This window comes from Myripristis murdjan, chromosome 4 (assembly GCF_902150065.1).
Source record: "Myripristis murdjan chromosome 4, fMyrMur1.1, whole genome shotgun sequence".
Taxonomy (NCBI): domain Eukaryota; kingdom Metazoa; phylum Chordata; class Actinopteri; order Holocentriformes; family Holocentridae; genus Myripristis; species Myripristis murdjan.
Window position 1 is genome coordinate 10,503,401 of NC_043983.1, and position 282,673 is coordinate 10,786,073.

General features: G+C 42.2%; 22 protein-coding genes across 38 annotated transcripts; 13 read left to right on the forward strand and 9 right to left on the reverse strand.

Annotated features, from left to right (window-relative positions):
* Positions 1-450: 450 nt before the first annotated feature.
* Positions 451-20,141, reverse strand: cdc34a (cell division cycle 34 homolog (S. cerevisiae) a). The gene is made up of 5 exons (XM_030049751.1): positions 19,709-20,141; positions 7,695-7,781; positions 6,602-6,699; positions 3,818-3,952; positions 451-3,622 (listed from the first exon to the last, which is right to left on the reverse strand). The coding sequence occupies exons 1-5, from the start codon at positions 19,889-19,891 to the stop codon at positions 3,400-3,402; spliced, it is 726 nt and encodes a 241-aa protein (XP_029905611.1). The 5' UTR covers positions 19,892-20,141; the 3' UTR covers positions 451-3,399.
* Positions 20,142-21,420: 1,279 nt separating this feature from the next.
* ap3d1 (adaptor related protein complex 3 subunit delta 1) lies at positions 21,421-51,178 on the reverse strand. Of its 8 annotated transcripts, none has more exons than XM_030049743.1 (35): positions 50,833-51,177; positions 47,660-47,755; positions 46,971-47,051; positions 46,438-46,518; positions 46,204-46,311; positions 45,412-45,541; positions 44,236-44,375; positions 43,257-43,330; positions 43,074-43,123; positions 42,155-42,204; positions 41,656-41,728; positions 39,171-39,316; positions 38,861-39,009; positions 38,356-38,586; positions 37,512-37,743; positions 36,923-37,068; positions 35,777-35,918; positions 35,512-35,583; positions 35,323-35,398; positions 34,851-35,050; positions 33,896-33,969; positions 33,696-33,719; positions 32,157-32,325; positions 31,526-31,669; positions 31,029-31,082; positions 29,461-29,562; positions 28,974-29,126; positions 27,978-28,025; positions 27,688-27,708; positions 27,054-27,243; positions 26,594-26,682; positions 26,137-26,222; positions 25,615-25,736; positions 24,789-24,868; positions 21,421-24,650 (listed from the first exon to the last, which is right to left on the reverse strand). In XM_030049743.1, exons 1-35 carry the CDS (start codon positions 50,926-50,928, stop codon positions 24,555-24,557), a joined length of 3,825 nt encoding a protein of 1,274 aa, XP_029905603.1. In that variant the 5' UTR covers positions 50,929-51,177; the 3' UTR covers positions 21,421-24,554. The 8 variants fall into 8 exon arrangements, with proteins under 8 accessions (XP_029905603.1, XP_029905602.1, XP_029905605.1 ...); XM_030049742.1 differs by having other exon boundaries at positions 28,974-29,129; XM_030049745.1 differs by having other exon boundaries at positions 28,974-29,129; positions 41,680-41,728; positions 50,833-51,175.
* Positions 51,179-51,756: 578 nt separating this feature from the next.
* On the reverse strand, positions 51,757-59,191 carry hdgfl2 (HDGF like 2). Its single transcript, XM_030049750.1, has 16 exons — positions 58,959-59,191; positions 58,258-58,334; positions 57,655-57,796; positions 57,056-57,253; positions 56,418-56,540; positions 56,231-56,299; positions 55,907-56,087; positions 55,693-55,777; positions 55,271-55,568; positions 54,727-54,860; positions 54,556-54,623; positions 54,007-54,077; positions 53,761-53,862; positions 53,380-53,536; positions 53,145-53,262; positions 51,757-52,800 (listed from the first exon to the last, which is right to left on the reverse strand). Exons 1-16 carry the CDS (start codon positions 59,028-59,030, stop codon positions 52,701-52,703), a joined length of 1,995 nt encoding a protein of 664 aa, XP_029905610.1. The 5' UTR covers positions 59,031-59,191; the 3' UTR covers positions 51,757-52,700.
* A 1,551-nt stretch (positions 59,192-60,742) lies between these two features.
* fam32a (family with sequence similarity 32 member A) lies at positions 60,743-63,483 on the reverse strand. The gene is made up of 4 exons (XM_030049752.1): positions 63,340-63,483; positions 62,191-62,338; positions 61,226-61,279; positions 60,743-60,982 (listed from the first exon to the last, which is right to left on the reverse strand). The coding sequence occupies exons 1-4, from the start codon at positions 63,411-63,413 to the stop codon at positions 60,914-60,916; spliced, it is 345 nt and encodes a 114-aa protein (XP_029905612.1). The 5' UTR covers positions 63,414-63,483; the 3' UTR covers positions 60,743-60,913.
* A 735-nt stretch (positions 63,484-64,218) lies between these two features.
* mrpl54 (mitochondrial ribosomal protein L54) lies at positions 64,219-66,508 on the forward strand. Its single transcript, XM_030048853.1, has 3 exons — positions 64,219-64,435; positions 64,742-64,898; positions 66,002-66,508. The coding sequence occupies exons 1-3, from the start codon at positions 64,309-64,311 to the stop codon at positions 66,132-66,134; spliced, it is 417 nt and encodes a 138-aa protein (XP_029904713.1). The 5' UTR covers positions 64,219-64,308; the 3' UTR covers positions 66,135-66,508.
* Positions 66,509-66,710: 202 nt separating this feature from the next.
* On the forward strand, positions 66,711-76,276 carry malt2 (MALT paracaspase 2). Its single transcript, XM_030048810.1, has 17 exons — positions 66,711-66,832; positions 67,340-67,534; positions 68,324-68,490; positions 69,021-69,151; positions 70,253-70,409; positions 70,531-70,718; positions 71,473-71,569; positions 71,843-71,884; positions 72,012-72,053; positions 72,148-72,351; positions 72,570-72,747; positions 73,240-73,314; positions 73,488-73,615; positions 74,093-74,242; positions 74,450-74,607; positions 74,751-74,888; positions 75,136-76,276. The coding sequence occupies exons 2-17, from the start codon at positions 67,398-67,400 to the stop codon at positions 75,601-75,603; spliced, it is 2,460 nt and encodes an 819-aa protein (XP_029904670.1). The 5' UTR covers positions 66,711-66,832; positions 67,340-67,397; the 3' UTR covers positions 75,604-76,276.
* An 878-nt stretch (positions 76,277-77,154) lies between these two features.
* On the forward strand, positions 77,155-88,368 carry safb (scaffold attachment factor B). Of its 5 annotated transcripts, none has more exons than XM_030049471.1 (21): positions 77,155-77,420; positions 77,702-77,792; positions 77,895-77,959; positions 78,120-78,365; positions 78,537-78,596; positions 78,703-78,748; positions 79,575-80,001; positions 80,366-80,409; positions 80,508-80,617; positions 80,824-80,973; positions 81,831-81,916; positions 82,063-82,112; positions 82,200-82,279; positions 83,473-83,618; positions 84,015-84,132; positions 84,568-84,806; positions 85,273-85,444; positions 85,914-85,996; positions 86,117-86,175; positions 86,539-86,593; positions 87,233-88,368. In XM_030049471.1, the coding sequence occupies exons 1-21, from the start codon at positions 77,268-77,270 to the stop codon at positions 87,348-87,350; spliced, it is 2,598 nt and encodes an 865-aa protein (XP_029905331.1). In that variant the 5' UTR covers positions 77,155-77,267; the 3' UTR covers positions 87,351-88,368. The 5 variants fall into 5 exon arrangements, with proteins under 5 accessions (XP_029905331.1, XP_029905333.1, XP_029905335.1 ...); XM_030049473.1 differs by having other exon boundaries at positions 84,610-84,806; XM_030049475.1 differs by having other exon boundaries at positions 83,473-83,609; positions 84,610-84,806.
* Positions 88,369-99,626: 11,258 nt separating this feature from the next.
* lpla (lipoprotein lipase a) lies at positions 99,627-109,194 on the forward strand. The gene is made up of 10 exons (XM_030050003.1): positions 99,627-99,878; positions 100,925-101,103; positions 101,752-101,931; positions 102,661-102,772; positions 103,741-103,983; positions 104,845-105,087; positions 106,587-106,707; positions 107,023-107,205; positions 107,570-107,677; positions 107,870-109,194. Exons 1-10 carry the CDS (start codon positions 99,782-99,784, stop codon positions 107,919-107,921), a joined length of 1,518 nt encoding a protein of 505 aa, XP_029905863.1. The 5' UTR covers positions 99,627-99,781; the 3' UTR covers positions 107,922-109,194.
* Positions 109,195-115,959: 6,765 nt separating this feature from the next.
* lpl2a (lipoprotein lipase 2 a) lies at positions 115,960-123,100 on the forward strand. Its single transcript, XM_030049986.1, has 10 exons — positions 115,960-116,182; positions 117,153-117,349; positions 117,756-117,935; positions 118,323-118,434; positions 118,546-118,779; positions 119,507-119,749; positions 120,124-120,244; positions 120,557-120,778; positions 120,893-121,000; positions 121,100-123,100. Exons 1-10 carry the CDS (start codon positions 116,083-116,085, stop codon positions 121,119-121,121), a joined length of 1,539 nt encoding a protein of 512 aa, XP_029905846.1. The 5' UTR covers positions 115,960-116,082; the 3' UTR covers positions 121,122-123,100.
* A 170-nt stretch (positions 123,101-123,270) lies between these two features.
* LOC115357896 (disintegrin and metalloproteinase domain-containing protein 10) lies at positions 123,271-157,945 on the reverse strand. Its single transcript, XM_030049656.1, has 15 exons — positions 157,729-157,945; positions 156,008-156,155; positions 155,608-155,726; positions 154,926-155,081; positions 146,673-146,758; positions 145,382-145,504; positions 142,028-142,120; positions 141,034-141,202; positions 133,126-133,289; positions 129,555-129,726; positions 129,137-129,281; positions 128,638-128,821; positions 127,155-127,254; positions 126,418-126,638; positions 123,271-124,720 (listed from the first exon to the last, which is right to left on the reverse strand). Exons 1-15 carry the CDS (start codon positions 157,787-157,789, stop codon positions 124,616-124,618), a joined length of 2,046 nt encoding a protein of 681 aa, XP_029905516.1. The 5' UTR covers positions 157,790-157,945; the 3' UTR covers positions 123,271-124,615.
* A 6,195-nt stretch (positions 157,946-164,140) lies between these two features.
* On the forward strand, positions 164,141-200,731 carry tpm4a (tropomyosin 4a). 5 transcript variants are annotated; one of them, XM_030048846.1, is made up of 11 exons: positions 164,141-164,151; positions 164,967-164,970; positions 176,417-176,540; positions 178,823-178,948; positions 193,796-193,929; positions 194,205-194,322; positions 194,939-195,009; positions 195,141-195,216; positions 196,946-197,008; positions 197,568-197,637; positions 199,463-200,731. In XM_030048846.1, exons 3-11 carry the CDS (start codon positions 176,427-176,429, stop codon positions 199,543-199,545), a joined length of 855 nt encoding a protein of 284 aa, XP_029904706.1. In that variant the 5' UTR covers positions 164,141-164,151; positions 164,967-164,970; positions 176,417-176,426; the 3' UTR covers positions 199,546-200,731. The 5 variants fall into 5 exon arrangements, with proteins under 5 accessions (XP_029904706.1, XP_029904708.1, XP_029904705.1 ...); XM_030048848.1 differs by lacking the exons at positions 164,141-164,151; positions 164,967-164,970; positions 199,463-200,731 and adding exons at positions 175,834-175,929; positions 198,440-198,537 and having other exon boundaries at positions 176,306-176,540; XM_030048845.1 differs by lacking the exons at positions 164,141-164,151; positions 164,967-164,970 and adding an exon at positions 175,836-175,929 and having other exon boundaries at positions 176,306-176,540.
* A 176-nt stretch (positions 200,732-200,907) lies between these two features.
* Positions 200,908-203,015, reverse strand: LOC115357431 (40S ribosomal protein S27-like). Its single transcript, XM_030048851.1, has 4 exons — positions 202,673-203,015; positions 201,779-201,887; positions 201,579-201,689; positions 200,908-201,229 (listed from the first exon to the last, which is right to left on the reverse strand). Exons 1-4 carry the CDS (start codon positions 202,676-202,678, stop codon positions 201,201-201,203), a joined length of 255 nt encoding a protein of 84 aa, XP_029904711.1. The 5' UTR covers positions 202,679-203,015; the 3' UTR covers positions 200,908-201,200.
* Positions 203,016-203,160: 145 nt separating this feature from the next.
* Positions 203,161-210,040, forward strand: LOC115357430 (ras-related protein Rab-8A). The gene is made up of 8 exons (XM_030048850.1): positions 203,161-203,314; positions 203,844-203,904; positions 204,916-204,976; positions 205,467-205,544; positions 206,545-206,634; positions 206,762-206,827; positions 207,105-207,155; positions 207,277-210,040. The coding sequence occupies exons 1-8, from the start codon at positions 203,191-203,193 to the stop codon at positions 207,364-207,366; spliced, it is 621 nt and encodes a 206-aa protein (XP_029904710.1). The 5' UTR covers positions 203,161-203,190; the 3' UTR covers positions 207,367-210,040.
* A 912-nt stretch (positions 210,041-210,952) lies between these two features.
* On the forward strand, positions 210,953-215,814 carry hsh2d (hematopoietic SH2 domain containing). Of its 2 annotated transcripts, none has more exons than XM_030049542.1 (6): positions 210,953-211,240; positions 211,952-212,099; positions 212,795-212,884; positions 213,084-213,249; positions 213,453-213,746; positions 214,203-215,814. In XM_030049542.1, exons 2-6 carry the CDS (start codon positions 211,975-211,977, stop codon positions 214,710-214,712), a joined length of 1,185 nt encoding a protein of 394 aa, XP_029905402.1. In that variant the 5' UTR covers positions 210,953-211,240; positions 211,952-211,974; the 3' UTR covers positions 214,713-215,814. The 2 variants fall into 2 exon arrangements, with proteins under 2 accessions (XP_029905402.1, XP_029905403.1); XM_030049543.1 differs by having other exon boundaries at positions 211,955-212,099.
* A 724-nt stretch (positions 215,815-216,538) lies between these two features.
* On the forward strand, positions 216,539-221,995 carry tax1bp3 (Tax1 (human T-cell leukemia virus type I) binding protein 3). Its single transcript, XM_030049545.1, has 4 exons — positions 216,539-216,751; positions 219,200-219,319; positions 220,386-220,463; positions 220,679-221,995. The coding sequence occupies exons 1-4, from the start codon at positions 216,713-216,715 to the stop codon at positions 220,823-220,825; spliced, it is 384 nt and encodes a 127-aa protein (XP_029905405.1). The 5' UTR covers positions 216,539-216,712; the 3' UTR covers positions 220,826-221,995.
* A 9,310-nt stretch (positions 221,996-231,305) lies between these two features.
* On the forward strand, positions 231,306-238,225 carry slc1a6 (solute carrier family 1 member 6). The gene is made up of 10 exons (XM_030049544.1): positions 231,306-231,567; positions 231,747-231,884; positions 233,020-233,227; positions 233,397-233,439; positions 233,592-233,720; positions 233,971-234,155; positions 234,523-234,756; positions 235,461-235,655; positions 237,230-237,364; positions 237,617-238,225. Exons 1-10 carry the CDS (start codon positions 231,345-231,347, stop codon positions 237,813-237,815), a joined length of 1,689 nt encoding a protein of 562 aa, XP_029905404.1. The 5' UTR covers positions 231,306-231,344; the 3' UTR covers positions 237,816-238,225.
* Positions 238,226-241,067: 2,842 nt separating this feature from the next.
* On the reverse strand, positions 241,068-245,019 carry ccl44 (chemokine (C-C motif) ligand 44). Its single transcript, XM_030048852.1, has 5 exons — positions 244,846-245,019; positions 243,457-243,586; positions 242,549-242,696; positions 242,273-242,351; positions 241,068-242,176 (listed from the first exon to the last, which is right to left on the reverse strand). Exons 1-4 carry the CDS (start codon positions 244,907-244,909, stop codon positions 242,313-242,315), a joined length of 381 nt encoding a protein of 126 aa, XP_029904712.1. The 5' UTR covers positions 244,910-245,019; the 3' UTR covers positions 241,068-242,176; positions 242,273-242,312.
* A 5,665-nt stretch (positions 245,020-250,684) lies between these two features.
* On the reverse strand, positions 250,685-254,072 carry pole4 (polymerase (DNA-directed), epsilon 4, accessory subunit). The gene is made up of 4 exons (XM_030050379.1): positions 253,721-254,072; positions 253,402-253,486; positions 252,059-252,100; positions 250,685-250,980 (listed from the first exon to the last, which is right to left on the reverse strand). The coding sequence occupies exons 1-4, from the start codon at positions 253,964-253,966 to the stop codon at positions 250,967-250,969; spliced, it is 387 nt and encodes a 128-aa protein (XP_029906239.1). The 5' UTR covers positions 253,967-254,072; the 3' UTR covers positions 250,685-250,966.
* A 480-nt stretch (positions 254,073-254,552) lies between these two features.
* Positions 254,553-259,530, forward strand: LOC115358407 (serine/threonine-protein kinase NIM1). The gene is made up of 4 exons (XM_030050376.1): positions 254,553-254,705; positions 256,171-256,473; positions 257,178-257,446; positions 257,615-259,530. Exons 1-4 carry the CDS (start codon positions 254,684-254,686, stop codon positions 258,365-258,367), a joined length of 1,347 nt encoding a protein of 448 aa, XP_029906236.1. The 5' UTR covers positions 254,553-254,683; the 3' UTR covers positions 258,368-259,530.
* A 5,445-nt stretch (positions 259,531-264,975) lies between these two features.
* ccl25b (chemokine (C-C motif) ligand 25b) lies at positions 264,976-267,879 on the reverse strand. Its single transcript, XM_030050380.1, has 5 exons — positions 267,756-267,879; positions 267,271-267,360; positions 266,205-266,322; positions 265,213-265,327; positions 264,976-265,115 (listed from the first exon to the last, which is right to left on the reverse strand). Exons 2-4 carry the CDS (start codon positions 267,332-267,334, stop codon positions 265,213-265,215), a joined length of 297 nt encoding a protein of 98 aa, XP_029906240.1. The 5' UTR covers positions 267,335-267,360; positions 267,756-267,879; the 3' UTR covers positions 264,976-265,115.
* Positions 267,880-270,015: 2,136 nt separating this feature from the next.
* gclm (glutamate-cysteine ligase, modifier subunit) lies at positions 270,016-276,388 on the forward strand. The gene is made up of 7 exons (XM_030050377.1): positions 270,016-270,381; positions 272,376-272,441; positions 273,359-273,443; positions 273,814-273,870; positions 274,056-274,258; positions 274,480-274,594; positions 274,913-276,388. The coding sequence occupies exons 1-7, from the start codon at positions 270,244-270,246 to the stop codon at positions 275,080-275,082; spliced, it is 834 nt and encodes a 277-aa protein (XP_029906237.1). The 5' UTR covers positions 270,016-270,243; the 3' UTR covers positions 275,083-276,388.
* Positions 276,389-276,751: 363 nt separating this feature from the next.
* dnttip2 (deoxynucleotidyltransferase, terminal, interacting protein 2) lies at positions 276,752-282,459 on the forward strand. The gene is made up of 7 exons (XM_030050375.1): positions 276,752-276,894; positions 277,435-279,752; positions 280,137-280,275; positions 280,521-280,616; positions 280,805-280,969; positions 281,709-281,818; positions 282,036-282,459. The coding sequence occupies exons 1-7, from the start codon at positions 276,820-276,822 to the stop codon at positions 282,130-282,132; spliced, it is 3,000 nt and encodes a 999-aa protein (XP_029906235.1). The 5' UTR covers positions 276,752-276,819; the 3' UTR covers positions 282,133-282,459.
* Positions 282,460-282,673: the final 214 nt, after the last annotated feature.

The following is a 282,673-nucleotide window of genomic DNA, read 5'->3' on the forward strand; positions in this document are numbered from 1 at the left end:
ACAGAAAACAGGGGGAAAAGAGACCACATCCGTTTTAGAAAAGCCATTTGCTCAAATCCCACCTGCGGGAGCTGAAACATGGAGAAGTATCAGGAAATCCTTTAAGTCGCCACCACCCTCTGACTCTCTGAGGGTGACTACTGGGTACAGATCTCATCATGCACTTTCCTCACACTGAAACACCACTTAACAGTTTGGAAACCATTAGGTGAAAGTGAAAAGGAAGGATGTGAGTCTTACCTCTCAGAGCAAGCCCTGAGTTTAACATTTCATTCATTTATTCCCAGTCAGTCAGTGTCTGTAAAGACAACACAGAGCGGAGAGACAGCAATGAGTAAGAGCTTCTTAAAATACAAAACAAAACAAAAAAAAAAAACTCTCAAAGTCAAGCTCTGCTATTCATGACACATACAGCCATTCATCCTGCACTCTAATGAAAACCTCTCAGCATCTAATAAAGATCTTTATTTTAGGTTTTAAATAGATTTACAAACCATAAGAAAAAAAAGAAAGAAAATACAAACGAGAAAAAAACAAAACAAAAACAAGTGATCGTCAAAATATCCACATGTGCATATCAAGGTAGAGATTGTAAACAGTCTTTTGAAGCCAAAAGGTGAGATTGAGGGGGGAGAAAAGAAACTGTCTGAGGAGCTGTTAGTTTCCCCGGGGTCAGGTTCACTCGGATGGGAAACGGTTTTGCTTGTTGGTTGGTTGTTTTCTTCCTGAGGTGCTTGTTGGTTTCTGTGATGAACAGCTCGGGATTTCCTCAGTGATGCTGCCATCAATCAGAGCTCAGAGAACGGGCAAGGGGTGGGGGGGAGCGATAAAAATAACAGTAGTTTAACAAATGAAATCCCATTCACCTAAACATCCGTACTGAGTGAGAGGGTCAGTCATACAGAATTTGATGCGAATCTGCCAGTTGTTGACAATGAGCAGCTGAAAGTCATCGATGAACATTCAGGACGAGGCAAAAGGTTGGAAATGATTACGGTATGGTGTGCTGGGTCGATTGGTTAATGTATGTTTGAATGAAGAAAATAACCAGTTGTCACATTTATTTGTTCGTCCATGAAAAAAACTCTCTCATTTTAAAACATCAGGTCGATAATCATAGCACTTCATACATGAGTGAAAACAAAAAAACAAAAAGCAAACAAGAAAAAAGACATTGTAGTTCACACTTCAATTTGGAGAAAAGATTATATCAAAACAACAAAGGAAGCCAAAAAGTGAGAACCCTCAGCCCATTCACAATGCAACAGTTGTAGATCATTTAAGTACAAGCTCTCATCCCTGGACACAATCTCCACCTTTATAATACCAGATCTAAAACGACAAACACATCATTAACGGCATGCTAGCGAAGAACTGCATTCTCCTGTTCATGCTCAAAGTCAAAGAGCCACCCTATCCCCATGCTGTCCCGTCTCTCCGCTTCTCAACCCTTCCCCATCGAGTCAAACAGGCGCTTCTCGTGATCGGTGAACACTCATACGCTGCAGAAAAGAGGTTGCATCGGTGTTGAGAATTTTGTTAAAAATACTGTTTTAATGCCTTTCATGTGTGCAATGGAGCCCTCTGAGGGGGTTCAGGGTCTTAGCAAAGAGGTGTCCCCCAGGCCAGCTTTAGGCTTTCTGAATCACACAAACAGCACTGCCTGAGCTCTTCTGATGCAACAGGGGAGGCGTTCATAGATTCAGGTCATTTAAGATGGCTGCAGCCCAGTCAAGCGTTTCAGGGGGGAGAAAATGTCTATAACACTGAGCCACCATTAGAGGGCGTCTTCTCAGTAGGCTAGAGAACAATCTGGCTCTTCTTTCCCTTACTCTGGCTTAGAATAATGAACGGCCACCCCAGTTCAAACATACAGACTGATACAGCACGTCCAAATGTGATCTCTAACCAAAGACACACAGACAGTCTGCAGCCTTCATAGACGGCCGGGTGTCCGGTTGTAAAACTCATGCTGGAGTTCAGCGCTGGCAGGCTTGGCAAGGCAGCTCATTGGTAATCAAGCCGCTGGTGAAGACCTGAGGGTCACGATTACTTGCCACATTCAAGCGCTGCATATTAAAAAAAAAAAAAAAAAAAAAAAAAAAAAAAAAAAAAAAAAAAATGAAAGCACCGACTGCATAGGTGTCAAATACAGTACGTTGGATTTCATGTGCACTCAGGCCACCGTTTGCATGTGCTCGAGTCATCAAGGCTTGCGTGACGGTCTGGGACAGGATGTCTGTGAGGTTGTAATCTACGCTCTACTCTTTAGTTCAAGCTGTTACATCTTACACTACCTCAATCAAAACCTTGCAAATCTTGACAGGAGCCGCCATTAGTATAATGAGCCCTGCTCCATCACAGTATTACCCGCCTGAGGCCTCGTAAGCCTCAATATCTCCCTCTGCCAGTTTGTGTGACTGGCAGGAATTTGGTGTAGAGGTTGTGAATGCGTCACAGAGGTGATTCGGGTCTGTGAAAGGGAATGAGGGAAGGCACACGGGAGTGATCCGCTTTTTGAATTTGAGCACTTCCCTGTCCAGAGCAGCACCCCCAGCCCTGGGGCTCAAAGGTCAGAGGTGGAGGGTGGCAGGGCCTCAAACAGCCTGCTAACCAGAGGTCACACATAGCTCAGCTGTGGAAGCGCCCTAGTGACGGAGCCTTCCTGCACGTACACATCTTCCCATATCCATCTAATTATTCTGAATGAGCTTCCTTTTCTATTGCTCTCTGCTTGTTTTACCCTGATCTGAAAACCCATGACTATTTATTCCTCCCTGTTGATGTTATCATGAAAAGGCTCGGATCATTCCTCGGCCAAATTGCCCAAAAGAAACTTGCCGATGAGATAGCCTTTGTTCCGCTGCAGTTCTGTGAAACAAAGAAGGTCTTACAGCAAAAAAATGCTTTTGGTAAATCTGAACCAGTTCGCAAATATTAGTGCAGACAAGCAGAAGTAGACCAGGAAGTGAAAGGAAAGTTAAAAAAAAAAAAAAAAAACAATCAACTTTGCTCTCTAAACACAACAAACCGTTACTGCAAGTTAACCCTGTGTGCAGGGCATGGATCATGTGTGTAACCTCAAGTCAGATGACAAAGACAAAAAGTAAAAAGAATAATGTGGGGAAACGTGTAAGAAACAAACAGAAACAACAACTCTGTAGCTTTCTTTTCTTAAATGCATCTGTGTTTTAGTGTGCAGGCTGTGGCTGCACAAGTGATGGAGTGGGGGGTGGGACCTGTGCTAAGTGAAGATGACGGGGGCTGATTTAGGACGAGGTGGACACGGTGATAACAGGAGATAAAGTCCAGTCTGTGATGAAGGAGGAAGGGAGGGGACAGCTGGGGTGGGGGTACAAGGGAGGTGGGGGGGGGGGTGAAATCATTGGGGAGGTGAGGTCAGGAGTCCTCGGTGCCCGAGTCGTCCTCGTCATAGCAACAGTCCTCATCGTTGTCCTCGCCATCCTCTTCCAGGTCCTCATCATCATAGTAATCATCATAGAAGAGGTTGGAGCCATCGTCTGTGGGCGGGGCACGGGTGCGAACGCAGTACTCGGCCAGTGTGGTGGGGACCTTGACACCGTCCCGCTCTGCGTCCGCTTTGGTGGCCAGCACCTGTTTCCTGCAAGACAGGGAGACAGAGAGAGATAGAGAGAGAGAGAGAAGAGAGAGGGAGAGAAACAGTTAAAATGTGTGTCAGTGTCAGAACCGATGAAGTCATGCAGACCTTCGGCGCTGGTACGCTGTGTACCTGCCCGATGGACTTGTGGCACATGCTCTAATTTGAAGTGTAAAGTGTGTTGTTCCCTCTGGGTACCTGATGATCTCGGTGTATTCTCTGTCCTTGCCCTTGCTGTCCCTCCACTTGCGGTACATGACGGAGGCGTCCACGTTGGCAGGGGAAAAGGTGTTGGGCTCGTTCAGTAGGGAGATCACACTCAGCAGGATGGTCCTGGGAGAGGCAGAAGGAGGGAGACAAGGAGGAGATAGAGGAGGTAAGGGGTGGGAGTGTGAAAGGGACAGTGAAACAAGGGGGTAAAGAGGGAGCAAGGAGGAGGGAGAAAAGGTAGTAGAAGGTAGGAAAAAAGGTAAAAGAGGAAAGAGACATAGTGTAACAGGGAGTGTAGAGGTAAGACGAGACAGAAGACATTGAGTGCAGGAGAAAGAGGAAAACAGAGAGAGAGCCAAAGAGAGAGCAGATGAGAGAGAGAGAGAGAGAGAGAGAGAGAGAGAGAGAAAGAGAGAGAGAGACAGACAGAGAGAGAGAGAGAGGGAGAGAGAGAGAGAGAGAGAGAGAGAGAGAGAGAGAGAGACAGAGAGAGAGAGACAGAGAGAGAGGGTTAGGTGAGGACAACCAGCCTGCTAAACACCAGTAAGTTCATTAGTCTCTGCCATTCCCCATTGATCTTCACTCTTAGCTCCAAAAGCTGCTTGTTAGAGACATTAACAACAGGCAACAATTATACATTATTGTTTTAACACTTGGGCTTAAGTGAATTAACCATTTGGATCACAGCATTTAGTCCAGCAGGTCTACAGCCATGAATATTTGACAATGCTCTGCCTAGCACAAATGCCTATTTGTGTACTAACTCCTGGCTGATACTTCCACTTCAGATCATCCATTGGCCAAAGGTCAAGTCACAAAAGGCTTTTCCAACAATGTTAAGTGATCCCACACAGTATGCAAGCCTGGTTAACTGACTGTAGCATAGCGCCATGACAAAATGTTATTTTAGAAGTGAACAAGGCAGAGACCATGGTGGGTGGCCATGACCAAGTGACTGATTCACCATGTAGAGGGAGTGAGAAGCCTGGGAGGTACAGTACATCTGGTCCCTAAAACTGTGTGCTTCACACCCCTGATCTCCCATCAGCTCTTAGGTTGTCTTCTCACTATTGTTTCCTTTCTTTGGGACTCTTTCTTGTGAGACTACTTATATTTCTTTTTCTTGTTGTTGTTGTCAATTCCCTACAGAGGGCCCATTATAGCGGATGTAAGTATAACCAGCTATGTGAGAGTATCTACATAAAGCATAAAACAAAAAGAAAAGCTGTGGAGAAAGAGAATAGGAAAGCTACAGGGGCTGCATAAATTAGTGTGTGTTCAAGTAAACATCTGAAATAAAAAATATGAATTATGCAGCATGTTTGGATGCTTGCTGCATTCACTGCAGCACTTGGCTAGCAATTCAAAGAGATGAGAGGAAAGTGTTGGCATTAACTGGTGAAATCATTGGAGGGACCTCAGTCATTGCCCAAACAATGCCCTAGGTTCAGAGCATCTCTATGTTACTGATGGGCCACTGATTTAAGATGTTTTCAGGAGAGTAGATACTTAGAGAACACAGCACATTCATAGAAAACGTTCAAACAGTTGAGCCACATCTGATTTCTGCTAAAGTTGCTACCAGACAAATACTAGTAAATTTGGCTATGACAAACTTTAGATTCAACCAGCCTCTTTACCACATGCACATGTAGCTTAACACATAAACCACTGATAATAATGTCAACTAGCAGAGTGCAATCAGTGGAGCACAGATCTCCGCCAGGCATATCTCTCCTTTTCCTGACTACAGGCTTCCTTATGTGCTGAGCAAAACTCAGCAGACAAGTATATTGTCAAACATTCTTCAAATTATAAATTCAGTTACTGTATGAGTCAAATATAATACAGTACGGTATAGAAAATATACCGTAAAACTCAAAAAGATTCAAGTTTCTTGCTCTAACTGTATTTGTTTCACTTTAATACACACATGATACCCTTGGTTGGAAACCTGTGGCTTATGAGACATTTCTGGCCCTTTGCCAGAAGTCATATGGCTTTCAATACCGTTTTTCAAAAAGAACATGAATTGACAATAGCGAAATTCAAAATTACTTAAGTCTCTCTCTCTCTTACACACACACACACACAGCTTGGTCCTTCCAAAATTTACTCGTAGAGCCTACTTTTTGGAACTAAAAGGTTCCAGCAGTTGTCTGCATTTCCCCCACAGTCAAAAGACCCATGAAGATTAGGCAAATTAGTCCACTGAAGTATGAAACAGTGACAGCTGTTTTACATGTCATTTTTTTACAGTGGTGAAGCAGGCTATTAAACCTAATTTAACCCCTGCTTGTTGACAGATTACATCAGCCTCTGATTCTTTTTACAGTGTTTTTCTCCCATGTGTCTGTGCTGTGTTCTGTTGACTTTTTCCATCAGCAGTGTGTTTTATAAACTCGCCCAAAAAACGCAACGCATATCACCCATGTTTTTCACCCATGATCAGCATGAACACAGTGACAAAGGCATTAAAAATACTAGACTGACAGACCTAGTAGTTTGCAAAGAGGGGGTTATGGTTGACATTCACTAGACGGAGAATAAAAACAGAGAGGAAGTAGCGAGAACAAAAACCACATCACGTGAGGCTCTTCATCAAACATTTAGAACTGCACTACAAAATTTTAGGCCCAGTAGTATGCCAGATTTGCTGTGGACAGACCCACACACAACAGAACGCATGATCCCCCTCCAGGCTACCACCTGACAGAGAACGCAGAATGGAGTGGAGAACAGTATGTTGGATTTGATCTATGTGCTGTGTACCTGACGTTCTGTGTGGGGTTCCATCTCTCTGAGGGCAGCTCTCCGCTCTGCGGGTCGTCCACCGGCGGGTGCAGGATCGAGATGCACACATCCCCGTTCTATTGGACAACATACGCCAGCATGTAGAGAAAACACTCTAATAATCTGGAGAATAGCTGTATTACCACTAAGACATGTCTGATGTTTTATAAAGTCAAAAGCAAAGCCACTGTAATACATTTGTGTAAAGTATTAGCTTAGGTGGTAGATGCCTTTTGGCACAATCCATGTCTCAATTGTTTTAAAACAGGTAGGAAAAACCTCTCTTTAAATTTTGGTTTTGTTTTACTCTAAACCTACTTTAAATTTCCTGAACGAGTGCATGAATACAGATGCGACAAAACTTTAAACTCAAATTTAAACTATGATCCAGTGTTAACTTTAAACTTACACTTGAGGAATTTTAACTTTTAATCCTTTGAAACCTGAGTAAATACTCTTGGTTTCTTTCAAAAACATGGGAAAAAAGGCAATTAGAAAGTTAGCAAGAAAGTAGGGAAAAGTTACAAGAAAATGATCAGAAAATGACGATTAATTAACAAAAAAATTTGCAAAAAAATCTCTCAGAAAATGTGCAATAAAATTACCAGGAAATTACCAAACACATTACCAGAAAATAATCAAGAACCTATTTAAGAAAACACACAAAAATTATTTTATTATTATTATTATTGTTGTTGTTGTAATTAGGATTATTATTATCAAATGATATATTTACTTGTCAGATCAGTGATGCTGGATGAATGTCAGATTAAAAATTCATTCACTCAAGCCACTAAACTTTTATTTACTAAACCAGGATTAGTATTTACTTGTGCAAGAGAGCTGTGCTTGATTTTAAATCCGGATGTACTCAGTTTAACTTTAACTGGAACTAATCTTAGATTAAATTAATCCATGTTGGTGCAACCCCTGCCTTAGTGTACATTAAAATCTAGTTCATAAGACCCAAGTATCACTTGTTATGGTCCGTCCTACATGATACCAGTCCACTGGCATGCGAGATTTGAGGAGCTCAGTTGTGGTCAGTCATTTAAACTGGTCACAAAGTTACCTCATATATGTTGGGGTGCCACATTTTGGTGAGGAAGCGGAAGGCAGGTGGAGAATAAGGGTAATCGATGGGGAACTTGATCCGAGCCTGAGAGAGAAAGAACACACTTATTAGCAATGCGAGAGGCAGAGTTGAGGCAGTTGAATATATACTGCTGTAAATCTATACTCTTTCCTCTCTTATGCACTACTGTCACTGATAGCAATATTCTGTCTTACGTCCACTTACAAGTCTTAGTGGCTTAAAAGAACATGGAAATTCAAAGGTGGGTCAATGTAATCTGAAGATATTTTAGCCCTTGTTAGGCTGCATCATATATTTCTAGAAGACTGGAGAGGGAAAAAAAAGTTTTTCCTTACTAATGTTCTTAATTCAGTCTTACAGCGTGTGTTGGATCCACACCTACCAGCCTCTGCTGAAACTACCCTGCAGACACACTCTCCCAGGAGTAATTGAATCCAGAACTTATGTTAGTACAGTGCAGCAGTAGCACCACCAACACACACACAGACACACACACATACAACTGCATCACAGAGAGGAGGCTCCATTCTGAATGCCCTCCTTATCAAAGACCTGTGCTTGCAGCTCTGCGGTAGACAAGCAGCTGCTGCATGAGGACCTACACAATCACGCTGATCAGCTTCAATAGTGATTGAAAGAAGCCTATTAATAGTAGCGTGCAGTCATGGCAAACCCTACCAAGTGGCTGAGCACAGAGGAGCTAATGACAGTGTAATGTAATATGGTTGGTAGGCAGGGAGGCAGGGAGGGGTGCTTGCAGCGCTTCAGCTGCCTGGTGCACGGAGCTCAGAGAAGCACCAGTGGGTGAGGGGGTTGGTGGTTGAGATTGTTGGGGTTGTCCTCCCCAGCTGTCACTGCAACTTAAGACAATCCACTACACAGATCGTCCTAACACTATTATATATCCTTATGCTCACACACGCACACGCACACGCACACACACACACACACACACACACACACACACACACACACACACACACACACACACACACACACACACACAACGGCTGTATAAATCAGACTCTGAGGCGTATAGAGGACCCCTCCTCCCATCCCATAGGGCATGCCTGCACACAGGCTGCATTTACAACTCACACACACACTCATACGTCACTCACAGCATGACGCCGTCCTGCCACTGACACCCCTTCGTACACATCCACACTCTAACCCACATTTGCTGATTCGGCACGGTCAGCTGGTCCTCCCCGCACTGAACCAGCTGCCAGGAGGGAGGGGGACTAGGTGCGTGGGAGCAGGGAGTTGGGTGGGGAGAGGGGGATTTTCACAGAGAATGAAGGGGGTTGTGCTCAATATGAAGCAGTTATCCTTCTTTGACTGCACTCTAGCTGTTGGCCAAGGCTGTATGTGCTATAACCGAATCAATGCCTTGTCCCAAAGCTAAAAATGCAAGCAGTCTGATCAATTATTTATCTATAAGAAATCTATATTGACTACAGTAATATTGCACTGTGCCTTTCAGAGCTGCATGTGACGTCTTGTTGCCATTGTACCATGTGTGTCAGTATGTGCTGTTACTATTCAAGTCGTTGTTTTGTCCTTTCACCACTGGCACCAGGACAAATTCCTGAGCTCTGGTTGTTCCCGGTGACTTGCATGATTTTGATTCTCAGCAAACGGAGCCCTAACCTGTTACTCATATAAACCAGGCCGGGGTGGAATCACTGACACAGTCCTGATAGAATGCTGTTTGTCGGAAAAAAAACAAAACAAAACCTGTAGTGACCATGCCAGAAAGCTGGCGGTCCTTCAGAGTCAAAGGATTCAAGCCAACTTTTTACAAATTACAGACTGGCAACGGTGCAACACACAGCAGCCAGCCAGGCAGCAACAACTAGGGCTGGACTCTGCTTTCCAAAACCATATAAGCATCAAGATTACATCTGTCCATTTGCTGACAACTGAACAAAGATCACATAATGTCCTAACAACTATCAAACATTTGTCATCTGTTTTAATTTACTATGTTGTGCAAACTTATGTGTCCCACAAAAAGACTAGCTGCCAGTTATGAGGTCAGCTACGGCAGATTCTGTATTAATCTGCTGTTGATGGGCATTTTGCACCCGTGAAGTGAGCACCTTGTTCAATTCTAAAGGAGATGGATATGACACTAGAGAAAACCTGAAGGCACTGGGTAGAGTGCAAACCACTGACCAACTTGTACAGGTGTAGCCCTTGTAACATTTTGCTTGCTTATCAACTGTCTCCCATGCTTATCAACTGTCTCCCATGCTTATCAACTGTCTCCCATGTTTGATTTTATAAATAGTAAAGAAGTCCTGAATGTCAAACTTTACCAAACAGAAAATGAGCGAGGCACAATGGTTATTCTCTCATTGTGTGAAAATCCCTGGTTTCTGCCAAAATCTAATTAATTGACCCAAAATCTAATTAATTGACCCTTTTCCTTGCAATTTCAGCCAAATCTGCAGAAATATCTTGCTAACAAATATACAAGGGTGAAGGCCTGAGGTCCTTCCATGTCCGCTGGCAGAGATCAACCCACAGCAACAAGGTAGTCAGGCAGCAAGCATTTGAGCTCTTCAGTGTAACACGGCTACAGTTCAAAAGGAATTAGCTCAGCTGCTGCTTCCATCACACAGGAACACTGCCAGGAAACATTTGAACATAATTTTGATCACTTTGTTGCCACTAACTGTGAGAAGTGCCCATCTACACTGTCCAAAAACTTTCCTCATACACCCCCCGCTGAGACACTTGCACACAAGTGCAAACAAGGAGACAAGCAAAGCCCAGAGGAACCACCCAAACAGGAAGGTGGGGATATTCGAGTGCTGAAAGGTGAGCCGTGAGTGTGTTTCTTCAGGCAAGCAGCTTATTAAGGCATGGATCCCTATAAGCAGGTAATGGAATTACATTTCACCATGCAGCTTACTGAAAAGCATGAAACACTTCAGCTGTAGGCCAGTGACACAATTCTTCAAAAACACCCAAGAAATGCATATAGTTTCAGTATGTGGCTGCATAATATTGTAAATAAAAATACTGTTTTTGGGCAGATATTGCTATATAGATTTGCTATACCCTATATCATGCTACAGCATGATTGTGGTGAAAATGATAGCCTAATCCTGAATGTTTTCCTAAATGTTGTGTTCATAATTCTGATTGACTATTTGAGCTGAAAACTGAGGAACAAAATTATTTTCCCATTTTAATTCAATGTTTTATGCGATTTTCTCCACTTCAGCAAGCAACTTAGAAAAATGAAAGTCAGAAAAAAATCGTTTTTCGTTATTATTAGTTGGGTGTCTGTTGCACATGAATATAACTTTTTAGTATAATCTTTTTTGTAACAGAAAAAAAAATACAAAACATAATATATAGAGGAAAATGAGATGCCTAAGTGTTCTGTTAAGGTTATTTGAAATGCAAGATGATTTATGTTTTTATGTTTTCATTTTAGGCATTTACTTTATGCTTTTATCCACAGTGCCTTAACAACAAGTGCACCAAAAGCAGTTAGGGGTCTTGCTTTAGAATAGGTGTGAAACTGGCTTGTTATGGATGTGGGAAACGTCTGCATAATATGCATGTTTGGGATAATAATTTTTTTTATTTTTTATTATTGCTTGAAGCTACTAAGAAAGCATAAGTACGCCCCTAAGAGGTTTTAAACAAATGCATTAGGTTGATGGCTACTTCTGACTATTACAACCTGTTCATCCTTACTGCAAATGTGCTCCTGCAAAATGAGGTCTAGCATATTAAATTGTGGAAGAAGTCTATATGGCAACTGTGGAACTGAAGCGTACTTCTGTGAATACATGGACTTTCATTTCAAATGCGATACCTACCATCTGAAATAATGACACCATCCCTAAGAAAACAGAAGCTGACATGAAATAAACCATGTTAGCAAGACTCTTACAAAATATCATTTGTCTGAGGGTAGAATTGTTTGTTTTTTCAGCAACAATAAATATTGTTGAAAAAAATAAATAAAATAAATTTAAAAATGAAATATTTTATTTTTATATATGATTTTAAATATTTTATTTTCTATGTCCATGTGTTTGTGTGTGTGTGTGTGTGTATCTATCTATATCTATATCTAGATATATACTACATACATATACATACATGCATACATAGATACATATATATGTAAGAGGAGCAATGAGTAATTATGGAGTACTACCACTTTAAAGACACCGTATTTTCCAGACAATAGTTTCTTGCAGCTTTTGTTCATTATGCAATTTTTATGTAAATGAATTGCTGGGGACTATTACTGTCTGCTAGCTCTATTCACGCTGTAACTTAGACTGTTAGTTCAAACTACAAATATCAAGCAGCAGCAGGTGTACAGTCAGATATAATATGTAGTCATATAGTGGTGAAAATGATAATTATGGAATTGTACAATAAAGTTAGCAAATGTATAGGGGGAAATAAGTTACCTAGAATGCCTGGAAATTATTGCATAAAATTTCCATATTTTCCCTGCACCTTCCACACCTGTGTCGCTGCTGTGAAATGGAGAGCATGGAGGAGAGTGAAGGCGAGAAGAAGGTTTGCTTGTGGTTTTAGCAGCACCAACCATAGATAAAAATCACTGATTTAACAGCACTGGAATTAGGTGCAAGCCAGTTGTCAGCGTGGTCTGCCCATTCCATCACTGGCCTTATCGGAGCCCATAAGCCACCAATAATGTGGTGTAAAACTTCACGGGGGAGAAGATGAGAGCATAACCTGGCATGCCACTCACACACACGGCTCATATGGTTCGCTGGCAGACTAGGAGCAAAGCAGGAGATGGAGAAACTTCCTGTGGCAGCAGAGAGGACTGAAACCCTTGACCTGCCCACCCAGCTGACAACAAACCCCAGATCGATGGAGGGAGGGAGGGAGGGAGGGAAAAAAGGGGGGAGGTATGAGAGGATACACGAGGCAGTGAAGTGTGACCGGTCTGGGCCGAACACAGACAGGCTGGTGGGTTAGCTCATTCGCTCTGCACCAGCAAGCAGCTTGTCTACTGCCTCATCAACAGCATCCCAATAGAAGAGGAGAAACACGAGGAGGAGATGATACAGCAGGGTCTTATAAGGCCAGCAGTAGCCTCTAGAGTTAGTTTTAAATATCTGTGTTTCTGTCCTGAATATCACATTCACTTTATTAGCCCAATATATTCCACACGTGCACACACAAACACTGCTGCCTTCCTCTGCAGGCTTCGAAAATGGGTGAGCCTTGTGGAAAAAAACATATTAGAAGCTGCTTTTATGTCAAGCAGTAACAGGTACTGAGAAGAAGTGCTGCTTCAGATACACCGACCCCATATGTGAGTGTGAGTGTGTGTGTATGGTGTGTGTGTGGGTGTGTGTGGGCGTGTGTGTGGTAAAACAAGATCTACCCCCATCAGAAAGTGCTAGCCTCAGCACGCTTGCTGCAACATGCTGCCACTGGCTGGCTTGTCGTGGCTCATAATTGGATTGAGCGCAGAATTAACAGCATCCACGATCAAAACGCGATTCTCTCAACAGCTCATCTGAAAGCTTGAGGTTAGGCGTGGCCATTTTTCCATGCAAAGTAGCCCACGTAAAGCTAGTAACCCAGAATAACATCAATTTCCTCTTTCTATGAACACCTTTCTTGCATTGTGACCTAAAAACCTGCCATGTCGAGGCAGATAGAGGAAATAAAGAGAAAGAGTGAGAAACAGAGCACCCACCCTGCAGAGAATGACAGCAAGGTGAAGTAAACCAGGTCACAGTGGTGCAAACCCTAACTGAACAAATCATCCTGCTCTCCCAGCGCACCTCCTTCCCCTTTTCTACAGACCTTCTCGTCCCCACTTGCCTCCGCCCCTCCCTGCACCATGTGAATGACAATGAAAAAGGTCCTTGTGAACAGGGATGTGCGCAGCATAGCATAACACACACATGCAAGTGGGTCCCTGAGATGATCCTTTGCATACCCACTGGGCCCCTGCCTCATTAACTGAGCTCTCAGAGCACAGGGAGGAGGAGGATGAAGAAAAAGGATAAAAAGCTGAAATGGTGTGGTAAATTGATACCAAAATGATCACAACATAAAGAGGAAATTTCTCATCAACATGCCAACTTAAAAATTTAAGACCTATTACTGCAGCTGAGCTGTTATTGTATCGGTGAGTTTCACTGTAGATGTGCAGCTCTGTTGTGGTGGTGATTACCAAACTGGTGGCCCAAACATACAGAAGAGCACAGATGCACATGACCAGGGCTGAGGGGGACAGGTATAAAGCCACTCATGTCTCCACGTCTACAAGGGCCCCACACTCACCTCTGTTCACAGCAGGCTCTCCTTTTACAAAAGTCCCAAGGGGCAACGTTGGCAAGCAATGGCTGTGCTCTTCTCTTGATCTCTCACTCTTTCTGTGCTATCCCCACTCTCTTTTCCTCTACCCGGCTCTCGTTTCTCAGTGACACAGCCAGAGGGGGAAACATGAGTCCAGCTGCCCTGCCAGGCCTGGCCCGCCCAGCCTTGTGCAGCAGGGCTGGGGCCTCTTGCCTTGCCCCACCTCTCCTCCCTGCCACTGGGGCTAGCATGTAGCCTGTGCATACTTTGCTTCTTGTGTACAAGCACACCGGAAGGCGGGTGCAAACACAGAGTCAGCTGCTCAGCACAACTGGATGTCTGTCATCTAGCTGTCAGAGAACCTATAACAGACACATGTAAAAGTCAGACAGGCTTGGGTTGAAAACTGAAGGGGATCTCTCCTCTTTTTCATGTCTGCTATAGACAGGTGGCCTCCCACCATTTAGGATGCCAGTCACCAAAGGTGAAGCTGACAGACATGAAAACTACTCAGCTGATATGAAAGGAGTTGTGTATCCCCTTGTGTGTTTTGAAGGGGAGAAACCCTCATTTAACTCATAACTACATGGACTAAGTGGTAGTTACTGTTAGTCATACTAACTTCTAGTTCTGCAAAATTGTTTGAAGCATGCATGCTTAACCGAGAGTATATTTAAATTCCAATGCAAAAAAAATGAGCATTTGGCTACATAGTTGTCTGCATGACACAATGCGATGTGGCCCAGCTGGTGACATGGCCCTGCCACAAACACAGCAATCACTCCAATTCCACAGGCTGTATCACAGCAGTGCAGTCCAGCCCTGCCTTACCACACACACAGCATAGTTTCTGTCTTACGTCAACAAACGATATCTCCCGGCGCGAGACAACACGATGACTTCATAGTTGTGAATGTGCAATGCAGAGTCTCTCTTTCAGCTGTCCTGGGGTATGATATTATCAAATAGGAACAGGAAGAAGACATTTCTGCCAACCTCCCCCAAGAGACTTTGAGACTAAAGAAAACAAGTCTTCCGTTTTGTTGCAGCCTCAGAATAGGCTGAGCCAACAGTTCTCAAGTGGGGTTTTGGGGTCTCGAGTCCCTGAAGCTCCCCAAGCAGGAACATCAGCACAGTTCAACAGTCACTTCATTAACCAGTTTACATGACAGGTATCCTCATATGAATCTGTCTATTGGGGGACAATATACAGCTTCTAAGTAGGCCTGAATGATATGGTAAAAGAAAAAAATAATACTGCAATTAATTTTCAAATACTGCAACTGAAATGTGATTCCTGATTTTAGTAAGAATTATCATTTTTGCTTTGTAATTTTCATTTTCATGGAAAAAAGATTTTAAAAATGAAAAAGATGATGGTCATTTTTGCAAGGGTCTGTACTAAAAAAAGTTTTCTCACATCTGGAAAATACAATTTGTAGGCTAGGGCAACTGCAGCTCTTGTGATTTGGATATTGCACATGGCCATATTGCAATTTTGATGATGTTTTGATAAACTGTTCACTCCGACTTCTAAGTAAACTTTAAAAAACATTGAGACCTCAACATCTAGACCAGCAACAACACCATAAACAAGGGACAGTGTTTAACATCCTTTTCCCAGATGAAGTGTCAGATTCAAGAGTGAAGAGGGTGCGTGGTTGGCGAGTAAGCTCTGATGGCTTCAGAGTGCTGCTAATAGGATTGTTGATGTGCTAATGAAAGGAAGGCCCTGAAGAGTGAAAGAAAGAATAGCACAAACAACATCAACAGAAGTTGTGATGAAAGGAACTGGGTTTTTCCAAACTGATACTTATGGATTTGGCAAGACTTCCTTGAGGTCAAGAACACAGCAGAGATAAATAAAGACAGAGAGAGAGAGATGAGGAAGACAAAAAGAGAATTGAGAGAAAACGCATCAAACAGTCACAGACCAGACAAGCGATTTGCTGAAAAAACACAGAGCTGGAGAGTGATATGGACACAGACACTGTTTTTGTGTTTTGGCCCCGCACTCTTTCACTTCAGATGATTTAATGGTACACCAAGTTTAACTTAAGGGTACACCATCAATTTTACAGCCCTTTCACTCATTTCAAACACAGAGGTACATAAGGCCATGTCCACACTAAACTGGGTTAATCCAAAAAAGACCATTTTGCCCTTCCATCCACACTATACCAAGTCTTGTTTTCACACCTTCTCCTCTGCTAGTTCAGCTGATCCCTTACTTTAAAAAATCTAAAAACTTGGTTGGCAAATATTTCAGTCTCACATTTTAATACTTCTGCCAATTAAAATGCAAGTGACCATTACTTAAAAGAATGCTTTTTCATTTTGTTAATTACAGATGAAAAAAAAAAAAAAAATCTGACAAAAACTCCTCTCATGGAAATGGATGTTCCCTTGCTTGGTATACCCTGAAGAGGAAAATTAAGGGTGGTTTCTTATTCAGAGCATTAATTTCTCCTAAGTTTACACAGTGAATCACATGATATTGCAGGTTGGAGATTAATAAGACAGACTTTTTAAGGTCTGACTCATGTTGAACGGTCAATGAAAGCAGCAACCGCTTGGATTGGTGGAAGTAAACAAAGCTAGATGTAGCCTGTCATAGCAAATGCTAAATAAAATGTGTCAGAGCATGGCTTCTGGATGGACCGTCTCCTGATGCCTTTGACTGTGCTGTGTTTCCCATTTCCAAAAAGTACATTTATCATGGACTGTTGACAGTGAGTAATAGACTATAGAACTGAATATGATCGATGATTTCTCTAACTAAGCTTACTTTGAGCAGTGAGGTTGTGCTTACTTTATACCACCGGCTGATTATAAATGAATAAATACAGGCCTTTATACACATTCACAAGTGAATTTCGCTCTTCGGAAACACCAGCTGCTGTGTTGTTTTCAGAAAGCTTTGTGCCCCCGTCCACACTGACACATTTACACACCTTGGAGACTGTTTCTGAAAAGCTCTGCTGTCATGGGTGGGAAACACTGGCTGTGTGGACAGAAGGCCAAACTGGAGGAAAAAAAAGGATGCATTTTCAAATTTACCCAGCTTAGTGTGCACAAGGACTAAGCACTTTAACTGTGATGTCCCCATTCTAGGTTTTCAAAATTAAAATAGGCAGATTTGAAATCATAATAGTCTTAATTCAGTAGCCATCTTAAACTGCAGTAATCACTTAAACTTCAATAATCACTCTGTCATTTGGATATCCAGTGTAAATGAATACAGCACTGATACACAAATGTCTCACTACTCAAATACTCCTGAGGCTCTGTACTCTGGGGGAAGGCAACTCAGCTGCTCTGCTGCCTCTGTGTCCCAGGACCATCGCTGGCCAGGGGACTGACTGGCACACTGCCAGTAAGCATCAGGCCCTGTGAACCTTGTGGGCTAGTACACAGGACAAAATAGAAGTTGTCCGCATTAGTTCAAACACAGCATGAGGTGCCTCAGTGACAATAAATGAATACCAACAGGGCCTATTGTGAGACCACTAGGTCTATGATTATTTGAAAATGGCAGGTATTTTGTTACATTCTATACTTGACACCCAAGAATAACTGCTGTGCTTTGAATAACATTTCAACATATCAGTCCACAGTGTGCCTGCAGCCTAATGTGTCCTTTATGACATGACTGATTTTCGACCAACACCCATTTGAACAGCACATGACTCAGCCAGGTTGCATGTGACGTCACTACCAACCCCGTTTCTGATGAACCGGCAGTTGTGGCATGTCCCAGAGAGTTTGTTTGGCTAACCTGAACAGGATGGGATGTTTCAGTCATAATATGGCAAACTGGTTGGATGGAGAGCTACCAGCGAACAATGAGTCACAACCAACCGGTGGATTTCACAGCCAAGCTGTGCATTCCTGACCCAACAATGGAATCTCGTACACAGCACCCACTCCAATACACTGAGCACCGACTATGCTTGCCTGGCTGTGGCCCTAGCCTTGTGCTCAGGAGCTTGGAAAAGACTAGAAGCCAACAGAACAAGCTTCTCAAGAACTGGAATCTCAAAGCACCGAGCAGCTGAAGCTCTGGCTTAGGAACAGCGTGGTTATACAAAGCTTTCAGCCTTCATTCACAACATTACAGTTAACCTGTTATGTGCAGAGCGCTCCAACACACAACTAAGTGACAGGAGCCAACTAAAAAAAGCATAGTAAGGAGTATTAAACTGTTGTCAATGTGAGCATGTCATTATTTTTGTTTGCTACCCTTCAGACACAATAAAACCTTCTTTAAAGCCCTGACCTAAATACTGCTTGTCATTCCCCTGTAAGAGAGGAATATTACTAACCCACATCTGTAAGGAAAAAGCTCATTATCTTCAACAGTCTGACATACAATGAAATAGCTTTCTAGGGCAAGTCTGAGGCAGAACGGCAGAGGGCTATTGGACTTCCAACTTTGCCTGTCAAAGTCAAAAACACAACTTTTTGATCGGATAAATAAACACATTAGTGTATGGCCTGAAACTCTAGAGTACAACAACCCCTTCAGTGTGTCAACATCTGAACTCAAGTTTTCATACACTGGTTTGGCAATTGAGTCAACCCAAAAAGTATGCTACAGCAACAACAGCAAAACTGTAATACTTCTTTAAATTACATTTGTTGCCTTCAGCTGACAAGGAGGCTCTTAAGGAGTCCAACAGCAGCGGGAGCCCCAATTCCTAGATCAACACCATTACAAGTAACCAGTAGTAAAGAGGTCAAAGGTGAGAGCCACAGCACCCTAACCCTAAAATAACTGTAAGAATAACATTGCCAGGGCCCAAGAATGAACATAATAGTACAACAAAAAACTACAAATAATAGAAGTGAAGAAAAGAGAAAAGTTTTTTTTTTTTTTTTTTTTTTTTTTTAACTAAATGGATCAGTGTGTTGGTGCTGGCCTTAAGAGCTGGCTGTCCTAACTGTAGATAAACACAGGAATTTAAAAATCAGGAACTGCTCTGTGAAACTCACTATCAAGAGAGGAAACAATTTAAAAAAAAAAATGAAGCTGAATAAATATACTTCAACAGCAAGATCAACCCGGTTAATCTGGTGGCTTTGGCTAAATTTGGATAGATAAACATGCAAAACTATGCAGCCCAAGCCTTGATTTGCCATAATGAGCACAAAGGAAATGACTGGGTTAACGTTAGATGAGCTTGCTTGACTAATCAAGAGTAATGCTTGAGGCGGCTATGGAAACAACCTTTTGTTACACGGTGGGACAAAGTAACTCTTGTCAAAAATGTAACCATGTGCTGACTGTCACCCGTTGAGCCAGTTTTCGCCTTTCAGAGGATTTCACCTGAAGCTGGCGTTTTCATTCGCAAAGAAATAATAATAATTAAAAAAAACCTACCACCTGACAACACCAAGTACACATATATAGATTATATAAAATTCCTATAGTAATGAGTAGACTCAAAGTTGAACAAAGACGGGGAAATGAGAAGCTGTTTAATGACAGGAAACAATAAACAAATGAGCCTTATAGCCTGCGGTTGCTGTAGACGGTTAGCTTGACGTGTTAACCGTCGTCAGTTCGTTTACAATAAAAATTCAAAGGCAACTAAATCAAGCCCTGTTGGCTAGCTGAAGAACAATAGAGTGACTGCTAGCTAACATTTGCTACTCACCTTAAAATAACCACCCTCGTAGTGTGTATTTGGGGGTCCGAATATTGCTACTTCCCAGTTGTACATGTCCGACTCGTCCACCAAAGTTATTTTGAACCCTTCGACCGGCTCATCTTGGAGACTTTTCATCTCCAGCATTAGTGCTTTTTGGGAACTGGCTACATGATGTCCATGTTGAGCCATATTCCACAACGATTCCGTATAAATAAATCAGCAACCCCCCAGCTGTACGAAGGACAAAGCTAGCTCGGCGCCACAAACAACAACAAAACGGAGAAGCCCCTTCGGAGTGTGACGAGCTAGTTTCCTCCTAAAAAAAAAAAAACTGCAGAGATCGCGACTCGACTTTACTGGGTCAGAGTTGGTGCGCTTTCCTCTGTTGTGAACAATCCCGGGGAGCCCCACTTACAAACGACCATCTAAACGCACTCGTGTCAAGCCGCCCGTACTGACAACCGACTTCCGGCCGCAGCTTTCAGAATAAATCCCTCATTGACAAGTTCCATTTTTTATTTCACAGCACAGCACACTCAAAACCCCTTAATTCTTATTTTATCATTCCTTATGCATGGTTGTACCTTCATTGTGTTTACTCTGTATTGTTAAGCACCTTACAGGCTATTGCAATTTTGCACAAATGACACTACAAGAATAAACCTCGATCGGATTTGATTTGAATATAGATAGAATTGACCAATTATCGACGTGTCTTCATCAGCACATAACCCTTTTGCGCTAAATTAGAATACACATCTTATACAACAGTTGATTACACAATATTTTAGCGTTTTAGTCACACGTTTTAATAATAATTCCAAAGTGTTTGATAGGTTTTTGGAAATCTACACACCCTGATAGCTGAGGGTTTACTTTCCAAGGGGCAAATTACAAGGTTTTATTTTCAATTCAACATCCTCCTACTTCCGTTATCTTCTTTGAGTTGACGCATGGAAAGGTGACTTACCATGATAGCTAGGTCGAGTCAACCAGGGTTACTCACATGACCCATATTGTATTTTTTGTTACTTCGGTGGCATCTTGCGTGAAGCTATCTCTCTGGATAGCTGAATGAATACAGATAAATACTGTGGAAAGGAAACCACGAGTGCCTGCACGTTAATGTTTGTATGTTGCAACATAGTGCCCCGATGAGGGCTTTATTTTGAAGGTGTTGACAGGAAGTGTATTTTTTATTACGCCTTGCTTGTGAGCGGCGCTGAACGTGGGCTGTCCTGCTGGGGCGAGCCAGTGTCGGATGTGTTGCGACTCAACCCCTGGCAGGTCAGGAAAGGAGGTCAGCCGGGTGACTTTTGCTTTGGAGCATACAAGATCAATGTTAAACGTACTCAAACAAAACATGACACTGTCAGTGTTTTTTTTTTGTTTTTTTTTTAACCAAATTAACTCCCCCCTTCATCCTCGTTCGGCTCACATGTGCAGGGAGGGAGTTGGTAAACTGAACTTGGAGATTACAAGGTCTGCTGAGTCTGGTAGCAGGCAAAGGTTTCTGGGAATTGAAGTATCATATCAAAAAGCCCAGCCCTTACCTTAAATGGCACATGTATGGTCTACAGACCTATACCATTAACATTATTGTAGGAAGAAAAACAAATAATATAAAATACCCTCCTACCCAAACACGCACACGCACACACACACCATACTGTCTCCCTTCCACTCCCATACACAGAACAGATATGTAACAGTAAAACTTCTCATCATATGTGGGAGTTTATTGGTTCACTGTAACACAAAAAAGACTACAGCAGCTTCTTACAGCCTTTATTTTAATTTGGGTAGACTTCTCTTTCTTTAAAGGGAATGTAGATAACAAACAACTGAAGTTGTCTTACTCATGTAGTCCCCTTTAAAACATTATATTACATCATACAGCTGGAGAATCGACAGGACCTTCAAAAACAGAACCATATGAGAGTATATTTCGATGTCACAAGCCAAACTTGGTAAGATAAAATCACTACAATTGAACTGATAGAGAATTAAGACAGAGTGGGTTGCCTCTCATTAACACTGTGTCTACTCAACTCGTTCGGAGCCCCATATCCTCTAAAGTGTCCTGACACCAAATAGAACCCCCTTCCTTCCCCAATGTTAAATAATTTAAAACATTCAACAATAGCTTTTTTTTTTTATATAATTGTCTGAACTTGGAAAAAAAAATAAAAATACAATACCATCAAAATAGAATGGTGAAATCAACTTCATTTAAAAAAAAAAAAAGGGAAAAATATAAAAGGACAAAAAGGAATGAGATTTCGTTTGCATGTGAGCATGTCCATGGAAAAAAAGGAAATTAAAAAAGTATACATTCCTAATCATGCAAGATACAAATTTTAATTAAATATTATGCACAGGAAAAAATGTTAATTACTACAATGTATGATTAGAGGAGCCATTTTTTTTTTTCAGTTTCACTGGTATCAGTCAAAGCATTTTCAGGAACAGGGAATATTTATATATGTATATTCCTATTTTCTTTTGACATTCCTGAATGACAGCTGATCAACTCTGTATTCAAACTCTACTACTGGACAGAAGATGCTCATGGAATGGCTGACCTGACCTTGAGGTCACAGACATCATTATCATTATCTATAGTTGCTGACAGATGTGAAGGGAGCCTAACTGGGATATACAAACAAAAAGACGCTACAGAGTTAGTTCTTATGTTGCTACTACCAAGTTGAGTCGTGCTGGACCAGGCAGTGATTTGAGACATTACTGACAGAAACCGAAGCAGCAAGTACCTCTGAGCAAGTTGTAACATGTCATCATATGTCAATGCACAAAAGAAGTGGCAAAGGCAATTTTGGGGTGAGGGGTATATGACATAACACTGGGATTACATCTCGGTAAGCGGTGGCTCGGTATCAGCGGCGTGCAGAGCTACTGTAATGCAAATGTTTAAGTGGCACAGGTGCAGAAGTCTTCAGAGACCCAACACGAGACAGACACACCTCCGTTCTGGTGCCGACGGACCAGTTGTTTTCTCACAGTGGAGGCCACGTTGTCTAACACTGATTAAAAAAGAAACCTTGAACTACTGAGCGCACTTATGAGTCTTCCATTCCCAAGAGCTGCTTAAAACTAACCTTCTGATTACAAACAGAACACGATACACAGCTTGATATGCAGACTGGCTGGTTAAAAGCAGGAGGAGCGTGATCGTTTGACGGTTTCTATCCTTAGGTGAGGTCAATGCATGCTCGTCTTCATTCGCCACAAGCTAATCAAAAGAAAAGAGGCAGAAGAGTAAAGTAACTTGACAACGTCACTCTATTCTGTTTCTCACTCGGCCATGTGGCAATTTGACAGATGGCTATGGGCAGAGAGCAATGTGTTAGGAATGCAGTGAGACTATCATGCTTCAGCAACAAATCATCAGCAACAACATCTGCTATGCAACTAAACAAGCCCATCCATGAGTGTGACTGGAGGCTAAAAGGTGCATAAACAGACGTCACTGGCCTGACAGTGAGCTGCAATTTGGTGAAACATGTACCTCATAACACAATCTACGTAACAGAAGCTTGCAGAGTGACTTCTACACTCCCAGGCTGACTGGTGCAAGAGTTTCAATGAGCCATTCTTTGTCTTCCTGTTCCAATTCTTTCTGGATAGGGCAATGTGCTGGCTCAGGTGTTTGAATTCTTGGAAGGATTGAAATGTTGCAAGTAGCTGGGGTCAAACTGCAGCTTAGTACAGCTGGAACAGGGGAGCAGAGACACCGGGGGAGGGAGGTGGGGCTCTACAAGACTCATGGAGCACTGGAGCAGGTCAGAGGCACAGAGCAAAGCCACTGATCTACTGTACAAATCACCCGTAGTACCACAAGCAGACTCCCGCGCAAGGGTTCTGTTAAACAAACATGAGCAGATCTGCTCCAGGCCTCATTAGGGTCTGATCCTGTCACATTCAGCAGGGCGATGGCACTGGTACTAGTTTAAACTCGTGCCTTATGTGAAGCTTTGGTTTCAACACTGAACTAATCACAGAGCAATCGCCCGCTGTCCGTTCTTCTCCAGGCTCCAGGTCAGTGGTAGGTGAGCGGCTTAGAGTCCCTATTATTTCCAGCTAGGGCCAGTCTGAGGAAGACTCAGTCACCCGATTTCCAGGACTATACAGGAGAGCAGCACACACACACACACAGACACACACACACTGACGTTTAATTAATGCAAAGGAGGGCAAGAGAAAGGCGCAGACGGGCTTCAGACAAAAATCGACAAAACAAGCAACAAAAAAACAAAACGAAAAAAAAAAAATCAAACAAAAATAACTTCAAAACAGTAAAAACACAATTGTCCAGTTGTCAGATTACATTACATGACCATCACAGACTGTAATGCCGATAAGAGTGGAGGAGAGGTACACAGGAGAGAGCAGAGGACACCAGCATTGAGAAACGAAAGCTCAGTGTAGAGCTGGAGTTGGGGGTGCAGGAGCGAAGTCAGGGGCTAAAAACCAGGAAGGATAAGCAAAAAAACCAAAGTGCACAAAGAAGAGTGAGCGTGTATACAGTGAGTCTGTAAAACAACATCGAGTGTCAGGGGGCGAGCGCGGAGCTCAGAGTGCCGAGGAGGAGGAGGAGCAGAGAGCATGGGGACGGTGGAGCAGGTACGACGAAGGAGTTTTTGTGAATCTGAGGACTAATAAATAGGGCTGTGCTGGGAGTGCCAGCCGCAGTGTTTTCTTAACTTTCTTATGATTATGTGTGTTTTAGTGAGAGCTTGGGGAAAGGTGGTGTGGAGGGGTAGGGAGGCTGTGGTGGGGGTCGAGGGCTGGTGGGCTGGGGTGGGGGGCCCCCTAGGGCTGTCAAACACAATCAGCACTGAGAGAAGGTCTGCTTGATCTCATCCAGCACATTCCCAAGCAGTGACGGCTCGTCACATTTAGCGTCAATGGACACGGTCTGATCAGCCTGAGCACAAAGAGAAAGAGAGAGAGAGAGAGAAAGAGAGAGTCAAAGCTACAGTTAGAAATTATTTTTTAGGGTTACTTATCATTGTGCACGAACATCCCAATTGACTGATGAACAGCAGAGAGGTAGTTCACTCACAGTTTTGACCAGCAGACAGACGTGGTGACCCTGGATAGACCTGCTGTACATGGAGGCACAGGAGTCGATCCTCTCCACAACTAACAGAACAAGACAACAGAACATGAAGGTCAGCTTCACTGATCATCTGCTATATTTAAACACATTAAAACTAATCATGTTTACCCTGGATAAATGTATATTTGCGTGTACAATGTGCACATAGACCTAAGTCTCCCTTATATACACAAACATGCAGTGCTTGTAGGGCTGGGCAATATGGATAAAATCAGATCACAACCCTTTTAACAGAATATCTCAATATTAATATTGCAACAATACTGTACGATGACTATTGCACACTAACACATTAGAGGTTTCTGATGAACAATCAGCATGATGACCAGGCAGGCAGAGGTAAATTATAGAACAGCTAGAACAGCCTGAGAAGTTTGCAAATTGCATCCCTTTACTGTAATGCAGCCTTTAAAACGAGGACAAGACAACACTTCTGCCATATCATCTAATCAGATGTAATGATGTCAATATTGATATATTGGCCAGCCCTAAATATTAATAACAAGTTCTTGGTGTTTGTGTTGAGGCTACTTGGGAGTAACACGTGGGTGAGATTTGCTGCATCACCACACTCAGATGGTGTCAGCTGTCTCACAGAAACTGAACTGATTTTCAGATACTTTCCTGAGATATCTTGTGTGGTTGTCTTAAACTCTGCACTGTCCTCTGCAGAAAAGGCCACGATGTACTGCTGAAGTGTATTAGGACAGAATGATGCTACTTTTGGCCAGCATAAGGTAAGAGGCCTGGTGTGTGTGTGTGTGTGTACCAGAGAAGTGGTGGTGGAAGCAGATCCTGGCCAGTAGGTGGTGGAAGGGCATGTTCACTCCCTCCAGTCTGACAGAGCTGCCCTTCAGGTCCCCCGACTCCAGCAGCTTTGCAAACGCATCACTGGCCAGAAAACAAACGAAATGCATTCTGCATGAATTGCATTCATCATTCAGCATCACAGTGCAGCCCACACAACCTTAGACTACTAATCCTATACATTTTAAAAGTAGCTTTAAGAAATCAAATCCTATTTTTTCATCTCATATAAGTGTGGTAAAAACAAGCTATCACAACAAGGTCCAACAATGTAAAAAAATGTGTATCAAAAGGAATTTTGTCTCGTTTTAAAGCAGATGAAATGTGCCTTTGGGGTGAGATTACTGGAAGTGCATTTGAACGAGTAACTTGTTTTGAGAAAGATGGAATTTTAAGACCCACTGTCAGACTAAGTGACTTATTAAACTGGACATTTTTTTGGCCTTTGAAGTGTTTGTCAGGGGGGTAAGGTGAGTCCACCGACCTGTAACAAGGAGTTGTGATCAGGTAGGAGGTGCAGGTAAAGTGCAGTTTGAAGTCCAGTTTCTCATGAGTAGAGGAGTCCTCATTCTGTTGGAGCACAACACAAAAATAAGCGATAATAACAAATAATGCAGTAACACGACACTTTATTGATTCTCTCGTTGAAGCTGATAGGGATTCCATGTGTCTCTCATGGGCATGTAAGCATAGTGGATGTTCAAGAACTCTACTCATTGGGCTTGAACCTGAATTGTCCATATGGAGAACAGTATACCTACTCCCCAACTGTGGGGAGATGAGAAGATGACATTAGCAAATCTAATTTGTGTTATTAAAGTTTTACAGCATTCATATAAATAGATTTCAGTGTATTCATATAAATGCTTCCTCTCTGCAAAATGTTAGTGACACTAGCTGAAAAATTATCCTGTGTGTGTGTGTGTGTGTTTCCGACTAACCTTGACAATGAAAGTGAGGGTTCCCTTCAGTTTCTGAGGCATCACGATGCTCTGCACAGTGAAGACAAAGCGCGCCTCGTTTGATACCCCTGGAGCACAAGAAGAAAGCTCAGGCTCAGTTTTCAGACACGGTGTAACACAAGGTAGAGAGACCTTAAATCTCAGTACAGTTACTCCAAAGAGATTTCACATCTCTGCTTCCAGTTTCAATATTAGGGGCATTGTGCAAGGTTCAGTTTTAAGACATGAAGTGAAGGGCTTCACACTTGTAACAGAAAAAAAAATTAAGAGTGACAAGTTAAATCTTAACAAATTGATAACATGTTTAGAGGTTAGACCCTGTGTTTTACAGTATTTTTGAATTATGAGCTTCAGAAAATTGTTTTTCGACAGCTTATATGGTGTTTTGGAAATTAAGTGTTAGATAGTGTAGAATGCACAGTCTGAGGTAACAACTGACCAGGGGGAAGCTGGAAGGGTACAGTGAGGCCGTCATGTGGGCCCGCCCCCTCTGGCCTCTGCAGCTTGGAGTTGAGGGAGTCCAGGACATTGAACTCCATGGATTTGAGGAAGCTGTTGCACTTGTTCTCAAATATAACAGAGACCACCACCTGACTGCCATCTTGCAGGTTCCCCTGGATGTCACACACCTGGATGGAGGGAAAGACAGATCATCACTTTTTCATCTTTAAGAACATTTACTTGCACAATGAATGATTTTTTCCTTTTCTGTGTGAAGCCGGCGTCGTGCTGAAATTGTCAAAACTCTCCTCTCTCCTTGTAACTCCTTCCAAGAGTAGACATGTCTCCTTTTTCCAGCAAAGGCATGCAAAATCACAGCAACTCCACTTCATCTACCCGGCACCAAACCACACATTACTGTACTCCAAAAAACCAGTCTGAATACTGATTGAAAACACACACACAAAAGAAATGCCCAGAAATTGCTCCAGCATCACTGTGCTATTGAAAACAATTTAACATTTCAGTCAGGCGCTGAAGCCAGAATGATGAGAGAGAGAGAGAAACACATCTAGGAAAGAGTCTTCAGTAAATCCATAACATCCTGTCATTGACAGAACCTCAACCAGTACCTGATCAGCATCTTCCATCATCTTTCAGGAGAGGGAGAGAAAAAGAAAAGGAATGATCTACATGCAATATGTCCTTCCTTTTTATTGCTGCTGTTGTCATAGTTCACCCACACATTAATAATAGTAGGCTAAACAGTAATATTAGTATTATTCAAATTAATCTATCCAGAGGAAACCATGCTAACATTAGAATCTGGTGGATGTTCATGTGAGAAAAATCTGAAGCCTTAGTCATTTTCTAACCCAGTGACTTCCTTGGGTAAATGTCCCTCCCAGTCCCCAACACTCACCATCTTGATGTAGGAGTTCTCAGCCAGTAGGCAGTAATTGGACATGGGCTGAAAGGAGAGAAGAGCTCAGGTCAGATCACGGCTGCTCTGTCACTCAGTATGCTAACTTGGCAACTGAAGCCTGCCCTACGTACCTGATGCATAATAATAAGCCATGCAGTGTGTGTGTGTGTGTGTGTGTGTGTGTGTGTGTGTGTGTGTGTGTGTGTGTGTGTGTGTGTGTGTGTCTACACTGGTCAATGAGTTTAAACAGTGGAGCCAGCAAGGAAGTGATCAGAACGATAACAAAGGACATAATAGTGCTAACACGCATCACCGAGTCATTAGGTGCCTTTGACATTGACGAGCAATTTTAAAAGCAAGCCTAAAAGCAATTTTAATTAAGAAAACCGCACAGGATGCCACAGCGATAGAGCTATAGAGCTTTTAAAATCCTATTTTATAACAGTCAAATCCAATAAAGTGAGGACATAGATTTTAATATGTTTTGACATCAATATTGTAATGAAAGGTGGCCTGTGCAGTTTCATATCAAATGTACATTTTTGTGCATTAACATAACTTGTAAAAATGCTATTAAACCTTACTTGAGTGGATTTAGGTGGTTATTTTTAAAGAAAACTAACAGGGGTGGTATCTACCCAATGATAAAAGGCTAACAGCTAGCAATGGGGCTCTGCAGCCAGTATCACTACTGCTCTACATACGGCTTAGGGGGTAAGTAAAATATATATATTTTTTTAATGGGGGAACTATCCCTTTAATTCCAGATTCCTCTATTAGTGAACATAAAACTAAAGCAAAAGCTTTCCTAAGGCTTAATGTTTTGAGTGTGGACCATTCTTCTTGTTGATTGTTGATCCAACTGTCACAATAATGGTTAAGATTAGGACAGTCTCTAATCAGTGTCAAGGAACTAAACACACACACACACGCACACGCACACGCACACGCACACGCACACGCACACGCACACGCACACGCACACAGACTGACCGGGAGAGGCTCCTCCTCCTCCACAGTGCCATTCTGCACAGACTCCTCTCCGCCTCCATCACTGTGGTGATGATGGTGGTGATGCTTCTTCTTCTTTTTCTTCTCCTTCTCCTCCTTCTCCTTTTTCTGCTTCTTCTTCTTGTGTTTGGACGACTTCTTGTGGAAAATCCACAAGGTAGAGAGGGTACAAGTGAAAAGTTAGCAGACAGATCATTTATTCAAACAGGATCCAAATTTGGAATTTAGACTGCCAAAAAAAAAGAGGCTAGAAAAAGTGGAAATGCACTTTCTTAACTGAATCAATAATGAGGCACTGGATAGTAGTGGAAATATTCCTTAAAAAGCCCCATTAGTCTGGGTTTGCGGTGCACCACACAGAAACAAGAACTGACAGTATACCACATCTTCCACATGGTCAGGTCACTAGAGGCCCTAGCAACACAGATGAGATTTCTGTCTAGTAATTATCGCATCATCAGTGACTCACAGTCTCCACCTCGGTGTCTTTGGGCTCGTCAGGCTCCGAGTCTGGGGCTGCGCCAGACGCTGCCTGGGGGATGGGGGCAGCTGCTGCTACTGTTGCTGCTTCCTGTTCTCACACACATACATCAAACACACACACACACACGGATGTTTAAAAGACAATGGATTTCACATAACAGGTTGTCATTTGCCAGTTCCATGTCGGTAGAAGTACATAAGATTAGTGAGCTCATTCAGGTTTTCAGACCACATTCACAGCCTAGATGCTACTATGCGCTCTACTTTCTCTAGGTCTGATTCTGTGCTGTTGTGGTGGCGTGACAACACAGACAAAAACAGGTGAGAGAACAAAGACAGGTTGAGGCGTGTCTTTAAGAAGTCATGTTTCTAGGTTAGCGGTGTGCTTAGGGGGCTGACAGCTCAGATGATAAAAATCAAAATTCCTCAAAAAGTTCAGTTACTAATCTTGACAGATCTGGTCTTTCTGAACACACCACATCTACAGGTGAGATCTGTCATGGAAAGGCACAGATGCGAGAGAGCACTGACATCACCTGTGTCAAGTGACAGAACCTATACTGTACACTTAATTTATTTATGTTCAGTGAATGAGGCATGACCCCACCTGTTCCCTAAAGCAGCGGTGTTATAGCTGCTGTGTGCCTGACTATTCCCACGCCCACAGTTTTTAATGGGGGGGGGGGGGCGTGTTTTCATTGTGTTTTCATGGATATATAGTACATAACAACATCAAAAACAAAAAAGCTAACTGGGGAAGGCCTAGAAAATCAAATGTCACTTAGTGACTTACTGACTTTATTCAAGAATAACCCGCTAGTGGTGACAAAAACAAACAAACAAAAAACGCCGCAATGCTAGGGGTGGCTGCTCAGTAGTGCTCAGCAGTCTTTATTTTTTGAGCTGCAATTTCAGTTTTCATTCTGAAATGACCCCAATTCTACTTTTGAGAAATGTTTTTAATTTTGGCTAAGTTTTTTTTCCCATGTCTAGGTACACAGCTGTCACACTAAAAAAATTGTAGGGGAGACAAAGACAGGCATAACCCCATATGTAATCATGGAAGAAGCAGTCAGATCACATGAGGTAACATGGTGGCGGCAGGACAGGAACAACAGGAAACCTCAGGCTCCCTGCGCCCGCTTCTCACCCCCAGCAACACAACAATTAATGACAACGACTACTCTGACCTCACAACTGACACGACACGCAGCAAGCAAAATAAAACCTGGAGAATTGCTGGTACTGTGAGATGGACGAACAGACACACACAAACACACGTATATGCCTGACAATAAAGAAGGAAGGCTGGAGAATGTGAAAGCAAAGAGGTATGTGACCTGTGAAAGAGAGGAAGTCGTGTCAAAAATGTGAGGCGTGGAAGAAGAGAACAAACAAGTGACCCATAATGAGGCAAGAGAGAGGAAAGAATGTACGGCGAAAATGCTGCAAGCCAACAGATGAGGTAGATCGATGAGAAACTGACATTTCAAAGAGGACATGGGAGAGGAGGGAGGGAGGAGGAAGAGTGAGAGAGTGAGAGGGGGACTCAACCTGGGAGTTAGAGGGCACTGGAGCATTTGAGAGCCAGAAATCCAGATCCGAAACCTAGAAAAGGAAGGGAGGGAGAGGAGTGCGAGGAAGTGAGAGGGTGCGGGGCAAACAAGGTTCTGTATCTTCTGCTATTCATGAAAAAGGATACAGAGATTTAACTGTTCTGTTTCATGAATAAATCAAGTATTTGGCGAGACTACACCGAATCAGCTACTTGATCACTAGCTGACAGAGCTGACAGAAAGCGAGGCTGGGAAGAAGCAATGGGAAGTGTATGAAGTCAATGAAAATGGTCAAAGCAATGTTCAAATTTTCAGGACAAAATATCTGTCCTGTGTTTTAGTAATAGTCAACAGGCTATACGTTTTACTTTTTTGAGCTAATAAAATTTTGTTGAAAATTTAAATGATAGAAGTTCTGCATCAAGTGAGATCTTTCGGTGTGAACTCTGTTGTTAGGCAGGAAACAGCCTCGCTCCTCCTTTTCTGGCGACATACCTCAGCGCTAGTTGAAGTGGGCAGTGCTACCTCCTCATTGGGCTCTTCTGATTGGACCACAGGCTCGTCCGGCTGACCCCCCAGAAGATCCTCCCCCCCTTCCTCGTGTTTGTGTTTTTTCTTCTTCTTCTCCTCTTTGCTCTTCTGAGAAAAACAAGAGGATATATTCCACGACGTGTCAGTGAGCTCGCAAACACGACGGCTGAGTCATCGCGTCATGACGGCTGACAGCTCCTCGTTCTACTCCTCTCCGACCCTCATAAAAAACTTGCTGTCAGTCTGTTTTACTGTTTCAAGTACCATTCTTATTAGAGTGACAGCTCACTGAGTGCTGAATGTCATTTCATCACCACAGCTATGCTTTAGCCGAGGCTCTTTTTCAGCTTATTAGTAGTTGTTATTAAACATTATTAAATATTTAAACAATGCATTGCAGCTTTAAATATAAACCAGAGAAGTTCAAGTAAATTAAAATGCTTTGTTTTTGTCATATGCCCCAGAGGATGTTGGCCATGTCAAGACACAGTCATGTTATTGGTTTCATTGTTAAACTGAGAGAGTAAGGTTAACAAAGTAGCCTGGAAGAAAAGACCATATTCAAGTGCTGAAAATGCTTTTCCTTCAACCTTACCTTTCTGTCTTTGTCTTTATCCTTCTTCTTCTCTTTCTTCTCTTTGCTGCTCTTCTTCTTGGGCTCCTGAGGGGCTGCGCTCTCTGTGTCTCCGTCTTCTGCTGGGCTTTTTGGAGCCTCTGTGGGACGGTGTGACCTTACTGGTAGCTTCTCACTGTCTGCCAGAGGCCTGCAAACACAAACGTGCAAAACTATACCTTGGTTCTTGTTTTAATGAAAACTACAAGGTCAGCATGGAGCCACGTGCATCGTCTTTACTAGTTGTTTACTTTCCATTGAATAGATTCTTCAGTGACTACTCATCTGTTTGGAAAGGTCAAATGAGGGTTGTGGTAGAATACGCCGTCCACTCTCTTCAAACACACACTCTGCACAGTGCAGCGGCCAGTTCTCGATCAAAGTGCCGAACCAAATTCAAAGCCTTTCCCTCAGACATAGCTTTGAGTGCTGGACATTCCCAGACACTTAGAGACTACACTACTAAATTCCTCCAGTTCCTACTGAACCGATAAGAGCTGTAAGGTTTGATTTCCAGAGCCTGACCCTCCTGAGTAGCAATGTAGCCCCCTGCTGGATATTCTGTCGATTACACTTTACCCAAAAGTATGGATTTGCTTACTACTCCTATGCAAGTCCAACTTCAGTCATGACTCTGAGCCTCCATCCAAATAAATGTGTTTCTTTCAGTGACAATCTCCACGGATTTCTTAGTCTGGCTGCAACTTAACCCATGCCAATTAACTATTCTTAAATAATTAAAAACCACAGAATTGGTGAAAGGACACATAATCCACTGCTATATTGTCATTTCCTTTGAGGCAGTGTCTATCTCAACAAAGGAGCTAGAGAGAATCTGGAGGCGTGTCAAGTCCAACAAGATAAACTGAGGACGATCTGCGAACTAAGCAAGGTTGCAGGACTGCAGTCCTGGACTCCGTTTCCTCAAAAGCATGGTGCTGCTGAGACTGTGTTTGCCAAGAGAGAACAAAAAGGACCAAGAGACTTTTGGGGAAACTCATCCAGGAGTTAAGCTGGTGAAATACAAGGTCTTGAGAATATCAGCAGTGGCTAGATACAGATCAAGTTTCTCCATGAAACTATGATTTTTTTTCTTGAAAACAATCATTATCATAGATAAAGACGTCTTCTGTAAAAATGAGAACTCATCTCTCCAACTCTGTCACAGTAAGATCAGGTAAAATTATAACAATAAGTTGGTACATACACTAACAGTGTTTCTGTAGATACATGGACTAGTATACTGCTGATATTGTCAAGTAGCTGTTAAAGCAGCATTTTCAAACCAAAAAGGAGGGAAAGATACAAGGGGTAAGGCATACAACAGTAGGTCAAACGCTACAATTTCCTAACTGAGAGCTATCAAAGAGAAAGGCAATTCAGATAAAAAGGAGAGAGTGTAAAAGCATGGGGAAGGGCAGGCCAAAACAGGAAGTAGGCACTGCACCCAGATGAGGAAACAAAGTATAACTATCGATCTACATTCGAAGCCAGAGGTCCCACGGCTGGGGTGCTACTCACCTGCGCCCAGATGTTGCCACCAAGCTGCCCAGACAGAGAGGCAGTGATGGGTGCGTGTAAGCATAGAAAAGAGGGAGCACAAAGCAGAGCACCACGAGAAGGCGTTAACCTTCTTTATTGACGATTTGCCAATACTGAGATTGATCTAAACATGAAGTCTGAGAGTACACAGCATTGAGATCAGAGAACAGAGGACTCACTTGTCCAGGTCAATGTCCAGGGCTTTGTGAGGGTCATTAGGGTCTTTGTCATCGTCATCACTCGGTAAGGCATTCTGGAGCAGGGAGAACACATAATTATCAATAAAATACAGTTAATGTCCTCCTAAATGCCATTACGATGAACTGCATGTTCAATTAATCCATAACCACATGGCAAACATATCGTAAAAACATCTGTAAACATATCGACTAACAGTCTCTCAGTTGAGGAAGTGATTAAGGAAGCCCTTGGCAGTCAATGGCTTTGTTATTTAAATCTGACTGAGATATAAGACCGCGGTCATTAGGTTTCTCGGGATGAATATTGTGCTTAGATCAGTCTCCAGGTCAAAATGATGCATCAACAGCACTGTGAATTTAAAAAGGGAAACACCAACTTAAAAAAAAAAAACAAAAAAACAATACAGCAGTATGCTATTTTTTTCCTCCACTCAATACATTTTGCAAATCTAGAATGCATTTTTACGCAAAAGTAGAAGTAGCACGGTGATTTCAGTAAAAAATAACCACTATTTAGTTGTTTACTGTTACACTGTTTACATCTCATTTGCCTGATAAAGAGATCTTATTACTATCAGTTTTTCATTTAATTTGTATCCTAAACTATATCAATAATGCTCATAATCATACATGACATTATAATACCGCTACTGAATGAATATTAAACCATAATGAAATTAAATATATTTTACTACTACGGATGATCACAATATGTTTTAAATATCAAAACATTCTGTAGGTCAACCAAATCAGCCCCATCCACCATCTCTGGAGCAGCTATCAGCTTCAAACATCGTAACAATACAAGTTTGAGTCATTTTGCTCAAATTTTTATTTTGTGAAGGTGTTGTCAATGTTCACCACAAAGGTTAATCCTTAATTTGAGCGGAAATCGCCATTAAACCTCAGTGAAGTTCATACCACTCCTGCCTACCTCTGGCATCTCTTCAGTAACAATGTCCACCATGTGCGCAGGTGTGATGTCCTCCTCACTCTCCGGGCCCGAGTCGTGCTTCTTCCCTCGGCCGCTGCGCTTCTCTTTCCTCTTCTTCTTCTCCTTCTTCTTCTTCTCTGCCCGCTCCTTCTGCCGACGCTCCTCTTCCAGCTTCACGTACTGGTCAGACATCGGCAGTCCTGCGGAGAGGAAGGAAAGCAGAGCACAGTGATGATTTCAACCATTGTGTGTTATAGACACATATGTAAAAAACAGTAGTGCATCTTTCTAAAAGATAAAGACAATGAGGCAAATGGGGAGAAAACAGCAGAGAAGAAGGGAAGAACAGATGACAAGATTAAAATAAAAGAAAGAAGTCTGCCAAGATGGTAGAAGAAGGACTGCATTATGATTTGGTGATTTATTTTAAGCATGGTGCATTTTGTGGTGGTGTTTGGTCAGTTGGACCCACCTGGGACTTTAAGAGGCACACTGAGGTCAATCTGCACGACTGGGATGTGCTCCACACCAGGGGTTTCCTGGTACACCTACACAGAGGAGATGTTCATTTTTAATCATGTGAGGGGTTTAAAGAGACTGGATTGAACAATGGCATTTCTACATATTGTAAATTACAGTGTTGTGGTTACGGTGAACGTACTTTCTGAGAGGATGGTGAGGCCTTGATGTAGAACGGGTTGTTGGCTTGCTCCTGCTTCCTGGCTTCTCTCCGCTGAAAAAAACAAAAACACAAACAGCTGAGGCACATGGCCATGAAAAGCACAACTGGGTGGCATGAGAGGGGATCCACAACGAGAAACAGATTTTCTCTAAGGAGTAATTATACTGTATATCTAAGCAATTCATAAAACAATTCAGAAAAGACATCCGTCTTTTGACGCTGTTAGGATCGTCAGCCGACGTACCCTGGCCAGCTCCTTCTCATCCACCTCTGTGTGGCGTGGGCGCGAGTGTTTGGGCTCCTCCTTGGTAAAAATAGCCTTGGGCTTCTCATCCTCAGACTCACTTTCAGATGGTGGCTCGTTGATCCAGGCATCCAAGTCCAGACTGCACAAACACAAACTCAGTTACGCCTCACTGATCAACACGCCCAAGCAGAAATGCCGTTGTGTGCGCCACTGTTTTTATCTGTCTTTTCTTGCTGGCAGACTACAACATGCAGATTTAAGTTTACTAACATGAGACATGACATGACAAGCAATGCAATCATGCTCAACTGGATATGTAATGATGTATCTTCATAAACTGGATGTTTATCAAGGCTATACAGGACCAAAAAGGTGTGAAAGCAAACCTGGGAATATGAAAACTAGAGTGTAAATGTGATAAAACCAAACCTGCCATGAAAACAGCTGTCCTGGTATTATTATGTAAAACAGTGATTTTTCCTGTCAGATCCTTTGGTTGCCTATACATTATTCATGTACTGTCGTTCTCAATCCAGTGTTTTTTCTCTCGGATTTTGGCCCCGTTTGTGCTGTGTGATTGAGGTTGCTGGGGAACTTCTGACAGAACAGCTGCTTGCAAAAGGTTTATTTTTTTTTGCAGTTGTGTTTCCTCATTTACACTTTTTGAATTGGGTTCAGATTGGGTTTCATATTTACAATTTAGTTTACTCATTCATGGTTTGGCTTAAAATTTATGATGAGAATATTTGGCTTTGAGACTTTTTGGTCCTATATTGCCCCTCAAATAAACTAGTCTCCACCAAAAAGAAAACTAATTAGCCTATATCACATACCTCTCCATATCTCAGCCACTTAAAGTCATTACAAAGTATTTTTGAAGCAATTTTGAACTAATAGATTCAACAAAATCATTTTATATGACCTAAACAATTTGTGGACCAAAGCCATGCCTGCTGTTCATGAAGCTCCATTTTGAATGCCAAGGCCCATCTGAAATCCACACTGCATGGCAGTGGACAATTTGTGGGCACCAGAAAAAGGCACTGACACTCAGGTCTTAAACATGACAGGACAGAACAGACTGATGATGGCACTTTGTTTCACGCTTCAGTTTTGTGTGTCCGATGCACTGACTTTACTCACCCCTCAGGGACAGGCACTTTCTTCTGCGCCTTGGGGGCTACAGGGTTAAGTTCTCCGGCAAACAGAGCACTGACCTCCTCAGCCACCTCTACGTCTTTCTGTTGCAGTTTCTGAATGTACTTGACCAGCTGCAAGATGCAGGATGCCTGAGGACAAAATGGGAGGGGAAGTAGAAATGAAGGTTAGCAGCAGTATCGATCAGATTTGCATATAATGTAGTGTAATCTAATCAGTAGGACCATGCCAGTCAGAGGTCAAGGCTGGTGCAGAGATACATTGCCAAAATACACTTTCACAATGCAGACCGCCACACACGATGGAGAGCCAACGTATACCATTATTTTGTTGTGTCACAACTCCCTGATAATTCATTACAGGAGTACATATTCTGCAATTTGGACAATGCTTAGCTCTCCTCTGCATTGTGCGAATGAGCACAGGCAACATAAACTAACAGCATAACATACATTATAACACAGTTATAAGACAGTACTGTTATATGATTTGACATGACTGGATGTGTAATCATGTTGAACTAAAGGCAGCAGACTAGACTAGACTATAAATGCATTATCTATTAGAGTGTTACCCTCTCCTGCACTTCCAAGTTGGCGCTCTGAACAAAGAGCGGGAGTCTGTCGATCATCAGCTGGCTGGTTTCCTGTGCGGTCGTGCTGTCTGTGTTCCCCTCCTGGCTCCTCAGCACAGTGGCAAACAGCTTGGCCGCATTCTGCACGTACACTGCCTGGATGTGGCCCGGGAGGGTGGCCACCTTGGGCCGCAGCATGGCCTCCAGCGTCTGCAGTGGGTTCTCCAGGTGCCTGAGAAATACAAAAACAGAAATATGGGGTTACCGCCCTGGTAAACTTTCAAGACCACAAGTAGCTCTTGATGTAAAATTTCTTTGGTTTGTTATGTTGTTATGTTATGTTATGTTAAGATGTGCATAACATGTTATGTTATGCACATCTCTCAAAACTGCCATGTTATTCCAAACATTCCACATGTTTTCATTGATGAAAGATCAGCTCTGGTCAGCTCAGAAAGCAGTCTAGAAGTTGTGTATACTTCTTTTGACTGGTATGAAGATAGAGAACAGATTAAACTTGACATGTATATGCATGAATATGAAGGACTGTGCAAGTGTCCATCACATTAGGCCACTAAGCATTAAGTCTGAACTAACATGGACTTGGCTGATAAGAGAAGACAGCAACACAGGTGGGAAAAGGATGTCTGAGCCAAGCTGTCAATCATTTTCCTACAGATTCATTGTTACAGACAGCTGGGGGGTGACCACCTTTGGATATCGAATTTCTGCTATGATACACTCATGAAAGTTTTACGAAAGGTTGGCCGACCTTTCCCACCAGATTGTTTAAGGAACGGAAAATGTGTGTGAGAGAGACCTCTGTGCTTGGATGTCAACATACTCTGAGAACTCGCCACAGATCCAGGCTGCGGCATACAGCACTTCACAGATGCCGTTTCTCTGTGTGTTGCCGGTCAGCAGGTGGGCGTTGTCCAGCAGTGTAGCCATCTGGGCCACAGCGAAGGCCCGGATGGCTTTAACCCGGATGGCCACATCCAGCATTTGCGAGGCGATGAGGTGGCCGTGCCGAGTGCCTTCTAATCGGGTCAGCTCCACCAGAATGCTGATGTACCTGAACAACAGATATTGAGATTTATGTATGTAGCAGAGTGGAAAATTAACACCAGCCAAAACCAACAAACACTGACAAATGAGAAAATTTTGAATTCAAACTTCCATTTTTTGATTAATCTGCTTTTGTAATAGATGGTGTGTAAATTCAGTTTCCCACCATCCATATAGTCATGCACTCTCTAGCTATCAAAAATGGAGTCTGGGGTAACCTCAGACAATGTAGACAATGTAAGGCGAGATGCTGGGGTGGAGTGACTGGCTGGGGGACTGACCATTCAAAGTTGGTGATGTACTGGTAGTTGCTCTGGCTGCAGATGTCGATGATCTTGGTGAGAAGTTCATCTCTGTAGGTAGTACCCTCTGCTTTGTCCACATGCAGCATTAGCTTCTTCACAATCTCCATCAGGTTCTTTTTGGATACCTGGGGGGGCAAAGACCACTTCAATTAACTTCTTATTCCAGTTTAAATAAATGAATGAAAAAGCTACTTTGCGGTAAATAATAATTTAGCATCAAATTATCTGAGAGCGAATGGGCCAGTAAATAACGGTAGTGATGTAAACGTAAGTCTTGTGTACATACCATGCCATAGAGCAAGTCCAGGGCCCTCAGGCGGATGGACTCATCCTTGTCATCCAGACACTGGAGGATGAGGTCCTTATGGGACTGCACTGACTTGGGATGGGTCTTCAGGATCTTTGACATGGCCAACAGGCCCAGGTATTTCACTATAACACACACAACATGGCCTAAGTGGCTCTGGCAATAGAGATATATGCGCCCCTGGCTCTTAACACCTCACTGAGTAGAGGCATATTTACTTCTATCTCAAATTATTCACTGCACTAACTTGTAGGCTTGTCTTTACTTTATGTTCTTATTCTTATTTTGTTCTGGTCTCCTGCCTCCTGTCTTTTTACCGTTAATGACAGTAGTCTTCAAGGTGTAGAAAATGTATTGTATTGTATAATAAGGTGAAGGATATTCATTGACTATGATAAGTTTTAGCTGTTAAAAGAACATTTCTTCAATTCCTGAACAAGCAGCTCTTCAGAGATGCAAGGTTCCTGGAGGTCAAAGAGCTTCATTTGTTACTAAACTCTCTAAACTAAACACTAATAGATATATATGTTACAAGGCTTCTATATAGAATATGATGCACAAAATACTAATATTCATCTAATATTAATATTTATCTTCCATTTGATATTGTAACAACATTCATATATAAATTACACTACAAACTACATAAAGGAAAGGACCACAAACACAAACAGAACGATGGAAAGGACAGACAAACACACACACACAGGACAACACACATGCAGACATGGAAGTTTTGTTTTTCTTCACCACCCATTTCTATCCTTGGCAGTGTTTGCTACTTGCTTACCCAAAGGACTGAAAGAAAAGCAGAAATCTGCTGAATCATCTCAACCTTTAGATTATCTTTTCTGTCAGAGACAAATGCCTCTCAGGTTCCGGGATCAATACACGTGTATGTGTGTGTGTGTGTTTGGTAGTGACCTTGGGGTGAGGTGAGGGTGGTCACTGCAGCACACTTGACCAGGAAGTGAGGGATGTGGCCTCAATGCAGCAGCAGGAGACAATCAGACAGCCACCACCCCTCAACCTGCCTCTACTAGGGATATATGCTCCAAGAGCAGTTCACCGTGGATGGTGTGGATGAAAGCTAAGCTCGGTGTTAGTGTAATGCAAGTAGTATTACGCAAATGTTTCAAAGGTTGTTTCCTAAATTGCTGCTTGCAATCAATAATGTATCACTTTCCTGGATTTTCCCAGCTATTTAAAAACTCCTACTCTGCAATCACACTTAAAAAAGAGAAACAGGCTTTTTTTCTGGTTTGAATCCCTGAATCAGCTGGGAAATTCTGGGTGGGGCACATCAGTGAGAAGCATGCTCACCCCTGCAACACCATCAGAGTTCCCTTCAGTAAGGCACTTGATGCCTGGCTGCTTCAGTGAAGCCAATCAGTGACTAAGAGCAGAAGTCTGTGGTTAGAAAGTGGAACCGGATGAAAAAGAGCCATGTGTGCTCTTTTTGTTCCACATAAGTGTAAAAAAAATATGCAATGCACTCATGTTTTCATTCGTGCATGCTTGCTTTGTTTTGTTACAATGCATTGAGATTGCAACTGCACAAGCATTGCAATATAATATATTCCATGTCACTTTGTTTCATCATGATAGAATCACACAGATCTTCAACAAATGGGGTAAACCAACATTTAGTTTACATAGGTGCTATATAATCAAGAAGAATAATTCAAACTCATCCAACTCTTCATTTGCTTCATAATGCAAATCATCTGAAACAGTGACTAATCATGGTAATGTAATGGATTCTCCTTTGATTGGAGTAAATCCGATGCACTAAGTTTGATTAAAAAGTAAGCCAGATCAAGTACAGCCACCTCAGTGAAATGTTACATTTTGTGATTTGCTTGCATAAAATATTTGAAAAGACACTGTCCATTCTTTGCTCAGGGCCTTGAACTGCATCCAATCAGCTTTGTGTTTGTTTGTTTGTTCCTAGTGAGACTATGAACAGCCAGATTTTGACAATGTTATTAATAAAGTTTGTCTGGAAGCCAGGAAAGCCTGGTCCTTCACCTGTTTAAGATACATATATGTACTGTCCATTTGTAAGTGATTATAAGCGCGCAAAGGAAAAACAAAACGGAACCCAAGTCCACAACCTTTTCTACTCACGCCACAGGTCTCTAATCTACTCTACACACACCAAAGTCTAGGCATCGGGGGTCCAGATAACTCGAATGGCAGGATGCATTCACCTCAGTGCCACTAGTATATGCCCTTGCACCGAGGAGTATTTAATATGTCTACAAAAACAAGTTCCCTATTTGGTAGAACAATGGGAACAGTGTGAGTTAAGTGCAGTGGTATTCCAAACAGGCCACCTAATTGAGAGCAACAAGGTGATGACTTTCGAGTTATCCAGAGACAGGGGGTCTATACTGTCGTCGTCTAAATGGGTGGACTGTTCACTAGTCAGAAAAACGCAGACAATGAGAGAATGACACACTGCAGGCATTGACAGAGGGCTCACAGTTCTGGTCCGAGTCTTCTATCAGGATTCGCAGTTTCTGCACACAGAGCTGAGAGAGCAGAAGAGAGGGAGAGAGAGGAGGGGGGGTAGAGGAGGAGAGGGATAAGGGGAGAAGCTGTTATCATCACTGTAAACCTTTCCACACCAGTTTCAGTCTTGTCATGTGGCCACTCTTCATTGAACATACATGAGGCAAAGAAAGAAGGGGGAAATGGGCCCTATATTTCAGGGGGAAAATGTCCATTTCATGCATTATTGAGTGTCTCGAGGACTGATACTGAGGAGAGACTTTTATGAATCTTGTTAACCAGCCTGACCAGTTCTTGTATCTCTATGGAAAAGGTATTAGGACAGACAGACTTGTGAACAGATAAAAGCGGATAAAAACATGCAGTGCGAATCAACTGGAGTGGAAAGGGTTATAATCGATGTAAAGAAGAAAGCGCAGACAGAGGAGTGGACCTCAGAGCCTTACCTGAATACTAGCACTGTGGTTGGGCATCCCAGAGGACAAGGAAATCAACACTGCAATGCAGGACAAAGGAACAATGAGCTCTGAGTCTGAACTGTACGTTTTGTGAGAAGCAGAAAACCTCCATTTACTTAAAACCTGTGTCCGAGGTAGCAACGCTACTTGGGGATGCACATGTTGACCCCAAATTCCCAGCATCATTTAAGATCAACTCAAGTTAACAAACTCTGTGGAATTAAATTCAACCCATATTTTAAGTTTAATTTTGTATCGGTGCAGACAAAATGCTGCGTTCTGCATTTTAAACATCTGAGAAGAGGAAACCAATTGGATCATGACAAATTTTGGAACTGAGGTGCTACTAGTGTACTGTATATTGAAATGGGAAAACTGACTTATGATTTTTTTTTTTCTTAAATCGCCATGCAGATCTAGCTGTACTACTGTACTGTAAAATTCTGCTGGTTGGGGTCCTAGAGACAGTGGCGTGACCCATTCAAACAGAATGAGATTCAGCAATTTTCCATCAGTCAATCTTTAAAAAACAAACAAACAAAAAAAAACTAAAGTAATCCAGAATCATATGAAACTGCAATATTAAATCGCAATACTTACAGAATCACAATACAAATCAAATTGACATCCACATATCGCGAATCGTGTCTTAGAGGGAAGTCCCTGCTGATTCGCATCCCTACTGTATAATTTTGTGAATAAGGCGGAGGGTGAGATGATATCTGAATATGGAGGCATAGTGATATAGCATACGCCCTTCAAAGGACACTTATCTCAAGTGCCTCAATTGTGTATGTTTTCAGTGGGTTTGCCACCAGTGGGAGTCACACCCCTGACGCTGGCAGTATTAGAGGTATGCTGTACACACATGAGACTATTATATGGCCCACAGAGAACAAATACTGACCTGCAATCACCGTGTTGACACATTCATACAGCAGGGACATGGCTGAGGTACTGTGAGCAATGAGGTAAGAAGAGAAAACAGAGAAACAGAAAAGAATATTATTGACACATCCATCAAACCAGGCTCTACCTCTATTGCCCGTGGCAGAGATTAAACACAGAGGGATTTCTGTGGATATCTCACCTGTGGATTAGGTTTGTCAGAGGTTCAATCAGCTTCTTCCCCAACCGAGGCTCCAGGGGTGTGAGCGCACCAAACTGTAAACCAGAGTGTCATGACACATACAAAGTGAAGTGGATTACCTTTCACCTCTGAATGGAAAAACAAAGAAAATGTTTTTAAAAAGGGGAAAACTCCTCTGATCAGTCTTGGACTGATATAATGAATATATATGTTAATAATATCAACTATTGCGATATCTGAAGCCATGTACAATATTTCCTACAATACTCACCAGACTAAAGCAGAATGCATGACAGCTCAGTATTAAGCCTGGTTATTTTGATGACATTATTGCGAAATGTGTTGGAAATTTGAATTTAATGTTTGCATCAGTGGTTGCAATTATTAAACATCTGGTATTGGATAGCTTGGTTATTTTTGCAGTATTCACACTAAAATGCTTCTTTGATTGAATATTGATTTTTGTCTCAGACTTATCATTTTGTTTAACTTTTCTTTGATTAAAAAAGTTTGCTCAATTCTTTACATTGCAGCAAGTGGCAAGTTACTTACACGACAGTTTAACATTCACAGAGCAACAGTGCACAGGTAATTTTGATTATACACACTGATTTATGAGCAATTCTCATACAAGAAACATTTCATTTAAAAAAAGAGTTTAAAATAAATATTGGAAGAATTTTTTTCTTGAAATATTGGACTGATGTTGTATTGGGTAAATCACCCCCACCCTCGTGGAAATATCAGAAAAATATTGACAACTGTAATATTTTCAGAGGACAATTCTGTGATATTACATTTTGATTACCACCCAAGCTTACCTTGGAAACTTCTGCACTGTCACATATAATCAATTTGTGATGTTCAGTGCATTCCAGGAGTTATTTTGTGCTTATGTGCTGCGAGTTACTCATTAAAACACTAGCCAAACCACATGCACACAAAACTCTAGATACAAACACACTCATTGTTCCCTCACCAGTTTGATGATCTTAATGAGAACCCAGTTATTAGTGGAAGAGGTCATGAGCTTGAAGAAGAGCGGGGCCAGAGACAGATAGTTCTTGGGGTTCCTTCGGGCCAGCTCACAGATAACATTTACTGCTGCTGACTGGACACCTAAAGAGGACAAAACACATCAGACGGGCAGGAAGGCTGTGCACATCGACATCATGCAAGCAATGCTTTAGACTAAAGCAGAAAGGTGGCTGCACCCCTGTAACACCAAATAATTTATTTACATATTTAATTTAAATGCTTAATATTTAATTTAATCTAAAAAAAAAAAAAAAAAAAAAAAAAAGCACATGTAAAGGTTGATGACTGATGCAGAGAAACTGGGTTGTAACACCAATAACAGGATACAGCATAATTGATAACTTAAAAAAAAAAAAAAAAAAAAAAAAAGGAGTAATTAAACATGATACAACTAATAATGATAACACTAAAATGTGTTTTAAAATGTATGAATGAAGGTGAACTACACTGCTATGAGTGAAAAATAACAGCAGCACTACACAATGAAGCAAAGACAAAAGGACAAAAAAATATCAGAAATGTTAAATATATGCAGAATTTAAAAAAAAAAACATACATAAACAAAAAGTAAAATAAATACATAAATTAAAAAGAAATACAAAGTAAGACGTTTTCCCTCCTTTACAGCTGTGCAGCCACTTCTGTTTTTGCCTAGTACCTCTACAGGTTATGCCACGACTGAAATATCCTTTTGGCAGTAGCTTGCATCAGATAAAGCTTCGATTTCGGCTTGTGAGTATAGGCTCACTGAAATTAGTGAGACAGCACAGTTACAGTCCTAACACTAGATCATGAAAACAGATCAATTTTTTGTGAGGTGTTCTTGTCACAGCAGCAGAAATAGCCCTGTGTGCTGATGAATATTACCAGCCTTCCTTATTCTCATTTTCTTAGCTGCTGAATAATTCATAGAGTTCAGGTGACTGAGGGTGTCTGTCCCCATGGGCGCCGGCGAGACAATTGAGCTTCCTTGCACTGGAATGAGTATGTCTGGCCCAAATAAAGAGGACATGGAGCCAACTGACACAACCAAGACCCCTAGAAAAACTAAAACAGCTCTCATCTTTCACATCATTGAAATGTGGGGCGCCGGTTTTGTCGGAGTCTTCTGAAGTACCTGGGTCTGGGTCCTCCAGCTTCTCCTTGAGCCTGGGGAAAGCAGGTCGCAGGGACTCTGGGTACTTCAAAAACACCTTGTACATGATCAACACCGCTTTCTTTCTGATGTAGGGCTTAGTGTGTGACATCTAGGGTGGAAAAAGGAGTAAAGACAGTTCAGACAGCACTCATATTATCTATATAAAAGTGACATTCCACACCTTTGCTTAAACTGCCTCCTCGACCACTCTGACAGGCCTCTACTGATAAAATGTACAAAAAAGGAGACTACTACTGGAGAAATAATAAGAAAAGAAAAGGAGAGCCACTACACAGCCAGCAGATCTTGCAAGCTCATTTTCATTTGACTTGCGAAACCATCTGACCATGCTCCAACTGAAGCGTTGGACTGGAAGACACAATCTGAGTCCTTTGAGGAACTACAGGTGTGGCAAAGGTGAGTGCACTGAATTGGAAAACAGAAATAACAAGACATCAACGTAGCATGTTCGTACAAGAATTGTGTACCAACATGCGAGCAAGCTGACCATCATAACTGCTGCTGTTTATTTAGTCTTAGCACCCTCACATCATATGGTTCATCTGTCTCATTGGATAAATTAATTAATGATGGATGGATGGCAGATCCAATCACTTGCTACGTGGCTTTGTAAACTCCTGGTTTAAACCTAACAGCGCCTAGACTCTGTCTGATAAAGCGAACAAAGGACACAGAAAGAGCACGGCTGTGCGAGCCTATTCGCCTGTAGCCAGAGGACATAGATCTCCTGACATATTCTTAAGAACTCACCAGAGTCATAATGTCATTGGCAAGGTCCCGGGCCAGGTCAGGAGTCACAAAACAAGACAGGCCAGTGAGGGCAACACCTGTGTCATATTGGTTAGGACTGCTGAGATCCTGGGAGAAAAAAAAATTCAAAAGAAAAAGGAAGGATGCATGTGAGAAAGAAGGAGTTGGCAGAGGAGGAGATAATCTTCCGAGACACTCTGACGTCAAGTGAAAGAGAAGAGGAGCATCTCTGACCTTTCGGATCTGATTGGTTGTCAGCATGATGACATCAGTGCTCTCATGAAAGCACTGCGAGGCTGCCAGGTAGCCAATCCTCTGTAGCAGGAACAATAAGCAGATGTTTAGATATTTCATTTAAACAGTGCAACAAAACAGCGTATTACAACTGAATGCTATAACCTGTAGTAATTCCATGAACACGTACCTAGTCACAGACCCAGCTGTGACTACCACTTGTGCTATTTTTGGGTGAGTACTGATGACAGGACCAAGCTTAGATTTTAGTGAAGAAGGTGGCCTAGTATGTCATTAGGATCAGACACCTCCCATCACAGATGTTTCACTGAATTAGGCCCATGACACTTCCAGATGTCTCAGCAATTATTTCTGGTATCCAGATATTCCCTCAGCCACCATCACTCACAACACTAAAGCTATATTCATCAGCACAGCCCTGTGCCTTGATTTGGGCACTTAGTTCACCACATTAAATCCAGTGATCGGTAACTCCCAAGACCTCTTATTTTACTTCTGGCTTCCGGTCTCACCTTGTATGTAAATTTGGATGAGCTCATGACTTCAACGATGTTGAAAGCGGCCCAGCTGACATCATAACCCAGCATCTGAAGCTGTAAATACAGAGAGAGGGAGAGAGAGGGGGGGTGAATAAAGGTGGAGAGGCTCCTTGGACTGTCCCTGTGGAGCATGGAGAGGCTAAATGCATTGAGCTGAGAGCTTTAAAACTGAGCACAGATGCCAATTGCAGCCTAAGCGTAAGTGTAGGCTTAGGCTGTAAATAGAAATAGTGCTTTCTTTTAACAGAAATGGGACTTAAGAGTTGCCGCAGAGTGGGCAAAAAATACAACGACTAACGTAAACATTAATTCCCCACTTTAAGATGCCATCTAACCATCATTTTTTTGTGATCAAGCAAATCTTAATAATTGTTTTACATTTTTGTTCATCTGTGATGTTTGCTATGTCAATGCCTGGATGTCATCACCATCAACAGATCTTACAGTGGTAAAAATGGATAACTTTGTAATGCGGTGCCACGATTAACAAGTTAGCTGTTGTCATATGCTCCCAGGTGGCTTGTGTGCATCTATACACAGGGACACAGATGGGCTTACACACAGAGAAAATCTATCCCTACATGTATCAGCGTCCATGTGATGGGTGGAAGTCATGGACAGGAAGTGTCAGTGAATCAGCGGAGGGTGCTGAGAGATCTTACGTAGGTGAGCTTGCACACAGCATTGGCTTTGACAGCGATGTTGTCCTGCTTGAGCTCCTGTTTGATCTCATCGATGCAGGTGGAGATGTACTTGGCCTGAGGGCAGACAGACAAAAGGGCAAACAGAAAGCACATCAGATTAAGTGGAGTGATATCAAGACTGGGAAATGTCTGGCAACCAACACACACATGCTAATAAATTTGTTCAATACAGCAGCTAGTTTGACAGGTGACCAATAATTTGGAGACCTTTTTCCATAAATGAGTCCAAAAAACAATCAAAAGTGGCAGTGGCTGTGCCCTGCAGATAATACACATTCTTCCCAAGTTGATGTTCATTACTTATGCATGTGAAACAGTACTTACCTATGAAACTGTTCTAATCCACCAGTGGAATAAAGTCACTAAACTAGCCTACTCCACATAGGCTAAATCTCAGGTAAAATTCTAACATAAATGAAGACTAAAGCTCATGACCAAATGATTACGCTGTACCATTACAATTACATAGACACTAAATGTGGGCTGTACTGTGTATACAAATGGGCACAGGCAATTTTACTGCTCTTTCATCTCATGTTGAATAGAAGTCAAATGCTCTCAATTGGATCTGAATTGTTGTCCGTAGCCTGTGATAAATGATTATTTTCAGAAGCCTCCATAATCTGAGTGAATGAGTCACAAAAATCTGCATCAGTCAAAAAATTTATGAGTCAAGAAAAAATACAGCTTTTTTGACCCTTGGCACAATACACAGGATGAATCATTCACCACTTCATATTTGCCTACAATAGTGACAAGACATAACACATTTTATTCAACCATGGAGGACGAGCGTAGTTAGGCCGTTAGACAGGCAGTGAGTCCAACACTGTTGAGAAGAGCAACCGCAGAAAATGGACACGTACACATATGGTTCTGTGGAGTGTTAGTGTGTGTGCTGGTCATGTGTCTGCAGTCATGAGACAGCGAGTGACAGGAGGAGGTAGAGGGGGGTGGGACTGGGTTCTACTGCTGCTCCTGGAGGAGAGGAGGATGGCAGGGCTGCAGGGCAGGCAGGGGGAGACACAGTATCACCAGACACACACAATGCCTTCCCATCACACTCTCCCTCAACAACCAATTCAGAATGCACTGAAATAACTGAAATAGTTGTCACAGTGCCAGAAGAGACGCTCTTTCTGCCAGCACAGCAGGTTGAGCTGGAGATATAGGGGAAGTAACAGAGAGATACAAGGTCTGTGACCTTCCAGGCACTGAGGGTTAGGCCTTTTCATTAAATACAAGCCGATCCCAAGCATGCCTAAAACCCCCATTGCCATTCTGGAATGTCACATAAATTACAATTTGAACATCCTCACACCTTTTTTTTTTTTTTTTTTTAAATATGCCTGCTGTTCCAAATACGTGGGTGGGAGGGAGTGAATGAATGAGCTGTGCAAAGACTGGGCAGTGCACACGTGAAAAACAAATAGAGAGAGTGCATGCGAAACTGCGGGCTGGCCAGGAAAAAGTAAACACACATACACACGCACACACCGTATTAATATTTCAGCAAGGTGTCTACTGTTGGCTGGGCAACCAACACCTTATCTAGGTTGGCCAGCTTGGGTTACCTATGGAGAACAGCTCTGTCTATACACTGAATCAAGAGATCAAGCATGGACGCCTCAGTGCAGACCAGACAGCTAACCTGGGTGGTCATTTTCCACATCCAAAAACACATGGAGAGACAAACACAGATGATAACAATACAATACTGCAGCCAAACGTGCACACAGCTGATTAGGCCTGCTTATGAGACTTTATGCAACCAGTGCTTGTAAACACAACATGGCAAACACAGGACAAATTGGGCATTCTGGGGAAAACAACCCATCTGAAAAAAGTGGCAAGGCCAGACACTGTGCCTCTAAATTTCACACCTGACCTGCAGATTGAGACAGGTATACACAGCTCCAACCCAGTGTGCAACAATAACTCAGAACCCCCTTACCACACACACACAGACACCACCACACCTTACAATTTGGAAGAGCATCATTACAGCAGCAACAAGGTCAACACAAACTCAAAAATCAACCTAAAACTCATTAGAGGAGCAGGGTGGATAATGAAATGGAAACATGGTTTTTAATTATATTTCCCCAAAACAGTGCCCTCTAAAGGCCCATCCCACCCGACTCCCCCTCACGTCTGACTCTGTAATGAGCTTTGCCATCAGCCACAGCACACAGAGCACTGATAAAGATGACATCACCTTCAGTCACTGATGAGCTGAATAAAATGAGGCTCTGTCTGTCTCATCTCCCGGATAAACCAACGTTAAGGTTTCATAAACACAGTTTCAAAGATATTAGGCACCGACCTAGCAAATTGGCAGTGGCACGTTCCTGCTGATGGTCTTTGCTTAATTAAGTGAGGCGAATCTACAGGTTCAAGTAACTAAAGGCCTCTTTCAGAGAGTGTCCTCAAGTCTCCGAGAGCATCACAGCATCCATTCTGTAAATAAAATCGACCGACTCAGATGACAGCTCTCACTAACACAACTTAGCTCCATTCAATACCATTTAAGAATGAGCGGTCAACCCCGATGCTTTTTGGCTGGGCCTTTCTTATTATACAAGGAACAATTAAAGACAAGGCAATTTCCTAGAGTGGTGTTTAATGCTAGCAGCGTTAGCAGTGCCTTTTATCCGGATGAGGAATCGCCTAGTGAACGGTGACAACCTAGCAAGCTGCGGCTAACGTTAGCTTCGTCTAACTTGCGGGCACTAACGTTATGTTAGCTGGTCGTCGGCTAAATGAGACTCATATTTACTCTTTGACGTGTAGCTTTAAAATGACAACTATCTTAGACTATAGGGGTCAGGAGAAATGTATAAGCCTTTTTACATGGATAACTAGTGGGGTGCACAAGCCAATGGAAAAAAGCGTAGACTATCCCAAGACAGGAGATGTTAGCTAGCGGGGGGAATGACTGAGCCGACACGGGCGGTTAGCTAACGTTAGCTGGCCAGCCTCCCTCAGGTTAACTTACTTACCTAGTGTTAGCTGGTAACGCTAGATAGCGATAACAGGCACAGCTACAGCTATGTGTTGACGTGCAAGACACTAATGAATGCGAAGGTGAACATGTTACAGGTGTGAACATCTGCCAGTCGGTGGTATACCTCATCTTCCTTGTGATTCCTGATGCCACGTACTAAATCTTGGAGGTTTTTATCGAACATCCGATCGATGCTCCCTTTGACAATCTTCAAAGCCATGTCTGGCTGTGGCTTGTGTCGCTTCTGTCCTGCGGGACCAAGCGCCTTGCAGAGGGTCTTGTGGGTGCTGACCGACCCGCTGGACTGTCTCTCATCCACCCGGGTACCGTCTTTGCAGGGTCCGCCGCTGTTTACTAATCCCGGGCAGATGAAGGCGAGGCCAGACGGGGCGTCCTGGGTCTGTGCAAAGACGCTGCCAATGGATCAGTGTAGGAAATGGCTGACAAAATGGCGTCTGAAGTCAGCTGACTTGAGTATTATGCGAGATTCTCATCGGGGAATCAATGAAATTAAAGGCCGCTGCCACTTTATTTATAATTGAAATAGCCACCGCATCAAATTCAATGTGTGACACTGAGAGCCCGATAGTCCATGCAACAATGCTCCATAATAATAGCAGGCGACTTCCATTAATGAATTGCATGTATTTTTTTTTTTTTTTTTTTTTTTTGCAAAACTTCCACCGGCCTACAACCTGCAAGATGGATTTGTAATAATTATAATCAAACCGTAAAGTTAAAACTCATCAGTTGTCAGGTGCTGTGCTGTGTTTTGGCAGCACGTCCTTTATGATGAGGAGGCAGTGAATAGATGAACAGCAGATTTAACATACCAAGAAATGAGCTGGGATCATGACCATGCTGAGATTTTTTTTTATTCTCAACTAAATGATAGAATTGTTTTGCCATAGAAATGTTTTACCAATTTACATAGCACTAAAAACACTTCTGCTGTATGTGCATGACAGGCAAATGTCAAAATAGGCTTTAGCTACATAGGATCTTAATAGCTTTTGCACAACTTGCAAATAAGGGCCATTTCAATCTGTACAGTTATCCCATTTAATATGCAAGTTACTGAAAGCAGACACTATGGGGAAAACAACATGTTGGGGGTGTGTAACTCCAGAGCATTCATTAGTTAAGACAAAAATATAGACACAAATATTTGAAAACAAGGTTATAAAAAAGTAGGTGGACCTCAGTTGGAAAAGTTTATGTGACTCGATTCCATGGCTTAGAATTTCAGAATGAGTTGATAGGAAGCAAGACCAGATAATTAAAGAAAAAAAAAAATTACAGAAAAGACTCAAACAGTACTGCACCTCTCTCTCGCTGACCCAAACACACAGACAATAGGCCTTTGTGATGTTCATTAGGATTTATAAAAAGGGTAAAGTCACTGGATGTATGGCTGCAAAAAAAAACCAAACAAACAAACAGAAAAGAAAAGAAAAGAAAAGAAAAGAAAAAAAAAAAAGCGAAACATTCACAGCATGGCTCCATTTCCACCCGCCTTCCTCCATGGAGCCATTAAAGTTTCACCTTATTCTACCCCAGCCTCAATTCCTGTTAGAAGTGCTAAAAATGGAATCAATATACATACAGTAGGACAGACCAAAGCCAGAGTTCATGTGGGAGGAAAAAACAAGGTAGCTTGAAGCAGGGGGTACAGGGTGAGGATCTGGGACGGGCCGAGTGTCGTAAAAAAGGAAAAAATACATTTCAGAAATGAAAGGGTTCACGCGGCGTCACAAACTATCAGACTAGTGAGCTTTCCTTTTTGCCTTGATAAACAAATGGACCAAAGAGTTTAAACACAAGGGCCTTCTGGTTTGATATCATTAAGGTACTGAACGTCCAAAATGTCAACACGGTAGGACACGCTGGGTGTGTGTTACAACACTTGGGCCACGATGACCACATGACTTCAAACAAAGGAGGCCACCGTCCTTTAGCACTTGGTCCGCTGTGGACGTTCTTCCGACTTTTTCAGCTTTCTATGGCAGGTGGTTCCGTCTCTGCGGGGATGCCGTGGTCTGCTTCCTCATACGTGTGCGTGTGTTGTTCAGCAGGGCTGTCTGGGCTGGGTCTAATCCGGGAAGACAAAGCACACCATCATAAGCACTGCTCTGTTTAAAAGTCACACAGCTACTACATGGGATAGATAATCATGTGAGCATCGAACATGTTTAGTAAAAAGGCTGGATTCTCATGTGCACAATGAGTGAAAACGTAAAACAATACAGGGCACACAAGTTCTGCTGGAGTCTAAATATGGCCATTTGCCAAGTTTCCCTTTCATCTGACAAGTGGGAGTTTTTAGTTACCACATGAAAGATACTCTTTCAAATCCCATCAGTTACACATACAGTGGCAGGCGAATCCAGCGTGAGTAAACAGAGACGTTTCACTTCAGCCTTCAGGGATGTTTACCTGTTTGGGCTCAAAGCCGTGTGCTCATTATTCTCCTCCTGGACTGGGGAATTTGGCTTCTCCTCGACCTCCATATCCTCTTTCTTCTGTTCCGATTCCCCATTCACAGGAGTGGAATCTAGCAAAAGAGAACCCTTATTGATATAGTGCTAATAATCATCTCATTTTCGCAGCCAGAGAATATCATGGTAACAGAGAAACCAGCTGCCATCACGATTCAAAATCCAGTCTTCACCTGTGTTTTGGGCCTCGTTCCCGTTATCTTGTGGTTCCTTGGCCTCTGTTTTAGGTTTAGCTGCCACCTCCGTCTTGCCCACGAAGCGGAGTTTTAATTTGTTGTAGACGTCACTGGCCTTTTCCATCACTGCGCTGCTGGCTTTATACCGCCGAATCTGCAGCATCAACAAAGACAGGAGCAGTTCACAATGCAGAACATAATGTTAAAAAAAGCAATGTAACACACCTGTGGCAAATTATGTCAATCTCTTTCACTGAATTGTTTGCATAATTTTGGGGCCGTCTCACTGGTCACACATTATGCCAAACAAATCCCAGAGAAATGACGGAACCTGCGAGATAATTTGTCAGTGCTGTCAAAGTGTAAAAGAAGGTCTACCTTTTTTAGTGTGGCAATAACGTCAGCATTCTTATGCAGGATTTGGCTAGTGACAGGCACAGCCTCGAGCTCCCCTAAGGCTTGTAGACACCGCTCTATGTCCTAGAAAACACACAATACACAACAGTGCTTGGATTTTCATTTAAATCAGGCAGTATAGAGTTGCTTTTTAACGGACACGGAGGGGAAGGAGACGTTTTCTTTACAGAAGAGGAAGAGCACGTGATTTTGTCAGGTGTCACTTACTGGGTTGTCCACTTTGAGTGCAAACTTGATATCTGTGTGGAGTTTCTGTAGCTTTTCCTCTGGTGAAGGCTCTGCAAATGGACACAAGCAATGTTCAGTATACTGTTTTGAAAGCAATACCTCCCCTCTTATTTCAACAAAACCTCTTTCATACCCACTGTAATATCAGTTTTAGACAATGTCAATTAGATGGTCAGTAGTTTTGAACACCCGTTCTAAACCTACCTTTATTTATTATTTTACCCAGTGTTTCTGTGTTATTATGGCATGGAAATTAATGTGTTTTAAGTGATTTTACAAGTCTATATGTGTGAATGTTATGTGTTTTCTCAGCCCACACCAAAGACAATTTTCTTTCATTGCCTGACTGACAAAGTTTTCTGAATCTGATCGACAGCATCAGTGGGCTCTGCTTTCAGTGAACCCGTCTAGTTGCTGCACTGTTTCCAACTCTGCAAATGAATTTACACCAGGCTATTAAAGCTTGCCTGCCTCAGCGGACGAGAACAAGTGTTTGTGAAAACAAGCGAGACTTTGTGGGAGACTGACCCTTTTTCTTCTCCACTTTCTTCTCTGGAGGCCTCTCTGGTTTGCGTCTGGGTTTTTCAGGCTTAGACCTGAGGGAGAGGGAGCTCAGCGATCTGTGTGCATTCATTTTTAATCACGTTAACCTAATGAGGTTTACATACTGTAGTCTTTGGTTCCCCTTGATGCACTCACCGTGCCCTGGACTTCTCCTCTGACCGCTGGGCTTTCTTCTCCTTCAGCTCTTTCTCCTTTCTGTCTTTGCCCTCCTTCTCTTTCTTCACTCTCACCTTCTTCTGGTTGTCTGGTCGTTTGGAAGGTTTTTTCACCTTTGCAACGGGAAAAGCGAAATGGAATCAACTCATGTGTACGTGGAGCTTAATCTTTACATAGAACATTGATTCAAAGTTATGGGATTGCACAAATTAACTTATGTCTTCAAAAGGATATCTGTGGATGTCAGGTGAATTCATTTAGCTAAATATGACCATTCTCATATCTAACTGGTTTGTATTAAAACATCTGCAATTTATAATCAGGCCATCACTCAGACAACATTTATAATCTTACACATCTTCAAACAACAACAAATATCAGATATCAATACAGAAGCCGCTCAAATTCCTGTTCCTTTCTTAACAGAAAACATATTATTGAGGATTAAAAATGGAAGCATTATTGCATGGATAGTTTATCAACGCTTCCCCATATAATGTTGTTCTCCAGCAAGTGACCATACCTCAGCTGGGGTTGGAGAATCGGAGTCAGAGGGCGCAGGGATCGGGGGTGGAGGGGGTTTCTTGGACTTCTTCAGCGGGTGATCGTCTACGCCCTCGTCCGAGCTGCTGCTGCTGTCACTGTCGCTCCCTTTTTTCCCCTTCTCTTTCTCCCTTTTCTTCTTCTCCTCCTCCTCCTTCTCTCTCTCGCGTAGCCGGCGGAGCTCCTCCGCCTCCTCCCGTTTCCGGCGTTCCTCTAGCTCTCGTCGGCGCTCTTCGTCTCGTTTCTTCCATTCGCTGATGCGGTCGGGCTCGCTGTCGCTGTGGAAAACAGAGCCACCGTTATGCTGCCATTCACAGCAGACCTAACTGCACGCTGGGTCTTGGTAATAAATCAACAGCAGTGCATGAGCAGAAGAGAACGGAAAACCTGGAAAAGCCTGACCTGTCGCTGTCGGAGGATGAGGAGGGTGCACGTTTTGCTGGGGCAGGTTTGGGTTTCCGTCCCCGAGGCTTTGGTGGGGGCTTCTCTGTGGATGGCAAAGAAAAACACGAGGCACAGAGAACAGGACACTGTTGATACCAATGAAGCAACACGCTGGTCATTTTTTGGACATGGGTGACACTCATAAAGTCTTTTAACAAAACGGAGGCCTGACCTTTCTTGCGCGCCTGAGGGCCTTTGCGTGGAGCCGGCTCTGAGTCTGAGTCCGACTTTGAGCCAGACTGGGATTCTGAACCAGACAGAGCTGGACGCGGCTTCTCATCCTCGGAGTCACTGTCCGCTGCTTTCTTTTCTGACTGAGACCCCGAATCTGAGTCTGAGTCAGATGAAGCCTTCTGCGACATCCCAGAGAAAAGAGGGAAACAAGAGGGAGAAAGAGAAAGAAAACTGCTATGACTGACAGTACCAAAACCCTTTTATTGTAAATGTTTTATTGCAAAGTAGTGCAACATTCCACTCTCTTGAACTAATTGCTCACCTTCTTCTTCCCCCTGCTTCCTGCTTTCTTCCCGCCCCGTCCAACAGATTTCTTCTCTGGGGTGAAGTCCTGTTTTGGAAATCAACAAAATGCTATTCACATTGTCAGTCTCAAGTGTACTCGTGCTGCATTTGTAGTCTTTGCGGTGACAGAGCGTGTGTGTGTGTGTGTGTGTGTGTGAGTTTACCTGGTCACTGTTCTTGCCGGAGTCTGACTCTGAGGGGGAGGGCTCTGGTTCAGAGGGGGATCCACTCTCCTCTCCATCTCTGTCACTGGATGACCCCCGGGCCTTTTTGGGAGGAGGGGGTCGCTAAAAACAGGGACAAAACCAAGGGATTACATTAAAATATACTTTATCAACTGTACAGTCGGAAATATTTTACAGGCAATTTGTACATCATGGGGTACAAAGCTAATTATATCAATTGTTTCAGCCAAGCAAACTGACTGGCCAAAGATACATTCCCATTTTTAGGTCGACACGTCGACTCTTGATGGAGATAAGATAACTGTTGGTCTTTTTTGCATTTTCCTGCTTTTCATTCTTGTGTATGAATAAAACTTGTCAGTATATATGTATTGGCACACTTTGTATGAAAGCCAGACTACCCTCAAGGATCTTTTTTTCTTTTAATATGATTATGGGTATTTCAGTGCTGCATCTGGTGCCTACATCCCTGTTGTTCTCATGACTGCAGCAAACAATGGCCTCTCATGTATTATTGATAAATTATGCTTCATATTTTTTGGAGACATTTAGATTCATATACAAAACCACTGAAAAAAAAAAAGTCTGACATTGAAATGAAATTTCGGCACCATTACCTTCGCAGCCGGCGGCTTCCGCTTCACTCCTCCTCCCCTTCCTCTGTCTTCACTTCCGGAATCAGAATCAACCTCACTCCCCGAGTCGGCTTTACGAGGCACAACAGCTTCTTCATCGTCGTCATCCTCGTCACTGCCTCCTCCTCCTCCTCCTCCTCCTCCGGCATTGTTGCCCTCACTGTCAGAAGAGCTTGCTGGCTGCAGAACGAGTCGAGGGAAACACGATTCATGCAGATTTTAACACAGCAGGCCGTTGGCACACCTAACGGCAGGTTTGTAGTCCACAAAGTGTGTCAAACAACTCCCTAACCCTGTCTCACACTCGCAAATGCAGCATTTTAGTAAAACACACTTATAACACACTCTAAAGCAAGGACCATAACTCAGACTACCAACAGCAGAGCCCTACCACAACAAATGATCAATAACAGAAATAAAGACGATTAACAACCAAAGAGCAGCAGCTAAAACAAAAATAAGTGAATAATACAGTTTGACATCTGAGGAGAAGAGTAACTGATGAGTCTACATCACAGGTATCTTCCAGATTCATTGTAAATTTAAAATGATGTACGTTTCCCGAGGATGTGTGAACTTACCACAGGTGGGGCACTGTAGGAGGCATGTGGATTGTTCTGGATCTCCCATAAGCCTTCATTGAATCCCTTCCTTTTGTTGGGCTTCCCGTAGCGCTCTCTATACTTCTCATAGGCAAAGAGGTCCTTTGGTGCGAGGAATGCACTGTGAGACAGAGCGGGAAGGAAAACACGAAACATGAACTACAGTTACTAAGAAAACACCCGATATAATGTTATCCTGAACGTCCATATCGTGGCTAGTTCATAAAGACAAGCAAAGAAGATGTTTGTTTACGTTACCTCAGGAAGTTTTACACAAAGAATAGTAGGCTGACACCTAGTGAATGAGTCCGTATAATGCATGTGCCATCTTAACTAGATGCTGTGTGATGCAACATCCAACACATACACACACTCCTCCAAAACATCTGCATATATTAAATATGACCAAACTTTAAAAGAGCACACCATGCAACCATGAATGAAAGGCCTATAACCGCACTACAAACAGGTTCTGTAATTCCTCTCCTTACACTTACCCCCATCTCCAAGTAGTTACAAGCAAAATCTCAATTTGAACATTTTATTCTCTGTATACCATCAATTATCTAGTGTTGTACTCACGTTTCATGTGTCCCAAAGAAGAAAATAGGGATTTTATTCGGAGGTGGTTTCACTGCCCCATCAGCCACATCTTCAATCTGTAGACAAGCAGACACTCAGGTGAAAACCAATAAGTAAAGAAAGACAAGAAGAGGAAAAAAAAACACTCGAGTTTTGGGGTTTATAAACATCAGCTGACACCATGGTTAAGGCTCAAACCATATACAGTATGTACACATTTATAAATGAATTCATAACTTCAAGAATCTAAGTGAAGGAGTCACAAAATGTATATGTAGTTACTGGGGTATATCAAACATAGAGAATCTTGCACAGTTAATTCATCTGATGGCTTTAGGATATGGACACTAACTTTGTATCCCAGTGATGTTGGGCTGCACGCATATTTTGACTGGAAATCTTAACTTGGCTCCTGACAAAACACGCAAGCCAAACGTCATTTGAAAAGCAGCGTCGCCTCCGCGGCTGTACGTTTATATGCAGATTAGGCCAAGAGCATCTCATGCGAATCATAATGGTGGGGTCATTTGGGCCTAACGCAAAGTGCAGCCGGTTGCACCGATGCAAACGAGCAGCGGCGGGGTAGATAGCCATGTCAGATATTGCAAATGATACACAGAGCTGCTTCTCCAGCGTCCCGTCCGGAGCAGCGAGACGCCCGCCCACCCCATTCGTCCCTCTGGCTGCTGTTGCTGGCTTACCCTGGCTGGCCAGTGGGGGTACCCCTTCATTTTGGCGAAGACCAAGTCTCCGGGCTGGAAGTTGTGTGGCATCCTCCCGCTCCTCGGTTGCAGCCTTTCGGTGATTCTGTAACTGCGCAGCGTCTCTGTGTCTCCCCTGGTTTGGTGTTTTCAGGTCGACACGAAACCTGGAAACGATGAGGTTAGCTTGCAAGCTAACAGTGCAGTAACGTTACCGCGAGATGAGGCAGCGACGTGAACACAGCACCCCTTCCGGTACAGCGCTGTGTTCAGACTTCAGAATAAAAGCCACCGTGCTCGACATTGAAAGCCACATCTTCTCCAAAATGAAACGTATGCTATAAGAACGATGATTCTATCTTTTGACAGTGAACACATTTGCTTCTACGTTCACACAGAACGACACCAATGCATTATTAGATTTTAGGAGTAAAATCCTACAACATACATGGGAATCCTGGAGGAATCTTAGGAATAAGATAAAAATATAACATGACAACCGCAAACTTTCTATTGAGTAGCTACAGACACATCAGACAGTGGGACAGTGGAGCTGGTTTATATTATGAAAACAAACAAACAAAACAGTCTTTATCAACACAAATTGGTTTCCAGGGTGTAGGACTTTAAGGAGGTTCCGAGAGTAAATGAAATTATCAGAATAGGAATCAAATCAGAAATATTTTATTGATCCCCGGGGAGAAACTGGGTCAGTTGCATTTGCTCAAATTCTCAAGAGAGGAATTAAATTATGAGAAACAGAAAAAGAAATAAGAAATATAAAAATATGTGCTTTAGCAATTTGTAAAAACAAAAATGTGCATTAACTATAAATATGTGGATTAATCCTACTTGTGCATTAATCTTAAGTAAGTGCATTATGTCTAAATATGAATATGTCAAAATATTACAGCATTAAATACAGAAATAAGAAACTGAGCATGTGTTTTTTTTTTTTTTTAAATTACCTATATACACAGAGATAGTGCACTGTTGAATTGACATCAAGCCCTACAGATATAAATTAAATTATAAAATTAGAATTAAATTCTGTGCAGTCTTGACAAAGCTTCCTGGTCATGTGAGGGAGTCAGGCTCGGGACTCCTGTCATCTCTCTGATGACACAAAATTAGACCTATAAAATTAATACACAATCCTCTGCCAAACTGAACAAACCTACACAGATGCAGATGGTAACAGTGTAAGTGGTGGCTTGTAGACAGTCAAAGCATGCGTCAGTATCATCACAGCTGAAATGTCTTTAAACAAACCTCTGAACGTCCATCTGCTCCAGTGAGGCAGCCTGTCTGTCAGTCAGCACACACCATACACGTCGCTGGAGCTTGGGCTTTTATTTTGAAGACAAATTAAACTCGTGCGGCGCTCCAGAGGACTTCATTAGGCCCGATAAGGCAGGCAGCTCAAATGGACAGCTTCCGCTAGTTGCAATTACCAGAGCGGAAGTCCCGCCTCCCCTGCCTCTCCATTGGCCTGTAGCGCCGTCAGTCTGCTGCTCTGACCAGTGAAAACTCACACTGTGGAAACTACAGCAGCGGACCTGGCGGTGTGTTTAGAGCTGTTTAACAACTACATGGCTGTAGTTTGTGTTTTTTTCCAGTCTGATGAAATGTTTGTATCAGGATTAAAAAGGGAACACACTCTGGCTTCTGACAGCTGTTTCTCCATAATTAATGCACAATATAGACAGACACACCTGATAACTTCATGTAATAGAAGCTTCTGCTATATTTTGTGTAAGAGAAGATGTGAGAGAAAACAGGTGTAAGAGAAGTAAAAGACATGCATTTAATCAGATCCTTGATTACATTTACATCACAAACTGAACAATAACTTTAAACTATCAAATGGCAAAGATTCGTTTCAAAAAACATGACAGGTTTTAATGAAATAGTAAACATAAAATAAAACAATAGTGAACATCTGTTCCTCCTCTTCATTTGGTCCAGCTGACCTTGGGAATATCATAATGCTCTGTAAGGGTGTCCAGGTGCCGATTGAAGTCCTAAAGGCAAAAAATAAAAAGAAACAAATTGACAATATAGCACTGATAAAGCTAAAAACACATAAAATGCATATTGACTGAATAGGCCTTGCAACATATATATACACATGAATGTTTCATATTCTGAGGAAACTAAAGCAACCATTAAGAGATCTACTGTTTCATGAGTTTGAATTAACAATACTGGACTAAATGCTGCTATTTACATATGCCATTAAGTGAGCCTGATGTGACATAACTTACTTCAACTCTGCGTTTGTGTGTCTTCGATGCTTTGTTCAAAATCCTCTCCATTTGCTGTAGGGAGAGAAAGACAGGGAGGGCAAATGACAAACTGTGAGTAACAACACTGCCATGAAGTTTGCAATTTGAACCAGTCCACCTAATGTTTTTTTTTCTTGTCGTCACTGCCAGTCTAAAGTTGGTCATGATGGGAACGCTCTGCTCCACTCAGTAGGCTAGGTCAATTTGTTATGTCTTTCCAATGTGCTATTTTTGCATCTTATGCCTCGTTTGATTTGCCTGTTTTATTTTGTTGTATTCTCTATTGCAGCCTACTGCTTTGTAACTGATTGTTTACTAGTGGTAGTATACATTATATGTGAGTCTGTCCATGAGAGCAGCTAAACCTCTGGGCTTGTAGAAATTAAAAATTGTTAGTGGGTTAATTTTTTTTCTTAATTATTTAACTCAATCAGCTGAACAACCATGTAATAATGATAATAAGCTTTTACTTTGCTCTGCCACCTATCTCCCACCAGCTTCAGCTCCTCTGTAAACAGTGAAAACATTCCCCAGTACTTCAAAACAGGGTTAGAACAAACAATCTTCTAGGAAATATGGACGATTTTGATTGCTTTTGGTGTAAATACTCCTTTTCTGGGATCTTTTTCACTATCCTTCTCATAACGTGACTGTGATTTTTCTCACTATGGAGGCTGACTGGTTTGCTGCACTCCTCTCAGCACTGTCTGGGCATTACTGCAGGCTGTGGCAGAGGAAAACACTCTCACACTAGCTAGTATGGTGTTGTAGTTAAATGTTGATTTCAGTGCCTGTTAGTTGAGATCACAGTACAGGAGCAATTTGTGGCGCTCACTCTATTTTTGTTCTTTACAGCCGAGTATCTAATCTGCCTGTGGTACTGTGAAGGCCTCAAATAGCTGACCTGGCGCTGTCACTTTAATAATAATGAAAAGCAACTTCACCCTCTTCTCCTGCATCTTGTCAAAAGCCATTTGCGCCGGGGTCCTTTTGTCAGTGTAGCCTTTCTTGGTTGTCTCCTCCTCATCGTTTTGACTGGTCATCACTTGTTGCTCCAGACGATGCTTTCTCTCTTTGTCCTTCTTTTTCTTCCTGGAACAGAAAATACTGCCAGTTACAGCTCAGTGGCTTATCAAGCTATCCAACCCCACAAAGAAAGAAAGAAAAAAAAAATCAAGGAATTCACTACTTGATGGATCTTTTTTTCAGTCTTTGTCTAGGCCATTGTTTTATTTTTATATGATTTTTCATTTTTGTTTTCAGATCAGTGTAGTTTAAGTCAGTTTCCAGAGTGGGTTTGCTCATTTCAGTTTAGTTTTATTGTCTAAAATGGTTAGTTTTAGTTTTTATTATTTTCGGTATTTGTTTTTGTTTTGTCTTTATGATAATATGGGGAGTATTTGTCAGAGGCACGATTTAACAAGTTTAGTGAGGGCAGCTGACTCCCAGTCAGTCTCAGTAATAAACATCAGCACCAATACCTCCACATTTGGGGTTGACACATTTGACCAAACTGGCAAAGACTACAACTCAAGTCATTTTATGCATATTTTTATTTGTTTTATTATTATTATAGATATTATAGTTATTTTCGTAAGCACACAACATCGTTTCAGTTAGTGTTCGTGTTTTTTTCTAAAGTCGAGTTTTTACTTTTATTTCAGTTAACTAAAATGTTTTGTTCCACCACGTTTTACTTGTCAGTTTAGTGTTAGTAATCTATAATAGTCTTGTGTCCAGGTAACGCTGATGTCGGGCCATAACGTCAGCTGTTAGCATATCCGTATTTTGAATTCACAATATTAAGCTTTTAAGGAGAGTTTTGTTCTAAAACTCTGACCAAAAATACCTCCAATCCCTCACTCACACATTAGGTAACACTACAGGAGTAACACATAAGCAGAGCTCGTTGTTCTCGGGGGGCTTCAAAATGTTGATCGCTAACAAAAGTGTTGCTCAACCAAACAGGCTAACGTTAGCTTAGCCCTCCGCCCCGACGCTTTTGTACGCTACGACGGCCTGACAAAGTCATTTTTATACTGACACAACAAGCTGTCTTGTTTTACAAATGTTACCATGTGCCAAAAACTTACTTCTTCCCGGCGGACACTGTTCCCAGGCCTTTGAGTTTGAGGGAACTCCTCTGGGCCGCGTCGTACGCTGACATCTTGGAGCCGCTGGACTGGAGACGATGCAGCTTCTTCTTCTCTTTTGTTTTGGTGGAGACTGACAGTACGGCCAGTGCTGCCACCTGCCGGACGCAAGGGGTCATTGGCCTGTATTTGATACTTGGACATAGAAACTCTCGTGGAAGACACATAAACTGTGCATCATAATATCAACGTCAATAAATAAATGAGGTATTGGGTTTATGGACAAAATACATACAGAAACATATCATTGTTTTAAGTGATAAGAAAAAATAATTTGGAAATAATTCATACACCAAGCAAAGGGAGGCTTACTATTCCTGCACTTAACACAATAAATATGATATTTACCCATAAGAAGGATCATATGTTATAAAAAAACAAACAAACAAACAAACAAACAAACAAACTGATGAATTCATGTTATCTCCGGGCATGAGAAAATCATAAATCATGTGTGGTTATGTTTCTTCTGTCAAGTTTTGAAATGTGCAAGGGCCCACTTCAAATATGAATCTTTTTAAGGAATTTAACATATTTTTTCAAGGAAATTTTAAGGTAAACCATATGAAATTATTTGGATTGGAATGGATTTTAAAACAGCACTGACAAATTTGATATTAGGTTTATTATCATTTAAGTTACAATCAGTAATCAATTTTGGCAGCAATTGACATCCATGTCACTCTTTCACTTTAAAGAAATGTCTCACCAAAAATATAGAAAGTGTGTTTCAACTTCAACGAGACATATTTAACCTCATTTGTTCGTGTAATGCGTCTTCCTCACCAGCGAGGGGCAGTTCAGATAACGCCGCGCCAATAACCAAGAGGAACTCGGAAGCAACAAAACAGACTGAATGTCAAAGCGTCGCATGGTGGCATGTTTGGTTAGATAACCCTTGAAATAAACATGTCGGGACACAGTTTATTCAGAATATTCTCGTTAACGAAATGCCTCACAGCCAACACTAACACGATGCTTTGCAGGAGCGACATTTTACTGAGAACTCCGGCCTGCGGTTACGCCAAGAAAGTTAGTAAGTGAAGGACATCGGTACCAGTCTGCCCATGTTACAGGGGTGTGGAGAAATATTGACACCTTTTAAGCTATTTCTCATGCTTAGCTTGGGTTATTAGTGGTGGATATGAACCATTATGGTCTCGAAATATATAAATAAGCTTCGTTAAGTGTGTTATTATCCTCTGTTGGAATGTAACACAGCTTTTTATCCCACAAATCACCACCAGCTGCACTGAATTGTGTACTTGCCATTATATTTTATGCTTTACTAGATCAATACCTAACACTGCCACAATTAATCCCCTTCTCTCGTGTCTGCTAGTGGCCAAAGGGAAAGGTAAAGGCATGGTTAAGGAGGAGTTTAAAGGGCCAGAGGTGTGTAAGGACCCTGTGAGGCTCACAAGCCACGCTGTGGGGCTCAACACCCTCAAGCAAGGAGAAGACCCCAAACTGAAGCCTGCTGAGGAATACCCACAGTGGTAAGCACACACATTTCTGATATTTGTGCCACTTTTCTCTCATTTTCTTCTCTCCTTGTCACATTGGATAATAAACTGCCCTCCTGCACGTGCACATCAATTCATTATCTGGATTTTACAAATAGCTGCATCTGGAGACAACATGACGCCTGCCGTTTCAGTGTTTAAATAACTGCATTGATTCCAGTTGGTGAAGAAGAAAGAAGAAGTTTTTTGTCGTTGGCTCTTGCTTCCTTACATAGCGCTCATGTGTCATACATGCAAATTCATCTGTTGATCCGTTGAAACAAACAGTTCTGTGGTCTCTCTGCTCATTACTGTTTGTTTTCACTGTTTTTCATATTCACACAGTTACATTCATACCTGCGAGCCAACCAGGACAACTGCAGTTTTAATGTTGGCCCCTCGCCAGTGCCTTGCTCAGGGGCCCCTCAATAGTAATTGTTAAATTGAAAAGTGCACACTAAGACAAGTAAACTCTTTGAATAAAACAGCTATTGACAATATTACATTTCTGGGTCGATTTTGATAATTGTATTGGTTGGTGTATTTTCCTTGGATTCAAAGAGTAGCCGCTTTTTTATGGAGCCAGCATTTCATACCAGCACTCACACAAGAAAAAAAATACATTGCAGAAGAGATGCAATTAACAATAGTGACACAGACCATAATGCGATAGATAGATAGATAGATAGATACTTTATTCATCCCGAAGGAAATTTGCAGAATGCACCATAAAGGGTTTTTAATAGAAAAGGGTTCGACATTTACTTTTTCTCAGCTGAGAAAACTGGCTGCCTTACTCACTATGCTGTCACTTTTGCTCTCTCCATCAACATTTACCGAGTGCAGTTAGTTCAGGGGCAGTATTGAGGTATTCAAATGGAATTCTGGGAAATGTAGGAAAACATGTGATTGACAGATTGACATGTGTAAGATTATCAGACGGTGTATTTTTCTTTGTTCAAAAGAAGGAATGTAAACATTTCTTCAGTGCAGGAATTCCAACCTTGGTGTATTTTTGTTGACACACATCCTTCTCTACTCTCCCTGAATAATGTCTGTACTTTATCTGATCCCTCTCCCCTGTGCCCTTCACCCAGGCTTTTCCTGATGAACCTGGGAAAGCCCAAAAACCTGCAGGAGCTGGAGCCGGACAGCTGGGAATACTGGAAACGCCTGAGGAAGGAAAACATATGGCGCTTCAACAGATTACATAAAGGAAAGAAACTCTAGGCTCTCTCTCTCTCAGCTGGACCTGCAGAGCTGTGTTTAGACTCCACGGACTAAATCATCAGACTCGGTGGACTTTCCTAACCTGCCTCAACCAAATGAAACACCATTAAACCGACTACTACACAAACATTGTACATTGTCAAACATAAAACAGTGAACATGTGGTAACAGTCGTTGCAAGATGAGCCTGATCGATGACTGATCAATCTGTGTATTGGATGTGATCGTTGTTGCTAAGACAATTTGATGTGGTGCTCATGTGTTATGCCTCAGTTTTACAGGGAAAAAAAATGACAAAGCAGTTTGTATAGTTGCAGAAAAGCCATTCCCATCCGTGTGTTATCATAAATAAAAACGAATAAAAAACCTCCAAACGTTGACTCTTGTGTTTTTAAGGGCTCAAATGAGAGTCTCTTCACAGAATGGATGTATTTTCCAGCTCTCACAGATGAACGGTGTAATTCTCTGAGCGCTTGACAGGTGACAGCCACACGCCACGGTGGCAGGCAGCGCTCCATGCAAATGATCAGCCCTACCGGGGACGGCAGAAATGAGGAACCGAAATGAGAAGCAAAATGTAACACGGGCAGATCGGAGGAGATCACGTAGTCGCCAAAGTTCACGGCACTTGTCAGCGATTCATTCTTTACCACTGGAATATAATCATCGCTCCGTGTGACATCTCAAAGCACAAGTCGGTAAGTTTTCTGTGCGTGTGTGTGTGTGTATGTGTGCGTGTGTGTGCAGAAATGTAGTACATCACTTCTGTGAGTGTCGGGATGAAAGTTAGATGGCGGAAGCGGCGGGTCGCAGCGCACTTTAAATTACAGCGTCAGCCTGAACACGACTCAGCGGTGCATTTTTGGCCGCTGAATATTGGGAGTTGCATTTCTTTTGGGCCTTTAAAGCGACAGAGGTGACGCGTTCCCCCCGCGCATTCATTTCCATAGGGCTGAACTTCAATCCTCGCCTGTGTAATGCTCCCCTGGTTTGATCACGTACCAGCCGCGGTGGCGAGCAAGCACCAAGTTTCAACAATGTGTATACTGTTGTATGTCATCGCTGTCAGTCACAACGTGGCGTGACTGGCACCCAGAGGGACAAGAGATCATGATACGCTCACTCCACAGGCGTGATGAGAGCTGGATTATCACTTTCACGCAGCCCCAATTAAATGTCCCTTAATTTTGGCTGTCCCGTCCCAGGCCGCGCACCTTCAGGTTTGTCACAGGGGTCCCGCAAACCAGGGGCCAAAGAGGAGAGATGGGGGACTGGAACATGAGAGTTGATACTCTGAGTGAGGAGGCCCTGAGGAGGCTGGCAGAGATGCTGGACAACACCACCTGTGGATGGAGGCAGCTGGCCAGTGTGGTGACTGAGCAGCCTCGGTTCCGCTGCAGGTGAGAGACTGCGCTGACAACCGGACCTGTGGCGGCTGCTCGAAGGAAATGCCATCCCTTCTCATGCTTAGTGGTATTAACCCCCATGAGTTTACGATCCTGTAATCTAAAAGATTTTCTCCTCAATGAAATGAGTGGAAAGAGTACCACAAATTCCTACTCAAGTTGAATTATAGAAGAAAAAGAACTGCTGTAAAAATCTACTAAAGTAAAAGTAAAAAAAAAAGTAACTTATTTAAAATGTACTTGAGGTAAAATTTACTGGGTTTCTTTTTCAAAACAGGAACTGTGGTAGGTGTGATCTTTGCCATGCCATTATAAAAGGATGAGGGAACACACTTTGAACTAGATTCTTTTAAAGGTGCTTTCTGCAAAACTGCTGAGCATTGATTGACGTCAGCACCCTGTAGATTCAGCTGATAAAAGCGAAACAGACACATAATATCATGGTTGGAAATTTTGAAATCACAAAAAGTAGAACCAACAAAGTAGAAGTAGGTTCCTCTTCTCTCTTCTCTCAACCATTTGTTGTGAAAGCCTCCACAATCTGTTACTGATTATTTAATCTCTGTAATGGATGTGATTTAAAATGTAGGGAAGTGCAACATTCAAATGAAAATGCACTTAAGTGAAAGTAAAATGACTGACTTTCAAAAATACTAAAAAATGTACAAGTACACAAAAAGCTACTCAGTTACACTGAGTAAATGTAATTAGTTCCTTCCACAGCTGGTAATGCAACATATCTTGAATGAATAAATGAATAAATTCCTGAACTCCTTCCTGCAGTGAGAGTGAGCTGACCAGCTGCTCACTGCAGGTGCTGAGCCCCACTGGCAGCCCGGGACGGTTCCTCCTGGCTCGCTTAGCTGATCGCTCCTGCACCCTGGCTTTCCTGCTCCACTGCCTGAAGAGGATGAACCATCAGGAGGCTGTGCAGTACCTCACTACCGCAGGTACAGGCAGCTGAGGTGTCAGGCATACACAGGAGATATGGAAATCTAAAAGGTGTGCTGGTGATTCACCTGGTTAAGGTGCATGAATCTGGCCTTGGACCTTTGTCGCACACCTTCCCCCCTCTCTCTTTGGCAAACACGGCATGTATTTGAATGTCTTTGTTAAACCCTGGCATTAGTTCCCCTCTTTTTTTAATGACACCAACAAATTGTCTCAGTCATGTAACACATTTGACATCCAAAGCAAAATTCAACCACTGCGTGTATTTTAAGAACACACAGATTTGGCTCATGTGTAAAATGTGGCATTTTTATCTTATCAGAAGGGGCAACTTTTCTCAAGTTAGTGCCTGTAATAGATGCTTGGGTTTCCTGTGACATTATCTCATCTGTATTCATGTCTGTGCATGTGAATGTTGTTGCTGCTCTGTGTGTGTGTGTGTGTGTGTGTGTGTGTGTGTGTGTGTGTGTGTGTGTGTGTGTGTGTGTGTGTGTGTGTGTGTGTGTGCGTGTGTGCGTGCATTTGGCAGTGACAGAGCAGATCCGGATCGTAGTGCAGCCCCAGTCCCAGGAGGCGTCAGAGGGCAGCAGGGTGGTGTTGACCTGCAAAGCCTCTGGTCCTGCTGGACTCAGCTACCAGTGGTTCAGGGGCAGAGAGGAGGTCAGTCTGTGACACGTTATCCTAACATCATACGGATATGAATGGTGAACTTAAACTTTGAAAAGGTTCTTAGATTTCAAATCAGTTAACGAGTTCTGAGAAATGAGCTGTAATCACATTTGAAGGAGCAGAGCCTGGTGCTCAGACCTTCCTCAGTATCAGCTGGATGTGATTTGGGTTGACAGGATTGTTGACAGACAAATGATTTGTCCTCTAATGCTTGGTATCAGATTTCAGAATTTTAATGAACAAAATATATTAAATGTTCATCAGCATTTTCAGTAAATCAATCCTCATTGAATTTACTTTGTGTTTCTAATTGGAAAACTTCTTCAACCAATTACTTACTTTGTAAGAGAGTTTTTTTTTTTCTCTTAAGTTAGACTAATTCAATACTTTAACTAGAAACTATTTCAAAATGCTCACCACATCTATAGCTGTATGTAGTTTTTGTTAGATGTCTCTGATACGAAATTAGATTTCAGTAGCGTCAGTAGCACAGCAGTATCAGATACTGTACACAGGTGAATGTGTCTCAGTGCAGAAATGACTTGTGTTTCTCTCCAGTGTCACATGTTGTAAAACACAGAATTCAGATCATATTTCTCAGAATTCTGCAGCAGAGAATTTTGGCATCTTGTCTAAACCATCCTTTAATTTTTTAATGAAGTAAGCAAATGGCAAATAGTGAAACACTTTTACTGCATATTTGCTGCATGTATTGCATTTAATGAATGTTGTTGTCTGAGTAATTAGCCTCATGCTTTCTCACAATTGAGATATTGTATGAAACGTTTTAGGAATTCTTTTGATAGGGAATCTTATTAGTGATTGAAGAATATAAGTAACTATAACAACAAAAATGCAGCATCAAAATATCAATAAATCCATGTCAGTATTGGTGAATGCACAGATGAATCATGAATGAATGCAACACCAAAAATATGTTTTAAGCTCTTTATTTTAGTACTTTCCCATCAACAAAACATTTATTTGTCATTCATGCTGTATTTTATATACAGCTGCATTTTATATACAATGCTTAACAGTCAGGCAGGATGCAATGTACAGTGTGTGATTCTTTCTTACTGTTTTCTTTAGATTTTGGGTGCATCTGGGAGTGGACCAGAGCTGCTTCTCTCTCCTTTCAGCCTCGTCCACCAAGGCTCCTACACCTGCAGGGTCAACCATGGAGAAAACTGGATCTTCTCAGACTGGGCTCACATTCGCTTTATCCGCTCTGTGAACTCTAGTCCAGGTACTACATTCTTCTGTGGAAGGACACGCTCTCTCAGCTGTCCTGCCTTATCTGATGTTTCTTCTTGTCATCCACTTTCATCCCATATCATGTCATGTTCGGGTAAACCTTGTCATCTCAGGCTGTAGCAGCAGTCTGTTTCCGGGGTCAGCGAGCGGTCTGCGTATCGTCCGTCAGCCCCAGTCCCAGACAGCGTCAGAGGGCGACACTCTGTTTCTGGAGTGCCACGCTGAGGCCAACCCTCCTGCCCAGTTCCAGTGGTACCACAATAACAAACCCATGCCAGAGCACAAGACACGTTCGCTCAGAGTAAGTGTGCACATTGGGGGCTAAATGGTCTGTGGCTCGGTGTCAAAGCTACCATTGTCTTAAATGTGATCAGTAAATTCTTAGAAAACAGCCTATTTTCACATTTTTAAATCAGCGTGATGCGATGTTGATTTGCACTGGATCAGGGTGCTGATGGTCCAGAAAGTAACATGGGTGGTTGGTCACTAGTTCAAAAGTTTCTGTGAAATTAGACATTGAGAAAGGTAGCAAGTGAGTATTTTCTTTTAAGTCCTATGTCGTTATTACTGGAGTTATGTCAGGCCATAAAAAAACATTAAATTCAGTCCAAAGTGACCAAATATTATGCCATCGGACCCTCTTGCAAACAGTCATTTCTTAGGGTAGAATCTGGGCCAGAGCTGCAGTCATACATGTGATTTTTTCTTGAGGAAGAGAGATTAGATGTGTTATTCATTATAGACCGTTAGGTGAGCAGCTTTAAGAGATTGAGCAGGCGGTGGTTCACTGTTTTTCAGACAGTAAGCAGGACACAGGTTATTGCAACATATTGATGGGCGATCATTTACTTGGCCACTCTGGTGTCTTATCTCATAAGGGAAGTGGATCCGCTGCCCTTCCTTTTCTTTTTTTCTGTCGGTGAAAACACACCAGGGCAACCCTCCCCCTTTTCTCATGGGTGTCTGTTAGATTAGTATCAAGACTGGCATTTGATCTGTTTCACTGTGCTGCATGCCGCTGATATTGTGTGTACGTCAACATGCATTTCCTGTAGATCCCTTGTGTGACCACAGTGCACAGAGGACTGTACAGCTGCAGGGTGTATAACTTTTACCACGAGACATGGAGCGATACAGCCCAAGTCACCATCGGTGAGACCCAGCACTTATATACATGTGTTTTTTCTGTTATTCCTCTGTAAATCAAAGAAATCCAACTGGTCTTAACTGATAAGGCAAGAGGAAGAAGGGTTAAACTGCTTGTAATAAACATATACATAATATAACAAGTACATATTTAGACAAATTTAGATATACCACATAGCACATAGATCCGTGTTGCACATTTTGAGCTGCTATACAACTTTATGACCCTGTCGCAGTGAGTAACTTCCTGTTTTGTTTTTGTTTTTGTTTTTTTTACAGGCCCCAGTTCCATCACTGATGCCACTTGGGTAGATGGTCCAGGTATTCTTTTTTTTTTTTTTTTTTTTGTCTGTGTTATCAACATTTTATGGTCCAGGTATTCTTAATATTTTAGTTCCTCCACCGTCTTCCTCATTCCCTCACCAACATATTGATTTCTGTTTTATAGTGGCCACTTATAATCCTGCCAGGCCTAAATCCAGTTTCTATGGTGAGTTTTGCACGGACAAAAAGAGATCAAAAGGTTAATAAGAAAAAAAAAAAAGCAAATAGTAATGCATAATTCTCCATTTTCCCCACCATAGCCACAGACAAAGTTGCCCTCATGATTGGCAACATGAACTACATCTACCACACTCAGCTCTGTGCACCGATGGCTGACGTTCACGAGCTGAGCAACCTCCTCAGGCAGCTGGATTTCAAGGTGGTGTCCCTGCTCGACCTCAACTGTCAGGAGATGCACAGTGCGGTTACCGAGTTCCTGCTGCTGCTTGACAAGGGAGTCTATGGTCAGTGTCCAGTCCATTCAGATAACATGCAATGCTCAAAACCTATTCCAAGTCTGTGCTCTGTCTATAATCAGGCTGTGCACTGGTCCAAGTCTACAGAGAGCAGAATATAGCACTTCACCAATCTGATCATTTAAGGCTGAATTACAGCAGGGGCCCTCACATCTGAATCTACCTGTTGTCTTTGTGCTTCTCGTTCTTCGTCCTTCCTCCTCTAGGCTTGCTGTACTTTGCTGGTCACGGTTATGAGAACTACGGCAACAGTTTCATGGTGCCCATCGATGCGCCGGCCTCCTACACATCAGAGCACTGCTTGTGTGTGCAGAATGTGCTGCAGAGGATGCAAGAGAAAGAGACGGGACTCAACATCTTACTGCTGGACATGTGTCGCAAAAGGTCTGGATGTTTTTTTAATGGCAAATGAGTTTGATGCCATTTTAAAAGCAATTTCCTGAAGAATAATGGACAGTGTTATTAGTATATTGTATTGTACCTTATCTTATCATTTAGTATCATATTGTTGCATATCATAGCATTAACTGTCTATCAACTGGCACAACAGGAAAACCATGTTAATGTAGATATCAGACTTTCAAACTGACTTGTCGACCAAACGAACATGATGAGCAAAAGAGTTTATGGGAAACTGAACATCCCATTCTGCTGTACATCAACTATTTCCTAAGGAGTTTGAGTAAACAGAGCTCGACTGTATTCTATTTTGTACCTTTATACATCATGTCTATGTCCTTGTTACCAGCTGAACTTTCACTCACTGTTGTCCCAGGGAAGAATCTAATGAAAATGGGACTTTGAGGGACTTTAATTCGCTCATATTTGACTGGGCAGTGCATACGTATCTGTGCCTAACTGTGTTTTCTTTATTAGAAACCTAAATGATGACATCATCCTACAACAGGGCCCATTGAAGGTGACAGCCAATATAGTGTTTGGATATGCCACGTAAGTTTTGATCTTGTGCAGCATAACTTTTCTAGGTATAATCCAGGATTACGATGACAGACATTGTCTTCATGAGTTCAATGTGTGAGGAACGAGGGAAACAAAACCTTCACCGGTTAGTCTTGCAGCTCGAGGTCAGAGGGTAACTCTCATGTCTGACTGGTTCTGTTCAGATGTGTGGATGCAGAGGCGTATGAAGTGAAGAGAGACGGCCTGTCCAATGGCATCTTCATAAGCTTCCTGAAACAGCGTCTCTGTGAAGATGAGAAGATCACAGTCATGCTCGACAAAGTGGCTGAAGGTATGTGCGTCACAGCTGGCTCTTCTCATTACAGGCAAACACTTAAGCTATGATTACAGTTGGGATTTGAATCTGAGTTTTTAGATCTGACTCTGTACATCAGATTTTGCTTGTAAATGCATATTGTGGATCAACTGCATCCATATTTCATAAACAATATTGGCCTGACCACTTGCATATTGGGTTTTAAAGATCTGTTAGTGATTGGTCTAATTTTTACGCATCCAAAACTGGCGCTTGATGCAATCTGGCATAATCAGATAATAAAATTAGTATAACATCAGCCTTAGTTGCTTACTTGAGCTGACAGTCTACTTTGGTGTTATTGATTTAAGTTTGAAATGCATCACTAGTCTGCCAGTGTTGTAGGTATTACATGATGAACATTGACCAGAAATACAGCATTTATGCATCCCGTGCTTTGTGTTTAATGATACAAGGTGCATTAACTGCACAAATCAATGCATTTATCACCAGACATGGGTCGCTGTGAGATCACGCGGGGCAGGCAGGCTCTGGAGCTGCGCAGTAATCTGTCAGAGCGACGCTCCCTCACTGACCGCATACACAACTCTGACTGTCCCGCCGCCTCTTCAGCTCGCAACCTGCAGTGGGGCATTGCTCACGGTACTCTGTACACAAATATTATTATGACTTGTTTGGATATATCTGCAGTTATTTCATGTCTACTTTTTTTTTTTTTTTTTTTTTAAACTGACACGGAATTTGCAAATGTATATTATACAATAAGATGATTTCACATGCATGGATTAAGCTTCAGCTAAAACTTTCCTCTGAATAGAGTAAAATGAATTCAAACGTCTGCCTCCGTAGACCTGCCTAAGAGCCGGAACCTGCTGTTTGACTGTGGAGTGAAAGTGCAGCTTGGCTTTGCCGCAGAGTTCTCCAACATCATGATCATCTACACTCGGATCCTGGAGAAGCCTCGGGATGTTGTCTCCTGCTCCGCTCAGCTTACAGACTTCCCAGAGGTGTGTTGGTTGAGCCTCTCAAACCTCATCTCATCCTTTCCCTCACAAATAATAATAATGTGTTAATTTATCCTGGGCCAATGACCCATCATACTTGAAAGCAGAATAAGTGAAACCCTTTGCATGGGATGTTACTGTGGCAGGATCTGGACATTGATCTGAAGAAGAGCAATCAGGAGACTCTGGTTGAAGCAGGAAGTTTACTGTTGATCAAGGAAAATCTTCCTTCCCCAGAAGTCCCCAGCCTCTACACGCGCCTGCGGAGCCTGCAGAGGCTTAAGGTCAGGGCCATCGTCTTTGATGTGTTCACAGCATGTGTGTTTTCTTGTATGGCCAGCACGCTCCTTTGATTTCATAGATATATTAGATTCCAAATTTGTGGACTCTAATATAATGAATCAAATCAAGAGTTGATTTGATCCATATATTTATACACAGTATCGTACCTGTTTTTAAGGAGCAGTACCTCATGCACTTTGTCTTTTTCTCAACCATGAAAACCCATTTTGCTTTCTGCCTTTTTTATAGGCCGAGCTCACATTCACTGTGTGTCTTCACTACTGCTATTCCAACATGGATGAGGACATCCAGGAAAGGCAAACGGTCACAGTTGGCAAACCTCTGGTCTCCAAACTCAACCTCCACGAGCCACGGGTGCCCTGCTGCAGCTCTCCCCCCTCCTCCTTCGACCTTCTCTCCCTCGAAGTCCCCGAGTCCTCCTCCTTTGCAGAGGCTCTTGGGTCAGACCTGCCTGCCTCTGAAACATCCTCCACTGGATCAGCCTCAACCACCTGGTCCTATTATTCACAGACTGCCGTAGATTCTGCCACCGCCGACGGTCCGACTTCGTCCCGGAGAGCCAACATACCAGAGGAGTCTGAACTGTTTGACTGTGATGCCCCTAAACCTCTCACCGCCAGCACCAGTTTGCCTCCCAGCCACGGAAAGGACACAAAATACAAATTTAGCAACATGTACAACTTCAGTTCTTATTAAGGGGCACTGAGTCTGACCTTTACAAACCTGGTGCGAAATCATCAAAAGAACAAGAAAGTCAAAAGGAAGAAAAACCCCTTGTGAATGTGAATTTGTCATATTACAAAACCTGCAGATCATTTTTTGTTCAATTTGCTGTTACTTTCTTAGTATCCATTCATTAACTGTTTGTGCAGCTCACTTGTAAACATTAACAGAGAAATGAATGAAATGGACTATTTCTGATGCACTGCAAAAAAAAAAAAAAAAAAAAAAAAAAAAAAAAAGGAAGTTCCAGCCTGATAGGTCTCTTTGTTTGTCAAAGGGAACAAAGAGGACATGTAATTACTTTACAGCCAGTGTATTAATTAAGTTTGTAGAACAACCAAACATTTGTAATTGCTATTTGTATATGGTACAGCTCTCCAAACATCGTAATTTCTGTGTGTGTATTTAGCAAGGTGTTTTACATAAGGCACGTTAATGTTTGCTAGTTATATTTCATTCAAATCTGTTCCTGTAAATACAGTACACATTTGGCATGCTGCCCAGGGGTCTAGGCACAGTTATTTTCAGTTTCCATTAACTTGTACTGTCCTGTATGTGTATACTGTAGTGAAATAATGGGCTACTTTTTTTTTATTGAACATATATTTATGAACATACAAATTCTTATTGAGGATACATACACACAATGCACCACAATATCAACGTTTATAAACTAAATAAAAATGAAAAATAATAAATAAATAAATAAATAAATAAATAAAGTATGAGGTTTTATACACAAAATATATACAGAAAATGTGTGATTGACCAGTCCCCTCTTAAACACAAGGTGGAGATAAAAACAAAAATACAGAGCAACCATAAGAGGCATGTATCATATTAACAAGAAATGGGATATATCCCCAAAATCCTTATTTTTTTTTTAACTAGTGTCCATTTTTTAAGTGATAAGAAAAATAATTTGAAATCATTTCTAAACCAAGCAAAGGAAGACTTGCTATTCCTCCACTTACCACAATGAATTATTGAAATTAATTATTAATAATTATTGTACCCACAAGAAGGATCATATTAATCATGTCAGATATAGAGGAATTTAGTTTATCTGTATGAAAAATATGAGAAATATGGAAATGTTGAATGTCGTTTTATCATAAGTGATAACCAATTTTTAATATATAACCAAGCCCTTCTGGACACCGGGCGTAAGAAAATCATATGTTACAAATTGTACAAGGGTCCACTTCAAATTTGAACCTTTTTAAGGAATTATGCAACCAGGTAAACCCTATTAAATATTCTGAGATGAGTTTATTAAACCATTAGAATTTAAATTGCTGTATCCATAACCAGCGTTTCCAGTTCAGCTGCTTGTACTTACTTCCTGCTGCTGTAATCACGACACGACGTGTGTTTCAAAACAGCACTACTGAATTTATTGCATTTATTATCATTTAGGTGACAGTCATTGATCATTATCATTGCCAGTGTTGACTCAGCCGCTCGCTCGGTCCCGCTGCGCTATAACCGCACTGCGCCTGCGCACTGACGTCGGGCTGTGCACGCCATTTTGCAGCAGTTAGCGAGCGAGCCGCCTGTTTCCATGCACTAACATTAAAACAGACTACGCAGCGATTTTCCCACGCTGAAGACACATTTTTTTCGTAATCAAAACGATGGCCGACTCTTCAGCGGAGACGGGTGTCCCGGAGGGCGCAGAGGTCCGCAAGTTGTCGGAGCTGAGAGTTATCGACCTGAAGGCCGAGCTGAAGAAACGAAACCTGGACACCACGGGCATCAAGAGCGTGCTGTCAGAGCGCCTGAAAAAGGTCTTGAAAGCTTGTGCGACCTCCTGTTTAACAAACCAGCCGTGTAATTTAACCCAGTAGTCATATTGTCCTGAAAAGACACGAGTTGCATGAAGTTTGTTGGATATACTTGCGTCAACCGTGGCAGTTTCGTTTTAGCTAGCGACGTTAGCTAACAAGGCCACGAAGCCCTTGGCGCTAACGTTAGCATCACCGTTATCACTGCGTGCATGCTAGCGCCGTATGTCTGCACATGCTTATTTTTTAAAGGGTATTTCATTTGCTTTTCTCTCCACGAACAGGCAATCGAGGAGGAGGGTGGAAATCCTGACGAGATTGTTGTTGCCGGGGAAGCAACGCCAAAGAAAGCTACGCCTAAACGGGCTGCAAAAGGTAAACATTAGCGCAAAGATGCCTGCTTTCTGCAGCACTTTCACTGGGAAACAGGCGACCCGATGTGCAGGCTTGATCTAAACCAATGCATTGCCTCAACAGATACGAGGCAAGATAACGATGAACCAGAGGACAGTGCTGTTGAGGAGGATTCTCGTGATGGACAGGTGAGTATGGCAGAAAACACATTTTAAGCTGCTAATCATTAATGTGTAATAGCTGCAGTATTTAGGTAATTGTGCAAAATTGGAAGCTCTCTCTTGCCGTTAAAGTTATTAGACATTAGATGTTGCTGTTAATCTCCAAAGTCGTCTTGCTTTCCGTCAGGAGGAGCTTCAAGATTACCAGGAAAACATGCAGGAGATGGACATCCTTGACATGAACGTCCTGGATGAGGCCGAGAATGACAATGGAATCCCGGCCGAGGAAGAAGAGGATGAAATGAATGCCGAAGAAGGCATTGAAGAGGAGGAGGAAGAAGAACAGGAGGAGGAGGAAGAGGAAGAGGCATTTATGGATGAGGAGCAGGACAATGGGGCAATGGAGTCGGAGGATGAGTCCAAAGTTGAGGAGGTGAGAGGATAGAGCGAAGATGGCTTTTAAACTTATCTTTTTGAATCATAAACGGCTCTGATAATTTGATTTGGTTCATAGCCAACATAATGATTTTTTTTTTTTTTTTTTTTAAATAATTTTTGCCATATGATGAATTTGTACTATTTTTCTTGTTTCGTGTTTGAGCAGGTGGACGAGTCTGAGATGATAGATAAAGATGAAGACACAACATGCCCTTCACCCAACAAGGTATTATCCTCCTCCTCAGTGTTTTTGTGTGTGCAGTGCTGCTAATATCACGATAAAAGCAAATTCAGCTGTCAAATATGTAATGATGCCGCCTTTGTGTTTTTAGGCTCAAGACAAGGATCCGGATGCAGACGACTCTAAAGAAGAAACAGGTACTCTTGAGCCGGGGTTAGAGGTCCTCATGAACGCAGACCTGTCGTTTGCACAGTGTTGAGCTTGGAATGCAGTCCTTTAGCTTAATTTCAACCAGGAAGGGAGACTGGAAGCCCAAAGGAAATTGCTGGCTTTGTGTTGAAATTTGGTTAACCAGAATTGTTAATTTCAATATGAATCTTTTTGTTCCCTATATCAAATACATTTCCGTGTTGGTAAAGTAGCAGTGGTTAACAATTTTGATACACACTGACAGCAATTAAATATCAAGGTCAGGAAGGTTTGAGCTGTTGCAGGTGATTGCAGTGTTTCTAGGTTGCCACACGAAGACCAAGACTAAGAAGAACCATCGCGGCCCGTCCGCTGACGGCACCATTTTTAAAGACTATGAATTAGAAATCTGCCGGATATGAAACTAATGGACTCGAACTGAGATTCTGATCGACGCTAATGGACACTGAGCAAGTCAAAGTCTGAAAGAAGATGGACTTCACCGAGCCTCTGCTGCTGCTCTGCTGATCTTGTGGCTCTCTTCAGCACCGAACTCTTTGTCTGCTTTGGATCAGGTGAACTGAGTCAGGTGGTTCAACTTGAGAAATGAGCCACGGTCTTAGTCCCTCTAGTTGCTTGGTTGTCCCCCCCAGCCTTTGGGTTCTCTTCCAGTCTCTTGCTAGGGTGTGCTTCATCCTTTTAATACATAGATCTAAGAGCGCAGGCCAGGGGTCATGACGTTCCTAATCCAGGCCTTACCAGTTCCTCGTTAACCATTGCTGTGTTTGAGAAGTGATTAAACTCTGTGCCATTCTATTCCTGTTAAATCCGTAGAAAATGACAAAGTAGCCGGGTCTTGTTTATCTGAGCCGCTTAACGAAGATCAGCACCAGGTCCAGGAGACGACCCCAGAAGAAGAGCAAGCTGCCACCGCCGGAGGGGAAGACAATGTGTCCGACATTGGTGCCAAACCCAACAAGGCCTCCTCTGGAAGCGCGGAGAGCGACAAAGATGTTATGGAGACTGACACAAAAGAGGTTGGGGACACCCAGAACGTCCCGGAAGAGACAGTTGACTCTGAAAGCAAAAACACTCAGGCTGTTAGCTTAAGCGAACAGGGCGCCACGGGCGAAACTGATTCAGAAATGGGGACTAAGAAGGTTGAGGACGATGACAAGAAGACAGAAGAGAAAGCTGATGCAGATTCATCCTCGGCAGTGAAAGAGTCCTCTTCTGTAGAGGGCGATGATCAGAAAAAGAGGTTTGTTGTTTTCTGTCTACTAGAAACCAAAATGGCTATCTCTGTTGCATTGGCTCCTTGTGTTAGCAAAATTGGATGCTCTTTTGGAGGTAAAAATGGTCTGCATTTGTCTGAAGTTTCATTTGTCATTCCTTACACTCACCTTTCCCACTTTATTACCCATTAATGAGTAATGTACTGGGATTGTTTTGGGGCATAGTTCCATCCATTCACTGTTAAATCACTGTATTTATGGTGCGTAATGGGTTGCTCACTGTCAATTTTCTACAATACCATGAAGCACGTAAGTATAGACATCTGTATGAGTAAAGGTCCCTGGTGTCCTCACTGTTGTATGTTTATGGTTTGTTTTCTTTGTCTTTAGTTCTGAGGAAAAAGATGGCAAGACCGAGGCAAAAGATGAAAAAGGTGAGCGCGTTGAAGATTTCCTCGTTCTGTTCCATCAAACTCTGTGGATGGTTGCTCACCTTTAAAGTGTGTGTGTGTGTGTGTGTGTGTGTGTAAAACCTCTGCAGGTGGTGCTGCAGCCAGCAGTAGCAGGAATCTGTGGGTCAGCGGTCTCTCCTCCACTACCAGAGCGACTGATCTGAAGACCCTTTTCAGCAAATATGGAAAGGTCAGTCTAGAGCCGAGTGTCCCTCTCGTGGAACGTCAGACCTGCTCTGACAAATCACTGCAAATGGCTGTAGAAATTTCTGCAACATAACAGATTCTCAGAGTTTGAAACTAGTGCTGTTGATGAAGGGGTTTTTCACTTTTGGCTCCCTCTCCCTGTCCGCGTCTTGATCCTTCCTGTGTCTCTTCTTCCTCCTCCACTCTCAGGTTGTTGGCGCTAAGGTGGTGACTAATGCCAAGAGTCCAGGGGCTCGATGCTACGGCTTTGTCACCATGTCCTCCACTGAGGAGGCTACCAAGTGTATCAGCCACCTTCACAGGACAGAGCTGCATGGCAGGATGATCTCTGTGGAGCGGGTGTGTGTTAAGTGGGAATTTTTGTTTTTGTTGGAGGTGACCTGCAACATTACGTTGCGTAGCTGTTAGTTTGCACGAGAATTTCTTGTTTAATGCTCTTTGCGCAACATAGATGGTGAAGTGCAAGATTTACAACTTAAGCATGAATACTAGGCCTCAGTTTACAAATTTCACCATTCATGTTCATAGTAATTGTCCCCATTCCATTGATAGATGATAAAAGAATGAATTATTGGGCCCGTTCCATAGTCACACCCAGGCCAACAAGGCCCTAAGCCTCACACTCAGTACCTCAGACACTGCTGGGTTTAATATGAGTAACTTCTGGGGCATGATGACTTTTTTACATTGATATCCAGTATCCACAAAATGAAACTGATTGGCCCACTGCGCCACCAACAGGCTAAAAAGTCACAAACTTTAAGCAGCAATGTCTTAGACACTGCACATTACACTTGTTTTTAACATCTAGTACGATTTGCACCAATTTGGGGGGTTGAAGATGTAGTGTAGATGGTGTAGAGTAGTTTGGGGTTCACTTTTGATTTGAGTACTTTTGGTTTGGCTTATCAGTGATCAAATGAACCAGATAAAAACATGGAAATCCTAATATTGTTCCCCTCACCCTATTGTACCTCTTAGTGCTGTATAGAGAGATTGTTATAGTGTCTTATGCACACCTAGCAGGAAATAACACGTTCAGCAGAGAGCACAATTATAAATTACTACGTAATGATGACAGAGCACATCGTTTGCGGTAGCTTTATTCCTGTTGTTTGATATTATCAGCCTGAACTTTGCTCTGTTCATCAGCTATTGTGAATGAATAATTTTAATCCATTTTATGAATGTTGCAGGCCAAAAATGAGCCTGCAGGGAAGAAGCCAGCAGACAAAAATGACACTAAGAAGTCTGGCGACAGGAGACACTCCTCAGACTCCAAGTAAGACCTCTTTATCCGATGTCGTACAGTAACATGGGTGCAGCATACATTTTCAACAAATCTAGCCTGTGGCAATCAAACCGCAGCAGGGTTAGCACTGTGCTTTGACCATGAATATAATACTCATACTGTTAAATATTCTGCAGGTCCGACGGCAAAGATGACAAGTCTGAAGGTGAAGGAAAAGATGGCAAAGGTGAGACCACTTGTATTTATCAGGTTAATGCCCCCCAAAATTTCACTAGCACCCCTGACTAAAAGTGAACCGTGGTTGTATTTGCAGGCCGTAACGAGAGAACTGTGGTGATGGACAAGTCCAAGGGAGAGCCTGTGATTAGCGTCAAAACCAAGAGCAAGGAACGAGTAAGTTAAACATTCACTCATGTAAATGTTGTTTTCTATCACATCTACAGCCTCGTGAATCCTTTTTGTGTTCAGTTTTTCACACAAGCACAGTGAGGAGCCAGCCAAACAGGAAAAAGTGCATGACTGGAGCAACAGGATAGATGAATAGTCTCTACATTGATGTCTTTATTGCATTCCAATATTATTCAATTACAAATGCATGTCAGTTTTGCCAGTCATCAGTAATGTGGATTATGATGACCAAGCAGATAGAGGAAAATAACAGCTAATAAAAACCGTCTAATAAGTTCAGAAAAATGCAGTTTGCATTTTGTAAGGCTCACCACAATGGCAATAATACAGTCTAGACAGATTTTATTAGAGTACTTCAGTGTTTCTCCTCGTCACATTGTTTTCAAGTTCCAGACTGCATGTGAGTCGTGAGAAGTCGTTGACTTCCTGTGTGTTTCATGCCTCTCTGCATTAAACCGTTTCCAAGTACAGGCGAGGTGTAAAAGACACACCTATCACATGACAATCTACTTTTACTTTTGTTGATGTTCAAAAGGCAGCTATTAACTTTCAACATGTTTTGAATGTTTCTGTTTGTTTCAAGACCAGAGGAAATTTGAAATATAAAGTTAATATATCATTAACATGATTCCAAACACTTTTATAGCACAAATAGACTTTAAACCACAGAACAAATATGCGGGCCTGGCAGTAAGATTAGTTGTCCCCAAACACTTTGGGATGAGATCAGCATCAAAGAAATCACTTATTGTGGCTGCAGTGCACACATGCAGGAACAAACTGACCAATGAATAATAGACTCATTTACTGGAGAACAAATAGCCTTTAAACCAGCACAAGCATTAGGCCCCACATACCTGCCTGTAAAACACCAGTTGTTTAGAAGCCCTTTAGTAACACACACACACAGGAACACACTAACCAATGAATAACAGACTAATTTACTGGAAAACAACACTGGACCAACAACAGAATTTGCTTGGTTGGCCACTGCATTGTAAGTTAGTGGAGAGCAGCGCACAGCTTGTAGTGGCAGGGGGAAGAAATGGCTTTTAGGTTGACCGGTCATTCAGTAAAATTGAGGGTCAGATAATCAAGGTCCTTCTGTATCTCAGTTTTCCGCAGCCCACAGTGGAATCTCTCTTACCTCTCTCCTTACCTACCTCTCCCTTAACCAGAGCACCAAGAGCCGGGACCGCAAGTCACCCAGTAAGGAAAAGAAAGACATCCTGTCCTTTGACCAAATCAAGGAGCAGAGGGAGCGAGAGAGGCAGAGGCAGCGGGAGAGAGAGATCAGGGAGGTGGAGAGACGCAGGTACACCGGGTAAGAAGCATTAGCAGAGACACTGAAGTGACTAACAAAGGCCACCAGGGTGTCGTAGTGTTCATTTATTATTAAATCAGCTTCAAGATGAAAGGTCTTTTGACAGCTGTAACGCAGTGCTTGCTTACTTACTCATATCTGCTAAAATAGGTCCATGGCTGTTGGTTAAGGAACCAAAAAAGTTGTATAATTCAATCAACAGTTAATACCATTGTGCTCTGACGTAGATTAGTTAGCCCAAGTACTCAAGCCATGAGCTCAAGTCCAAGTTGGCGCATGTTGAGGAAACTTTTTTTCAGCATTAGTCCAGCACTTTGTAGCTTTTTTAAAGCAACATGTAAATAGTTGTATCTGTATGTCAGCGAGGATACTAATTTGGATATCATTCCTCACTAGTGACCGGGACCGCGATCGTGATCGCGATGGCCGCTCAGAGCGTGAGCGTGAACGCATCCGCCTGTTCCGAGAGAAGGAGGAGCAGAAGCGCTTGATCCGAAAGAGGAACTGGCTGGAGGTACGATCTCCTCTGCTTTTTATTTCTGAGAATATTTGGAGGGTTTCCAAATTGAGGCAGCCACCTTTTTGGGAAAAAATAAACACATATTCCTGATATGTTTGAGTTATATTAAGCGTTATCATTGTACGTTTTCTGAACTTAAAACTTCGCTCATCAAAAATTGTTGGATACTTGAGGACAAAAATGTGAATTAATGTGTCTTTGTTTTATATGCAGTTAGGTGCAGTCTTTTGTTCCTCTTGTTGAAAGTTGTTAAAAACAAAGAGGTTGGCTGCAATTCTCAGCACCTCAATTTTTCAGGATTTCCATTCTTTAGAGCAGCTGTTCATTTGGGTACTTATCTTACCATTATTTCTTGGCCATATATTTGCATTTTACCTCATAAGAAGAAACATCTTGTCTAAAATACTCACATGAGTTTTGTGTTGCTAGTCACAAGAAATCAGTCAGAACAATTCCTGGCTTCAACCCCAGGTTGAGAAGCAACGCCTCGACGCAGACCGCATGGAGCGTCAGTTCCTGGAGCGTGAGCGGCTGCGTGTGGAGTACGAACGGCGGCGTGAGCAGGAGAGGATCATGCGGGAGCGTGAGGAGCTGCGGCGGCAGCAGGAGCAGCTGCGCTTCGAACAGGAACGCCGGCCCATAAAGAGACCTTACGACATGGAGGGCAGGTAAATACGTAAAGGCTGGTGCTCTTTATAGTAGGACTGCGTGTTTTCTGGCTGTTATTATGTTTTTAAAAGACTGTAACACAAATATTATCACTACACTATACAAATCCCAATAAAGCCTGTAGGACAACCCATAAACATATATCTTCATAAGAAGAACCTAGTCTTATAGATCTTGGAGAAAAATAAAGAAGCAGAGAGGAGGTTAAGTTTGTAGAGTATTCAGGTAAGTGAGAAAAAGCTGCCATTTGCCGCATAATTAATCAGAACTGCCTCAATTGATTTGTGACACAACGAAATAAACAACAGAGCATAATATGGAATGATGCACATTAATGGTGAAAGAACGAGCACCTAGATATGACGAAACAATATTCTGTGAGATTGTACCAGTTTGGTGCACCACAGCTCTGTGTATTAAATTATTTCTGTATGTATCTGGATGCTTTTGCCCGCTGTTATTCAGGAAAGACGACTGGGCTGATAAGCGCATGGCCATGGATGACCGTTATGGCCGCTCAGACTTTGGTCGCCAAGATCGCTACCAAGACTTTGATCACAGGGACCGTGGCCGTTACCAAGATGACGTGATGATGGATAGGAGGGACAACTCTCGTGGCATGGACAGAGACAGTCAGGTAAGAAGCACTGACCTTCCTCTTAATGCGCAATATTGGTGTAAGCAGTCTCCTTTACTCATTATCAGGTGTATGTATCATTTGCACTGTGTAGCAGGCACTTTTACTGAAGCCACTTGAAGAGGACGGAGAATGTAAACATTTTTGGTGTGGCAGGTTTTAGTGGAAAATATTTCTCCAAGTGTCTTCGCCACTCATTAATAGGGTTCTTTAGTGGGTCTTGAAATGTAAGGAGAACAAATTTTACAAGCTGCAGGCCTTCTGTAGTGTTTGCAAGTGTGCAAGGACAAGTAATGCTGAGTGTCAGGCAGACCCACTGTCATTTCTCATTTGCTAAAGTAAGAACCATGGAATATTATGGTATTATTGCCCAGCAACTATATTAATTCAGTAAGGAAAAAATGTAGATTTTTAATGTGGAAATGTTGATGGTGATTATTTCTGTTAACCTGCTGGTCTCTCTCTCCAGCACTTCTCAGACAGGTCAGACAGGCATGGCAGAGACGGCAGAGACTCCTGGGGTGGTGGCTATGACAAGCGCATGAACCCCAGGTCAGCACCTGGCCAGTGGGCTTACACTGATGATTTCAGCTACATGGAAATACACTTAAGAAAAGGCTGACTCTTGACATTTTAGCTGAGGAGTAATTCTGTTGATCTGTCCCCCTTTAGGGAAGGAGGGCGAGACTGGGACTCTGGACGCAAGATGGATGGAGACAGAGCATGGCAAAGTAGGCATAGCTCTGCTTTATTCTGCTTCAAATGACTAGAACTCTGCTGAAACTGACATACACACAGAGGGGATGTGCAGGGTGTCCATACGCAGCAATGTATTGTGGCAAATAGAGCAAATTACACAGATCACAATGGGCTGGTGCAAGTTGCATATAAAAGGATTACAGCTGATGATTTTCACCACTATTATTTAATCTATTGATAGTTTGAGAGGCTGAAGTGATGTCTAACCAATTTTATGATATAAAAGGGAGAAAAGAATGTTGTAAAAAATAAATAAATACCCCCCAGTGATTGATTGCATTGTCATTTGGGGTTTTGCCTTGATCTGCATCTGATACCTGGTTCCTCTCTTCCAGGTAGAGACGGTGCTATCCCCGGCCAAAGCCACATGGCACGTGGAGGAATGGCAAGGTGAGCAATAGATAAAGTCCGTCCATGTCCATGTGAAAGTCACGTCTGGTTTAGAGCGAAGAAAATGAGTTGTTAAAGGCCCCATGGTGTACACTTTTCCAGGGTTTTATTTTAACTGCTGATAGCCCTAGCAAGATGTATTTGTGGTTTTGAGTACCTCGCGGTCTGCTAAATATAGTTTCACAGCTCCTCTCTCTTGCCTTTATCCCGGAGCTCTGGTGGCACAGTCTGTATAGCCAATCAGAAGAGAGAATCAGCCAACTGACTTCTGGGACATAAACAATAGCGCGCCACCATATTGAGCGCTACAGCCTCTTCACCCCACCCCTCCATTTATCATAGGTGAAATGCATGGGACAGTATTTATGTGGCCCCAAGACCTTCCCTATCATGCAAAAACAAGGAAAATTGGCCATGGGGCCTTTAAAGTAATTTCACCGCATGACATGTCTTTCTGTGCTTATAGAAATATCACAGAATTTAATAACTTGTAAGCTTTATTGAAGTTGATAACTTTGATCAGACTGGACAGTGCACTTCTCAGGCAGACTTGTGAAGCAGCAAACTGTATATATTGCAAATGTTTAGATCACTGCGTTTTCCCCTCTCTCACTCCTATTTTCCTCTCTCTCTCTCTAGCCGTGGAGGCTACATGAACACCGGTACATCCCAGTCTCTCTCTGGAGCTCTGAACAGACAGAACCAGCTGATGCAGGGCGGCGGCCTGCAGGGTGGGGCCTTTGGTCGACGCTACTGATGACTTCCTGTCTGTTTGACTTGACTGTCTGGTTGAGAACATACGCTGGGACTCTTTCAGGACGCTGTACCAGGGACGGGAGTTTGTTCCTTTTTCCCCCCCAGGAATTCCTTCATTTTTGGACACAATTCCAGTCCCCTTTTAATGGGATCTGTTGTTTTCCTGTTTGTTCCTTTTATGTTTTTTTCCCCCCCTACATTTTGTGCTGTAGTGATCTCATCCCTGGTATGTGTCGATCAGCCAGTAGCTACCTTGCTTGTGCGACACGATGATCTGCCTAAAAGAATGTTGTACAAGCTGGCCCTGTGGTGGACAGTCACGTCAGAGCTGTGTGTTCATGTCATTTGGAAATATTTTGTTGACACCCAGGATGATGGACCCAATCACACGAAGCCCCCTCTGTGTCACCTCAGTTTTTGTCTGAAAACAGTTTCCCCTTCTCAATAAATGAGTCCCTGTTGTCATTTCGCCTGTTCAGTGGGACAGTGAACTTTGTCTGCTGCTTGTAATTTGCTCACAAAAGCTTTGAAGTCCTCATCTTCTGTTTTTAGTCCTCTTTTTCACATTTTCTTTTTTAAGACAGTGTTTTGAATTGTCACTGCACAGTTAAAAGGTTTTTAAAATGGAAGGTCACACCCCAGTCATCCATGCTTGTTAGCCATGTTTTTGTTTTTTTAATTTACTTACTTTGTGTGTGTGCGTGTGTGCCTGTTAAATATTGGTAAGAAACACCCCAGAGTGTCTGTTCAAAAACTATTGACCAATCTCTGTGGTAAAATCTGAAATTTAATGTATTGGGCTTTGGCCTAAATTTTCTGTACCTTACAAATGTGTTATTGTATTAGTTTATTTGTGCATAGAGGCTCTTTTTTTTCTTGTATTGCCACTGTTTGGTTCATTCGATGGATGCCATGGGTCATGGGTAAGGATTACCAAGTGCTGATGTCTAATTGGGCTCACTTGTTATATTTGTTGAATGAAATTGCTGCCTTGAGTAATAAAATATTTTTCATCTCTGCAGTGGTGCTACTGAAACTAAAGCTCTCAGGCTTATTGAAATTGTCAAAACAAATTGAGAGTCATAACTTTCATGATCCACACTAACTAAATCGTTGGCGTTAACAGCTGGAAGCAGCCGAGAATATGAGCAGATGTGACATATTTGAAGCTCCAAAACAGGTTTTCCTCTGCACAATAAAAAAATGCTCAATCACAGTGGTATTCTTGCGAGGCAGACTATGTAGTTTCAAATAGGAGGGCAAACCCCTTTGTTTGCTAATGTTAAGGATGAGGCTGAGGAAGAGTAAAACCATGCAGGCTCACACCAAGAATCATAATTCATAGAATTAATGTCACTCTTTTAATGCCTGTCTTGGATGCTATGTTTTGATTTCAACTACACATAAACACAATGGAGCAAAATGTTCTTATATTTTGGGTTATGATGGGGCAAAACTTGTCCTTTCTTTTGATAACTTGCATTCGTCATTCTTTACTACATCATAGCAAGGTGAGGTGACCTCCCCTGTGAAACTACAGTCTGCTTTTAAATTTATGCTGTAATATCTGCTGTTTCAGTCAGAACATCACTAAGCGAAGTCGCAAAGACACCAGGAAAACCTGAAAACCTGATGAAGTACAAGTCAGCGGTGACTATCAAATGACATGCAGACACGTCTGTCTCCATTATTCAAAACTGCCATTGTATGGCAGTTTTGAATAATGGAGACAGACTAATGGTCCTGTTACTGAGCCTTCTAGCTGCCCAGCTTACAACATATAACTACTTGTACCCAGGCTGGTGCCCTTGTGATCCTTGTGCCACAAATCCTTTCAAAAGGCAGAGGGAAATGTTACTCAACCTCCAGCTCAGGCTGAAGAAATGAGGCGAAAAGCTGCAGGCTGCAATGCCAGTCCAAGGGGTCAAGCCAGGAGAAGTGATTGTACTTTTAGCCACGCTAGTTCTCTGTGTACAGTGTAATTATCTCAGTTAATGACTGGTTTAATGTGGAATTAAAGAATTAAACATTTTGTAGGCTGGTGAAGGTTACATACGTCCCACAGAACACCCTGATGTTGACCTCTGTGCAGCAAACTCAAATTATGAGGACACCCACTGTCAGAGTTTGCCTGGTTTTTCCACATATAGCTCTATAATTAATGTGTGTTTCTGTGAAAAGAAAGGAACTCTCATTTGACTTCCTCAGTCCAATCTATTACTGGGTCCAAGTTCCTTTTTATAAGAAATGAAGTTCCTCTCTACCCGCTGATACTTCTCCCTGTTGAAGGTCATGATCAAGGTGTGTGTCATCCAGGCTAAAGGGCAGTGAAAGCAAATGATGGGAAAATACCATAAATCATATTTCCAGTGTTATTCCACTTTAAAAGGTTGTGGCAAGTTTGTCCACATTTCTTTAAAAATGACCCAGACACAGTTTCTGTGCCCACAATATTAATAATAATAATAATTTGCTGTTAACTGCACAGCTCCAGTGTTTGGTTTTCAATATCATGCTCTCTTATTTCCTGCCACTGGCAGAAACATGATCATGTTCTCAGATAAAGACTGAACTATCCAAAATATTAAATAATGTTGTCTATGAACCTACCTTTAGACATAACAGTAACATCTTTCAACTTCATATGAACATGTTATCATGGTTTCATACTATACATGCTGCACTATACTACTACACTATACCACCCTCGGCCATTCTCTTTCTGTCCACTAGAGGGTGTTGTAGAATCATGGATAGACAGTGGTCATTCAAGCCATTCAGTTGATGCTGACAGTGAATGCAACAGCAGAATCAGCCTGTATTTTTAACATTACCAGTAACCAGCAGAGAGGAGTGCGAGGTCCAAAGTCACTGCGTCTACACACTAGATGTGATGCTTGCATGGACCTGACTAGTGTAGAAGTGCTCGGCAAAGAGACAAGGAACAGAAAGAAACGGTGAGAAAGTTTCTATTATAAAGCAAAATCACAACAGAAAACAGAAGCATAGGGGATTGAGAGGAGGGTCGGGGAGAAAAATCACTTGGACTGCACCGCTGCACCGCCGCCTCTCACTGTTCAGGCGGCTGGCCCCACAACTGCAAACAGCCGGCCAGATGTAAGACACACTGCTTAAGTCAATATGAGCAGACCCTAAGCTGCCTGACCACTGGGGAGTCACAGGCACCTGACCTGGACACACACACACACACACACACACACACACACACACACACACACACACACACACACACATGCACACTGAACGTCAGTCTTCAGTGTCAGCCCCATGCTGTGTGACATCATTTACCCACATTCCAGGCCTTTGAAAAATGTCTATTAATTTTTTTCTGATGTCTGTCCTGACAGGACAACGTTTTCTGAACTCAGTCTTCCCTGTGTGTGTGTGTGTGTGTATCTATTCTACCATTCTTTATCTCTGCCTCTCTATTAAACTATCCAGATTTTTGATCTAGAAGTCTTGTTGATTAGGTTTAACACAAGCCATTCCCTGTTTGCAGTGTTAGCAGAAGGAAACATAAGGGCACAGGGCATTCTGTGGTTTCCCACAGATTTCCCACAGCTCTCAGGTTGCATGAAGCTGTGCTCTTAACCACCATCAGTCCTCGTAGGGGTTCATTCATTTGGGTTTTCACCATCCGAGCTGAAGTGAAGGCATGCTTTCATGAGGTTGCGGGTCTTTTGACGACATTTGGAACCGATGTTTGGGCATGATCCTATCAACTGTGGTTCTCTATCCTGCCATTCTCTGTCTAAAGTAACCCCTGGAATTCTGATTTTCCCTTAAATTTCCTCTTAAATAGTTTCATAGTTAGAAAGATTTTTTTTTTCATTTTGTAGAAAAATGTCACATACATATTCTGCATCACTAATACTTCACTGAAGCTACATCACGCTGATATGTGAAATATTCCAACCCAGTGTGGCATTGTTTTATGGCTGCAGCATCACATCAAATACAAAAACATCCAGATGTCTTGTGCATCATTTTCATACACATTTCCCGGTTGGTATCTTTGGAAACACTGGGATCTCCACTGGAATTTAAAGTTCTGTAGGTCTGAACAAAGCTCAGCCACAGAGTAAACGCACCTGTGGCTGCAGCAGATGTGAAAAGTTTAAATTCACTCAAAAGTTACTTATTTTGCACAGTAAAATGTATTTACATTGATGAAGCATGAGGAAAACAGTGTATACATGTGTAACCTATCTAAGAAAACAGGTATGTGCAGATGGATGAAAATTTATTTAGATTCATAGGACAGTTACATCTAGGAATCGACTAAAGATACACATATTGTATCAAACTTAGTCTCAGCTGGCTAGCCTTATTTTTCAAGCTTCATTTTTTCCTCCCATCAAGCATTCTTTTCTCTGTGGAGAAAGAGTCGATAATATTTTGACAACCAGAGGTCCCAGAGTCCCACCCAAGTCCCACATGTGAGAGACAGACAAGCATAAAGGAATTTGCGCTGTATCACACAGCGGGTATCCGGTGATTACTGATGGACTGTTTCATTGCTATGATTGGATCAAGTGTCTGCGGTGGAGAGCAAAACACTGTCACTGTGGCGTCAGCGCACGTGAATGTGAGGCATCACGGCGGAACCGGGGTACGGTCGTGTTGCATGTATGCATTTGATGGTACGCTTCTAAGAGCATCTGCATGTGGCTGCATGTGTCTGTGGGTCTGTGTGTTAGTCTACAAGACGTCTGACCTCAGATCACTCCGGGCAGATCCACCAGGAGCTTCCTTAGAGAAAAAAACAAAGCTGAGACAACATCCGTGTTATGGTTCCACAGAACTGAAGCTCAGAGCAACAGCTAGACCTGCAGGGAGGAGGAGGAGGAGGAGGAGGAGGTCTGCAGGCCTTCAGCCCTCTGGACTCTAGAGGAAAACAGAGTGCCAGACAGACAGACAGACAGACAGACAGATAGATAGATAGATAGATAGATAGATAGATGTATCTCACTCATGAAAAAATATGACCCTAACTACTAAGTAAAATAACAGCAATAAATAAATAAAATATATAGTCTATTGTCAACCTCAGTTCAGTCATCTGATTTATTTATATAATTTATTTTTTAAATAAATTAAGGGATTATTACACAACATGTCAAGACTGTATGCTTTGAGACATTGGAGACAAAGAACATGCCAAGCTGAAGAAGTTTTGGACGGACATCTCATACCAGGCATCAGGTGGACAAATCATTTGTCTGTCAACAATCCTGACAACCCAGTGAGGATGGTCTGACGGTCCCCTTCTTCTATCTAAAGTGATGGACAACACCAACCATGAGGATGAATCCCTCAGCTGGATGTCCACCCTGATTAATGACCCCATGCGGCCTGCTGCCTCCGGGACCAGCGTCCCCTCACCGCGTCCCCAAACATCTGAGCAGGACAGGCAGACTCCCGGCCCGGCTGCTGGACAGAGTGAGGGCCGCAACAAAAGCTACATTTCCCGCATGCGAAAGAGGCTGAGCTCAAACAGCTGCCGGCCTGTGAAGGAGAAGGTGGTGAGCAGACCCGTGCCACGCTGGGTCAGGAGGGTGCAGGCCGTCATCAAAAAGAGGAACCAGCAGAGAAGGAGAGCCGCCGTTCTCTCCTTACACAAGACTCTTGTCAGCATTATTTGAATTTTCACAAAAAAAATCGCATTAAAAAGTGACTTTACACTGGGTGTCATAAAAGAAAACCAAATAAAAAAATTTGATCACAAAATAAAAAAAAAGTGACTTTCCCTCAAGCTTTTGCATTTGTGTCTTTGTTTTAATGATCAACTCAGTGAAGAATGTTCATTTTAAAGACGATCAAATGCCCAGTATCACAATTACAGTTCATTACGCATAACCCATTAACTGACCTGAAACGTAAGAACTATTTTAAAGTTTCATTGTTCATATGATAATGTGTCATGGACTGACATCCTCTACTTCTGAACCACTGGTAGCTGAGTGCATTTGTGTCCCCCTCCTTCAAAAAATGGTGCAGAACATGAACCATGAGCATTAATCCTTCATCTGGAGGTTCATCCTCAGTAATGACTGACCAACTGACCAATCCTTGACAATGCACTACTGGAAACCTGTTGGTTAACTTCAAAATCATTAAAGCATGTTTAACAGTTTGTATTCTTAAGGGATTAGGTTGCAACATAATGCAAATCATTTTCACTGGAAGGCCAACAGGAATAGAAATGCAGAAATGAAGAGAGATAATGAATAAATGCCCACGTGTGCACATACCCACCCCCCTCATGCTGCTGCCAACCCAAACACAGACATCTTTTAGGGTTATTTGAAATGACTTGGTTATGAAATCTACTTTATCTTGGCCAACTTATGTCTCTTGGGGTGGGATGAGTCTGAGTTGGGTAAGGCCGGTCAAGCCATGCTGGTGCTGCCTGCTGTATGCACAAAGTCCCCGGTCTACCCTGGAGTGGCTGAACAGGCCCAGGGCGAGCTGCCCTCGTGGATCGAACACGGGACAAATTCATGCTCAAGACTTGGTGCGTTCCCTACAAGCCTCGTACATGATGTACATGCATGATAGTAGGACTTTCAGGGAGAGCTGTGCAAACTTGCAGAACTGGGGAGCACAAGCTTATGACTTGTACGTGCATGTGTGTGTGTGTGTGTGTGTGTGTGTGTGTGTGTGTGTGTGGATGTGTGTCTTGTGTGCATGTCTGTGTTGTGATGATGTAAGTATGTGTGCATGCACAACTATGGAGGCTTTTCTCAGACACACCATGAACACATGTACTGCACACCAACAGATTCAACCCATATGTTCCTCTATGTGTGTGTGTGTGTGTGTGTGTGTGTGTGTGTGTATGTATACAATGTGTGCAAGAGTATTTATAAGTGTGTAAGAAGGACATGTGGTTACTATTGATGCCTGTTTCACTGCATACATGCACCCGTGCACACACACGCACACACACACGCACACACACTCACACACACACACACACACACACATAGACATGCCTGCCTGCACATGCTCTCGCCCCACTGACAGAGAAAATGTCTGAGTGAGATATGGGAGATGGGGGTTTTGGGGTTTGGTTTCAATATATGGATTAAGATTTCACTCTGTGCATACATATGAACTTATATTATGTCAAACCTGATAGCTAATAGTCATGACTGCACACCATCATACTCTCTCATAAACAGCGCTTGTATACTGTGTACCCACTGTTCCCATATGTGTGTAAGTGACATTGTGTCTTTTTGCCTGAGGGAATAGAGAACACAATGTTCATGTGAGCCCAAAAACTAAGACGTTGTGGGAGTTATGTTCCAATAACGTTGTATGCGGCATATGAAGAAAACAATGTCAGACGTTGCTGTAACGGCCCTGAGCGCGAAGGTAATATGTAACAGTGCAGCATAGTGTATCCCCTCTGAAGTTACGTTGTGAGACAAATCGTTTTCCCAGGGATTTGAGTCTGTTTCCCATTAGAAAACGTTTCCCGCTGCAAAGCTCCATCTCTCACTTTTTGTAGCCACACTAAACTTCTTAAGACTCTCACTGGAAAAGGGAAGACTATAAGGTTCATTAGAGGAACGTACACAGCATGTACATGTGCACAGCTGAATATTGTACGGTAAGTTCAAATATGCATATCAAACACACATGGGCACTGACAATCCATCCATCAAACAGTTTCTCCGTTAAACTGCATAAGTGTATAACGCGGCCTCTTCGTGTCAGCACTGAATAGAGGAATGAAATACTGGTATTCTTCTGCACACAGGCGCATACACACACTTCTCCTCCAGTCGCTCTGTGGCACTTTTACGACTTTGCTCTTTTTTTAGTAAAAGCCGTTAAAAGACTGAACTCCCACCGAGGAACCTTTCTCCTCCGCCATGCCCAGCACATCCTCCTCCGCTTCACAAAAGATTCCTTAATGGGTTTTCCAATTATGGCCAAGATCTTGCTTGGTGTGGCAAATTAGGGCTTTCTTTGCGGCTTCAAAGACACCAGTAAAACGTGAAGTGAGCCATGTGGCTGGTGGAACTGTGACTCATGAGTTTTTTTTTTAATGTCTTCTCTTTGACATTCTTTCCCCCCAGCTGGCTTCAATGTCTCGGCAGCGCCTACTGAAGGTTAGTTGTTCTTGTGTTGTGTCTGCACAGTGACGACAATGGGAGAGAGTGTAAACCTCCCATTCCCATATTCAGATAAGGGAGAACATAGTGAAATGTCTAAGAAACCAAACAATGGGAAACTGGCCTTGCACAGGCAGTATTGATTTCTGCATGGGAGTGACAAGTTTATATGGATACACTGCCAATCAGACATGCACATGTACTCACACAAAGCACTGTACGTGCACATACACACATGCACAGTGCATGAGATTTTGCTTGGGTACCATCTTTATACACACGAGAGCCTCTGACAGACAGGGTGCGGTGGGGTGTGTGTGATGCATCTCCAGCTGCAAACAATGGCCAGTGGCTATGAGGCTCTGACTCCCAGATGAACAGCAGCTGATGGAGGGAGGCTGGAGGGCAGTAGGAGGATGTATAAATAAAATCAGTTACATTTGAGGAAAAATCTGTACGATTCATGAATTGTACCATCAAATTAAAAAGTGTACCCTCAGATTTATAGATGGTTCCCTGAAATTCTGAACCTGTTCCCTCTAATTGCCAATCCATACCCTCAGATTTGTAAACTACAGGTTGCAAAAATGAAGGTGCAGAGGCATATTTTGAGGGTATGCTTTATTCATCTGTGTTTACAGTTTTGTAAACTGAGAGTACAGATTTGCACATGGATTTATTTGTTCTACCATGTGACCCCAGTGGATTTACAAGAGTCAACAAAAGCATAAACATCAAAAATGTCTGTCAACACGCACATTGCCAGCAGATCTTTGATTGCACATCGTTTCTGTGGCTTCATAGTATTGTGTGCAGTTTGTGGCTCGGGATGTCAGCCGCAACCCACATACCGCACGCATATGGTTTAACCTCTCAAAATATTTATGTTGCATTTGGCTGTAACACCAAATCCGTGTTTTCTGTTTTTCCTAGAATCAGACTCCTGTAGAGTCAACAGAGTGGAGGTTTGCACCACTGTTTGGTGACCATGTAGCCTATGTGCGCTTGTGTTTGTGTGCATGTGTCGTTTTCTGTGTTTTGCTTCCCACGTGTGAGTGTGTATGTTGTCGTGACGAGGACTGAGGCTGGGATTCACTGAGAGACGCAGCACTCGTGTGTCTGCTCCGGCGCTCTGCTCTTTTGAAGACTGTAAACACTTGTAAATAGAGGCCCATCAAGACAGAGAGGGCAAGAGAGACAGAGATTTAGCAGTATTTATCATTTATTTAAGTGTTTGTAATCAGTTTTGACGTACCGCATGGACCTCCAACAGATGCTAGAGCTTGTCTGGACTTGGTCTTTTTGCCAGTTATCATGGTTTGCACTCAACATATTCCGGTTGTTCTGCGATTTCACACGTTACAGCCAACATAATCACTCAGTAGTGCTAAAAAAAGATGAATGTTAATGTTTGCGTTTGCAAGACTGCAGATGAAAAAGCCTAAAGAGGGCAATAAAGGAATTCCAACCCAGCAGGAAATCTATCTTCTTTTCTTATCCAGATGTTGTGAGTTCATGGTGATCTTTTAATTTCCTCAGAAGAACTCAGGGTCAAAGCCAAACTAATCGGTGCGCAGAGGGACTGCATGACACTAAACTCTTACATATCAGATCTGCATACATGCCAAAGCACCACGGGCAATCTGTCTGCCCGTCTGTCTGAATCAGCGACTGCTCTTGCTCTTCCTTTATCTGCATCTGTCTGTCACATCCCTTCCTCTGCTCCCTCTCACTCTGTTCCTGCCCATTGCACACAGTGTTCACAATGTTCCCTCGCTTTCTCAGTGGCTGACAAAACTCTGATTTACATTTCACCTAATCTGAATAATCTTTTGTAACACTGGCAAACTAAAAATCATCGATGATGCTGCCTAGATGTGCTATGTTTTGTCATTTCTGCCTTGTTTTTTTATTACAGTGGATCCTCTTTGGGAATGAAGCAGGGAATTTGCAGTGAATGCATTGTTTGAGATTGAGGAGATATGAGTAGGTGCTTGGCCAGTGGAGATCATTATGTTAACTACCATGTCTCTATGGAGAGCTGTGGATAGGCGTTGCTCCTCTGACTAACCACTGGGTTGGGCTTGTTGGTCACCCATAAACATCATGTCCCTCTGAACACCCACACAGGCCTACACTTCCTCACACATACATTAAAGGAAACAGAAGGCTATATATGGAAAAGCAAATATACAGGGGCAGCAGCTGATTACTAGAAAAATGGTTCCAGGGTTCAATAGTGCACGAAACAAATCTATTTCTTTCATTTCTTTTTCATACATGAAAACTAAGACGGACAAGTGACCAACACCAGCAATCATCTTGAAGCCATGCAAGTCTACAAGACTACAGCTAAGGATCAAATACATGGAGCATTAAAGTATACATAGTGCGATATTCAGCACCTCCCAATGGCAATAAAAGTCCCTTTTGTTTTTATCTGTGGCTCACACCACAGCACAACATGCAGCACAGCCTCGTTTTTGACTCTATACTCCACACGTGAAACATATTTTCCTAATCCAGGTTTAACTGAGTTGGCTTGTTTCTTCAGTTGATGGGATTTGGTAGAGTAATATTCCTATAGATTAAACGACACATTCTGAGGCCATGTGATTTGGCATCGATCCACTTGGAAAAAACCCCAGTTGCAATACATAAATGCATATCGAGTTTAAAGAGCATGGACATTCAAACCTTTTGCAATCGACCACCACATGGTGCGAATGGACACACATCAGATTGCATACAGTCATATTATTCTGGGAGAATTAAGCTCTAGGTCAGCCTGAATTTGATTAGAGGACAGTTGGAGACATCGTAAGAATTTGCCATAAGATACAAAAAATTAAAAAAAGGTTTTCTCGGCTTGTATACATCTCTCCCGCATCATCTCCTATTTCCACCATTGTGTCTTTGATTTCTCCCGAGGATTTGCGCTTACATTCTTAAATCCAGACTATACAAATCAAATGTGCCCCTAAGCTGTTTAACTGCCCCTGCAAAGTATATGTGGTGCATTTAAACATCTTGTTTTCATTTCCCTGATGAATTTAGAGGAGATGGTATGACAAACATGGGATGCAGCGGATGTGCTTTTCTGGTGTTGGCCTACTGATTTATTTATCTATTTATTTTTATTGATTTCAGCTTTGAAAAATCCACAGCAAAGCTTTCTTTCTCCATACGTCTGGAGGGCACAGGACAAGGCGTTGTGGTATCCTTGTCAATCGTTCTTTGTCATCATTTCTGAATTCAGCAGACTGCTCACCAATGGCCGACCAATGGGAGAAGGAGCTCTTTTACACACCCATGCTGCTCACAAGATCTGTCTGAGATAGTCACTCGTGTGTTGGCTACCCAAAGCATTGGAGTCCCCTCATCAGGGTATATCATCACTAAAATCAGTCCTAATAAACATGATAAATATGTGGGTGGTCTGACTCATGTGAGTAAGAGAGGGGTGGATCAGATTCATTCAGAATTTTGGAATTATAATGCAATTTTTATTTCTGACCTGATGAACCTTTGATGAGGGAGGATGGAGAAATCTGAGGAATCTGGAGTTGAAATTTACACCATACTTCATACTGAGACAGTTTCATGTTTGATAGGATATTGGCTCAAATACTCTGTGTGTGATAAACATAGGTATGAATGTGAATTTTCTCCCTAAAAGATTATTTTGTCTCCTGATTATCAGTAAATTATAAGACATGACAGACAGAGGGTTAATTTTTTTTTTCTCAGTGACTACATCCAAAAGTCCTTATGGGTCATGCAGGTTTCCTGGAAGATTGAGCAACCAGTACAAAATGTTGACAAATGAGCTCAATGTTGTTGACAAAAGAGTAAAACGGAATTCCAGAGCTAATTAACATATTTTTCCTAATCATAATATATTAATTAATATATAGTGATTATTACACAACTCTCATCAGTCCAGGGTTGGGATCAGCCGGAGCTCTTGTGATCATGATTGTGAATGATGATTTCTTCACTGATTCAGAGTTTGGAGGAGGTTCAAGTCCCGCCCATTCACCTCCAGCCAATCAGGTTTGGATATTCAAATGAGCCACTCATAAAGATGACTTGGAGCGGCAACTGTGACAGACCTCATCAGAAACTTTACTCCTTGATCGCAGCTCCACACCACTGCTTCACCGGTTCTCTGTGTTAATTTGACTCACCGGCTGCCATTGGATATAGCCAACAACTGTTCAACTAAAACCCAGGGACCTTTTTTATTCGGGACTCACAGAAAAAAAAATCTTTCAATAATATGGGCAAAGAAAATATAAGTTTTTTGACAGTTTGGATAATTTTGGCAAAAATCTGTTCAGCTTTTTCTTCTGACCCTGAACCCACCAGTGTGTTTGGTAAGACTGACCAGCCATGCCACTTTCCTTCTGTGATATTGTTTTTTGGTTTTAGTAACAACAGTGCAGTTGTTTAGTCTGATGAAGTAAACAAGTGTGTTGACTGGAAGCGGCTTAATTAATGCAGGTCGCTCTGTTTTGACCGGGAGTAACCCCGGGACAGGCTTCAGAGCTCCAGCTCTGCAGGTCTGCAGATCTGCACCCTCTTCCCAAACCGTTTAGCTCCATGTGCGCTTATGGAGAGGCCACTTCCATAGGTCTTTTGTTAAAAAACGGAAGAGAAAAAAAAAAATGAAAATCAGCACATTCTAAATCAAAACCAATAAATTTAAAGTGAAGTAATATGGAAGAAAACACATTTTCCTCGGTACTATTATAAGCAGCCCATGTAAAACAGCATGCAACAATGTTAGAAAAATTATCAGTAAAATTTTGTTCCGTTGACTTCAGGCCAGCATTGTCTAATTTATTGTGAAATCTATAGATGCATATTGTAATTGCTGAAATGTGATAGTCAGAATAAGTTCACCTGATTAGTGGTCATCCATTTTTCAGGGTGATAACTGCACTTTGCCTCAACATAGTGTAGGAACATGAGGTTCTTACAGTGTTTTGAGTTAAGACTTAAACTTCTGCTTGAAGAAATGCACTGGAGACAAAAGAGGGCGACACTGCCCTGCTCTTTACGGCCCGCCGTGGCTGCCGGGGACTGACATGCACTGCTGAGTTTGTCGGCCTCATGATAGAATAGAAGGGAATATGTTTTTGAATTTTTTTTTTCAATATTCTGAAAAAATAGCGGCCTCTTTTGTGTAGTGATAAAAGACTGTGGAAGGTTGCAAACTGTTGCACTGTTGAATAGAGACATTATTAATATAAAATCGATTTATAAACTCAGATTTTTCAGTGGCGACGGATTAAGATGAAAGTGAAATTACTTTGAATATGCCTAAGCAATTTCTCTCTCTCTCTCTCTCTCTCTCTCTCTCTCTCTCTCTCTCTCTCTCTGTGTGTGTGTGTGTGTGTGTGTGTGTGCGCGGTAACAGCAAACACCACAGATGACTGGATCACAGACTACACAGATATCTTGTCCAAGTTCTCCCTGCGCACCTCGGACGTCCCAGATGACGACCTGTGCTACATCGTGCCCGGCCGGCCGGAGACCATCGCAGAGTGTGAATTCAACCCAGAAACACAGACCTTCGTCGTGATACATGGATGGACGGTATGTCAGCCTGAGCCTGTCCGATGTAAACGTGTTGTAAAGGTGCATGCTCAGCATCTGATGACCGCAGGATCTTACAGGCTATGAGACATGGGGCCCCTGGTGTGTTGGCCAAAAAATTAGACAAATCAAGTAAAAGCTCAAGTAAACCTGTGTACAGGTGTAATTATCTCTTTGTTTGTGTGTTCATGTGCTGAAATTGTTATCAAATGGTGTTCACAGCAGCTGATGAAAGTTTTTGATTAGGCTGTGTAAAGTTTGCCGAAACATACAAAAACCTCTAGAACATAAAAATAAATACATGCTGAGATGCCTATACTTTATCAAAAACTGAAAATACTGAACCACCTCAGTCTACACTGTGATGAGCCTTCATGTAATAATCTTTGATGAAAACAACCTAGTGATGCGCGTTTACAATCAAGAGAGACTCAAATCTATGGGAACAATGCGTGGAGTCCATACATCTGCCCTCATAATGTGATTTAGAGCCAATCAGGCAAGATTTGAACCTGATGACACTTTGGCTGCTGTCCAGTCACTGGACACAGTGAGGGCTCAGGACGAAATGAATCACGCCATGCTGCAGCTGATCATAGAAATGTGTGTGTCTCTGTGTGTATGTGTGTGTGTGTGTATGCTATATAGGTCACAGGGATGTTTGAGAGCTGGGTGCCCAAGCTGGTGACTGCTCTGTACGAGCGGGAGCCCACTGCCAATGTGATTGTGGTGGACTGGCTGACACGAGCCAGTCAGCACTACCCATCCTCTGCGGCCGACACCAAGCTAGTGGGCCGCGACGTCGCCAAATTCGTGAGCTGGATACAAGTGAGTGTTTTGATAGTGTAACCGCCCAGCTGGTTGACAGCTGGATCATGTTTTCCACATCCTCGCTGTTGACAAATGGATTTGGCCTCTCTCAGCTCACACACTACCGCAGCTGGATGACCAAAATATCAGTGTCAATATGCCAGCAAGTTTTAGAAATAAGCTTATAAATCTGATAAGAAATTAATACAGTTGGTGTTACATACTTGTAGTGGTTGATGTTTTGGTATCTGGTGCTGTGGCTATGTTTTCCTTCTGGTTATGATTTTACACACTCCATAAAGTTTTTTATGGCCATGTCCGTGGCTCACAGCAGCCTCTCATTACAAGGCTCACTATTTAGTGGAACACAGCCTTTGTTTGAATAACTTGAAGGCAAAAGGGAATTGGCAGGAGTAATGTTTCCATTTGTTTGCCCTTTGGTTACCTGATGTCCACTTTTACAGATTGCCGGTTTTTGGCAAAGCATAAATCGCTGCATTTGGAGCAAGCCTTTCTGTATACTCTCATTCATCACCTCTGTCTGTGTTAGTTGTGCAGGCACACATTAATCCTTGTTTTGGATAATGTCCCAAGCTGTGAACCGTTCCCTGTCAGATTCAGGGTAGTACTGTTTTAAATCCATGCAACAAGTCTGCACTGTTGACTTTAAAACACTGCAGAGAGTTATGAGGGTATGCAGTATCTGCAGTATCTGTTAACACATCACACCCATCTCTCCCCTTTCAGAGAGAGCTGCAGTTGCCCTGGGAGAGGATTCATCTGCTGGGTTACAGTCTGGGAGCACATGTGGCTGGCATCGCCGGAGACCTCACCAAGCAGAAAATCAGCCGGATCACAGGTGAGAGCAAGAACCCGTCCTGCACGCACTTTAAATTCAGACAAACAATTCATCATGGGGACATTTAATTATGCAATGAGTAGCTGCAGTCCTCAGCTCTAAGGCATGTTCAAAGTTGTAAAATACATAATGAACCCACACCCTTGATTTCATAACGGATCATTTACATATTAATGCACAAAAAAAAAAAAAAAAAAAAAAAAAAAAAGCACCAGCCATACAGTGTTTAACTGTATTTTGGGTAGAAGAATAAGATTGAATAATTATCTGTTAATTCTAACTGATTAAAGCAGAATATTTGTTGAAAATTGTATTTTTTCTACAATAAATGGTTATGACTTCTCCTTTATGAAAGCAGGCTGCTCAAGGCTCTCCCCAGCCCCTCTGTGCTGTTTTGGGATATGAAGTTTCAGTCTTTAAAGGTGGTCCTTTACAATATTGCACTCCTTGTAAAAACAACTGAGCACACCACTGAAATATAATCTGCCGGTCATTACATTCCAGGCTGTTATTGCATGTGTGACTGTAGCGAGCGGGTGCCAGTCAGTGGGTCCAACCCCTCTATTTGTCACTTTGAGGTTTATCCAGCTTTGAAATCTCTCTGACCTGCTTAGAATAATGGTATGTTTACTGTGATCTGAGGCGGGAGCTGGGAGAGCAGCAGACCGTTAAGAGCCCATAATCACTCTGCCTCACATTGTTTTGCTTCTGGCTGAACTTCGGTGGCCGGCAGAACTGCATACAATACAAAGAAGCTTGACTAAACACATGCCCTAATGTTTTCATGTACAGTTTTGTTCATAAATCAATCGATAGGTGACTGCAGGCCAATCTGCTGAGAGGCCTTTATTCCCACCTCTGTCTGTGTCCCCGTCCTGCCTTTGCTTATTGGAAACTCTACAATTAAAACACACTCTTGAGAAATAAACTTCCCTGCCTCTTCTCCACCCTCTCATCTTGTTATCCAGGTCTGGACCCGGCTGGTCCCACCTTCGAGCATGCAGACGCCGAGAGCACCCTCTCCCCAGACGATGCCCAGTTTGTGGACGTCCTGCACACCAACACCAGAGGCTCCCCGGACCGCAGCATCGGCATCCAGAGGACTGTGGGCCACATCGACATTTACCCCAACGGAGGCACTTTCCAGCCAGGCTGCGACATCCAGAACACTCTGATGGGGATCGCTCAAGCGGGAATCAAGGGCTTTCAGGGTATGTAACAGTCACTGCTTTTTGTTTTTCATTTCCACTTTCCACTTAAAAGGCTGTTTCTTTTTGTGCTACTTCTCTGCACAGACAGTGCCATGGTTTGCTTGAGCAGCCGCTCTGTCACATAGACGACAGGATGATGGAGTGAGTAGGGAGACTAGAACATCTGGGAATTCCTACCAAAAAAAAAAAAGAGAATTTCACACGATTATATACCAGACTAAAATAAACTCTGAGTTCTGGTCCATTGCCCAAAGGCATTGCTGAGCTATCTTGGATTTTTTTTTATTTATTTATTTTTTTATCACATCCAAAGCAGTTGAATCAGTGATTAGGTGCTGTTATGTGATATTGTGGTGTGGCAGGTGTTGAATTGTATGGAAGTGACTAATAAATCTAAACTATGCAGGTCTTGTGGTTGGGCTAAGCCCAGGTGGTATCTGTCTTCTCCACCTCCTCTGAATGTAACAGCACTGTAAATACACATCTTTTTCTACCTTAAAGTGAAATGTGTGCAATAGCAGTGTTGTAAATTTTCACTATTTGGTTCATTTGAAGTTAAAGTGATGTCAGCAGGTACTTTGCCTCCATAAAAGCTTTCAGCAGTGTAGTTTAAAGATGTTTTACAGACCCAGTTTTGGATTACCTGCAATAGGCTATGCCTCAGATATGGTCAGTATAGAGGCTTGAGCCATTTTACATTGTTTGAAAAGGCCACACACTGTGTTTTCACCAAGCAGGGGTCAGTTTAACTGCTTAACTCATCTGTGCCAGCCCTGCAGGACTTAAGTCATATTTGTTGCATGTTGTCATGTGATTGAATGACGCAAACAATTCATAGCTTGTCTGCTCTGTCCGCCACAGACATGGCCCAGATTGTCAAGTGTTCACATGAGCGCTCCATCCACCTTTTCATTGACTCTCTGGTGAACACCGGGCAGCAGAGCATGGCCTACCGCTGCAACTCCAAAGAGGCTTTCAACAAGGGTCTGTGCCTCAGCTGCCGCAAGAACCGCTGCAATAAACTGGGCTACAACGTCAACAAGGTCCGGACACCCCGCAGCATCAAGATGTACCTGAAGACTCGGGAAATGATGCCATACAAAGGTAAAGACCAGGGAGACATAAGCCATTCATGTGGAGAGGAATGTGTGTTTTGTGCTATGTAGACAAAGGGATAAATACGTTTAGCCACTGCAGAGAAAAGTCTGTTTGGATTAGGCACTTTTCCTGGATTATTCAGAGTTGAGTTAATTGATATACATACTTTAAGCGGAGTAATCCTCAGTGTATGTGCTACTGTTGTTAAATGTCCTTATTGTAGCGGTGGCTGCTCGGAGCGAGGCTTAGTTTAATTAATATTACTGCCATTAATGATGGTATTAACAGACGTCACACAGTGGAGAAACAGTAAAACATTCATATTCACAATATCTGCATGCATAAATGCACAAATGTATGCACATATAACCTAGTAGTCTACACTTGTTTACTTAAGGAAGTCTGTTGTTTTCAACAACGACACCAGCCGGTGATTAAGGTCTGAGTTATTGAGGGTTGTGTTGGTGCCATCCCATGTGGCTGTATAGTAAAATAATGGCAGCCAGGCGACTGTCCACATGTGGGGCAGCTGTAATCAGCACTGCAGAGGGTCGCCCCTGCAGCGCACTGGTGTCTCTGAGCTCTGCACCGCCTCCAGCACCGGTGACAGTGCCTCAATGGGTGCATGACAGCAAGCAACAAGCAAGCATGCAACTAGGCTAGCCAGGATGTGTGCACTAGATGCATCACATCACCCTGTGGGTTATACCCACCAGCCCACTAGCCTACATACACACATACACACACACACACACACACACAAACACACACACACACACACACACACACACACACACACACACACACACACACACACACACACACACACACACACACACACACACATTCTCCTCCTGAATGACATGACCCGGTGTAACAGATAGAAGGTGCAACGTCCGAGGAGAAAACCAAAACATGCCAAGAAATAAAGTAGCATTTTAGTGCTAGGTCACATGAGGTCATAATTTGACACCATTGCACATGATTTACTAGCCATGGAAAGTTACTACCTACTCTTAAACCACTCCACTTGTTTATTTGCAAAGCACAGTTTTGGCACAAGTCAAAGTCTTAATTGTAAAAAGCTGTGTTAAGCATACTCCTGGTATAGTAAATATTGATATTTCAGCTTGTAAGGCATGTTAACAGTACAATACATTTGATATGTAAATGCACCCTAACACATGAGAGGATATGATTTACATTAAACCAAATGCATTTCAGAGATGTTAGCACAAATAACCTTGTGGCCTTGAACACAACACTCCTCAGTCACATGAGGATAGAGGGATAATAAGGTTACGTAAGTGCTTAAAGACATGTTGGTATGAGACTAACTTTGAATTAGTGATGTCAGAGATGCTGAGCATTTGTCTGTGAAGCTTTAACATATGACAACGTGCTTCTAAGCTAGACAGGCTACAGGTTTATCCATGCAAAATACACTGAAAGTATACAGTTGGCACTCAATAGAGTATGACTGCCTCTGTCTCTTCCTTTTGCAGTTTTCCACTACCAAGTAAAGGTGCATTTCTTCAGTACGGAGGAGCTGAACTACAAGGAGCAGCCGCTGAAAATTTCACTCTATGGAACACATGGAGAGAAGGAGGACATTCCCTTCGTCCTGTGAGAGCATTAAACAGTATATTCTTAGAAATAGCCACTCCAAATAGTCAAAATCATACAGACATATTCACACACATCATGGTGGGCCAGCACTGGTGTTATTTCCGACCATCTATCTTCTGTCTCTAAATAAAGACTCAAAAGATACTGTGCACGTCATACATGTGTGTAGACACCCACTCACACTCACACACACATGTATGCACACATACCATGCATGCCTCTGTTCATCATCATCAGTGGGTTTCTAAATCCAGGGCAGAATATCGTCTGTCCAACTGACCTTTGAACTTTGCCCTTCCTTGGACCCCGCAGGCCGGAGCTAAATGGGAACTCAACCGTGTCGTTTCTGCTCACCACTGATGTGGACATCGGAGACCTGATGATCGTGAAGCTGCGCTGGGAGAAAGACGCGTTCTTCAGCTGGTCGGACTGGTGGGGCCACAGCAGTTTCCACATCCGCAAAATGCGCATCAAATCTGGAGAAAAACAGTCCAAGTAAGTCCTCTGTTGCCACTGCTTTCTCTCTCCATGTCCTGTCAGAGTTGAAATAGAATAGAAGAGAATTTGCAGGACCTTCTGCACTTTGCTGTAGAATTGTGTGCAGAGGTATGACAGAGAGAAGATGCTATGGATAAAGTGAAGGATGAGTTGGTGCTTTTCTAGCATGTAACATGTTGAAAGCATCACTAATAGGATAAATATGGCGACAATATGCACTTTAACCTGGTGATTTTACTCATTAGACACAAAATTAGAGCTAGGATATTGCTGTTTTTTGGTGGGGACGATAGGGTAGCCAGGTATATTTCAAACAGTCAAGGATGATTGATTACTATGATGTTTTTTTATATGTTTCTAGGGTGATCTTCAGTGCAAAGGAAGGCGAGTTTGCCTACCTCATCAGGGGAGGAGAAGATGCGGTTTTTGTCAAGTCAAGGGAAGACAACAGGAGCCGCAAAGAGAAACTGTAAGTTACAGTTAAATGTCATCACATGATCACATCTATGACAACTTAGTGAGCCACATCATACAATCATGCACTGTAGGATTTTCTGTAAAACTGACTGAGGAGGATTCAGTACGCCTTGTTATGTATTTTTAGACGCTGATACAGTAAATAGAAACTTTCCTGTTCACTGTTGTCCCCTCTTTTTTCCAGGATGCACAAGCTGCAGATGCAGGGCAGCTCGTTTGGGCAAAATGATGCTTGAAGTTGCACTTGAATAAATCGCATCGTGCACATCGTCCATCTCTTCATTCATAGCCAAAGAGGGGCAGACCACTGGGAAAACTTTTGCAAGAAACTGGACGCATACAGGATGTTGTATTCCACCCAGTCATCCTGGATGGCCTGGACACTTTAACCCCCCAGTGCAACCTACATAACCTCATCCACAGTGCTGCAGATCAGTCAGCTCATGATAATTATCATCCCCCATTAACCACTGCTACTGGAAAAATGTTACAAAGTGTCATCGTCACAATGTGCAGACGTTTTGCTATTTCAATCTGTCAATATCTTTTGCTGCATATCTTTGTAATCATTTCTTTATGCTCTTGTAGCCTTTATATGTACCGTTTATACATATTTTGATGCATTTTGAACTCTTGAAATGATGTGTTTAGTTTGCCTATATGAACTTGGTTAATTGTTTATATAAAAAAATAATTCAGAGTAACAGGCATAATATAGGCACATCTTTTTTTGTTGTTGTTTGTTGTTTTACACATGTAAAATTATAATTTTGTCTCTAACGTTTGTCGCGTCCTAACCACTAATTGCCAACAATCAACAGGGACCAAAGACTTTTGTTACTATCTACTGAATGAAGAATCACAGTAATCTCTGTAAATAGCTTTTTTCAATCAGTATTATATATGTTTTAATACGAGTTATGTGTTAATATCAGATCTCTTGAAACTCTCTTGCTCTTTGATTGCATTTGGTTATTGTGCTTGGCACTGGTCACTTTAAAAGGCTTCCTGTCCCCGCAGCCAATTGGATCACATGGTCATTCACAGCGAAGTCCAACTAGGATTTGTATTCTTTGAGTTTTGACTAAATGAAGTGAGGTCCTTTGCTAAACCGTCAAATCATGGCTAAAATACTTAAGGAATAGGTCAGCAGTCTCATGGTCAAACATTACAAAAGTACTGAAATTAAACATGCAAGCCTTGGTCATCTGTGACGGACTGGCCTACATAATAGCCATAATACATCCCAAGAATATTTCATATTCTATTTATTGAATGTACATGTACATATTTGTATATTAAGCTGTAATATATTTTCACACGTTTTCATTGCTGTCATTGTTTTGATAGATGAAGCATTTTGTGATTTTATGCACAAGGCTTTGGGCAGAACGATCAAATTGGTCTGCATGCCATCTGCTGAGCGCATTTACTTTTATGAAGTGAAAGGCGGTGCACTGTGTAAAGAAAAAAAGCCATGCTGTTTTAATAAAGTCATATATCCCAACAGTCCTGACTACTCAAGTTGTTCTTACAGAATTTATTGATAATATAGTTCTTCAATGAAATATCATACAGTAAAACTTCTTAGGAGTTCATGTTTAACCGTCATTAGGGGCTCCTGAGAGTACCTGTAGCATAAAATCATGCCCTGCAGGCCACAGTTTTCAAGAAAGAATTTTGCCTGCTGTTATTGCTGTTATGCCAGTGATGACAGCAGATCCCCGGGAGGGATCCACTTAATTTTGTATCTTGACAGCTCTTGAGCCTCCTACAGAGGCAGTAATGCTGAAACAGGATAGATTTTCTACTGAAGTACAATATTGCTTTAAATGGTAGACTTGCTAGGTATTGACTTTTATTACACTGGTAACCCAATACCTGCCAGTGCAGGACACAGTAAACAGTAGACTGTATGAATTTTGTTATATGTATTTAGTACTGGGAATTAACTGGGATGCATGATGATGCTTTATACTTTGGTGACACTGGAGTATTTCAAGTATTTGATTACATCGTGTTTTACATTAATGCAGTTTCTTCACTTGAGGCTCACATTTTGTCTCTCTCTCTTCTTTTTTCTTTTAAAATTTTGTTTTGTGCCATTGTAAATGTGAATCCTATCCTCAACATATTCTCCAAGCGAGAGCAAGATTAAAGGCCGAGGCATTTTCCTAAAAAACAATGTACAGACTCAGTCTGGCTCAGTCATCACTTATGAGCCACTAGAAGTGTGTGTCGGTGTGTGTATCTGCAGAGACTATGCCCTCTGCCTGGAGTCTCTTGTTTTGCTGAGCTCGGCGAAAAAAGTGGTCACCTGCTGGCGAGGTCTTTTTTCGTGGGACGACAACATTACAATTTGGGCCATTGTTTCATTCCATCGCCATCCTAAGAAACTCGCTGCTGGTGGTTAGCTTAGCCTAAATCCTGCTTATTCTGTCTCTAAGTACATGCAGTGAAAATTTTGAATGTAAATAGAAATAGAGATCGATAATACAAACATAATTCCTGATGCTTTGTTTCATAAAATGAAGGGGTTTGTTACAAAATGGTACCTGCACCATTTCTATAAATCAGCATCTACTCATACAAAATGATTTTGTGCAGTGCATTTAAAAAAACACCATTTTAGAATAGCAAGTAATTCAAGATATTGGTTGACTATGTATAATAATTCTGCAGATAAGCATTTATTTTTCACAGGTACATACAGATGAACCTCAGCAGCTGTAAACCGACAAATTGCAGGGAGAGCAGCATGACTTGTTAGTCATAGCATTTTTCTTCTTTAATCTTGGTGAATTTGTCTAGATGCCCAGTGTTGCATAATGTCTTTGCTCCCTCACACTGCCCAACGGGAATCTTTTTCAGGGAACTAGCCCACAAGCTCGAGGAATCCAAGATATAAAGCATGTTTTTCTCTCAGTCCTAATGTACACTGGCCCAGTATTGCATAATATGTTTTGAATGTCTGACATAGCAGAATCCGTGTACTATTATGAGACCATGTTGGGGTATAAGTAAGTTCAGGTGCCGGCTTATCTACAATGACCTCTCTGTGTTTGACGTGAAGGGCTACTAACACAGTAATAAGCCACTGTAGGACAGGAATTTACTGGGGAGAGGCACTTGACCCATACAACATTATGATATTCAAAATCACGTGAGGAAAAAAGATCATAATTACATTTTTTTCCTGTAGTTGATGGCATGTTGGTAATCTGTTTACCTCCTTAATTCCAATGATCTTTATTACAGCTAACAGAGCTAGTCCCTGTTAAACAACAAGAGAGAGAATAATAGGTGAGAATAACAAGAATATGACTTAATTGTGGGAAATGCTTCCATAGCACAACAGAAAGCTGGTGCTACTGTTTGTGTAGTGTCAGGCCTGACTGCACCTCCAGCCAATTGTCTAATCAGGGCCAGACGACACACAGCACCTGTTAGTCTGTGCTCAGTCTCTTGCTCCTGCACTGTGTTCAGCTTTGATCCTGTGTGACTTGACCTGCTGGCTGGCCATGGTTTGTGTTGGAGCCCCATAGTTGGCCTGCCCACCTTTGGGTGACCCTGCATGTTAATACCTCATATCAGAGGTGCCACTTGGTGCCACTCGCCTTGTGCTGGCCCAGCTGGCTCATCTGTAATGTTTGTTAGTGATTCCGAACTACTTTACTGTGTTATAATCACAGCATTTGGCAAATAGGCAGCCCCACTCCTTGCCTATTTGGAGTTGAGGGTGGGCAATTTGGTGTATGTTGTTTGTCTGTTCGCCACACAGTGCTACAACCATGGATATATCTATGAGCATAACTTCCAAATGCATGCTTGAATTTCCACCAGATTTGCTAGGAAGGTTGGTCACAAGCCAAGGAAGAAGTGGCTAACTTTTCGCACACCTTGGCCAAAAAGGGGGTGTGGTAGTGGGCGGGGTATATTACAAAAAGATTCATAACTTGCTCCAATCAGGCCGTATGGGGTGTTCTCTGACTTGGCTCCCACGCCCACATTGTGGCCTTTATTACAGATTCTATCACAGATTCTGGTGGGTGACAACACGCTTACTTGTTTAATTTCTGTAATCTTTATCTATTGGAGGAAAGTCAACTGAACACAGTTACTCCTTCCCAGTGATGCCCTACGTCACATTCATACAGGTATGCACATTCACTCTTGGGAGCAGCCCATTAAAACCACATTCGTCCACTGTTTGCCACTACACAGGAAGCACTAAGATTTGGTGCCTTGCTTAAAGGCACCTTGGCAGTAGTATTTTCTTTGGATTGAAGTCCACTGCTCCAATCTCTAGAGTTTAACCTTATTTTCAGCATAAAACAGTTTGGACATTGGTTGATAAACAAAACACATAATATAGTGAACTCTCTATACTATCTTCTCATTTCAAAGGGATGTGGTTTGCTGAAACTGCTGTAGCAAAACGTGACGATTCCTAGAAACAAGCTTTGAGAGGAAGTCTTGGAAGGCTATAAATTTCCAGAACATTGTGCTGTTTCCAAACTGTGTGCTGGAGCTATTGCTCGTGCGCTGTCAGGCTCCTCAATGCATTATTGTCTCAAAAACATGTGAAGTCACTGCCGAGCCCCTTCCCTCCTCAAGCACAGACAATGAGATCTGAGCAGCAGCAGTGACTGCATTTGTTTTCCATATTGCATGGTCACTGCTGTTCGGGGAAAATGTTGTCATGTTCATAGAAAAGAAACAACACATCGGGCCAGCTGGACCGCGATAGGAGCAACTTGTGGTGCAAACCTGTGTGTGTGTGTGTGTGTGTGTGTGTGTGTGTGTGTGTGTGTTTTAGATCAACTTTGGCTCAGAGTAAAAAAAATTATTTATAGAAGGAATTTTGAAGATTATGGCTTCTATTTTTGTGACGGTGCATGATGGACAGTGTGTTGTTGTCATTTGTTTATTTAGTGTTGTATGTACTTATTTGGTAATTTGGTGACTCTGCACACCTGATTGTGCCTAAATGAGAAGAGAGTCCTAGTAAGTGACTATTGTAAGCATTACTCATAATCAACAAGCACAGTGCCATTTTGGTATGAGGCGTTATCAAGATTTGCACCTCTGTCTGCTTAGACCAGGCCAAAAGCTTATGATACGGGGTATTCTGTCCTATTTTCCTACCATGTGATGCACACATGAACACATCCTACTTAAAACTGTCCTCATGTAACCAACCTGTCTCTATGGCTCACTGCCAACTTTTGTTTGAAATGTTTCTTACACTGGACAATGAGGACCAGAGCGACACAGTAACCAAATGTGTCACCTCCTTTTATACTAATTTAGCATCATCTGCCCTCAGCAACTAATCTAAGGTGCCATATTTCTGATTCTGCACCTTCGGCTCAAGGACACCAGCTTCCTCTTGGACCGCTCCTCCATCTGTAAACTGTCAAGCACCGTGGTGTTTTCATTTGTTACAGTTGTATTCAGGCCCACCACACCTAATGTTTATGTATTCCAACTCCATTTCCAACTCTGTTACGTATGTTATTACCAAAAATCAGTTGCCACACCTTTGATTATACTTCACAGCATGTGCCAGTGATTCATGAAAATTGAGCCCCAAGTCCGTAACAGGAAGAGAGTCACACTGCTGGATCCTGATTAGCCTCTAATTTCAATGAGGTAAACCTGCTTAGTGGTGGCCTCCAGTTCAAATGCTGAAAGCTGGAGTGATAAAAAATAATTAGAGGGTCATTTAACAGTATATTCATAAACAAAAAATAAATAAATAAAAAAATCTGAACTCTGCAATAGAGTTCCTTTCATACATAACAGTGAATGCTCTCTGCCAAATGCCACTTGGCAATGCTATCCTGGAAAATGTCGAACACTTGGTATTGAAATGGTTGAGGCAAATTTAGTGGGATAGAGCCAATTCCTTAAATAAATAGTTACCTGAATGTTGCTTAGCTTTTTTTGGACACAATCTCTTTGGTACGACAAGCAGAGATGTTTCATGGATACACACATCAGTGAAACCAGCTCACTCTATATGTTAACACTCTATAATAATTGTTACAATCACCATGTCTTACTTTAATTCTGTATTCCTGTAATAAAACCCAACAAATGAGTTAACAGAAAAAAATTTACTATGTTGAAAAGATAGCCTCCATTATATTAATATGAATTCTTATACTATTAGCTATATTTTTTTTTTACACTTATGTAATAATAATAGGCTTCCTTCCTCTCCTGCACTGTAAATACTCTTTATTATTAAATGTATCTTTATTGTGTAAATACACTTATCACAAAAGTAAAATCAATTTGCAGCTATCTCATCTCTCAAGGCTGATCAGCCTTCAGAATGAGATAGTCTTCTGTCTAATAATGTTTATCAGGGTGTTGCTAATGGAGGCCAGATAGACTAAATGTCATGTGATGGTGTCATGTGTCAGGTGACTGTATTCTTGACCTGGGAGAGGCTGAAGGCACGTGCATGAATGTAATGGAAACCTAATACATAATAACACTCTGCATTTGCCAGTTACAATGCATGCTATAGCCAAGAATGTTAATGATTAATATAATACACACTGTCCCAAGTACTTTGTGGCCAACTGTGTCAGGCTGTGGCCATGCAAGTGGTCTAAGCACTGGCAGGTCATCCCAGTAGGTAACAAGAATACATTTTTCCCAATAGTTGGACCAGATGTCAGTGAATTGAGTAATCAAACTGCTCACTGTTGAACAATGCTGAGTAATATAAACCACAGAACAGGGAAGGAGAACATCTGCAAGGTTGAACACAAACATTTATTGTTTCTTAGGTTAGGTTGAAGCTTAGGTTAAGAATAAGGTTAAGGTTAAGGTTAAGGCAGTGACGTCCCCATTACATTAATAAAATATGGGGAGACGGTTCATTCATCCATTCATGTGACACTACAATGGCAAAACACACAAATGAATGGATGTGCTCTCATAGTGACACGTGGCCTCATACCGCTTGTCTCTCCTGTCAACAGTGCACATATGTCAACAGTATACATAGATCTGAAAGTTATGAACTTTGCCATGATGTCAATGTCATTTGATACTGTTTACCATGCTCACTGGTCAGCAATACCAGGACAAGGTAGGTGACTGTTTTAATCATTCCACCATTTGATTTCCCATGTGGACTGTAGCATTTCCACATAATTACTGGCATTTCTTTGCATGTCTTTCAAGTATCTACACACCTTCTAGCCCTGTGTTATATTGTCATGAATGGCAGACCCCACTCATGTGGTGCTCCAAGCAGATCGACAGTATTGAGACTAAGTCTGTGCTGCCCCCCTCTCTATCTTATCTGCTCCCTAGTGACGTAAATAAGGATCTGAAGAAAGAGCCCCCCACAATGTCCTGAGGCCCCTTGCTTCCTACTTAAATCCAACCAGCCTGGCTGTGCCCTGGAATGTTGGGGAGAGCAAACCATGCTCATCACCACCAACGTCATTGGTCTGCTACTGTGCAGACCCCCAACCCCTCCCCCATCAAAACATACTGAGTTTCCACTCATGCTCTTCTAAAACACATATCATGGTCTCCTTCTCCATGTCTGCATCAAGTGAGCAGTCTGGCCGTTCATTAAACATGCAGGTTAACTCTGCTCAGCTCCTCAAAGTCCTTTGATTATGGCCCAAACAAAGTGACACATGAACAGTAATGATATTGAAAATTACAGTGCATGCCATCCAGTTGTGACTCCACCTTCTGCCTTGCATTACAAGTGCTGAATGGAGAGCTATGAAGTACAGGTCTACAGTTTTCTTCGGAGTTCATGATGATCAATATGGTTTTGATCCACGTGGATGTCAGTTTGGGCAAATACTAATCTACGTTTTAACTGGTGCATCACACAAGGCACTAAACAATAAAATCATTTTCATATCACCATTAACTAATATAATTCCATCAGGTCTTAACGAATATATCAATGAACCAATGAGTCAATTAAGGCGAATATGCAGCATTAATTCAGTGGTCCTTATTTCTTGTAATGGGTCGACGTCAGTTCAATCATCTGAGCCTCATCTGAGTTAGCCACAACGCATTTAACCTGGCTAATGAGAAGCTACAACTATCAGCAAATGCAGTTAAAGCTGTTCATAAAAGCGTAATAATTTACCTACACATATTTTTCCATCCCCGCCCGTGCGCCAGCAACCAATGGGTTTGCGCCAGAGTCAGCGGTGCTATTTAAGAGGCAGTCGGTGCAACGTGGTTCAGATATCAGCGCTGTGCGCGCAACAAGACGCACTGGACTTATTCTAAGAAGGAATATAAACCTCATCGGCCTGGGGATCTGATTGATTTGAGAAAAATCACGAAGCGACACTGATAAGGCATTTTCTCCCAAAGGAAAAACTTTGAAAAGAAATGAAAGGGTGGCAGATACGGTGTCTTTTCTTTCTGGTGTTGTATACAGCTGTAGAGAATGTGACGTCCTTGGAAGAAGAGCTCGCTGATTCTATTTTTGGTGAGTTGCCAACTTCTGTCCCGCTCCCACTCATACATACAGGTCTTGTGCTGGGCTATGGAATTTGTGTATTTGAGTCAGTGACAACCCTCGCCTAATGTGATTTTTTCATTATATTTTATGCAATGCAGTGCTGGCTCTGTCCCGGTTGTGTAGTGGTCAGGCGCTAACAGGCACATATATCGCGTTTCTGCAATGACCAAACTTGGCTTCCTACATTGTTGGCCCGTGCCGCCCAGCTCACCATACCTACTTGGCCATAATGTTGAATGACGAGATGGAAAAGTTTGTTTATAGCTTGTAACCCTCGCTCGCATGCACAGCCTACAGTGGAAATGAGAGAAACCAATGTTGAGAGCATACAAAGTTCCCTCAACCAGAGTTGTGTCAGCCAAGTGAAATCATGAGCATTTATATGCGGTATATTGCAATATGGGCCCTATAACTGTGTTAACCTTTACGCAATGCATCCCTTGTAAATAGCTGTGTAGTTAATGCACGGAGCACCCCAACCCCCACCCCAGCTCTCCAAACCACCACAGCCCCCAGTGGAGAGAGTCAGCTGACCTAGTCCGCCTGCATCACGTCCACTCTGAAACTTGGGCAGATTTGTCAGGGAGGTAGCAGGAACAAAGCTGGGAAACTCTTATTGGTCTCTATAGAGCCCTGTCTGATCCAGTGAACCCCAGCAACCCCTGAAGACTGATTTGTCTAAGGCGGAGGCTCATTTACTGAGGGGCCCCAAGGGGCTTGGGCTTATAGGAACCAGTCACTCAGTTAGTTAGTCAGGCATGCCCAGACCTCCCAGCCAGGAAACATGTGCTCAGTTTTTGATAATAACACCCACTAGTCAAAGGCAGTTTTCTTCTCTTCTCCCTTTGCTTCTTATTATTGTAATTATGAAAATTTTAAAGGCTTGGACAAGAGAAAAATGTCCTCATAACTCATTTGTTTACATTTTTTCTATCAGGTAACTTCCTGGACCCTCTGAAAGACTTGTTTGACCAAAAGGATGACAGCAATGAGAGCATTGCCAAATTCTCCCTGCGTAAACCATCCCAGCCTGATGATGACCTCTGCTACATTATTCCTGGCAAACCTGAATCCCTGGCAAGCTGCACCTTCAACAGCACTTCTAAAACCTTTCTAGTAATCCATGGCTGGACGGTGAGTAAAAGATCCTGTAATCTGTTGCAGCATGTTCCTGCCTAAAAAAAAACAAAAACTCATAGCAGACTGTTTTGAGTTTTGACAAAGAAGTGCTGATTGGTTTATTATTTCACCAAATTCCACTGCAATGGCTGAATATCCTGTCTTGGCAAATTAATTTGAGGATTTTCCTAACAAGCTAGTACAAGATAGTACACTTGTTGCCATAAAATATATCGTACAGATAAATTGCAACAGGCCTGGACTTCACCTTTCATTCATAATATTCAACACCTTTCTGGCCTGAGGTACAGACCTCCAACAATTGTGCTTGAAGTCACCTCTGATTAGTGCACCTACATAGCACCTTTACATCATTTTGTGTTACCTTATGTGTTCATTGTTTTGTCTGTCATCACAACAGATAAGTGGTATGTTTGAAAGCTGGGTGGCCAAGCTGGTATCAGCGCTGTATGAGAGAGAGCGGACAGCCAACGTCATAGTAGTAGACTGGCTCAGCTCGGCCCAAAACCACTATGTGGTCGCAGCCCAGAAAACCAAGGCAGTGGGACAGGAGATCGCTCGCTTCATCGACTGGATAGAGGTCAGTGAGAGTCACATGACATGGCTTTCATTCCAAAATACTACATCCATTAGTAGCTATTTTTAGGGGAAAAGGCTATCTGTTTTAATGTTTCAATTACAAAAAATCAACCAAATGTATCATGAAAAATGCTGTTGTTTTATCCTTGTAAACTCAGTCCATTGTGACTTTTGCTTTCATATCTGTAGTCACTCTGAAAAGTATGCATCTCCATTTTCAAGATGACACATGGTTTCAGTTTTTCTGAATGAAAAATGAAACCTGTTGCAATTTGTTGCCCTAGTCATTGTCATTCCTAGTAAATTTATCATCGACAGCGATGATTTATTATACTGTTTGCTTCTCAGAATTGCCATCAATAATAATCAATTTTTTTTTTTTTTCCAGGAGACCACCAACATTCCTCTTGAGAACCTGCACCTTATTGGCTACAGCCTGGGGGCTCATGTGGCAGGATTTGCTGGTAGCCATGCCACCAATAAAGTTGGGAGAATAACTGGTAAACAAAACAAACAAACAAACAAACAAACAAAAAAACATACTGAAACATAGGATTTTGATCATCTCTGTGGCATCCCTTTCTGATGACCCTCTTTCTCTCCATCTCCAGGTCTAGACCCAGCTGGTCCGGACTTCGAGGGTGAACACGCCCACAGACGCCTTTCCCCGGACGACGCTCACTTTGTAGATGTCCTTCACACCTTCACGCGGGGCTCCCTGGGTCTCAGCATCGGAATCCAGCAGCCTGTCGGCCACGTCGACATCTACCCCAACGGCGGCAGCTTCCAGCCCGGCTGCAACCTGAGGGGGGCCCTGGAGAAGATCGCTAACCTTGGAATATTTGGTGAGAATAACTAGTGGCTTACAACATGTTTGCTGCAGATACAGCGCTATTATTCTGGACTGTAAATGGAAAGTGGCTTTGACCGCTGATCCATGACTGGTGTCAGTCTACCAACAGACTATGAAATACACTGAGGTTCAGATTTCACATTGTATCAGACTGTAGCTGCTTTGAAGATTACAGCGTTTGTTGTGAACAGGTTACAAGAAGTCAATGACATTAGTAACGCCACCAATTCTGTAGCTGTTTGCTGCTTGTCATTGTCAATCTGTCTTAGCTGTAAAAGTGTTGCTGTTAGCTGCACAATGGCCCCATTCATACCAGTCTAGGAATAAATAGAGCCCTGAGGAATGTGTCTCTACAAGGCCAGATACAGCATCAATCTTATTGCAGGGCCGCTGATAAGAAAAGACTCAGATGTATTGTGTTTCTTTTTTCTAGAGTGCGGTCAGAAAGGAGAATGAAAGTGATTCTGGGTTTATCTTTCCGCCATATAGCAATTACTTTGTGTAGTTTATGGCCCAATGTGATGTCTGAATCATTGCATTTGAAGTATTCAGTGTGACAAGGTACTGTTATTTTGTAGCATAGTGAAACACAGATTTTTTTTGGTCATTATTCCAACATTATTATAGACACTGATTATTTTAGGATTGTTCCCAATATTAGTGTCCAATGGCAATCATAAGCAGAGCGCTTTTAAGTACATTCTTTCATTTTTCCTCAGCCATCACTGATGCAGTCAAGTGTGAGCACGAGCGCTCGGTGCACCTGTTCATCGACTCTCTGCTGAACGAGCAGGAGGCGGCCAAGGCGTACCGCTGCGGCAGCACCGACATGTTCGACCGCGGCATGTGCCTCAGCTGCCGCAAAAGCCGCTGCAACACGGTGGGCTATGACATCAGCAAGGTCCGCAAGGCGCGCAACGTCCAGATGTACACCAAGACACGAGCCTCCATGCCTTTCAGAGGTCAGTGGTCTTCACAGCTCCAGTTTTGGTTATTGTCATTTTTTAACCTCAACTGAAGAATTCAGCAGTTGCGCATCGATTCAATAAAAAAAAAAAAAAACTGCAACCAGTATAAAACCCTTTCAAAACCAGTTTGATCAATTTGAATATGCATGGTGGTCACTGAAAGCCAAATGTCCTGAGGGGTCAACATTTTGGAGATACAAGTTTTTTTCATATGATATGTGGAATATGCCTAATGCAAAGTTACTCCTTCTATTGTAAAACTGCATTACATACACTGTTGTGTATCTGGACAGCTTCACTGCAGTAGTTTACATGCATGTCAAAACTATTCCAGGTATAATGCATTATTGTTGCTCTCTCCCTTACAGTTTACCACTATCAGCTGAAAATCCACTTCTCCAGCAAGGTGAACCGCTCTGAGATGGAGCCCTCACTCACCGTCTCGTTGTATGGAACCAAAGACGAGGCGGAGAACCTGGAGCTTAAACTGTGAGTGGCTCATTCACACTGCTTCGTAAAGAGAGCTGTGGCGTCGTGACTGCACTTTACAAGTTATATCAGCTGTTTTATAACACTCACACAGCAGTCAAAGGAAAGAGTGTGAGGCAGTAAAAGCTAAAAAGCCGTTTATGCAAGAGCATTACACCTTATATCATCCTTGTTCAGTTTACGGTTATATCATCATTTGTGGTGTGTAGTTTATTAGGCCGAGTCAAAGCTACTGTACATGAAGCATTCTCAGCCTCAAGGAATGGACAACTAATTTGCATTTCTCCTCATTCTTTCTCTCCCTGTTGGCAGGAAGGAGAAAATATCGACAAATAAGACTCATTCCTTCCTCCTGGTGACAGAGAAGGACATCGGCGACCTCATGATGCTCAAGTTTAAATGGGAGGAGACGACAAGCGGCTGGTCTGCCTCCAACATGCTGAGGATGGTCTCCTCCTGGTGGTCGGGTGACTCCGACGACACCGGCATGGAGGTTCACAAGATCCGCATCCGAGTCGGCGAGACGCAACAAAAGTGAGTGGTGTTACCCTGGAAAAAACTTTCCATTTAACTTGTAGTTGTAGAATATTTTCAGCTCATGACTGTTATCTTGCCTTAGATGAAGCTTTTGTCCGTTTGTCATTCCAGGGTGGTGTTCTGTGTAAAAGACCCCCAGACTCAGAGTTTAGCCCAGGAGGTCACATTTGTCAAATGTAAGGGCGAGTGGAGGACCAACTCAAAGCGCACTCCAAAAAGGTGAGTTAACTTCTGTAGCGATCTCATTATCTCACCTTTTAACATTGTTACTGCTCAGCCGTTTTTACTGAAAATGTGTTTTTCTATATTTGTCTGTAGAATTACCCTGGAGAACCACTAACCCTGAAGAAAAGGCTCAACTTGAGAAAGGCCTCCTATCCATTTCAGTACTTGCTAAATAATTTATACATGCCTGTAACTTATTTTATTTCTCAAACGGTACAAGGACGTTGCCACCTTGTATATATGTACAGAATGTGTGTTATTTAAAAAAATATATATGTGAATATCGTATAATATTTTGTAAAGTAAGAGCTGTTTTTATGACACTTAGCTGTAACAGCAGTAATGTACACGATGAAAGAAAATGCCATCATCGTTGGGGCGTTTTTGGTCTGCGCTCCAAAGAGATGGATGTCATGCAAAGTCTCACATAAACAGAGGCGTGATGACTTGATATACTGTATAGTTGTGGAGGTACCACTGCCCTATTGTGTAAAATACCTAAAGCTGAATTTCATGTTGATAGTGATCACTGTGAATATAATGAAGAGACCATCCCACTACCTAAAAGTGAGGGGGAAAAAACTTTAAGATGAACCTGTGGGAGTTTCTTGCAAAAGGTGTTTTATGCAATAGGGTACCGTTTATCTAACTTGATGTATTATCTAACTAATGGGCAACCTGTCAGAGCATTCACCACTGTGTGTTTTTTCAGCACGATACGCAGGGGTGGAAAGACTACTAACACATTCTACTCAGGTAGCAGCACTGTCACCTTGCTTAAGTTTTCCTTAAGAAAACTAAAGTCAAAAATCTACTTTGGTAAAAGTGTAGCATGTAAAATGTACTTTACATAAAAGAGAAGATTGCTACATGCGATCTTCTGCATTCAGTTCTGAAAGTTGAAAGAGTTCAAACTAGATTATATTAATTGGAAAATTGTGAGATTACATAATAAAGTGCACTCTGCTGACTGACAAGTAAGATGGCCCAGTTCACAGAGCCAACAGAATTTGTGCTCTGTAATGGATGTGAGGTGAAACGTAGCACAATTTAACAAAACTTCTTTAAAAGCGGGATAATTATGGACTTGAAAAAAGTACACAAAAAAGCTACTCAGTTGCAGTAACTGGAGTAGATGTGATTAGTAACTTCCACCCTTGACTGTACGTGGCTGTGGGACCTGTCTCAGTGTGCCTTACTGTAAACAGTTACCAGAGGTAAGCTGTTGCAAAATGGACTTGTCTTAAAACCTAGTGCTTTATCGCTGCTTGTTTCATCTGAGCACACATTTTGTACAGCGAGTGCTGTCTCCAATAGTCTCTAAGACTGTTAACTCTCACCAGGTCTGACATGCACATTTATTCCAAGACCTTTGTGACTTTCACTGAAGCACTTCGATGCAAACGTGTTTTCATTATTATTTGTTGAATGGTTGTGGCAAATTTATACAGAATTTCTGCTGGTACATATCAGTCGTTTATGTTACGTTGAGCCTGTTACCTCAGATAAGTGCCTGGCATTTTGTCTGTCGTGATCCAGTGATGATGATGATGATGTGGCTAAACTGCAAGAGGCGTATGATGATCAGTATGGTGTAAACAATGTACTAAATATCAGTGTTGTCACTCTGCTCTCTCTAATGAGGTTCTTGTGAGTGAAATTTCCTCTGTGCATTTCTGCATGTGATTTGTTAATTACCTATTACTGCTCTATTGATCATAATTACCATTCTGGTCACCAGTTGTCAGATACTCACAGTTCTGTAAGCAATATCTAAACCCTGGCTCTATAGAGATCGGTACTATAATCATTGTGACTTTATTTCCATTATTCAGCCTTTTGAAAAAGTGGAAATGCTATACGTTTGCACTGAAAGTAGAGGAGGAGATTACTAAACCAAGTTACTTGTACAGTATAATAAATGTAAATACCATGAAGAAGGTGATGATAGATTTTGTAATATAGAAAACTGCTAGATATGTATTTTTACCTTTGGATAAACTTAATCTGTAAAATGTGCATTTGTAGAATCCTTTGTATGTACTTTGTAAATATGTCATTGTACTGTATAAACACTTTAATAAAGCAAACCTACCGTCAAGACAATCCTGCACCTGGAATTTGTTTTAAGGAATCGGGAATGGAAAAAAGGAGAAGTTTTGTCACTGGGAATCATCAACATTTGCTCGTAAAAATAACACACTCCATTATTATCACCATCACATTCAATAACACAAGGATGTTTATTGTTAGCCACTGTTTTATATATATTATATTATGATTAGTTTACCAGTTTAGGATCTATTTTTGATATAAAAGTGCTAATAATTCTTAAATTATCCAAACTAAGTTGTGTGTTTCAATAATGTCCTTGCTGTTGTGACGCCAAAGCATTTGGCTGACTGTGTCAAGGTGACCCAAGCAATGCCAAAGAGCTCAGTAAAACAACACTGCAGAGTGAATCCAGACACTGAAAGGACCATTCCAGTGATTTTGCTACAGGCAACAAACAATTTTGCCAATAATGCTGGGATACTAAAAGATAACTCAAATTTCAAAATGTTGATTGCTTTGGAAAAAGATTAGCGGAAATGTGAAATTTGTGCATTTTGTAGATATTACACTATGGGATGAACAAAAAGTCGGCACACACTGTTTGTTCCCCCCAAAGTGGATTTATTGCAATTAAAATGAAGTTTTTCTCTCATGGTTTTGCATCACTGCCTCAGACCTGCACCTATGGTCAACATCAGATGTGTATTTTTCTTGTAGGTATTTCACTAAACATGCACAATCACTGGTATGGTCCTTTAACAACAATGCAATACATATTCAGGCCTTCATTAACCCATAGGATTGACCATCTGTTATGAATTTCAACAATGTTAATCATAAATGGTCATTTTCACACGACAAACATGTTTACTGTCACGTTGTCTATTTCCCTTGTAAACCCATAAATGGCAGTATTGGGGTTTATGGCCAACCCAGGTGACCACTAACCCCAGTTTGTCCTCTCACTGTCCTGTGTAGATGAGTTGTGACGAACGCCCCTGAGGAAACACAATCCCACTGTGATGGAAAAAGAGTCCATCAAGGCTGAAATTAGCCCTCAGGTTCAAATGGCAGCAGCAAGGGAGAGCTCCGTCAGTGTTGCAGTGCGTACAGGGACAGGTGGCTTGAAATCCGATGTGGCCCCTCTGAAGTGGCCTGAGCCACACTTGGCGGTGACAAGAACATTTTCCACAACACATGCAACGAGGGACGCTCTTACCACTTGTTGACATGTGAACAGACAAGTTACATTCCAATTAAAGAAAATAGAAACGCCGGATGCATAATGACGTATGAAGCCACGATATCAGAGAGGGAGACAGAGGTGTGTCAGATGGCTTGAACAGTTTTCAGTGTGTTGACAATTCGCCTTTGCAAGTGCCAAAATCTTTGATCATTGTGTTGCAGATCATAAACCCATAATAAGCAGAACTCTCTTCGGTCCTGGCTTTGGTACCTGGCACAAAATCTCATATCTGAGTAGATTTATGGCAGCAGGATTTTTTTGTTCTTTTGGTTCTGCCGTGGTATGGAGGTGGCAGGGGTCAGAGGTGGCTACTCCAGGTCACTCATGTCCAGGGTGCGGCCACAGAGGCAGACGGTGCAGCCCATCACAGCAGACACTGTCAGGATAGCCAGCAGGATGGCCCACCAGTGAGCCTGTGGAAGACAAATAAAAAAAAAAATCATATCAATTTGGTGTCTCCAACAAGCTAAAGCGATGTTTTGGCATTTTGAATCATTGTTGGCTATGTTTCTTCACCACGCCTTTGTCATGTGGGGGTATGCTAATAATGCTAACAAATATATAAATGGTTTCTCAGTATTTCTCCCAAGTAGTTGGGCACTATAATAGTTTAAAACAAGAAACCCCAAATCAAAATGTCAAAGCATGAACTTCAATTGCATGTACATCACTGTTGTCCCACAACCGTCACCCCCATGCCTTTATTTCCTAAAGCACTGTGCTGCAAAAAGTTGTTGTTTAATTGAATTAGTTTAAATGAATCCTAAAATGGAATACATTCAATTTTGCAAAGACAAACGAATGCACACCTTTGTCACACAAGTTGGTTGAAGTCATGAACCCGTGCTGTCCCTCTCTGTTCTGTTGTGGAAAAATTCTTTGTTGCCATATCACAGCTATATGACCTTTACCGCTGCTCTAACAACTAACAGCAAACACGTCTCGTCAAGCCAAAGACAAACTAAAAGCTTCAAGCAGGTTAGGTAAATATTGTTTATCCAAACGCTAAAGATGTAAACTCAAGGATCATCTTCACTTTTACCATGAAAATCCATGACTTTTGACCTAAAATTTGACAATATGGTGGATCTTTTTGTTACCATGACAGTACTTGTTTCTTGTTTCTTGTTTCTTGTTTGGTTTGGTTTGTTTGGTTACTAGGTCTACAAGTACTCAACTTCCGTTTGGCTGAAAAGCGGAAGGTCAAAAATCCAAATCCATGACACTTTGAAAACATTTTCCAAACTTGTATCCAGGTCTGGAAAATGTAATTTTCAGGTTCCTCTTGATTTCCGTGCCCTGTGCATTCTAAGATTAGTCAGCTACATGGGTTAGGTCAACAAAAAGGACAGAGTTGTTAATCTGGGCTCCTGATGTGAGGGGTCATTGTTTTTGTCTCTAAGCCAAAGTGATGGCTGACACATGCTGTTCCTCTGGAGCCCGAGTGGGCATTCCTGATTCTCCATGGTCTCCAAGTGAAGCAAAATCTCAAAGCCACCTGAGACTGGAACATCTAAGACAGCTGAACATCAAAACAGGAAGCGTAGCAAACACACTGAGCCGAGCTGAGGAAGCACCTCACTGCAACATCTGCTGCTTCCTCCATGCTCCTCTCATCTACCTAAACTCTGCTGATGCGCTTGTCAGTCAGAAGCATGGTGGGTTGCATGCAGTTTGGCGAAGTGGCTGGCGACCTCTGACCTGACCTGATGGCCTGAAAAATAAGATTACATCACTCTACATCTAGAGGTTTTCAGGAGTCAGTGGTGTAACCTGAGTCCAGCCCCAAATCTATAAAGTGACCATATACTTACGGAGCCATGGCTGGGTATATACAATATAGGGTCTTCAATAATTTAGCTCAAACTTTTCATTTTGTTTACATCTACCACGTCATATTACCGTTAGATGAAAAGCCTAAGTGAACATGTGATTAACAGACACAGTCTTTATGTGGTAATCATTAAAATATTACAAATAAACACATGGGGGAAGTCGTAACTCGTCATGTCATGAGGTTCACAGTGGTAATCAGCCTTGCAATGTGATATCCTCAGCTCATTTATTTATGCTGAATGGATTAATGAAATAAGCAAAACAAAGCAGAGACCTTCATCCACTCTGCCAGGTCTTCGAAGTCATCCAGTTTAAGGAATGAGTTTTTCAGTCTGGCGATGGGGCCGTCTGCGTCGAGCAGGCGACACACCTGGAATTTGTCGCAGTAGCCCTGGTTCCCTGAGCACGGCGCCCCGGGCACCAGCGGCACCCGCTTCTTCTGGAACTGAAGGGACAGCACAGAGGACGTGGTACTGGCACATGTCTCAGGCTTATCTGTCGTGGACAGAGAGAGGGTTTTATTTGTGAACAGGCCATGTGTCGCATACATGCTACGGTCAAGAGGTTAAAGTGCTGTGGTAAAGATAATACAAAGCTATCAAAGTCAAATGTTTTTTCTTTGTGTCTCTTGTTTGCCATTGTGTCATTGAATTGAATTTTTTGATGTTAAACTTAATATTGATAATGAAGTCAAAATAAAACAATAGTAATATACTTTAGCTGAGAGTGAAATCTAATATTAAGTCGTTTATTGACTATGTTTCATGTCATTTAGTCATTTCTTCTTGGTTATATTCTAAAGATCACCTCATACTATAATTGAAATGACAAAATCTGATAAACAAAGCAAATCATGTCAGATGGACTCTCATGCAGTGTGTTTTGAGGCTGTCTGATGGAAAGTAACAATGTGCAGGAGTAACCTCAGTGTAAATTGACACAGGCTGATGTGCTACGACCCGTCTGTGAACACATTCCTGTGTAGCAGAGGATGCATAAGGCTGCGGTTACCGGGCTGCTGGCAGCACATGTGGCATTTCTCCTTCATGGAGACTCCTGGACAGTCGCACTGCTGCAAGCCATGCTTCACACACACAGACTCCGCACAAGCCTATGAGGAAAGAGAGAGAGTTTGAGAGAAAATGTGCAGATCATCATGATCAGGACATGTTGTGGGATACAAACGGATGAAAAAACGGAAAAAAGTAGAAAAACACGCAGCGGGCAGGCACCTTGGTTACTTATCCATCATCAGTGGAATGTTCGTGTTAGATTTTGTAAATCAGCCCATTCCCACAAACCCCCTACAAACGCCTTTTCCAGTTACTCCACAATGTTGCTGGGAGGTCATCAGAGGTTAGGTCCTATCTACACTCTTGTATTTCAGCATTCACTCCCTGCCTGAGCACCTCTGGAGAGCAATACGTTTGGAATGTGAAGTGAAAATGTTGAGAGGGGAGGAATGTTTTCCTCCCCTCTCACAGATAAATTCATCGTCAACACGATTAAATAATGGTGGGAAATTGGTCAAGATGCAACTTTTGAGAGGGGAGGTGAATCCATTTAAACCAGATGAAGTTGGCTTGTGGTCAGATGGATTTGAGTGGACCCATGTTTAGCAATTCAATGTTGCAATGGGTATATTTTCATAAAAGTGGCTTGCAATTGTACCTCCTTGATAGTACAGCAACTGAGAATTTAAAAAGAGCCTGTGATTGATTGGGACATGCAAAAGCATAAATATATGAGCAGCTATACAGTGTATCAGGTTTGCCTCAAACTGCCTTATTGATTTTTGCATGTCACACATTCACACTCTTTTCTGGGGGGGTGTCTCAAACCACTCCCTCGTTAAGTCATCAGTGAACCACCCAGAGAATCAAACCTTTCCTAGCGTGTCCTAATCCCAAAATCAATCTAGTGAACAGGAAGCTGAGCTCCTTGGAAAATTCCCAGAATGCATCACAAAATCTAGAGAACATCTTTGACCTTTCGGTTCACAACATTAGCCGGTTGTCGATTGTGGATATCATGGAGTAAGACAGACCAATCTTCCTCTACAAATTATTACAAATTATTAACTGCATTACCAATCAATCTTTTTTATGCTCATTTTGCCATAATGAATAAAAAATGCTTGTTGGAAGTGGCAAATGGCGAATAAAATGTCCAAAACATAGTGTCAGGCTTTCTTACCCAGTACATAACTCCAGGGATGTTACTGGGTGTCATCTGTGACTGATAGCTTGGTCATACTGAGTCACAATCTATTGAACTAGAATCTGGTTTGAGACACAACCTACTGAGGTTTTCTCAGATTACTGAAATGATCTCTTTTTGTAATGTCTTTGTAATGCTTTTGTAGCCTTAAAAACAGTCTCAAGTAGATCTTTTCATGACTTTGCAAAATTCCTGCCCACACAATTGTCGTCTTGGGTAACAGAGTTGAAACATGGTGAGTCACACTTTGGTTTGGTGGATTTGGCAGCCTCACCCCGTTGAGGCAGACCCGGGTGCCCTGACTGCAGACGGTGAGGTTGTCTTTGGGGCTCGGGTCTGGGCAGAACGGCGAGAGGCCTGAACACAAACTCGTCTTCTGGCAGTCGGTCTCCTCATCGCAGGTCTCCCCCGCCGGCTTAAACATACAGTTCTGGCCACAGCACAGCCCCTGACTGGGACTGAGAGAGGGATAGGTGAAGACAGACACATAAACACACACATATAACCACATGCAGGAAGAGTCAGACAGAGAGATACACATGCACAGACTTAGGATGTAAGCAAACAAAATAGTTCTGATCAAAGGCGGTTTTGTAATATTGTGGCGTGCTGTTGTGATTGAACCACACCCACAAAACTTCACAATCAAACTGAAAACAGTGTCATTACAAACACACAAGACACTCCTGACTTTCAACCAGGAAATTTCCAACTCAGAGGCTTTCACTGACATGCATACCTTGATGATCCCTGTATGTTTATGTTTGGAGTACCTGCAGACTTTCCCAGGCTTGAGGTGACACTGGACTCCCACAGGCTCTTTAGCGCTGTAGCAGCACAGGTCTGTGTCGTTGTGACCAATATCACACTCCTCGTTTTCCTCCACGATCTGGTTCCCACAGATGGGCTGGTCACTGACTGGCAAAAAGACACACTCTCATCCACAAATGCACATATACACATATACAATGTTTGCACAGATATATGCATGCAAGTTCTCACACGTGTCAATATGCACTCATATGCACACATGCATTCTCTCATGTGTATTCTCATGCACACACATATCAAAAGTTAGACAAAATATTTACAGTGACCAACAGCCACTGTAAATATTTTGGCACCGGCTGCACATGGCCCAGCAGGTTCAGCAACATGCAGATGGACCTGTGCAGATCCCCTCTCCCTTACCCACAAAGCACTCATCCTTCTTCAGCCTGAGGATCTTGCTGATGTGTTTAATGCTGCAGGGGGAGAACTTATCGTTGTTCTCACGCACCTCGTCCGTGGCGTGAGGGAACATCAGGTACCTGCCTTTACCTCCAGCGGAACCAAGGTTCCCGCAGTTAGAGCCCTCATCGTGCTGGAACAACAGATGAAATGCCACAAATTAATGCTTTTCTTCCTAGAAAAGAGTGCTGTGAGTGAAAACCTGACCGTACAAAATAAAACAGTTTTTGGACCTTTGCTTTTAAATCACTGACTTGTGTTCATGTGGAATGAGCGTGGGAAAACGAATCATCTAACCGACACTGAAATAAAAGTTTATTTCCCCTCTAATCACAGGCAGGGGGATTTAAGCCTCTTTATAGAGTTACAGTAATTCAGTGACTTGCCTAACTTGGTTGTAACTCATTCCTGACTGTGAAAATGCTGTGTCACTGATGTCTACAGACTGCAGAGGATGTTGCCTTCCCATTCATTTCCTTAAAAGCTCTCTTTGTAACAAGCCCATCTATTTTTCAAGGCTTTAGTGAGAGGCCTTTGATCATAAACAAATGCCTACTAAGCAGGCAAAAGGAATGCTTTGCCCTGACTGTGAAGGCCATCTTCTGGCAGCACCTTAAATGAATAGTCTAGAGCTGATAATCAACTATCAGGCGATAAAAAGCAGATGTGCCTCCATGTGGTGGCATGTGCGTTCATGATTTGTTTACAGAACATGCGAATCATCAGAAGAGGCCAGTTGTTCCAAAATAGCAGAAGCAGTAAAAGTGAGCTGGAAGTAGTTGTTTATGAACAGGGCAAATGCCTACCATCATGGTTTTACCCACTGCCGCGGCTTTAAGCCTGCCAGCGACCTTTGGGAATACAGGTCTATGTAACCCTAGCCCTGACTTTAGCCTAACCCGAAGCTCAATTTTTACCCGAATCCTAAGAATAACCCTGACCAGACACTGAATACCTATAGACAAACTTTCACACTGTTGATTATCACCTGAGATTAAGTACACCTTTGAGTTATACATTATAGTCAATATTGGGATTGGACTGCATAAACAGCATGAGGTAGCATGATATATGATGAGCTGATATATTTCCTTTTTTAAAAATCTAGTCTTCTGGCAGTCAAGAGATTTAATCAGAAGCTGATGCCCCTGGAGCAGCGGGAGGAATGTTGTGTTCCAGCCACAGATGTGAGACACCAAGGACGGGGCAGATAACTCCTCCAGCCTCGGTGAGGGAGGAGTTTGTGAAATTTCCTGGGATTGGTATTCTCTCGCATGTCTGCTCTGAAACAAATACCAGAGCTTCTAGTGTATTAGGATTTCAAGGCATGGACTTCAAATTAGTACGGACACTTCCAGGGGGGAACACATGTTTTGTTTGATCACTGCAGTCCAGCAGAGATTTAAATAATGCTGCTACTGCTAGACCTGGCTTAAGTGTGGGGAAACCTGTATATTGACTGAACTGTCTCACAGGTCATGAATTCATTTGTATAGTCACTTTATTAGCAGGGTCTTCCAGGCTCTCTGGCTGCGGCAGAGGCATTTCAACCATCATCTACGACCTACTGAGGAATTATTGGGTTTTGAATTTTGGTTTACTGTCCGCCAGGTCCAAACAGCATCTTTCTGACTGCTGTTGTATTTAGTTGCTTCATGCTCCCCTGTGCTGCTAATTCAGAAAACGGTATTTGTATCTCTCCATTCTCTCCCACAGTGCAGCAAACAGCTCCAAAAATATCAATTTTAGCACATAAAACAACACCAACAAATTATGATATTCCTGCAGACACCTGCTGGATCTACTTTCCATTACAATTTTGCTGCACTTTGGAAGTGAATGGAGAAATACAAATACAGTTTTCAGTTTTAGGTTTTAAAATGTGACGCATTTTAAAGAATTACATTTTTTTTTTTTTTTTTTGTAAATATAAAATCACTCAGTGCTTTAGGGAAGGTCTTCAGTTATTCAATTCTATATTCAACTATACACTTAGAACTCTGTATTAATACCTATGCCTAAATAATACTAAGAAAAAAGGACAAATAGAGCTAAAAAATGAGAAAGACAAGAAGAGCAGAAATTCCATGAAGTCCATTTCTTGCTAACAGGCGCATAGTTTTCAAAGCCACCGTATTGCCACATGGGTGGTAGGGAAGTAGGCCAGAGCCTGGAGCAGCTCTTTCCCAGTGTTCACCCTCCGTCACAGTTTACCCCTCTCCTTCTCTCTCTGTCACAGGTGAAGTCAGTGTCCTGATCCCTCCATTCACTTGTCCTACCCTGTGAGACATGATACCGAGCCCAGGAAACAGAACTTAGTTTAAATTATAAAGAGGCCATCATAGCAGAACTAATCTGCCCAGGAACGCCTCGGAAGAAACCTTGGTCCATGGAAGTGTGAACAACAGAGGGCAGGGGGAAAGTGGGGGAGGGGGCTGGCATTTGAGGCAGTGGGAGAAAGGTTGCAGGTTCTCCCAGCCGCTCGATGTGGAGGGATGTTTGTGTGCTGGGGGAATGTCAGGGCAGGCAGTTGTGTGTGTAGACATGCTGTGTTATCGTGGCAGTGGATGAGGTGTTTAAGAGAATGTCTGTGGATGCAAAGAATAAAAATAGGCAGAGAGAGACAGAGAGAGAGGGAGAGAGAAAGGTCTCTTCCCTTCACTTCAAAAACTGAGTGAAGCTAAGCCAAGAGTCCCTATAAAACACACCAGTCACTAAAGGCCAAGGTCGACAGTGCCCACGGAAATTAATCATTCACAGACAATTTGCACCGGTGCAATGCAAACAGCCTTGTGTGATGGGAATATGTGGGGTAAACCAATAGAAACTGTTCACCCAGTGTAAAGTCAGTAAGCATCCCACACTACTGGACATGGCCTTATCATAAGCAAAATTGTTCACGTGTGTGTCTGTACTGTATGTGTGTAGCAGTGTGTGTCCAGCACAGTGGGTGGTAATGTTTAAATTCCTGGTGACTCATCTGCCTCTACGCAAAGGGTCCAACGCTAGTTGCAACAGCAACAAAGCATACAATTGGTTATTTGAAATACATACTAAATTTGTTTTTCATTCTTTTGTTTTTAATCTGCTGTTATAGACTATGGCTTGAGTTCCTAAAACTTCACACTGTGAGCCAAACCTTTCAAATTTTCTGCATAATGAGGCTTATGAAATAAACTAGTCTATCATGATCATAACTCCTGTTTTACAGTACTATTGGAATACAGATAGAGACCCAAATGATGTAAAGTGTTTCAGCACCATAGTGGATTTTAAACTACTAGTATGGAGGCTATAGTATAGTATACTGGGTGTGAAAAATATCAGGAACACGTTTTTCAAAAATTAGACTGGCAAAGTACTTCTAATTATAAGCTTTGATTCTTTGTTCTTATTTCTAACCTTAAGACTTCTGAAGTCACAAGGGGATGACACAAGCAGAAGGAGGATTATTAACCCTTGAGAAAATTGAAAAATGGATTATACAAAATAGTGCTCAGATTAGTTGTTGGCCATCAGGATTATTACTGACCGGAGATCCCAGGCTGTGCCCCAGTTCGTGGGCCAGAGTGAGTTGGACATGACGAGGCGGCAGAAAGTATCCGTAGTTCTGAATTGTGATCAGACCCGTATTCAGGCTGGAGTTACGGCCGTCACGTAGGGTAGTGTACTTCGAACAAATTCCTCCCCAGTTACCTGAAGAGCACAGAGAAGAGAGGATGAACATGCAGAAGCTGGCAGGATCAACACTGCCATTGGAAATGGGCACTGAGCCCATTCAAATAAGTACACACATCAATATCAAAGGGTTTATAGATTTATCTAAGTAGTCTCACATTTATTACAGGTACTGTGGCCATCAGAAGGGCCCCAAGAGCGCTGACAACAGTCCGACCAACTGACCAACATACTGGAGTATGTTGATTTGTAGAGGTTGTACTGGCCTCAAAGCTAGTGTGAAGATACTGGTATCATATGAAACTAGATGACCTAAGGAATCCATTATTATTAATTATTACATTGTTAAATATGTCATGCTAGGTTGATGGCAAGCAGGCTAAATATTGCCAAGGGAAACACTAGCATGGTCATATTCAAAGGGATCACTTGACCTTTGACCTCAGGATATCTAAATAAAAACAGGTTCTATGGACCCACCTGTGGGTCTCCCCTGTGCAGACATGCCACGTTATGCTAATCCAATGTAGTGTGGGGCAAAAACCAAACAGTGCAAATGTGTTATTTTGCCCTGTTCTAAAATGGTGTATTTCTGCATACTAAAGCTAAACAGTCTTGGAGTTGAGGCTGTTGGACTGTTTGGATTCAATGAGCCCAATTAAATTCATGTGTGATGATGTTCACCCCCACAGTGGCCATGTCATTGTAGTAAGATCATTTTTTTTTATAACTTGATGTCACTGCATTAAATGACCTGTTGTGACCTCTAGGATAATCATAGCCTCATGAGACTTTACAAACACAAACTAGAGACCGACGGCATTCAGCAGATGTGTGACTTTCCTAGCTATACTGACAATAAGGGTGAGTTTCAGAGCGATCTCCGAAACAGAATGATCGAATTTTTTAACAATGTTTAATAATTCTGCAAATTTTGCACCAGATCTGTGGCAGTTCAACCCAAAAATTGCTGCAACAACTTAACAATATAATTGAGCATAGAAATGGCCATCTTGTCTCCATCATAATTTTCTACCCTGTATATGCTTTAAATAAATAAACAAATAAATAGACACTCAACTATAACATAATGTTATTACAGATTTACGATTATAATAACTTGACACACATTGCTGACCTGTATCTCGAATTAGTCTTCAAGTTCCCAACTTTCACATGATGGAAACCACTTCTATTTGGCATACCGCTGACCTTTCATCTCCCCCTGAAGATTCACTGCCCCCCCTAAAATGCAATTTTATTTTGAACCAAAAGCAATGTGGTTGACTTGTTTACAGTAAATGCATTGTGTGCTGGTTCAGTATGCCCCTAACTGTATCACTTTCAATATTATAGAACAAATGAACACAAGACAACTCTTGTGACTTTGCCACCTTTTAAGATTAAAAACCATCAAAGGGTAAAAACATGCCAGGCTGAAACTGGTATGATGTAAGCAACACAGCAACAACTTATAAACAAGCACTGACAATAGTCAATAGTATTTGCGGCGCCAAGGCAGTGGGGGGCACCCAGATCAGCTTCTGCTTATGGCCCCATAAAGCCTCTTAAAAGTACCATAAATTTGAAATATTTATGATACCACAATAAAAAAGCAAGGATTATATAACCTGACATGTTCATTTACTTGTAGCCTGGGTAAATGTATGACAGCTGGATCATGTTTTTGGACCATTTTTGGACCATTGTACCATTTAGCTCATAGTTGGAACTACAATGCAGACAAACGGGAAAAACCTTTGACTTTAAATGAAACGAATGAGAACTCATATATCATGATTGTGTACCACACACTCACTGTAGTAACTGTGGATAATGCAGAGTCAACAGTTCCAGGTGAGGGGACCCACAGACCTAAAATGTAAATATACCCGCTTCATGTTAAATTCTGGTTGCATAACTGGCCTCTGTGGCCTCTTGACGCGGAGCTCCAGACAGACAGTCCTACAGACTGGCTGAGCATATCAAAGTCTGCAGAGACCTCTTGGCCCCCAAAGGTCTCTCGTGCTTTTGGGTTTATATAATGCCCCTAGAAACCTTCCCCACAATCACAAACAGCTGGTCACATTCACATGCATTGGCTGCAAAACTGTGACATCATCTTTCAGCTAGCCAGCCAGAAGGCTAGCTTTCGAAAAACAAGCCTTATTGGTCGAGCTGGACACTTATGATATGGTTCTTTAGGAAGTTTTACATGGACACACGTTGTCATTTTTTCATGGATTACATAGCTGCTCATGGATTAGTGTAGGTTACGGTCTAAGACTTGACATAGAGCAATTCTTAGACACCGCCTGTGAAAATCTCAGGTCCAGAAAATGACAAATTGTTTTGTTAAGCAGTTAATTGTTTGTAAATCTACTTATCACATGGCAGACACTGGCCAAAAAGAAATGAAAACTAAATTCAAAAAGAGGATGACACATCTCTAATTCAAGCTTTAATGATTTCTTAACACTGTCCAACATCGTCTCATCTTCATCTGTCTTCATCAGTGGTCATCCCCACACACCGACCTCCTTCTCCAATGCATTTTTCTCATCAGTCATTGCTGACACCAAGTGCATTGATCAGCTACCATGAGAGCAATGACCAGGTGTCCGTCTTCTCTCTTCAAGGGTTCCCTCCATGTGTGCCCTCGCCTGGTTCAGGTTGTGGGTCTCAGCAGTTCCCATGCTGTCACGCAAGATTTATGTAACTACTCTTACACAATGAAGTCAGCACAACCAATCAGCTATCTTGGTCATTTTGGGGGTGCCGTGTGAGGTTGTGTCTGAGGCCTATTTCAGAGAAACGTGGATTCAATGAATGCCATACAGCGTAGCGGACACCAGTAGCAGGCCTCTGGATCTCCCACCAGCATGTTTTTGTTACACAGTGGGCGTAAGTGTGACGTTCAGCGGCGGTGAGGGACACTTAGAGGTTGAAAACCAAAAACAAACTGCCCCTATCTCCTTTGTGGTACAAACAGTGAGTATACTGAAGGGGGGAAGCAGAAAAGAGTTGTAGAAGTGGAGGAAGCTGTTAATGTTGATACAGTAATCAGAGACTACTTCATAACTCTGGTATTTTGAGTCACATGAGGGTTTGGCCAGCAACAAGGAAGTGCTCTGAGATTTTCAGGGTTTTGAAGGGTTGATGGAGTAAATGAGAGGGATCATCATCAAAAGCACCCCTCAATGCTTGGGTGAGCAAAGCCAAGCCAGAAGAAAAAGAGGGAGGATTTCATGTCCAGAAACTGCCAAACAGGTTTCTCCTAGCCAAGTTAATCAAGGATTCTCAATGCATCACTACAACACTCCCCGCTTTTGACCTAAAGTGGTCCCCCCAATGGGCTATTCAAGGAGCTGGGTTTCCTAGAAAGAGCATTACTTTGGAGGCTATGCTCCAGCCAAGCTGTGGCTTTTGGCAAGGCCAGCTGAGGGGGGGCTGTGTTTTTGTCCCCTCCGCCTTCGTCTCTTTGCCACAGAGAGGGGCCCTAATGAAAGACTCCTATTATTAGCCCGCTGGATAAACACTGTCTGTAGATACAAACCCTCTTCCAGATCAGTTACACCTAATGCACACACTCGCCATCAGGGGAAAACATGTACACACACACTGTATGTGCACAGACAAAGAGACAAAGAGGAATTAGCACCCACTTTTATATCTACTCACATCGTCATAAACACACACACATGGACACAGTCACTATACTGAGGCACCTCTCACATTCATGGAGCACACACACATAATCAAACAAACACTTTCTCACATGGTTTCCCATGAACAAACAAACAGTAGTAAAGAGGCAGCTGCCCTTGGCTAAACACGCGGCGTGCTGCAGACAATAACACCTACTTCAACAACAGACTTTGCAAGTAAAAGTAGAAACATTGTTGCATTCATTGACCTTAATAACCTTGGTCACAACGTTTGTCAGCAATAACACTCAAAATAAAGGAAAGTCTTATCAAACACTTTGCTTCACTATTAAAATTGTATGCACCAACCAAAGATTAACTGAGTATGCCCCTAGAAAATAATTTTGTGGATAATTATCTGTTCAATGTCCTCCTTCTTCTTCTTCCTCTACTTTTTTTTAGCATATAGCTACCGCAGTCCCGAGCCAAAGTGTGTTGTGCCTCAGAAGCAGGATCCACAGTTAGGTAACATAATCTGCAGCAGCTTGGCCCCAGGGTGGCTTATATATACAGTTAATAGATATGACCCTTACACATGTACATGATATACTATATACACACAGACACAGCACATCTGTATGTATACAGATGGATTTATGGTGTCCTATTCCTATTTTTATCTTATCTTTTTCTATTTCTTGCTTTAATGTTAACTTGAATTGCAACTTGGGCGATCAATAAAGGCAAATCGGATCAAATCTAATCTAATCTAAAAAAAGAGAAAATACTTGAATTTAAAAATATTAGACATCAAGGTATAAGCTTAGAAGTACACAGTAAAAAAAACACTACTTTGAAAATTTTACCACAGTGCAGTATCTAGCGCTGTTTGTCAGATGAATAGACATGGTCTTCTGGCCTCCTTTACAAAATGGATTCAGATTTATTCACTATAATATAAGAATGAGTGGAGCTTTTCACTGCCTCCTCAACAAGACATAAGGACATCTGATTTAATGCATTTTTTAGAAAGGGACAGTGAGATATTTTCAGGTCCTCTTTGGTCTTTGGATCTGGTCATGTACCTGCTGCTCTTGTTGATCAAATCAGGCCAGAGCTTGTTGATGCTCCTCCAGCTCTCCTCACTATCACTATGGACACTTGGCTTTTCCACATGCTGTTTGTCAACTGTGAGTGTGTGTGTGTGTGAGTGTGTGTAAGTATCTTTGCCTTAGTGTGTGTCTGTGTTCATGCGTGCACATGTTTGTACTCCTAAGAATGTGTTATGGAGGATGACAATATGTTTTTATTTATGGGTTTATAGTTTTCTCAAAAAAAAAAAAAATCCTTCTTAGTCCCTCCACTTCAAGTCTTAGATCCTGTTAGAAACGTATGACAATTTTAAAATGCCTCTGATGTCAATTCAATTGTGCATTCCCTTTGAATCTTTTTGTTTTCATGAATATCCAGCTGTGTCCTTTCCAGAGTGAACTCAACAACCTTTATGCTGTTCACATAAAGGTTTGGGTTTCTTGTTCGATCAGATATTTGTTGATTTTTTATATATTTATGGCTGCATTGGTACTCCATTCTCATAAATACTTGACACAAAAGACACAAAGCTACCACAGCGAGGTACGAGAATCTGGTAAAAGCCTTCAACAACCAAGAAACTGTCTGGAAAATTACTACCCGTGCCTCTGCAATCAGTTAGCTGCAAAGAGAAGGAGGAATTTTACTGGCTGAGTGGCACGGGAGGTTCGAGCCCCAACCCCCAACCCCTACTGACGAACAGAGATGTATGAACACAGACTTGGAGAGGTCAGTGGAGTAGACCTGACTGCCTGTTGGGGGTAGTGTGTGTGTGTGTGTGTGTGTGTGTGTGTGTGTGTGTGTGTGTGTGTGTGTGTGTGTGTGTGTGTGCGCACCATGTAGTAGGGGCATCAGGGTCTTTGAGTTTATAGTCCCATGGTAGAAAGGGCCCTGTTTACCCAATCCCACTAATAAAGTTGTGGAAAAGTGGTGGAAGTGTTGGGGTCGAGCGTATCTGTTTCTTTGGGTCAAACATTAGCAACATTTAACATTCTGCTCATTCTTTGGCCTTGTCACATGAACTGTTGCGGCTGCAAAGTCACAGCAATGTCAGGTGAAGGACCATCAGTGTGTTTGCTTGTATGTGCGTGTGTATTTGGACGTGTGTGTGTTTGTATATGTGTCTCACGTGAGATATTACCATGGTGACCATGTCATGGAATGCAGTCACTCAATCCTACTAAGACGTCTGTGTGTGTGTGTGTGTGTGTGTGTGTGTGCGTGCGTGCGTGCGTGTGTGTGTCAAAGGTTCACTACTCTCTGATCACATGTCATCATGGTAGTCTGCTCACACCCCCCATTTTAGCCAATCAGGAGCTGTGAATGAGACAAAGTCATGGAAATAAGCAAGAAGACCCTCCCATGAGAGAAACTACGACAATTCCCGCACACACACACGCGCGCGCACACACACACGGTCAACCCCCACTTCCTCCAAAACAACAATAACACCACAGAGAGAGCTTTGTCACCAGACCTGTGAGACCTCATTGACATTAAGAAGTGTCACATTGCTGCCATTGGCCATTGGCTGGTTCATATTAGCGTCTTGCCATTTTAGAGCATTAGCTTGTGTATTCGTGCAGCATTTAGGTGTAAGAAATTAAATGCAACGTTCATGCACATAGGTAGATTATCAAAAATCAAAACTAAATAATAAATCTATTTTAATATCTAATGATAGGTAATTAGCTCAATAACAAAGTTCCACAGAGTTCCACTGGCATTTTGTGATTTTCTGAACTATTTCTTAATGACTTCAGCTCAACCCTACAGGGCAAGGCAGCTTAACATGCATATCAGTAAGGAATGTTAATTGAGGAGTTCGCTTTTGGTCTCTTAAACCAAAAACAGAGCCTGTGCATCAGTCCTGAACCAAGAGCAATACAACCCCTGCACCTCTATTATTCACAATATCATTTAACCAAAACTGCGGAAAGCTTGCAGACTTCTGCACCAGTTTGTCCTGCCTCCGGATGTCCTTGGTCGACAGCACCATTTGCACCATTTTTGCACACCTATTGCATGTTCAGGTTTCATTATGCATCGCTTTATGCACATTCATTTCAACATTTGTTTGGCCTCTTTCTTTTTATCACACAATTCAGTACCACTAAATGAAGCAGATTCTGCACATTCCTCATCCCTGATTTACCTCCTCTCTAGGTATTGGAGGTCTAATATTCACTTTGGCTGGGAAATTGTGTGTGTGGCAGTATTGAAAGTGGCCTCAGGGCATTTTGTGTTATATCAAGGCCAGGGAGTCCTGGGAGCCACAGAGGGAGCTGCTTGGATAGATCAGCGACTGCTATCCACACAGAGATTCACACAGGGAGGAAGGACAGAGCAAGAAAAACATGCTGGAGGGATGCACACTCATTACCCTCTCACATTCCTTTCCAAAACACATAATTTTTCAGCATCGATAAGTCCAATCTAAACATCTACTCTGTGTTTTTGTTAGGTAAGATGTTTTCTTATATGATTTTTACATATTTTGCTACCTAAAAGGCTACAAAATAAGTGTTGACTTTGTATCGCAACCAGGTCTAAAGTGAGACGAGTGGCATTGCCTGATAGTTATCTGTACCTACACATCTACCTGGATATCCCATGTGTATCTGTGATGCGCACATGACTCAAGCTAATCAAATGGTTAAGAGAAGTTGTTGTTGATGATGTCTCACTTGGATGGCATGATGTGTTTGTTTCCAAGTTATCAGTATTGTTGGGATTGAGCAAAGGTGTCATTGTTTTCCATGTCCTGGAACAGCCTGCATACCACATACTCATCATGTTGTGAGTTTCAATCCATTTATTACCCCGCTGTTGTGTGTCACATCTTTTTTTCTCTTCTTTCCCCCTGCTTATAGGAGAAGGACTGTAAGCTTTATGGGGCATGGGAAAATACAAGTATGCATATGTGTGAATGTGTATGCAAGCATGTCTGTGGCTTTGTGCACAGGTCTGTGCATTTCTGACTTATGTGCATCCTCATGTGCAAGCCTATGACTCCATCTCACCTGCCTTGCCCTCCCATGCGAGCCCCAGCACTCCGCTGTAGTCTCTGTTAGTGAGCAGGTAGGACAGGCAGTAGTTCCCCCAGTTGCTCTCTGAGAACAGACTCAGCAGCTTCTCTGGGCCGATGAAGGGCCGCTGCAGAGGATCTGTGTTATCCTCTTTTTTGATCACCTGGAGAGAGAGAGAGAGGGAGACAGAGACAGTTGGACTAAGATCTGATTAATCAAATCTTAAATATGGACTATGCTGAAAAAATCTCTATCTTAATAAGTAATTTACAGTCTCATTTTCAGAGTTCAAATCTTGTTTTTCTTAAAATAAATGAAAAGGTCTGCCGATGGGCTGAGATAAGTTTCAGGAAAACCTGGGAACAAGTATAAATATGTTTAAATGAAGCAGAATAAGGCAGATCACTATTAGTGTCAAGAAAATTACACTTGACTCAAGAATATTTTGCAAACAGGTTGAAGGGGATTAGTTCATTCCAATGGCAATTATTTTTTCAACTGTTTAAAGAAAAACAAGATTTTAACACTGAAATATGAGACTGAAAGATTTGTCAAATGACTGACTCAAGAAGTTCACCTGCCATGCAAGTGTTCACAAGCTGTGAGAAAGTTTGCAAATTCCTTTTTTTTTTTTTTTTTTTTTTTAAATCAGTCAGAGCCTGTCTCAGTCTGATTCCCACTGGTATGACATGTCTGTTCTGAGAAATCCATTTCCACAGAAGACATGTAGGCACCGCTGCTGTATTATACCAATAATCTCCATTATAGGCCATTTTCCTGAAACTTCCATAGGGCCTTTTCAGTTCTATTCACTCCAATGAAAAGAGAGTTTAAAAAAAAAAAAAAAAAAAAAAGTCAAGGCAGTTTGTGTGCATTGAATGTATCAAGTTCAAGGTATTTGCATGGAGCTATCAGTGGCCTCCATCTGAAATAATTAACTCTAGCTGAGCTTTGGGGCAATCATTTTGTTGCTGCAGGGGAATCTTACACTGAGGGTTTTGACTTTGAAGTTGATCAGTTTGATTCCGTCAAAGTCCACCTTGTCATAGACGTCATTCACGGCTCGCATGTAAGAGGCAACCTGGAGAGAAAGACACACATTCATTTGAAACAGACAACAGCCAAACACACTGTCACACACTGATCCGGGTGGTTGGTGAGTGAGGTTTGCAACATACAGTAAAGTGCCAGGAAGCTTTGATATCACAACAATATCACTTGGAGATTTTTTTCCTGTTAACTTCTTATATTGATATTATCTACACAATACTATAATAAATCCTACCCATCTAGTGCCCCATGCAAAAGTATTTATATACATTGAATTATTTGCAAAACTGAGTTCTGATCATGCTTGTACCAAGGCAGGTAATCTGTAAAGCAACGTTATGTGCAGGGTTTAGTGTGTAGCGTGGGTGGCGCGGGCAGTCACTTTGAGATGGGCACGTGCAAACCAGTCACATGTGAAGGTCTGAGTCTATAGGATCATTTCTTTAGTCCAGCAGACAGCAGGAGCCGTGCATACAGTACAGCATGCCGGGACTTTCCACTACAGTAAACACTGACACCTCGGAGGCCAGATCCTCACTCGAGTCCACTAAAAGCAGGTCACCGGTGATTGACAGCAGCATTTTGTCCATTTATACTCAAAGATCGCATCACCACATCACTTAACATTGTTCAGCCAGTGCAACAAAGGGCTGGGGTGGGACCAGGGAAAACAAAAATATATCTGTTCGGGGTGGAAAGAATTTGAGCCTGGTGAGAAGAGGTGCCTGGTGGATGAGGGAAGAGAAAGAGAGTAAGCAGAAGGCAAGGATAAATAAGAGTGCTGCCATAAAAAAAAAAAAAACATGTGAGCACTGACCTAGCATTGACCACAAAGGAAAATCTTAATAAATCCATCACAGATGTAAGAAACATCTAATAAGTAAATAAAACCTTCATAACAGGACAGATAGGAGTGGTTGCTTTTGAGACAAAGTGAACCTGCTCCAGATGATGTGACTAAAGCCCCAATGAATGCAAGGTAATTAAATAAAATTAAACATCTGTGTTCTTAGGAAGTCCCAGTGAAATGTGGAATGCAATAACAGATTCTGTTTATTGGTTCTAATTTGGACACATTCTCTGTAATAAGTTGCAAAAGTAAACATTTGTGTTATGACACTGCATTCCTGTATCAGTGTGTGGCTAAACTTAATATTATGCTTGCACATCAAATGTGACCTCTGACCCTGATGACAAAAACACTGTTCAGTTTGGGTAACAAGACTCCTAAATCACTAACTTGCTGCTTATTGCACAGAGGCAACACAGGCGTGCGAACAGGCGGTCAGCTCTTAACCCCGAGTGTCGGTCAGACTGCAGTTCACCTAAGGCTCACATTGAAAACATAACCAGCAGAAACCAGTGCTCTTAAAGGACAAGGCCAGTGGTTTTGCATGGTTAGCCTAATATCTGCTAGATCTATATAGGCTACTTCACCCCTCTGCTAATCTTTTCCTAAAGTAAGCAGTCACATTTTAAAATCCAATATCATTTCGCCTACCTTTTTTTTTCCCCAGCCACTGGTTTCCATTCATTGCACTACAATATAAAAGTGAACTTTTTGAGACTTCAGATATTCTCCAACCAATGTTAAATCACTGTAATAAAGTCGTCCACATTAGTTTTCCTAAAAGCAGCAGCACTGTTGTGTTCAGATGACTTGAAATTGGGCATAGAGAAACCGTCCTTCCATCAGAAATTAGTCCCCAAGGAAAGGTTCTTTACACAGATACTGACCAGTGCCGTGGTTTAAGACTTTGTTTGCCACAGAAGAACAACATCATGAAGTGGGTGTTTCAACCAAGAAATTCTAATTTGAAAGGGATTGCAAGGGATTTTGATTAAAACTTGTGGTGGTTTTGATCAAAGTTGAGCCTGTTGAATCTGTTTAATGGCCCCATTTCTTTTAAATAATAGCCTGAAAATGTCACTTTTCATACTTTGGCCCCTCCTCAGTGGGAGCTCAGAGGCAGTGCTACTAATTTTGCTGCTGGAATAAGGTCAAAGACCAAAGGCAGGGGACAGAAGGTTACACAAGTTTGACACGCTTAATTTAATAAGCCTCTGCAGAGTTCACAGAGTCCATTAAATCCCAAAAGAAAGTGACTAAATCTCCTAATGAAACTGTAGCATTTAGGCCATTAATTGTGGTTGAACAAATTGGCTACATGGTGTATCATATTTTATGGAAGGCCTCTGTCATCTACGTTACTACAGCGCTTGTAATAGACCTTGGCATGGCAGCGATGGTGGTGTTGCTACATATTCATAGTTGGAGCTGGAGCAGGGCTGTTGGGTCCAGTTGAGGGCGGGGGGGCACAGGAGAGGAGGCAAACAACACTGGAGCCGGCTGCTGGTTTGATCATGTGGAGTGGCAGCGGCCCTCACACCTGGCACAGAGTCATGGCAGAGCGTTCAGTGCCCGCACACCACCATGTGATCCAACTACGAGAAGATCTTGTTCCTAATCCTGCCATGTGCGATGCCATGACAGCTGTGTGCATTTTTTGAAGGCCTTGGCATTTGGCCCCCGAGGCTGTGCTCAGGCCAGTAGCAGCAACAGCTTGGCCCTTTTATTAGCATTGATACGTATGTCATTGGTAATCAGTGCACTACCTTGAATTAAATTGTTTTCCTTTGGAGAGTCATTCAAAGTTTGATTTCAAATGGGAACCTAACAAGCGAGGGGAAAATAAATGTAAATGTAAAGGAGTAGTGGTAATAAACAGGAAAATAACCAACCAGTTTATCAAGGTGAATAATTACCCTTAATATCCAATGAACTTTGCTTCAGATTTTGGCGGCAGCGGGCACCCAGACAGAATCCAGGCACTGCAGGCCAGGTTTGTAAAGATAACATGCGAGGCTTTGCCAAAGCTAAGGGAATCCTGCCTTGTTTTGATGCTCCAGTATTGCATAATGGTGCTGGATGTACCATTATTCTAGCATGGCTTTCTGGGACACACTGTGCACTCTTGTCATGGGACATGGGGTCAGTCGGGTACTCTTGTCTTGGAGCATGGGACATGCGTCATATTAGTCTGAGGGTGGGTCTGAAAAAATAGCCAGAACTCATAAAGCTATGTAGTTACTCAACCATTGCAATGAACATCTTGTAGCCAAAACAAGTTTAATCATCACTGCTTTTCATTCTTTCCAGTCTTTTTTTTCCTGTACCATTTCTATAGTTAGGCATCAGTTCTTAGGCAAAGATAAAAGTATGTAATCTTGTTTGAGAAATATCATTTGACCCAAAATTTGTACCAGATCTGATTCAAGCAGAACCAATCACCTGAGCCACGACAGCCTCGACAGTCTTGAACTTCTTGAAGTAGAGGTGGTCAGCATGGAGGTGCAGCAGGCAGCTGGTTTTTGATTCATCGGGTGTCCTCCTGGACCGGCTCGCCAGCGCCTCCTGTGGATGAAGTCACAGGAATAACAAGAGCAAGAGGAAGGAGGAACAAGGGACAGCATCTGAATGAAATAATGAACCCTCTTTCAAGACTACATTTGACGTTTCACATTCAAGATGTGCAATGAAGTCGGGAGAAATGGGAAAAGAAATCCCACATAGATCATTACATGGATTTGAACCGTGATGTTGTGATTATATACACTGCACCTTAATACTAGAACCTAACCTCCGATTTATTCCATCCTTTGTCCTCATTTTCACATACCCCTCCTGATACATCTGATAAGGACTGACCCCAAAACCAAAACGTGACATCAGAGGAATTCGTCTAGCCGAGGGATAAATATCAACAATAACCGCTCAGGATGTCCCAAAGTAGGACATGTCTCCCATTAAGAAAGAGTGACAGGAACTAAGTGGTGGCTGAGACAAAATCTGGACACTCCAAAGGGAACAACATCTGTTTGAAGCATTTCATGACCTAATAAGTGACCAAATACTGGAAATGATCTTCAGCGGCAGGCATGTTAAAAATGGAGCAACACCGCTGCCCTGGTAGCTATTCTTGACAAGGGACCCGGGACCACCACCCAATCAGCCGTGATCTAACAATAGATGGCATACACAGCTATGCAGATCTGGCAGACACTGAAACCAGATGTTTATTGAATCATCTGACAGTGTACTACAGGTTATCTGGCCGATTTTGACCTACAATAGCTACTGTAAGTGCAGCTGAGGCCACGATCTGTAGGTCAAGCTCTGTCTTCATCTCTCTTGAGTCACCGGGTGGTTTTAATCCTTTTTATGACAGTTTCTGATAACAACAACCTAGTTTACTGTAACCTGCAATTTATTCTTCATGACTCTACAGACTGAAAGAAAGAGACATGACTGAGAGCACTCATAAATAGGACAGCTATAGCAGATTAATCAGACACTTTGCTGGGAAAGGGCTTGGGTTTTGGAGCTAATTGCCCCTAAACAGTGTTGCAGAGGAGGAAGGGAAGGATGTAATGGAAAGCAGGGCAGTATGCGTGTGTGTGTGTGTGTGTGTGTGTGTGTGTGTGTGTGTGTGTGTGTGTGTGTGCATGTATGTGCATCTCTATGTGTGTGGGTGTATGTGTTTTTGTGCGGATTCAGTGAAGTTATGTCTGGCCTGTCGTACCTCATTGGGTTTGAGGCTTTGGGAGAGGTAATGCAGATGACCTGCACCACAGTATCCATCAGCTTCAGTTCCCATGGACGGCAAGACTGCAAAGAAACAAACAATCAGAGACAGAAACAGTATTTATAGAATAGAATAGAATAGAATAGAATAGAATAGAATAGAATAGAAATGACATGTTAAAATGACAGACACAACGTAACACATAACATATGGGTAAGATACAACATGACAGAAATGTGTATTGATAGAAAAATCAATGCATCAGTACACAAAAAGACATCAACTTCAGTTACTGAAGTAAAAGACTCAGTCACTCAATAAAAGGATAAAATACGGGATAAAAGATGTCTTAAAATATGATATAGATAATGTGTAGATGTATTAATACATCAAGCTTTTCTATGCCCTTTTCTGTCTGTCATGTCTCTTTCTTTTATTTCAGTCATAAATTCACAAAGATACACACTGACCTTCACACACATCCACATCCACTGTAAATATCCTATTCTATATATTTACATATATGGCCAAACACACATTGACACACACATACTGATGAAAACTTTTTTGCCGATAATTATTTATCTGAATTTTAGTTTATAGTCTTTGGAATCTGTCCTAAATAAGCTGCTGTGTTTGCTAATAAGTTACTGAGCAGAGATGAAACGCAAATCCTCAGTTCAACTCACGACTGTTTGTTTTTTCTGGCAAATGCAAGATATTGTGTAAGGTACGTTTGCAAATAAACACAGTGCTACGCACACACACACACACACACACACACACACACACACACACACACACACACACCTAACCACCTGCCTGCACACATGAACACACACATTAATTATTGCATGAAACACTTCCTACAGCTACATCCATGCATCCAGCCACACTCATATCACTCACACACACACACACACACACACACACACACACACACGCACGCACGCACGCACACACACACACACACACACACACACACTCACACTCACACACACACTCTCTTGCAATCTCTTGCAGATCTAAATGTAAACCAGGGACAGAGGCTGGACATTGGCAAGTTACTCATTTGTTTGTGTTGGAACAAGGCTTGTTTTGTGTGTGTGTGTGTGTGTGTGTGTGTGTGTGTGCGCGCGCATGTGTGTGTGTGGGAGGTGTGTAGTATGTAGTATGTAGTGTTTAGTGAAACATTTGGCATCTGGGTCTCCTATCAGACGGAAATTGAAATCTGTGTACGTAACTCACACTGTAACTCATGAAAGGGATTTGATGAGGCGATTATGAGAGCTGCACTGAAACTTTACCATTCTTTTTGTGCTGGTTGCTGACAGAGATTTCAAGGTCTAACAGACATGGAAAATTCCCAGGTTTACACAAAAGCTGCATAGTGTGACCTTGGTGATAAAGAGGATCAGTCCTCTTTTGGGCTACAGGTTGTTTCCTGAGTGCAAAGTTCATTTTTTGGGGCGCCAAGCTAAAACTGTCAAGACCTGTTTAACTGGGCCAAATCAAATCAAATCCTCTACTTATCAGGAAGTGGCATTTCCTAGTATATCAAGTTGTGGAATTGAAGCTTATCTCCGGAAACCCAATTTTAAAGTGAAACGTGTGTGTCCGCAAAGTCATACAGCTTTCTCTGCCTCCTGCCTCTTGTTTTATAAGTCGCTAATAAATTTCACATTATCCACAGCAACTTACAAAAACAGCAGAAATCAGCTTCAGTGTGTCAATTGCCAACACTTCAAGCGAGCAAGGTCTATAAAACACAAGCACAGGAGCATTCATGTTCTCAGACACATCACTGATAGCGGCCAACATTTGGAAATCACCACAAGTGGGTCCTGAGTGGGAGCCACTGGGCACTGTGTGCAAAACTCAGTGGTAGCTACTGGTTTGATTTCAATAAAACAACATCTCCGTCTGAGGTTTGCAACACCACTGGGACGGCTGCCTCCTTCGGTTTGATGAAATAACGGCGTGATTGCAGCCATGGGAGGCATTGCATTTGCATAAATTGGCACGTCTCGTTGTGCTGGAAAACCCTCAGCCTTCCACAAAGAGGCCAGGAGCAAACCAGACCTCACGTTGCAACAGAGTGTATTAGGTTTGTAGGGAATGGAATGAAAAGTGAGCAAATGTGAGGTTGCATGACTTGGACACTTCCAATAAATTATCAGCAAACACATTACATAAGCAAATATGGCAAAGAAATAAATTTACGATGCACAATATTAATCTCTAGCATATGGCACTGCAAATATTTGCATTAGCACATATTCAGGACTAGGTGAACAATATATTTGCACTGGTTAGGTCACATCTGTTTGTTTGTTCTGTGATCAAAAATAACAGATTATTTATACCTATTTGAGTGCATGTTTAAAGCAGTTCTGCTACACAGTCAAAGTCCTGTAAGTCATGCTCAGTAATGAATGCATCCCTCTGGTAAAATTACAACAGGGTTTAGCGAGATTATTCAACACCCCCATGGTTTTAGCTAAGATTAGTCTGGAGAAAACCAATCACCCTGTTTATTAAAAGTCAAAAATTGGCAATGAATTCTTACAATCTTACAATCGGAGTCATATGGCACAATAATCACTTTCACATGCCATCTGCAGGTGACAAGAGGTGAGTGATCAGCAGCAGATCGAGACACTGGTTACTTCAAAAGGGAATGCACCAGTGTGTATGTGTGTGTGAGAGACTGTGCGTGTGAGAAAGAAACATCATGCCACCAGTTAAACGTCTTGTAGGATCGAACATACAGTGAGAGGCAGACACATGATTGGATCACACCATCCTACTGAACTACATCAGCCAATCAGAAACAGCAGCCTCTCTCTATACATAGTATTGCGGGGGTTGGGGGGCTAAATGCCAGGTGTTGAACCCTCGACTGAATTATTTGTAGACTTCTCCGATTGCCCATGCTCCCTCTCTCTCTCTCTCTCTCACTCACTCTCTCTCGCCCTAAAGTTATGCAACACCGGACTAATTTAAGGCCAATGAAGGAGATAGATGTTTCTGAGCTGTGCAGCCAAACTTGTTAACAAAAGCTATTTTTTATCCGAGCGTATTCACCAACTGAAGCAGCAAAGCAATCTATCCGAATCTGCACACACCTGAAAGAGCCTTTAGAAACCACTTAACTATTCGTCTGCCAGACTTTGGACTGGAAAATGTGGAACAGTAACCAAAACAAAACAGGTTTTCACATTTGAAAAATCATCGTTTTGCTGCACCGAGACTGAATTCCCGGCAATCATCGGGATCCATCTCCAGGGTTCGGTGTATAATGTCGACAACCTGTGCCAGTGCCCTTTTCCTGATCAAATTATTATTCCAGCATAACACTTACATAACATTCACGGTTGAGAAGCCTGCCCACTGCGAGATGACATCTTCATTATGTTACATTTACACAATATTACAAAATGTCAACCTTTAGCACTCATATTTAGGCAGAGTGGCTTCAGTGTCTTGCTCAAGGATGCTGCAACAGCTGGGACTGAACCTTTAACCTGCCTGTTACAAGACGGCCCGAACTACCACAAGGCCCCATAACACTCACATATACATCATGATTTGCAGGCTGGGTGGAAGCTTTTATGCTTCAGTCAGCCAAAAACAACCCCTCCACACACACACACACACACACACACACACACACACACACACACACACACACACACAAACCCTCCTGATTTAGCCTAGCCTATTTATGACATTTTTATGTACAGTTTGACAGCGAACGTGTTGATCTCAACTTGGGGCTACGCCATCTGGCCTGGGGGCGCTGTAGCTGCTTCCTATTTTGCATGGAACTGTATCACTGTTTTCCAGGAAAGACGAAATTGAATTGGCAGTTGAGCAGCCCCGTTCTCTTTTTTGCAAAAGCCCATCCATATATCACTAAAAATATCATAAGAATAAACAATGATACTTTTTTCATGTCAAAAGTCCAGCTTGGCACAGCTGTCGGTGCAAACGGGTAATCTTCGGGGATTGCTGTAAGAGCAGCAGGCCAGCCGGTCTCCCTTTGCAATATTTCTTAACCAGCATACTCTGAAATCCTCTGTAGAGGTTACGATGTGATTTGGCAAGAAATTTCGTGAAGAAATAAGGGCTTGAAGGCTCATTTACATGCTCACTAGACACAGTGTGGAATGCAACTAACAGCTTCAGTCAATATTTCCAGTGGACATATTGTAAAAAGATTAAATAACAATAGAGGGGATCACACACGCAGATGCCTTCCCCAGGGCTCTCAAGATGATCAACTTCACTGAAGCTTTTTCCTGCCTGTGGAATCCCAAAAATCACTTTCATTTTTCAAAAGGTAATTAATAATCTCAATCCCAGGGGGTAAACATTAAGAGGTGACATGTTACAATAATCATTATTTATGAACAATGAAACTTGATACATCTGAACATGGTGAATGATGGTGTGTGTGTGTGTGTGTGTGTGTGTGTGTGTGTTTGTGTGTGATGGGTGTGTGTGAGCAGGAAACTGAGGCAGCATAGGTGAGCAGTAAAGCTACAGGAAATATAAACTGCTCCATAGTAGATCATTCACACTGCATGTTGTGTAAACTTCAAAGGAGACATCACGTCAACTGTGGGTAACTATAGGACACACACACACACACACACACACACACACACACACACACATACAGACACTCCTTGCTCTGGAATTGTTTGATGTGAAGGGTTGCCTCTCCTCTTTCAGTTCTACAGAGTATGAAGACATGACCGAGCTGACACACACACACACACACACACACACACACACACACACACACACACACACACACACACACACACACACACACACAATAAGCCATTCTCTCTGAAAGTCCATATTTCCAATTATGTATTTTTATCTCAAAAAACAAAACAAAACAAAACAAAAAACTATAGGACTGGGTACAATGAGGCAGTTCATAACACTGTCTGAGTTATGATCTTAAATGAACAAAGAGCCTTAGCGCTACAGCTCCCATAGTTGGCTGAAGAAGTGTGAGTACATCTGCAGCGTGCTGGCTGTTTAGTTAACTCTCTGACAGTGGCTAATTCAGATCATAGTAATGGAGAAAATGGAGACACCACTGTGATTCTGCATGGTTCTTTTCAAATTAAAAGACTCCTAGGTGGCTCACTTGACCAGATCAACAGAATTATGTGCCCTGTGTCAAGAATCTCTGAGGTGGCAACAACAAAATTTTGCAAATATCCTGCTGTTACAGCCCTCCACCTGTATTTGGTGAGCATCTATAGCACCAGACACACAAGAGGTGAAGAGGTCAAGTTGCAATTTCACGTATTCTATCATTTGCTGGGCATGTTCACTTTTATGTACAGATGTGTGGGCATGTATTCAGCTATGGATGGCAGAATATCTCCTACAGCATCAGTACTTATCACAACCATATTATGACTTACTATCTTGAGGTACGGTTGTTTATTTCTTAGTAGTTTAGCTAGTTGTTAACTAACTAAACAAGCCAAACAAACACTACAGGACAGAGTAAAAACAGGACAGAGTTAACTAACCAAACAAGCCAAACAAACACTACAGGACAGAGTAAAAACAACTGAAACTGAAAATGCCTTCCAAATGTCCAGTCAGGGGACCCTGTATGAATTGGGCCTTCCTTGCACATCTTCTTATGTCTTTCATGACATAATATCAAAGAGTAGAGAGTAAATGATAACTTGTAGTTGATGTTAACTTTCCTCCTTTCCTCCTTTCAACTGCAAAACACTGCATGTTAAATATGCCACTCAAGAAGAAATTAATCACAAATAACTTGAGAATCTGACATTAATTGTAATTTAAAAATTATAATCTGAAGCCCTTCTAACGCGCCTCTACACAGCATCCTGCATATAAACAGCGGTTTGAAATCGGTCCTCACCTTTTCTGCATTGTGAGGGAAACATCATAACTAATTATGTCTTTGGTAACTGATTATTTTTATTGTTTATGCTTTACTAATTTTACTTATAATTTGTTTAATTTAAATGGACAGACAGACAGATAGATAGATAGATAGATATACATACATACATACATACATAGATAAGAGTGTCCCAGCTCTGACAACACACAACAACACAAAAACATGTTGAGAGATGATCCGTTGCACCCAAGCATGTGCCAAACAGATCCATAATCACTGAGGAAACATAACTTTTCACCTTGTCAGCCACAAAAAGACAAAGCAGCAGTAAACATGTTGTTCCCTGTGAACAAACAATGTGGTCCCCCTCCACTAATTGGCATAATGTTAAAAATGCTAGAGCACTATAGTGAGATGCCAATTGTGTGTCCCTGATATTTTTATACTGTATTTATTACAAAGGCCAACCTGAATGCTGCCCTGTGTCCCACTTCCAAGGGGCCTCATGACATCCTGCATCCCAGGAGCCAGAATGTCCTCGGGCTATTCAACTCCTGCTTGCATTCACACCACAACGACAGGAAGTGACAGTACACACACAGCGCTATCTCAGCTTCACCTGTCCCAATTTAGCGCTCCGATGGAAGCATTGATTGTTTTATCAAAACATCGCCAAGCCAAATCTTTCGCCGTTTCCTGCAGATATGCTGGCTCTGGAATTAATGTACAGGATGTTGTCAATAGCAACGCCTCTCAAGTACAGTTTTGCTACAGTTGTGAAAGGGGGGTAAAAGAAATGGGGAAAAAAGGCAGTCAGGGAGTCTGGGAAGAGTTCAGGACAAGCACAAGGGGGCCTTGGCATGATCCGTGGTACGGTTCAGTGCGTTTCCAGCTACATCCCTTCTTGGAAATCATCTAACACAGATGCATGCACAAACACAGGCCTACACACACACACAGATTCATGCACACACACTGAACATTATGACAGCTCAGAGTTCTGAATGCCAGCTGGCCGAATGATGAGATGGACACACTTAGGAGCCAACAAGACTGAGTTTTAATGTATCGTCATGGCAACTGTCTTCAAGGCCTTCACCCTCTGAGACCAAGATCACATTTTCCTCCTGCTCTTCTCCTCCTTCTTCAACCTCTCCTCTCCCTTACATACCCCAACCATCTCACGATTGCACTCCATCCTCCTCCCCACCTCTTTTTCTGCTGTATAACTGTAGATAGCTTACAACCACCGCCGTCCAGTCCTTTCTCCCATGTCCTTCTCTTTATTTTCCTCCTCTCTCTCCCTGCCTCCCTCCCTCCTCCTCCTCCTAAAGACACACCATGCCAGGTCCATCTTTTCTTTGGCTGGTAACCAGGGTGGGTGCTCCCCCCCCACGCCGTTAAGAGCTATAACTAGATTCTCCTGTGAGATTTTAACTCTATCCGTTCTCACTGGGAGTAAAGGGTACAGCTGGTTCATTGACTCTTAGTAACCTTAATTCATGCCAGAGCCCGAGGCAGCAGCAGATACTGTAGAGATAGGAAACAGAATGATGAGGAACAGCAACAAGCGGATAGTGTATTTTATTGCAGTGGTTTATCGGTCGGTAGTTTGCCAGGAGAGCCATTAATCAAACCACAAGGAGAGATAGAGTGAGGCATTTCTTCTTGGACGCCGTTGTCTCCAGATGTCCAGGCAATACAAGTGAAGTTATGAGGTTTAACCTGCCGTCAAAGACAGTTCTCATATTTGTTCCCCACAGTCGAATATCAGGGAAAGGACTCAGGATTGGGTCTCTCTCCTTCTCCTATCTCATCTTCTGCTGCTTTGTTTTTAATGAACCTTGGGGGAATGATGGATTTTGAAACAGGTGTCCATCATCTTAAATATAAACCCGATTTTCCCTCCGCAGCACCACCACCAGGCCAAAAGGACCCTGAGCTTCAACATTGCGAAAACCATGGGATCAAACTTGATGAATCTTTGGGGGAATTATTTATTTTTACATTGAAACTGATTGGCCCACCACAGGCTGCAAAGTCTCAGACATCATGCTGTATACATCGGTGAATAAAGAAGTAAATAAAATCATGGAAGGAGGATGACTGGTTCATCTTAAGACGAGGTGGAAAAATCTTGGCAAGGAGAGTGAATGAATCCTGCACTCAACAACTTCAACAACCACTAGGGAGTCCTTGTTCAGAAAATATAACCCTCTAAGTGCTCCAGTGATGTTGCTAAGAGGCTTGTAGAAGACTGAAAAATCTGTGAAGACAGCACGCATAGGAAACCTTTCCTGGATAAATAAAGGTTAAAGAAATGAAGGCATTGTTACCCATGTCGTCCTCGTGGTAGATTATGGAGTGATGATCAGTCTCACTGGTGGTGTACCTATGGACTGGCTCTATGTAAAATGTCCCATTGTCTGTATGGATGGAGCCCTCAAATTGGCCCTGTATAACTGAGCCATGGCAGGCTGAACCGTGTGCACCTACAAGACCAGGTCAGAAGAGGCAAAATGTCAAGGAGTGAGGGAGAGGGAGGCAAAGACAACAAATACCTGAGAGATAACCAAGAAAAAGGGAGAGACACACAGACAGTCAGAATAACTGATCAGCTGAAATCAGAAACTTGGAGGCAGTCGAAATACATCAGAGGTGTCAGTCTGTAGTGTCCACACTGTGGGCAATATGGAACCGGGCCAGTATTCTTAGCAAGAGACCTTTTTCACAGCAGCCATTTTGACTTGAAATAGCAGGGTAAACACAGATGTTACTAATGACCATTGAGGTCTGACAGAGCCAGGGTCCTGTGTTGTGCATGCAGGCTCACTGGAAAGACTCTGCAACACTTAAGTGGAAGAAAATGTTAATTAATATCATTAGACACATCTGTTTTTACCCTGCAGTTTCATGTCAAAATGGCTGCTATGAACAGGTCTATTACAGTGATTTTGCAGGTAAGTGCTCTACTGAGTGGTTTTAGTCTGATAATAATTGTATCTCTGTCATACCCACCCTCTAGTGTTCCTGAATATAAATGGGAGAGGTCAGCTGCTGTGCGACCATTTTCACTGACCACCTCGAAATGTTCAGAGAATCCTGCTGCACTTCGCTTCAGACGCAACTGGAAGGCTCTAAATCAGGACACGCACGCAATACACACACGCACACAACACACACACACACGCGCGCACACACACAACAGCTTACAGATGTGGTCAAAGCTTCACACAGCTGTGCAAAGTATTTTGATCTCTCAACAGTATGCAAATGGAGATTAATTGACTGACATTGTTTGTTCATTTAGGAACATGATCAAAGAGTGCATTCAACTGCAGCAATACTGGATATTTAATCAGAATGCTGTGTATTTCTCGTGGCTTTTGAAGCAGCAGCCACAGTTAGAGGAGGCCACCTGCGGAAAGCTGTGAAGTCCAGCTGCAGTGTGAACTCCTGAGGCTGCGTGGCTCTCCTGGCCCTCAGGTGCTTCCTGTGCAGATCCTCCCTGTCGTACGACAGTCCCTCATAATGCCTTAAATAGGGGCTGATGCCACTGACAGCACCTGGCAGAGGGGAAGATGGAAACAGTACAACAAAACATTTAATTTGAGGTCTTCAATCAAAACAGGACAGTGACATCAGATTTTAGATGCAAAATTAAAGGATCAATACATATTTTTTAAATCACACCATAGCACAAAATAACCAGGGGAGTTGATTTTTTTTAGTACCAATTACACAGTATATAATTAGATGGAGACTTTACTGTGACTTTAATGTTTGTGTCCATTACAAAACAACTGCCACTCAAATGTAGAAAAGATATGGAAAGAGAGGCCGTTTTAGTATGGACTGTTTTTTGTTTTCATTATGCAACCCAGCAGAACAGTTTTGCAATTGAAAAGACTGGCTTGAGAGCAAAACTATCAACACTGCAATCAAAAAAATCAAAGCAACATTATATCTGTGGATGCCAAAGTTTCACTTTGAGATTGGCCAATGGAGACACATCAGCACGTCTTATAGTGTTGGTCACGCACACAAGATTCAGCTCAACAGCAAGCAAAACTTTTTCATCTGCAAACCAAAGTTTTTGATTCACATTTTAATCCTAAATTTATTTTACTTGTAGTAGAGGTGTCAATGTTGTTGCAGTTCCTGGTCACCTATAGAGGCCAGTAAAGGTCATAGACTTAAAGTAGTAAGACATTTTTGTTTTTCTTGACTTTGGCAACACATTTGGTGACAAGGAATCATTGCATTTGTGTTTTGCACTCCATGTAAGCGCTGTCCATGGTAACAGTGTAATAATAGTAATAGTGCATCATAAAAATCATAATTTACTAATAAAATCAGCCTGTATAGACAGTGAATTTTCATATTTAGTCCGAACTAGCAGCTATTACTGCTTTTGTAAGTGAAAAGTGTGGCACTTCCGGTGTAGCAGAGGGCTTTTCCTGGGAAAGAATCCCCTCAAGTGCTCAGAGCAGTAAATATAAAAGCTTTTCTAGAACTGGCTATAGGATGAGTCGCTATAATATGGTATCAATTGGTAATATAGAAACAGTAAAATGAAAATGTTGCATTTTTTTTTTTTTACTGTCCCTTTAAAGTGTTGCATGGCCTCACTTTTTGCCTAATTTTTCTCATTCAAGGTGGATTCTTCCTACAGCTGCTCCTCTGTGAATCAGGCATATTTCATAAGTGGGTGTACCCCATTAATCACAACTAGCAAACATAATCCTGATGTGTTCATCAGCGCGAGGCTTTGTGTGAGGGCTAGTGCTGGTAGCAGCATTCCAGCGCAGGCAGGTTGAGACATGTCCTCCTCTGGCCATCCAAAGAGCTTCCAGCTGAGCCAGCTCACCAAATGACTGACATGTGAGCCTCAGACAGCAGACCCATACACATACCTGCACACGCACAGATGGACACACCCAGTCACACACACACACACACACACCTATGTGATCACAAAGATGCACACATATGCCAACATTCATGTGTGCACACCCACATACAGCCACACATACATATTCAGTGTGTGGTTTGGGGAATACTGTCTCAGATGCACACACACACACACACACATACTCACACACACACACACACACACACATTCCATAGCCACACTACCTGTAATCCCTTCCCGGCAGCTGACCAGCAGCAGAAGCAGCCAGTAGTGTTGAATGCTCATAATTTCTTCATTGGTGTGCCTTTCTCCCCTCTTTTGTTCACTCGCGCTCTCTCTTGTTCATGTCTTTTCTCTTTACTTCTTCCTTTCTCAGCCTCTTACCTGTGGCCTTCCCACAGTGGAATGTGACTAGTTAAGAAGTTCAAGCCAGAACTCAGCATCGAGATTCAAACGCTCAGTTGAGAGGCATATTCAGACTTGTTTCCTATCCTGCTCTGAGTCATTTGTTCAATGTGGCATAAAGAGAGTGCTTTGGCAAAGATTTGGAGGAGATAATCTTCAAATAAGAAGAATAATTTTATTGCGGGTATCATGTTAAGCTCAAACAGGCACTTTGAGCAATGTAAAAATTTAAGTGGGATTATAATTCAATGTCAAATATCAAAATAAAAGACACACCAAAAGGTATTTATCTTCCAATTGCTCAAACAGAAGCTGCCCTGTGGCCAACACTATAACACAAGAGTTAATGTTGTAACACGCCAGTCTATGAACCGATTAAAACATGCACAGTGTTGATGGGTGAAAAAATGCTTATTCTCTGGGATATCACTGATTATAAATGTCTGATTCACTCATGTGGGGGCCACCACCCACAGATCTGATTATAGACACTTGTGATCATATTGTGGGGGTGATAAAGAACTGAAAATCTTCCTCAAAATAAGAGGGGAAGTAAGCATTCATATGACAGGTGGTGTGTCAGAGCTATTTTGTGGCCTCTTTCAAACAATAAGTGACAGTTTTAGACAAATTTGAGGAACAATATCACCAGAGAAAATGTAACACTCGGAAGTGAGGTAACTGAGACAAAGGTTTAGCTACCTAAAATAACAGCATGGGAAACTGTGAATGGGAAATTTATTTGATTTTTTTTTTTTTTTTTTTTTTTTTTTAATGCACAACAGAAGTTAAAATCTCGTGAGTGTGTTAACACATAGGAAGTGAATGACCTTCTAAAAGAGAAAAATTGGCACATATGGCATTAGTGAACACAGTAGTCTGGAAAAAGTAAACACAGTTTCCCGGCCACCACATTCTTGATATTAAGAATATTAAATCATCACTTGTGCACTGTACAAGTGTGTTTCCCTTTCTGTTGTTAAGCAGTCCCTGTTGTGTTGTATAAAGCCACACAGCAGCTGGGAAATGTGTTTCCTACAGAGGATTGTGTGATGCAGCAGTTCCCGGGCCCTCGACCCTTGTTTCACCATAACAAGCTCTTCAAATGGTTTGCATCCAGACACAGCAAAATGAAAGCTGGAGCTGCACCAACAGTAGCAACACAGCATATTGTTGTTCCCATGGGAGTCTGATCAGTGACTGGTCTGGAACAAAATCACTGTGGTACATCCAGTAAAATCAGCAAAATCATAAACAAGTGCGACAGCTGTCTCTGCTGAATTGTGTTGAAAGCCCTCATCCTGCCAGTAAGGGCAAGAATAAAAGCCTCTGGGAGGATTTTCAGGAAGATATCAAATATTAACACCCACCAAAACCAATTTCTTTTGCTTGTAAAAGTAAAATTTAGAATGACTGGAGGCGTGCCTCAGTGCTTCTGGCAAGCCAGGATTTTCCACAAAGTAGTTGGTGCTGCCAGTTCAGGACTGTGTACTGCAAGTAAATTTTCAAGAAACTTCAGACACCAACAAATCACACTCACATTTTATGTTTATACATAAAATCAAAGGTGTAAATTCAAAACTGCACATATTTTACTATGAAAAACCATTACCCAAATCTAATCGTTTAACTTATCCAGTCTTTAAAGAGCACTATTCAAACTGAGCTGACGTAAGTGAGAACCTTTAGGCTCATTTTATATCATTTATCAATGAGTCCAATGATGAGATGATCAGCCGGTCCTGTGACTGTAACCATGTCGACTCAACCATCAAGTTATGGTTTATTCGATGTTTGTTGCCACACTGGAGAGCAGGGGTCTATCCATATCTCAAAACTGCTTGGTGGATCACCACGACATTTGGTGACATTCATGTTGGCTAGAGAATGAAACCTGTCTATTTTTGTGACCCTATGACCTTTTCCCTATCACCACCAGCATCTGTGTACCAAATAATGTGCTTGTTGTCAGCTGAGTCTAAAAGGTTTTACATTTTACGTTTTACGTTTTACGTAATGCACCTTTTAATATCCAAAGTAATTTGCGGATGTAGTCAATAAAATTTAACGTACATTTAAAGTAGAGGTTTATGTTTCTGATCAGACTGAATCTTGATCCTGAGGCTGTATGCAGCTGAACTTTTATCTGTAAGCATGAAGTCTGAATGTCTCGGTGATATGCAGTGATTCAGATCACGCTTGGTCACGAGTATGACTTCATCCTCATGACAGTGACATACCCACCCTGTCTGTTGCAGGTCCACCTCGTGTCTTAACTGGTTTTTCATCGAGCAATATTAAACGTACTAGACATCACACTTGGGCAGTTGCAGACAAGTGCAGACACTACAAGAAGGTGCCGCACTACTCCCACAGGTCAAGGTTTTACTGCCTGGTTTAGTACTTAACCCCACCCACACTTTTAATCATCCACTGACCGCCTCCCCGGAAACCTCCTGCCGCACACCGATTGGCCAGGAAGGGATCACCCGGACTGGGCAATGACGTCACAGACTCAGACACACCCACACACACACCGGCATGTAAAAACATGCACAGGCGCATACACACTCGCTCTCTCTCTCTCACCCACCCACCAACACACACACACACACACACACACACACACACACACACACACACACTCACACACACAGAGCCATATGGAACTACTCTCCCTGCTGCAGCACTCTAAATAAAAAGAAGTGCAACTTAACACCTTCATGGGTCCATCAGCTTTTCCCTGTATAAACTTTCATTGAACTTAAATTTTCATTCTGGGATCTCAAGATATGTATGCCAAGTATGTCCTGCTGAATTACAGGGAATTTGGATAAAATGATGGATAAAACATATGGATAATTTATGTTTGATGTAAAGCTGCAGCCATAAAACGATGGCATCTTGGGTTTGAATATTTCACTCAATATCAGTGTGATATAGCCTCAGTGAAGTGTTGTAACCAGCAGATACATAATATGTATGTGACATTATCACAAAGTATAGAAAACATGTTTTTTTTAACTTTGAAGCTACTTACGGAGACATTTAAGTCAGAATTCAAGTGATGCAATGAAATGTAGAAACTTGATGCAAAATTTTAAAATATCACAAGGCTTGCAAGGCATGAATGAGTCCAAATCAAGCAAAAGTACACAGAACTTAAATAAGAAATGATGTCAGATCAACTTTATTTACAATACATAGCCCTTCGGTATAAGCATATTGCAAAGGATTTTGCAGATAACAAGCTAGTCCAGTTCTAATGTTAAATCAGTCTCAGAACAAAATGACGTACTGTAGTATAACAAATTACACACAAGAGCAAAGTATAAGCATAAAACAGTTCAAAGCATGTTGGAAAGACATAACAGGCCCACCTAGCAGAGCACAGCCTTACTCGGCATGAATAAATCTTAAACATGATGATGATAAGGGAAAACTACCATGAAAACAACACAAGGAAACAGGAAAGGAAAAGGTAAAAAAAAAAAAAAAAAAAAAAAACAATGCACAGATTGGACAAATAATCAATAATGTCTATGCTGCAAATGGCCATCTACCATCTATACAAGACAATGGCAGAAACATTGAAACATTGCAAGTATTACCATACTTGTAACTGTATGTAAGCGCGTAAGGACAAGTATATGAGGGTTTTTTCAAGGACAAGACATACATCAACTGTATTTTAGCATATAATATTTTTGTTAGTATTTGTGGTTGCCTTAGATGATCACTGATAGGAGATCATGGTTAACCCTCCTTTTTATTCACCACCACATCAACAATAACCATTATAGTATTAAGTCTCTTACTTCATGATTGCTAACCCTAACTCCATGTTTTCATGAACCAGTCAATAAGTTCATTTTCTTACAGGACCTTTATTGCCCCAACAATCAGAAATCAGAATTGTTTCAAATTGCTAAAATAAAACAGAGGCTTATCACTTTTCTGAATATTTCTGGAAAGAAAATGAGAGAGTTCTTTTTTTAGAGCCTTCATAATTAGAGCCTATATTTTTAACCCAGAGCCCTACCACCCAACAGAGATCCCTCCTGGAACCTTTATTTTTCCATCATTCACCTTTATTTCTTAGCGTGGACAGGAGGTTACTCTGGGACGTTGACTTTCGATGAGGAGTGCAATGCAACACAAGCTTTCTCGTTGTGGAATGTGATCTAAGCGTTTCATTTCAGAGCCATACAAAGTTATCAGCGTATTCCTACCCCACTTCTATATTGGCTTATTTCAAGGCCGATTGCTTCCGAAACCATGGCTCAGTCAAAGCATTTGAAAGTGAAATCTCAAAAGCTCTGAGACTTTTGTGAATTACTTGCATCTCAGTTCCTATTAAAATAAGAATGAAAGCTTCGGCTGCCCGTACTATTGTAACTGATGCTGTCAGCTCTCGGAAAGCATCCACATATAGATTCTCTGCTCTGCTGTAAATATTCACATTCAACTCTTTTTTCTGGTTCTGGGGGGGTATAATGTTTTTCACATGAGGTTTAGTAATTCAGACCAAATTTATTTCATGGGATTTTCTGGCTGCCATTGAGGCTAACTCAAAGCAACAGTACACATGACACCCAATCTGACCTCACAAATCTGTGGTATTCAGTGCCAGACAAAGGATCCTGGGATAATTAGTGAGACTGTAAGGCCTTAGTAGGATTCTGTGGGTTCATAGGCTATGGGAATTATCAAATCACATCAATCTACTGACATAGCCAACTATTAACCCCTTCCAAGACCTGACCCACTTCACAAAGGGCTTTGGACTTCGCTTTCCTCATGCCTGGGCAGTACACAATGTCCAGCCTGTGCCACGCTCCATAATGAGTGTATTGTATTCAAGACGCTGACATAGATCTGCACCAAAAAGACAAGCAAACCACCATCCATCACTGCCTTTTTGGGGGACATGCATCTAAGATGGGTTTTGCTGATATTGTCACCTACACTGAGATAGCTGACACAGTGATAACCACAGCTTGGAAGACTAACTGTACACTGTACACTCTGTCATGCTCACATTAACCTGTGGAACTCCACCTATGGAAACTTCCTTCAAAATGAATTGAAAGCCAGACAATCTGCTGAAGTATATAGAAAATGTTTTGCATGTTTTTGGGCTATTTCATAATAATATGTTAAGATAAAAAGAAACACAGGTCTTGGAACTTTGCTCCACATTAAAGCTCAAATATCAAATAATGGTTGATTTTCAACAAAGGTAAGAGGAAATTATTAACTAGAAGCTTGAAAGTCTGTAATCACTTGACTTTTGATGCAATAATGTGCTGCTGTGTGTGCTCTACTGTATGTACCTGACAACTCTGACATGACATACATAGTCCATAGATATCCCATAGTGTCTATGCTCAGCTGTGCTATCATCAGTCTGAGATGGCTCAAACACACAGCCTAATGAGAAGGAAAATGTCATTTCTTATCAGTGCAGATACAGTATCTATTTTGCACAGTAAATGTTCTCAAAATAATATGTAGCAGAAAACAATGAATCCTTGTTGGATCTTAAAAAAAAAAAAAAAAGATACAGTGTGTCTTTTTCAGCAGATGTTACAGTAATCTAGACACAGGTGCCGTCTGTCACTGACCTCATTCCAAGAAGAGACAGCAGACTGAGATGCCTCAGAGTTCGAGTGCCAAAGTTAGTCCACTTGCAGTGCAACGTCTCCCCCTACAGAAAACCCCTAAAACCCAAACGCTGCATGGAAATGCTAAAAAGAAAAGAAAACTATTTCCCTATTTCATTATGATCTGCTGCTGTGATTTTGCACATTCATATACAGCTGTGGTTCATGTCTTAATTTATTTCATTCATTCATTTCATTCCTATTGCTGTATTTGCTGCATTATAGTTAAACACCACTTATGTTTGCATTTGTACCTTGATTTTTCTTCTACCGTGCTTTTCCTGCAACAACCTGGTGTCCCCATGGGAATCATCCAAGTTCCATCACTCATGATGACACTGGGAACACTGGGAAACCGTGTTAAACAATGAGTAAATGAGATGTATACACATTTTTTGCTTATGTTTTAATATCACAAAACAGAGCACAATTGGTTTAACTGTATACACTAAAGAACACATACATGTAACAGTGATTTCCTTTAGTGATTGCCTAAAAACACAAAGTACTCTCACCCTTGCAAAAAGTGAGAAAATGAATGAGGAGCATCAACTATGAACTTTGGGAAAGCTTGAAGTATTTTTTTAAGCACACAGATGTGTAAATGTGTAAATTGGCTTTGGCATGCTGTGAAAGGAGGAAAGTCCAATCGTCATTCTACCGACTGCTACTTGACCTCACAGAGGAACAAAGCCAAACATGTGGAAGCCTGCAAGCCTGCCGCAAACTTTGAATATTTTTTACAAATAAAGAACAGCAGACTGAGAAGACTAAATGCATTCCGAGAAGGGCTCGCTCACAACCTAACCTTGCACCCTTCAGTCAGAAATCCTGTTCCTGACCATGTTAGGCCCAAGGCCGTGACGTTAACAGCGACCCAAAACAACAGGTAAGACAAGGCCTTTTGGTCCAGCAGTTTACATAACAAGCACAGGAACTATCAGCAAAGCCATGAACTGTCTCTGCTCATCCGCCAAACATCAGGGGAAACACTGCACTTGATATGGCTCTGAAAACAAAACACTGGTGCCGAAGAAAATCAAACAACCTTGGGACTGCAGTGCATCTTGATTTTATGGTACAGCTCGAACAAGAGAAAACATGACCTCATATCCACCTACTGATTGTTCTGTCCCTTTCAGAGTGAAGCCTCAGTAGATCATGAGGACATATTTTGCACAATATTCCTATCTACAAGCTCACTGATTTTCCATGTGATATTATGTTTTTGCTTTTAAAAAAAACAAACAAACAAACAAACAAACAAAAAAATCAGTGCCACCTTCTTGGTACCTGACGGTGCTCAGCTTTAGTGTTCAGTTTGAGGTTACCCAGTGTCAAAGATGTTTCCTATGTGAAGTGCATTCATGCTTTCATCATGTGTTTTCTAGCCACTTCTCTTGCACAGAATGTCCTTCCCATGTTCTATATGGTATGTTTTGCATTGCAAGCATAACAGTCTCTATAAATTTTGATGCCCACATACATCCTTAGGACAAGGTTGTATAACAGGGCACCATAGGCCTAAAATAGGCTCTGGGCCAGTGAGATCTCATTGCTTTACCTGTATTAATAGCTCATCAATGACCATTCAATGACCATTCAAAAAGCCAACAACTTAGCTTGCCGTTACGCAATAACACATCTGTATGAATAATCTATTTACCATGAAGGGTTATTCAGTGTCAGTGATACTTTGCTCAGTGCTTTCACATAATGGTCAATAGTTTCCTTTAGAGGGTTACAAGTGCAAAGTGCAAAGCTAGTTGTCTGTAAGCCCTATCGTGTTGCCAATACTACATGGTGCACAGCCATCCTGTGTGATAAAAAAAAAAAAAAAATGAACTACTATTACAAACAACCACTGGTAACCCTTTCCTATCTTTTATCAAAATACACTTTGTCATAATTGGCTGCTCCATATGTGGTGAAATACAGAGATAGTACCTCTACTACCAAAACATTTGGAAATTGCAGTCTTGTGCAGTGTGTTCTGTGCAGTCTTCTAATCACCAGAAAACAAAGTAAAATATAAATTTTCATTAATTATTCAGATGGTTAAGTTATTTATGTATCAGTTAATCAGGACAGAGAAATAAAATGCGCAATCCCTTAAAGTATCGCAATAAATATAATCATGATGATAAAAAGCTACCATGGGAATGTGAAATAGAGTGTAATTGATGCAAACAATTCGATTGTAAAGGAGCATATCAAAATGCAAAAATGAACCAGGCTATCAGTTGAGAGTTTCTGCTCTGAATGCTTTTGTCTTGACCTTCTTTATAGTCATGTTTGTCAGCATTCCAGTTGTGGCAGCTCTGTTTTTTCTAGCTTTTCCTCTGCAGGCTGGTCAGCCATGACTTCAAGGAGTTTTCCATTATTTTCATTAGCATCTTGTTCCGATGTAGTCACAGTTTCTTTGGATTCAGTGGTGACCCAGTTGTTTATTTTTGGTCGTGCTAGCTGGTCCTTCACTATGTTGTCATCTGACTGAACAGGCATGTTTTGGGAGGACTCAGTTTGCGTGTCTTGATTCACTTTTTGTGCATTTCTCATGCCTTGTTCCTTTTATGTGCAGGGTCTCCACTCTCTCTCCTGCTGGCTTTCCTCCGCAAAATTAATTTGTCATATTATTCTGTCGGTTTCTGTCTGTTTTTCTTCCCTCTTTAGCTCTTCCCAAAGAATCCATTGTTACTTTAGTGTTCTTATCTTGTACATTCCTCCTCTGATTATTTTTTTTCTGTTCAACCAGTCTTTGATTGCTTTATCTATATTGTGCCCAGTCCATCACTTTCTCCTCCTTCATTTGCCTCAGTTTCTGTCTGCACTCATGTTTAGTTTCTTTTCATCCTTCATTCATAGTTTTCTTTGCCTCCACCCTCCTCTGCACATGATCCGATTTTTTGTTGTTTCTCTCTCTCTCTCTCTCTCTCTCTCTCTATCTATCTATCTATCTATCTATCTATCTATCTTTAAATGTTGCACCGCCACTCTTTGCTCCCCTGCATTTCTTACCCTCTGTCAGATTAATACAGATCCATTTGAAGGAGCATGAGTCTAACAAATTTTGAACATAGCGGCATTTATACTTTATTGCATATATACACACAAGATACGGTGACAGAGATGACTGGGCCTGCAACATAAATCCAAGCTCATTTTCAAACCTGTGACACAGAGAGCACATATCAGCTTAGCCACTAGGATCCTGAGCCTGGAATGTGTTTTTAAAATTGAGGAGACATCGGTTCTTCTTTAGTTCCTCAGATGACTCATTTCAAACATGTGGGTACTGTGTAAAGGAAAAATGTTTTCTGTGTATTCCACATTGAGTAGGAATCCTGCCTCCGCTTTGTGACCAACAGATGGAGCCATAACATCACCATGAGGTTGGAAGAAAACACACCAAGTTGCGTGCATGATGTTTTCGCTCATGATGGATGTAATATCCTGCAGGCCCAGAGGAGCGAGCTACTCACATACATTTATGAGAACTTGTTCAAGTGGTGAGGAAAGTGGTTACGGGGCAAAGGGGACAGCACTGCAAAATGGAAACCAGCATTACTTCCTATCACAGGCAGAGGGAGGATGGAGCTTGACAAGAGAGGAATTCTGTCACTGCCATTTTAGGACATGAAGTGCAGAAAGAATGATTAAACTGATGCTGTATATCAACAAATATAAAAAGTGGTGAGTGAAGGAATAGCATCGATACGCATTCACAGGCTACTGTGCATAATAACATGTATTCAGGCCTGTGCGTGTGAGTCTGTGCTTCTTGTTTGCTTACACTGCTCATGACAAATGACACCCTTCAGTTAGCTCTCTGAATAGAGCCATATGTTTAACAGTAGGTGGGCGAGGCTAATGGACACACAGAACTGTTCTCAGCTGGTGCGGTCGGAGCCATGAAACTCAATTTATTTCTGGGATCAAGAGGACAGAAGGACATGGATAATCACATCCACCCACATCAGTGTCCCACACACACACAAACACACACACACACGCACACACACACGTGTATATACACTGTATATATGCGTCATGACTTTGTTCGTTTACATTGACATTTTTGGAATCTGACTGATGCTGTTATCCCGACTGATTGCATTATATTGTAATGAGCTCAAACCACTTGATCACCAATTATACAACGATTAGCAAGGGTCAGAACCACAACGCCCAGAAAATATTGTCTGTGACTTTTACAAGTGATTATATGTAACAGACCAGGACCAGATAAATAAGAGCTGAGGAACAATGGTACACGCTTGTTTTTTAGATGTGGCATGAGCATCAGCATTTCCAGTGGAGTGGAGGAGGAAAATATCGGAGAGGTGGCTGTGATCCATTGGAAAAATAAAGACTGAGGAGACAGGGGTGTGAATTGTTTCTTGAAACGATGGGATTTGAACTTACAGCAGAAGTTAGAAGGAGATTTTTTTTTTGTCCTGATTTAGGTGGAAACGTCAGATTAGGCAGCCAGGGAGGGAGCAGGCTGATGGCCAGGTTAGCACCGGGAAGGGAGAGCTTAAGGCCGGCTGTGATCTGGAAGTGTGGGGGCGGAGTTACCTTAGCAGCCTTTTACACCAGTGCCAGAATTTTGTTTTATTTAAATGTGAGCAGCCAGTGGAGGGAGCACAGGAGGAGATGGGAGAGTTTGGTGGGGGTGAAAGACAAGGCAGGCCTCGGGATTTTGAGTTGTTGGGGCTGATGACAAGGAGCCCGGACAGAGTTATAGTACAGTAGACAGGGGAGGACTAGAGTTTGGATCAGGAGTTTGACCCAAAACAAGAATTATAACAGCTATTCTTCTATATCAAGTGTGATGTGACACCAGCATTCAGTACTCACTCTCCACGTAGCACTCGCTTTGCCTTGCCCTTTTGTCTTGATTATGTGTTTCCACGTAATCCAGGAAGGGTGTCGATGACTCATGATGACCTTTGACCTCCGCCCACTATGTTGGCAGCGGCAGCGGCAGCTCATGGCCCACTTAGCCTGGCTATGCTGGCTGCCACCTATCAGTGGCCTATGAGGAGAGAGGCTGTGGGATAACGTCATGCATTCTTCCTGCATGGGCTCTTAAGTGTGGTACCTAGATAACCTCAGCAATAGAGCTTTGTTGAATTGCTAACAGGTTTGCCCTTGGATACTTCCCATTGTAGATGTAAGAGGAAAAGGCCTGGAGTCTGGCACAAAGCAGTGCAATAGTGCAGGGAACCACAGTTATATCTATATGTTGAAATGTGCAGGCTGGAATTCAGTTTGAATAGAGGGGAGGGGCTTCAGTAAAGTATAAAACTGTACAAATATGTTTGGATTAAGCTGCGATAACAGCAGTGATAAGTCTGGCACAAGTAGGCATTTAGTTATCCTTTAAATAAACAGACCTCCTTTTTCCCTGTTTCCTCTGTGCCATAATAATCGGCACAGTAAGACGCTGAGCTTTCCGAGTCTTCATTTACTGTCTCTGTTTCTCCTTTTTTCTGTCTGTAGCTTATATTGTCTCTCCAGTCGTCCCTCCGTCCTTCCCCCCCACAGCCTCTCCCACTGCTCAGCCTCTGGGGCCAGCTATGAATGAGAGTGATGAGGTGATAAGCGCTCAAAATAATTGCTGCTTGATAGCCTCTCATTACAGCCATTCAGCAGCATGGATCTTTATTTACACACCCTCCCTGAGCAATGTCAAAGAGGCAAATGTTAAGCCAGATAACGGAGGGCAGCAGCACAGACAAACCAAACAGCACACACACAGAGCACGCACACACAATCACACACACACACACACACACACACACACACACACACACACACACACACACATATATATATATATATACACCCAACAACCCCAAATTTTTTTTTGCTGATATCAGCCAAAATAAAACAACATCTACAGTCCTTTTTATAATACATTTTCATTTCCCGGTTTCAGTAGAGTTCATGATGTGGGTGCATACTGTGTTTACAATTCTCTCATATTTATGATACTTTTCCCAGAGTGAAGAGACACACGGGGTCTGTTTCCCACACTCCCGCTCCTTAATGTGACTCAGAGACAAGAGAGCAGCCAGACAACAGGAATGTTTCTCATCTCTCTGTTGTAGCTCACTGGCTCTGCCATAAAGATACAGCAGCGACCAGAGCTAATGTGTGCCTTTAGTCATAAACCTTCTGATAGTGAAATGTTATGAAAATGCGTGTTATAAGTGGGCATTGTGGCCTGAAAAGTGGACAGAGGCTAACTTCATTATCATGAGGAAGAAACTGGTGAGAAAGAGTCAGATCTTTTTTAGTTTCCTCACAGTTTAGGGATTTTTTTTTCTCTCTCTCTGTCTCTTACTTTCCTCAAACAGCCTTTCCTGAGTCACAGGCTCCCGCCCTGCCTTTCCCTCTCTGTCTGTAGCTTTAAATGTGGCTATATCTTAGCCCTATTCCCTAGCGAGCAGAGTTTTGGGGAGTTTTTTACCTTAAAAGGCCATGTGGAGTGGAGTGCTGGTTTCCTGTGGGAGGGTTTTCCTCTCTCTGACTCTGGAACTGGGGCCTGGCCCATCCTCATCCTCCCTCCCTCCCTCCTCTCTCTCTCTCTCTCTCCCTCTCTCACTCACCCTGACTCTTTCATTCTGCCACTCCCCGCTTACACACACATACGCACATGTGCACATACAGACACCCACACACTTTTTTTCCAGTCCCAGCAAAGTGGTGGAACTCTTCCACAGCCAGATGCACAATGAATCTGTGTGTGTGTGTGTGTGTGTGTGTGTGTGTACACTTTACATGCATTCGAGCTTGAGCTCTTTGCTCAACACACAGTCACACAGGAAGACAAAGTAATGAAAGAGGGAGAGAGGGGATGAGATAGTAAATGAGAGAAGGAAGTGGGAAAGGAGGGGAAATGGTGTTGAGAAAATGAAAGGTGGGAGAAGGGGGGAAGAAAATGAGAGGGATAACAAACGGGAAGTGTGGAGCGTGGATAGCAAATGCGGCTCTCTGTGACCGCCGATCATGTCAAAGTCACAGAGCGTCCCAGCTCACAGCATCCTCGGCGAGTCAGGCAGTCGATCAGACAGTCAGGCAGATAATAAATGAGTCAGAGGGCCGGTGTCCTTATATGGTGTGTGTGCTGCACTGATGCAGGGTGTCCTCTGGGCTACAGGTGTGTGTGTGTCACCACCATGTCAGGATGAAGCAACAACTATCACATACCGTCCTCAGTCTGCACCTCACCTCCCCTCTCTCCACAGGTGTTAGTGTTAGCGTGTCTTCATTGACTTAGAGAAGAGTGACATCTCTTTCTGTGCCGGCTGACTCCATGTCTGTCTGTCTGTCTGTCTGTCTGTGTGTCTCTTTCTCTCTCCCCACAGTTGTTGGTGCATCATCCATAAATGAGATAAGGAATGTTCTCACTCTGTTACACACAGGAAGTTGTTGCATAATCAGACATTCACAAACGGTGTGTCATACGGCACCAGGTGAAAACGTTTTCATTAATCACAGTTAATGACTGTACTATATGTTACACCAGACCGAGGTTTCTTTAACATGACCAGCTCCACATCCAAGTCAAGCTGTTGTAACATGTCCCAGGTTAAGACTCATTAAGGCAATATTTGACTGGTGACACACATTTGGGTCACCAGCCACAGTACCTAGGCACTTGTCAGATACTGACACCCTATATGAACACACACACACACACACACACACACACACACACATATATCTATCTGTCTTACATCATGTTGTCCTGATGTGGTCATATACAGCATGTGCACACATACCAGCTCAGCATATATGATATATGATATGACATGTCATATTATATGCAATATATATATATATATATATATATATATATATATATATATATATATATACATAAGTGATGTATGTGACATGACAGTGGCAGGAGAGAGGGACACATGTTCCTGTAACATATTTTAGATATGTATGGCCGTATATGAAAATGTGCCAAATTCAAATACAGTTCATGCAGGCATGTTTAGCATGGACACACTGTATATGCCATATATGGAAATCCTGGTATATTATATTTCCATATAGGGTTTACCACTTCATGAGAGTGATCACACTATTGCTTATGTTCCCTCCTTTAATTCTCACCATCTCTACCTGATCCACAGGTTTCTGTCTCCATGACGATTGTCAGTCAGTTCACCGGCTCATTGTGTCCTGAATGCTGAATAATTCAGTTTAATTGAGGAACATAATTATATGTGGTGGAAGTAATAGGGCCGATGAAAAACCTGATGGACTCGTCCTTCTGATTGAGATTCAATAGGAGTAGCTTTAAATTATGCGAGGCGACACATGTATGACACACGTGAGGCCGAGGTCACACAGAAACACAAACACACACATACACACACATACACACAACATCTCCAGTTATTGATGTGTGAAGCATGGCATTGTGGAGCGGTGTAATGTGAGTGTGATATATTGAAATCCTTTCAACATCACATCACAACACAGTGAGTGTGTGTGTCTGCGCCATGTTTGTGATTACTAGTACTACCAACAATGACGTATTGTGCTTGCCCCAAATCTGGAGGAGACGTCCCAACATGCAAGCTCACCCCTGATTGGTTAGCTATGATCCAAGCATCTGTGAACAGCTTGTGTGTAAGAGTGAGGGGGAGGGGCGGGTCCCTGACGTCATTGCATGTGGCATAGAAGCCGGTCGTCACCAAAGAAACATGCTTCTGCTTGCACAGGCAACAGGTTACAGAAGAGATGCTGCTTACTGTGTGTGTTTGTGTGTCACCAGATTCCAGGTGGTGTCCTGTCTGGGGTGAGTCATGAGGTAAGTGTGCACCCCCAGGCTATAGGTACTGGGCTCTCTCTCTCTCTCTCTCTCACACACACACACACACACACACACACACACACACACACCACATACCCTACATCCCCGCTAGAACCAAGAAAAAGGCATGTAAACCTGATCATGGTTTCTCCTGCAGGGACATTGACTTCATTTCTGCAAAAGCCCCGATGCCTCTTTGTTTGGTGCCGGGTTAAGAATGTCAGCCCTCTCAACAAAGAATTCTCTCCGCGCCATCCACAATCCTCCCCTCCATGCCTCGTTCTACATCATAAATCAAAAACATACACTTTCATCAGCTAGTCAAATGGTCTTAGCAAAATATTTCATGTTTAGTCTGGGCCCCTCTGCAGCATTTCTGTGGCTGAGCAGCAGTGAGAGAAAGCATACTTGGAACACTGGGAGAGGATATTAAAAACACTAAATTACACTCTTGAATTACTTACTGAGTGGCTGGGTGGAACATGGCAAAAATTCATATGTGAAGTATGTCTGCTCTGAGGAGAGTCAGCACAGTGGAGGGTTACAGCCGCAGCCGCCCAAATCGCAGAGGAAGACCGCTGCTGGTCCCTTGTTGTCCGATCAACACCATGTTTCGATGCCAGCAGATTTAGCAAAGTGATTTCCATCGACCCGCAGTCATTTTTCTGCAGTTATGCTAATGCTGTTTCATGCTTGCTTATCTGTGAAATGTTTTGCATGCTGCCTGTCTTGACCAGGGTTCACTTGGAAGAAAATCTCAGGTTTAATGTGATTATCCTTAACAAAACGTTTCTGTGAGGCATTTCGAATGAAAGCGGTCGGATGTGTTAAAAAATGACTTTCTTTAATCGATATTTTTCTTTTGCATAGGTACGTTCCATCCAGTCTTCAGCTCAAACCCCATCACTGGAAACGGGCAGCAAAGGGTCCCTCGCTAACACATGGTTTAATACCGCAGCTGTAACATAAAATCCTGCTGGCTTCATCCAAATCCACAAAACTGCTTCAGCATTTGTCCTGCAAGAAATCCTGCTGACAGAAAAAGCCAAACAAACAACAGTGGAGTCTACTTAATTTGCACTATATCATTTTGAGCTTGAGGGTAAATAATACAAAGCTGAACCGCACGTCACAGGAATCCGGTCCAGATCAACCCTCGATCCCTCCCAGATTTAGACACATCTCTCTTCATTCTCACAGTGGCTAATGTCTTATCGCACCGCCTTCAGTTAGATGCTTCTGTTTTCATTGTGAAATACCTTGATGTTATAACGGCTTAAGACGCTCACACCACAACAATAGAAAACCCATCATTCCAGCTACCAGATGATTAACCAAAGTGACAGATGACTATGAGCCAAGCCGTACGGTTTGGATCGGTGTGGCCAAAGGGCATTGTGGGACATTTTTCACTCCATCCCTCTGCTTATTCTGGCCCCGTCTCCCCTGACACCACAGAAGGAGGGCCAAACGCGTCGGGGTGTGTGACAGTTTGCACCTCCTCCACAACCTCCACATCATAACCACAGACACCTCGCTCTCACACGAGCAGCTGCAACGCCACTAAGTTTCCTTCTTGACGCTGTTCTCAACACCCCTTACACCCAATAAAACCCGATGTGAGAAATCTCTGGGGGAGATCGACCGGAGAGGAGATTAATTAGCCAATCCTGACTTCTGTATCTGATTGTCTTGAGGGGAAAGGGACCAGATGTATTAAATCAAGACCTGATGGGTTATGATACATCAAGCCAGGGAGGAGGGATCAGACAAAATAGTAGCCTGCATTCCACTGCCCATCAGTTAATCTTGGTAAAAAAGGCTGTTATGTAATATAACCTTTCGATCATGGGCAGTAAAACCTGCAACACTTAAAAACACCGCCCCCTCAGAATGTCGACAGTATGGCTTTATTGTAGGTGTGAAATACTATAGCAGTAATACGTGGTTGAGAGGGCATTCTTAGCTGTGATTATGGGATAGTGATGTAACAACTACAAGGTGGAGCCGAGAGCAGTCGTAGCAGTAAGTGGCCCTGCTCATAATCATGGTAAAGTATGTTCTCAAGGGCCTTATGGATTTGTACGCAACATTAGCGACTCATGTAATGTCTGAAAAGTTCAAAAGTCATGCAGAAAAAATGAACGATCACAAGAGTGGGCAGGGCAACAAACAGAGGAAGGCTGGCTGGGTTTTATGTGAATCAAGAGCAAGGCTGGAATGCGCCTTCGACCAATCACATTGCTCGGCTGAAACGAGCCGTTGCATAATTAGGTTTAGATTGACCGTGTGACATTCCTCGGAGGTATACATTGGCTGAGGATCTGGTGTGTTACTAAATTGCTCTCAGGCGTAATTGCTCCCCTGTACTTTGTGGAGACGTTTGGTTTACCAGTTATCTGAGCAATGTCCTTTATTTTTAGAATGGTTAGATTGGTGAAGTGCGGCTAACGAGACACTCGAACATGGACAGACAGGCTGAGAGGTGGTGTATGGGGAGTTTGTCTATGTTTATGTTTGTGTATGCGTGCACGACTGCCATTGTTAATGCACTGGAGGTTTCTCTGTATTTTAGCTACTGTGTATAGATGCACCCTTAAGTGTGTTGCATTTAAAATGTGTGCATGAATGGCTGGACCCTACATCTCTTCCTATAGATGACCCAGGACACAGATCTCCATTGTTCACTTCAACCCTCTGTCTCTCAGTCTGCTTTCATCCCTCACTCACCACACTCAAATATCAGGTGTGCAGAAATCAGAGCTCAGATTTCACAGGTATTTCAAAACTTCCCAGCACTTTTGACATTTTTTTCCCCCGTTGCCCTGATGAGACTTTTATGGTTATGCTGTAAAACTACAGCTGCTGCAGTTATATAGATATCATATAACCATATAACCAAAACAGGTTAGTGATGCAATGATACAGCCACTTAGCTGAATAATGTGGAAGCTGCACACTGCCTCGCAGAGCATTAAGTGTTGATTTTACCACGATAAAAATCTTCCCTGAAAAATATTTCTCAACCCATTTCAACCCTTAATTATCTTTGTTTGCACACCCGTCAGTTCTGTTTTCCGTAGCAGCCAGTTTCCTCTGTTCCTTTCCTCTGTTTAGGCCCTGCTAATAATTTTGATGAAGGACGGATAAATGAGAGCAAACTTCAACATCACTCTCGTGCAAAGTCTCCTGGAATTGGAAAGCACTTCCAGCTATAGTGCTTAAATATTTGGACAGGGCACGTACAGCTTAAAAACTCTCTCCCTCTCTCTGCCTCTCTCTAACACTTGCTCTCTTTATCTCTCCAAACTCTCTCTCTCTGTTTTGCATTATGCCCTTTCACCCTCTCAAATATGCACGCCCTCAGACTTTGAGTGCGAGATGCTTGCGCCAGCGCGACTTGGCAGGAGGTTAAATGTGGAAACAGGACCTGTGCATTTCTCTCCTGTCTGATCGCCGGCTCTCTGTGAAAACGCAGCAGCCCAAATAAGGAGATCATCTGTGGTGGAAGAGTGAGTCGAGCAGAGCCAGACCATTCCTTATTAGAAAGGCCTGAGTGGTTTGATAGGGTGGGGTGTGTGTGATAGTCAGGGAGCGAGTGCATTAGGGGTGGGGGTGTCTGCCTGGGGTGGACGCATGAGTGGTGAGTGGTGGGATGGAAGGGAGGAATGGACGGATGGATTGAGGGAGATGGTGAGAAAAGATGGAGAGAGGGAGGGGGGGCACTCGGGGTCATCAGAGGTTGGAGGCAGGTTCTCTTGCAGTTTAAATCGGTGGCTGTAGAGCACCAGCTCACCAGCTCTCTCTGCTCTCTCTGCTTCCCACCCTTTTCTCTACCTCTCTCTCTCTCTCTCTCTTTCTATTCCCCTCTGGCTTTGCTGGACTCAGGCTGCCTTCAAGTGCAACACTTCATCTCACACAGGAGAGAACCTCCTAAAGCATCTCAGCTCTCCACTTTCTAAGCTACACTTCTCATCTCAAGCGAGGGGAATCCGACTGAACTGTCGCCATGGAGGCCATCAAGAAGAAGATGCAGATGCTGAAACTGGACAAGGAGAACGCCATCGACAGGGCAGAGCAGGCGGAGACGGACAAGAAGGCAGCGGAGGACAAATGCAAGCAGGTGAGGCAGCTGGTGGAGAGATGGGAGAAAGTGATGGAGAGAGGGAGAGCAGGACATCTGGATGTGTCACTTGTGATGGGTCACTGACAACAAAAAATGTAAATTTCAAGTAAGGTTAACTTGCAAATAAACAAGATAAATACAACAATTTGGTATATCTTAAAGAAAATTAAAGCATGTTGTCTGGTTGATAGGTTTGTATTTTCACCTAAAGGAATACTTTTATTTGTAAAGTGTCTAGTGTTGTTGGAAAAAAAAAATCCAGATGCTGTGTGTGTGTTTAAGGTTTTCCTTTAAGGCTTTTTCCTCTTAGCAGTTCTTAAGTTATTAAAAACATTGATACCATACCAGACATTCCAGACAATGAAATAGACTGTAGAGGCTTTTCATAGCAACAGAGGAAATATTTGAAACTTGCATTAAAGACGTTTCTTTGTCATGGCGTAATGCTGAAAGTCTGGTTGAGGTGGGTTTATTCGTGGCAGGTTGTCAAACATCAACGCCCACTGCTTCTTCAGAGAGTATGTGAGGGAACATTGTCAGAATATGCTCTCAAATCTCCGTTTTTTGTATTAAATTTACTCTGTTCTAACATTATTATGGGGAAATGTAGCATGTTTATTTCATTACATTCAGTTTCAGATGTAGGGAATGAAGAGTAGATCAAAAAGCCATTGCCTAGTAGTGAGCACAAACTATATCACACAAAAGAGGATATCCAAGAATCCTGTAATCTTAACTTGTTAACTCATACAATGACAAACCTTTTGACAGAAAAATACTCCAGAGCACGGAGCCTAAGTCTCAATGCAACAACAAATATTGAAGCAAACAATAAGTGTGGATGTAGGAACAATAGGTTATTTGTAATACTGTTGACAGTGAAGCTTAAAACCTGAATTGGGATAATCCCAAGTGATATCATCACACGCACACACACACACACACACACACACACACATGCACACACACCATGGCCGCTCCAGGTGTTAAGGCCACCCAGGCTCATGGATCTGGGTCCCTGGGGAAGGCAGCCTAGTTAGGGTCCAGTCAAGAGAATAGTGGATAGTAGAGGATAATAGAGGATGTATTTACCTTGAGTCCACGTGATGCAAGAGTCTCAGATACAAAAGAGGCAACACTGACACTGAAGGACCACACGTGGACACACACACACACACAAACACACACACCAGGCCCCGGGCGTCTGTGTGTTCCCAGTGATAACAGCTGTATTTTTAGACATTAGAATAGATAGGCAGTGTGGAATCCAGTGGGATTATCAGGAGCACTTCACAGGCTCAGAAGGGAACACTGATTAGGGGGAACACTTAACCCCTCTAAATCTGTGTGTGTGTGTGTGTGTGTGTGTGTGTGTGTGTGTATGCATGAGAGAGACAGACAGCAATAGAGAGAGAGAGAGAGAGAGAGAGAGGGGGAGAGATCAGGCTCTGCATACCACAGTGCTTGTCATTAGGGACTAAAAATAAACCATTAACGCTCAAATTTAACCAAACCATCATAAACACAACTTCTAATTAGGCTTCCCAAGCATGACAGCCGCTGGTGTTGATCTGAATTTAAACACCACGTCCCTTCTCAGACACACATAACACCCCAAAGGTGATGCATTTGACACATTATTGTAAACCAACAGACCCTTTTGACAGCAGAAATTTTGACATGAATAATAGGATAAACACTGGTGGTTCTAATGATTTTAATTAATAGTCTTTCCAGTGAGCCAGCATGAACAATATCAGGACCCTGTCTCTGTCAGACTTACATGGAACAGCATTTGACTTATATCATTAATAACACCTGTGTTCACCCTGTTATTCATGTCAAAATAGCTGCATAGCTCCGTCACCAAAGTGTAAACTATCTGGGATAACTGTTTTTTAGTTGAAGGTCAGAGGGTGGAAAGTTATCCAAGGTTCAGTATACTGAACACTTACTGAGTCAAGCCAAGCCAAGTTTACTTTTAAAGTGCCTTATACAAACTGGATTATCATATCATGCCTACAAATACTGATACAAGCTAATTTAATTTGTTAGTTGATACAAATTGTTCCTAACAAATTAGGAATAAGCATGGTTCAAGCCTCTGTGAGACACACTGCCAGAAAAATGTGGCCTCCAGATTCTCATGTTTTGTGTAGTTAATAGGCTCTGTGGGGATTCAAATGAGGTGAAATTCCTGTTGAATAATAAGAATTGAATAGACAAAGGGACGTGAGCCCTGAGGGAAAATACCAAACTAACAGTCTCTTCTGCTGTAGCTGGAGGAGGAGCTGCTGGATCTACAGAAGAAGCTGAAGCAGACGGAGGACGAGCTGGACAAATACTCCGAGGGCCTGAAAGATGCTCAGGAGAAACTGGAACTGTCCGAGAAGAAAGCCACAGACGTGAGTGCAGGGTCTCAAACACTCACTTACATATATCTACACACACTCTTCATTGCAAACGTGTCTGTTGGATATATGAACTTTTATGTGGCCTCAATTTGTTAACTGATTGTTTATCCCAACCCATGCAAACGCACATAAACACATGCAAATATGCAGACACACACACACACACACACACTGTCCCACTGAATGCCATGGTCCATTAGACCATAGCTGGACTGTTTGCAGGCCAGCACCAGCTGTGAGCTGCCTTTGATCCGCAGTGAACGGTCCATAGCACATGACAGAGAGACTGTTGCATTCCTGTTCAGCCACTCCTGAAAGATGAGCGCATGAATAACGTCCCCCCACACCACCATCACCACCACCACAACCACTATATACACATCCACACACACACACGCACATACACACCTCACTGGCAGTTCAACCAAAACAGAGCAGCACTGGTTAATATAAACTCCACAGCTGTAATGAACAAACCACTGTCATATGTTTACTGCCTGGATTCCTGTCCAGCGTTCAGACTATCTCACGGTAGCCGACACAGATAGTGACCCTTGGTTAAATAATTGTTTTACTCGATGACAAGCCATTTTAACATTTAATAGCTGGACAGGATATGTATTGCAGATATCCGTAATTCAATTCTTCCTAGTCAAAAAGAACATATCAGATATACACAATGAAATTCTTCCTGACCACAATTGTCATTTCTTCTGCAGTGCCTAGGACAAATGACACCACTTTTACCAATCATGTGTCTGGGGTTTCTCATTATGGATATCTACAGTTCAGCTGCAGGTATCCACATGTAAATATCCACAGATATTTACAAGTGAATTATGACTAGTTTTACTTTCACTTCCAGATGTCTGTCTTCTTTAATTCCAACTAGTCATAATTCCAGTTCAAGATATCTTTAGCTCCCCTCAATTCATGATATATGCATTGTCCAGGGTCATTTGTCCACTAGTCGAAATGACGCTGCTGATATCTAAAAAGTTAATTCCAGAAAGCCAAACATTGCTATCTAATGTTAGAACTGCTTGCCATATTTATTCTTCCATATTTATGTAATTTCCAGTATGGGCCTAACAATCAAAGTAGCTGCAATACAGAGGTAGAGGGACCAGAAAAAAAAAGGCAGTTTTCATTTTATTTTTCCTGTGAAAGCCATTTGCCTGCATGACAGCGATGTTGATAGATTAGTTGTGATGTAAATATCACACACTCAGCGAGGACAACTGTGTCCCCTAAATTAGTTACAAACGATTTTTTGGAGTTTGAGCCGAGTGACTTTAGACAAAACAGTTTTTCTGCAGCTAATCGGGAGCAATCTGGGGAAAAAAGATAATATTGTGGATTGTGGCTGACGCTGCAAACCACAGCACTATATCTGTCATTGGTGGTTGCTTCAGCATCTGTGTGTGCGTATGTGGGTGTGTGTATGTATGAGACAGAGAGAAAAAGACATGACAAACAGACTGAGACGGAGATTCCCCAACATCCACCAGGATGCTAAATTGCCACACTTATATGTGAATCACTTTTAACAAAAAGACTATCATAAAGTCTAATAGTTCATAAAAACTTGCATAGTTGTAAATCCTCTACTAAGTCAGTGCCCAAGTTCTATTATGTTCTTGGTCAGATGGTCAGATAGGAATTCAACCCAGAACAGAGTATAAAAGTAAAATCCTTACTGGGGAATCAATTACACTCAACATAAGGATTAAATGCTGTTGAAGTAAATTATTGGCGAATTGCCACTTTAATAATAATGGGAAAGAATAAGTCATTCCAATAGGATTACGGGGCAGATGGTGCAAATAGAAACGTCATGCCAGTAACCCCCGAGCTTCCAGCAGGATGTTGTATTGTTTGAGCTTTGTGGAGGATATCCCAGGGAAAGGCAGCGCTGTACAACGCGGCAAGAAAAGGGAAGTCGCTGACACACTGAAAGAGGCTGAGACACGCTGAATTATCTTTATCCAGTGATTAAATCAGCCCTGAGAATAGCTCTAAAAAGCCGTTCCATGAAAAGTGGGTCAAGCGGCCGCTAAAGAAAAATGCTTCTTGAAATTGTGGTTTTGCATGGTTGAATCTGTTTTTTCCACTCCGGGTTGTGCTTCACTGCTTGGAAATTTAAGTCTAGCACTGTGAGTTTTAAACAAATCTGTTTTTTGAATAAGATATATTTACTGTAGGTTTGTGGCACTCTTCTGCACACTGACAGCAACATCTCAATCTCACAGGAGCTGCTCCAAAACTCTACTCCTCTGCCATGAATGCTCCTCCACATGTCATTTATTAGAGGCAGCAGTCAAGTCATTACACATCTGAATTCACACAGACAGGGAGCCAGGTGGGGGCAGGGGCAAGAGAATAGTTCACCAATGATGCAAACAAGCAAGCTGGAACAGTCTGCATGCTGTGATTCACAAAGAACCACCCTGGCACGATCAGTGGTGCTGATATTCGGGTCACCTCAGTTCACTGCCAGCTTGGGCTCCCCTGCCAAAGCAAATAGGCAGGGTATGTCTTGGGGAGTTTCAGATGACTATCACAATATTAGCATACATGCACAGGGCTGGTGGCGGGGTGGAGAGGGTGGCAGCATACAGAAGATAGCGCAGGCCCTGATAACACCCAGAGTGATGATTTTAAAGGCAGGGGGAGAGCCGGGCTCCAGCGGCCAGGCGGGCAGAGAGAGCAGAGGCAGGCGGGGCCTCTGGTATGCCTGGAATGCAGCTAAGGCAAACAGAAAGCCCTGCACTCCTGTGCCTAATGAAATCAATGCTTCCAGCTTTTCCGGTGCAAGGGGCAAATCAAGAAAGGGGTCTCCAGCAGAGATGAGAAAGGTTGTGGGAGATTTTTCACACGGCCACATTAAAACCACTGAGTTGAATCAAACTGAGCAGAGCTGAGCTGAGCTGGGACCAGCCGGCCTAATCGTCCGTCCGGCCAAGATGTTTCCTCACTGGCCCGTCATGTGAATAGGAAATTGTAAATGTAAACACAGTCAGGGCCAGCAGCATAACATGAAAGAGATAGCATAAATCTGAATTAGACCCACACACATAACATTATGTACTCTAAGATCAGGCCAATAGGTAACACACACACACACACACACACACACACGCACAAATGCAAATGCACACAGAGTTTTTCAGAAATAGCCAACTAAATTCATGTCTAAGGTAGATAAAGGAACTTTGAAATAATTTTATGTTGCATAAAAACTTGCTCAACTAGTTCAGGTGTTTGAACTTCTCTTGTTTTGGCAGAGTAGCTGACATTTTTCATGTCTTCAGGCTATGGTTGATGGATCTGTTGCTTTCAGCCTGCTCCATTCTTTACAATTTTCCCAGTTTCAGCTCAAGGCTCTGGGGACCAATGTAAACTGTGGAGATAATGCCCAGAAATACTCGTGCACTTTTATGTCATATGCACTAGAGGAAGTGACTCACATATCAGATCATCCTCCGATAATAACTAACTCATTTTTTTTAAAAGGTTTATTTTTGCTTTATTAGACAGTCACAGGGGATAGAGACAGGAAGGACAGATCCCTGGGCCTGATTCTAACCCAGGCAGTTTAGTCATAACACATGGCCCTCACTCTACACAGCGATCCACCAGGACGCAACTTTGTTATTCATAAATTTGTTTATGCCGGTGTGGTCAGTTTGATTGAATTGTATCTAATGTTTCATTCATTCAGACACTTGTCAAGCACTCAAGAAGTTCAAGCCATTGTCTTGAACTCTGTCTTGACCAAAGAAACAAATCAATCAGTCAAACAATAAGAATTAATGGGTAACACTTTACAATAAGAGTACAACAATTAACGTTAGTTAATGCCGTAATAAACATTAAGTAACAGGTAATGAACATTAAGTAACAGTTAACTAACCGTTAACTGTCTAAGAATCATGTGCTAATGCTGTTCATGCTAAGGTATTAATTTATATGTTATTTAAGGGTTATTGTAGATATTATTAACATTAGTAAATGCCATAATAATCATTAACTAACAGTTAATTAGCCATTACGGCATTAACTAACGTTAACTAACGTTAATTGTTGTACTGTTATTGTAAAGTGTTACCAATGAATGGATAAATATTAAATGAATAAACAGTTTGATGAATGAATGAATGAATGAACGAATGAATTAATAAATTGATACATAAAGACTTGACACTCTGTAACATAGAATAGACAGCTGCATTAAGTGATCATAGTTTTTTTGTATGAACCTTTTTACCTTTAGTCACTTTAAAGACGGCGTGATCACTTTCTCTCCACTGTTCGTCTTTGGCGTCAGATTTGTTTGTCACATTTGAGCTGCGCCTTCACTATAATTGAAAGCAGCTCAAACTGACTTTTTCCTCTGACTCGTAGCGCTGATCATATCGGTCACAGGGATAAACTTTTACACACACACACACACACACACACACACACACACACACACACACACTAAGCCCCGCCTCCTGTGACCTCATCATAGCAATAATCGCGCTTCTCGGACGGGGAGCCTGGCGCTTCTGCCCCGCTCAGTGCGCAGCTCTCTTTTATCCGCCTGCCTCTCCCGAGCCGGAGGTGTCCGAGCTGAACTCTGTTACATTCCAAAGGACAACTCTCAACTATTCACTCCTAGAGACTTCACCTCAGAAGAAACTTTTGGAGAATAAAATAATAATTTAAAAAAAAAAAAAAAAAACACCTGGACGGACACTGTTCTCGCTCTTAAAACTTCCTCTCTCTTTTGTTTTTTGCACTTGAAAGACTCCTTTACATTCCGAAGACTTTGACCAAGACGGATCGAGTTTGAACCGACGTTTTGTTGTAGCCTCATTTAAAAAACACATCAAAAAAAGGAGCGGCAAGTAATAGGCTACTTCTTTTCTCCTTTTTGTTTTTGCACAACCGAAGATTGTCTTATTTTTTTCTATTTGTAGTCTTACTTTAGCATAGCTCTAGTGTACAATGGCAGGTCTGAACTCTCTGGATGCTGTGAAGAGAAAGATTCAGTGTTTGCAGCAGCAGGCCGACGAGGCAGAGGACCGGGCTCAGATGCTACAGAGAGAGCTGGACACTGAACGGGAACTCCGGGAGAAAGTGAGAGACAATTAACTCGTTTTTTTCCCCTCTCGTGCTTTCTTCCTCTCAATAGCACCATGTTTCATTTCCTCTGCTTAAAAGTCATCTGTCAGTGTGATTAAGTGACGGTAACTTTGGCTACATTCGCCTCTCTGCCTCTAAAAGTGAAGTTATTCCGAGTCATTGATTCATTCGCCGGCTGACTGTGCCACAATGCAAGGCGTTGGTCTCTAATGAAAAAAAAGTTTGGATTCCTGCAGGTCTCTGCGCATGCGCCCTCCCCCTGACTTATAGGCCACTGTAGAGCTGCTGTGAATAATGAGGTCACCTTTTATACTGGGTTTAACCATCTAGGCAGCTGCGTGTAATGTGTGCTTTATCACTTACAGCCACATATAAGGTAATTAGGCGTTAATAAGCATAATCAGCCGATAGATTAGATTATCAGAATACTTTATTGATCTCTATAAAGGGATTCTCTTCTTTCTTGTGCCACCTGTGATTTGCTCGGTGACATTTCAGCTGGGCGGATGTTTGCCAGCACAGGTTGTCTTGTTGAAAGCCGGCCTCTTTAACTGCCACAGGCCACCGTGCCTCCACAGATTATAGGAAAATAAAGGGCCTCGGCTTTAAGTTTTTGCCCTCTCTGTCATTAGGGTTTCAAAGGAGTACACTCTGTGAAAGAAATGTGTCACTCTTGGCACTGCCATGTGTTTACAGCACAGCTCATGTCAGTAGCAATTCATATTGTCACAACATAGGCTGTTAAAGCATAAGTCGTGGTGAAAAGTAGCACCGAGGGTGTTGTGTGCCACACCAAAAACGTGGGCGTGTGAAAAGTGACAATGGATGTTTGACCAGCTACGTCACCTGTCTCTTGACTATTCTTATATTGTCTTACACGGCTGACAAGGACATTTGGAGGAAATGCTTAGCAGGACAGATACACAAGTTAGGTAACAGTCTCGATTTGTTTCACATGGTGCTTTATGGCGCAGGGTGCCATAAGCTTTGCATAGGAGCTTTGTTAATGATAGGATGATCAGAGCGAGCACAGGAGAGAGGGAGGAGGATGAGGGGCTGTAAAGATATGAAAAGTGAAATGATGAAAGGAGCTGGCTGCAGCAGGGCTTTCTTTTTCGCTATGGGTTACAAATCGCCTTTTAACTTGTGAATTTGGAGTTTACGCACCTTTTCAGGATTTTTTCTGATATAAATCCGTATATTGATACAGTCACGTGATCTAAATAGGGTCTTTTCAAGGTAATACCTAAGAAAATAAGATATTGCTGTTTTTTTAAATTATGGTAGAAGGTTTTCTCATGCAGGTGATCATCTCAGCTCCACATCACTGGGGCCTGTCAAGCATCATCAAAGCATTTGAATGATATGATTGCATGTACTATATCCCCCCCATCTAAAACCCATTAAAGTCGACTCAGCGTGGCCCCTCTGCAGCTTTTGGCCCATGTAGTCTTTAGATCAGTTTACATTTCAAGGCATTGAATTTCAATAGGATTAAATACATGTCCAAACGTACAGTGAGAGCAGGCCGTCCGTTGGAATCCGGCTGGTTATCGGGCAATATGCCAGTCTTTGCACAGCACTTATGTTAATTGTCTGAGTGCTGATCACACCTCAGTGTCGAAAACCATCCTAACACGTGGGGTTTGGCGCAAATTGTAGAATTAGAAGTTTCACTTTCATTTTCAGAACAGGAGGCCATGCCACTGTCTCCTGGTTACACAACAGTACTGATCTGGAGCCATATCTTGACCAACTTAATATTTCCCGGTGGTTGTGCAGATATTGTGATGTTCTGCAACAGGTGAGCTGATGCCCACAGATGTACATGAAACCCCTCATGTGGTCATAGTTAAGACGCACAACTGGTTGGAGAGAGGCCGTGGTGACAAACCAGTTGGACTGCAGGATATCAGAGTGCATATGAGCTAAGGGCTTAGCATGAGATCACAAGAAATACAAATACACTGACATAACTCTTCAAAATGGACTTGGAGTTTAATTTCAAAATAAGATACCGCCATTTGAAAAACATGGCAGCCATTTATCCCAGATGATCAGCATTATGAAATCAAAACAATTGTTATTTAACACTTTCAAATAATACCAGCACCTTGGTTGCCAAACTTATTACAGATTCCCAGACTGACTCTTGTATACTTTAGAGATATTGAATGATCAAATTCAGGAAATGATCTCAAGCTGTTTGTATTTATATACTCTTGAGTGTGTGTTTGATTACCTTATATGAATAATTGGCAAAACACAGTGATTTCTTGGCACAAAAACCCTTTCATCAGAGAAAGAGAGATGAAAAGAGGAACCTCAGTGCATCTGTTTAGGTTATGAATCACTGTTTGAAAATGCCAAGGCAACAGGGGGAAAAAAAACATTTGGCCACCTCTCTCTTCCTGAAAATTCAAAATAATTGCTTTATGTTATTTCTAGTGCATTTCTGACGCCTCTGGAGACATTACTCAAACGCCCAGTAATGCTTTCAAAGGCATGACATAATCTTCAAATACTTACCCAACCTGCTTAGATGTGTTTCGTTTACGGCCATTGCTCTCAGCAGGCTCTCCGGCATTTCCCTGTCAAGCAGATTCCACTGAAAATATGCTCTTTTGGCGGTTTTAGGGTTGAGGATCAGGTAAATCTAAGATAATCATTTGTTTTTCATGCACCAGCCTGAAAGTTCTCCAAGAAAAAGTTAGAAGTTAGTTTAGTCAGTCAAGACTCTTCCAGGCGACGTCTCCTGGCCTCAGCCTGAAACAACACATCGTGTAGGTGTGGGCTGGTATCACAGCGTCATGGTTCAGTTATCTTTGGCAAGAGGTAGCTTGATAATTGATATTGTCACTGCCGTTGTATTTGCACACCAGCTGAAAAATGATTAGTGCCAAAGCACTCTATGTTTGCTTGGTTGCATAATTTGCAGTGCAGATTTTTTTTAAAATAAAGCATAAAACATAGTTGTGCTTTTCCTCTTTTTACTAAAGTATACAGTGAAATTCCTAGTCCAGTGTAATATGACGTCTCCTGGCACATGCCTGATTTCCACTATCAGATTTCATCTACCATAGTTCTTCTCTTACACACAGCTTTATTTTTAGCATCGTACTGACCAAAGTTTCTGAAATGAAAGTTTAAAAAAAAAAAAAAGCTGGTGAGAGTGGAAGGTGGAAGCGCACAAGGTGAGATCATATGAGGAAAAACCAGTGTAAGAGGGAAGTTGGAAGCGAATCTCAGCAGTGAGGTATCGGTGTTGGGAAACAGGCCCTCCTCCCAGGCTGTCCCTCCCAGGATGCCGTCTGCCGGCTCTGGTCCAGCACTTCCTGTGCCTCTACTCTCACGCTTCCTGTGCTCCAGCCCAGATCAACAGGAAGATAAGTGTGTGTTGTGTGTAGTGTGTAGTTATGGTCACTCTGGTCTGTGTCAGATGTGTAAAGATTACAGTCCAGGTGTAAAGATGATGGTTACCCTGCTCCCCATACTTAAAAATATCTAACGTCTGCATTTATTTTCAGTTCAGCTGAGGGTTTTTTTTTCTATTGTGATTTCAAACCACGTCTTTGTCTATTTGTGGCAATTTTTTTTTCAACTAGAGCTGCTGAAACGCCACCACTCAATTTGCAGGAGATACAGGATTTATTTTGTGCATACATGACAAGTCTGCCCTTTTTTAATGCCACTTCCATCTCATTTTGTGGAAGCTAATTGCAGGAAATGGTTTACAAATAACGTCTCTCTTAAGGAGCCCTGTTTCGCTCAGCTCGTCTACTCACAATGAAGCAAAGCTAGCATCTGTTTACTGCTTTGTGTGGTCAGTGGGCTCGAAGCGTTCACGCTGGGCCTCTGCCCGACTCCAGCAGATCCTGTGGAAAGAATTACTTCCTGGTTTCGCTGTTTTCTTAGGCTAGACTTTCTCCTTGGGAATAGCTGAACTTTCCAAATATAACTGCCACATGTTGATACGTTTTGGCAGTGGCTGGCATTCTGGGGAACACTCCCATGTTAGTGGCTTGTGGCTTCAGTTGGTTATGTGTGCAAGGTTGTGGCTTCTAATCCAAGCAGGGAGTTTAATATATATATATGTACAGTCTGTGCTAGCTCAAGTATGATGGATCAAAAAATCACCATGTCATATACTGAGTGGCATTTGGAGAGCGGAAATTGTTAGTGCTTTATGTAGCACTTAAATATGGTATCCATCACATATAGTAGTGCTTGAAACATTGCAAATGTAACGCATTGAGCCTATATGCCTGTCCTCTATGGATGCATGTTTTTCCATTGAGGCAGGCAAGTTCACTTAATGACAGAGAAGCTTTTCAGTGAAGTTGCTGCCAGCTCTGCGCAGTGCCAGTGCCAGCTCTTGTGTGTCTGTGCCAGAGCTTTAGAGTGGTAATGGGATTTGGTCAGTCTAATATATAGAACTGTAAACAGTTTTACTGCGGGGATGTTTACTTGACCTGCAGGTAGTTAAACCTCCTGCCCTGCACTTGTTGAGAAGCCGCGCATTTAAGGCGCGCAAGATTAAGATTTATGTGCATTCCACTGGGATTCTGAAATCTGAGAGGGACTTATATCACAATCTGAAAATCCTAAAAACTTGGATTTAAAATGCAGTAAATTACTAATTGGAGCGTTTAAAGGCTTCCCCCTCGGCATTCCTTGAAGGGCTGCTTGACAGGGGGCAGCAATCACCCTCTGACCACTACTAACCACTTCATTATTTTCTGGCACCGGTTCACAGGACATGAGTACAGGACATGAGCTGTTTCAAGAGCCTTGTGGAAGCTACGACACTCGTGCACATGTACTAAAATTTATGGCAAATTCTATTTTGCGCTGAGAGGACTCATTGTGGAAGCTTGTCTGGACGTTAAATGTCCTTCCTTTACATATCTCCCCACGTTTGACCAGATCACACTGTATGCGGATATCTTTGCATGCCAGCTCTTTATGGTGGAAGATTAACACACAAGCAGCATCGAGAATAACTCCCACTGAACCTCAACAGCACCGTGCACCTCATTAACCCACTGCCCTGGAATCAGGCAGTAATTAGATTCCCCCCTCTTTCACTTGCCCTTGATCCTGTTTCTAAATGTCTATATATCATGTGCACTCAAGACTGGCTCCATACACAGAATCAACCCGCCTTATCAACAGTACTTGCTGTTGGCAGTGGGATTTTGTGTATTTCCTAGGTGGTACTTAATGCGTTTACATTGAAAGGACACAACCTGACACCTCAATAGCACTTATTTCGTTAATCCTATGTGCCTGCCCTGTCACGCTGCTTGCTCATAGCAGAGTACATGTAATAATATGTGCAGTACACTCAGGTATTTCCTGTCAGTCCCAATAGTGCTGTGCTGTGACCTGAAGTCAGGCTGCACAGTGTTTACTCAGAGAGATAAAGCCAACCAGAAAGAATTTGGAGTCAGCTTAGAGTCCCCTAGTTCAATTTTTAGTTGGTGTCACTTCCTCAGCAAGGAAACCATCGCAAGCAGTGACTGTGTGGGCTTTGTTAAAGAGGAATCTCCCTGTAGCCAGATGTCAGAGATAGAAGCCCCAACCAGCCTCAGACTCGACTAATTTAAACCGGCAGTTGGACTTCCTGGCTAAATTGTCACTTTCCTGCATTATTGTTCAGCAGTTCATGATGCAGATACACACACTCCTGATGACTTACAAGGCCCGCAAAGTCACTGGCATACCTTTCCACCTCTAACAAAGCACTGTTGTTATATATTAAGCTAGGTTGCTGCTATTCTGGGAAACAGGCCGCACGATTTGTGTCATCCATTTTCCTCGGCTCCAAAGTGGATCAGTGTGTGCTCGTGTGAGGAAGAGCCAACAGAGCACCTCCTTGTCATGTGGTATCTCGCCGTTTCCTGATTCACAGTCGCCACAGATGGTTTCATTTAGGTTTTTCTAGATGTGTGTGTGTGTGTCTGTCTCTCTGTGTGTGTGTGTGTGTGTGTGTGTGTGTGTGTGTGCTTGCTGCTAACATCTTCCTGATACTCCACCACAAACATTCTCCAGAGTGCATTTTACCATATAAGGCGTGCGTCCTTGGCAGCCAGAGAATGCAAAGTGGGTGAGTAAGGAAGGGGCATGGCCACAGAGAGAGAGAGAGACAGAGAGAGAGAGAGAGAAAGACAGTCAGAAAGAGAGAGAGACAGAGAGAAGAGAGAGAGAGAGATGTGAGAGAGAGATATGAGAGAGAATGCGAGAATGCCAGTCATGACAGAAGTGAAGGGAGGAAATAAGACAAAGTTAGTCGGCTGATTTCCTGTCAGTAGGCTACGTTTATATGAATCCTAAACTTATTTTAGTGCCCTTGCTTACTTTGACTTAATTTCTTGCTGCAGTTTGAAACTATTTGTTCTAAAAAAAATTTAAAAAAAAAACAGTGCAATCATACGTATGATTTTTTTTGTTCAGCAGTTTAAATCTGTGATCACTTTGTAATGAGCCATTTTCACAGTTCTTTCAGCTGAATGTGTTTCCCATACACCATTCTGAGATGCCCCCTTTAAAAAAAACAGCTCCTCCCTGGACGTGGCTCATTGACATAGAGGCTCGGGGGTTTCGTTCCAAAATCTGTCTGCTTTCGAAATATATTACCTCCTAAATTTCATCAGTCAGTATTTCAAAATCACGTTCTGTCTCCAGAAACATGTCGGATACTTTAAGACTACGCCACACTTTGTTAGAGGAGGTATCACTGCTTTCTCCTGTTTGAATGGGTTGTAATGCCTGTGTCTGTCTGGGGATTCCCCTCCATGTCTGTGGAAATCTGATAATGAAAAGACACCAGATTGCATGCAACAGATTGTCAGTGCGTAGATAACCTGTCCCACCGTTGTTTTGGTCACTAAAACCTTGGTTTCTGTGTTTGTGTTACTTGACAACCACAGTTTTACTAGACAGGAAAGTAGCTGCCTGCTAGCAGGCCGTTATGTGAGCCTGTGTGTGTACTTGAGAAAGAAGGAGAGAGAGAGGGTGTTTGTGTGCAGATGTGCATGCATGTTTATGTGTGTTTGCAGAGCGCGTGTGTGTGTCTGGAGCTGTTTTACGGCGTCTGATGTGCCTGTGGAGCGGGACTTAAAGCCCATGAATAGCATGTTTGTTTGTATGTGAGAGGCATTCTCCGCAGCCCATTGCCTCACTCAGGAAACAGCCCTATCTGTTGTTTCAGGCTCCGGTCTGATTCTCTCCTTCATGCGGTGTGGACAGGTGCAGACCTGACGCCACCGATGGGATCTCACATTCGACTGATATGCGACTTCTCATTCATTCCTTATAGGGTTAGAGCTGCAGCTCGCTGGGTTTAAGATGTGTCGACTCTTATTCAACAGACATTTCCTGTCTCGTATCAGCTGGCAGCACCGGCACCAGCAGGGCAGGATCTGGCGAGAGAGAGAACGTAGGGGGAGCGTGGGAGAGATGGACCGAGAGAGGGGAGGAAAAACTGATCAGCACAAGCCCAGTCAGCACTATACTGTGGGATGATGAAGAGATATAAACTTAGAAAAAGTAAAAAGAGACCTGTCCCAGCTGCCAGCGAGCAGGAAACCATGCCCTCCTCCCCTGAAATGTTCAGTCTATGACAGAATGGAATGGAAAACAACTTGACCGGCCTTTCCCACTGTGCTGGTCGCAGTCTCCTTCGGTGTCGCCTCTCATCTCTTTATTCTCTCTTAGCGGCTTTATCCAGCTAAACGTCCAGCTCAACCGCTACCTGCACACTGAACGGCCGACACATTGACTGTGTATCCGCCCGCCCGACCGATTTGCGGCCTGGATGACTCGCTAATGACTCACTGACCTAATAAATCTGCTGCCCCACAACTATGCAAGGAAGAGTGTCTTTTGTCTAAGCAGCCCTCCTCTTCTCTTTCCCCGCAGTGGGGAGTGAAGTTGTGTGCATATTCTTGGCTTAAACAGTTTGGCATGCAGTGCCGTTGGAGGCAAAACCATCTGATTGAACAACGGAAAAACCTCCAAACTCCCCTCTCCATGTGTCATGACTTCAGATGTTAAATAAACATGTGGCGTAACGTGAAATGTTATTTGTCCAGTTTTGTATGAGGACTGAATGGAATCACAGAGGCCCGGGTCGCTCCTCTGTCTGAATGCGGCTCCCTGGGAGGCGCTGGTTGGATAAACTCCCCGACCAACTGAAAGGAAATGCCTGCATGCTTGTCTGTTTGCTTTCTTTTTCTCCCTCTGCCTTTGATTGTTTACCAAAGGCAGATGAGAAGAAGCCCGTTTGTCCTCCTCCTTGGCCCAGTTCTGCATGCTCACTGACCGGAAATTGAGATTTTTTTTCCTCCCCAATTCATCTCCTAAAGCCCCGCTATCGTCTTAATATTAAAATAGATTACGTTTCCAGCCAGACTCAGCAGTCCGCTCTTGTGTTTCTTGAGAGAGTTGAGTTTCTCAGAGATACGTCTATAAAAGACCCTCTGAGGATCTCCAGCTGCCTCCAATTCACTTATTATTCATCAGTTCAGCTCAGCTATTGATTTGTGAAACACGAGCCGCACCACAGAGCTCGGAGAATAGATTGCTGTGTCTCAGTGGCTCATGGTACAGATGGAAGTGATTCCCGTTTAATTCGATTCAGTTTCATTTCAAAACCACTTCATACAAGTCGAGTTTGACACCCCGGGGGGGAAGTGCTAAAAGTTTGCATGAGCTTAATTATTGCACAATGCATAGATGCAACACTGAGTATTGGCAAAATATCGCTTTGTAATCATATCAGCACGGCTGTGTACAGGTGATACTGTATTGTATTTATCAAGTGTTTCATAAGAAAACGTGTCTATCAGCTAAAAAAAAAAAAAAACAGTGTGTGTCCAGATATTTTGTTCAGGACGCTTAGAAGAGAATAGGAACTTCACCATGGATCAGCTCTCGCCCTGTGTGAGGCTCGGTAATAAGGTTCAGTGTGTTTAACCTCCTGATGGTGGCAGCGTTCCAGAGGCTTCACTGTTACAGCACCATGCAGCCACCTCCGATTAACACTGCCAGCTCCACTTCTAATTCCTCTCCTATTTGTCTTCTGCCTCTCCCTTGTTTCCTCGTACTCCTCTAACTATCCCCTCCTTTTGTCTGTCTTCTGTAATAATACTGTCCTAGTGCTCTTTCTTTTTGTGACACTTTTTAACATGGCGTCACAAAGTGGTACACAAGCCATAAAACAGTAATAAATCAAATATTCAAAGTATGAAGTAAAACCACACAGCAATTTTCCTAATGTTAATAAGCATTGTTTTTTTTTCCAGTGACCAATATTTAATTAGAGTTGACTGTTGTTTGTTCCCTCGTAGACTTGGTGCACAAACTATATGAAAGCATTAAATTAGCTGTGATGGCGTGGGCTTGTCAGAACGCTGGCGCAGTGCTGAGTTTTACCCCCTTAGAGGGACATTGATTTCGCTGCACAGGCGATTAAAACACGACTACAGGTTGCTGTCCTCATTTCTGTCCAGCTGTCCCTATTTCTGTGCCTATTTTCGTCTGGCTGCGGCTGCTTCTCTCCCTACGCCACCCTCTTTGTGCCTTTTGCTTCTTTTCCTGTTAAATGAGGTGGAGGAGAAGGAGGAGGCCAACTTGGATGACTTAAAGTTGAGTGAATGAACGATGACATTTTTCTCTTTTTTTTTTTTTTCCCCTCTACAGGCGGAGGGTGATGCCGCAGGTCTGAACCGTAGGATCCAGCTGGTAGAGGAGGAGCTGGACAGGGCCCAGGAGAGGCTGGCCACCACACTGCAGAAACTGGAAGAGGCTGAGAAGGCCGCAGATGAGAGCGAGAGGTCAGTTCAGTTCATGTTAAGCTGAATCTTGATTAAGTGTTTGGGGAGCAGCCTCTCTAAACCTTTTTAAGGCGGCTGTCGCAGCCTGCCTGTGGGATGAAGTGGAATTGAGTGTGTGTGTGTGTGTGTGTGTGTGCCACTGTGTGCCTGTGTGTATGAGTGCATGTGTGTGATGTTCAATGCACCGCAGCGTCTTTCACATGACATGCATCAAAGTCGGATTTGTAGCATTTTTTATGTATGTTTGAAAACATTTACATCTCCTGTCCGATCAGAGGGATGAAGGTGATCGAGAACCGAGCGATGAAGGACGAGGAGAAGATGGAGATTCAGGAGATGCAGTTGAAAGAGGCCAAACACATTGCCGAGGAGGCCGACCGCAAATACGATGAGGTGAGACCAGTCAGAGGCACTCGTTCAGCAGCTGACTTTGCTTTTTGGACGGCCTTACGAGTGCTCGCGTAGTGAAAAAATCAGCACATCAGAACTAAGAAAAGGAAAAACTGCACTTCTTTGGTGCCAATTTATTTTTGGGCCCAAAATGCTGACGCATTTCAGCATCAGACTTTCATTAGAGCATCATGACAAAGAAAGGAAAGGCCATCTCCTTTTAATTATTTACTGGTAATGAAGCAATTAATAAAGTCATGATTTTTTCCTTTGCACTTAAATGCTGCTGTATATGATTTTAAGTACATTTTTTGCTGTTTAGTTGGGTGTATTATAATGTAATATATTTGTTATGATGCTGTTTCCGGATCTCTTAGGAATATTCAGTCTCAGTTGGTCTACAGTTAAATGATGGCTAAATAAATTATTTAAACATGTAGGAAAAAATGTCCTCTGAAGCCTGATGAAGCTGCCATTGAGCTGGGATGTACTCCACTTCCGCATTTGAAGCCCTCCCCACCCCCCTCCGTCCCCCTTCAGCTCTTTATGACTCCTATTGTGGCTGGAATGGGGTCCAAAGAAAATAATAATACAGATGTATGTTCTCTCTTTGTCCCAGGTGGCTCGCAAGCTGGTGATCCTGGAGGGAGAACTGGAGAGAGCTGAGGAGAGGGCCGAGCTCTCAGAACTGTAAGCTCTACACACACACACACACACACACACATGCATGCATGCAACCAGAAACATGCGAACCAGCGGACATACCTTCACCCTTCACCTTTACATGAAATCTAAGGATCTGTCTGTGCTTCTCCCCATAGCAAAGCCAGTGACTTGGAGGAGGAGCTGAAAAATGTGACCAACAACCTAAAGTCCTTAGAAGCCCAGTCTGAGAAAGTGAGTGTGCGCTGTTGGGTGTGAGTGAAACACATGGCCAGGACTGAACCCTGAAACCCAACATTTAGTGTTTCTGTCCTGTGTCATGGTGTCAGATCGGTGGAGTGTGCCACACGGGACAAAATAACCTGCGTCAGAATATTTCGACAATCTCAGGAAAGAAGTCCATTGAAGAAAAGAAGGATTTGTTCTAAAACACTAGAATAAAGCAAAAACAAATACACAGAAAACCAGACAATTGCACAATCAAACATGATACAATCTTAAAGATAACAGGCTAACAAATAACTTCAGCCATAATCTTTCTTTTTTATTATTTTTTTTATTGCGTGAGTAAGGGTCTGAAAACAATACATTCAATATTTCAGCATGTTACATAATTGTCATTTTGTCAAGAAATCAAATTTCATAAATGGGCACTGTTTAAATTGCGCGTCCATAAGTACCTTACAAATACATGGGTGTCACACATGTACAAATATATTGTGTCCCCACCCACAAACGTAAACCGTAGATTCAGTTTCATATTAGTAATTATTTTGCCACCATTTTCAAGTAGCCAGTATCTCATTTTTGACTTAACTTCTTCAATACGTCCACTTTTCCAATACTTAAAGGTGCAATCGTCATCTTGCCTGACATTATCAGAATAGTCCCGATGTACTGAACTCCTTTCATCAGCAAGCAGTAAGGAGTATTCCCAAACACTGTGTGGCCCAGGTGTGTCTGTCAGTGCACAGTCCTCTGCTTCCTTCTATCCTATCATTTGGGCTGTCCTCACGGCTCAGTGGACTGTAATTTCAGTGAGGCGGGGCTCGGTGCTCACCAAAGTATTGTCTCAAACCACCTCTATTATAACTGTGTACAGTTAGGCCCCATTTGCAACCTAACCATTTATTTTCTCCTCAATTTGTTGAGTTGAAAACCTGAACGTATCAAAAGCGTTCAAAACATGCACTGCTTTGATACCGAGCTGTAATAAGTATAGGGTTATAATCTCCAAACAGCAAGACAAATAGCTTATCCCCCACCTGAGAACCTGGCCCGCGAGGCTCTGTTTGATCCAGCAGGGGTAGTGGCCACACAAGGTGGGTATGTGAAGCAGCAGCCAGTAGAGACCTGCAGTACATTCTGCGTCTTCAGTACATTCCTCCCCAGGCACAGACAGGCTGCATGACAGCATGCCAGACTCAACACATGACTGCTCTCCTTGAGCAAAACACGCTTTTGATGACGAGTCAGGCCTGCCGTGGTTGGCAACACAGCACAATCTGTTCCCAGTGACCACGCCAGCACCTCGTTTGTTTGATGCCACTCCCCGCTCCCTGCATGGTGCTCCACAGGGATCTTTGAGCAGTTTCAGAGAAATAGTTCATGCAGGTACATGCTTGTGCACATATGTGGATGTGTTAAGCAAGCGTGTTTGCACATATATTTAGTGTAGATATACTTTTTACATATCCTTAATCTCTTATTTTTGCACATATTGTTGTGATATTATTGTAGGATTAGTTCAGAATTTTTATATAATGCACATAGGTTTTATTACAAATTTCTAAAGCATTATTATTATTATTATTATTATTATTTTTTTTTTTTTCAAGAATTCGAGTACCTGCAACTGACCCAGTTTCCCCTCTGGGATCAATAAAGTGTTTGTGATTCTGATTCTGTATTGTGTGTCTTCCACTGATCTTGTAATAATATGTGTGCCCCTATGTTTCTGCAGTACTCAGAAAAAGAGGACAAGTATGAGGAAGAGATCAAGGTTCTCAGTGACAAGCTGAAGGAGGTGAGAAGCTGCTTCCTCTGATACTCAGCTTACAGGACGGTCAAGGCGTCACAGTGCAGAAAATAACAAGAAAATGCCTTCGGAGTAAAATATGACAAAATTTGGAAAAAGCACTTTCCACATGGGACATCTGTCCAACCACAACAATTCAATTTCCAACACCAAAATGCCAAAATCAGAAGTGGAATGTGCAGAAACAGCCAAAAAAACTTTTTTTTTTTTTTTTTTCTATTTTGTTCATCTGCACCATATACTTTAGATTGGCTGCTTTTGCCAGTCGATTTAAATGTTTGGGTTAGCTTCTTTTTTCCCGAGCTCTGTTACAAGATTTTGAGTTCACTCTCCAAAACATTGTTCTTTTTATTAACTTAACTCTTCTGTGCACCCAAAACCACCAGTAAAACATTTCATCCTTTGATGGTTACTTGAAGAGACAAGTAACAAAGGTTTCTAAGCCCCTGCAAAAAAAAAAGTTTTCCAGCCTTAGAGAGTCTTGAACTTGTTGCTGTGTGTCAGAGCTGATTCCTCACCCTGAAATTTTTGTGTGTGTTGCGGGCAGGCTGAAACCCGTGCAGAGTTTGCAGAGAGGACAGTGGCCAAACTGGAAAAGTCCATCGATGACCTGGAAGGTATGAGCTCAGTCGGACTTACATGTAATAAAATGTGTAGAGACAGGGTACAAGGATGATGTGTATGTGTTTTGTTTTCACCAGAAGAGCCAAAAATGTTTGCAGAGAACATGGAGATAGATAATCCTTGGACATGAAAGGCATCCAGTAACAAAGCAACACCTTCTGACACATTTCATCTCAACACGGGTCCCAGCTAGGGTGCTCTATTTCAGCAAGGCTGGAAATAGTTTCTGTGGAAGGAAAATGGTTACCTGCCAAATGTGTGGAAACCCCTTACTAAGACAAGCTAATAAAATCTGGTTTGGGTCTCCGATGTAAAGAACTATGCAGTGAGCCTCCCCCACCCCCCGCAACTGCAGAGACCCTTGTTTCTGAAGAACAGCTACTCCGTGTCAGCCATGCTGCAAAAGAGGACAGAATGTGCTTGAATGTTTTTAGGTCAGCATTATTTAGTCGCTGAACCACAGGCAACTGAGTTTATGGAGATATTGGAGCCCTTTTATGAGCCATTCACAACAGGCTTAAACGCTCAAAGCTGTCACCCAGCAGAAAAAAGGCTCCCAGCATGTTTTCATTTCATGATTCTGACCCGGTAGATATGCATCGTTCTTCTCCAAGTGCTTAACAGAGCTGACCTGCTTTTTTTTGTTTGTTTTGTTTTTGTTTGTTGTCGTTTCTCCTGTCTTTCCTCCCTATATTCTCTGCCTCCATCCATCTCTGGTTTTCCTCCTGCTTTTGGCTTGTTGTCGCTGCTGTCCTTGACATCTGCCTGTACTTGCTGTCGACCTTTGACCTCCAGATGAACTGTATGCTCAGAAGCTGAAGTACAAGGCCATTAGCGAGGAGCTGGACCATGCTCTCAATGACATGACCTCTCTGTAGATGCTTCCTTCTCTCTCTCTCTCTCTCTCTCTCTCTCTCTCTCTCTCTCTCCCTCTCTCTCTCTCTGTCGCTCTCTCTCACTCCATTCCCCTCTATCTGCATCTCTCAACATCTTGTCTCTCTAATGATTATATGTGCCTTCTGTCCGACTCACTGTGCAAAACTTTATTAATTAAAGAATCTTTTCATTTCCTACCTTGCAGCTTTCTTCTCTCTGTCCTCAATCATGCATACCAGCTTAAAGCTAGATTTTAAAAATATATAGCAGAACTTTATAAGATTCATCACCACACGATGCCATGCGCTCTATTACATATGGAAACGGGTACCCAAGTGTGTGTTCTTTGTAATTTCACTTTACTGTCCGTGGTCCGTCATTATCAACAAGTTGTATTTTACCAGGTGAGATCCTCTCAAGTGTTGGCATGAATTTTTGCAGCGTGCACCTCCTTGTGATGACCTCAGTGTCGCACTATCACATTTTGTGGTTTGAAACGTGACACTTTCATTTGGTTCTTGTGTGTTCACATGCACCGATAGTTATCAATGCCATGAATAACCTCACAGTGTGGCACACGAGTCATCTAGGGAATCGGCGGAGTGTCTTCCACTCGCAGCCAGCTGGCAGGGAATGGCCCTCAGCAGTTTATGCATGCAAATTTCACTTGAGTTTTAATAGGGCACTGCTATGTGGTTGGGTGTTTTTTTGCATGTGGAACAACTTAACCAAAGTAGTTATGTAAAACATCTGTCCAGTTGCACAGTAAAACAGTTTGCCGTGCAGTTTTTGCGAAGAATACTCCTCACCAAAGTTGTGAAAGAGAATGAACTGGCATGGCGTTGCAGTTGTCTGAGCTGTGTTTTGTTTTGTTTTGTTTTGTTTTGTGGTATTGATTCAAAAGGCTTCATTATGTTACTTTTCTTTGCTTTGTCTCTTTAGAGAAATTATCAAGTGCCAAAGAAGAGAATCTCGGCATCCATCAAGTTCTGGACCAGACCCTGCAGGAACTGAACAGCTTATAAACACACCAGAGGGGAAGTTGGAGAGGATGAGATAGTCATGCAACATTCCATCAATTTTCGACTTCATTCCACATTTTCAGCTGTAAAATCTTTATTCTCCATGGAAAAGGGGATTAACTTAATACTTGTACCCATCATGTTTTTTTTTCTTTTAAGGCACAATTTCTGTAATGTCTCTTTTTAAATTGAGAAAGTCATTTTGAACCCATTGCCTCCTTTGTATCTCCGGCCTTGATTGCAGAAACTTTCTTCCAGGAGTTATTTTTGACCACTTTTACAGAAAAAAAAATGGACAATTATAAATTATTCACCAAACCACCCACCGGAGCGTCAGTCACTCTTGAGCCTAACCTGGCTGTGTTTTAGATTTCCAGTACATGCAGATTTCTCTCCATCTCATTATTTCAACGCAGGTATGCTGTAAGATGGCTTTGGGTTGTGTTCCATCTCAATCAGTGTGGCTCCCAAGCGCCACCTAGAGGTGTTTATGAGGCTAGACATCAGTTTCACAACTATGATCCACCTAATCACAGACGAGACACTAGACTCCCGCTGCACTTATGTTCAAATGGCCAGGTGACCTCATGGAAAGGTTTCATTTCATCTCTGCTGTCAGACCAAGGAAGCTGCTGCTCCGTGCCAAAAATCATAGGCCTCCGCTAGCGTCATTTAAGATTTCTTCGATTTGAAAGCAACGCCGTCTCTGCCGGTTTTAGCTGAGCAGGTCAAACAACTTTTCGTTTTCACACTCGGTGAGACAATTTGCCAAACCTGTGTATTTCCTGACTGCATGAGACTTGTGCATCGATGCCTTGTACTGACGTCTATCTTCTATGTGCCACCTTTCCATGGGCTCGACCTGACCGCTGCCACGTTCCACATTAGTACCTGCAGTTTTCCCATCGGCCATACTACCAAGCTTTACAGTACATGGTATCCTGTGAGCCACCGAAACCCAAAACCACTGGATCCTCAGTCAGTCAAGTTTCATAAACCATGGATACTTATTGTATATAGTAGAGTAATGTTAGGAATGATGAATGAGAAGTTGTAATGCTTCATTATTATTTTTTTTTTTTTACACCACTTCTTTTTGGCAGGGGAACTCTCAAGACCAAAGAACACATACCAGAGACAATAAACCCTTTTAATGTTTTATTGTTGTATGCAAAGGTCAACATGGTTTTATCTCACTCCTGACATTTGACTGAGTCCGTTTTGAAATTTTTCATTCACCCCCCTATTTCAACCTAATAAATTTTTTTTTTTTACAGAAATCATGTCTTGTTTGATATTTTGTACACTAAAACACCAACTAAGAAATCATTTTCCTTAAACAAGAGGAACAGGAAAACATTTTATAAGTGCCATGTCAAATAAATGTTACACCTTCCACAAGACATGAGTGCAGGTACATAACTCTCACTAGTATGTCTTTAGCTCCCTCAGCCTCTCTCTCACTTCCTCTTTCAAATCGCCACTGTAGCAGATGAAGACTCTCAGTTATCAAGGAACAAATGGAGACACTTTCTCAGCTTGAAGACACCTTATAGCGCTTCAAAGTGGCATGGATCAGAAAACCCATTCTCTCTTTGATCAGCGGTCCCTGCTGATACCGGCCAGTGGCGCTCGGTTGACTTTTTGCATTCTTTTGTTCAGGAGTGTTTCTTTCTAAAGGAGCAGCCTAGATGGGGGGAAAAAATCAGAACAAGCGTTTCAGTATCTAATTGGAGGCAAAACACAGTGTAAGACATTAGTGAAAGTGCTCTTGTCCTTTTTTTTAAATCTTGACATTTACAGAACTGCAGTGGATGAGCAAACAGAGTTCAGTACACTGTGCAGTTTCCTTTGACCACAGTGGATAGATAATAAAAGAGCACACATATAATTCAATTTAACTGGGAGACCAGATCATTGTGTGAAAATGGCACAACCTCTGCTCTACCTGTTTTGAAAAGGGCTGCACAAACTGATAATTATATAATGATGATGATGATGATGATGATAATCTCCACTTGTGACACCTTGCTCACCTGCAGTCAGCTGGCATTTCCCCCCCCGGGGCATACAGAGGATGAGCGAGCAGCCACCACAGGGCACTGCTCCCTGGGAATGGCTGAAAATGGTGCTGATCTTATAGCAGCCTGGGGAAACAATTGAACAAGGGTGAGAAATCAAGTTCAAATTCAACTGGTTCATCCAAACTGATTTCAAGCATGGTGCACTCGCTTGCCTGGGCATTTCACATCCATGAAGTAGGAGTTGGGACTCTGCACCAGCCTCTTCTTTTTGTGTCTCCTCCTCTCCTCCGCAAAACTGGGGTTCATCAAGTCCTTAGCCAGCTGCAACACACATAACAGCATGACTTAATTATTATTTATGCATTTATTATTGTTTTATTACTAGTAATCACTCATGAACATGACAGTATATATATTTTATCTTGATGTTTCATGCCCCCTACAGTCTGATAAGTGAACTGTTCCTGCAAACACACATGGGCATGTCCAGACATGTTAAGGCATCATTCATGGCAGCTCTACACAAATCAAAACACAACCTTATGTACGATTGATTGATTGATTTTCTTTTATTTAAATGTCGTGCTTCACTCAGAAGCCCAGCCCATATGGACTTACAAGACACTGTTGCACACATTACAAAACCATGCTCAAACATACAACAACAAACTACACATTAGAGTAAATCAGGAATTACAAAGTCAAATCCAAAACCAGGCACTTCCAAAATATACCCCTCAAATTATGTATCAGTTAAACAAAATATGCTGCCTTCTGTTCCAGGCCTTGGAAATAAAATTTGCAGTCTTAAATACTTCACAACTTTATGTAATTTACTTTGGTCTGATTTGAGTCCACTGTTACGCCGAATAATAAACATTTCTTATTCTTCTTTCCATAAACTTTTGATTAGTAGTTATGACATTAATTCGTTATGACAATAAGGCAAACCCTATGTCTTAAGCTGTGTATTTCCTTCTTCATCATAACTTTTCGGACTCTTGATTAATCAGTTTTTTGTTTTTTTTTTCTCATTTTCATTTCATTTTCATTTCATTCGGTTTCATTTCTCATTAAACAGCAAAATAAAAAAGCAATTAACTTACAGGCATTTTAGAAGATGATCACTCAAGTTGTTTGTCCAATTTAAATGCGACAGTAAAGCGAAAGAGGTCCCAGCAGCTGTGTTTGTCAGCCGAGGAGGTTTTGATAGCAGCCAGTCACACACGAGACAACACAGTTTGGGTCTGAGATGAGTGCGTGCAGTTTCGTACCGGAACAGCCCGAGAAGGCGGGAGTCGCCCCTTAAAAAACAGACAGGATAGCCCACCCACACCGACTCAGTTTATTGGGTTAAAAAAAAACTATTACATTTAATGTCTGAATTCGCTTGGTGCATTTGTCTAGTTTCTGAAATGATTAATTATTAAGGTCCACGCAAATTCGGGCGACCAATGGAAACAAAACGCACAAACCCCTGTCGAATCACAACGGACTTCCGGGGCCACGACGACAGAGAAGAGTGACAGGTCGCTCCACCAATCCGCGGCGCCACAGCCTGACAGGCGGCGTCGTCTTTGGCTTCACAGGACACACGGGCGGGATATCCGCAGTAGCTAATAACATGGCGAAGACTTACGATTACTTGTTTAAACTACTTTTAATCGGCGATTCGGGCGTCGGAAAGACTTGCGTGCTATTTAGGTTCTCAGAGGATGCCTTCAACTCAACGTTTATCTCCACCATAGGTTGGTAAACGAGTCATTATTTAAGTTGTCTTGGCTGAAAAAGTGTTAACGGGGGAGCCCATCCCGTCATGCTAATTTGCTGCTAACTTTTTTTGGCTAGCAGTCATCCTGTCGTGGCTAGCCAGGAAGCGGCTAAACCGGCTTGTCGTTGTATTTGTAAAAATAGTTAAATTAGAGTGTAGACTTAACCAGGACTGTCAGTGAAATTGTAACATGTTGTAATGCCTGGAAAGTACCCACTGGTCAACCTACAGCATGGGTGGGGTGCCGATAAGAGCTAGCAAGCCACAGAGCTGTCAAATGATCTCATTATTGAAACCAGTCTCCTTTTCCGTACGAGCCAGCTGCTTGTAGCTCACATATCACCAACGCTACAGCCCCGGCTCCAAGTCGACAACTCAACCCTCCTGTTTCTCCTAAATGTGGCCATTAATGTGGTTATCAGCAGCATGTTGAGCTCATTTTGGCGCCGGCATCAGTCTCACACATTGCATTTGTCAAACTGCGTTGTGTGTTTTCCTCCCCTTAGGTATTGACTTCAAGATCAGAACAATAGAATTAGATGGCAAGAAGATCAAGCTACAAATATGGTAAGATATTAAACTTTGTCTCTTCACAGCTTATGTCAGAGCAGAGATTGAGAAGTGTTGTGCTGCAGGATGAAGGGTGATATTTTGATGTGCCAGAGAAAGGCAGCACAACGTGTACAGGGTGGTATGTAGGGCCAGGACGATATGCTTATCTCCTGATTTGATACTGTCACGTACTGTGATTTGATATTATAATTTATTGCATTTTTCATAGTTTGAATTATCCTCTAGTTTGTGGATGTAAAGTGTCATGAATCTGTGATCATCCTAGAGGTCACAGTGGATTGCTTTATTCAGTGATGTCAAGTTTCAAAAAGTGCTGTGACTGCAATGAAATGGCTACTATTGGGCTAACGTCATCACACATGAATAAATTTGGACTCATTGAATCCACAAGCGTCTCAGATTTCCAGTCAAAACAAATATATGCAACATTGCAGGACATAGAACAAAGTAAGTTTGACATAGGGCTGTATAGTAATACTAGCGGTGATAATAGCACTAATGACAATACTAATTAGTGGTAGCAACAACAGTACTAATCATAATAACACTAATAGCAATAATACTACTTCTGATAATAGTAGTAGTAGTAGTGGGAACAAAGATAGCAAGAATCATAATAATGATAATTATAATCTTCATTCAAATATCTTGAAGTCAGAGCTCAAATGACCCCTTTGAAAATGGCCATGCCAGATTTTTCTCTCGCCAACATTTAGCCTAACTTAGGAGCAGCATTTGATACCAAGCATGACACACTTGGTGCCAGTGGATTCCTGGGTCATCCAGTTTCATATGATACCAATACCTTTACTTTGAAGCTTGAAAAGGCACCAGCTCAAGGTTCATTTGGCCAGCAAGTCCAGATTAGTGTTGTGAACGTTGTTGACAGTTGTGGTCAGGTTTATAGCGACTAGATGCATTGTTGGTGTTACTCTGGCCTGGGCAGTGTGGCTGACGTGGGCCTGGCTCAGCACAGTAAAGATGACACATGTCTCTCTCACGTAGGGACACAGCAGGGCAGGAGAGGTTCAGAACCATCACAACAGCGTACTACAGAGGAGCCATGGTAAGTTGCCCTGAATGCGTGGATGGATGGTTATTTCAGGTGTGCACTGTTTGAATCTGAGTGGTTAATTGACCGTAAGCACGCCCTGTATTGTTGTTAATGATTTTGTACATACCTCCTGTGAACTCTCAGAGGTGTGCCTAATGACTCACTGTGGAATCTAAATAGGCCTGTCTGTCTGCTCAAATTGAACTGTGTTTATATAATTCACCTCAGAAGCTCAGCTGATCTCTGTTACCTTTGCTCTTTTACGCCCCGTTTATACTTGGGCTTTCAAAATCATGTGGTCCACCATGATTAAAGCCTCTGATGATTGAGGCCAACTCAACCTTGACCTGGCATAAAAGGTTGACATGCACTGAGGAAGGTCACAGTTGAGACACCCCACTTCCGCCTGTCTCTGTTGCTGTGGGCTAAGAACCAGTGAGGGATGTGTTCCTTACTGTTTTGGCATTTTTGTTTTGACGTGTACCGTCTATGATCTCTCCAGGGCATAATGTTAGTATACGACATCACCAACGAGAAGTCGTTTGACAACATCAAGAACTGGATACGGAATATAGAAGAGGTAAAATATTAGTTTGTCTGTGTCGGTGTGTTTGGGTGTATTGAGGAATGTGTGTGTGTGTGTGTGTGTGTCCCTGCTAAATACAGATCCATTGTTATACACTTGTCTAAGACTGGGCAGTATAGATAAAATTAAATATCTTTTGATATATTCGGTCTATATTTTGACCGAATATATCTATTAATATTGTGACAACATTATTGCAATGACCATTGGTGCTTTCATAAGGTTTTAAGATTTTTGATAAACACCTCTTAGTAATAAGGATATGATGACCAAGCAGGTAGTAACAGTTAGAACAGTCTAATATGTCAAAGAATTGCATCCCTTTACTGTAATGTTGCCTTTAAAAGCAGGAAAAGACAATATTCATCCCATATTACGATATCCAAATGGCAGACAATATCCAGTCTTCCCCCCACGACACACACACACACACTTATACATATACACAGGCTGTTGGCCTCCATGCCACTGCAGTCATTCGTGCATGAGGAGCCCCGACCAAGTATTGAGTGCATAAATGAACATACTTTTCAGAATGTCAGCATTTCTATATTATAAATCCTTTTTTTGGTTGGCTTTATGTAATATTCTTATGGTCTTATGTAATATTCTAACACTGGATTTTTGATTTTCATGAACTGTAAGCTGTTATCATCAAAAGTAAAACTAAAAACACTTGAAATATTTCACTTCATGTGAAATGAATAGACTGTATATGAAAGTTTCAATTTTTGAATCAAATTATGGGAAAAAATTAACTTCCAATATATTTAAATTTTTTTAACGTGCACGTGTGTGTGCGCGCGCGCGCGCGTGCGTGCGTGCGTGTTTGTATATATGTTTATACATGAATACTATACAGATAGATCTGTAGATATAGATATATTGCCCAGCAGTAATTTTATTTTGTATTGATATTGACAGTCTGTTTGTCCACACTCTTTGTTTCTGATCCCTGTCCTGTCTGTTCACCATGCAAACCTCCCGTGCACAGCATGCCTCAGCAGATGTGGAGAGGATGGTCCTTGGGAACAAATGTGATGTCAATGACAAACGACAGGTGTCCAAAGAAAGAGGAGAGAAGGTGGGACCATTTGGTTGACAAATGATACAGACAGCAGGTTAAAAGCTGTTCTCCTGCTGTGCATAATCATTAGTTCTTGTGCTTAACATCCCTGAGTACTGACAGTGTGTCTTATCTCTGCTGTCAGCTGGCACTGGAATACGGTATCAAGTTTATGGAGACCAGTGCAAAGGCCAACATCAATGTGGAGAATGTGAGTTCACTCCATTTGTTGTAATTACTCATTCATAATCTAAAGTGGTGTTGCTCAAAGCGAGGCCTGTGGGCCAGCTTGACAATTCCTGTGTGGCCCTCTGTATGGTTCTGTGGCTGCTCTTTACTTTGTCTGCTTTGATGCACTTTATTTAGATTTACATTAAGTAAGTAGTGATTTAATCTTGAATTTAAACTGATGACATAAAACCATGCCTCTCATATCAAGTCACCCTTATTACCGTAACACTAATTCTTACATGTTTTGGTGTTTGCAGGCCTTTTTGACCCTTGCAAGAGACATCAAGGCAAAAATGGACAAGAAGCTGGTAAGGCTGAGGAAAAGATTAGATTGTTAACTGGCATATCATTTATTGACTGCTATCTGTATTTCGTGGAGTGGTGTTTTTTGCTCATTCGGCTTTGTTTTCTTATCTTTGTGTGTTTCAGGAGGGCAACAACCCGCAGGGCAGCAGTCAAGGAGTGAAGATTACAGAGCAGCCCAAGAAGAGCAGTTTCTTCCGCTGCACGCTCCTGTGAGGAGACAGGGCTGTCAACGTCCACCATTGCCTTAACCACATCCCCCACTGGACAGAACTGGACAGAGCACACTCGCATCTCCTTTGTCTTTCTTTTTCAGCTTTCTTTATTTCTCTCTGCTCTTCTGTTTAAAAAAAAAATTCACATTCCCTTGCTTTGCCCATCATAAAGTCCCATCGCAGTCAGTCATTAAAGCGTACTAGGCTCAAGCAAACCAAACGCAAAAAACAGACCTCCCTTGACACCTGTACATTCAAGTACTGTTGCCTCTGTTAAATCCTTAGGCAGAGAGACTTGTGTCTGTTTCAGCTTCATTCCTTAACTTTTAATGATTTTAAGGACTGTTTTGAAAGACAGACAATTATGTCGCAGACAAAATGACAAAAATCCTTACTGTCCACGGTCCATAGCACTTTGAAACCAATGCCACTGAAATCATTCCACTGAAAGGTTTTTTTGCAGTCACTGCCTTGACGAATCTGTCTAATTGGCCTCACTTACATGTTGCTGGTATCACTCGGTGAAGGCTCTTTGCTTCGGTGCTTATCACAAAAAGTACCCTCTTCCAGAAGGGGCTCACTGCTCTCATAGGCATCCTGAGTTCATTCATATTCCACATGTCAGATACTTGCTGCCTGTGTTGCAGTTTGTGAGCATCTGTGGCCAACTGAGTATCACCAGTAGCTTTTCTAATTCTTCTACTATATTTATGCACTGACTATACTGTAAATTGTAGCCTAGATGGTTGTATATCAACATGTAAATTTAACAGTGGTTATATTTTATTGTATGAACCCGTAGCACCAGTGCATTTTGCGCATCGTATCAACATTCGGGTTTACGTGCCCTTTCATTCACTTCCAGAAAAATGCATATGCCTGTTCTCTTCTAATTTCTGTGGAGTTTCAGGCTGAAACATTCCATTCTCGTGATCTCCGAAAGTGTGCAATGATATCTGCGAGGCCCGGATTTTAAAGTCTTATCTCAAGTACACACATGGTTGTTTTGAAGCTGGGCTCTTGACAAAGTTTTGCGTTTCGGGGGACACAGAGATTCCTTTTATAGCGGCTGTGTTTAGCTGTTTAGGTGTTGTGTGATCTCATGAGAGCAGGATGAGGCTGATGCGGGGCGGATGGTTATTTAATAATGCACTTCAACTGGTGGACTAGCAGCACTGTTGTAATTGGCTATACCGAAGCTAAACACCAGGAGGCAATACAGTTACACAGCAGTGGGACCGAAGGAATCATGGCAGTGATGAATTTATTGTTTGATGATTTATACGTTTCCTACAGTTAACAGTCCCAGTGGGGGAAGTTGTACATAACCGTTTCCTAGGCCTTGATAAGGAGCTGTGCTGTAGCAGTATTTATGGAGTGAAACAAAACATAGCACCAAAATGACAAAGTGCCCTTTTATGTTCTTATCGATTATGCACTTTTTCCAGTTGTCTTTCCGTACTAGCTGTGTGTCAGAGGAATCTGTTGCTGGTGTTCATAATGAGTCTTAACTGAAAGCAAAGGATATCCTTGCACAAGTTTGCCGTTTGCATTCACCCTGCACCCGAGCTGGGCTTCCTAAAACCGTTGTAGCACTGAGACCTTATTTTTATCATTGCATTGTATAATGAAGATATTAGTGCTATGATTTAAGGGTGTGATTTTTTTTTTTTTTTTTTCTCACCTCAAGTTAATTTTTAATACAACTCTGCCCCTTTTGTTTCTACTGACATTTTCCGTAGTTCCAGCTTCTTTCTCACTGTTTCCTCTTTTGAGGGTGGGGTTGTTTGGTCTATTTGTTTTTGTAGCCGTTGGTTCAATCACATCCCCGTCGATGCTTTTAGGAACTCCAGACACCGACTTGTTCTCCCATACTGTAGCGTCACCTGACTTGTTTTGGCCCAGTGTCACGGCCTTCTGAACTATGCATCCCAAGTGCGTAAAAAATCCTTGACAGCTTTGCACATTTGACTTGACAAGCTTTATTTGAGATTAGAAATGTGCAAAGGATCTGACGTATAACTTTGTGTTGTTTTTTTTTTTTTTTCTTTTTTTCTGTTGTCACTGCCTCTTTATATATCTGTTGTCTTAATGTGGAGCTCACAGAATAGGAAATTGAAAGCTGATAGAAATCACCACTGAGGTATTCCGGTGAGCTTCCCAAGGCTTCATGATCAATTATTTCTAGTTGTGCAAAGAGATGGTGAACTGAATTTGTACCTGTTAACCTGTGGATTAAATCACCATTACATCGTGGTATCGTATCGGCTCAGTTGGACGTGGTCGATGTTTCAGCAGTCATCAGTCACACTGGCTGTCTCTCACACACAGACTGAGCTTGTTCTGGGCTGGATCACCGTGTATTATTTTAGTCTTGAAATAGGCTTAATATTGTTCTGGGAAACAGGCAAGGTTTCATTTTGATTGGAACTATTTTCAATTCTCACATTGTGGATCTGGCAGTTTTATGTGAACATATCTTTAGCATTCCCTGGATGCGTCTAAATTCAGATTTCATCACTGATTATTGGTGGATTTCATGGTGAAGAAATTTAGTTATTTCAACAATTGTAAATAAAGATCTACATTGATTGTACTGTAGTTTCATAAATCTTATTGATCTACACCTTTGTAGATATGTGTACTTTTGATGATTTATTAAAATGAGATTCTTTTAAAAATGTCTTTGGTTTATTGTAATTATCTAATGCAGTTAAGTATGATAAATTATGATGACTTTTAACTTATGTTTTATGTTGAAAGTCACATGAATAATGATTAGTTAATGTAGTAAACAAGTCATATTTTTAATGCAGATTCCAACACACAGTATTTGCATATACATGTGGTGGTTACAGGCCTAATAGTGTTGTTTTGACCTGCAACTGTGATCAACAGTAAATATATTTAAATGTGGAAATTTTGAGGTCCACCTTGTCAGTATGGAAATGCTCTTCTGCTCGTATCGCTGAATAATCAAACCTCCCATCTCGATTTCTTATTTGTAGTATAATGTTGGTACATAAGGAATCATGCATAGTCTTACATTTATGAATAACTGAATAAATCCAAAAACAAAACAAAAAATGCACCAGGCTGCTTAGGGCTATACTGTGCAGCACTGTTTCTGGTTGGCAGAGTACACTTTTCCAGTGAAGATGGTGCAGGTGGAGGGGAATCCTGAAAGAAAAACAGCAATTGCAGGCAAAACCATACACTAATGAAACCGATAGCAAAGACTTGAGTTACAACGGCAGCACCAAGAACATGACCTCTACCCCGGCAAGCCTAACAATAAATAAAAAGCATTTATGACTAGAGTAGGGCCGGAAGTCACCTCGCTCCTGCACAACCTGTCTAAAATTAGCATAATTGACTAGCTGTCACCTCACAGACTTAGCATCGCCGCTAATTAACGCAAAAACTGCTCAGTCTATCCTAGTTCAGGATTTAAACACCGTCCTGCTTGGCTAAACAAAGATTGTGAAACGAAAGCGAGACGTCCTCCGTGACTGCCGGCTTGATACGAAACCGTGTCGTGTACCTGAGAGAGCTCCACGCTGTGTCGGAGGAAGACGGGAGTGAAACCTCTCGCCTCGCTCGAAGGCTCTCTGGCGGCCGACCGATGACCATAGTAACGAAACTAACTGGGAAAAGCTCGGTTCAGTGGGAAGCACCTAACTACTACAAACCAAACCGTTTACCATAGTGTAAAATGAAATGACTCAGCTACGTTTTCACTTTATTTCATCACGTAAGTACGGACTGTAGTAAGTTAGCACACTACATTTAGTGCACCACAAAGTTTTGCCTCCGCCCTCTGACAATACAAGTGCTGAGCTGTGCTGTGTCACATCCCTGCGCTGCCAGACGAGGTAAGTCATGTAACATCATAACTGCGCTTTATTTTTATTTATTTTTTTTTTTTAGGGCATTTTTAATTCTGTGATTTTTGCATCTATATCTAATAGCCTATATGATGTGAACACTGAAGCATGAGTATATAAGTATTTTCAAAGTCCTTTGTAGTTTGGTACAGTTTAGTCTACTGTAAAAGTGCAGTCTTAATGGATAGTCTGTCTATTTGTGTTTTTCATGTCTGTAAGAAGAAGAAGAAGTTTGTACATGTGACCTACAATAGATAGAACTTGAGGGTTTTCTCATCATGTAAATCAGACCGAGGAACAATGCCACCACAGATTTGACTTGACATTTATTCAGTGTGACAAATGTGACAGGAAGAGGAACAGTGAAGGTGGCACGCAGCTAAGGCATCATGCTTGTGGTCTCTGCACACCAAGCTGTGATCAAACTGGTTTGAATTATTTTGAAAGTTGAACTAGCTGTCATTAGATGACAATCTGATCTGGTCTTCAGCTGTGGCAGTTCAGCCTACCTATAAAGAGGAGGTTGGTAGATCCTTTCATTATGCCTTTATGTATGCATGTTTACCTGCAGGAGTGTCTGCGTCACTGCCTCGCATCAAAACATTGTGGCTGCACTTTATGTATTTGACAGGTCTTTGTGCTCAGCGAATTCTCCAACAGAGACAAAAGAGGGATTTAAAGTGATTTGTTTCGCACTAGGAGACGAGACCAGAGTCAGGGCTATGGAGGGCGGTCAGTCCCAGGGACAACATGACGCTGCCTTCACCTGGTTCACAGAACAGCAGCGTCAGGCTGTTATCAGGAATGGAATAATCCCAGAATGGTTCCACGGTATAATTTCCAGGAAGTAAGTACAGAAAGATGCCAGACTCTTTTTTTTTTTTTTTATCACTGTCTGTCATCTAGAAGGATGGATTGTAGACCATGAGGAATGTTGAGGGCTGTGTTCTTTTAAAATGCAACATGATAAGACAAAAGCGTTGTGTACAGATGTGTAGAATGATAAAGTGTTTTTTCTCTCATACAGGTTTTAAGTTCTTAATGCAAATATTCCATGTCTGGGAAAGCTCTGTTTTTACTGCGCTTTATTTTAAAGCATCGTATATCATAAACTAAGAAAAACAAGATTGTTTTTCGCTTGGCCACAATGTATTCTTTAAATTTATCCAGCAAAAAAAAGAATTCAAAGGTCACTGAAGTTCATCATGTCATCCCGCAAGCAAAGTTAGAACATGAAATTAAACACAGAGTTATGACAACAGTGATATCCTGCATCATATTTCTTCATTCCTCTACTACTTCTGGTACATAGTTACATTTGATTTTGGAATATCATGGTACTTTTTATCAACATCCAATATGAAATAATCTATCACCCTACTGACAAGATTATAATGACCAGTATTTATCACAGAATTCAGTTGAAGTTGAAATTGATCATTGTTAAATGTCCCTGCACGTTAAGGACATGTTGCTACAATGGGTTAAAGACAACCTGATATCTTTTCATCTGAGATAATTTGGTCACATTAATAACTGCAGGACTGCAGAGGAGCTATTGCTGTCTAAGCCTCGAGGCTACTTCCTCATCCGAGTCAGTGAGAGCAGGATTGGCTACACACTGTCATATCGGTGAGTGTTTGCACAATGAAGGACTCCTTATGGGCCCCTAACAATCACACGTCAAAAATGTTTTTATGATGGCCAGTTCTATGGCATCTATGTCAGCCCTGCTAAAGCCCTGTAAACAAAATCTGTCTACATGATGTTTTACCACTCCTTCAGTTTCCTATGCCTGGTTATTGTAACTTTCATTCCCTCTAAATTTTAGTGCTGAGGACCGTTGCAGACATTTCATGATTGATGTGCTGAAGGACGGCCATTACGTCATTGTAGGTGAAAATACACAACATTGGAGTCTGCAGGACCTGGTGGACTTTCACCGCAGGACTCCTATTTTGCCTTTTAAGGAGGTGCTGACTGTCCCTTGTGGACAGGTGAGGAAATATTCTGTGATTGGTCGTTTGTGTTTGTCAACCTGAAACTAAATCATGGTCACTGCGTTGCAAAGCACATTGTTTGCAGAACAAACATAACATACATCACGCTATCTGGTGAACTCAATTAATGTGTTTATACTTGTCAAACAAGTTTGACCAGCATCTCTCTCTCTGTCTCCTCTCTCTCTTTCTTATTAAAGCTATCAAAGGACAGGACTGATTATGCAGAGCTGCTGTTTTCCCAAAGGCCTCTACCAAAACCAAACGTCAGTCCAGCACTGAACAGCTCCACACAACCCAACACCAAGAGTCACCTGAAACCAGAGGAAGACATACCCCCTGCCCTGCCTCACCGACCAACCACTCTGAGTGGCCCTGGCGTCCTGTCTCCAAATGTTACCAAGACGCCTACTGCCCCTAGCAGCCAGCCAAACACACTTTATCCTTGTCTGCAAGATGAATTGTCACACTTCACCGCTCAAATTCCAGCCACGGTAATTAAGACCACTGTAAATGATCTCAGATGGATGAAAGGATTGTTTTGTATTTGTACTTGATGTAATGATTAATCCTTCAGAAGGCGAGCGCTGGATTTTTAGAAGGCTCTCCTGTTGCTCACTGATCGAGGTCCTTATTAAGACATTCCAAAGGATTTCATGTCAATATATTTTAGAAGCCGGCTGGTGCCAATTTCTTTGAAGCATAATCCCTGGCATGAAAGTATTTTGAATGTTCTAAAAGAAAGTTTTTATTCATGATCACCAGGCTTAGCTGCTACAAAACCTAAAGCTTCCCTTTAAAACTAGAGCTTTCATTGCATGCAGGAAGTAATATTTTGTCATGTCACTGTAAATTTCCCCCTTTCTCTCACTCTGTGATATAGTTACATAAAGCAGAGTCCTTTTGTTAACAACTTTCTGTGCTTTATGTTTCATGTTTATGCTCGCCAGCCTGTACCGATGCCCAGGAAGAAATATTCTGCCAACTTGGCCCAACAAGAGCAGTTTCCCGAACTCCCAACGAGGAGCTCTGCGCCAGCACAGAAACTGAACCAGGCTTGCACCAGAGCTAATGCTCCACCTGAGATTCCCTCATCATCCAGAACCACAGAGAGACTAGTCACACAGCCAACAAGACAGGAGGAGGACCACCCCCACAACGCCAACAGCCAGTCGGTGGTCACCAACCTAAAGAACCTCAAGAAGAAGTTCCAGAGAAGGAGAAGCTCATCAGAGGTGCATACGTACGCTGAGATCAGCGTCGAGGCCGAGGAGAGGCTGAGAGGGAGGCAAGGCAGCCTGGAGGCAAGAGACACAAATGAAAATACTGAGAATGAGTACCAGGAGCTTCCAGGGGAGCACGACATCAATGGTGTACCATTTTCCAGCACCAGTACTGCTATGAAACAGGCCTTACCGCAGGAGTACCTGCCACCTCCACCTTTTGCCCCCGGCTACTGATGCAAAATAATGGATGTTGTGGCCCATGAGTGGATTGATGGATCAGCTGATGGCAGCTGAAACTATATTATATAACTGAATCAAGGGTACTGATGTTTGAATGGCAATTTGTATGAATCAAGGTAACTCTACTATGCCCATACAAAGACAACAGCACTGAAGCATGAAGGAACTAGTTTCAGTTCTGCTCTCATGCCTCATGAATGTGGTTTATAGGGCCAAGATTGTTAAATCAATCTGATTACATAGAGGCAAGCTGAAACACAACACTACGAAACATCCCATGACATTCACCTATTTTGATTTTTTCAACCCTCGAAAAAAAAAAAAAAAGATTGACTTTGTGCCTAAAATTCTAACAATTAAATTATGCGCTTACATGTGGCAGTAATGTCTAGTGTTATTGTCTTCTATCTCAAACAACACTGTGGTATCAGTTGACATCTCAAACAATATTTGTGACTCTGATCCTTTTAACTATGTGTGTTTTTAAAAGTCAAATGCCACAACCATGATGTAGCTGACATATCAACAAAAACCTATGCTGGTGCAGGGGATAAACTTAAATGTAACTTTGTAATATGACTTTGCAGGGAAGCATGGAAGAGTATGAATGTATAAAAAGAGATGAAACTGTTGATGCTCGAGTGGGATCATATTTGACTCGGACACAAGGCAACGCTCATGAAAATACTTTGCTTCAGTGATGTACAAGTACAAACTGGCACAGTGGGAAATTTGTGTATGTAAATCATACATTTATGACGTGCACTGCTTTGCCTATCAACAATGCAATAGGGAAGTTCAGAGAGAGAGTGTGTGTACAGATACTTGTGTCAAATTTGCCATCGGTGAGCATTCAGCTGTAATTTCTTAAACATGTACTTTTTAGGGTAAATGTCTTTTCTTTTTTATCCTAACAGCTTTATTGTACTTTTGTCAAACACTCATTTATATCTAAGCCTGATATGACGAAGCATCCTTAAGGCCATTTGATTACAATATTCCATTTTTATGTGTATGTCAGTGTAGATACAGAATATGTGTGTGAACTATCACAATTTGTAATAATGATGTGTGCTAATAAAGTGTTTTTGCTCAATGGGTGATGGTATCCAGAGCTATTAGCTGGTTTGCACTCCCTTTAATGATGACACAGCACCTTCCTGTGTAAACCATAGAAACTGAATTCAGTTTCATTCAAATTATGTGGTGTAAACAAAAGACTTCCCGTGTGAATTTGACTGATATTGAACTCGTGGGTAAAGCCCTCTGTTCTTACACACTGGCCACACAGCCACACTGTCACCATCTCCTTTTCTATCCTCATTTTTCTATCTGTTCTTTGCATGTTATATGTATTATATGTGTTTTTATTAGCACATCCTCTCAAGATTTTTTTTTTTTTTTAAGTCAATGAAGATTTCTCCCTAGGAAGCTTTGAGTGAAAAGCCTGATTTGTGAAAGACTACAATCTAGCGGCAGTAAATATTACTGCGTTAAGTTCCAGTGCCATTACATGTTCACACTACATTATCTATTGTTGCTGCTCCATAACTTTGTTGAAGTGCAGGGCTGAGGGTGTTTGAGTGTTTTGTGCCAGGTTGACGAGATGGACCTTGCATCAAGAAAAGGGGGCCAATAACCTTTTAAGGAATACACCCAACCCTGTCCCAGGACGCATCTACGAGCTCGATTTGTCACCCAAGGTATTATAAAACCGGGTGGCGCGGTCGCCTTTGAATGAGTATGACACGAACAGCAGTAAGCACCGCCCTCCCTGGCTACGCCGCGGTGAAGAACACGCACACCTAATCCACTGGGAGGCGAAGTGACATCATCCATGAAGCCCGTGGTTCGTTTCATGCCAGAAAGCAGGCTGTTGTTACTCACTAACTGCTCTGGGAAGTTGTGCCCGACTCGGAGGCCTCTCCCACAGCTTTAACAGATACAGGAGCTACAGGTTATTCCGTTTAGCTAGCGGTAAAACACCACGGACCATGTCTTTCGTCCCAGGACAGCCGGTGACTGCTGTTGTGGTAAGTTTCAGAGTCAAGGAGACTCCATTGTTCAGTTTCAGGCCCGGCGTTAACCCCGAGACGCTCTCTCCGTTGAAGTAACGTTAAGATACTTCATTATAGCTAGCATGTTTTTATTGTAGCTGTAAACGATTTAAATACTTGGTTAAAATATTGTTTTATTGCCTGGAGGGGTGGTAGTTAACCTCCCCAACGACCAAACAATGGACGTTTCATGACACCAAACGTTAGTCATACTGAGACAAGTCGCTACAACGGTAACTAAGGAGGTGAAACACTGAACTGTACAGAGAAATGTTACATTGTGTCGTCAGTAGTTGATACATTGGCATGCGAGGCAGCTAGCGTCAGACTGCTGCTCCCTGACCATAGGTGCTAACTGGGCGTGGTGGTGTCAGCCCAGTCTGAGTGGTTTAAGGTGCTGTCGGAAACACCGTGGTCAATACGAGCATGGAGGTTGCAATCCTGTTAGTTGCTGAGGTGTGACGCTGAACACAAAAATGTCTGATGGTAACAGTGATGTAGGTTACCTCATGTAGGGCTAGTTGTTTGGCAAGTGAATAGTATTGTTATATTACAATATTGTCACCCTTAGCTTAAGTTTAGGCCCAGGTGTCACATTTTTCTTTTTAGTAAAATATACAAACACAGTAGTTAGACACCTGACATGGTTTTTATCTACACTCTGGCACTGCAGCACTAAAAAGCACTATGTAACTAAGTACACTAAAGAAAAACATCAGCCTCCAAAAAATCTACTTTTGTCACCGGGTCTGTTTCGCTGTAATAGTCCAACAAGGAGTATTTGAATTTGTTACAGGTTGTACTAAGTGACCTCTTATCTTTGCTGTAGGAGTTTACCATTTGCTCTTGAAGGCAGCACAAGGTGTGGTGGCGTTATCGGACATCGTGTCTGGCCGGCAGTCTGTTTACCTTCCTTAACAGCTAACAATCAAGTTCACATTTTATTTGGCATATCAGATGCGCGTCCCATTCAGATGGTGAGCCTTAGATGATGTAGTCAGTCTTTGCATTGAGAAGCAGGATTTGGGACTTTCTGGTGACTCAGTGGTCTAAGGTGCACACTGTGTCTTTGTAATGGCCTGGATTTGAAGGCTGACCTCATGGTGCATGTCAAACTACACACACACAACAAACCCTTCTGACCCTCTCTGTCTCTTTTTATTCCCAGCTGTCTAATGAAACAAACATCTTTCCCTCTCAGCCATCATCAAGAAATGATCTTGTTTTGTGTTCTACCTCTGTATGTACTTATAGTCCTAACAGTGTAAAAAGAAAAGGGGTAGTCAAGGGTTAGTCAACCCCACAAACCTATTTTGACTGAGAAAGAGGAATTTGATTGTGTGTTTCTAAAACAGCAGGCATCAGAGAGATTGTAAGTCCTGCTTGACTCAGACATTACGGAGTCCTCTTGATATTTTCGGACATCATTGAATAAGGCACACCACTGAGAGAGTCTTGTTGTTCACTATTACACACACACACAGACAGACTTTGTTTTGAGGAGTGCTGTGGGGAGTCTCTGTGTCAGAGCTCTCCATCCATCTGGTTTAATGAGCCAGCAGCTGCTTGTCAGAGTCAAGGCTGATAGACAAGCTCTGTCCCGGCGTGGACTTTAATTACCAGGGAGCAGAGTCTGAAATTAACACTCACCAAATGCTGGTACATTTTTTTCTTTGGTGGCGAAATGAATAAGAGTCAAGCCTAATTTGGCTTGAAAATTAAAGTCAAAATGCGAAACACTTTGTGTGTATGTGCAAGTTCTGCCGTGTCATGATGAATTGCAAACTAGACGCTCTGTATAAATGATTGATGAAGTTTTAAAGTAACAGTTTTTCTAACAGTATATGCTTGAGGTGTGAAATAGCATTTTAAAATTAGCTGAGTTGACTTCATATGTCTGTGAAAAACATGCAAATTATTTTTTGTAGTTCTTTGTAGTTTACTTTACCCTGGAAGGTAGTGCTGAGCGATATTTTTGAACAAATTCCTTGGTATTGATATTGTGAGGATACTGAGAGGATTTTTGATTTTTGATAAACAATTTGTTATGTGCATATGATGACAAAGCAGGTTCAGACAACAACAGAGCAGTTACAGTAGTCCTGGATACTGGACCACACCCTATGATACATGTTACTTCTCTCCACAACCAGAATGACTTTGACCTACAAGAACAGTTGCGTATAGGAATAAGATGATGTTGGTTTACAGTCACACACTGATACTGATAGGTTTCATGTGATCTGTGATATCTGACACAGTGGAGCACTGCCAGTGTTGTACTGAACAGAGCCATGTCAGTATATTACAAAATTCATAAATGATATTAGATGCATTTTGTGTGTGTTTCTGGGTTATTAAATTTGTCTGCTAGTCACAGTGAGGAGGAATCAAAAATCTTTTTTTTCCTTCACTGTTGAACAGCAACGGATCGAGATCCAGAAACTGCGGCAGAATGACCACCTGATCCTGGGCTTCAGTATTGGAGGAGGGATAGACCAGGACCCTGGACAGAACCCCTTCTCTGAGGACAAGACTGACAAGGTGTGTGTGTGTGTGTGTGTGTGTGTGTGTGTGTGTGTGTGTGTGTGTGTGTGTGTGTGTGTGTGTGTGTGTGTGTGTGTGTGTGTGCTTTATCTGTCAGCTCTCAATATGTTTACTGACTAGTACAGAACATTTCCCTGTGTCCCACTTCCCCTCAAATTTTTGAGTCCCCTTGTGTTTCAACGGTAAACTTCATTCAGGGATGTGATTTTTTTTTTTTTTTTCCCCAGGTATCAGGTTGTTGTTTTGTGTTTGTTGGGGTTTTTTGGACAGGTAACTTAAGTTTTACTTTTGACCTGCCCTTTTGTGTTCCTGATCACATCCATGTTGAGTGGAAAGTAGAGCAGCAGTAGTTTGGTAAGATGTAACAGAGGGGCAGGCCTGAACAGATTAGCTGCAGCCTCAGGTGGGAACAAAACCAGACACACTTAGCTGATGTCAGACAGGAGTTAACAGTGTTTTCCACACAGCACTTTCATACCAGTCAGCTATACAGCATATACAATGAAAGTCAATACCTGTCGGCATTCCCAAACGCTAACTGCCTATTCAGCACAGTCTCACGCCCTTGCTTGCGTAAGACAGAGGTAACACAGAAAAAAAAATTCCACTGTTGTGATGACGCTGGTTAAAAAGCAAAATGATCAACTTGTTTAAAAATTACCTTTTAAAATGTCAGTATGGTGATTTTTCAGGTGTCTCCAGTTGCGACACGTTTCCAGACACTTTTGCGTATTCTGTTGGTTTGGATAATGATTTGTCTTTACTCACTCCATGAGGGAGGGATGAATACCTGGCGATGAAGATCAACAGTGAAGCCACCAGCAGCACTTTGCACTTAGCATGAATAAATTATACTGCAGTCTCTCATATCCAGCATGGACTCTGTATTAGCTGATTGTTAGAATGTTATGTTTTTGAGATGCCCCTTTCTTATTTTATCTAATGTTAGTTTGCTGTAGGTTTTTGGATGGTCATTGCTAAGCAGATAAATCAAGCCGTGTTTCAGTGATATAAGTCTGATCATTTGCATGCGAAGTAATGCATGTGCTTTTGTACACTAAAGGGCATCTACGTGACGAGAGTATCAGAAGGTGGACCAGCAGAGTTGGCGGGCTTGCAGATAGGAGACAAAATAATGCAGGTAAATGTTGCCTATCATCTGTTAAGTGTAATATCCACAAGATGGCGCTATCTGTACATGGAAGTCTGTACATATGAGGGAGGAGATGTGTATTAACAGCAAGATGAACCTTAATTCCCTATTTTTTTCCAGCTTGGTCTAACTAAACTATAGATTAATACAAGCGTATGCAGCTAACTTCTATTTTTATGTTTCCTTTGTCCACTTTACCCTAGGTTAATGGCTGGGATATGACCATGGTGACCCACGACCAGGCTCGTAAAAGACTAACGAAGAAGAACGAGCAAGTGGTGCGGCTACTGGTGACCAGGAAGTCGCTGGAGGATGCTGTCAGACACTCTATGTCTAACTACCCCAAATAATCCCAATAACATGGCAGCACTATGCATACCACTGATTAATGCAATATCCAAGGACTGAACTTTGACATGTACTGAGACTCCCACAACGTAGGATAATGGCTGCAGCGTGGCCTTTCTACCCAGCTCAATGCAAAAAAAAAAAAAAAAAGCACACACACATACACACACACACACAGACTACATCAGATCTCCTGCTGTGCCACGAGTCACACAAGTCTGCACATGCCCATGCTGACTCGGGCTGATTAGTCAGCACTTTGTGAGGATGCTCTTCCTTTCTGTATTCATTCAAGCTCATCCACTCGAATCAATTTTTTAAAATATCCATTCAATTCAAACAGATCTTCAAAAATGTCCAATTCCATGCACAAGGCTAGGCCTAATTACACTTGATGAGAGCACAACAAAAGTGCTTTGATTTTCAGTAATGATTTTTATAATTCCATGTTTGAAATACATTTGTAATCCTGGTATGAGTGGTGAGTGCCGGACACTAATAAGATGATTTCTCTTCTGTTTTTGTGCGACACTATTCGTTTTTCCAAAATATACTTGCATACATGATATTTCCCAACTGAAAGTTGAGTGCAGCACAATATTCTTGTTTTATTTCCATATAGCAGTATTTTCCACATCACATTTCTTTGCTAATAATTCTTTGGGAGTAATAATAGTCTCTCATAGTAGGGGCTAATTGTAGGTAAACAGACTTTCCAGATGCCTCAGCCTGAAGGACATCTTTGGCCGTGCTACAGATCAAATATTTTCTTAAAGTGTGAAATACATATGGGAAATTCAGTCCTGTTTATCGCATCCTCAGTAATTCCTCCGTACCTTTAATCTCATTTAAATACAAGAACCAATACTTTGCATATTGTCAGACATTCTTGTCAGGATTCGTCTGACATCAAAAACCAAAGTAAAATGTCAAGTAACTGTTGACTGTAACTGTAGACTGATCAATTTAAAGTTGTTCGCAATCATTTTATATGTGTACCAAGTTTGTATCACAAACTTTATACACACCTGACATGAACAGTTTTTTTTTTTTCAATGCATTGGAATTTGTTTTCACCAGTCCTCTCATGTATCTGTACTTTTTGTTTTCTCTTGTGTTGTTTGATATCTTTTGTTATTGAATGAGTGGGAAAATAACACCTTCACACTTTGTGTTGGGGATTGACACTACTTTCTAAAACTGTGATTTGGTTAGTGTGGTAGATATATTTTTTATTTTCTCCATCCTTAGCCACATGATGCATTCACCAATGCAGCACATCTAAAATGCACAGTTTGTTCCTTGCATCCCTTATATCCCATCAATTCTGTGTTAAACATGCTGGACCTTCATATGAACCATTTACTCTCCATTGTTTTCATGAAGTGCCTCCTTTCTCAGGTTCAGCCAGAGAGAGTTGGTAACTTGGGTTACTTGGGTGTTTGCTGTTGTGGTTCAAGCAAATCCGTTAGTTTCACACTGGAATAAGCTCTTTTCAGTAGTATGTGTTGAAATTGCTCATTCTATTTGTTGGTGGCCATGGTAAAAGAAAAATCCATATGAATGAAAAAAAGTTCCATTTTCTCAGCAGTATAAAGACACGTGTCGTCTGGACCAAATATGAAGTAATGGTGTTTGGTTGAGAAACAAACAAAGAAAACCAAGCAAACAAAAAATGATGGGTGTGTTCCACCTCACTTTAATACAGCTGACCTCTCTGACCTTTGTAGTGTTCTACTCAAAAAAATAAAATACAATTTACAAAGTGGCATATAGTTGGTCCCTGTCAACCATTGATGGTGCGAGAGTAGCACCCAGGGACTAGCCAAACTCATTTTTAAGTCTGTTAAAAGTAACTTGCAACATGCACAGAAGCCGTGAATGAACCACTTAATACTTTTAATATGTATGATGCCCGTTGTTTTGTTTTTTTTTGTTTGTTTTTTTTTTACCATTCTTGTGTTATTTCTGTCATATTTAAAAAATGTACTGCCTTTGTTATGTTTTACTACACAACATTGCCTTACTGATTTTGTACTGTTTCAAAAGAATAAGTTGGTCTTCTCATGTTGCGATATCGAAATGGATATTGAAATCTTACGCTCACAATGTTAGCTAATCATTTTGGCTCTTTTGTATGTAATGGCAGTGATATGAATATGTGCTTTCTAGTTGTACACAACAACTACAAAGTTTGCAAAATTCAAGTATCTCATTCCAAATTGAAACAACGGTTTGATAAAACTGGTACATTCATTCATGTGATTGTTGCTGATTTAACACTAAAACAAAAGTTTATGCATATAAGATCTTTTCTAGTGATGTACGGGCATTTCTAAGGCCGGTTAACATTTTCCTTCTGAATGGCAAAGGAAAGGAAACCTTTCATCGTTACACAAAATGTGTACAACAGTGATAAATGTAGCCATCCATGTCTGTACATTAGACACATCCTTTACAGTATTTTCTATTTGTGCTAATATGTCTGTTCCCTTCCAAATATTGTACATGTAAACTACCAGCAGAGGACAATGTTTTTGCATTTGAATGTATACAGTTTATTATCAAAATGTTTCTCAGATATAAACAGAAAAAAAAAGAAACTTGCCATTCGACTTGTCATTGATAATGTAATGCCTTTCATTGTGACAACCTTCAGTGTTTTACCCTGATTCTCCCCACACTGCAGCTGTTTTTATCATGAGACCTTCAAATAGCTTCATGTTGCCAGTTATAAAGTAATCAGCTGACATTTCAAAGCCAAGAATCTATCCACTGACCTTTCTGTGTTCGCCTAGGCATTTTGACACAGAGAGCTTACTCCCTACTTTCATCTCTTAATATGGGAGCCTGGACCCAATCACTTGACTTTGAACTCAGGACTTGGGGCAAACAAACAACATCTGATGCAGAGCGTGATGCCAAAAGCATTCATCCCACAGCTAAATATTTACAGTTAAACTTGAACATGGCTTTACCTGTTGTTCTTGATTTTTGTTTATTTAGAAGCATTGATATCCCAACTTTTGCACATTATAAATCACAAATTACATAGCAGGAATGTGCAAATAATATTAATTTCCCATTCTCCCAAATCTATCACTATGAGAGCCCTGCCAATCCAATTTGCATTCACCATTGTCCACAATTCATTTCATCACCTTTTCATTAATAACATTGCAGTTGCGTGATGGGCAGTATGTAATGTCCCACCAGTGAGTATTCTTAATCTTCGAGGGCCAAACTAGTTGGGGTCAATTTGCTTTCCAGTATTTTTTTTTTGTCTTTAGCCCAGTCTTAAAATAACATCTGGTCTGTGTCATATTGTGGAAGAGGGTCGATTTAGTGTGATGCTGAGCTAAAATCCCCCTTTGAGAAATAATTGATGAGGAAACGTGTGAGCAAGCTTGCATGCACACGTGTGTGCATGCGTGCACGTGTGTGTGTGTATATCTGCCAGTTTGCCAGTTTTTGTTTTTTTTTTTTTTTTTGTGGGCATAGAGGGAAGCATGCTCCATTGCACTTGCCAAGGCAATACTATTACAATTACACAAGATCAGGAGTGGATACACAACTTGAATCTGTACCACAACATTAACTGAGATATAGCTCTGATTACCCAGCTGAGATACACAACATACTGCACTACACGTTAATCACTGTGGTTTAATGTATTCTACATTTTTAACAAATTGGCCCATGAACTTTATAATTTTGTCACCATTAATCTCTGCCTGATATTGATGAACAAAATGAACTTGATTTAACCTGAATAGCTTTCTTTCATGCATTTATCCTCCCTATTTGAATGATAGAAACAACACGGATTACTGATTATTGAAACCACATTATATTGAATGACCTGGATGGAAATTTGATACCAAAACAATACAGTTTCTACCCGCAGTGAGAAAATGTGTTCCTTTCTGCAGGCGTGAGTGAATAATTACACTATCTAAACGTGGATCATACATGATACATGCCTCCCACGTTATGGCATGATAATTGTGTTGCCATAGCGATGCAATCTGCTCTCCTATCACTTTGGTCCTGCACCAGATTGGGACCAGAAGGTAGTTCACAGCCTGAAGAATTGTTCGCTTGTTGGGAGTAATAGACAGTTGCAGAACTGGTTTGCGAGATGTGGAAAGTGTAGAGTGACTTTACAGTAAACATATGGGCATGCAGGTGTTAACCCGTTTGTGCCCAGGCTGTGTTTTAGAGGCAGCAGCATTCACTGAAAAATGTGCCAAACCAAATTTTTTGGTTTGGTAGTGTAAGGCAACTTTTAACTCCAAACATTGGATCATTTAGGGAAATTCACTTCTCATGTTTCAAAATATGACCCCACAAACCCAGGTCTCTTCTGCTTTAGTATTAACATGAATAGACTATATGCTTTCAGTGGCAATTTGACCACACTTGTGCTGTTCTGTCATTATTGCTTTGGGTTTTCTCTGCCCTGACCCATGAAAATACAGCTACCTGGCACCTGAATATGAAAAAAACCCACTCCTTGCATGACAAATGGATTAAGGGCCAAAGTAGTTACACACTGTTTCATCTTTTCAACATTCAGCACTGCATTATATACTTTCCCTCACTTTGAAGAATATGAATAAAAAAAAAACTGCTCAAATGTTCTGGAAAACAATGAATACATACATAGAGTTTCCCCTCGCCCAAAGGCCTGTGGAGTTTGTAGTAGGCAACATCCACATAGATGTAACATTTGTAAACACGCAGGGCCTCCAACACCGTGTGTGGGTGTGAGAGTGGGAAGCTGGGAGCCCAGGGTTACACATGCATGCGTCCCTTGTGTAGTGCCGACCAGACCCTGAGCATGAGCACAGAGGCATGTTGTCATAGCAATGACTGGTTAAGTGTGTGTGTGTGTGTGTGTGTGTGTGTGTGTGTGTGTGTGTGTGTGTGTGTGTGTGTGTGTGTGTGTGTGTGTTGCACTACTCTCTCTCTCTCTGTTCCAGCAAAGTACAAAGTGTCTATATTTTAATAAACTAATTATGAGTCATTACTCAGCCTCACAATGATACAACCAAGCGTCCATCTCATTAAAGGTGACTTCCACTTAATTATGACAGCTTATCCGCTATGAGATCCCGTTTCACTGGTTTTACCCGCCCGCCATCATAACCAGTCTGTTTCTTTCAGACAGTCTTTGGCGTTGTGGATGGGCAGCAGGTGGCTTTCTCCCTGCTCCTGAAGAATCCTTAACCTCTCCTCCTCCCACGCAGACCTCCCCGCGCGTTTTTTCCAGGCGCTCTTCCTCGCCGGAGGCATCGTGGAATAAAGCGCAATCGCCGGTGTAGTAAACGGGAGGCACCAGTGAAGATGATAAGGGGAGATACTCCGTGTGGGCAGAACTAGTCCGTTTCGGTGAGTGGAGAGAGAGCAAAGCCGGCTTGAGGAGCGTCTTGAGGAGAGGTTTGCATATTTCATTTTGCACTATTGTTAATGAAGTCTGTCAATCGCCGCTTTTCTTTGCAGTGTGCCCAGTTAGTTAGAGTTATTAGTTAAGACACCTGTAGCCTACAACAGGTTTTGAATGGAAGTTGCATGAGTGATTGTTAACTTTTGATCGGATTTTATTGTAGCATGTGAAGGTGAATTAAAAGAATCTCTGATCAGCTGAAACGCCAAAACAGTAGTAAAGATAAAATCATTTCTTTTGTGTTGCAAATTCAGCTAGATCCTGATGATATTTTCATAGAACCTTTAATTCCAGAGTCGTTTTTTGGTAAAAGACAGAAAAAAGGAATCATGCATTTGTAAGGAAAACTGCTTCTTCCTGGGATACCTGAACACAGCACACAGTAACCCATTGTGCTGCTGCTCTTCAAGACTTTTGAGACTTTTCATGAATGAGATTGTGAATTTGACATTCCTCCACATGGATTGCTTACAACTTTTTGTCACACACATTTGTTGTTTTGTATGTTTTGCTCGGTGTGACTTCACTTCCTGTTGGGGCGTCACATTTGTCAGGTTACTTGGGATATCACCTGGGAGCGACAGGGCTGTGTGTGTGTGTGTGTGTGTGTGTGTGTGTGTGTGTGTGTGTGCCTGAGTGCACAGAGTTCATGTGCACAGAGGTGTGAGAAGGTCAGGCCAGATGAGATGAGAAGCCTTTTCATCTCGGTGTGCTTATGAGAGCAGAGGAGTGAGGCGTCCCACCACTCTGCTGCTCCGCTCCGGACACACACACACACGCCACTCTGACTCTCTTTGGCTGCAGTGTGAAACTTAGAGTGTAAACTGGGCTCAATCAGACGGTTTACACCAGTCTAAACCATGAGTGGTGAGTATGCCAACAGCTGTGGAGTGGGTGAAGGCTTGCAAAGCTTGGGAGATTAAACTGTATTTATTGTGGTTAGGTGGAGAACTTTGACTGGAGTTGATCTTTTACTGTGAAAGTTTTTGCAGTGGGAAGTGCATTTATGTTTTCTGTGGTTTCTGTGCAAATTCTTTTGATTACTGTAAACTGACTCATTGGCTTTGCCTGAGCAAGTTTTGGGGGAAATCCAGTAGATGATGTGACGGCACAGATGCAGAAAAAGACTATGCAAATGGCTAAAATACCAAAAATGCATATGCAACAGGCGCCCTGTGCCCCTGTATATTTTAGCATGGTAGTTTGAAGAAGCTTTCTGTCGTGAGGTGTGAAATACTCTCCATAAAGCTGGACCCACCCAGGCGGCTAGTGAATCGTTGCAGCTCTAATGAAAGGATTTGCTACAATGAACTCCATGTGTTCATGCAGTTTATGCGCTAATCACCTCGTGTGACAATGATTTAAATTAGTTGTTTGTTTTTAATAAAGAGTATTACAAATTGCATTTCTCAGGGTTATTGATATTGTTTTTGCCTGTTTGCCACACTGAAGGGTTGATTCCAGCACCATATTTCTTCACTGTTGGTGTAATGGTCATTACAGGCGAGGTTCTAGTTGTTCCTTCCCTAAGCCCTGGATCCTCTCCTTCTGATTACACCCATTGGCTATCTTGGTGCAGATCTGGCCTTATCAGTTGTATACAGTGGTGCAGAAAGTTCCTGGGAAGCAAATCACTGGTGGCCCTCATTCTGCAGTGGTGGTTGATGTTTGGATCATCCGACAGAAGAGCGGTACCTGTGTTCACACATTAAAAACCTCACGAAAACCTGATGATCCCTAGAGCAGTTGGTGGCTGTTGCTTGCAAATTAGAAAAGCTGGCTTGTGTTTGAAAGGTTTATGGTTTGAATCCCGGGAGTGACATGGAAGACAGGGGCAGATAGTAAATGTTTTCATGTGGGCGCTTTGGCAAGATTGTTCATGCAGAATCGATACCAGTAGAGCATACTGACCAAAAAACAAGCGCAAATTGAGATTTCCATGCAGTGGCAGCGTGGTCCCAGGTGTTGGGCTTCTTGGCTCCAGTCAGACCCGGTTGGCTCATGCAGCTTTAATACCCCACTGCTGGGAGACTGGATCAGGACTCAGGGGACACACACTGCCTGTTAGTCTGCCCAGCAGCTTCAAGGAAGCCAGCCTCGCTTTCCATTGTTTGAATTAATAGTCATAGAAATACTGATCTCCTCACCGTCTCTATCAAAATAAAGAAAAATGCCATTGTGGTATTAAAACTGGTTAAGTGTGTGTGTGTGTGTGTGTGTGTGTGTGTGTTGCACTTCTCTCTCTGTTCCATCAAAGTACAAAGTGTCTATATTTTAATAAACTAATTATGAGTCATTACTCAGCCTCACAATGATACAACCAAGCGTCCATCTCATTAAAGGTGACTTCCACTTAATTATGACAGCCTATCCGCTATGAGATTCACCAAATGTTTTGCATGGTCAGCCCACATAGTATTTCACATATAACATTTCAATATTTGGTTTGAATCTTCACAGATTTGTACCTTTAAAACTAATGCACATAAAGCAGATTTTGAGTCATTCAATTATATTTGTACCGGTAAACTGAAGTCTGTTTAGATGACGTATCGCTCTATGTAATTGAAATATGATGCAGTGTTATTGCTGTTAATGCTTTGCATAGCCTCAAATTACAGCAAAAGTTATTGAAGGTGCTTTACAGAGACCCGATAGATTTTGGCTCATCCAGACCCAAAATCTGAACCAAAAGACCTCGAGCTGAACCTGGCTCTGGGTGGGCGGTCATCTTCCTGTGCCAGCAGTTGATGTTTTCCACCGTTTGGTTTTGGTAATAAGGCTTCATGAGGCCCTCATCATTCTCTCTGGTGGGGTTGAACATGCACAGAGCTCAGTTACATCTTGTCGCGCTGTACTTAATTTGTTTAAGGATTCCTGAGTGGCAGCCCATTTGAATACCGAACCTCATGATTCTGTGCACTTATTCATTCCCTCTCATCCATTCAGCACTCCACACTGATGGCGAAATGGGATCCTTCAGCGCTCTTAGTCTATTAGAGTTATTGTAAAACACTGTGAGCAGCATATTTTATCAGATGTTTCCTCTTGAGCTTCAATCAAGGTCAGTAGCACAAAGAGCTGCTTTTCGGTCATTGATTTGTGAAATACGCACATAGGCACTAAGTCTGAGCAATACAATGAGAGTACGTAGCTGATTATGCCACATGTGACACCAGGTTGAATAATGGAGTTGGATTATCCAGGGTCATCCAACAACCCACTCATCAATGGGGCGTTTGCATTGTATGTAGGATGCATAAATAAATGTGCACCTCAGAACAATGGACAAAGGAAAATCAATAGACGAGAAGGATGCAGAGGGAATAGATAAAGTCCATGCGGATGATATAGTCACATGCATACACATTGTTCCCTGGGGAAGAGTAAAAATATAAAGTTGTTTCAGTTCATGGTGACTGCACAGGATGAAAAGCAGAAGGCAGCGGCGACACATAGGTGTTTTTTTTTAACACTGGACTTCAATAAATCTGACTGCGGAAGGTGATTCAGAGGGAAAGCGTGTAGCCTACTTAGATAAGGGGAACTGAGATTAACAAGCACATGCAGTTTAGTCCTGCCCACAGGACTCATTTGTCTTGGACCGCAAACAGCCACGGTAAGCCCAGCATTCTCAACCTGCTTTCCATCAGCCTGTTGAGACAAGATTATTGTCTCAACAGGCTGTTGAGACAAGATTATTGCCTCGTTATATCTCTTGTCCACTCAGGTCCTCCTCCAGCCTTGAATTTGTTCAATCACAGTAAGAAACACAATGACCTGCTTCCTCTTGTTGTTTTGATGTTTCCTTGATTCTATCTGGAGTGCGCGAGGTGTGCGTAACTCATTGATAATGAAACTGCTCTGTAAGACGCATTATAACTGCTTCATCTGTGTGACTAGGATACAAGAGATAAATTTGCCACATTTTCAAGATCGTCCGCTGTAATATTCAACACTTTATCAGTATATCAGTGACCTTCCCAGTTGTTCATTGTAGTTTAGGTATTCCATAGTATTAACAACAGCAAAAGCGGTCCTACTATAAGAGTTTACAGGTTTTTCATCAAGGATGTTTGAAGTAGTGTGAGCCAAACAGAATCAACTATGATACAGTGGCATTGAATGTGGAAGTAGTTTGCTGGAAGTGGGAAAAAAAAAAAAAAAAACAGACAGTACCACGCTCACTCACCTCTAAATTACGTCCATGTCCACGCGGTCGATTGCTGTGCAGCTTTAATGAAGACAGTGTCGAAATCTGGTATTGTTTGAGCTGCTTTCTTCAAAATGATTGTGCTTTGAACTATTCATCCGTTTCCCACTTTGAGTTTCACATCAGTTCCCGTTAAAGGAATACAGCAGGCCATTCCGAGAAGAAAAGCAGTCATCTGCTCACCCCCACATCAGCTGAGGCTGAGAGGAACGCCTAACACAGCGAGTTAACTGTTATGGTTCTGCCTCAGTCTGTTCTGAGCTTTTGTCAGCTGCTATTTAAAACTTGAAAAAAAGAAATAAAACAAAGCATAAAATGCCAATCAAATTTCTGCACGCTGTTGTTTGGCGTATGTTTGTTGGTCCCACAGACTTATTAACATAGAATTTTGGAGGTGTTATATTTTATTCAGTTTTATTGTACTAATTTATGTTATTTTTAAGGTGCCTCAGGTGTTTGCATTTACTTTACTAGTTGATTTACTAATGTTGCTGTGATTATATGAGCAATCTCTGGCATAAGAATTTCCTTCAGGATTAATAAAATTTGATCTTTTCTTAATGATTGAATTTTCATTTTTGGGTGAACTACTCCTTTAATATATCACAGCTGGACGTGGTCTTGATTGGCACTCATCAGCTGCTTTAGACACTTCCAATCAGACTTTACATCCTTTCAAGACATTCCCGATTCACTTGTCATCAAGCACGTCATGAAGTAACACATTTGAAAACGAGTTCATGAGTTCATTCAGGATTAACCGACATGTTTCTCTTCTCTGTGTCCCTCTTCCTCCGTGTCCCACCTCTGCGTAGTTTCCCACGAGACCTGCCTCCTGGACCAGGTGCTGGAGCTGATTATGAATGAGAAGCCCCCGACCAGCGCTAGTCTTTTCCTGAACGAGGACGCGGACAAACCCCCCCCGCCGGAGCGAGGAGACCTGAGGAGGCGCCTACGCAGGGCCATGGAGAGGAGAGCCAGCAGCGTGAAGGAGCGGATGAGCTCCATCACACGGGACAGCGCCAAAGCCTTCCTCAGGAGGAACCTGTTTGTTCTGTTCACCATCGGCGCTGTGGCTCTGGGTCAGTGGGGAAGGAAACCAGCTTTAGTGGATGTTTTCACTTAGAATACATGATCTGCCCCCCACATGTTGTGTTTATCCATAAGCAGTAACTGTCAGATAGAGCGATCTTTATCCATTGTTTTATGTGTGTGTGTGTATGTGTGTTTGTGATTCATGTATTTTTTTTTTTTTTTTCAGGTATAATCCTTGGCTTTGCTCTACGCCCCCACAACCTGTCCCTGAGGGAGATCAAGTACTTTGCCTTTCCTGGGGAGCTGCTAATGAGGATGTTACAGATGCTGGTGCTGCCTCTCATTGTCTCCAGTCTGGTCACAGGTCGGTTTTCATTCAGCACAGAACAACAAAACATTCCTCAGTAGATGCTGGTGAAAACCTAAACTGGAAAAAAAAAAGTGAATCCACACACTGTGACATACATCCAAGGTGAATGAATATTCCTATAACCATCTCCAGGCTGGCAGGGAGACACGACTTGTTTTAAATTTTGAACTTCAGCATTCGCACATTCACATTTAACCAACCCAGCAGGTGTGTAGCTGCTTTACACCAAAGAAGAGAGGCAAAAGATCCCACTTTGATTAGGCTGACAGGCTGGTGTAACTTCTTTAAAGACCCTCTCCAGTCCAAAACAGATTTTCTTTTTATTTTAATACTCTTGGAGTCTTGACTTTCACATTTGTCCACTGAGAACCCATAGTTCTAAATGTATATGTCATTTAAAAAGCCAACCATATTGTGGGAAACAACCGTTTTTGACACCGCCCACTCAGATACTCTTGTCAATTACAATAACCAGGCAGGAGGAGAAAACAGTTCATTGGCTCACAACATAACATCACACATGGCTGGATACTCAAGAGATATGGTTTTGAATGCCTTTCCCTCTAAACTCAGCGAGTCATGACTCATCAGTCAGGGAATAAAGTTAATTTATACATTATTTCCGTGAAATGGTGAAATTATTGTACATATGGCCTGATCATACACTACTGTAAAACTGTAAATACACAAATTATCATACATTTGGTCATACTGCACTGAGGCAGTATGGTGAGTGGGGTGGACTTAAACTTATATAAGTCTGTCATTTAACAAGTATTGAAATCAAAGCTATAACCAACACAAACTAGACATATACTATTAGACTAAGGTTACAATGCACAACGCTAGTTAACATTACACTGCGCTTAATAGTAGCAGGCTGATAGTGATATAAACAAATTGAGGAATAAATGTACTATTCAGATGCATCGATAAGTCTCTGATTTTCATGCACACAAAGCTCTTCCTACTTACTCCTTATCCCTTATCTTACTTATAGCAACCCTCTGTAATTTTGCATAGTGCACCTTTAACCTGAGCACCCTCCTTACTGAAGGAGTTCATAACGAAACATAAACTTGGAGCAAACAAACTGAATGCTAAGATTAAATTCCCTCTGCTATTCCAGGTATCTCCTCCCTCGACAGCAAGGCGTCAGGTAAAATGGGCGCGCGCGCGGTGGTGTACTACATGGTGACCACCCTGATCGCTGTGTTCATTGGCATCGTAATGGTGGTGATCATCCGGCCCGGCCGAGGCAGCAGGGACAGTCCTGTGGTGACCAGCAAAAACATAGAGCCGGTTCAAGCTACTGATGCTTTCCTGGATCTCATCAGGTACTTGACTGCTATGAGTTACCTGCATTTGCAGCATTTTAGATGTTTGGAGAACCAGACAGGTGGGGCTTTGGTTTGCATACAACCAAACATTCATTTTCTGCAGCATACAACTTTGTGACTCGTTTAATGTTGCTATGTAGAAACAAGATTTCTTATTTTATCTTAGGAACATGTTTCCTCCTAATCTGGTGGAGGCTTGCTTCAAACAGGTGAGGTCATATTTTCTTCCCAGTCGCACTGTTTACCATTCATTTCAAATGCTTGATTTTCATTTTTTTGCATAAATGTATGGACTTTTACACCCACACAGTCAGAGTGTGGATGCATAACTTGGTTTGATTTTCCTCACTGTGTCCCGCAGTATAAAACAGTGTACAAGAAGATAGTGCGCACCAGGAATGTGACGGTGTCCCTGAACTTCACCGACTTGCTTAATGGCACAGAGTCACACCTGAGTGTGAACCTGAGTAAGGTGCTGCACACCGTACAGGTGGGTGGGCACAGCTGGCACCTTGGTCATGCATATTCTGTACACATAAGCAAAAAAATATTGATTGATTTGCTGCATGATCCACTCTTTAAGATATACATGCCAGATCAGTATCAGTAATAAACCACTTGGGTTCTGTTGAGCGACTGTGTGGTTACCTTTTCCTGTTTCTTTGACATTTTGTATTGAGCACCCAGACAGGGTTTTGAATGTCCATGCCCTACCTTCTTAAACATGCTCTGTGCTACAGGAAACAACAGAGGAGACTGTCCCTGTCTCGGGTTCCTCCAACGGGGTTAACGCTCTGGGTCTGGTGGTGTTCTCCATGTGCTTCGGACTCGTCATCGGCAACATGAAACAGCAGGGCCAGGCCCTCAGGGACTTCTTCGACTGCCTCAATGAAGCCATCATGAGGCTGGTGGCCATCATCATCTGGTCAGTAAACACACACTTCCAACTTTTGCTTACGATTAAAAAGTTACATGCCAACAGCACCGATTAAAAAAAAAATCTGTACTTTAAATATCAAATGCCTTGAGATGAAGATGAGGGTTGCGTCCAAAGGATTTTTCCAGATGTGATTATTGAAAGACTGAACACTGAAGCATCATGTGTGTTTGTAGCTCAAATCAAATGATTTTGATCATTTTACACACCAGGACGCTCAAGAAACTTCAAAAAGATACTTGTATAGTTCTTTATCTGCAGGCTGAAGTTGAAATCAGGCAATAGCATGTCACTTTTCCCATCTTCCTCCATCATTCTCTATCATCTCCATCACCTCCCTCCCGTCTCCCCCCAGGTACGCTCCGGTGGGCATCATGTTCCTGATTGCAGGGAAGATCGTGGAGATGAAGGATCTGGCGGAGGTGGGCGGCCAATTGGGGATGTACACCATGTCGGTCATCGTGGGCCTCCTCATCCACGGCCTCTTCGTTCTGCCGCTGCTCTACTTCCTGGTGACCAGGAAGAACCCGTACAGTTTCATCAGTGGTCTGCTGCAGGCACTCATCACAGCCCTGGGCACCTCCTCCAGGTCAGTCACACTCATAACACAGGCATCCAGGACACTGACACACTGATGCCTCTCCCAGGCTGACTCTAATATGCATCATATTGTATCATGTAGATTCTGACTTAGAGCAGCTGGTATAGAGATACAGATAGACATTTAACCAAATATAAAAGATATAAAAAACCATTTCAATTTGACTGCAGTGGTGTCTTAACGAGCATAAATCAGAAAACAATTCATACACTCCATTGATAAATGCTGTACAAATAGGCATATTATTTCAATATGAATATTAGCCATATTACAAACACATTTAATTGCTTGTAGTTGATTCACGATAATTGAAATTGGGAGAATGGCATTGTGTGTCAGGAGTTATTCATTTTGTTTGTTTTTTTGTTTGTCTGATTCCAAACAAAGGAGATGATGCTAGATGAGATGGAGATGAGATGAAGTACATGTTATTAATCCTAGTGAGAAATACAGTTGTCAAAGAGGTCAGAGAAACACACACTCACCTCTAGTGTGCACAAACAACAAAAACAGTCAAACGACGTCTGCAGGGAAACCTTGTGCCCTCACATAGTGAGTTGGCACTTCATAAAGGGAAGAAAATGTTCTCGATACACACACACACACACCTTTGACCCACATTACATTTGCTGTGTCTTGTGGGTAAATAAATGAATGATCTTATATCTCTCTCGTGTCCTCGTGTGCCCCAGCTCCGCTACCCTGCCTATCACCTTCCGCTGTTTGGAGGAGAACAACCACGTGGATAAGCGAGTGACACGCTTCGTCCTCCCGGTGGGCGCCACCATCAACATGGACGGCACCGCCCTCTACGAGGCTGTGGCGGCCATCTTCATCGCTCAAGTCAATGACGTGGACCTCAACTTTGGCCAGATTCTCACCATCAGGTAAGTCTGGAATTAGTTTTAGTTTACACCGCGGGCAGGAAAGCTCCACAGGAAGCAGGGGCGGACTGACTCATTTGAGGGCTTTCGACAAAGGAAAGCACAAGGCCCCCTGAATGCCATTTCATCCTCTTTACCGTCATCATTATCACTATTTGTAATATTTTCTTGCCCTCAGTTGGCATGGCAGCACGTTCACCATCACTTACTGGTGCTGAAGCAAACACTCACCTCACTAGAGTCAGTGGAGGTAGTGGTAATATTAGTAGCAGCACAGAGTAGCAGACCTACATTTGCTTCTGTTTTTTCTTTCCATTTTTTGCCTCTCTTGCAGCAACTGGTGTAGTGTCAAGGAAAATGAGTCAAGTGGCAGCATTGCACTAGATGTGAAGTGGAATAGCCCGCTGTGGCCTGACTGAATAGAGGGGTTTCTCAATAAGTACATTTCTTTCAAATGCATTAAAAATAAGTCAGTTTCTGTTCTCTTCTTGTCTGTTCTGGGGCCTTCTGGCTGCCAGGAAGCACAGGAACAGGCACATTTGTCAAACAGGCCAAAGGTTATTGTGCCTTCACTAATGAGGCCCATAAACTTTGGAATAGCGTCGCGTGACGCCAGATAAGATCAAGCTATACCAAAACACAACCTTATTTTATCTGACACTTTATAACATGTGTTTTGAAAGACACTTGTATAATAAAGGTTTTATTTCTTAGTTATTTACTCAAGGCAGTTGCATACCTTTGCCTAACGGTAAGACTGTCATTAAGTAGCGAGTAAACTTTGTCCAGACTGTGAGGAATTAGGAGCGTCCTCCTCCCACTTCTTTACACCTTCATCCTCATGACAGAGCAAGATTTATTTGATGAAATCAATAAAGGATCATAGTTTTATTCATGAACAATGAGTAAGTTCTTCTGTGTGAATTTACGCATCTATTTCCTCTATTTGCAAATGTCTATTTTACACTTCATATCACCATATTATACAAAAAAAAATTATTACTGTAGGATGTGATGTAAAAAAAAATTAGTCTATAGAACATACAGTATGTATTACCACTGACAAAATTATGATAAAAGCAAGTGGTTGACACAGGAAGGTGAACTGAATCCCCAAATGACGTACAGTCATAAAAATGATAATATTTTTTCAGTATTTCCAAAGTGTTGCTGTTTGTATCCAATGTCACTGTTTCATAAGCAAATATCTAATGATAATATTTGACAGCGAGTGTTACTTTATGCTAGTAATCTTCTTGTGGGAGAAGGTGTCATTTTTCCACATAGGGCATATTTCTATGTGGAAGTCTTCCTCTGCCATCGGTGTTCATTGAAATGTATTTTTCAAAGCGTAGGAGTTGGGTGGCCAGCTCAGCTGGGCGTTGATTTACAATATGTGTGTAGTTCCTCTTATACCTTTATCACCTTGCTGATCCCCCTAGGACTGTGCATGTGCTGTATGTTTGTTTCCCGTTATTAAATGTCTCTCCCCCTCCCTCCCTCTCTTCCTCTCTCACTCCCACACACGCACACTCTCTCTCCTCCTCCTCCCTCCTTCCCTCCCACCACCCACTCAGTATCACGGCAACCGCTGCCAGCATCGGAGCAGCAGGCATCCCTCAGGCTGGGTTGGTTACCATGGTGATCGTATTGACATCGGTGGGACTGCCCACAGAGGACATAACGCTGATCATCGCCGTGGATTGGTTCTTGTGAGTTCCCAAATGTCAGCTTGATGGGGACTAGTCTCTGTATGTGTACAGTTCTGTGGGTCTGCCAGCCTAAATGTCATAGTAAAGCATCAGAGAGCCCAGAGGTCCCACCACTGCAAAGGTTATTGATGCATAATGCAGATTGCTAGATTATTGGTAATCCTGTCATAAGGCACCTTTTAAATGAACGGATTCCTATGTGATTTCCACAGCGGGTATAGAATAATCTCTTTTCCTGTCTCATCCACCAAGGGACCGCTTGCGTACCACCACCAACGTGCTGGGCGACTCGCTCGGTGCCGGCATCGTGGAGCATCTTTCCCGCAGCGAGCTGCAAAACCAAGACGCCGAGCTGGGCGACTCTGTCATTGAGGAGAACGAGAAGCCGTACCAGCTCATCTGCCAGGAAAACGACTCGCTCAAACACCGCAACAGCGAGACCACAATGTGAAGACAAAGCCACACCCCATAGGCCCTCGCTTACCAAAAGCATTTTAGAAGGAAGGTTTTTTTTTCCTCCCTCAGCTGGCTTACAACGGTGCAGGGATGAGTTAAAATAGTTTTTGGTAAACTCAGCCAATGCCTGGGGTTCCCAGAGTGTTACCACAAAAAGAAGTTTATTGTTTTTGCCCTTGTAGACCTAAACTCACATCTCTCCTTGAACTATAAAGTGTTATTTTTGAAACGATTCCTTCTCTCAAAGCTGTGTGAGAAACTGCAGAATGTAACAACAAATTTACCATGAGCTCTGTGATAAGGGAAGCAGAGGTGAGGCCAGTGCCACAGCCGTCTGTGAGCAGGGAATAGTGCACATGTCACACACAGGTTAGGAACAAATGGAAATCCATGAGCTGTGTGACGTGGGTCTCCCCGGAGCGCAGGTGAGGTGAGAGTGTTTTGCTATTGGATGGCGAAATGCCAGCCAAGCCCAATATATCATATAGCAAATCATTTTTAAAAACAATCCTCCAAGTTGTAAAGATTTAATAAACCCTCACCAGCACTACTGTTAGAACAAAGTATTGTTACAGAGAAAGTTAGTCATCATCAGAGAGAAGACAAGGAAAGCCAGGGGATAACTTTTCTAAATCTGTGAAAATGTAAATCTCCAAAAAAAGTTTGGCTTTCTTTGGCATTACATAACACTTAAAGGAATACTCCAGTGTTTTAGGCAAAATACCTTTTTTTTCTGACAGACTGAGACAAGATGTTCGGTACCATTTTCACATCTGTACGTCCAGTAGTTCGAAGTCTATGGGAGTCATTAGCCTAGGCCGAAAAAAATGAAAAAAAAAAAAACAAACCTACAGCATCTCCGAAACTGTCTTATTTACACACATTATCATCTGTATTTGAAATACAAGATTTTTTAAAAACGAGAATCATTCTAGGTAGAAGTTAGATGCTGGAACTGTATCCGCTGAACACATTTATCCTAAAGTAAGCCGATATGGCTCAAACTAACTTCTCCTAAAACAACTCTCATTGTCTTTTTTAATTCTAAGATGTGTATTTCAAATATACATGATATCCTGTGTAATATAATACAGCTTCGGAGTTGCTGCAAGGTTTATTTTTCACTTTGACAGAGCTAGGCTAATGACTCCCATAGACTTCAAGTCTTTATGCTAAGCTAACATGAAATGCTACCCATAGGAACTGAACCACTGGACATACAGAGGTGAAAATGGCACTGAATATCTTGTCTCGGTCTGGGTAAGCCAGAAAAAGGCTGATTTGCCCAAAACATTGGACTAGTCCTTTAATACAATATTCTCTCTATTACTTTTGCAAACACTTACATGTATGTTTATCATTCCCATTTTGACTACCTCTAATGTGACTCTTAAGTGGATCTTGTACAGAGCAACACAAAAATAAGAAATGGAGCATACCAGCAGACTGTAAATATTTCAATCTCTGAATCATGTTGGATCCTGTGTTTCACTTTCAGATGTTAAGTTTGCTTGCACTCTGTTGTTGTATTACTCTGTATCTCTAATTATTATTAGGTTGATTTATTTCTAGTGATTCGTTTTTGAGTATTTCTTTTCGTTCATTCAGTGCTATTTGCTTTTTAACAAAGGACACAAGACTGACGTACTGTACAGCGATTTCATAAGGTATCAGCAACGAGAGTGATCAGTGTTTAGGTTTTTTTTTTTCTAGATGAAAGATCATATTTTTACAGGGTTGCCTCACCTTACATAGCATGTGGATATTTATTATTATTATTTAATATTATCAATTCATACAGGAAGCACTCAGACTCTGCAGTAGAAATGCCAAGAGCAGCTTTCCGACAAAGCTGCTAGTCATAACTACATGTCATAACATTAGAGGAGCATTATGCCTGCCTTTGTACGTTTTCTATATTTTAATTTATTTCAATTTGGCATATTTTGACTGGAAAAATAAATTGCCCGCTACTCATGTTGATTTATTTCTTGTTTTGTGAAAAGGTACTGTGAAAAACAAAAATGCTTAAAGGAACTGAGTGTATAGTTGCTGCATTATGCTTTTTGGTGTTAAAAGTGTTTTAAAGGACAGTATAGTGCACATAGAAGTGAAAAAAAAAGTATTACCATTTTAACTGAAATCTCATTCTTTGACTTTGTGCCACTTTTATGCTAGTTAAGAGGTTTGTTTTGATTTTCAGTTTTGATGCTTGATGTTCTTACAGTAAAGTATTGCTACTTATGGGAGAGCAACTTATCATTTTGATGGACAGCTTATGGAAAATTTGACGAATAAATTTCTCAGGAACTGATGAATTGTGTCTGATCCTCCTGATTGTGTTTGTGCGGAATTCAGATTAAGAGAGCAACCAGATTGTATTCTGGAGAGAACGGCTACCCCTGGTGGAGGATCTTTTTCTGTTCATCGTCCACGTGTAATACACACTTTGGTTAAATATCATTTACAAATGAGTCTTTGTAACTGTCTTAATTTACTGTTAGTACTGGCCAACAATGAGGTTTATTACTTTCTTTCAGTGCGTGCTTGTAATTTTCTGGCACTTATTGTAGTGTCCTACAAGCCAAACCTGATAATTATTTGGTAATACCTCTGGAGCCCGCTTTCACTCAGTGATGCACCGAACATAGCCAGAAAACGATCCCTTCTCCCGGCCTGAATAGCTTTGCAAACTGCAGTCGAGTGCAGGACCGAGCTGTTTGAAGTGCTCGATAAACAGTGCTTCAGTTTCTGAGAAGTGTTTTACACCAGAGAGTGGAGGCTCAGGCCGCTGCGCCTCAACATCAAACACCCTCGGCCCAGGTTACGCAAACAGACGAAGCCAGACTAAGACACTGGCTTTGTCCCCACGGGTCTCTACATCATGCTTTATTCAAAACCAGCATTTCTGATTATCTAAGTCAGAAACCGAGATAAGTGCCAGATTTAACTGTAGGGTGTTGGCACAGGAGAATGCAGTGTGAGTGTGTTTTCATCTGCTAGACGCTTAAAGTCACTACTAAATGTACTTACCCTGAGTGAAAGGTGGGGTACTCCCACTTGTGTATTGCAGAATGAATAATATGAGTATTTGGTATTCTTTGAATGCACATGAAAATACACATGCACACACTGATGAAATAACTCTAAAGATGCACACAAGCACACCCAGATCCCATATTTTACAGTAAAATAAAGAGTGAAAAACAGATGCAGGCGCAGTCAGTCATTATTTCAGATTAATTTATAAAATAGTTCACTTGAGATACTGTGTTTTTAACATACAGTGCATTCTTCTACAATACATTGGTGTTTCAAACACAACTGAGCCCTCAAGTTTTAACAGCCTTGACAGGTGGTGAGTTTTATCACGAATACTTTGGCATAGTTTAGTAACAGACTGTCGTGTAAAAGATAAAATTCAACTGCTAATATTATTATTAAAACCTCTGATAGATGCCTGAGGGCCTCATTTACGAAGACTGGCTTGGGTTTCATACAGAGTTTCAGTGTACTAACAGTCAATATTCAGAGTGATCAAAATATCAGGAACCCTTTCCAGAGCAGGTGAATCCAGGTGAAATCCGCTGTACAATCCCATATTGATTTCACCTGTTCAACACTCGAAATCATGAGGGAGGGGTGTAAATGAAGAGGATGCGAGTTATAGGAGAATTCTCAACCTCGAGACAACCGGAGCATGGAATGTGCAAAACAACATTCGAAAGGTGTTCCCGATATTTTACACACTCGGTGCACTGTGACAAAACCCAATCGACTATACTGTGCATGGTGTCGTTACACATTACTGAAGGTATACAAGTCACGAAAAAGCATATATCTTACTGATATACAATATTAATATCACTGGAAAATGCTAATTTTCACATGAATTTACCTTTCTATCAAGCACAGCTTTTGCGCTTATGTTGACTTTAATAAGATCGTTTTGAGAAACAAGACCCTTGCTGGCTTGCTTTGGGTTGCTGGCACTACATGAAACAGATCAGCCACTAGTAGTAGAAGTAGTAGTTGTTGTAGGAGGAGAAAGGTCCAGGCAGACCTGGGCAAACAGTAGTTGGAGCCGTTTCAAACCGCTGAAAACATCGCATTGGGAACACTCGGTTTGACTTATCTTACAAGTAATACTCCTCTTGTGAGGCTGCTCATGCCATGTGTTTGGGGATATTTCAAGCATGCTCCATGTTTAAATATCTGAAGCCTTTTAAATATGTATTGCTGCCCAGGTCTGGTCGCACAGAGACAGGTAGGGTAGATAGAGAGAGACACAAGACGACTGGAGAGTCAGCAAGCTCCGCCGTGTTAAGATGACAAGCCGCTGAAAGTTTACTTGGCCTGTAAAAGAGTGGGAAGAAGGCTGGGGTGAGTACAGCCAAGTGGGATGAGACATCACACATGCACGAGTATCACATAGTATAAACCAAGCCTCACCTATGACTATGAGTATTCCTGCCTGTTGGACGGTGCTCCCTCATTCCACATTGAGAGCTGCCCAGTTATCTTTCTTGTCCTGTTGAACACCAAAAGAAATCTATAAATGTCTCAGGTCATTTCTTACTGCATCACAAAATCCCCCCTTTCAATCCAACCACCTCTCTGTCAAACAAATAGACACAAGCAAAGCTACCAAGAACAAAACAGATCACATACTTTCCTCAATAGACAGATTAGACTTGACTCGAGTAGCGAGTCATCTAAGTGCCTGACCTCGGACATGACGGGCAGGTTGTCATGAGGAAGGAGCCACATGGTTCTCTGGGCCTTGGTTCTCTGTCTCTGCAGGAGCTTCCTCAGTAACCTCTTCACCTTCCGGTCTCTGGGGTCTGCACACTTCACTGCCTTCTTGGTGTAAAGACTATAAATCAACAGCACAACACAATATGTCATACACAACACAGGATGGTAGGACAAGGTGCGACTAAACCCAAGGGGAAAAGGTAATAAAACCCAAATTTGGATTTCTAAAGCACCATACTATAGAACAATGACTCTCAGTCAAGGACCAGAAGTCCTTTGGGGCACAACAAAGATGTCCAGCAGGGGCATAGCATAGGTCTCAACATGCTGAGATAAAACTCCTATTGACGAGATGCTCAGACAACATAGGCAGCAATAACTGTCCATTACATTACAGTCAAATTTAGGTATCTCCTCTGTTGGAAAAAAACAAAGCAAATGTCTTTGAATTGTCCATGAGATAAATGGGAGCTGGTATGGAAGCCCAAAGGTCAATGTATCTATAACCATTCCACTGGGCCACATGAGAAACTCCTCATTCCCAATAACAATACATTTCCTTTTCCTAGCCGCTGAAAAACTATGCATCAGAATGCAGCATGGCTCTCTAACTAAATCCTGCTGTTGTGAGTGACTGACGGACTGACTGCAGCTGAGTTCAGCTGGCTTGGAAGGTATTTTGTGATGGCTTGTTATTCCCACATATTTCCTTCCTCACTTCCCTGGCAATTACAGCTCAGAGCCCTGCCACAACAACATGACCTGGATGGATGACAATGCCTCTCAGCCCGGCTCTGCCCTCCTCTAACGAGAGGCATATTTTCCATGTCTGCAGATTGATCTCCTTAGCTCCAGGAGTGGATAGTTGAAATACTTGCATGATGGCTTGTATACTGCAGTCGGGCCCCTCCGTCTGCACCTCAAACCGCAGCACATCTTTGGTGCGCACCTTGCCCTGTGAGTACAACATACAGCACTGGACGTCCCTCTGCATCTGCACCCCTTTGCCTACGGGGAAAATAAAGAGAGAGAGGGAGAGTAAAGGATAGGAAGTAAGAAAAACACAGGGATGTGTGCGTGTGTTTGCGTGTGTGTGTGTGAGAAGGAGAGAGACATGAAAAAATGTCAGCAAAGCAGGGCACGAGTGAGGGAGAGAATATGAAATTCCCTGCTGTGACACTCATCTAATCATGTTCAGTCACAGTTGATCATTGTTTTTATTGCAAACACTGCATTTACATTATTAATTTTAATTAACCAGGTTGTCTCACATATTAAAAATCTGTGTGTTAAAGGAGGCCTGGACCATGATGCAGCAACATAACAAACATAAAAGTGACAGAGGAACAGTAAACAACAGTGAACATGAGTAAAATACAGTTAAAATTATATACAGTGATATTAAACATCCATATTTACTGCATTTCACTGTAGCTGTTATGCATAGAGAGAATACACTGATTATAAACAACCATTTCCAATGCATTTTGCTCAAGTCAGTACTCTGATGTTAGCACAGAATTAAAGAATTTGGCAGCTTTAGAAAAATGTTATCTGTTGTGCAGAGTGCAGACTACTGTACACGCCCCCTAGTTACACACACACACCCACACACACACACGCACACACACATGCATCCATGCATACACATACATGCGCACACAAGAATGTCAAAGGCATTGGAGCCACATCCCATCATGCTGCAAAACACACTGCCATGCCAGTGAAATGGGAGGGAGAGAAAGTGAGAGAAAGAGAGGAAGAGTGTGTGTGTGTGTGTGCGTGTGTGGAGGGTGTGCCATCATGGCTTTTCATCCAGGGCAATTGTGTAAACAAAACAAAGTGCAATAGAAGCAGCAGGAGCAGCAACAGCACTAAAACAGGATTTGACTGCTTTGCTTTGCCACAGATGGTGTTGAATCTTGTCCCCTGACATCCCACAGCACTTCCACTGCTTTCACAACAGTCACATTTCGAGCACGGAGACATGACTACGCCGTCGCTACCAGCTCTGACACAGTTGCTTCTTTCTATTTCTGCTCAGTGTGGTGGGATTTCAGATGCTTGTCCCCTGCCCCTCTGTTTACATCCACACTTGCTGTGCTGCTGCTGCTGCTGCTGCTGCTGCTGCTATCCCTCTTTCCCTCTTCTCTCCTTTTCTTTCTTCGCCATCGCTCCCTCGCTATACTGCCCACCTGCAGGGTGCATGCAAGCCACACACACACACACACACACACACACATACAGTGAGTGCGGCTGTGTCCTACCTTCCACAGATGCCAGAAGAATAACAGTCAGAGAAATAACAGTCAACATCTGCAGTACGAACATGATGAGGCTGGAGGAGAGGAGGACAGGAGAGGAGAGGAGAATAATCTACTCTGTCACCTCTCCCTCTATGGCTGCCTCTCTTATATTACTCCCTCCCTCTTTATACCTCCCTCCCCACCTCACTCTCACTCACTCACTTCCACTCTGCCTCTCTTTCTCTATCTCACCGTCTTTCCCTCCCTCCCTCTATTTATCCACTTCCAGTCATTCTCGCTTTCACCCTCTAACTCCCTCCCTTCCCTCTTTTCTATTCCTTCTTTCATTCCTCTCTTCTTCCTTCCCACTCCTCCTCCATCTGTCTCATCTCATTGCACCTCTCTTTTCTCCCCGTCTGCCTTTACACTTCCTAATATTGTTGCATCCCTTTTGGCACAATCCAAGTCTCATTTATGTTCTGACTTTTTTTTTAATCTGTCTTCTCTCCTGTGCAGACTGAAATGGATTAGTAAAATCAGTAAAGGATATTATCTGTGTCGTTGATTCTCATGATTAAGGCCGATACTTGGAATTTCACATTTAAAAAAAAAAAAAAAGCATTACGACATAACTCTAATGACCCTGATTTATGGCTAAATAATGCAGTCATGGAAACTCTGCTACCTAGCAGTAGGTGTGTCCGACTCCTGCAGCTGGATCAGTGTTGCAGCAGACTTACGTTCTCTCAGCGTTTTGCTGGAGGGATCCCAGACGAGATGTAAAACACACCTAGAGACCGTGCTACAGCGCATTCACCGGGTTCACTTGCCCCAGAAATATGTGAATGAATCACAGTTTTAAATAGAGCACGCAGATATTGGATGTTGAATGTATGCATGTAATATAATAATGTGCAGATTGTAGTGGATCACGCCATCCCTATGCATGAGGTCCAGGTGACCACATCAGCGTGCACTGTGACCCAATGTGTGTTTCAAAAGTCAACGCCTGTGACCAATGCAAACCTCTACATTGGTTATATTTACCAAATTAAGTGATGTTATGCATTATGCTTTAATATGTAGAATCTTTCCACGTCTGCCCATTAATCATAAAATATAGTTCCTTGCATTCCATAGCCAATCACCACAAGAAAATGCTGGAGGCTCTGTCTGAGATTCAAGCATCAACAACCGCCATTAAAGGCTTCGACAGAGAGAGCAGCAGGACCTGATTACGGAGAGAAACCAGAGGAACTGATGTACATCTGGTCCAACATACTGCTCCTTTGAACCGGCCTTGTCCTGGTGAAAAATGCAAAACATGGATGCCAAAAGGCAGGAGATGGCAGCGACTATGGCGTGTGACAAGATTGAGAGGTCTGGTTAGGTACGACAAATGCAAATGCTGCCACATCCCATCACTGTTTAACACTCCTCACTAAATATAATGCATACACCATCATTTAACAACAATAACTGTTGTTAATAAGGATGCTTTTAAGGTGCATGTGTGTGTGTCGGTGTGTCCATGTGTGTCCAGTCTGGTGGGTCTGACAGTCATTATAAATCAGCTGATGCCGCCAGTGGTTATTTATATGGTAATACACAGACAGCAGTGTCCAGGAAGTTGCAACAGCAGTGTCACTGTCATCACACATGTTGTGGTCAGGAAACATTTTAATACCTTTGATCCTCCCTTTGTTGTCTGTTGCTCATCCAAATTTCCATGACTTTGAAACGGAAAATCCACCCTCACATACTGCTGCACTGTTAGAGATTATCATCATCATTTGCCATGTTCAGTGTGATGTTTTTTTATGATACAGTGTGGTCATTTGGCTTGTTTGGTGTGCTTTAGTGTACTTTCCATTTTGTTTCCCAAGAGGGACTTTAAATAAAAGTGGATATAAGGGCAAGTAATGCAGCTAGCTAGCCAACTAGGTTGTGAACACTGGGGTGTGTGTATGACCGCAGCTGTGGCCCCGACTCAGATTGCAATGTGTGTATGCATTGAATTCTGGTCTATTGAGGCTGCACCAGTGGGGAATCGGTATCTTTGTCTCTTGTACGACGGATCAGAATAAGAATCAGAAATATTTATGGATCACTGGGGGGAAATTTTCTCAATGTATAATTGTTGAACACTGGCGCCAGAAGATGAGGCTATGACATTTGATTCAGAGGGACTGACACCACAAATATGACTTTTAACATTAATGTTTTAGATGGCTAAACTTATTTTTTGCTACCTAACTTTGTTGTAGCTGCACTGGAAATATGTTGACATGAGATCACATCATCCATGTTTGTGTCTCTGCAAGAAGGACACACCACCAAGGAGCAAAATGGGCCCCAGAGCTGCAACAGTACAAAAACAAAAGATGTTTTATTACCATAGTGCACCCAGACTCACAAAACTCTTTCTATGAACCTGCTGGTATTCCTCTAAATGAACTTGCAGAAATCATGTGGAAAAAATGTTTGACCAAGGTTACATAAATTATTGGCAAATTTAAAACGAAGGTTAAGAACCACAGTATAACCCATCACACTTCATTAGGCTAAGTACTTTGGGCATTCTTTGGGAAATACCAAAAAGTAGACAACTGCCCAGTACATTGGCATGACATTGCTTGAACCACAAGCCACCTGTCTTGCAAAGCGGTACGCATTGTTTTAGACAAGGCTGAATAAGGGTCATCACTAATGTGCTATGGCCGCTCAAGCACTTTTTGTAGAGGTGCAACAAAATGACAGGACCTCGGGCCTGCCTGGCTCTGTTCCTGCGCACTGCAAGGAGTGTTTGGGCTACCATCGAGCAATTTACTCTTGGACTATTAAAATGAGCTTTGTGGGAAAAACGAGAAATATTCAGACGACAAGGCAACACTGTAATCCCCTATCTGACTCTGTGCATACATACCTGAGCCCTGCAAGTGAAAATATGCAGTCTGTGTACCGAGGGGGTGAGGTTGGGCGAAAAGTGTGTGTGTGTGTGTGTGTGTGTGTGTGTGTGTGTGAGTTGGGGTAGGGGGGTGGGGTGTGGGGGGGCGGGGTTAAGTGCTCAAGAATTTGACCTAAGAAATCAGGTTGGAATCTCTCAGCTGCAAAAACATACTTTCCACATGACTACAGGTCTACTTGGGAGCCAAATACATTTTCGGCATATCTTTGGAGCAATTAAAAGATTTCTTGTCAAAGTGTACGGGCTCACAAATGTGGCCCGATCAACACTGAAACCAGCAGCAGTGCAGGGAGGGAGGATCGTGTCTTTTAATCCAGACGAGGCAGAGGCGTCTTCCTCTCCTAGGGGGTGGAGAGCCTGAGATGTACAGGAGGATCCTGTGGCCCCCTGGAGATGTTGGAGGACACGGCTCACTCCACTGGACACGCAGGATAGGGGAGCTAACCTAAAAGGGATTTCTGAGGGATGAGATGCAGGGGGCAATTCTTCATCCAACTCTTTAGACCAGGCATACGATTAAGTATCTAAGACACACGGCAAGCTGTACAGAGAGCAATGTGTGGTGCAGAGCGTAGATATGAAGAGGTTCTGGGGCTAGTTTGTGAGAAAAGTTTTTATGCTCGCATTCCAATCCAATCTTGAGGTAAAAATAAGTGACTTATAAAGATTTAATTTTCTGTGATGTATCACAAGCCCCGTTTTCCATTGTTACTTAAGGTATGAATGCCCATGAATCTCATTCACTTAGTTTCTGTCAGACTGTTTGAAATGATTGTCCGATGAAATCTAGGATAGTCCAATTTCAAAGCCAGTTTTTATTAATGAGCCCCCTGAAGCCAGATTTTTTTTTCTCTCTCTCTCTCAGCGTGCCATTCCTGCACCAGCATAAATGAGGACCATCAATCCAGGGCGTCCCTGATTCATTGTTCGTGTTCTGCCCTGGACAGGAGGAGGGTCTGAACTCTCTCTTACTTCACATGAGATTTCCTTAATGGAATGTCTTTATTGACTGTGGAAATAAAATTATGTCCATTCCTGCAATATGTTGTGATTATATTTTATTAGAAAAGAGAGGTACTCCATGTTCCCCTCTGCCAGTCAGGCATTCCTCTGCAGGGAGTTGACTGGTGCTCCTCTGGAACCAAACATCTGTGCTTCTCACAGCTCTGTTTCATTACTCACCGAAACACTAAACCCAGAAAATCAGCTTAAACATACTAAAGCATTTATTTTGAAAATCCCCATTGCAAAAACTCAAGGGGTCTTGACTGTGCCTAGAGTGTGAAACTGAACACTTTTGAGGAGTGGATGTGTTTAACAAATGCTGCCAGAAAGAACAACACACATCTCCGTCTGGGGAGATTCTAATACATTCCTAATGCAAACTCTAAACTTGATGTGATTTTTCCTCAGTGTCACAGAGAAGTCACCGTGAGAGAGCGCCGAGTACCTGGCTCTGAGCAGGAGGTTTAACCTGTCCACTGCTCCAAAACTGCCCCCGATTGTGTACGTCTGCAACAGCAAAATCGTACATCACCATAAAGAAAATGCCACACTAAAAAGAAAAAATACAGAAATGGAGAAATGAAATTTGTCACAATAGTGTGTAGGGCCTCATGTCCGTGTTTGTGCAACTCCAGTGTCTGCTCATATCCATAACATCTCCCACACTAGTCTACTATTTACACAGGAATGCTGACTGCATACTCTGAGCCAGGCATGCCGATTCTGAATGAATGCACGCTCAAAAAGCACGCAAAGCAATATATCTTCCCAACCCAGCCCTGATTTCCTCTGTTTTATCGATTTAATTCGGCACGGCAGATGGGACCACCAGCACGGGCACCCTCCCTGGCATGAGCGTCTGCCCCAGCCTGAGCTGCCCCGATCTGCTCCAAAGCTCTTATTATTCTTTCTTGATTATTGACCTGCAGCACCAGCAATCCATGTTTGGCTGACATGACAGGAAAACAAGCAGGAGAGAATGGCACGATGATGGAGTCTCACTAAAACCGAGCCTCCAGACACAAATCCAGAACAGTAGCTCCCAAGAAGTTTTGCATCAGGAACCAAAAAACTTATGTCTATTTATGGAATTGATCTTCAAAAAATGTTCTCATTGGCCAGAGCATTCTTTGTTTGAAAAAAAAAAATGACTTGAATCTTGAAATAGAGAGCCAGTTAAAATCCTATTAATTTTCAGGTTATACAATACTTGCCTTACATGACACAGCACAGATATCATACCCAACAGTGGTGAGATAACCTACTCATTTGTTCTTTAATGTTTAAAAAAAAAAAAAAAAAAAAGACAATTTTGTGATGCCTCTTTCCTCTGGGAGCCCGGTGGGTATTCTTGGTACGCAGCCTTTCATGTCTTATGATAATCTAATAAAACGTCTCTTTGGCTCAGCAACCCGGTTCCATAAAGTTCGAGATTATTTATTCTAAGTGGGGTGTGGGTATCTGTCTATGAAAGCAGGATGTACTGCAGCATTTAGCCGAACAAAAATGTCAATATTGTGACTGGGGGAAATGGAGAACGCATGTGAACCTGCATTCGGACATTGATCACGTATAGTGCGAACAGCTTTGTGTTTCAAGATGTCAGAAACAACTTCCACAGATCTGACCGATTCAAAATAATATTCGCTGAACACATAATTTGATTTAATTTGCCTGAAATGACTTCAATCTGCCAGTTAAAAGGATTGGCAACCCTACAGTCTCGGATGTCTGGCCCAAAAAAGTGGTGGGAACAAATTTTTACAAGTTAGGAGCCTGACAAATTAGTAGAGCATAAATGATCAGAATCTGCCAGTATAAACATGACAACTGGCTAAAGAGAGAGACTGATAAATACAACTATTATAATAAAAATTCCTGAAATTGTGAGTTTCAAATTAAAATTTATTTCAACATCAAGTAGAGTTGACAAGTATTTACAAAAAAAAAAGAAAAAAAAAAGGACTGCATAGAACAACACTAACCACCACAGTTAAATATGAAAAATCTTGATGGCACGTTGTAGAAAAGAAGCATTTACAAATGTCCAATTTGAAAATCTGATTTACAAAAGTACCAGAAAATTTTCCATGATAAACATGTCCTTGTTACGGAAAATTTCTCAGATGGTTGGAAATATTCAATGTTCCTCCACTCCTGAAGGGGTATTTAATCCAGTGTACCTTCAGAGAGGGGGAAAAAACAAGAGTAAGTACATTTATTACAATTTATTTTACATTTTTCAATCCCAATTACCTCTGAAGTAATAACTGCACTTGCATGGCGCTTTTACCAATAAAGGTACAAAATACTGTAAATAACAAGTTCAGCTAACCTAAAGGGAAGATCTGGTGATGATGATGCAAAAAACATGAGCAATCCAAGCTGATTAAGTGCACTTGGCTTTGACACACATTTATTCAAATAATAAATGACAAGAATAAAACCACTGGCTACAATCATGAGGATAAATGATGTCAAGATGTCAAGATTTTAGGGCTGTAAGGTTTCTGAGGATGTGCAGGAGCATAAAGATCAGGCTACAGTGACCACAGCAAAGGTCATGGTGGTACGGACGTCAATCCAGAGACTGTGAAAGTCACATCATACAGGCACAGACAGGAGGCAGCACCTCATTGCTACCGGATAATCTAAATATTAAGAAACGCTGCTGACACAGCCTTGAAAATGCAGCAAGGACTGAAATTCAACAAGGAATACATCCATTGTTCCCTGAAGGTAACACAATGTACAACCTCATTTAGTACAACTCTTTTTAATCTGTATAATTTAAACAAGTTTTAGCCAAGGATTATGAGAACTGAATTTATGGGCTTAAGCACTTTTCAACCTGAAACACTGTTATGAAAACTGAATCAAAGCAATTGTTTAACATAAATAAATAAACAAAAAAGTCTCCCAATGGCAGAGAATCCATCACCACAGACACTGGCTGTCTAATATATCAAACAAGTTTCATGTAACTTGGACTTGTAGTTTGGGATTTAAGGCCCTTTAAAGCAGCATTTTTATAGTGCCCCCATGTGGCCATCTGGGGTCATATTTTATACACACAACTAACCACCATCATTTATCTTTTGGCCAAAATGTCTCTCCCATGTGCTGCATCGTGGGAAACTGCTAACACATGGGACAAAGACAACAAACCAACACTAAAACAAAAGACTTTGACACCTATTAATGGAAAGACACTGCAGTAAATGAACAGCTGAGGAATCTTTATGTCTTGGTAAAGCTTACCTTCAAGAAAAGCAAACTCGTCTATGGCCTCTATAGCGTTGTCTACAGTGGCAAAACAGAGGAGAGAGTATTTTTGATTAAGACAGATAACAGGATCTTGTGAGAGTCAAAACTTCAGTCAGGCCTTCAGTGTGCACAGCAGGGTCCTACAGCTGGCAGGTGTCCTGAATATGGTCAGTCTATTGCCGTGTCATGTATCAGTGTGGGCAGTAATAGAGCTTTTTTTACAGCAGCCACTTGAACAGCTGACATGAACAGCAGAATAAACATAGAGGTATTACTGGTGACACTGATGAAGGATGTGGTCCATGCAGGTCTACCAGGTCATCACTGACACCTGCAGTTATCCTGATATATCATGTGGAAATGCCTGCTGTGATAAAGCTCTATTCATTTATTTTTTTCCCTGAATGCTTAAACACTAACGGCGATTCTTGAGGGCCCAGCTCTGAAACCATGAACACTTAACAGCCAGTGCATTTACCTTAAGTGGGTCAAACTGGATGCACCTTCTCTGCTTTACACTCAGTTTGCATTTTAATAACACACTTCCAGCAAACTGTAAACACTGCTCTCTACATTGCTACACTATCCTGCCAACTGCCTTTCCACACTGACACATGAGAAGAAGATTTGTGGATTATGAGTTTGCTTACAAATCAGAGCTCGATAAACATTTGGTTTGGACAACACTGGAGGCCAATACTGGACAGAGAGGAAGAGGAGGAGGGGGAAGTGAAGAAGTAAGATGAAGGCTTATGGCCAGCCCCTGAGAAGGTGATATATTGCGTAATTTGTTCTGTTCTGTTTTCTAGCACAGATGTTTTCGTTTTCTTCTACTGTTTTTTTTGTTGTTGTTTGAGGAGAGTTACAGTGGAAAATTTTGACAGGAAAAAAATTAAATAACTTTTCCACCTCATTTGTAATGATAGTGTGTTACGTTCGGACTACACATCCCTACCTCACACATTTGGATACCTGTGTGTATGTGGTTCCTACATGTATGACAAAACTTTATTACAAACTGCTGCCCAGCATACAGAAAAAGACAAAGCCTAGTGCTTTTGATTTATACTGTCAGCCTGTCAGCGTGTAGTCTGGTTTGTGTGTGCTGCACTGCTGCAAATCTTTCAGTAGAGTTTGAAAAGTTTTGCAAGAGATGTATAATGTTTTTCTGGCTTGGTGTAAGGTTTTGTGGTTAGTGTGAAGAGTTTTGGAATAATATCTTAAAAACTGTAATACTCTAATCAGTCAAATATGTGCAGGATGTACACCTAGCTCTATGACCACAACTTAAACCTTTTCTCAAGTCATGTCCGGTGTTTTCATTCCTTAACACTGACCCAAGTCTTTCCTTTGCAAAGTTTTCCTCTTTCCTTGCTGGGCATACACCAGGGCGTCTTTGGCGATCATCTCAACAAACAGCTCCTGGAGGACAGAAAACAAGGCACACATCAGTTCGGCTAACATGAGTGTGTATAAATCTAATGAAAGCCCCTGTCAGTGCTGTCAGGGCTGGGCTGCGCTGACCGGAGCTCTGGGTGAAGACTCCGGCTGCACTGAGAGCACACCGGCCCCTTAGCGGGCTTGCTAGCGTTAGCAACCCGAGCTAGAGCCAGCGGACGGGAGCACTGGCTTGTCTTCTGCGGAGCCGCGACCTACCGTGGCTTTAGCGATGATAAAAACAGACTCCTGGCTGGCCAGAGACACGTCTGGGTCGGTTTTCATGAGCGCCTTGATGCGAGCTAGCGGGAGTTTGGACAGACGGCTGTGTGCCACCGCGGGGACGGGCCCGGTCAGCTGTCCGCCCTCCTCCTCCGCCTCGTTCCCCCGGCCCTCCTCCTCACTCACACACCGGTCGGACTCGAACTCCGTCGGGGTGACAGGTGTCGCCACCGTAGCTGCCATTCTCCGGTTCGTACACAAACGAGCTGTGAAAAAACCCGCAGCTTGCTGTCTACATAGCACGACAACAACATCGGCGCGCCAGCATGTGTTTCCTCCTTCCTCCGCGCCATGATTGGTCCACCAGCACCGATAAAGTCCCGCCCCTTCCTCTCCCGCCAACGATTCCTCAACGATGGTTGGTGCCGTTACAAAGCAGGCGCTGATGATTGGCTAAATTTAATGCCAATCAAAGTAACTTGGTTCTGACGCTAGGGGCCGAGGGGGTTGTTCAAGGTATCCAAAAGGCCAAATGTTAAGCAGATAACATAAATATATTTTGACAACACAGGCTTAATGCGTCTATCTAACATAATCAGTTATATTTAACAGACAAATTTCCATGTGATACACATTTTCATACCCTCGAAATTTCTTTAATTTAAGTTATAATTATAATTATTATTATTATTTTAGAATTAATTTGGTATTATAAGACAAGAGGATGTTCTGAGTTTTTCTTCTGCATGGTTTCTGGGTTTCATCCAAGGCTGATTGGTTTATTCTTCAAAAGTGTGTAGGCAGCAGTTCCTTCGTTCCTGTCCGTGGCAGACAACCTAATGAGTATTAATAGATCATGCTAATAGGATTGGCAGAGGCGGCGTGAGGTGTGCCTTTGTCCTCAGCGGCTTCATTCACGTGTGCAGTCGCAGTCAGCTATCAGGAGCCCGACGGACAGACATGAAGGACCCGCAGTTCCCAGGTAAGTCTGCAAATTCATTTTCATTTAAAAAAAAAAAAAAAAAAGAAAGAAAGAAAATAAAAGAAAAAGAAAAATGGCACTTGCCAAGAACTCTGGCAACTCTTGGACGCAAGTTTACAATTTGTTCAGAATTTTATTTTGACTACTTGTAATGGGGGGAATAGATTTTCAAACATTTTTCATTATGTTTTGTAGAAAAGTTTGCCATAGGCTAAATATTGTTTTGTGTGTTTTGTGTGGCATTTTGTCTAGTAAAAACTCTATGCTTTGGACTCCACCATCCAAGTCAGTGTTTCAGCTTTCTATAATAACTCATGTTCCTGCAGTCACCTAGTTAGCGGATTTTCCACTCAGTATAAATAGGTCTCTGTGTTCCGAACAAACCCACTAATAGCCTGAGGTGTCTAAAAGAAGTGCTCTAATCCTGGCAGGCAGTGGCAGTGTTGGCCGAAGATCTGCAACTTTGATTAGTCTGCACTAAGTCCATCATGGGCTAAACTGAATTATCTCCTGAGGATGCACAGGCACAGGGATACAGCTGTTGATCTACAGAAATGTAACTTGATGAGCTGAGTTATTTACCTCATTATTCACCTCTCCACACATGCTGACATCTGGAGCAGTTATTTGTCTGTCACTAGCTCACCACTATATGACATAATGGGTTGATAGTCTGATCCTGTTGCTGTGGTAAAGTGCTCTGGTGCACATGCTGTAAAATACTGGTCAGCAGTTTCCTGTGCAAACGATACATCATAGTTAAAGTTTATTTAAAATGGGATTCACTCAAAAATTTTTGATATACATTTTAGAAAATAAATTATGTTACTTAAATAGTAGCCAGTGTTTAAAGCTGGATCCTCCCTATTTAAATGTCCACAAGAGAGGGATATAAGATGGGGTAAATATTTACATGTTCAAATTAATTTAAAATCTAAATCAGCAAGCTTCTCCCTCATGTTTGTTTTTTCCAAATTAAGGGCAGTAATGCGTCTTATTTTTGAGCCAGAGAGAGATGTCCCAACTTCCAGACATGAACTCTGTGACCCATAAAATGCAGGCTTAAGGTTACAGTAAAGGCAGCCCAGACATTTTGCCATAGGATGAAGGAAGTCAGCATGGAGATTAATGGAGGCCAATCTCATTACCACCGTCCTATAGACAGAACAGCCACCCTATAGTCTGCACATTTACCTGTAGCCTAGTTCCAGGGTCTTTGTGCTCCACCAACAGTCCAATAATAACAGCAGATCAAGCACGCAACCACACAATGGTCTCTGGCTGGCATCCGGTGACACCGTGCTCACATATTACTCTAGAAATAATGCCTGTACCATCCTAGTGGCTGCTGCTGCTTACTTAGAACAGGATACACAGCCTCCTGTCACACAAAGCTGACTGACTTGAATGGATTTTATGCATGTGCTTTTGAATGCTTCATCTTTTTCTTCAACTTTCTTTGAAGCCGGCAAATCAAGAGTATGGCCGAAGCAGAAGGACAACAAAAAATCCAAGGCTAAGTGTTCTCCGGTGAACAAGGCAACCAAACCGGTGTCTCCCGCTTTGGCCCGAGCCATCCCGGAGCTGACCGAGGAGGAGAGAATGAAGCAGACGCCGTTTGAGAGGGTCGTCTATGACATGACCCACAATTCGAGGGTTGTCAATGACCTGATGCTGGGGCGGAGGATTGGCTTCTATGAACTGAGGGGGGAAATCGGAGAGGGCAACTTCTCTCACGTCAGGCTAGGCATCCACGCCTTGACTAAAGGTGAGGAATGGGGAGTTAAGTGTTTGTATTGGGTGTGGCATTCATTTAGTTTTGTATTTGTCCTCTCTTTCTTTGACTGTTTCCATCTGTAACAGACTCATCTTGTGTGGGTTACTCTGGTCAGATCTAGCAAACATCTAACATGACATACTGAGCATTCCCCACTGATTGCTGTGGGCTGCCCAGAGTTTAGCCTTTCCTAAGCACACACTGGGACTCTGGGTGGGGGCGGTGGGGAGGTATTAAGTCAAGATAAATAATAATAGTCATGGACATGGGGTGGTCGCCTGAATAAGCCTTTATGATCGCCCCAGATCTTCCCCACCCCCTGCAGGGAATTCATGCCCTGCTTTGCAGTATTTCCTCTTTAATTTCTGTTGAGATGCCTGTAGGGAAATACCACACGACACAAAGAGAGTATATTTGTGTATGTGTATGTTTGTGCAATCATTTCCACAGAAAAGGGAGGATATTTGTTTTTATCCACATTTTTTCATACCTTAGGTATTACTGCAAAAATCTTCCAACTAAATTAGACCAGTTGCCGTGTGTAACTGCTTCCTGCGTTTTTCTTGGCATCTTCCACCCTCTTATGTGTGTAAACCTCTGCAGTCACTCTTAACCTTATTTTGAACATTTTAGGTGAGTTCCAATTTAAATCCATCCAACTGACCTGTGAACATCCTTTCCTGTCCTGTCCTCAGAGAGAGTCGCTATCAAGATCATGGACAAGCAGCGTTTGGATAAGAAGAACCACTCCATGTTTTCCTCAGAGATCAGCTGCATGGAGAAGCTGCACCACCCCAACGTGGTGCGACTGTACGAGGTGATGGAGACCAGTAAGAAAATGTACCTGGTGATGGAGTACGGCAGCGGTGGAGACCTGTTCTCCCGTATCACCACCAGGGGGAGACTTACTGACTTGGAATCCAAGCTTGTCTTCGCTCAGATTGTCTCTGCTGTTAAACACATGGTGAGCTCCAGTCGACTACTGTGCCTCATGAATATTCATATTTCCATGAATTTAGAACTGGTGAAAAATAAAAGTTTGATTTGTCATGTCATTAAGCAGTATAGAGTTGAGAATAGTGGCAAAAATGTTATCCTTTCCAACGAGACTGTGATGTTTTTGTTTTTTCAGCATGACAATAAAATCATCCACCGAGACCTGAAGGCAGAAAATATCTTCTACACTACCAGCTACTGCATCAAGGTGGGTGACTTTGGCTTCAGCACAGAGTCCTGCCCCACTGAGGTCCTCACCAGTTTCTGTGGCTCGCCACCGTACGCTGCTCCTGAACTCTTTAGGGAAAAAGGCTACAATGGGTACCATACAGACATCTGGGCATTGGGCATTCTTCTGTACTTCATGGTGACAGCCACCATGCCTTTTCACGGGGAGAACCTGGGAAAGCTGAAGCGCTGCATCCTCCAAGGATCCTATAGCATCCCTGTATATGTGGCAGATCAGTGTCAGCTGGTCATTAAAGGCATGCTGCGCCCCTTGCCTGTTGATCGCTCCTCCCTCACCCAGATTACAGGCAGTAGCTGGCTGAAGGGGATTGAGTACCCTCATCCTCATGCCATGTTGTCCCTGTCTCCTGCCCACTTTGCCCAGGCCTCCCAGGCTCTCTGCGTGGAGGAGGAGGAAGTTAAGGGTTTACTGTCGGATCTGGGCATCTTGCCGGCCCATTTGCTGAATAATCCTTGCGCAGACTCTAGGAGCCCGCTTACAGGGACATACCGGATCCTGCTGCACCGGGTCCAGAAGAGGAGATCAGTGGAGGCGGTAGGTTACTCATCGCTTTACCCCGAGGAGTATAAGAACACAAGGAACTGGTCTGCAGCAGCTGTGGATAAACACAATCCCTCTGCTGTGTGCGTTATACTGTAATGTGTATGTGAGTATGTGTGTGGAGTGGCAGAGGTGGGACCTTTGAACACAGGATGGACTTGCACTGGTAGCAGCCTGTAGGTAATCGCATCTTTGCAAAAGTGCACATGCGCTCACACTCGTTCACAGACTAGCCCACACTCTCACTCGCTCAGGTGATGAGGTGTTACATGTTGAAATGATGCGCTGTGCCACAGAGACACGAGAGGAAAGTTTAGGTTAGCGTTAGAGGCATTTCCTCACTGTCTCTGTAAGTCTGTCACAGCTTACAGGCTAGGGCACCTCTCAACTCTCCGTGCTGATGATCTCATCTGTACCCAGTACATCCAGCTGATTGACGCACAAGATTAATTAATCACTATATGGCTATCAGCATCTTCCAATCCTCCTTAGTCATAAAATAAATCTGCTGCAGTCATTCAAGGCCATGGTTAATCCTCATGAGGGAGGCACAGAGAGTGCTTGGGCCATATAGAAACTAAGCAGGAAAAATATTTCCTGGGATTTAAGGAATTATATTTAGAACACATTGACTGAAATTGATTTGTTGATTATTTAACTGAGTTGAATGATCATTAAATTGCTTGACCAAGTGCTGTCTGAATTAAAATCAACTTTATTAGCTGCAGTACGTTCCATAGATAAAAAATAATAAATGCAAATGTTGCACAGACAAACCACAATATACTCAACATGCAATACTGTATGTTTAAATGCAGCCTGTTAGCAGTTAGAGCAGCACTGCACACATGTAGAACCAATTCAGCTGTCACTGAAATCCACTGTTGTGTTTTAAACACAAAAATTGATGCACCTAAAATGCCTTCATTTAATATTGGTGTTAATGGAAATCAAAACTGTTTGTGTATGATATGTGCATTTTCTGATTGTTATTTTCCAATTGTCACAAAAATGTCTTATCTGAAGCATGGAAATTTTTGAGTGTTGTGCAATTTGCATTTTTTTTTTAAATTTCAAATTGAATTTTTCAGTATCTATATTAAGTACTGTGCTTGTGTTTGCTTACATTTTAAGGCAAGACTTGAGCAATTAAGCATTTCATAAATGCTTTGTGCATACTGGCCTGAACGTCATGCCACTCTGTATACAGATAATTATTGTAATAAATTATAATAATGACAAAATAAAATGTTTTCAGAATATGCTTGTTTTGTGCTGTTTTCTCTCTTCAGCACAGCCTCCTGTCATCCTTCCAGCAGGAGGCATGATATCACAGGATATTATCACCATCTCACTTTGCTCTAAAAAAGAGCACATGCAAAGCTTTTTTATAGGCTTCAAGGAAATTTCCATTGGGACATAGAATGATTACAGATTTGTTACTTCACAAAACTAAGTGGTTAAAAAAAATTTAACTGTTGAACCCAGCAGTTTACAAGAACTCTGTTTTTTTTTTTTTTTTAGTTTGGAAGACAGTGGTGCTCCAGATTGCATTTTTAGGAAGATGTCTGCTGATGGATTGTGAAAGAATCGTACAGTATATGGAGAATTCTCCAGTTACGAAACAAGTCAGGCGTTCTTTTGAGCTCATGACACTTTGTGCTTTATAATAACAGGGTTAGGTTATACAAGTACTCACATCTGCCTTTACTTAATGGTGTTTAAATTTCACTCTGCATTTAAAATAGTGAATTCCCTCAAGGATAAAACGGCCTCTGTGATCCCACAAATCACTCATTGCCAGTTACCATCACTTTGCCATTTTGTGCCAGTTTCTGCCAGTGCACGCACACACCTGTTGTCTTCTTGTTCAGTGACTGACACTCTGATAAACTGTAGATTTTGCAATAACGTTCTGAACCCCCAGCCATGAATGTGCCCTGTTCAAACAGGAATGTGCGCTCAAAGTGGGCAGGGACAGACAGAGAGAGAAACTAAATATCAAGTTACCTGCTGGTTCAAACTGTTGATTTATAAATCCTACTCTTGCTCAATAATTTACTTCTGTGCAAATTACTGTTATTGGTTCCATTTGTAAACTAGTTACAGTACATAATAGTAAAATGCCACAGAAAATGAGTAAGACTTTTGTAGCAGTTCCCATTAGTTTTTGTAAATGAACAGGAACTCGATAGGGGGAGAGGGGTACGTAATTCTTTAGAGGCGAGTAATGTGTGTTGGAATAGAGTTAATCATTTAACTTGAGGCGACCCCTTGAGTAAACTATTAAATTGTTAATTTCTGCAGCCAACCATGACATTTTTGTCAGAACTTGGTCACCAAAGAAGAAAGAAGCAAACCTTTGTCTAATACCAAAGTGCTAAAGGAGAATCAAAATCAACTAAATTCGCAAATCTATGTCAATTACACAGTTGCACAAGGCTGTATGAAAAGCCAGTCACTATGACAGATTAAAAAAAAATCTCTGTAGATTTTTCTGTTAATCTTATGATTATGTAGAATTGACATGATCACTGTCGTGTGAGGATCATGACATTGCTCTCATTGGAAGAATTCAATTGTTTCATTGATCCAGTAACAAGCTAAATAATGTTAGAGCGCTCTAACTCTATGGCATAAATATGGTGACATGTTTTGCAACTGAAAAAAGCTTTGAAAGATAGGAACTATGAAAGCGTGAAAGAAAGATTGAAACTAAATTTTGCTTGCATAACGTTTTGATAGGATGAAAACAAGTCAAATCGATTCTCAGTCATGATTTTTCATTCTTCACCACTGTGGCACTCTCTTTAAAGTGTTTCTCCAACACATTTTTAAATCTGTCGCTCTTGTCCCACTGCATTTGTTTGCTCTCCAAGTTGGAATCCTTGGATTTGGTGATCTGAAAACTGGTGCGCATATGTCTGGGAAAAGGTTTTGAAAAATTGAAACTTGAGTTTTGAAAAGGCAGGTCTTTATTTTGAATCCCTGCAGATGTGCATTTGATTTGTGGCAGCTTTGTCTCGCATTGGCCTGAAACTCCAAAAAACTACAGAAGTCCAGTCCAATCACATCTCATGTTCAGCAGGTTAGGAGGGACTGACAGACTGCTCTGCCAGTGACACAGCTATTTATCGAGATTATTAGCCTTTATCCATCATTTATCAGTCATTTTTAAAATTCTGTTTTCATCGTGTATGTTGTTTTCTTCTCCTTTTCGCATTGATCGCCTCAGGTGCTTGTGTTTGGTACTGGGCACACAGTTTAAGTGACGTCAGCACCAACGCCCAGTGGCATAGCTCAAAATCATGTTTCCAGAGGTTTGATTTTTTTTTTTCAGCCTTTCAAAACTTAATTTGAATTTTGCAAAACCTTTTTTAATTAGATTTCAGGCCTTCAGGCTTTCAGTTTCAAATTGTGGCATCACATTCACCCTGTATCACTCCAATAAAACAAAACTAAATTTCCACCATTGCTCATCTTGAAACTCTTATCACCCTCATACTGCACAGCTATTTGCATCGTAGCAGTTTTCCTCCTTAGCATTCAAAGAAATGATGGCGTTTCTTCATCACTGCCCCCCCTCTTCTGCAAACCCCTAAAACATGGCAAGGAAGCAATATATCTGGGCCAAAAACAAGTTGATATTTGCCTGTAAGTGCATTTGGCAACACTAGAGAAGTCTTGAGCTTTGGATGAGTGACAAATCTACATGGTGTTCTGGTCATAAAATATGCTTTTGTCTAGATGGTTGGGTAAGATTAATCTCAGTGCTTTATATGGCCATTTCCTTTCCAAACACTGGAGATTAAGCTGTGGCTGGGAAGCTGTTTGAAAGAGAGAAGCACAGTTACAACCACAACATTAATTTGTTGTACAGTGAACTCGCACATAGTTCACAAATGTCAGGTGAAGCGATAATGAATCTTGTAATGGAGACATTAGGAAGGTTATCCACACACACACACACACACACACACACACACACACTGCATGTATTGTGGTCGCTTTATGACCTGTTGATTAATGTGGAACAATAGATTATTTGATGTTGCATTTTACTGTGTGTCATGGCTTATGGATGCTTGTCATGCTTGCCACAGTTATTACAAAACTGCTTATCCTTGACATCTGCTACTCCTCAGCATCTGTTATCTCCGTACAAACACCAAAACCAAAACCAAACCCTCACTCACTCTCTTTGAGAATGCACTGATGTATATCTTGTATGCTGGGGACATTTTCTCCCATTAAATCATCTCAGCAAAGACAATTCAGACTCCTCAAATCTTTTATTCATCAGTGGCTGTTGGAAGCCATCGATCGAAGTACCGTTGGATATTTTTAACACCCACCCCTGTTACCCACCAACCTTCAAAGACCAACTTTACACTGAACATATTTGCACTTCACATTGTTTCATTGTTGGCACACACATAAATCAAAAGTGACCTCCAACTCGACTATACATGCTTATCAACACAAGTCAGGTTGGGTAAATTCTGTTTATTTTCCCATGTGCACCCAATCCCTCCCCCTAACCACCCACCCACCCATACAATACACCCACATGTCCTGGTGTTACCCATCATTGCCCAATCTCCATCCATGCACTACACTCCAGAGTAACTGTCAACAAGAAGTATTAGCAGTGAAATTGTGTTTTACAACTATATAATACAGCTTACACAACTTGTGATATCATATAGGTACTTTCTATAGCAATAATAAGGTTAACTAGGCCTGCAGCAGCTCTATCTATCCATCATTGTAAAGGAATTCAGACAATAAATGTGCAGCACTTTAAAAAAGGATTACATGGACGTCAGTATGTTGTGCAACTTGACCCCATATGTCAATGAATTCATCCTGTTTTGTCTCTGCAAGGGGAAGGCAAATATCTCCACATCAGCCATTTAAATCTCTTAGTGGGTCCATTCACTGAGAGTTGAAGAATTAGTTTCAATGCAATTTTTCAGCATTATCTTGCTTTTGTCAGCATGTATAGTGCTTTAAGAGGAAGGCATTTGCAGTTTCAGTATGTTACAATAGTTGTGCAAGTCCTCCAAAATGCAGATAAAGGAATATTAATTTTGCTGAATGTCAGTAACTCCTTAGGCATAATTCTTTCTTTTCATGACATTCCCACAGCTAATGAAATATCTTAATCTTATTTTTAACTTGTCCAATGCCGACAGTCCCATCCCAGTCCCAGCTGGTTTGTTATTAGAAATGCATGTGGTTGAGCTTTATTCACAGAACCTTCTGGAGATCCCAAGGTCTCCCAGGATGTGTGATGCAGTTTTAACCAGCAGATATGAACATATGAGTGCCAACGTACAATATGGATTTTTTTCACTTTGAAGCTGCTGAAAAGAAAAAATTCAGTATGAATCAATATTCTCTTGTAATTGTTGTTTATTTGAGCAAAATGAGTCCTTTGCATTGTCCATTCTTTGAAGTACCAGTGGAAAGATTCTTGCTCAAAGCACATAAAAATGTCCGTCATACTTTCCTCCAAGGCGGCTTCCAGTAACATGGGTGCACACAGAACATTTTTTAACATGTTTGGTCATGATACCCCAAACTTTTGCTCTGCTCACTGAGCAATGCAGCAACATGGGAGACAAACCTTGCTTCATTTCGTCTCGTCTTTGATCAGCATTAACAATAACCAGCGATGCTGAAAGCCGCTGTATGGGGGTAGCGCTCCGGAGAAAGATGCCAAACGGAGTGTAAACTTCTGAATGCAAAAAGAAGTGCCATGAAAAAGAGCATGGGCACAGCAAGATCTAACATGTTTGTGACTGTGATTAACTGTCGCATGTGTGTCTGCCCTCTAGTAAATGTGGTATTACTCACTGCTCAGAGGATTCATGTGAACACTGTCACTGAATAAGCCAGAGAGCGCGAGGTGAGGGAAAAGCCTCAGGGCTTTAGTCAACTGCTGCACTTTGTGTTGTCTTCCACATTAACTGAATATTTTCACACAGTTGATCTAGCATAAACAGAGGATGTGCTGTGTGGGCTGGGTAAATAACTAACTCCTTTGTGCTTTATGATGCTGAAAAAAAGAATGATTTCAGAGACCAAACACTTTGTCATTGGCCATAACTTCTGTTATTTATCATATTAACTGTTTAGTTGGAAAACAAACAGTGCTATGCAAGTCGGGTTAATAAATAACTATGGACTCCACATGTTGTTTTCTGTTTGTGCTGTGCAATGTGAAAGGACTTTTGGCCCTCAGTGTTTGTTGAAAGTTTTTTTCATATATATATAATTAAGGAACTCAGACTATTAATTTGTGCACCTTTATTTGATATAGAAAGATACAAGATACATTCAAAAGTGCTGATATAAAAAATGGAAATCTGTTGTATAGTAAAATCTTAGCTTATCCCCAGTTTTCCCCCAAAGCAGACACACCGCACACTGCACACGCACCCACCTGTAGCCGACCGTGCATGTGCATCCACACACACAGAAACATTCACACAAACACACACGATGCAATAAAAATTGCAAAGCTGCCAAAGGGAGGCTCATTCGTAGCAGGCTCTACATATCATTGAGCTGTTAATAGTTCTGTTGTTATGGCTCACAGAGATGAATAGTGTTATGGTGCTTGTAACATACAGACCTCCATAGAATATTCACGATTTGGTGTATCACTGTTATGGTGAACTATGTACATGAATTACATTGTCTGTCAGCCACAGGAAAAACCTCATCCACTCAAACAGGAGCTAGTTCATCTGGCTGGTGCTGATGTAAGCCGAGTGATGAGGAGATGAACCAGCTTCTCTCTTGGTCCCGAATCTCTCGTTTCTCTCCTTTGAGCAATCTGTGAAGGCAAACGTTTTCATAATGAAGCATCCAAATACCGAGAAATGGACAGTTATCACAGAAGCACTGGAGTGTGTGATACAGTGTGTGTGTACCTAAAGGGACCGTCGATTATCCACCTCTGTCATCAAGGACTGCACCCAGCTGAAGTCGGGATTGGCACAGATGGTGAACTGTTTTGCGAGTCCAGGCCTCCTCTTCACCAGGAACCTGTCCGTATGAATGACATTGTTAAACCTTTGAAAACCTGGATGGATTTCAGTTTTCATGTCTGTAAATTCGTGTGAAAGGCTTTCACAAGAATTTGAAACCTGACCAAGTTGGAAAGATTTCCTTAGAAATCATGGGAGGGGGGATCGGGAACTTAGCAATGTAGTGAGAAATGACCTGCAAATTTCCACGAAATTAGAAAAAAGTTATGCAAAAATGACCCAAATATGTGCTGAAACTTAGCAAACCAGAAAAGGCCTGAAAATTTGCCAAAAAAAATCCTGTAACATAATTTTCTTGTCCGTCTCTCTCTCTCTCTCTCTCTCTCTCTCTCTCTCTCTCTGTCTCTCTCTCTCTCGGATTTTTGCAGATCACTTTTTCTTTCTCCTTCTTTTTTCTTTCTTTCTTTCTTTCTCAATTTCCAGAATATTTCATTATCCTTTTACTAAGTTCCTACAATTTTGAAATAATTTCTTCCTTGTTGTCCAAATTGTTCGTTGCCTGTTTTCAAGCCAATTTGCTCAGGTTTCACAGGTCTAAGCAGAGACTTCATCAGCCATACTATCAACACTGTGGTCATGAACAGTTAACACTTAATTATAATTACAACACTGGTACATGTGTTTAAAATTGCTTCACTAAGCTCCAGTTTGGATCAGTCAGAAGGGGGCTTCCCAGCCTTTTAAGTTTTCATTCCTCAATCAACAGGGCATTTATTTTTCCACTGGCTGCTGCCAAATTATTATGTTAGGCACACATGAGCATAATGCCAGATTAAACAATTTTGCTATTGTTTGCTGAAAAACAAAACAATGCATGCAGGGCCAGAAGTGAACTTAAGTGTACATAAGGTGAAGAAGTGAGGTCTGAAACTCACACAACAGCTCTCAAATTGCAGTCACCATCTGTTTCCTGCATCCTGTAGCTCTCCACGTTTTTCCTCACACTCTTTTTTATCCCCTTAGCATGGCCGAGACAGCAGTTGCCATATGAGCCTGGAGGAAGGACATAACTTTAGCCAGAAAGTTTGGCTTTAAAGGCGAAAGGAAGGAAAAGTCCCTCTTGAGGACAAATCAAACAATTTGTACACAATGTTTTAGTCAATAAACAGACATGCTAATGACTCTCAAGTGTATTCAGCAAAATGAGTCCATTTGTATTTTTTTTGGACTATCAAGTCCACAGTTTCATAAAAATAGAATAACTCTGTCACTACTGTATGTTATGCCAACTGATTAGGCTATTAATTGCAGTGATCGGCTTCGGGGGTGTTGGGTGCGCATCACCCTTTAAATCACAGACTGATATATCAGTATCTTCACAATGGGATACTAATATATCATTGAAGTCTGAGTAATAAGAGGAAACAAGTAATTTTTACTGCATGTACGAAAAACACCTCTGCAGTAATACTGTCACCCTAATCATTATTTCTGACGCTTATTGGTGATTTTTATTACTGGTGAGGAAATAAGTGACTTTAAATGACTGCACTAAACTAATTTGAGTGTGGCTTTCCCATTTTTGCCAAATATTGTGCAAAGATAACCCTATCAGAACAGTTCGGAACAGACATGCTCTAACCCTGAAGAAACTTCAAGTCCAGACAGATCACAGGGAGGTATGAAGTTTTGTGGTAAATGGTTTTGAACAGACAAAATATCGTTGTAGAAAAGAACAGTTTACTGACAACAGAACAGGAATGTGTATTATGAATGCATCCAACGCCAAATGCATCCAAAGCCAAAATTGCATTTTATATTGTCTCTGCAAATGTGGTAAATGTGGAACTACAGATATGTTGCATGCATGAGCAAAGATACTAGCTCACATTGTGCACAGGGGAAATTCCTAAAAATATAGAGCTATTGGAATCATGCCTTGATCATGCTGATCAGTGTCTCTGGTGTGAAGCAGCTCCATGTCTGATCTGTTTTACCTACCTTGTGCCAGACTCAGGTACATGCAGGCGAGGAGCAGAAGGAAGAACAGGATCTGGAACTTCATGGCTGCTCTTGTTCTTGTGCGGTCCACTACACACAAAAAAACAATTTAAATACAGAGCAAAAGTGAAAATTGGAAACAGAGTCTCCTGCCCACATCCCTCCTTTTTGACTCTTGATAGCAATTTTTCCCACCATAAGCCTCTCCATCTGTGCACTGCTGGAAGAGAAGGGGGGGTATCAAAAACATTTACAACCTCCCTGGTTTCCAGATGTTTTATCTCACCAATACACAATGACGTGTTCAATGTAAGTGGTGTTTTATGGAAACCAAGTGTGTTTGTGGTTAATGTCGGCTGCAATTGTTCTCAGAAAACATCTTGTTTTCGTCAAAAGTGTTGAGCAAAATCGAAGTTACAAAAGCACAAAACATAAACTGATGGTGTTGTTGCATAATGCCATTGAGATAGAAGAGAAACCCATACCTTCTTACACTCAGGATTTCACAAGCTGTCTTGGGAGTAGGAGCCGTTTATGCAGTCTTGCCTGTGTGTGCGTCTGTGCTCTTATAGCGCACATGTGTGTTCTGCCCTCCTCCCGTCACCAAGCCTGTCCTTTACCACTCCTCCATTCAGATGTTTTTTTTTTTTTTTTTTTTTTTTTTGTAATTGCTGGGAAGAAGTGAAACTTAATCACTGAATCTCAAAAGCCACTGTTTATCTTGGCTCAGTCCAACCAGTGATGATGACTGACAAACTATGAGCAGTTACCCCCCATTCTGCACTCCCACACTTCCACACACAGACAGACACACACACACACACACACACACACACACACACACACACACACACACACACACACTTTTCCCCCTAGCCTGCCCCAGTCATCCCTCTTTACTTCCATTAACTCTCATGATTTCACCTCCCAAAAACTCAGGTACCTCTGGTGCAACAGCAACAGGCTGAGTTTACTACTCTAGAAGTCTCCCAGGGGATCATGATTTAGGTGCACGGCAATGTGGTGGGCTATTTTATCATTAGATTTATTGTTGGATCCCCCACATGAAATACTATCTTGCAAGAGGGAACACGTTGTTATGGGAAGCGTGATAAAGCCAAATCCCTTGGAGTGCACTTGGCTCCTTGCTATGGTTTCTGCAAGCACAGTTTAACTAGAAATACTGCAGCTTTCTGCACTCACATCAGGATATCATAACAGAGAGACAGTTTGGTAGACCCAAAGCAACTGGGCAGTTTGGATTAAGGTGAAATGTGGTCAGCGGTAGTGGCATCAGTGTTGTAACAGAATGCAAAGTGAAGGGAAGGCATTGTCTTTTTTGGAAAAATGAAAGTAAGTGTATAAGGAGCAATAGAGTGTTCTCTCTCTCTCTCTCTCTCTCTCTCTCTCTCTCTTTTTTTTTTTCTGAGAGCCATTGTATAGTGATACAAGGGGTATTTCTCACTGAGGGACATGGTAGAGTGAAAACTTAGTGAAGACAATGTCAAACATGGATTTGGTGTGCCAGCTGGGGCACCGGTGTGTAATGTCACACATTAATGACAGAAAAGTCATCAGTGGTGTTAAAAGTACTCAAATCATTTACTGTAGTATAACCAGTAACATCATAGAAAAAAATATGTCTAACCCTGTTAGACATGAAAATGGTAAAGAATGAGGAATGTCACTAAGTCCACAAAAGAATATAACTTAGAAATTGTTGGATCCCCCACAAGAAATACTATCTTGCAAGAGGGAACATGTTATGGGAAGCGTGATATATATAGGAGAGGCACAAAGCAGTTCAGGACAACTCTTAACTGTCATAACCCAAAATATAAGAGCATTTCGCTTCATTGCTGATGTTTTATGTGCATTTGAAAACAATAGATTCAGGACATGCATTTCAAAATGTTACATGGGTTATTAGTCTTGGCGTGAACCTGAGTGGTTTTATCCTTCCTCAGCCTCATCCTTAACATTAGTACACAAATTGTGTCCTATTTAAAACCATAGTCTGCCTTTAAGTATGGTAATGTATGGTAGAGTGAAAACATACTGAGGACATAATATCATACCCAATGTCCCAGTTGGGACAACAAGGGGTGTAATGTGTTACCTTAGTGGCAGACAAGTCATTAACGGTGGTAAAAAGTTCTCATTCACTTAAGTAAAAACAGCAATATCATAATGGACAAACACACTGTTAGGCATAAAAAAACGCACTCAAAATTCTAGTTAAGTAAAAGTATTAGTGACATTAGTCGTAAAATATATTTCACTATATGAAAAATAAAAGCGGTGTACAATGCTTTCCCTCAGTGTAAATTTATGCGTGTTAACTAAACGCATTAAGTATGGTAATATTCTAACTGTGGCTGCTCCACATGTTATTGGCTTATTCCAGCTCTTTATGTGTTGCCCAAATCCTTATTTTGCAAAGTAGCCTGCACCGTTGCAGCCAAACGTGATAAATGTGGCGCAGTAAAAGTATTTTGATTCTCTTTGAAATGTCTCGGAGGGGGAACGTGTGTCCAGTGGCTCTGCAAGGACATGAGAAAATACAACATACTTTACCTCCATCTAGTGCTGGAAGCTGGACCTGCCCCTCGCTTGCTGCACACCGGGAGCCCGTTCCGTGAATCCACCCCTGGGCGGACACACTCCCCTCTCATCCCGGCCAGGTTTTACAGGCCGCTCGGTGACACCTCCAGCAGGCGTGGCTGAGCGGCCGCTGCCATAACAGCCACTACGCAGCCCCGGTCCGGCAAGTCAATAAACATTGGTTGCAAGTCATTCTGACTAGATTTTTTTTTTGGCAGTTGCGTAGCCGGAGGACGGACGTGCTTTCGGTGTTGTCCAGCAACTCGACACACAGCAAACCAGCGTAAAAACGGGATTAAAGCGCAGGCTTCGTGTCCCACTCGTTGAATGACACAGTTTAGCAACTTGTTAGCAGCGTAGAGAAACCTCATGGATACTCAGAACAGCAACGTGAACGCCACTGCGAAGACGCTGTTAAACCATGCTAAGACTCTGAGGCTCCACACGGGGAATCTAGTGAACCGAAGTCGCCTAAAGAAGAAGTGTCCATCCTCACCCAGCGAGGAGGTGAGACAGGCGCAGGCACAGTGAGAGCTAGAGCCGCCGGGGTGCCCATGTGCGGCGGTGCCGGTGAGGTGTTTGGTGCCGGAGCTGCCCGTGTAGCCCATTAGCATTGCGTAAGGTTAGCAGGTTACTCTAGCTACCATGCCAGAGAACTTAGCTACCATGACAGGGTTATTAATTATCAGCCTTGTAGCCATAATTAATTTGACATATGGTCAGACCAGGAGAGGAGAGGCCCAAAGGAATGTTTGTAGACAGCCAAATTACCAAATTACACCTGTCGAGTCATTTTAGCCTCAAGTGGAGTAATTCATCAAGCAGGAAAATCATGTAACGTATGATGTAATGTGTGTTTACACCCATGTGGCCTAAACAGGTAATATAATTTTATGCTGTGACATGAAGTGAATGATTTACTGAGGATAATCATTAGAAGGAGCTGGGCGTGATTCCGACTAAACATTGGAGTGCTCATCATTTCATAAAGGTCCAATTTGTTGGTGTTGTTGGTTACTTGGCACAGCTACTTACTTAGTACATAGTACTACAGCACCAGTAGTGGAAGGCTGCAACATGTGACAGTCACCATGTGGAGATGCTGGGATGAATGGGACACTGACTATCACTCTTCAACACCTGACTTCATTATGCAACAGTGCTACTGAACCACCAAAAGTATGCCAAACCTCCCAGATAGCCTCCCATTCAGGTTTTTTTGCTGTTTCAAATGCATTTGAGTGTCACTTAAGTGTGACATCACCAATCTAGGGTATTGTAATATCTTTTATTAAGTTTGGGACACTCAGCGGTTTCATGAAATAGGACAGGGAAGGGTTATCACTTCTAAATTGAGTTAATTTCAAGGCGACAACACTTATGAAACTGAAAGGATGCAGCGTGGAGTGGCCGATAACAGGGCCTGACAAAGTTATTTCATGCCTTACCAAAAGTGAGTCCACAGTTGATCTCATACTTTTTACAATGAGAAGCCAAGATCAAGCAAAAATAGTGCTAGACTTGAAAAGGTGATAGCTAAAGAAAGTCTATAAAATGGGTTTCAGCAAGAGGTGACCTGTAATGCTGATCGGAGGGCTCTGCCCATAGCTTTCAGGATGTGGTTGTGCTCATTAGATAGTTAAATGCTCAGTGGCTAGTATTTAGTAAAATTCTAAAGCACACTGGAGCACAGAGTCTAAAATCATGGTGATCTTGTCTTCCTGGGCAGATCCACTGTTGGCAGTATTGTGGATAAACTACTGATGCAGGAGTAGAAAGAATCATTTTAATAAGAGGAAATAAATGCTTGAATGACTATGTCCAGATCAGCAGAGGATAGCAGTAATTTGATTTAGTAAAAAAGAAAAAAAAAATCTCAGCTGTAGAAAATATGACTGCATGTTCCTTTTGACCTGCCTGTCCAAGGTTTAATTGGAATCAAAGACCAGTTGTAGTTTATTAACCTACTTAAAGACAGGATTTCAGGTTTCAGACTCAGTGCGCTTCATTGCAGATTGTACCTGGAGAATCAGGGGGGACAAAAAAAAAACACGATTTTGAATTTCTATGGAGTCCATAAAAATCACATTAGTAGAGAATTTAGAACCAGTATCCCCCCCAGCATTGTGCGTTTTGTGGCTTAATATCAAGCTGTTTATTACAAAGACAAAATAGTATCAATATTATTATGGCATTGCTCCACCAATCCCCACAATTAATATCTTTATATGAGAATCTCAAAGTTTTGCTAAATGATAGGAAGGTTGGGAATTTAGCTTTGCTTAGATATCAGTAAATTGACACCTCTGCTCTAGTGTAGTGGGTGAGATTTAAAGCCGTACATGTAGAGGGACAGAAATGTTGAAGCCTCTTTTGATAATAGAAATTTAGAGAAATCTATGGTCAGTGGAACATCACACCACTTGTCTGATATGATTTTCTTCCAAAGTAGAGACAGATGATGATTTGCAATCATGCTTTTTCTAACTGTTATCTTTCAGCTTCAAGACTGCATTCGAGCCACACTGAGCGACTGGTTTTCCACAACACGGCTACCTTCCGAGACGGTGAGACATCCGCAGTTTTCCGAATGCTGAAAGCACAACAGCATTTGCATACACTGAGCGTAAATGTCCGGTCCATAGAGTGTGGATGAGTTGCACAATAACTCGCTACTACACCGTCAAGCAGAAGGATTCCAGTGCCTGGAAAAACAAAATAACTGTAGTGACTAACATCAAAGGATACGCCTATGCCCACTGAAAAGGAGCTGTCATAGTGAATGTTCATGCAGGGTTGGCTGCCAAAGGCACTGTTCCAAATGTGCGTTTGTCTGCTGGGGCAGCGGGGGTCATGGGGGGGGCACCGAAACTTTGTTCTTCGTTCCATTCATTAAGTAGCCACATCACTTTAATACGATTTTAAAAAGGTGGTGGAAGTCACCTATGTTGTTTTTTTTTTCTTACCAAAGTAATATGCTGGAAATGTTTAGTAAACGGTTCTCCACAAGTACAGTTTCTGTTGCAATACGTAGTAAACCAACAGTCCCACTGAACACAGCCCTACTTTACTCTGGCCATGCCTGTTTTGCTAGGGTCAGCTAAACTGCTTCAGCTTGTATCACCATGCCCATTGGTTTTAATCTGGAATGGGGGAGGTGTTGGAGAGAGAAGATGAAGGGGTCATAAATGCACACAAACGCGAAACTTACTAGACACAGTCCTTGGACTGAAGTCTTTGGATTGTGATGTTTGAGTTGTGTTCTGGAGGGGTTTTTTTTTTTTTTTGGATGCATTTGTTGCGCTTTTACTGACAAAGTTGCACTTGCTGGATGCAACGTGTTGGGGTTTGAAGAGTGCTGTGCAGTATGTCAAGCCAGAGTTAAGAGCTCAGCCTAAATCAACCTCCATGTCCTGTTGTGCTAGTTATGACTTATGTGGCGCCTTTGAATGGAGTTCTTGTCTTGTCTTGTCTTTTCCTGCAGGACCTGCCAGATACTCTGGACTGCTCCATTCCTCAGCCAACAGATGCTATCACACCTGAAGAAAGGGAAGAGCTGAAGGTTTCTGGTTAGTGTTTGTTACCTGTCCTGCAAGAAAAGTGGATTCATAAATGAACACATTATGTATACAATTAGAGGCTACATACTAGAAGAAAAATGAATTTAGAAATTAACACAGCATCATGAAAATCCCATGCAGAAAATAAGGTTTAGGTTCTTGCTGTAGTGCCTCAAGGTGAAAATGCTAAAATTGACAATGGATTGATGTTTGAACTTTATGTATTTATTCATCCGCTCTTCCATCACATTGGATTTTGACTTTGGGAAACTTTAGGAAATTATGCTTCTTATTTCTGCATTTCTAGCACACATGAAGTTATACATTGTTTTGTCTGTTCATGGAGGAGCCACCTGTTTACAGTTGCCTTGTTTTACAGTCAAGCTGTTCCTGTGCGAGTCTGATCAGTCTTCTATCAGAGACGCAGTGGAGATGGGTGAGCTTTTCATCTCTTAAGACTACCACTACATTTTAGTGGCTGACTAAATGCAACTCCCAACTGATGTGAGCCTTTTTGATTACCCTCAGAAACGGTCTGTATGATGTAATGCATTTCTACAAGCTCTCAAAGCAAAAGTGAGCTTTACTCAGGAAAATTCCATCCTTATCTCTCATCCCCAGCCTGCCAGACATTGGCGGTGTCCCAGCTAGACTCTGTGATCATAGCGCCACCTGGGCTTCTGGAGGGTGACAGCCAAACTCTAACCCACCTTCAGCCAGCGTGGGAGGAGTTGGAGGCTCTGGTCAGGAGCCAGCGGATTGCAGCAATTGGCACCTCTGACCTGGACAAAGACCTTCTGGAGCAGCTGTACAACTGGGCTCAGGTGAGTGGGAGGCTTGCTTATGCATGTGTTTTATAGTTGTCATCATTTAGTTCCACAGAAATATGATTATAACATGATGTTTATTGGTTAGACAGAGCATGAGTATATTTTCCTGGGATAAAATTTGGCCATTGAACCTCTGATTAAGGTCATCTGAGAGTCATGTCCTATGTTGAAGCAAATGCAGCCTGTCATTGAGCGCCCTCCCTCCCTTGGTGCAGGTGAAGCCCAGCAGTAACCAGGTGAACCTGGCCTCCTGCTGCGTGATGCCTCCTGACCTCACAGCCTTTGCCAAGGAGTTTGACATCCAGCTGCTCACACACAATGATCCCAAAGGTGAAAACCCATTTCAATTTTTCTGTCAAACTCGGCAGGTTTATTTATTCAATTATATTATAAAACCAGATGTACAGCTCTTTTTGTTTACGGTAAATCAAGAAATAGATGTTTTAGATCTCAAAAGCTTTCACAGAAAGAGCACGGGTTGACCATGTGCTCTTAATACCTCCAGGCAAAAGACAAAATGAAGCATTCAGTCCAAATGTGTTTGTGTGTATTCATTGTGTCGGCTTGTATGCGATAGCTTCCTGTGGAATGCGTCTCTGTGTGAGTTGTAATCCGATCGTCGTCGGCCGATCATGTTTCTGTCCCCAGAGCTGATGTCTGCGGCCACGTTCCAGGAGGCAGTCCAGGAGAGCACGCAGGACCTGAACGTGGCTGACTGGAGGCTGCAGTGGGTGCTGCGCTACTCCATCATTGTCAAGAGCAGGGGCATCATCAAGGCTAAGGGCTACCATGTCAGCGCCAGGAAAGCTATCCCTTAGCACAGCCCACGGCAGAAGGAAGACACAGGGATGAAGCCATTTTCCTCCTTTTTCATTCACACACACACAACATGCAAAGTAATAATAGCTTTGAATAATGGATGACACTAATCAACGTAGGTCGTAGAAGCCATTGTTTTATAAATGGAATCGCTGAAGGATGAGCATGCATCTCGGTCATCTGTGATTTCCCGGTGTACTTTAAATGGGTGTAGGTAATCATTACCATCCTCTCTCTGACATGAGGAAATGAGAAATTCTGATGCAAGGTCCAGCCCGGTGGTGGTTTTGAGAGAATGACGTAGGCCAAGGACAGAGACAGAATCAAATCTCCCTTTATGTACTGTGTTTCTCAGATGTAGCTCTCATCGTGACCAACGCATTCACAGTCCGACCGCTCGCCACCACAGTGGAGGATTTGTTTTAATGACGGAGATCTACTTAGCTAAACATGTGTCCAGTGTGGTTTCTTAACCATGTCCCCATGTGAAGTGCCTCTTCCTCTGCTCTTCCTCCCATGCCCACATTCACTCTGTTTCAGCTGTGTCCGTGTAAATCAAGCTTTAACTATGGAGTCTGAATGATGAGATTGTACGGATTGGTACCACAGAAAGAAAAGGTCGAGATTTATCATTTTATATTTTGGTACTCAAGAATTATTCCAAAACTTGTGAAAGGGAAAACAGAAATAAACTTAGTGTGAAAATCCTCCCAGCAATAGACACTATAAAATTGTTTTTTTTTTCCTGGTGCCTCACAAAAAATCTGCTTTTACTTTTACAGGTTAGATTTTACTTACACAATATGAATATCATTTGCATTCCTCAGTGGAGAGAAAATGCCCTCATTCTTGTAAAAGGAGAGATGTTCGTTTTATGATCCTGATTTAAATAGACTTCACTGTTTAAAAAAAAAAAAAAAAAACATACAAATGTTTGTGAATTTATGTAATTTTTTTCATGCTTTTTTTGTGTAACCACTTTCACAGGCTTGACCCAATGAAATGTATGCCCCCTCATGCTCCTGAGATTAATTTGAGGGCGTCCAGCAATATTTTGAGATTGATATTCCTAGCAGGCTGACGTCCTTTACTTGCATGTTATAGCACTGGAAAATGTGAAAGCTGGCTAACTCCTGATGAAGTGCTTGAATACAGTTTCTTATTTAAGAGTCGTGGCTATATCTCCAGACAGGGTCCAGTAAACCTCATAAAGACGAGTTCTTTCTTGTACTGTAAAAATAATATATTTAATGTTGACATATATCTGTATATCATGAATTGGCTTTATTAAAATGTTGAAACAAACACTGTCAGCTCTGTGTAATGTAATGTAATGTGTAAAAAAAAAAAAAAAAAAAAAAAAAAAAAAAAAAAAAGGTTAATAGTGTAATCATGGCCATGTGTGAAGGGTAGCATGCTTGTCTGATAGTGCAGTTTCCACGTGGCTGCTGCTCATATGTGATTTTAATTAAAATAGTCCAAACCTGAAGTGGTAATGTAATTTGCTACTTAAGTTTAGAAGCCTGTTATTTTTGTCAGATAATTATTTGCCCCGACATATGATAAACAGTTATTATAAACATCATTTTCAGCCTGTTAAAAATGAAATACAGTATGCGGGATGCGCTTGCCGCTCTGCAATCGTCTATTTGGCCTCTCCCTTTTTCCTGCATCGTTTGGTCGAGTCTGGTTTGTGGCTTCACACCGGAAGTGAGCGAGAGCGAGCAGCATGCAAGATGGTGGCCACCAGGAGAGGAGTACGCGTGTACTCCCCGAGTAAAACAAACTCCGATCAGGCCTCTGCTGTCCAGGTAAACACGGCAATGTCATGTTCTTCTGCGTCAAATACGCACTGTTTAAGTAACCCGGCGCCTGGCGATGAAATGAGCCGGTCACTTGTCTGTTTATTCTGCCAGTTTACATGGTCACACTCACGTGGGAGTCCATCCAGAGCTGTGCTGTGATAGTTTGTAAACAGTTTGGTGTGTTGATACCTCGACACCTAAATGTCCAAACAGCGTGTTGACTAGATGCAGGGCGGCACTGTCCTCTGGCTCAGACTGCCTGCTCTTACTGCTCATGTTGCTGACAGCAAGTTCATCACTGAGCAGGCAGGAGCAGCGGCTGAAGGGCTGATTCCAGATCAGGGCCTTAAACTGATGAACCTCATACATCTGAGCAGCGTCACATTGTTCCCTTACTACCAGTGCCAACAGGGTACGCTTTGAACTGTTGGGTGTGAATATTACAATGAACTGGACTCCCAAAATGTTATCCCACGTCACCTTATGATGAGCTTGTTGTTGAACTAGTGGCCTTATGACTGATCTTGTCTTACACCTCCCATTCAGGCCACCCCATCCACTGTTCGGAGAACCAGGAGGACTGCTAAGCAAGCGGAGAGTCCGAGCCGGCATGGCCAGGAAGAGGAGACCAGCAGCCAGCCGGAGGAGAGCGAGGGAGCACCTCCAGTGTCTCCCCAGAGCCAAGCCTCAGTGAAAAGATGTACCAGGGCTTCCAGACTCCACAGTCCGGAGCCGCCCTCCACCCCTGTGGGCTCCACCCACGAGGCTGACGTGTCCGACCTGGAGTCCTGCTGCTCCGCCGTGTCTGACATCGAAATGCCGGTCACACGCACCCGCGGCAGGAGGAGACAGCCCGGTTTAGTGACTCGGGAAGAGGATGAGGTATCTGAGGTAGAGTCTTGTTCTTCAGCGGTATCCACCTCGAAAGCAGGGCAGAGCACTCGCCGCAGCACCAGGAAAACGAAGACACTCCCGGAGAGTTCGGCCGGCGCAGCGGCCGAGGTCGAGTCTTGCAGTTCTGTGATGTCAGACTCCCAAAGAGTCACCAGGAGTCAAAGGAGAAGTGTTCGCACCAGGGCGTCAGCAAAAACGCGAACGGAAGACTCGGAGCTCTCAGACGCCGACAGCTGCATGTCCGGCGTGTCCGCTGCTGAGGTGTCCGTGTCCTCCACCAGCAGAGCCGCTCGGTCTCGGAGGCGACCACAGCCCATCCCCATGCACCTGGACGAGGCCTCGGAGGGCTCTCAGTCGCCTGACCCAGGCGGTCGAAGAACCAGAGCTGCAAGAGGGAAGGCGGCAGCTACTGTTGTTGTCAGCGAGCCCCAGTCCTGTGATTCTGAGGGCTTTGAGTCTGGGCCCACTCTGACTACACAGAGGACCACACGCAGCCAGGTTAAGGCAAGATCCACAGCTCCCAAAGCCACAGACTCAGAGTCCGAATTGACTGACGTGCATTCTCCACTCGGTAGCCCCTGCTCCACGCGAGGCAGAGGGACACCCTGCAGCAGCCGCACAGGCTCTGGGAACAGTGGTCGAGCTGCTCCGGCCACTCGGCTGTCAGCCAAGGCTCTCAGCGTCGTGCTAGAGAGAACGAGCACCCCAAGAGCCGAGGAAGGAGAGGAAACAGGCGAAAGGGAGCCAAGTGTAACAGTGCCAGTGGAGACGAACTCCAAGGTGGGTAAGGTCACTGTATCGGAGCCAGCAGAGGAGGAGAGTGTATTAAATGACTCTACGTTAGAAAGTACAGTGATTGCTGACCAAGACAACACACTTTCAGAGGAAGATAAGACCCTAAACTTAGAGGAAGAAGAGGAAGAAGTGATAGAGGTTGGACCCCGAGGGAGTGTGACAATGTCTGTTGACGCGGAGATGAGTGAATCTGCTGGTGCACTGCCATCTAGCAGCGCTCCCCAAGAGTCTCCAGACACAAAAGAGACTGGAAAGTGGCACGCCGAAGAAGAAACCCAAGCTGTTAGTGTCGGTGAGCCTGCAGTGGCAGCCACAGACCAGCAGAGAGAGCCGTCTGCTGAGAATGAGGTTGGAGACACCTCAGAGATGGCACTGATGCAGGAAACGGCCCCATCATCAAAGCCAGTGGAGCTCCCCTCTTCCCAGTCAGTTACAGTATCAATATGTGAAAGGGCCGCCGCTTCTGAAGTCACAGCGGAGGCCGAAGAGAAGGACAAAGCCATGGAAACAAGTGATGTGGACGCCCACACAGACTCTCACCGATCACAAGCAGAGAGACCGGAAGATAAGCCTTCGGATGGGGATGCTGCTGTGGAAACGCTGCCAGGTGGGGAGGAGGAAATGGAGGTTGGTTCATCAGATAGAGATGCTCAGCAGGTGGTTAGCTCAGCCGAGGCCCCGCTTTCCCCCTCAAAGCCCAACCGAGTCCAGCCCGAGTCCATTCAGGTCGCGTCACGCCGGGAGCAGAAGGTCACAGTGGAGCCCGTCTCCAAGCAGCAACCTGAGGAGGACGTTATCGTCCAGAAAAAAGAACTGATCAGTCTGCTGGAGAGCAGCGAGGACGAAGATGAATTTACAGAAGAAGACGAGGGGGAAACGTCTGGGGAGGAAGAAGAGGAAGATGATGAGCGCATGGAAGAAGAAACAGCAGGTCCTTCCAAGACGCGCGAGGCAGCTTCTGCGTCAGTGGAGGGGCTGTTCATGATCGACACCCGCCCGGGGCAGGAGGCCAATGATCAGTACTTCAAGGAGGCTCTGGCTGAGGAGCGGGCCGACGCAAAGCGGGCAGACGCTGAGCAGGACGAGCAAGATGAGGACGAGTTTATAGACGAAGAGGGAGATGATGATGATGATGAAGACGCACAAGTCCTCTTCTCCAGTAAAAATCCACAGCTGTAAGTAGGTTAGGTGGCATTCAGTTAGACCTACACCAGTACACATGAACAAATAGTACACATCCTATCAGACCTGGATTACGTAAGTTTACAGCTTTATCTTTGCCGTCCATAAGAAGCCCTGAGAGCAGGATTTTTTTTTCTCCAGCTCAGTTGCCAAGCCACCCTAATTCAGAGAAACATAACCATTGATTTTTCTTTTCAGGGTGATAAATCTGTATTACTTGAATATTGAGTCGCTTGGAACGCACAGACGGCACGGCCACACTCTTCACACACGTCCCCGACATTACATTTTATTCATACCGTATCGGAACGCAGAGGTGAGGAATAAGACACGACCGGTGCGTCCTCAGGAATGTTTTCTGTGCCGATTTGTTTCAGGAAAGAGCTGTCCAGCCGTATTGACCCGGGCCTCAGAGTGAAGGAGCTCGGGGGTTTATACATCAATTTTGATGGCAGCAAATCAAAACCTGTCTCCAGTTCACTGAAGAAATTGAAGAAGCAGAAGATCCACGATGAGGTAAATAACTGTTGTTTTTCTTCCCATTTTGAAGGTGATCTGTGATGCAGAATGAATAATGAATTTTATAGTTATGCAAGGACGGGTAAATTCAATAACACTTGAGATGGGGTTATTTGCACCGTTTTTGTTTTTTTTTTGTCTAAAATCCTTTTGACTTTGGTTCTTTGTCTCTGAGGAGCAGCAGAGTTGTTTCGGTGTGGTGCTTTGCAGTGGCGCAATACAGTTTCTCTGTCTGCCTGCAGGTGATGAAGAAGAGTGTGATAGGTCCGGACTTTGAAAAGAAGGATGCAGTGCCTCCGTACAGCGAAGCCAAGCAAGTTTTAAAAAAGAAACACAGAGTGAGTTGCACAGTTACAGATTGTACCTGTAGGATCTGATTGTTGATGTCTCATTCATATAATCAGTTGGGATTGCAGTGCTACCAAAAAATGTCACTGTTGCTAACACACAGACTCAAGACAAAAATGTATTTGATGATTTATGTCGTCCAGTTGTGTCCTCCTGAAATGCTCCTTGCCTTTCCCAGGTGGAGAGGGAGAAAACGACAGGAGACGGCTGGTTCAACATGAAGGCGCCCGAGGTGACGAAGGAGCTGAGAGACGATCTCAAAGTCCTTCAGATGCGAGGCTCCTTGGATTCCAAGAGGTTCTACAAGAAGAACGACAGGGACGGTTTTCCCAAGTACTTTCAGGTCAGCGCATGCGTATCAGTCAGCTACCAAGCAGATACGCTCTTCAAATCCCCATGAAATGACCTCACATGATTTCTGCTTCCTGCAAAACCTTGAATGTCTTCAATAGTGACATCATCCCACACTAGTGGGTGTCAATTAAAATTTCAATTAATGAACCCTTTGCAAATCTTTAAAAATCCTCTCTCATCCACCTATCCCTTCAAATAAAAGTGTTTCTCTCCCAGACTGATATCCTATAGGGTTAGGGTCTTTGGTCTGTCCTGTTGCTTTTTGCACTTGTGAATGATCCTTCCCTGCATTATGTCCCACACAAACATCCTGTTTCAACTGGAAAAACATCAAATCAAGAAATAAAAGTCCATTTCAGGCCCAGCAAAGGCCCTCTCGTCCAAAATCAGTGTCTGAGCTCAAAAATGCCCAACTCCATATTAATATCTATGGATTTAGAATGGGGTGTCATAAAAGCTTTGAACTTTGGTTTGGTGAACTTTCCTTACCTAATTATTCATTAGCTGCCACCAGTCTAATTTGCTTGTATTGTTAGGGTAACTGAAAATGTTTATTTAGTTATTATGGGCATAAATGTAACTACAAGCCATGCTGCACTGAAAATTAATTTAACTTGTAGTAATTGTTTAAACAGGCTCTGTATCACTACACTATATTGTATTATACGCTATAGTGCATTGTTTTTTTTTATTAAATGTGTGTGTGTGTGTGTGTGTGTCTGTTCCAGGTTGGCACTGTGGTGGACAACCCAGCCGACTTCTATCATTCCCGTATTCCCAAGAAGGAGAGGAAGAGAACCATGGTGGAGGAGCTGATGGCTGATGCTGAGTTCAGGCAGTGAGTAACCCTCGCATTCACAAACACATCACATTTATGTTGCGAATTTCCTATCAGGTAGTCATTCCTGGAGGATTATTAATGAGTAAATTACTAAAAGCAAGATACGATAAAAAGGACAAAATAAATATGAAGCACAAGCTGTACAACCTGTGTAAGACCCTTAATTGTGACACATATAACACATACTGTTTATTTCCTCCTCTTCTCTTACCAGCAACAACAAAAAGAGGTATCAGCAGATCATGATGGAGAGAGCGGCACGTGGAGCCGGCAAGAGGAACAAGAAAAAGAATAAATTCCATAAGAAGTAACCTGAAGACCTGGAGGGCCTTTTCACAGATGATCAGCTGCAAACCTGCCGCCGAGGCTGAGCTGCAGTGCGAGTTAGGAGCGTGATTGATGTGTTGGGACATTTCCAAATAAAGTTGGCTGTGTGCTGCTATAAATGGCTCATCCCAGACCCTTCATCTCCTGAGATGTTGAGACAGTTTAAGTGGAGGTTGATAAATTAAGGTGGTTACTACATACTACTACTACAAATTAAAAGACTTCCAGTGAAAAGCTGATTAAACATGAAAAGTAACAGATTTTTTTTTATTATTACCTTGTACATTTATCAGTAAATATGGTAGACATGGTTGTATTTGCGGTGGATATCAGGATTCGTTTTTTATCCAATGGTATTGATGTTTTTTAAAAGTTATGCAGCACCAAAATCTTCAAAGTCACGCTGGAGGATTTTTTTTTTTTTAGGCAAGCACCAATATTTTTGCTTCTTAAAATGGTCCTCCGTCTGAAACTGGAACAGTGCCTGTGCCACAGATTTTTGGAGGAATCTGCTTGAGTGAGCTC

Coding starts and splice junctions, on each gene's coding strand:
- lpla (XM_030050003.1), top strand. CDS start 99,782: ATGGGCAAAGAAAATATAAGTTTTTTGACAGTTTGGATAATTTTGGCA. Junction 99,879..100,924: donor TGAACCCACCAGTGTGTTTG/GTAAGACTGACC, acceptor GCGCGGTAACAG/CAAACACCACAGATGACTGG. Junction 105,088..106,586: donor GGAAATGATGCCATACAAAG/GTAAAGACCAGG, acceptor TTCCTTTTGCAG/TTTTCCACTACCAAGTAAAG.
- tax1bp3 (XM_030049545.1), top strand. CDS start 216,713: ATGTCTTTCGTCCCAGGACAGCCGGTGACTGCTGTTGTG. Junction 216,752..219,199: donor AGCCGGTGACTGCTGTTGTG/GTAAGTTTCAGA, acceptor ACTGTTGAACAG/CAACGGATCGAGATCCAGAA. Junction 220,464..220,678: donor TAGGAGACAAAATAATGCAG/GTAAATGTTGCC, acceptor ACTTTACCCTAG/GTTAATGGCTGGGATATGAC.
- lpl2a (XM_030049986.1), top strand. CDS start 116,083: ATGAAAGGGTGGCAGATACGGTGTCTTTTCTTTCTGGTGTTGTATACA. Junction 117,936..118,322: donor GCTTCATCGACTGGATAGAG/GTCAGTGAGAGT, acceptor TTTTTTTTCCAG/GAGACCACCAACATTCCTCT. Junction 118,435..118,545: donor TAAAGTTGGGAGAATAACTG/GTAAACAAAACA, acceptor CTCCATCTCCAG/GTCTAGACCCAGCTGGTCCG.
- slc1a6 (XM_030049544.1), top strand. CDS start 231,345: ATGAATGAGAAGCCCCCGACCAGCGCTAGTCTTTTCCTGAACGAGGAC. Junction 233,440..233,591: donor TGGAGGCTTGCTTCAAACAG/GTGAGGTCATAT, acceptor TGTGTCCCGCAG/TATAAAACAGTGTACAAGAA. Junction 235,656..237,229: donor GGCCAGATTCTCACCATCAG/GTAAGTCTGGAA, acceptor CCACCCACTCAG/TATCACGGCAACCGCTGCCA.
- pole4 (XM_030050379.1), bottom strand. CDS start 253,966: ATGGCAGCTACGGTGGCGACACCTGTCACCCCGACGGAGTTCGAGTCC. Junction 253,487..253,720: donor TTATCATCGCTAAAGCCACG/GTAGGTCGCGGC, acceptor TCTGTCCTCCAG/GAGCTGTTTGTTGAGATGAT. Junction 252,101..253,401: donor TTTGCAAAGGAAAGACTTGG/GTCAGTGTTAAG, acceptor TTGCCACTGTAG/ACAACGCTATAGAGGCCATA.
- ccl25b (XM_030050380.1), bottom strand. CDS start 267,334: ATGAAGTTCCAGATCCTGTTCTTCCTTCTGCTCCTCGCCTGCATGTAC. Junction 266,323..267,270: donor GTACCTGAGTCTGGCACAAG/GTAGGTAAAACA, acceptor TCCTTCCTCCAG/GCTCATATGGCAACTGCTGT. Junction 265,328..266,204: donor TGCAATTTGAGAGCTGTTGT/GTGAGTTTCAGA, acceptor TCATACGGACAG/GTTCCTGGTGAAGAGGAGGC.
- LOC115358407 (XM_030050376.1), top strand. CDS start 254,684: ATGAAGGACCCGCAGTTCCCAG. Junction 254,706..256,170: donor GAAGGACCCGCAGTTCCCAG/GTAAGTCTGCAA, acceptor CTTTCTTTGAAG/CCGGCAAATCAAGAGTATGG. Junction 256,474..257,177: donor CATCCACGCCTTGACTAAAG/GTGAGGAATGGG, acceptor TCCTGTCCTCAG/AGAGAGTCGCTATCAAGATC.
- safb (XM_030049471.1), top strand. CDS start 77,268: ATGGCCGACTCTTCAGCGGAGACGGGTGTCCCGGAGGGCGCAGAGGTC. Junction 80,974..81,830: donor GGATGATCTCTGTGGAGCGG/GTGTGTGTTAAG, acceptor TGAATGTTGCAG/GCCAAAAATGAGCCTGCAGG. Junction 84,807..85,272: donor CCTTACGACATGGAGGGCAG/GTAAATACGTAA, acceptor GCTGTTATTCAG/GAAAGACGACTGGGCTGATA.
- LOC115357896 (XM_030049656.1), bottom strand. CDS start 157,789: ATGAGCATTCAACACTACTGGCTGCTTCTGCTGCTGGTCAGCTGCCGG. Junction 155,727..156,007: donor GACTTCACAGCTTTCCGCAG/GTGGCCTCCTCT, acceptor GTCCTGATTTAG/AGCCTTCCAGTTGCGTCTGA. Junction 128,822..129,136: donor AAGCCTGGGAAAGTCTGCAG/GTACTCCAAACA, acceptor TCCCTCTCTCAG/TCCCAGTCAGGGGCTGTGCT.
- malt2 (XM_030048810.1), top strand. CDS start 67,398: ATGGGGGACTGGAACATGAGAGTTGATACTCTGAGTGAGGAGGCCCTG. Junction 72,352..72,569: donor GCTTGACAAGGGAGTCTATG/GTCAGTGTCCAG, acceptor TTCCTCCTCTAG/GCTTGCTGTACTTTGCTGGT. Junction 72,748..73,239: donor CTGGACATGTGTCGCAAAAG/GTCTGGATGTTT, acceptor TTTCTTTATTAG/AAACCTAAATGATGACATCA.
- cdc34a (XM_030049751.1), bottom strand. CDS start 19,891: ATGGCTCAACATGGACATCATGTAGCCAGTTCCCAAAAAGCACTAATG. Junction 7,782..19,708: donor ACGAGGGTGGTTATTTTAAG/GTGAGTAGCAAA, acceptor TTTCTCTCTCAG/GCTCGGATCAAGTTCCCCAT. Junction 6,700..7,694: donor GGCACCCCAACATATATGAG/GTAACTTTGTGA, acceptor GTTGTCCAATAG/AACGGGGATGTGTGCATCTC.
- hsh2d (XM_030049542.1), top strand. CDS start 211,975: ATGGAGGGCGGTCAGTCCCAGGGACAACATGACGCTGCCTTCACCTGG. Junction 212,100..212,794: donor CACGGTATAATTTCCAGGAA/GTAAGTACAGAA, acceptor TAATAACTGCAG/GACTGCAGAGGAGCTATTGC. Junction 212,885..213,083: donor GGCTACACACTGTCATATCG/GTGAGTGTTTGC, acceptor TCTAAATTTTAG/TGCTGAGGACCGTTGCAGAC.
- fam32a (XM_030049752.1), bottom strand. CDS start 63,413: ATGTCAGCGTACGACGCGGCCCAGAGGAGTTCCCTCAAACTCAAAGGC. Junction 61,280..62,190: donor ACAAGATGCAGGAGAAGAGG/GTGAAGTTGCTT, acceptor CTCTCCCTACAG/CAAATGGAGAGGATTTTGAA. Junction 60,983..61,225: donor CACACAAACGCAGAGTTGAA/GTAAGTTATGTC, acceptor TTTTGCCTTTAG/GACTTCAATCGGCACCTGGA.
- tpm4a (XM_030048846.1), top strand. CDS start 176,427: ATGGAGGCCATCAAGAAGAAGATGCAGATGCTGAAACTGGACAAGGAG. Junction 178,949..193,795: donor CCGAGAAGAAAGCCACAGAC/GTGAGTGCAGGG, acceptor TCCCCTCTACAG/GCGGAGGGTGATGCCGCAGG. Junction 197,638..199,462: donor GTCCATCGATGACCTGGAAG/GTATGAGCTCAG, acceptor TTGTCTCTTTAG/AGAAATTATCAAGTGCCAAA.
- ccl44 (XM_030048852.1), bottom strand. CDS start 244,909: ATGTTCGTACTGCAGATGTTGACTGTTATTTCTCTGACTGTTATTCTT. Junction 242,697..243,456: donor TGCAGTATACAAGCCATCAT/GCAAGTATTTCA, acceptor GTTGATTTATAG/TCTTTACACCAAGAAGGCAG. Junction 242,352..242,548: donor ACCTGCCCGTCATGTCCGAG/GTCAGGCACTTA, acceptor GGTGTTCAACAG/GACAAGAAAGATAACTGGGC.
- gclm (XM_030050377.1), top strand. CDS start 270,244: ATGGATACTCAGAACAGCAACGTGAACGCCACTGCGAAGACGCTGTTA. Junction 272,442..273,358: donor CACGGCTACCTTCCGAGACG/GTGAGACATCCG, acceptor CTTTTCCTGCAG/GACCTGCCAGATACTCTGGA. Junction 274,595..274,912: donor CACACACAATGATCCCAAAG/GTGAAAACCCAT, acceptor TTCTGTCCCCAG/AGCTGATGTCTGCGGCCACG.
- dnttip2 (XM_030050375.1), top strand. CDS start 276,820: ATGGTGGCCACCAGGAGAGGAGTACGCGTGTACTCCCCGAGTAAAACA. Junction 276,895..277,434: donor ATCAGGCCTCTGCTGTCCAG/GTAAACACGGCA, acceptor CCTCCCATTCAG/GCCACCCCATCCACTGTTCG. Junction 280,617..280,804: donor TTTTAAAAAAGAAACACAGA/GTGAGTTGCACA, acceptor TGCCTTTCCCAG/GTGGAGAGGGAGAAAACGAC.
- mrpl54 (XM_030048853.1), top strand. CDS start 64,309: ATGTCGGGACACAGTTTATTCAGAATATTCTCGTTAACGAAATGCCTC. Junction 64,436..64,741: donor CGGTTACGCCAAGAAAGTTA/GTAAGTGAAGGA, acceptor CGTGTCTGCTAG/TGGCCAAAGGGAAAGGTAAA. Junction 64,899..66,001: donor GCTGAGGAATACCCACAGTG/GTAAGCACACAC, acceptor CCCTTCACCCAG/GCTTTTCCTGATGAACCTGG.
- LOC115357430 (XM_030048850.1), top strand. CDS start 203,191: ATGGCGAAGACTTACGATTACTTGTTTAAACTACTTTTAATCGGCGAT. Junction 203,315..203,843: donor AACGTTTATCTCCACCATAG/GTTGGTAAACGA, acceptor TCCTCCCCTTAG/GTATTGACTTCAAGATCAGA. Junction 206,828..207,104: donor CCAACATCAATGTGGAGAAT/GTGAGTTCACTC, acceptor TGGTGTTTGCAG/GCCTTTTTGACCCTTGCAAG.
- LOC115357431 (XM_030048851.1), bottom strand. Junction 201,690..201,778: donor CATGGATGTGAAATGCCCAG/GCAAGCGAGTGC, acceptor TTGTTTCCCCAG/GCTGCTATAAGATCAGCACC. Junction 201,230..201,578: donor GAAATGCCAGCTGACTGCAG/GTGAGCAAGGTG, acceptor CCCCCCATCTAG/GCTGCTCCTTTAGAAAGAAA.
- ap3d1 (XM_030049742.1), bottom strand. CDS start 50,928: ATGGCTTTGAAGATTGTCAAAGGGAGCATCGATCGGATGTTCGATAAA. Junction 46,519..46,970: donor CATCCAAATTTACATACAAG/GTGAGACCGGAA, acceptor TTCCTGCTACAG/AGGATTGGCTACCTGGCAGC. Junction 37,069..37,511: donor ACTTGGAAGTGCAGGAGAGG/GTAACACTCTAA, acceptor TTTTGTCCTCAG/GCATCCTGCATCTTGCAGCT.
- hdgfl2 (XM_030049750.1), bottom strand. CDS start 59,030: ATGCCACACAACTTCCAGCCCGGAGACTTGGTCTTCGCCAAAATGAAG. Junction 55,778..55,906: donor CCCTCAGGCGCGCAAGAAAG/GTCAGGCCTCCG, acceptor TGCCATCCACAG/AGAAGCCCCCACCAAAGCCT. Junction 53,863..54,006: donor CACTCAAAGTGGACAACCCA/GTAAGTGACACC, acceptor TGTGTTTTCTAG/GACATAGAGCGGTGTCTACA.